General features: G+C 33.1%; 13 protein-coding genes across 19 annotated transcripts; 6 read left to right on the forward strand and 7 right to left on the reverse strand.

Moving 5' to 3' along the window:
* Positions 1–8,534: 8,534 nt before the first annotated feature.
* LOC131849354 (tubulin alpha-1 chain-like) lies at positions 8,535–10,099 on the forward strand. The gene has a single exon (XM_059199417.1). The coding sequence runs from the start codon at positions 8,636–8,638 to the stop codon at positions 9,986–9,988; it is 1,353 nt and encodes a 450-aa protein (XP_059055400.1). The 5' UTR covers positions 8,535–8,635; the 3' UTR covers positions 9,989–10,099.
* Positions 10,100–11,198: 1,099 nt separating this feature from the next.
* Positions 11,199–29,028, reverse strand: LOC131849173 (uncharacterized). The gene is made up of 6 exons (XM_059199179.1): positions 28,839–29,028; positions 14,378–21,161; positions 13,607–13,965; positions 12,561–12,881; positions 12,078–12,404; positions 11,199–11,997 (listed from the first exon to the last, which is right to left on the reverse strand). The coding sequence occupies exons 2-6, from the start codon at positions 21,028–21,030 to the stop codon at positions 11,273–11,275; spliced, it is 8,385 nt and encodes a 2,794-aa protein (XP_059055162.1). The 5' UTR covers positions 21,031–21,161; positions 28,839–29,028; the 3' UTR covers positions 11,199–11,272.
* LOC131849175 (uncharacterized) lies at positions 22,393–23,792 on the forward strand. Its single transcript, XM_059199180.1, has one exon. The coding sequence runs from the start codon at positions 22,576–22,578 to the stop codon at positions 23,521–23,523; it is 948 nt and encodes a 315-aa protein (XP_059055163.1). The 5' UTR covers positions 22,393–22,575; the 3' UTR covers positions 23,524–23,792.
* A 1,403-nt stretch (positions 29,029–30,431) lies between the features above and the next one.
* LOC131849151 (uncharacterized) lies at positions 30,432–31,573 on the reverse strand. Its single transcript, XM_059199148.1, has 2 exons — positions 31,139–31,573; positions 30,432–30,986 (listed from the first exon to the last, which is right to left on the reverse strand). The coding sequence occupies exons 1-2, from the start codon at positions 31,351–31,353 to the stop codon at positions 30,782–30,784; spliced, it is 420 nt and encodes a 139-aa protein (XP_059055131.1). The 5' UTR covers positions 31,354–31,573; the 3' UTR covers positions 30,432–30,781.
* Positions 31,574–32,273: 700 nt separating this feature from the next.
* LOC131849141 (uncharacterized) lies at positions 32,274–39,654 on the forward strand. Its single transcript, XM_059199134.1, has 4 exons — positions 32,274–36,583; positions 36,684–37,006; positions 37,803–38,157; positions 38,834–39,654. Exons 1-3 carry the CDS (start codon positions 32,487–32,489, stop codon positions 38,120–38,122), a joined length of 4,740 nt encoding a protein of 1,579 aa, XP_059055117.1. The 5' UTR covers positions 32,274–32,486; the 3' UTR covers positions 38,123–38,157; positions 38,834–39,654.
* A 2,427-nt stretch (positions 39,655–42,081) lies between these two features.
* On the reverse strand, positions 42,082–52,537 carry LOC131849150 (protein RCC2 homolog). The gene is made up of 12 exons (XM_059199146.1): positions 52,448–52,537; positions 51,297–51,481; positions 50,356–50,502; positions 49,746–49,821; positions 48,170–48,301; positions 47,183–47,282; positions 46,621–46,724; positions 45,851–46,017; positions 44,432–44,612; positions 44,094–44,171; positions 43,219–43,319; positions 42,082–42,825 (listed from the first exon to the last, which is right to left on the reverse strand). The coding sequence occupies exons 2-12, from the start codon at positions 51,471–51,473 to the stop codon at positions 42,655–42,657; spliced, it is 1,434 nt and encodes a 477-aa protein (XP_059055129.1). The 5' UTR covers positions 51,474–51,481; positions 52,448–52,537; the 3' UTR covers positions 42,082–42,654.
* A 5,099-nt stretch (positions 52,538–57,636) lies between these two features.
* LOC131849142 (protein Jumonji) lies at positions 57,637–88,319 on the reverse strand. The gene is made up of 14 exons (XM_059199136.1): positions 88,247–88,319; positions 88,091–88,124; positions 75,826–76,001; positions 75,127–75,504; positions 74,418–74,495; positions 72,811–72,852; positions 70,414–72,665; positions 69,630–69,866; positions 69,205–69,397; positions 66,553–66,779; positions 66,080–66,286; positions 65,558–65,724; positions 58,434–58,725; positions 57,637–58,179 (listed from the first exon to the last, which is right to left on the reverse strand). The coding sequence occupies exons 2-14, from the start codon at positions 88,096–88,098 to the stop codon at positions 57,712–57,714; spliced, it is 4,725 nt and encodes a 1,574-aa protein (XP_059055119.1). The 5' UTR covers positions 88,099–88,124; positions 88,247–88,319; the 3' UTR covers positions 57,637–57,711.
* A 1,587-nt stretch (positions 88,320–89,906) lies between these two features.
* LOC131849362 (F-actin-monooxygenase Mical) lies at positions 89,907–142,202 on the forward strand. 5 transcript variants are annotated; one of them, XM_059199429.1, is made up of 27 exons: positions 89,907–89,969; positions 103,665–103,850; positions 112,925–113,101; positions 113,936–114,103; positions 114,357–114,441; positions 114,677–114,864; positions 116,191–116,361; positions 116,708–116,905; positions 118,074–118,278; positions 119,451–119,627; positions 119,921–120,094; positions 120,942–121,078; positions 122,172–122,241; positions 123,391–124,673; positions 125,171–125,440; positions 125,826–125,954; positions 126,659–126,727; positions 126,969–127,123; positions 127,440–127,688; positions 128,095–128,255; positions 129,109–129,215; positions 130,916–133,093; positions 134,548–134,577; positions 137,016–137,139; positions 137,660–137,839; positions 138,708–138,792; positions 139,233–142,202. In XM_059199429.1, exons 2-27 carry the CDS (start codon positions 103,674–103,676, stop codon positions 139,261–139,263), a joined length of 6,978 nt encoding a protein of 2,325 aa, XP_059055412.1. In that variant the 5' UTR covers positions 89,907–89,969; positions 103,665–103,673; the 3' UTR covers positions 139,264–142,202. The 5 variants fall into 5 exon arrangements, with proteins under 5 accessions (XP_059055412.1, XP_059055415.1, XP_059055416.1 ...); XM_059199432.1 differs by having other exon boundaries at positions 123,391–123,458; XM_059199433.1 differs by having other exon boundaries at positions 122,181–122,241; positions 123,391–123,458.
* A 5,360-nt stretch (positions 142,203–147,562) lies between these two features.
* On the reverse strand, positions 147,563–192,951 carry LOC131849228 (uncharacterized). Of its 2 annotated transcripts, none has more exons than XM_059199255.1 (11): positions 192,827–192,951; positions 174,439–174,627; positions 163,503–163,715; positions 157,935–158,367; positions 156,355–156,563; positions 156,054–156,230; positions 155,355–155,534; positions 154,021–154,203; positions 152,930–153,258; positions 151,921–152,111; positions 147,563–148,903 (listed from the first exon to the last, which is right to left on the reverse strand). In XM_059199255.1, the coding sequence occupies exons 1-11, from the start codon at positions 192,867–192,869 to the stop codon at positions 148,564–148,566; spliced, it is 2,487 nt and encodes an 828-aa protein (XP_059055238.1). In that variant the 5' UTR covers positions 192,870–192,951; the 3' UTR covers positions 147,563–148,563. The 2 variants fall into 2 exon arrangements, with proteins under 2 accessions (XP_059055238.1, XP_059055237.1); XM_059199254.1 differs by having other exon boundaries at positions 147,563–148,906.
* Positions 175,492–176,877, forward strand: LOC131849229 (uncharacterized). The gene is made up of 2 exons (XM_059199256.1): positions 175,492–175,781; positions 176,260–176,877. Exons 1-2 carry the CDS (start codon positions 175,557–175,559, stop codon positions 176,497–176,499), a joined length of 465 nt encoding a protein of 154 aa, XP_059055239.1. The 5' UTR covers positions 175,492–175,556; the 3' UTR covers positions 176,500–176,877.
* A 6,171-nt stretch (positions 192,952–199,122) lies between the features above and the next one.
* LOC131849299 (SET and MYND domain-containing protein 4-like) lies at positions 199,123–211,268 on the forward strand. The gene is made up of 15 exons (XM_059199338.1): positions 199,123–199,410; positions 199,607–199,865; positions 200,438–200,618; positions 202,113–202,254; positions 202,940–203,092; positions 204,050–204,184; positions 204,904–205,111; positions 205,986–206,184; positions 206,731–206,827; positions 207,188–207,374; positions 207,570–207,717; positions 208,515–208,652; positions 209,055–209,134; positions 209,470–209,546; positions 209,797–211,268. Exons 1-15 carry the CDS (start codon positions 199,265–199,267, stop codon positions 209,990–209,992), a joined length of 2,346 nt encoding a protein of 781 aa, XP_059055321.1. The 5' UTR covers positions 199,123–199,264; the 3' UTR covers positions 209,993–211,268.
* A 6,597-nt stretch (positions 211,269–217,865) lies between these two features.
* Positions 217,866–234,513, reverse strand: LOC131849108 (transcriptional repressor CTCF-like). The gene is made up of 14 exons (XM_059199099.1): positions 234,422–234,513; positions 232,636–232,722; positions 232,191–232,336; positions 231,537–231,692; positions 231,104–231,273; positions 230,621–230,790; positions 230,170–230,306; positions 229,448–229,598; positions 228,770–228,936; positions 228,307–228,443; positions 227,656–227,893; positions 221,788–221,986; positions 221,336–221,463; positions 217,866–221,006 (listed from the first exon to the last, which is right to left on the reverse strand). Exons 2-14 carry the CDS (start codon positions 232,718–232,720, stop codon positions 220,944–220,946), a joined length of 1,947 nt encoding a protein of 648 aa, XP_059055082.1. The 5' UTR covers positions 232,721–232,722; positions 234,422–234,513; the 3' UTR covers positions 217,866–220,943.
* A 10,541-nt stretch (positions 234,514–245,054) lies between these two features.
* On the reverse strand, positions 245,055–252,445 carry LOC131849215 (zinc finger and SCAN domain-containing protein 22-like). 2 transcript variants are annotated; one of them, XM_059199234.1, is made up of 3 exons: positions 252,142–252,445; positions 247,670–248,400; positions 245,055–247,551 (listed from the first exon to the last, which is right to left on the reverse strand). In XM_059199234.1, exon 2 carries the CDS (start codon positions 248,342–248,344, stop codon positions 247,700–247,702), a length of 645 nt encoding a protein of 214 aa, XP_059055217.1. In that variant the 5' UTR covers positions 248,345–248,400; positions 252,142–252,445; the 3' UTR covers positions 245,055–247,551; positions 247,670–247,699. The 2 variants fall into 2 exon arrangements, with proteins under 2 accessions (XP_059055217.1, XP_059055216.1); XM_059199233.1 differs by having other exon boundaries at positions 245,055–248,400.
* Between the last annotated feature and the right edge of the window lie 4,351 nt (positions 252,446–256,796).

Below are 256,796 nucleotides of genomic sequence, written 5' to 3' on the forward strand. Positions count from 1 at the left end.
GTATTTTAATAATATACTGCACACACCTTAATAAGCTATATATTGGCTATGAGTAACCTAATTGGGCACTAATGGAAGATGACAGAATGAGCATGAAGTCAAGTCAGTTAGCACAAGGTTGCGTTGAAGTCGACGCAACATCATAATTGTTGTTTGCTACTCCTCTACATATATTTTATTGAAGTAAGAGCATGTACTATGGTTAAATTGCTGTTCAATGGGCTCTAAACCTATTGAGTATTTGCTCCCGGCAGACAATACCAGGATAAATTTATATACCTATTATATATCTCTAAGACCCTTATCATCTTCGCTCCAACATTTCATCGTCAGTTTGTAGCAGGTTTTATATTTTATGAATAAGGTATTAAGTAACGTAATGATAATTGACATTAGTAAATTGTCTAAGTGACATTAAACTTCAGAACCTCTCGACTGAGGACCTTTCCAAATTAATTAATTATACTTATTTCAATCAAACTTGAAATATATCTGATTATCTTATATATTTTTTTATCTGGATATAATAATAATAGTAATAAAGCATTTTCGTGTTTTTTTGTTATAAATAAGTTAGTACAATCTTCCTCCGTGGTACAACTCAAGCGTTTCGTTATTCTTAAGAACTATGTTGCTATGACTACGACCTCTCCAGCATCATTGTTATGTTTCAACCTTCATGCCATTTTAGCTGCAGAATTGGGTGAGACATCGGCGTCATGCAGAGGACTGTGTACGTTGTCTCCCTCTGGTATTATTTAAATATCCATGACAGAATTGTTCTAGAGTTTAACGAGAATTAAAATTGAAATAATGTTTTTAATATTGAAACAAAATTCTATCTTTTTCTTTTATAAATATTTGATGTAAAAGCCTCTATACATATGCTGTAAAGGCAGGACACAGGCAAAAAAATTGTTAAAAAAACATCTATTGGTAAGTTATAACCATCACCTGTAGACATGAACAGCACTATAAACATATTGCCTAAGATACCGCTCATGGCTTACCATTTTGAAGGACTATGGTGTCAAACATCTCATTCTATAATTTCACTGCCTTTTCTCACCCTATAACTGAATTAGACGTAGACGACTATGTATTTATAGTCCGTCTCAGTTGAGATAACCTGTTGATCGACATTCACATACGTTAGCGTAGTAAAATACCAGACTATTAAGCTTGTGAATTGCATAGAAAGTGAAAGGTATTTTGAAATTAGTTTCATAGACTATAACATTGATGTGATATCATAAGCATAGTGTACGAGTAGCCTTACAGATTTAACATATCAATAGCGGCCTATCATAATATAGATTAACTAACCATTATTACTCCTTGTATGGACGTTTATAATTGCGGAGTATAATTTAGTAGGATTTCGCATTAATTAATCACTATTAACGCAGGTTGTTATTGAGCTTTGATTGATGTTACAATGCCCTCAATAATGCTAGTACTGTTAATAGCCCAATATACACCACATATATGGAATTCTATTACAATTACCTATTAAATGCTTACCAGTGGTCTCATTGTATGATTAGAATATATATAATAATCTTTGGAGCTCACCGAAGCTTAACACGTTTAATCTGTAGGCAATCATGATATATATATATATCATGATATGAATATGATCTTATTTCATTTGTTGATTTATTTAATAATCATAAAACTTAATATAATTAGGTATAATCTAATATAACAATATAAAGTAATATATTTGTTGTTGCGATTTTACGGAAAGCAATCATATTCTTTGAAAAATTTTTGAAACATTACGTAACAATTTATTCTAGAAAAAATTCTTTATAAATAAATAAAAAGTAACAAAAATCATTAAAAGGTCCCATGCCGCCCCTTCCCCCCCATGGGAACATAGGTTTATATTTAATGATTTGTTTACTTTGTTTCATTAAACAAAGTACATGACTTTGTTTAGTGAAACAAGCTTGTTGGACTAGCACTAGATACTATGAATAGTACATAGTAAGACCTGAACTAGGTTAAACATGTATCTCTACAGTGTTAGTTTCTTCAAGTGTCTTTATATTTACTTCCGATGCTAGCTGCCAACACTGCTTTACTACCGATGGTAGCTGGTTTGATTAGTCGCACAGTACAAATGTTTATATTATATAAGTATAATTGTTTGTATCAGTCTGAATGTTTTCTATGTATCATCATCATGATCAGCCCACTGCAGTCTATTGCTGGGCATAGGCCCAAGGTATTATGTAAGTATGTAAGCATTTCCTTCTCATACAATCTTTCTCCATGTCTTTCGTTAAGATTCGTTCAGCTGTATTCAGACGTAAAAAGGCAAACATAACAGTCAGACACATGGACGGATGAGTTATAATCGTTCAATATCAAATAGTGCTTTATTTCACATACAGAATTTTTATTTTTGTACTAAGGATTACTTAAAAAGTACTCTGAATGAAACAAAAATACACTAAAACGTTAATCTTCAATAAGTATTACTGAAAAAGGGAATTATAGTGGTAAAAATATCGGAAAAGTTCAAAGGCAAAATACAGAGAGGATATAAAATTTATAGAGGTAAATTTACATGCAACATGTTTTATGATTTATAAACGTACCTCGGTATCTATTATTATTTGCTCAATGTGATTGAACTTTTATCTTTCTACTAGAGCATTTTTAGTTAACATGATAATCTTGAAATGTTCATTACTGGTTTATTAAAAATCTTTAATAAAAAATTATAACATTGAAGAATATTTATATTAAAAACATAATGCCACAGACCAGTTTCTGTCGAATATTGTAGTAATTTCTAATTATAAATAAGTAGGTATATCTGTAGAATTATATATTTATCACCGATAACGTATAATTACGTTAGTAGACTGTTGCAGTTAAAATATATATTCGTACAGCGACTTAATACCCTGTTTTTTGCATAATTTATATTACTTATGTAATACTGCGGAACATAAGGCGGCACCAATAAGGTAATAAGATCATACAGCATCGCTTGCGTACAACGCTGCAGTCTCTCGTACTTGTTTATAACCAATAAATCAATAAATATAACCTTTTGCTTCTATGAACCCGATCAAAAATAGATTAGAGTAAAGAGAGTTCGTAGTATTTTAGAGTACACGACAACCAATATAGATTGAATAAATCTCGACGAATTCTACGACGTCCCCAAAGGTCATGGCCTTCAGCTTCAGGTGAGTGAAAGTATTTTGTGGTATTATTGTTTGTTTGGATATGTTTTATTTTTATTTATTTATTATATCTTGATCTGTGTATACTCTACTATGTGTACAGACAGAAGTAGTGCTTAACCTAAAGCTGACAACAGACAACTACCTACAAATCGCCACGTGTGGCAAGCTTGTTTGAGTTGTGAGCATGTGTTGAAAGTGTGAACAACATTTGCACTTGGCCGTCCAGTGTCAGTTTTGAGCGCACACAGGGTTTAAAGTTCACATATGTGAAGTTCTGCGTTGAGTGTGTACTGTGAGCGTACGTTGTTGGGCCAATGTTATTCGGCCCAACATGTTTTTGAATGTCTGCTATTTCTAATACACGCTGACTACCAAAAACATTTATCATACAGTATAATAATATACATCTATATTATTTTATTTATTACTGGCTATGCCTGCGGTTTCATCTGCGTGAAATTTATAGCCCATATGTTATTCTCATTTTTAAGCTAAGCTATATTACTATAAAGATTCATAAAAATCCGTTTAGTAATTTTAGCGTGAAAGAATAATATCATCCATTCCTAATCATAAACTTTCACGTCAATAATATTAATAGGATATCTAACTGGTAACACCCAGACCACTTGCCTACCGTATAAGTAGGTATATCTGTTTCGTCGATTTTCAACATTCTTTTTATACTACTGAACCAACGTAATGCCTTGTTCGTTTTACATTTCATCTCGCACTGTATTACGTATGAAATGTGCCAGCTTTAATCCGCCGATTCTCTGCTTTGTTCGCATTTCAACCGCATTGCATTTTTATTCTACTTCCATTTCATGTTCTATTAAAAAAATGCTAGCCACATGCAGACAGACGGGGTGGCTACCCCGTTTGTATTGCCATTGTGGTGAATATGACAGATTTAATAAAGGATTTCGTATGATTCTGATAGGCTTGACTTCGACATGCACACATGTAAGCCAGAATTAATTACTGTAGACACTGTCCCACCACCTTCTTCGCCAGGGTGCTGGGGCGTAAAATGTTCACAGTCTCTATGTTATGAAAGGAATTAAATGTTAGTAAAAGGGAATATTAAATTTTGTGCGTCTATTTGTTTACATTAATTTTTTTTTTCATTAGTACATTTAAAATTACATAATCTTTATTATTAATTCCTTAATTCGTGCTCTAAATTTGTTATATATAATAAATATACATCTATAATATATTGCAATTTTATCTAAGCTCTTCACGGTACTCATATACTTTATTTTTTTAATATGGACTTTACAGGCAACGGCACATTATAAAAGAGCTACAATATATTCACATTACAAAAACTCAACACAACTAATAAATGTTATCTTTGCTAAGACAACATTTATTATTTGTGAACTAATAGTTGAATATTAAACAGACAGCTACGTTATCGAGTAACATACAGTATATTCCACACGGAGCACACTGCGGTATATAGTTAGTATGTTCCATGACTGTCAAGTTTTATTTCTTACCAATTTGTTCTAGGTAATAAATTAGGAATACTTTCGAAATTATAATATTATAATTATCGTAAGTAAACTTATCGGTACTTACATTATTTTTAAGAATGCACATACTGCCTGTTATCATAGACCTCAGAATTAAATTCTGAGGTATATGATCTTCAATTTCATAGTATTTCCTTTTATTTGCGAAATTTATTCCAAAAATAACATTTCAAATAGTTATTTCTTACTGCAAAACAGAAATGTAGTCATGTTTATTCATCGCAAAAAGCAATCGAGTAGTATAATGATTACATAGGTAGATAGTAATTTGGTGAGTATTAACATTTCCACAAAACTCATTTGCACTGTATATATCGTTAGCACTGCCGTGATTGCTTGCATAATATACAGCGCACTTTCGCAACGAACCTTTGATCGAACCGAAATTGATAGACACCAATTAATTTATCGGTATTTATTATGCATTCATCACTGCTTAACATAACAGCATAAAATCCCAACTCACTTATTATAAATGAAAATCCTTACTAAAATTACAAATGTGAAAATAACTTTGTCTGTCTCGATTTCACGCCAAATCTACTGAACGGATCTAAATGGAATTTGGTACACAGATAGTCTAGAATCTTAGAAAGAATGGATATAAGCTACTTTTGAATGTGAAAAAAAGGTTATAAGGGATTGAATGGGAAGATGAATGGTTGTTTGAAAGTATCTTCGTTATTAAAGCTAGAAGATTGCAACTTGGTTCTTAATTACTTTGTTTTTTAAGTTTGTAAAAAAATTACCTTTAATCTGGTAAAACAAAATAGGGGATGAAAGTTTGTGTGGAAATCGGGAACAGCCAGTATTTTTATATAGTTTCACACCTATGCTTATGATGTGAAATATTTGGTATATGAAATGTCGTACAAACTCGTCAACTAGGCCTAACCTAGGCCTACTCTTTATGCCGTTCTATCAGGTTCAACGGACGAAGTTACGAGCAGAAGCAAGCGCCAGCGATATACGACGCCGCGACTTCTATGGAAAATGATTGGATACGAATACAGTAATGTGAATTATCTCATAGTGTAAAATGATTTCGAATTTACCACAATAGTTTTCGAGGGTATATTTTCACTAATAGGGTTTTTTATGGATGATAATGGAATGGTGGTTTTTGCTGGCGGAACACCAGTGGAGGATAATAAATTGAGCATGAGGTCAGGTCAGTTAGTCCATGGTAACAAATTCACCAAAAATTTATCACGATGGTTTCCAGGCGGAACCCCGTGGACGTCAACTTGACATGGTACATTGCTAGAAATTAGATCATCAATCCACATTAAAAACAATCCCGTTTCCCCCTCAGCAACAGGATTACGACTCCATATCATTAACAGAGCTCTTTATTTAATAATATGTTGAACATTTAAATGAAAGAAAACGAAGCAAGGGGTTGCGTTTTTTCTATTTTGCAGTATGGAAAGGCCTTTGCAAACGAGCAAAAGTACATTTTTGTTCGTTAAATATACTTTTACTGTGATGTACAAAGCGCACAAATGCATTACACGCTACAAAGCACACATGTTCGTATCCAAGTAACACGTAGTTATGTTTTTATTTTCGCTCCTGCACCTAACTAAAACGAGTAAAAGAAAATCTTATAACGTCGTAGTAACTTTGTTGCATCTGATTTATAAAAACTATACATATTATACATAATAAGTTAGTATATAAGAAATAATTCCTTATGTCATAAGGAGTTATTTTTTATATACCTACTAAGTTACATCTAGTATATTTACTAGCAAAGTATCGCATGAGCGTACATACATATCTATAATACATTTATTATACGTATAATAATTATATTAGGTTGTTCTCCCTCTAGAATCACCCCATTTATTTCTGAAATCCGTTGCGTAGTTTAGAAGATCTAAGCGTATAGACAGCAGTAGTGATTTTGTAAAAATTGTGCAACTTAACTGTTGTGTGTATAAATTATAGTATATCCTTGACACGATTGTTTCTACAGAATGTCTCTTTTATTATGTGAAAATACCGTGGATCTGGGCCACAGTTAATCTCAGCGTGGGAAAACTTGCCAGATTAAGATTTTGATTCACGTTTGGTATAGTTGATGTCGTATTTCAGTGATACGGGAAAATGTAAGATAAATGAACTGACAAAGGTTTTATTTTATTTTAATTGCAACTTTCTTGTATTATTTCTGTGATTATTAGATGTGTGATAATAGTAAAAATAATTCAAAAGTAAATCACAGATGCAATCATGTTTTATCAAACATCCGCAGTGAATGCTGCATGTATACAGTCCGCAATGATGTCACATATTTCAAATTTATTCATATTGCGTAAATTCAGAAATCTATAAAGTTCTTGTCGTTGGCCAAATAAAGTAACATGTAAATCTATTGAAATAATAGGCTCAACTACTTATTGTAACCTTCCACAAGAAAAGCATAAGGGTTTTATAAATACCAATAGTTTTATCACAACATTCGCTATTATTTCTTATTGTTAAAAATCACAGGACCTGAAAAGAATTACTTGCAACGTAAATAATAATGTTTGGTAATAATTTCTAAAATTCTCTGCATTCTTTTATAAGTCAATAAGTCATATAGTCATTCCTTTACAAGTCATAACTACCTAGATGAAATACGAATTAGTGCCAAGCTTAAGTGATCTTTAGAGGCTTTTTTATATATCTCACTTTTGATCATTCCATATTGGATGCACATGATAACTAGTAAGTATGTAATGTGCCGCCAACAGGAATAAATATAGTTACTGAGTAACTATGTATATTTACTATTTTTTTGTACTTCTTTGTAAAGGTACTCCAACCGACGCGAATATTGACGCAAATATTGTAATACAGACGGGGCATCCGTGAAGGATGAAGTATGTCCAGTATAGCCATTATCAATTTTATAAATTGCCGTGATAGTTTCCAGGCGAGACCACGATGATGTCGATCTAACATGACATTGCCAGCGACGGAGTCACTAGTAAAATGAGTACCACCAATTTATGTTATATTACTATTTTTATCGTAATATGTTGTACAGTATATCTAGCTAAATCACTCCTACTCTTCGGGATTAATAACATAATATAAAAATAGTTGATAAGTAGTGATTCCTTAGTGACAATATGTTAAGTCTATGATTCCTTGGTTGTATTTTTTGTACTAGCACTGCCATCTTGTAATCAGTTTCCACCACTGAAAAGCATGACGTCAAAGATGGCACTGTAGTCGAGTAGGTACAAAAGGGCATAAATAAAATTATACAGAATTAGTAGACTCAAATGATAATAGATGGCAGTAATCAAATAAAATTTATATTGGGATATTCTAGGTTCACTCTCGAATTGCGAATGACTATTCCGTACGTCCACTCACTTCCAATATAAAATGGATATAACACGACCGTAATCTTCAGTTCTCCGCGATTTCAAATTTGAAAACAAACCCTAACGATGTCGCTCAGTATAATTTAGATTTTAATTGACAAAACACATTATATTATTTTCAGCACTGTAGGCAGAGATAGAGTATCAGTTATTATTATTATGTACCATACTAATAATACCATAATTAAAAAATAATTAATTGTATCTATAGACTTGAACTAAATGGTAAGGAAAAAATTATCAATACTAAGAAACTTCACTTGCATACATATATACCTATATTTTTAAATTGGATTGAACTTCATTAGAATAAACCTATTTGCTTTAATAACGAATCCTATTAACATTTGAGGCAAAATCGAAAATCAAATTACAAATTTCTGTAAGTATTCCTAATAGTCATTTGTTAATACTGACATTTGAAGTTCATCTAGGAGCAACGGTTGTTCTAGTGACAGATAATTTAATTGTTAAATAAATAATTTTACTATAGAAAATGCGTGAATGTATATCCATACATGGCGGGCAAGCTGGTGTCCAAATTGGTAACGCGTGTTGGGAACTGTACTGCTTGGAACATGGTATTCAACCTGATGGGCAGATGCCTTCAGACAAAACGGTTGGTGGAGGTGATGATTCCTTTAACACGTTTTTTAGCGAGACTGGCGCCGGTAAGCACGTCCCTAGGGCAGTATTCATAGACCTAGAACCGACAGTAGTTGATGAAGTCCGCACAGGCACATACCGCCAGCTATTCCACCCCGAGCAACTTATAACTGGTAAAGAAGATGCGGCCAATAATTACGCCAGAGGTCACTATACCATTGGTAAGGAAATCGTTGACCTAGTACTTGATAGAGTGCGCAAGCTAGCGGACCAGTGTACAGGGTTACAAGGCTTTCTTATATTTCATTCATTTGGTGGTGGCACAGGGTCGGGTTTCGCTTCTTTGCTCATGGAACGCCTCTCTGTAGATTACGGAAAAAAGTCGAAACTAGAATTTGCTATATATCCAGCGCCACAAATTTCTACAGCAGTCGTGGAACCTTACAATTCTATATTAACTACACACACAACATTAGAACATTCCGACGCGGCCTTCATGGTAGATAACGAAGCCATTTATGATATTTGTAGAAGAAATTTGGACATAGAAAGGCCTACGTACACGAATCTGAATAGATTGATTGGACAGATCGTATCTTCTATAACCGCTTCACTTAGATTCGATGGTGCCCTAAATGTGGACTTGACAGAGTTTCAAACAAACTTGGTTCCATACCCACGAATACATTTCCCGTTGGTAACATATGCCCCTGTCATTTCTGCTGAAAAAGCATATCATGAACAGTTATCCGTAGCGGAGATTACAAACGCCTGCTTCGAGCCAGCTAATCAAATGGTGAAATGTGATCCAAGGCACGGGAAATACATGGCTTGTTGTATGCTGTACCGAGGCGATGTTGTTCCAAAAGATGTGAATGCAGCCATTGGAACTATCAAAACTAAACGGACCATTCAATTTGTGGACTGGTGTCCGACAGGGTTTAAAGTTGGAATCAACTATCAGCCACCGACTGTTGTTCCAGGTGGTGACTTGGCTAAAGTACAACGCGCTGTATGTATGTTGTCGAATACAACAGCGATTGCAGAAGCATGGTCCCGCTTAAATCATAAGTTTGATCTCATGTATGCAAAGCGAGCATTCGTCCATTGGTACGTAGGTGAGGGTATGGAGGAGGGGGAGTTTTCTGAGGCTCGTGAGGACTTGGCTGCTCTCGAAAAGGACTATGAAGAGGTTGGTATGGACTCTGGGGAAGGGGAAGGTGAAGGTGGCGAGGAATATTAATTTTTATACACGCTATATTTTTAGAACTATTTCTGATGTAACGTAGAACTAAATTTTGTTTCAGTTTTGATCTAATGCAATAAATTATACAAGTATTTTTTTATTACTCTTTTCCTTCCTTAGCTATATTCTGCAAATGACACCATTAATTGCCTGTAAGATTAAAGTGCAAAGGCTGTGAACAAAATCTATTGCCGACATATGCGCTTTGCAAATGGCATGGTTTGCCACCGCGCCCCGCCACGTAGAGCTATAGGTTTGTGTTTATATACATGGTAAAACAAATCGTTTCCTAATTTTATTAATGGTGGAATTCAATTCTATGTATGTAATATATGTATTTACGAAAAGTATGGTTGTATCCCTAACTGTGTAATAATATAACACAAGCTTTGCTTATCGTGGGACTAGATAGACCTGCATTAATTGTCCAGGAGTATTATTATTTTTATAATTAAATAATTTTCTCTTCACAAAAATATGATTACAAACTGTATTTTATTCAAACTTCAATAAACATAGTGGGTCATTATTATCTTACATTAGTACGATTTTTAGTAAATAAGTACATTTTAAAGAAATATTTGTTCCTAATATATTCAATGCGGAGATGAAAGACCGTATTAATGAAGAGAATTGCATTGACAATATCCTTATTACTTAAGCACTAAACTATACTAAGCGTAGAGTATGCAGTTGTAATTGAAGACTAATGTTTGAAATTATAATATTTATAAAATTTGCGTAATTCTTTTAGGCATACATGTAGGATCCACATCAATCCGTATTAAGTACAACTTGTAATAATATAAAGATTATAATAGTGCAATTTGATTATATCTACATATTACAATTGCCTAACATGGACTGAGCCATATATATTTATTAATTAATAAATTACAAGGATGTATGATTTATTAGTTGTCCTAAATAAATAAATAAAAATTACCTTCTTGAGATATCTTATATCGAGTAATTCTTTTGCTATACTTTTCTGGTCATTATAAAGCCACTGCCACATTAACAGTGATAATTTCAGTCAAAGGATAAAAAGTGCTGCTATATGACTTCATATGAATTTCATATAATCATGTATTTTACATTATCTATGCATGTATAATATTTGCAATATTTTATGTCCCTAAATAATACCTCAATTTATAATTACATTGCATGAAATAAAAGGCAAAGTATATATAATTTTATAACTTTTAATAATATTTACAGGACTTGATTGTTACATAGGATAAACTATTACAGACGTTTACTTGTGTCCCAATGTACTTACGTCGAACGTGATGAAGAAATCAGTGGGCCCGTAAGGTGCTGAACCATATCGAAACAACAAACACCGCTGAGACCTTTAGACGCGGAACCCTTACCAGTTATTTGCAGCTTGAACCCTTTATGTTTTCCTGTTTTGGTAATTTCGGGTTCAGAAAGACATTCACAGTCAATATCAAGTTTAGCTGTAGAAGTACTCATAGGTTTGTTTATACATGAACAATCGTCTTCTTCTTCTGCTTGTTCCATAAGATCTTCTGTAGGATGTTCAGCATAATACTGCAGTGCTTCCTCAAAAGTCATTTGTGGTTCAAGAGGTGGTCTTGGTACTACATCAAATTTAAAACCAGAAGTTGTTTGTGTTATATCAGATTGCATTTTAATAATCTTCTTTATATCAATCCATTCGGATTTGTTGTAGTCTTCTAAGTCTTCTGAGAATTTCTTTTCTTGCTGAGGACATTCGCAAATAGTGTTTTTATTCTGTTTTCGTTTCAAATTTTCGTCTTGAGGGCATTTACATCCTTTTTTAACCCTCATAGGGGGTTTCGTTGCAGCACCATCTGCAAATTCTACAAGTTGCGGCGGTTTGTGGATTTCACATGGACATAGAGGTTTAAGTTTTACTTTTTTTTCCACATCGCTGCATTGACATGTAACATTCCTTCCATCAGCTATTTTGGGATAACCACATTTGGTACATATATTTTTGTCTGTCGTTGGTTCTGCAAAAAATAATAAATTGTTTATAGTTCTAGACTTACTTAATTGTTTAAATCAAATAATAATTAAATGTATTTTATACTTATGGTGTTGGTAGTAATGAAATGTGGATTTGGACATGGATTTGAGTCACCGCAGCTAACTGTCTTCATTTCTTTTATGTTTCCAATCAATTCATTGTTTTTCTCAAGAGAGCAGTTACACGTTTGTCCATATACATGAGAAGGATGGATTGTTTTTAAAATTGATCGATGAAAACTATTTTGTGCACAACAAGGAGATACGCTGCACAATTTAACAGGAGAGTGATTTCTTTGATTTGAAGAATTGTTTATACAAAATGGCCGAGGATAGCACGTTTTAATTTTTATATGTGTATCCTCTTCTGCAAAAGCTTCACGAGTCAAGCCTGAAAAATATATATATTATGTTAGACATGTTTGAAAATAGAAACATACTCACACTTATCCTACTCGTACACTCATATCATCTTTTATACTACCCGTCTGTTTTCCATTTAGTCTTCACCTCTCTTTACATCGATCTACATTAATATTGTGTCTACCTTGTGTTATATCTTCGCTTGCAATAATGGGTAAGATTAGTTTTGAGTCAACACCACAAGCAAATCTAACATTAGAGTTCCGAGAATTTTGTGGATCCCTTGGCGAACAGCAACAGGATCTATCAGATGTTGTATCAGTGCTAAGCAGCGCTGTTTGACCTATTTTTTCTTTTTTATTTTCTGTAGGTGCATATTTTTTAAGGTGGCGCATAATTTCAATGTCATCTACTTTAGGCGGTATTTTTTTTAATAGATTTTGCTTCCTTTTTGCTGAAATCTTCAAACCTTGTGCAACCATGGTAAGATTTCTCGTTTCGTATTCTAAATATTTATATTATAATATTTAATAATGTTATTAAATACGAAATAAGTCTAATGAGAATATATACATATATATATATATATATATGTACAACAATAGACAAATATTATTTCTTACATTGATAGATTAAATATTTTTTCATATTAATTCATCATAATATGCCTTATTTTGACGAAAAAGAAACTTTATATAAATGTTTTATTATTTTATCAACGGATTTAAACAAATATTTTGTTAAATAAATATATCTAACACAAACAATATTTTTTAATAAAGTACTGAGAAGTAACATTCTGAAGAAAGTTTGCAACGCCTGTAAAATGAACTAGGATACCATTCCATTTAATGATATAATTGCTTGAGACTTGATAATGATGTATACTCTTAGTACCTATATTTTTTTGTAGTATGGTTAGTTAAAACTAGGCTAAACATTAATATTGAATTTTGGTTGGGCAAAAAGTGACATTTACTTCTAAGCCGGATTAATGTCACTTTGACTTTTTTTCGCCCTCGTTTCAAGAAGGATCAGTACAAAATAAAAATATTAAAATACATATCTATAGTAACAGGAGTGAAAAGACTGGGTGTATACTTTCTCTAAGTTTATAAATCTCTGTAATTTTTAAAATGCGTAATGACTTAGCCTGTTACCCGGTTCCGGCTTGACGTCGACTTCTGAGACTTCTGAGGTATATTTAGTATAGAAATTTAATTCACTTACGGTTATTCCTTGAAAAATCGCTCCATGATGCAGATTTTTTGGTTACTTCAGTGCACATTGTCCATCTATCACTATCTAAAGTATAATCAGAAACGCAATCAGATGACGATATAACAAAAAAGATTGACACTGATGAGTTATGGAACAGTGATTTTTTGGGATGAGACTCTTTGACAACATCCATCATACTTTGCTTATTATACAGATTATTTGCAAGTACTGAAACTGCATCAGATTTGCTTCTATTATGTTCTTTTCTGAATAATTGTATCGTTAAATGTTCCTCGTTATTTACTTCAGTAATTGTCTCATCGTAGTTTGCATTATATTTAAAACAATTATTATTAATGGAGCATTCACTGAAAAAAAAATGTATGAAATCAATTTAACTTAACACCCAATCTTCGTTTCCCAAATTAAATCTGTAGAGACAATGCGACTCGGCGATTGGAAGGTTTTCAAATATTAACGGTAGTTAATATTCCATTCTTTATTTTGTATATATTAATTATAAATATATTTTTATGAGTCATCGCTATAAAAAATACTTTCATTAATTATAATTTAGTAAAAAATACTATGCGTTGCCTTTCCGAAAGACTAAGATGCTATGCCTCTGTAATCAGTAAGTAATTTCACTACTTTATATGTTCTCACCCTTTAACCGTACAAAGTTGACCTAGAGGTATAATGATATAAATATGGTCATACATATATGCCATTTCAGTATATATATAATTTGTCAACTACAGTATGATGACTTAATTGTACCTTGTGCTATTACTGTCTCTGCCAACACAGACCATCTTATTTGAATAATATTTGTATTCTTCAAATTGCTTTGCTAAGAAACACAGGCTGTCCTCTGAAGAAAAATTGCTGTCAGCAAAGGATATTACACTTATATTTGTTATATCTCTACTTGTATACGAGTTAATAGATAAACGTAGTGATGTTTCAGATTTAATTATTACTATAGATTGTAAACTTATTGAAGATATGACAGATTTACTGGAGCATGAGGTAACAATATTATTCTCGGCAGATAAATAAGGAGGATCGCTACAGTAATGGACATTATTAGTATTACTTAATTGTCTGAGTTCACTAGTAGAATCACAAACATATCCATAAGACTGTTGACGTTCTTCAACGTCATTACAAAGATTTTTGTTATTTTCTATAGAATTGTTTGTGGAATATATGGGATATTTGAACACACATTCAATATGATCATAAGAACTATTAGTGTGACTGTCGCTTTTAAATAAATTATCTACATTACTGATTGAATCGCAATTTTTATCAAATTGATAACCGTATTTACTTCTAAAAATGGATTTTAAACTGTATCTATTTTTCGAGACACTAAAATTGCATTCTATTTTATTTGACATATAAGAAGGTACTCCAGAGACTCGTCCGACTGTAACTTTGATCCCTTCATTATCAGTAAATACCCCATTTTTAATACCCGGTACACATTCGTTAGGACATGGACACAAAGAAGATATATCTGGAGATGTAACCCTTATTTTGACATAACTGTGTTTAAATCTTATTTTCTTCTTATCGCAGCCACAACCACGATCGCATGTTGTAGTCTTAATCACATCTTCAAATTCTTCTTCCATTCCACCTGATAATTTTGTAACACCTTTTGCACTTTTTGTTATTGTAGCTACTCCATTTTTTTTAGATTTCACCCTTAATTTTCGTTTTTTTCCCGAAATTGTTTCCATTTTTATGTTTTTTACCATTTCTTGTGCGGAACCAGTCATACCCTCTGTTACTAATAAACCGGGTTCGGCTAAACCTCTAATTTTTTTTTCTTTTTTTTCGGCTGTTTTTCCTGTCAAAGGTGTAAGTATACCTTTTTCCTTAGCTTTTTGGATTATTTCTTTCTCAGAAACTATTTTAAGTTGAGACGGAGTTCTGAAGTCTGTTTTAACTTTCTGTATAATAGCATTCTCTGATGCAGTTTTTCCTTCAGTTATTGGGGAACCAGCTGCCGCTAAATATTTGATTATTTTTTCTTTTGGACTCTTTCCTTCTAATGATTTTAGTAATCCCGCTGCTTTTACTTTTCGTATTTTTTCTGATGGTATTGCTTTTGTCAAAGGTCGTGTTGTAGTTGGCTTTAATAGAGACGTGATCTTTTTGCGTAAACTCTCCGTTTCTTTTTGTGATTCTGGAGTGAAAAGGGCACATATACATTCATCGCTTGGACCTTTTCCTTCTTTCATAACTTTAACCGTTGCCTTGTCCAATTTTTCAGCATTAACGGAAGATAAAGCTGGTGGGCCTCGGATACGCCCATATGGTAGCTTTGACTCAGTTTCAGCCCGTACTTGACTAATCAATGCCTTTTCAGACGTAGTTCTTCCTTCGGGTAAAGAAACGCCAGCGTGTACTAAATTTTTCAATATTATTTTCTTTTGAGGTTCTGATTTACCTTCAAGTGGCGTAATTAAACCAGCTGCTTGTGCTTTATACATTTTTTCTTTTATTAACTGTGATTTTGATTCTGGTGGTAATCCCATGTCATTTCGAACTTTTCTAATAAGTTCTTTTTCTGAGGCTGTTTTGCCATCTGGAAGGGGGGCATTAGCTTTTACTAAATCTTTTAAAATACGTTTCTTTTGTTCTAATGTTTTACCTTCTAATCCTGCTGCTTTTGCTTTACGAATCTTCTGAGATGTAGCAGATGGATATCGGACTGTAACTTTTACTTTCTCTATTAACGCTTTTTCAGATGGTGTACGCCCTTCTGGTAATGGTATTCCTAAATCTACCTGTCCTGTAAGAATTTTTTCTTTTTGTAATGCTGATTTTCCTTCAAGAGGCATTATTAATCCAGTAGCCATGGCTCTCTTGTATTTTTCTTTTGCAGATAGAGTATCAGGCATAGGTGGAAGTGCAAGATCACGGCGAACCTTATCGATTAACTTTTGTTCTGATGAACTTTTTCCTTCAGGAAAATGAATACCTTGCACTGCCAGTCCTTTAAGTATTTTTTCTTTTTGTTCAGGCGTCTTTCTCTCCAATGGTGTAATTAAACCTGCATCTTTAGCTTTACGGAGTTTTTTTGATGGAATAATAATAGAAGGTACCGTTTTAGTTGTTTGTATAATACTAGAAATTAAAGCTTTTTCCGAAGAAGTACGACCTTCTGGTAATATTAAACCCATTTCTGCTTGTTGTTTAAGGATTTTCTCATTTTGTGATGATGTTTTACCTTTTAGTGAAGTAATTAGTCCAGCGTCTACGGCGTTCTTATGTATAACTTTTTCTGATGCAGTTTTAGGTCCTGGAAGTAAACCAACGTCAATTCGCACTTTTGAAATCAATTTTTTTTCCGATCGCGTTTTGCCTTCAGGTAGTGGAATACCTTGTTTTGCTAAGCTTCGTAAAATTTCTTCTCTTTGCTCGACAGTTTTTCCTTTGAGTGGTGTCATAATACCTGAAGGTGCTCTAATATTCCCAACTAAAGCTCTTTCTGACGCAGTACGACCTTCTGGTAACAGTAAACCCATTTTTGCCTGTTGTCTAAGAATTCTCTCTTTCTGTGCTGACGTTTTACCTTCAAGTGGTGTAATTAGCCCAGCTTCCATAGCTTTACTGTAAGTAACTTTTTGTGATGGTGTTTTTGGTGCTGGAGGCAAACCAATGTCATTTCGTACTTTAGTAATTAATTTCTTCTCCGACCTCGTTTTTCCTTCAGGTAGCGGTATACCTTGTGTTGCTAACCCTCTTAATATTTTTTCCTTCTGCTCTAAAGTTTTTCCTTCAATTGGTGTAATTAGGCCTGCAGCCCTAGCTTTACGTAGTTTTTCAGAGGGTACTAGGGGTAGTGATTTCGTTTTTGATAAAGTTTTTATTTTAGCTATTAATGCTTTTTCTGATCGAGTTTGGCCTTCGGGTAAAGATAAACCTATTTCTGCTTGTTTATTAAGAATTTTCTCTTTCTCTGCAGTTGTTTTGCCTTTAAGCGGCGTTATAACACCAACTGCCATGGCTTTATTATACTTTTCTAGTTCAGTTGTCGTTTTGGGCTGTGGGGGTAAACCAAGGTCATTTCGAACTTTAGCAATTAGTTTTTTTTCTGATGAAGTTTTTCCATCAGGCAGTGGTAAACCCCGAGTAGCTAAACCTTTAAGTATGTATTCCTTTTGTTGTAACGTTTTACCTTCTAATGGTGTTATCAATCCTGCAGCTTTCGCACTACGCAATTTTTCTGATGGTACAACAACACGTTTTGCCGCCTTAGGTGTTGTTATAACTTTAGACATCAAATCCTTATCTGATGAAGTCCTTTCCTCTGGTAAAGCTATACCCTTTTCAGCTTGCTTTTTCAGATTTTTTTCTTTTTGTACAGCTGCTTTTCTCTCTGCATGTGTTAAAAGTCCCGCTGCCTTGGCATCTTTAAGTTTTACTGTAGTAATTCTGCCAGATTCCTTAAGAATTTTTGATAATTTTGTAAGTTTCTGTGACTCAGGTGTCAAAAGAGAACATATACATTCATCGCTTGGACCTTTTCTCTCTTTCATGATTAAAGCAGTTTTCTCGTCTAATTTTTTATATTGCTCAGCAGTTAATTCTCGTAATTGTTTTTGTTGTTCCTCTGTTACTGTTGCAGTAATTATGCTTTGGATCAAAGCTTTTTCTGATGGTGTCCTGCCATTAGGAAGGGATATGCCCAAATCTGCTTGACCCTTCAATATTTTCCGTTTTTGTGACATTGATTTTCCTTCTAGTGGAGCTACGAGACCAGCAGCTATAGCTTGTTTATATTTTTCTTTCTCAGGTCTACTTTTAGGTTCGGGTGGCAAACCAATATCTGCACGCACTTTTTCAATCAGTTTCTTTTCCGATAATGTCTTACCTTTTGGCAAAGGTGCACCGTGCATTGCTAAACCCTTTATTATTTCTTTCTTTCGTTCAGCAGGCTTTCCTTCGAGGGGTGTTATAAACCCTGCAGCCTTCGCCTTACGGAGTTTTTCAGAAGGTACAATGACTGACGGTTGCTGTTTTGTTGTTGTTTTTATTTTGGAAATTAATGCTTTTTCTGATGAACTCCGACCTTCTGGTAACGGTATGCCCATTTCTACCTGTTTCCGTAATATACTTTCTTTTTGTGATTCTAATTTACCTTCTAATGGAGTAATTACACCAGCAGCTATAGCTTTATTGTAATTGATTTTTTCGGTAAGAGTTTTTGGTTCTGAAGGTAAACCAAGATTATTTCTCACTTTAGCAATAATTTTTTTTTCCGATGCCGTCTTTCCTTTTGGTAATGGTATACCGTGAATAGCTAATCCTCTTAATATTTTTTCTTTTTGTTCTGCTGTTTTACCATCTATAGGTGTAATAAAACCAGCATCTTTTGCTTTACGGAACTTTTCTGACGGTATTGCGATTACTGAACTTGTCTTTACAGTAGCTTTAACTTTGTCAATTAAACTTTTTTCTGAAAGAGTTCTACCTTCTGGTAAAGACAAGCCCATTTTAGCTTGTTGCTTAAGAATTTTCTCTTTTTGCGCTGCAAATTTACGTGGAGTAATTAATCCTGTATCATATTTTGTTTTTTCTAATAAAACTTTCGGTTCTAGCGGTAAATCAAGTTCTTTTTGAACTTTGGATATAATTTTTTTCTCCGATACCGTTTTTCCTTCAGGCAATGGTACACCTTTAATGACTAAATTTTTTAATATTTTTTCTTTCTGTTCTGGCGATTTTCCTTCTAGATGAGTAACAAGGTCTGTGGTCTTATGCCTATGTAATTTTTCGGGATACATAGTAGCTGAAGGTTGTACTTTTGTAGTTGCTTTAACTTTAGAAATTAACGCCTTTTCAGATGCAGTTCGACCTTCTGGCAAAGGCAAACTCATTTCAGCCTGTCGTCTTAGAATTTTTTCTTTTTCTATGAGAGTTTTTTGTTCTAGTGGGGTTATTATTCCTGCAGCAATGGCTGTATTGTATTTTTCTCTTTCTGAGGCAGTTTTTGGTTCGGGCGGTAATCCAATATCAGCACGGACTTTAGCTATTAACTTTTTTTCAGATGCAGTTTTTCCTTCTAATAGTGGTATACCATTGATTGCTAAACCTCTAAGTATTTTTTCCTTTTCTTCAGATGTTTTTCCCTCTAAAGGTGTTATAAAACCAGCAGCTTTGGCTTTTCGTAGTTTCTCAGATGGCACCATGCCCGAAGGTAATGGTTTTGTAGTATCTTTAAATTTAGTAATAAGCGCTTTTTCTGAGAGAGTTCTACCCTCTGGCAAAGACAAGCCCATTTCAGCGTGTTGCTTAAGAATTTTCTCTTTTTGGGATAGTGTTTTACCTTTAAGAGGAGTTAAGTAACCTGCAGTCTTTTGTTTTCGCAGTTTCTCTGAGGGTTCTTTGACTGTTGTTTGTACTTTTTTTATTAATGACTTTTCTGACTCTGTTCTACCTTCAGGCAAAGGTATTCCTAGTTCAGCTTGTTTTCTAAGAAGTTTTTCTTTTTGCGTTGTACTCTTACCCTCGAGTGGAGCAATTAGGCCTGCAGCTTCTGCTTGTTTATATTTTTCTCTTTCAACCAATGTCTTAGGTTTCGGTGGTAAACCAAGTTTCGTTTCAATATTTTTAATTAATTCCTTCTCAGATGCCGTTTTTGGTACAGGAAGTGGAGCACCAGTCATGACTAAATCTGTCAATATTTTCTCTTTTTCAGATGATGTTTTACCAACTGTTGCAGCAGCAGCTTTTTTAGTTCTTTTTGTATTTTCTTTTTTCTTTTCGTTAGCACTAGCAGTTTCTACTCCGATGTGTGTTAACTCTTCTCCAGATTTTCGAAGTTCACCGAAACGACGTTCTTCTCTTGGAAGATGGCCACAAAGAATGCAATTACAATTATCACAATTTTTTTTCTTATAGCAATCATAAAGACTTTTCATAACTTCAAACATAGCATCAGAATTACACGAGCAACAACAACTTTCTTCTTTGGTATTCAATTGACATCTATATACTTCCCAATCGGTTTGTTTAAAGGAGTTTATAAAGGGAGTTTTGTATATTTGTTGTTGTGAATTCACATTTACATTCTGTGTACCACAAAATTGTCTGTTTATTATATGTGTACCCTGAAACTTAAAGTTCTGTTCTTGCATGCCGAATATTTTGCTTGGCTGATTTGGTATATTGTAATTAATATTACAAGTAGTATGCTTTATGTGACCATTTTGTTTCTCTCCAATTATATGTATTTTATAAATTTCATTGTACGTAAGGTTTTGTTTATCTATAAAAATTTGTCGTGCCCGATGATCACGAAAATGTTCATGTATTTCTTGATTTCTTTGAAGCATATATTTGTTTTCATAAAATGTTTCCAATCTTTGTTGTTCTGATTGTTCAGACCAATCGCTGATCTGATCTGTCATAATGACGTATTACGTAGTACGATAATTATAACGTCATTGAAATTTTATAGTAACTGTAATTATCTAAGCATCTTGTAGATAAATGCTAAATCTCTCATTACTTTTGTTGATAATACATATAGAATGTTATCCTGTAACAAATATAGAATTTATTAAAAAAAAGTAAAATGGTATCAAATACCTACTTCTTTTACGCAATCGGACAACACACGTCAAAAACGTTTTTTTTTTTAGCTGTAAACGTGATTTAATAGTAGATTTTCAATGAATACATATGTGTATTGGTGAATTTTCGTCAGGCCATAAAGAACAGCCTATTTTATTGATCTATGTCTTTCTTGACTTTTTAAACCATTTTATTAAAATTGAAACAAATTTCATTCAATATTATAGGAAAACGTAGCTATACCATACACACGCGTTGTCACCACTTAACATCATCATTAATATTCAAGGCATTTTATTTTATTAGATGTTGGCTTCCGTTTGATCCTGTATGGCTTAACCAAAGTTGGAATCACTAGAGGTAACCCCACACTGAATGAATCTGTCAAGACAAAGTAAGACTTGACTTTCAGTCGCTCCTTAAGTTCTTCCGCGGATTCTGTGTGCCCTCTGATCTCACGCCCATTAATTTGACAAACACTCTCAGAATAGTTCGCTAAAGCCCGATTGACCAAACACTTGTATATATAGATACACAGCCGACAATTTATACTAAAATGATGAATGATGATTATCATTGTCATTAATTACATTATTACCAGTATACTTAACAAAGATTGTATTATTTTTACGACTTTACTAAATTGCTTGCAATACTTTTACTAAATTGTCGACTATCGAATGTAGTAACGATTAACATATATTGTACTAAAATTAACTGATAGAATAGTAAATAGGAACACTATAATAATTTATTTTTAATGTACAATTGGCACATACATATGGAGAAACACAAACATATAAGGAGGTATCTACTCCTCTATTTAGATTATGAACTATGATCTGTGTTGTTAGAAATCAATCTGTAAATATATGGGAGAAGTACCTAAATCTAAACACATAAATCCAACTCAATCTAGAAATGGTTGTTTACTAAATTAACCCAACCGAAAATCGAATCAGTAACTGTGTTTACGCAAAGCAATGTAATCTACTAATGGCCCACAATCCAGAAACAGATTCTGATGACCAATTTCCGCTCAGTCGAAAACTTCTACAATAATTAAACACATTTATGAACCCCAGAACGATGGCTGAGTGTGTACTGATGAATAGCATTATAGAAAAAATGTAAGATAATCTGTCATTTCATCCTGGTTCAAATTATTATCAAATAATATCTTTCGACCGCTTGCCGTGGCGGACGGTCGTGTTCACTGCGAAAAGTATTTTAACTTAATTTATTTTTACCTGTTCATAGTAAACTCAACCATCTTCCTAAGCAAATTAAGTTTATTTTCATTTAAAAACATTCCGATCATTACCTGTGAATTGCACTTGGTTACTACCAAAGATTAAAAAATCAATACAGACGAGACAATGTTTCGTTCACCGAACAAATTGCACAATTCGGAATCAGACCTAACAAATGTGAAGGAGACAAGTGGAACTGGAACATCCTATGTAATTACCCGTAAGCGAAAACATGATCAAGATCTGGAAGAATTATTCCGCTTATTTACAAAGGACATGCAGGATACAATAAAGAACTGGAAAACAGATTTCAATAAAGAATTAACGAAAAATACTAAGGAACTGAAACTGGAAATAAATAATGTTCGTAAAGAATATCAAGAAATGAAATCCAGTATTAAGGATCTTAATGTTAAACAGACTGAGATAGCCCAAGAGGTCAAAATTCTACAGAATTCCTTTCAGTATCATAGTGATCAATACGATGACTTTAACTTGAAGATAACTCAGGTTACTAATGACATCAAAAAACTTGAAATCATGGAAAAGACAGTGGAAGAAGTAAATCGGCAAAATATTAAATTGCAAAGAGATCTAAATGCAAATGAACAAAGAGAAAGACAATCAAACGTGGAAGTTATTGGTATTCCAGAAACTATCAATGAAGATCTACGTAGTTACATGTCGAAAATAGCTACCAAAGCGGGGCTACAGATATCCTTGGATGACATTCTTGAAGTTCATAGAATCACACCCAAAGTCCGAATTCAAGGACGTCCTAGAATGATTATTCTAAAATTGAAATCAAGACTTCTAAAGGATAATTTCATTTCTAAGGTTCGCAAGTATCATCCCACAACTAAAGATATCGGATTACCAGGTGATGCGAAGTCAATCTTTGTTTATGAAAATTTAACAACCTATAACAAAGGCTTGTTGAAGAAAATCAAAGATATCGCAAAATCTAAGCAGTACCAATTTATATGGGTAAAAAATGGCAAAATATATGTCAGAAAAAGCGATACATTTCCAGCTATACATATAAACTCCGAAGAAGATTTTACAAAACTTTAAAGTGTGCTTCATGGACGTCTCATAAGTATGTAGCATCATTCGATATTTATAAAATTAACTCTCTGTGTGCTGAACGTATTTTTCTACTCTCATACTTCTTTCGTGCCCTGTCTGTTCTTATAATCTATGAGTACACTAATACAAAAGTGGTTATTACTAATACTGTAAGTGCATCGTTATTATTCGTGCGCGGAATAAGTGTGCAACCGGAATCTCCGGTGAGAATACTACGAAATAATATGCTTTCCGGTGACACTTGTAATTGCGTAAAATCATACAGTTGTTTGTTTGTCATTTATATTTTGATTATAAAGTGTAATTTAACTATTTTTCGATCATTGTCTATAGACTGGTTTTCATACAACGTAATATGTTATATCATTAGGATACTTTCATTGTATGTTCGTTCCTCAATACCAATTCTACTTAAAATTACTTACATTTATTTGTTTCAGATTACATATGTTCAAATAATTGCATACATTTTCTATGTGCACACTCATTTAGTACGTGCGGTGTATGGCTCGCTTGCGTATCAGTGGAACCGTTTTGCTAAGTCTACCTTCAAATTAATTTTTATTTATCTATTGCACTATACTTGTGTAATGAATTATTTAGATACAATATTATCGGTTCTCACCGTTTTAAAAATTATTTACATGTACCGCATTAATACCATACTGACTGAATTCCATGTTTTTAGAGAAGAAACAGTTTTGTACCTCGTTTTTCTTATTATGTATTTTTTATTCGTGAATATAATATCTGACTTACAAGATAATTATATCGGTAAAATGACATTAGTTGTAAGATTGTCGAGATACAATTTAACACTTTTGTACGAAAATACACAGCTAATGATATTTTATACGAATCGACATTTATATTATTATTTAAAGGTGCTTATATATTGTCTTATTATTAATAATGTCGAAATATTTATATACGGTGTGTTATATTATATTACAGAATTTCATATTTTTTCGTCATGGCTACTCAAAATCTAAACATATATTATCAGAATGTTCGCGGCATTAGGAGTAAATGTTTACAACTTCGTCACGGTATTTTAAATAATGATTATGATCTAATTATTCTGACTGAGACATGGCTGATTGAGGGTGTTTTGGATCGAGAATTTTGCGACGATCGGTACGACGTGTTTCGTAGAGATAGGGACTTGGTAGCCAGTAATAAGACAACAGGCGGCGGGGTGATGATTTTAGCGCGATGTGAGCTGGAGGCAACGCGTAGCGCACACGAGCCTCCCGCACCCATCGAAATGCTTACGATCACGGTTCCCGCGCGTGCGATAGCTGCTGCCGATGATTTGCATATTAGTGTTGTATATGCACCTCCGGATGCTTCCACATTACCGTCAATGATTAATTGTGCCTTAGATTCTTTTAAAACTTCGTACTATCTTAATACTAACCACAATTATATTTTAATGGGTGACTTCAACCTATCTTGTATACATTGGGACAAGGAGGGACCATTGCATATTAAACAAAGCACAACGGAAGTACAGAATATTGGTTTGAGATTGGTTAATGAATTATTACTTTTAGGAGTAAGTCAACATAATACTATAAAAAACTACGCCGGTAATACGTTAGATTTAGTTTTCTCTAATATGCCTGTATCTATTATCAGATGCTCACTACCACTTGTTAAGGAGGACCGTGCTCATCCATGTCTAGATTTAGAAATAAGTGACCTTCATATTCAACCAATAAAAAATTCGGCAACACCTAGACATAATTATAAGGCAGGCAATTATATTTTATTAAATGAACATTTTAAAGAAATTGACTGGTATTCTATATTAAATACAACAAATATAAATGAATCAACCGATATTATGTATAAAATTATATATGACGCTATCGATGAGCATGTCCCACTGCATAAAAATGGGAATAACCGGAAGTATCCTCCGTGGTACAACAGAGCATTGATTAAAATTATTAGAGAAAAAGCAAAGGCTCATTCGCGTTGGAAAAGATTTGGAAACCTATTAGATTACGACGAGTACTCATTTTTAAGGAAGAGACAGAAACGAGTACAAGATTGTTGTTTCAAAAATTATATTTCGTCTATTGAGACAAATATGAAAGATAACAAAAAGGTTTTTTGGTCATATATCAACTCTGCTCGGGGTGCATCCAGCATTCCTAAAGTAATGACATACGATAACAAAAAAATTACGGATGGTAAAGAGATTTGCGAAGCCTTTAATAATTTCTTTTGTAGTGTTTTTGGTAAACCTCTTGACAGATCAAACTCCAACTTTGTCGATACAGTTAATAACAATATAATATCGACCTGTAATATACCTTTGTCGGATGTAAGAAAATCGCTAGACAAATTAAATGTATTTAAGGGCGCCGGAAGTGATGGAATTCCACCATTGTTCTGGTCCAGGTGCGCTGAAGGTCTCGCCCTTCCTATTACAATTATTTTCAATCGCTCCTTAAAAGAAAGTATATTTCCAGATATCTGGAAACGCGCCCATATATTGCCACTACACAAGGGTGGATCACGAACTAAAGTGGAGTTTTATAGGGGAATATCTATACTCAATACTATGGCAAAATTATTTGAAAAATTTGTTTATAATGCGATATATCCCATTATTCATCAAGGTATAAATGATCGGCAACATGCTTTCCTTAGAGGCCGTTCTACTGTTACTAATTTGGTTTGTTTTTCAAGTTATGTTTTGGAAAACATGGATCACGGGGGACAGGTTGATGTAATCTACACTGATATTGAAAAAGCTTTCGATCGCGTTGACCATAGCATACTTCTTTGTAAATTGAAATCACTTGGTATTCATGGTGACTTACTTCGTTGGATTGATTCATACCTCAGAAATCGGTCTCAAGCTGTTATTGTGGGTGGTTATCGTTCTAACTTTGTTGATGTACCAACCGGTGTACCGCAGGGATCTCATCTTGGCCCACTGTTCTACAACGCTTATTTATTCGATATAGATAATTGTTTTAATTTCGTCAATTATTTAATGTACGCAGATGATAAGAAAATATTTTTTAGAATACGTGACATCAATGACTGTTTAAAACTTCAAAGTGACCTGAATTCTCTTAATAATTACTATAAGAAAAATAACATCACAATAAATGTCAAGAAATGCGAATGTATCAGTTTTAGTAGGAAAATTAATCCTATAATACACAATTACAGTATTAATTCATTGTCAATAGAACGGAAAGATAAGGTACGTGATCTTGGTGTACATTTCGATTATAAAATGATCCTCGATCAACATATTGATATAATAACATCGAAGGCTTTTAAATCCTTGGGATTCGTACTGCGGGTAACTACGCCTTTTCACGATATAGCTACGCTAAAAAACCTGTACTATACATATGTTCGCAGTATTTTGGATTATGCGTGCCCGGTATGGTCACCACAATACGAAATTTATATAGAACGTCTTGAACGTATACAGAAAAAATTTGTTGATCATCTTGCCTACCGTTTTAGACGTCCTGTTAACTCCTATCTTGAGTGTTGTCGGGAGTTTCGTATTCCTACTCTTGAAGAAAGACGTGCTGTAGCAGAAATGTGCCTATTATATGATATAGTACGCGGTAACTTAGATTGCCCTGAATTGGTAGCGCGAGTTGCATACTGTACACCTCCCAAGCGAACACGTCATACACCGCTTATGCATGTACCATCAAGGTCCACCAATTATGCTAGTAATGCCCCTATAGTGCGTATTCTACGCAATTACAATAAAAATTTTGAAAATGTAGATCTTTTTTTCGGTTCAAAATGCAATTTTAAATCGCAAGTTTACGAGCACATCTTAAACTGATCTCTTATATCAGTAATAATTACCTATTATATCATAAATAGATAACATAAATGGCTGAGGAATAGACATCATAGTAATTGGATTTATAGTATGATAATTCTGACTGTAGTGCAATATTGTTTTTGTGTTATTTTTGTTGGGTATTGAAATATATTGTTTAAGATTGTATAAAATATACTTATTTTACGTTTAAATGTAACATGTAAAATTATAATCATATATAGTTATGTATGTAATGGTAGCAGGGATACATAATAATTACTATCGGTCCTGAACAGTCTGACGTATGCTGCGAATTATGAACTCCCATATTACGCGGCCTAGGTCATTTCTGAAGCATCGGAATGTATTCCTGTTATCTTTTGTGTGAAGTCCGTCACTTTGTTAAATTTTTTTACTGATATTGTGAAACCTATTATTAGCTATACTATTGTTTTGTACTTTCTGTTTTTATATATTGTGTATGCTGTTGGTTTCAAATAAATAAATAAATAAATAAATAAATAAATAGCTAAACCTATAATGTATTCATTGTCAACTAATAGCATGAACATGTAAAAAAACAAGATTTCCCGAGGATATTATTTATTCAAAGTAAAACACTAAAATATAAATGCGCTGATATAAATAAGTAAAATCTAGGCTGGCTATATCACTGAGGAATGTCCGTTACCTAAGGATATTCAGATCAATGTGGCGTTGAATAAAAATAGAACTTATACAACAATAATATACAGGTTTGTATGTTTGTTTGTTAAAAGAAATATTCGGTTCTTATATCTGAATTTAAAAAATTCTTTCACTGTTAGAAAGGTATATTATCCCTAAAGTATAGGCTATATAACATATATATAACATCACTCTACGGCCAAAAAATATTCAGTTTGAGTACTTCCACTGCATGCGCTGCTTAAACGGTTAAAAGTACGCAAAATGCTTGGGCGTGTTGCTGGTACTATAATGTGATAGTCCATTCGAGTTCTTGTGTAGGAAATTTACATTAATAGGAGACTGATTCAGTTTAATATTCAGTAGATGGTATGCACTTGCTTTTATAATTTTACGTCAAATGGCACGATATCGTTTGTCAAGTACAATTTTATTGTCACGGTCATAAATTACAAAAGAAAAATGTATACGATTCTATGAAAACAATTTTCAGTTTTCAATTTTGCGAACAGAAAATAGAGTGCTTTTAAGAATCGTTTGCATGTCGTGACTTGCGAACGATTTTCAAAAGGTTACAGGTTCTGATCATTGTGTTCGTGGCATAATTACCTATATTATTATATAAAAATTTCGGCTTCTGTTTTATGTCTTTTGCTGTAATTTGTTTTAAAAATGAGTAATATATATTAATCCTAATTTATAATAATTTTCAGCTGTGTATTTTCAATAGCTGGAATAATAACATGTACAACAACAACATAGAGCAGTTAATACCACAAAAAAATTCACTCACTTCATTCCGACAAATTGTGTAATATTGTTCCGTGTAACCTCATAGAAAACAACAAACGAGTCTTGATTGGATACATATTTTCAGTCGTTTTGTCACATGATTTTATTTACATTTGTGTACAGTTTATAAATATGATAATATTTCAATTGCTTTCATTGTGGATCATTGTTCTTTTTAATATTGAAATTGTAGTGATTGTTCATTGTGTTGTGATAAATTTATAAGTTTTGTCTTTTGACAGAGACATTTATATTTCATATGTCTGAATTATTCTTTATTCGCGATGATGTGTTTAGGTTTTATTACAGTTAAGATAAGAGTTGCTAATTTTTATAAATAACACGATAGAACGCGCTTTGCAGAAAAGTGGTGCGTAATTTGTTGCTACGTAGTACTTATTAAAAAACTCTTTTAAGTAAAAATATATATGTTCCTTATTCACTTCCTAATGTAACAAGACCTACTGATGTAATGACAGTCGATTCTTCGGATATCCCTAAGAAATAAGCATGTTCTTCAGTAGAATTACCATTCCAACTGTCTATTGAGCTGGGAAGAACGTAATGAGTTTAAAATTAAGTAATGTTATTCTGTGATTTATTGTCAATGCTTCACAATTCATTTGTGTTCCTTATTAATAAAAGGAATATGAAGGGATCGATTCATCATCATCATTTCAGGCTGTATCTATCTACTCTTGGATATATACCTTTCCCAAAGACTTCCAACATGTGCGTTCCGCATCCACATCCGTCCACTCCCGGCCACCTTCGTGATGTCGTCGGTCCATCTTGCGCCTAATACTCCGTCAACCCATACGCGACCTTCACTCCCTAATTTTTCTTCCCCATCTATCATCGCTGACTCGGCTGTAATGCACGGCCTACAGCCATTCAGCTGACATTAAGAACTAACGAAAACGAAGAAATTCGGCGGATAATCGAATTGGACGACACCTATTCGATTATCCACCGAATTTCTTCGTTTCGAATCATGTACCTTAGAGAAACTCTGAGCACAGCTCTCTCCATCGCCCGCTGTGCGACTTTTTATTTATTAACTAGGCCTGCAGTTAGCGTCCATTAGTTAGTCCATTCTGCACTGTAAGTACTCACAGTAAGAATGCATTTGTTAAAGACTTTTGTTTTCAAACATTGAGGGATTTGAAGTACCCGGATGGGATTAATGATTAAAGCGATAACATATCGTATAGTACATATTTTTATCCAACTGGAACAAAAATGAAACTTTGTCTACATATTATGTCTCTCTCGATATATTTTAAATACTGACATGAAAATTAAGAAGTTTAGGAAGCTTCAATGAAAGCGTCTTTTTAATTATACAAATATTTTATGTAATACATTTTTACATTTAATTATAGAAGCATAAATATTAATTCTCATTTTCTAACTTCGACCGACCCGACCTCCATAAAAAGGTACCTGGCCTATTTTACTCATATAAAGAGTGGAATTCATAAAATGCTAAGTATAAACTCAAGCTCTGTTTTTATTCGCAACTAAAAGCCTTAATACTAATTTTCATATTACTTTTGACTTGTATTTTTTCCCTCCAGGGGGAACCGTGTGGAGGTTGACCTGACATATATTCTAGCAATAATATCATCAGTCCATATTGCTAACAATCCCCTTTCCCCCCACATTAACGATATTAGTTTTTTATTTTAACAGTTGACGGCTCAGCTGGATTATGTGACAAACGTTGTCTGTCTGTTATTGTTACAGTAAATTAAATTGTAAATTCAGTTTCAGAGTATTTTAAGTCTCTATATATTAGTAGATATAACTATGTAATGTACGAGTTCCTTTTCATATTAGTTCTTATAACTATATAACTGAAGCTAGTAGTTAACAGAATAGCGAGAGGATAGCAAGGTCAGCTATAAAAAATTAGACGAAAGTTGATATTGTATTAAATTACTAGTTTATATAAATAAAAATGGAGTTATACTTTTGTATCCACTGCAACGAATTCACAACGACATAACCTGCGTGAATTGTGGTCCTGGCGAGGATAGTTAGAAAAACCACAACGTTGGCTACAACGAAGCATAGTAACACTAGAATATCGCATATCGTGTGCCTAAAGTAATTATCGCTGACGTATCTTCGAAAAGGACAATATCTGAAATCAGATAATACATATTTTTATGACAACTACGAAAATAAGAACTCATGAGTACCAGATAGTTTAGGATCTTTCCATCACTTCTGTGGTCAGTTTTAATTTTTAATATAAACTTTAATACAAAAACTTATTCTTCTATAAAAGATTACCTCAAATTATATCGTGCACATTTCTCATACAAATTCTCCAAGTATCTAGCCAAAATACAATGTTTGGCTGGCACCACATGTTGATGCATATAGCCTGCACTGTCTTTGGCTAAGAAAACAACTGCCCCAGTTCCATTTCGCCTTTTTGGACAACCACTTCCCACGTATCCACATTTGCATTTCTCATATCTGAATCCGAAACACTTGCATGGCATTATGGCACTAGTATTTACATTTTAGTTCTAAGTAAAAACTAATTTTGAAATATTTTTGATGTACCTAACCTATTTTGGTATTATGACAGAGCAAGTACTGTTTAAAATAAAATAACCAGTATATAGATATTTTTAAATTAATATTACATTTTGTTCCTCATTATATTAATACATTTTCATTATATTAATCAATTTAACAAGGAAATGTCTTACATTATACTTCCTTAATTTACTTATTTTTATTTATAAATTAAAAAAGTATGGATATCTGAACTTTTAATTAACATAACAAATATTTAAAAACTTATTTCGTAGATAATGCTATAATATTAACTATCGTGAATCGTTTTGTGTCATTGTAATATATAAAAAACCAAAAGATTTGTTTATGACATTGTTGTATATAAAAATTGTAAACAATGTCAAATAAGTGATTAAAATATGTGGTAATATTCAAGAAATAACTTAGAAAATTATGATATGTGTGTATTTAAATAAAAATCGTTACGCGTTGTTTCAATGAACGGTAAATGTTAATATATATTTCTACATACTATCAAAATTTGTTAATAATTAACCATAATCGTATAACCTTACAATAAGTTAACATGATTTAAGGAAAAGTAATACTTTATTGGATGGACTTGTGATTTTGTCTATTCTCGGTATTTTCAATAATAACTTTCTTTTTTAGATTGGTGTACGACTATACGGAGTGACTATCGCAGGTAAAATGGCAATTTGTGGAAAATGCAGTACTAATATTACCCGTAACATATATTTGATAATTCAAAACTTTAATTTTAAACATAAATGAAATTAAAATTGATAGGAAATTTGAAAACTTTTAGACCTGTTCATATTACGTCAGCAAACTTATATTTCTAATTATTTATATTTTACAGTTAAAAAACTTACATTGTTGTCTTCTAAACCGACTACAAGAACATAACCCAAAAATTATGTGAAACATATGTGTTACAGTGATGTAATATACCGCACATTAGAATATGACAGATGATAGAAGTATGAAGTGTAATATACGTGACCAAGGAAAACTAAATGTGTTTTACGAAAATAAAAGTATTTTTAAAAGAGAATTACGTGATTTAGCCTATTATTAGAAATATAATATGCAAAAAATAGATCACGATTCAAACCTTAATCCGTGTAACGGAGTGGAGAATATAAACATAATAGTATTTAAAAAAAAGCATAATCGACATAAAAGACGCATAAAGTATAAAATATATAATCGTTCAACGAATGACTCAATGTTAGATTCTGATATTATAATTAAATATATAGGTGTTAACTATTATAAAAGTATACCAGATCTCGAGATGTTTAAAATTAATAAAACCATTATCAAGGGCTACGATATAGCGAAAAACAAATTATTCCACCCTTATTGTAAGAAATATGTAGTGAATGCAGTATCAGAGTATCGGTTACCCGAAGATGTAAATCCTTTTAATAACTCAGTTAATCGCGTTAGATGTAAATTATATAGATGTCAACTTAGTACACAGGAAGAAAGTTGTTGTTGTTCGTGCAATTCTGATGCAATGTTCGAAGTAATGAAAAGTCTATATGACTGCTATAAGAAAAAAAATTGTGATCACTGCAATTGCATTCTCTGCGGCCATCTTCCCAGGGAAGAAAGGCGCATGGCTTCTATGCATTTGACGGTTGGTATGGAAACTACTGATCTCAAAGAAAAGAAAAAACAAACTATCAGGAAAACCAAAGAAGCCGCTGAAGCAATGGTAGGAAAAACAACAGCTGACAAAGAAAAAATGTTTAAAGAGTTAGCTATATCAGGAGCTCCACTTCCTGAGGCGAAAACTGTATCTGAAAAGCAACTTATGAAAAAAATTAGAATAGATCTTGGTTTACCACCGGAACCGATAACTCCTGCAGAAAAAGAAAAATATAAACGCGCGGTAGTTGCTAATTTGATAACTCCATTGAAGGGAAAGTCTCTAGCACAAAAAGAGGATATCTTAAGACGACAAATAAAAATGGGATTAACATTACCCGAAAGTCGTACCCCATCAGAAAAGGCATTAGTAATGAAAGCTAAAGCTACTACTGAACCTGTGCATTTAGAAAAAACTCAGAAAGCTAAGACAGCAGATTTCGATACGCCTTTAGAAGGAAACTTACCTTTGCCAGAAGATCGTACATCATCAGAAAAGGCTGTAATAGTCAATGTCAAAGGTACTAAAAATGCATCGAGTTCACTTGCTGTACCTTCTGATAAAATCCGAAAAGCTAAGGCTGCGGGTTTATTAACACCCTTGGAAGGTAAACCGCCGGAACGGAAAGAAAAAATTCTTAGAAGCTTAGCAATGCATGATTTTCCATTGCCTGAAGGTAAAACACCATCTGAAAAAAAGTTAGTCCTAAAAGTACGTAAAGACCTTGGTTTGCCTGAAGAACCTAAAACTACATTCGATAAAGAAAAATATAAAAAAGCTGAGGCGGCTGGATTAATAACACCACTAGAAGGAAAATCACACATACAAAAGGAGAAACTTCTTAGAGCACAAACTAAGATTGGGTTACCATTGCCCGAAGGTCGAACTCCATCAGAAAAAGAGTTAATAGCAAAGATTAAGGTCACTGCTAAAACACCTACAGTATTTGCTGTACCATCAGAAAAGATAAAAAAAGCGAAGGCTGCAGGTTTATTATCACCTTTAGAGGGAAAAAGTCGGGAACAAAAAGAAAACATATTGCGAGGTTTAGCAATGCACGGTACACCGTTACCCAAAGGAAAAACACCCTCAGAAATTAAGATATTAGATAAAATTCGGAAAGAGCTTGGTTTGCCTCCCGAACCGAAGACCGTTTCAGATGAAGCAAAATACAAGAAAGCGATTAAAGACGGAATAATTACTTCGTTAGAAGGAAAGACTGAAGCACAAAAGGAGAATATTTTAAAAAGACAAGCAGAAACGGGCAACTCTTTACCAGAAGGACGTACTTCATCAGAAAAAGCATTAATGACTAAAATTAAAGATACCAGAAAAGTCCGGCCTGCGATAGCTGTACCTTCTGAGAAGCTTCGAAAAGCAAAGGCTGCTGGATTAATAACCACATTAGAAGGTAAAACAGTTGAACAAAAAGAAAAGATTTTAAAAAGTTTAGTAAAAGCTAATATTCCACTTCCAAAAATAAAAACTCCATTAGAGAAAGAATTAATAAAAAAAATTCGACAAGAATTGAGTTTACCAGCAGAAGCAAGGATACCATCCATGAAAGAAAAAATTCAAAAAGCCCAAGCAGCTGGACTTATTACACCATCAGATGGTAAAAGACGTGCTGAAAAAGAAAAAATGTTAAAAAGAATACTAGATGCAGGATTACATTTACCAGAAGGTAAGACATCGTCAGAAAAATCTTTGATACGCCACATTAGAGATGACCGTGTCGTCACGCACTCGATTACTAAAGTAACTTCAGCAAAATTACCAGCAGCGAAAGCTGCTGGATTCCTGACACCCATAGAAGGAAAAAATGTACCACAAAAAGAAAATATTTTAAAAGGTTTGGCAAAATCAGGAATTCCTTTGCCCGAAGGTAAAACACTTTCACAAAAGAAATTGATTAAAAAAATTCGTAAGGAAATGGGACTACTACCAGAACCAAAATCATCATCGATTAGGGGGAAAATGCAGAAAGCAGAAGCGGCAGGTATTATTACGCCACTAGAAGGCAAAACTCCTGCTCCTATTCTTAGAAAATTGGCGAAAGCGGGTGTACCTCTACCTGAAGGAAGAAGTACTTCGGAAAAAGCACTCATTGCTAAAATACAAAAGGAAAAAATAGATGGGAAACCATCAACCCAAAAGATTTTCTCAGGAAAGTTACGTCAACCTAAGGTAACTGGTTTATTGACGTCATTGGACGCCACGCCAGAACAAAAGAAAAAAGTTAAAGGCTTAAATGAAGCGGGTTTACCATTACCGGAAAGTAAAACACTTTCAGAGAAGTTTGGTATTCCGTTTGAAGGAAAAACTATATCTGAAAAAGAAATTGTTCGAAAAGCTAAAGGTGAAGGCTTATTAACCCCACTTTCAGGTAAATCACTAGAACAAAAAGAAAAAATTCTTAGAGGACTAGCTAAAGCTGGACTACCCTTACCAGTAGGCAAAACAGCCTCAGAAAAAGATTTAATTAACAAAGTTCTAACCAAACTTGCCCCAGAAATAACTCTTTCTGAAAAAGGAAGTAAAATCAAAACTAGATCAAAAAAAGTTGGGGTAACTTCAGTAACAAAACAAATCAAAACAATTACTGGTACAGGAGAAGAATTTCAAGATATTGTTAAAACAACCAAATGTGATCGTTCTTGTGGTTGTGATAAAAAGAAAATTAGATTTAAACATAGTTATGTCAAGATCCGAGTAACTTCACCAGATTTATCTTCTTTATGTCCTTGTCCTGATAAATGTATCTCGAGTATCAAGCATGGAGTAATCAATGATAACGAAGGAATTAAAGTCACAGTAGGTCGAGTCGTCGGCGTTCCTTCTTATCCATTAGTTAAAAATCAGTTTAGATATGAAACAAGCACTACAAAAAGCAAATATAGTTTGAAATCTATATTTTTAAGCTTAAAAACTAATTTTGGTAATAGCGGCGACTCCTCGAACATCGAAAATTCATTTGAAAATATTTATCGTTCTCATGAGCTAAGAGATAATAGTGAGTTCACAACGAAGGCAGAAGAAAATTTCCCCGAAACTGATTATAATAATGATGATCTAAGATACGTGTTATATTCCTATTTCTATAATTATATAGTGCCCTACATTAAAAAAAAAAGGAATATGGAAGTCCACAATCATAACAGTGGTTGTGATATGTCTACATCTTCCTCATGTGTAAACTATCTAGATAGTGTTTTACATTCACAAACATCTATGTATGGAACTAACACTTCAACGGAGTCATCCTGTTGGAGCTTCCAATCTGCAATAATAGTTAACACTGAATCATCACTATCATTTACTACTGGATATTTACATAGTGAATCTGTCTTAAAATCTGATGTAAAAACCATAAGCGTGATATCATTTATAGATAGCAATTTTTCTTTTAATGGTAGTCATTACCTATTATCAGAACATTCAGAAGACGAGTCGTACAGCTATGATAGCATGGATGAGTCAGAACATTATATAAATGACATCGAATACATTGGCGAAAATACTGGAAGGTTATAATAAAATTTAATGGAATTATGTATATTCACTCTTAAATAATATCTATAAATATTCTGTATAAGATGATGAAATGTTTTTTTTATTATCTTTCAGTGAATATAGTAATTTCTTATTAAAATATACCAAGAACAGTATTAACATGAATAAACATGAAAGTTTTAACAATGATATTTTAATATTCCAATTGTCCAATGAGAAATTACATAAAAAAGGAATTCCTACAGTTAATTTGTGTGATTTAAATAATGATCAAGATATTGTGAATTTAGCAGAAGACGTACTTTTACAAAAATTGTGTTCACATGCATCGTCTATTGTCATTGTTATATCTAATGATGATTCTGATAGCTTACTAAGCAAGGCCACTTCCTTCAATTGTAATCAAATTCAAAATTGGGAGAAACCAAAACATTACAGTAAGTAACATTTAATTGCATAAATTCTGTATATTACAGAAGATGTCCCGCCCTAACATTTTGATATTTGCCTATCGGTTTATTCCTGCGTAATTATTAGTAGTACTAACCAAAATTATCTTGCCTCATCTAATCTGCAAGAATACATTGTTTCTTAAGTATACAAGAGAACATTGTTAGTAATAGGGATTATTAATTACAACGTACCTTATAGAGTCGACCTCTACGTGGAAATTATCCTCTTTAATTCCTGGTGAATTCATCACAGTAAAAAATCTTGTTAAGTACCTAAAAACCGACCTACTGCACCTAAATCTGAGAATATGATTCAGAATGTTCAATTAACGAAATAAACATGTACAATAATTCAGTTTCATTCAACTCCTCGTTCGGTCTAGCTAATATGAAAATGAAGCATTTTATACAGCTTAAACCTACTTCGGTGTATTACTTTAGTGATCAAAATAAAAATCCATTGCTTTTAAGACCTATGCTTTTCAATTTAATTAGTCCATATTTTTCTCTGATAACTACAAGTGCAGCTAGACTCTTGCGGGTAAAATAAGAGGGATGATTGTTATTATATTTAAGCTGTTGGTTTTTCAAATTGCTCAATATAGGTATATATATACCTACGTATTTATATTTCCACTTTTAACTAAATCACTATATTACAATAATAGATATGTTACAGGTATTATATATTGGTATACTGATTTTTATGGCGGTATTACTTAATGTAATACTGTATTCGTACAATATTGTAAGTTACTTTGTAATGGAATAAATATTTCAGACTCAAAGTCAAATGAATTGCCCACAAAGGAATTGAATATAACAGAGAGTGAATATGTTATTGCGCGAAATAATCCAGAAAAAGATAATCAGGAAATCATGCAACGCTACCATAATAATAGATATATTCGAAAAGATAAGGCAGAGTACAAACAACAGCTTAACGAACAAAAATATCGAACAGTTGAAGTCAATTTGACAAAACAAGCACGACTCCAACGAATAGTTAATGTAGACACGACCGAGGATAGACCATGTTGTTGTCTGCCTAAAGAACCAAGCGCTTGCAAAATTGCTCATGATGTTGGACGAAGCTCGTAAGGCTTCAAAATTAATTACACCTCCAATTATACAAGGTATGTTCTTCAATGTAGTTTTTAGGTAAAAATTCAGACTTATGGATTTACCAATTTGCAAACTTTCGTCCTCTGGAATTACAACGTGTAGGAATGGCGCCAAAAAGTAGATTGCCATTAAAATTATATTAAAAAACAAGCTAATTTATTTACGGTTTTAGGCTTAAATCTGTTTTTATTATTATAATAATAAGCAATCTACATAAATAGCTTAATCGATTCACATACGACTAGTATTCCATTAAACGAACTTCCACGAAATATACAGCTGGCACCAAACAAATAGGATACTTCTTTCTACACAACGTATATACGACCAAACGTGTGACTGTATTGTTTTTTTTTCAATAGGAATAATCAGAAATAAAAAAAAACAATAACAGTCGGTTGTGTTACTTTAACTAAATTTATAGAACGTAAATTACCTACTGTTACATCCACACATACCTAAAGAAACACAAATAATCGCGATAAAGTAATTGTTTGGGTGTATGCTTCATCCATCCTAAATATTACGCATTTGATGCATAATTTCATGTCGATTCGTCTTGAGGCGTGAAAACAAATGTCTATTCAATCAATCTATAATAGTAGTTAGTTACTTTAATATATGTATGTATTATATTCGTATTTTATGATTTAGTGTAAAATATATTAATTATAGAAAATAATACAGATAATCTAGCAACAAATTTTGGGCATTCCAAAACAGTAAATGGTAGAACAAGTGAATGTAATACTGTGGAGAGAAAAGTGAAGCTGACTCCTGTATGGCCATGCGAAAAATACGAGCCGCATGCGTCTTTAGAAGACACTGGTACTAGCAAAACTGAAAAATCCAGTAAATATACAAAAGATAACTATTTCCGAAATTTGCAAAAATGAGGATATAAAAAAGTAAACCGCGATTGTCCTCGACATCAAACTCAGACTCAGAACGTACCACAACAGTTGCCTTTTAAAGAGTTCGCGTACCCATCCCTTGTAGACATAGTTGATATAAAAAAAAGAATAATAATGACGTCGCACTTAACACAGACAACGTCCAGCTTCAAATTTAATTTTAAACGGTGACAACCTGACCCTCCGATGAATTTAGAAGCTCACCAACGTCATTCCGAGCATCCTATAGAAGCCAATGTTAAGAAGCAAGGTATAATTGATATTGATTGTGCTTGTAAATGTCCCTGTGAGATGCACTCTTCAGGCGCGACTGCCCATGTAGTAAATTCAACAGCACCAAGAAATATAACCAACTTACAAGTGCCCGTCAAAGGATTAAAGTTGTATATAAGCGGAAAGGGATCGGGATTTAAACAACATAATGGAGTGCATTGCTTCGATGTGGTCCAGCTAAACACTACCTCGCCCACTTCATTCAGATTGTGCATAATTACAAACAATCCTATTATTCTGTAGTACCGTTTTCTGTAATCTATTAATAATGTATTTTATTATTCAAAATCAAGTTCTGTAACAGAATTTTTTGCTGTTATTAAATGCTAAATCTAATCTAATCTACACGTCTGCTCTACTAAGTGCAACATAGTGTATAATTAACACTACGCGCTCCGTAACATGGTATGAGTGACACTGCCGCCCACACCGCCCTGTTTAATAAAAGAAATATAAATATTTTCGATCTTCATGTCAATGTCATTGAATAACAATAATTTGTTTTCTTTCTAAATTACTATTTGTAAACATCGCAGTAACTGTTTACTAGCAAGTTATTGAAGTCGCTGCTGGAAGACCCAAAAAAAAAACAATTTTTATAATTAACTAAATTTAATTCTAAAATTAATTGTTGCAATTATATAGGTGTCTTCGGATCGATGTGTGATCCATAAGTGAAATTATATAAAATCAAAAATCAGGGAAATGAGTATTATTGCTGTGTGAATTAAAATGCTGATTCGACGCAGGTAGTTTTCTCAGTAGCGCACCTTCTTGCGTCATGCTTGGTGGTCCGATCCGATCGCCGGTGAGGATGTGTCGTAATATTTGTTAGGTATCTACTATAACAAGCACTCACCGTGTGAAGTAACTGATTGGACAGTTGTTTCAATTATTTCCTAGCCTATAAATACTGAAGTTTCAATTAGGGGGACAAAAGTTAATTTTCTTCATATCTATTTCGGCCAATATCAGAAAATCGATATTCCAATTAAGAATTCTACAATAATACTAAGTTTTGTTTTTTTTTAGTAATAAAGTTGTTTAAATATCCAAATCAATCTAATCTCATAACTTAAATTTAAGTTTATGTAATGTAACTAAACAGAATTTGCCTGATACAAAGTAAAGATCTATAAACTTGCATAATACTTGGGATATTTTAAACGGTAATATAAATATAATCACGCTTACAATTCTAAAAAGAACTTAAAACTGCAACTATATTGATTAGAGGTCATTGCAAAAAAAAACAACTAAGTAAGTGAAAAGAATAGGTTTATTTATTAAACCACAAAGAAAACAAAATCGTTGGTAAGTTGGCTTCATAAAGATGTTAATCAATATCAGAAAAAGTGCAATTTTGTAATGGTCCGAAGTAGTCAATAATATATAACTATTCACTATAGTATAAGCATTACATTTTAATTTTAGCGTTAAACAAATATAAAAAAAAACCTTGAAATCGCTAACTTTGAAGGTTGTTAGTTAACTTTAGTTTTAGTTTTAGTTTTAGTTGACTTTAAACATTACTAAACGTTATGAATATTAGTTAGTAAAATATTATTGACTAGCCAATCACCAAATACATATGTATATGAAGCCAATTGTACATAATATTATGACAAAATATTTATACCTGATTAAGATTTCAAAACAACATCTCTTTTATTGAGATTTTACCCTCTGAGAATATAACACTAGAGACGTATGTACATTTATACGGCAACTGGTATTGAGGAGACAACAGGAGCTCAAAGGGATATCACGTATATTGTCTGTGTAACATATTTAATTAGGCGCCAGCACACAAACCCGAAGTGGAATCCGTGTGATACCGCGATCCGTGTCATTCGGTTTCATAACAAATCAGGGACAGGATATATATTACAAGTTAGCAAAATATTCTCATTTGTTTTTCTATTAACAGTATTGAAAATAGTCGCTGTGGTACACAAGGAATATCTACAGAATGCATGAATTTTGATATGGTATAGCAACTCTAGATCGGGTCTGTGAATATGGCGGTTTTATAATAAAAAATCAGTCTCATCTAAAATATCGGTACAGGAATGTAATCGATCTACAGAAAATTAACCTTATCTAAACTTACATAAAATCTTTAACGTTAAGTACATAATATTCCTTATACTTAACATAAAAATCTTAAGGTGGGTCACAACATTCAAATGTAACAATCGAATAATCATACAGTCTATTTTGTTTTTTTTTGTTACATTTTGTCGTTGAGAAATCGACCTTACAATTCCAAAACAATTAAAAGGTACAAGTAGAATCTATGTAAAAATGTTACTCTAAATTCGTATACTAAACATCAAACGGAGGTGGGCCACAGAGCGCGTGGTCGCTTAACCGCTGCCTACGCCCTCTATACATCGACTTTTAAATATAACACACAATTATATATTTATTTTAAAATATTTAAATACTTATAATATCATGTGGGCGCAAGTTGTTCGGCAAGTCAGGACATTCTTGTATTCGTGGCTACAAACCATAATAGTACCACGCAACTATAGGAAATCCTAGCCATGACAAACACTCATCATAATGAGAGTGTATGCAAATGCTTAAGCATATTCAGGGCCAGGGTGCAAATCAGACCTGACCACTAAGGCATTAGATGTATTTAAATTAAATATATGTATATCGGTAGAGGTGTGCAAAATAGTTTACAAAATGTATTTAAATAGAAAATATAAATACTTTTTGCATATATATATATATATATATATACAATTTGAGTACTTTTCAAGTAATAATTGATACGAATACTTTGAATATTACATTATTTATATTATTATTATAACAAGAAGTGAAATGTGTACAACGGGTATCTCAGTCAAAAAAGGCATCTCTGCACCGCAACCTTTATATGCTTAATACTAGTCCCGAGTGATTTGCTAAGTTGTTACATTAGAAATAATGTTTATATATATATATATATATGATAACAAACCTTCAAATATACAAGAATTGTATATTTAAAAGACATAATAAAGTTCATTTATCTAATAGAAAAATTTTATTAGTGTCTTAGCAAAAAAGAGTGATTATAAAAAATATAAACGATGTAAATAAGAGAAAAGTCATGCAATGCAAAGGCGTATGTTCTCAAATAAACAGACATTAACAATGTATAAAAAATTTCTTCACATGCTGTAGAAGAAACAGTCTTAAAATGAGCGTTCAGCAGTCGACTTGAGAACAAATAGTCGAGCTGACTGTATTGGTTACAAATTATTTATTGGTTGACTGATCCCAGTCTAACCAAATTTAAGTTAAAGAGATTGAGTCAACTTAAGGCGAAAATGTTGGCATATTAGCGAGCTTCTCTTTTACCTCATCGCTAGAATCGTCGGCCAGCAATAGTGTGTGAGAGAAACCCATGGTAACCTGGGTTATTTTCATGCCGTCCATTCGTGATACTTCTTTGGGTCGCGCAGTAGACTTAGCGATCTCACCTGTACCCTACATACAAAATAACAAATAAATTATTAAATTAAAAGGAAGAACCCAAGGAACTACTTTCGTTAATTTACATAAGATATACATGATTAGCCAGAAAGGGTAAAATAAGCCGCAATGATAAGAAAGTACTATGGTAACATACAACTTTCCCCGAAACCGTATATACTTTCACATGCATTTGATGAAAACTTGTTAATTTGAATTTACAAACAGTTTAGTTCTATTTATTGGTATAGATAATAAACATAGAAAAAACCCTATAAGAATACAAATATAATATACAACCATGAATGGAAACATTCATATTGGGATGGAATCCAATCGTTTGATTTTAAAACTAGATCGTCTACTGAACCTCTAAAACAAAGAGGTCGAAAATAGATGTATACTAACCAATTCCCCATATGTCGGCGAAACGCCCCAAGCTATTAGAGAGTCGTCCGCTTCTAGTACAACGGACGTGTTGCTTGTGCCAACACTGCGAATATTCCAACCTGAAAAAGTTATACCAATCCCTTTCAATTCTCTTAAACAAATAACACAAACTAGACATCATGGAAAACTACAAGGTGCAACCGAAGTATTACTCTGTTTCTGAAATAAAATATAGCCTAAGTTTTTCTTGTAATACAATAAATAAATTTGCATCAAGATCCGTTCAGCCGTTCGCGTAAAAAGGACCTCAGATACGTGACGTCCTCGGTAGTCTAGCGGTTTAGCACACCGCCTTACTTCCGCGACCATGTCGCGTCACGGTCACAACAATTTGTATTCGTGAGTATAATTGTTTGTATCGGTCTGGATATTATCTATGTATAATATGCATGTATTTACTAAAAAAAAATATCTATGTACTTGTATCAGTTATCTAGTACACATAACACAAGCTTTAGCTAGCTTAACTTGGGTCATTCACACTTACAATTCACACAGCGCCGACATGACGCGCGTCCTGAGATTATTATTATTTTTAAATAAGCAATACTAGTATGTATGGATGTAATTGAAACACCTTTATATAATAGTAGAATGAATCAGACAAATAAGAAAAGTGGACAAACCCGTTTTTTCGTGTTTAGTACTAAACACGAAAAAATAATTAGAATAGTACTACAGGCATGGATTTCAGTATCTTGCTTTGCTCATTTATCTAACATATACATATTACGTATTCAGCAGTTTATTGAAATGCATTGACAAATACAGAATGATTAAATTACTTTGATGCACATTTGACTTTCAGGCATTATAAAATAAATGGAACATACCAGAAAGGTCCTGCACTGGTTTGGGGTACATATTCGCCTCCCCGGTCCTCTTTGTCTGGCCAAACATGAACAAAGCACCTGTGTTCAAATACAAGAAGAACATATCAATTACTCAATAAATTAATACATCTTGCCTCCAGTAGCAATCGGAAGGAAGAATTATTTTTTAACTATTTTGATTTCATTGCATTAAAAACATCACAAAGTTACTGACGAACAAAATGAAATGAATTATCTTTAGTGAAATGTAACATAGTTTTAACATTAGTATGTTATAAATGTCTCCAGAGACAACCTTGGCAGGTAGTTCATTGCAATATGTAGATTTATTCACTCACCATTCTCATTGACAGCAAGACTGTAAGTTGCACCACAATGCACAGAGCGGACGCCACGCGACTGCGTTTCAAAATATTTGATGAGTCGTGGAACACTTTCGTCTCTTGGCTCAGCGTGCCCCAACCGACCGAATCCGCCAAAGCCCCAACTGTAGGCTCGCTTTTTAGAGTCTATCGCCACCTATAAATATATATTGGACGCTTTTATACATGTTCCTTAAAACGCTGTAAGGAACAACACGATTTTACTGTTGTAGTACAAGAATAATAAAGGACGAAAAGCCTATATTAATAAATCGGTCAGTTGAAGTCATCTTAAAGATTTCATTAATAGGACTTTATTTTTGACTTGTTGTTTTGAATTATAAGAGAAACGTATCAGCAATTCTGAAATCACTTGGGAGCTGGAAAACTAATTCATAATAACATTTAACTGATTTGTATCATTGTTTACATGGGAAGCCTAGTTAGATTTCGCAAATTTTCTATATTTTTATTTATGGTATTTTTCTAATTTATATTTAAGTGTATTCTCTGAAAATTTCAAGTTAATCCGACTAATAGTTTCGGAGAAATGAGGGCATATATAGAATAAGGTTCATCGAAAGTTATGTAAGTTTAAAAACAAGAAAAATGGAAACGGAAAACAGAGACTGGAGCTCGAGTGCGAGGGAAGAAATCCCGTAGATAACACCAATTAACAATATTGGAAGCAAATAATGACGCACGGGGTTTATCTTATGGTCCTATAAATAGATGAATCGTTTAGAAAGACAAAATAAATGAGTAAATATCCATTGGGACTTTGAACGCGTTTATCTCGAAACGGCGATTTCAGAGTCAGTGACGAACCGACTAGACCGATTGTCTTAAAATATTACAATATTTTTACAGGCTTTACTTAGGTAATTAATGTAGGTATAACAATACTAAATTATATTGAAAAAAATACAATGATTGTTTTGAGAAATCGCCATTTTGCCATAAATCAATATTTTGACTAATTCTTGGTTCAATGTCTGTATTCATCCAACCCGAAATTAAGTCATACGGGTTTTCAGAAATGAATTGCAGAAGATTATAGTACCCAAAATTATTCAAATAGATTATTATAATAAAATGCCAGTTCATGAATAAAATTAGAAATAGCACGTTGTTTTACACTTAAAACTAAGCACAACCCCTTAAGTAATGGCAAACAATCATGACGATCCAGCCAGCGGCATGTGGTTACCGTTACCTACATAAATAGCACAATTGACATTACATTATCATGTGACGCCACTCATGCGTTGCCATTTCGAAAGACTAAGATGTGATGCGTCCAAATTGGTAATTTCACTGCTTTAATTACACCATTCAACCGAAACGTAGCCTACGAAGCTGTATGGCGAGTAAAATGAAATAATTGTTACTAACCGTATGGTTATTACCACAGGAGAAGTCGACAATATCGACATCCTTGACCGGGCTCACGTGGCCGTCTTTCGACTTTTCGAAGAATAGTGCAATATGTTTCGGTACTGTTTCGAAGTGAAACGACAGTTTCGTAGACGTAACGAAATATTTGCCATCAGTATTATGACCTTAAAAACATAAAAATTGCATTAATTTTCATTTAAACCTTTTTATACGCATTATGCGTTCTTTTACAGAACATTCACAGTCCATTTCATTACTTGATTTGTATTATTTTGCATAATTCCGCCACCATTACCATGTTGGGGCCACAAATATTTAATGTATCAACTTTCTCTTTTTTGAAAGTCAATTGAAAATAACTATAATTATTTTCGCAAAACAAAAACCCCTCCGATTGATCCCTCGTCCAATTCATAGGGGGATCGAAATTACGACGGCCTGAACCGAGGTTCGTATACCTAGCGGTGCCCTCAAACTAAAGTCGTATCCATCAGGTGGGAGTTGGCCTTCAGCCGCTCCAAGTCCTTCCGCGGGTTTGGAGTGCCATCTGCACTCGCCCCCGTCGTGAAGCTGTAAAGCTGCAGCCAACAGCATTAGAATAGTCCGAAAAAATGACATTTTCAAATTTATACAGTTAGTAGCTGATGTAATAAGAAGTAACTTAGGCAACTTTATTATAGAAAAATAAAGTTTAATTCCACTCGGCCGAAGTAGCGAGTACAACTAGTGTAAAATTTATGTATAGTCAGAATAGTTTTATGCAATACCTAGTTGCCCATACTCAGGCAACCCAAAAGAGTGAAGAGCGCCGTTACAATCCAAAATCATGGAGAATTCCGCCCCACAGCCAACTTTCACTACTGGAGCACCACTGAAAAATAATATTTGTTATATAGCACCACATTTATTCCTCATGGGCGTAAGCGAAACAATAAAATAACGAACATTAAGATTTCTAATCTAATTCGCCACATCGCAATCGAGTTTAAGAACATTTTTATATGGTTACATTTTTATATTATGGTCAAACATGTTAAGAAAATCTGTATGGAAAACAGTACTTTTTATAAAAAGAATTGCAAATAAATAGACGGTAAACTGAGAGTTGGTATTCATCTACTAGTGGTAATCATAGTATATACATGAAAAATACCAGACATCTCGTATTAAGTGATAATATCTTATACTATTTAATTTACAAAAATTATATGTTATAATTATTGTGTTTGGAGCGAGCTTCAATCGATCTAAGACCTCCAAAGCCCCATTGTGATAGGAACAAGAAATACGAAATAACAACAAGATACCGTTATGTTATATTATAATCACCTGTATTTTATGCGCGTGGGTTTCAATATCTGCGGAGTATTATTACCGACGCCACATTGTCCACTCTTGTTATCGCCGCAAGCGTACACAGTACCAGTATCTGTTACATAAATACGTATACGTACAGACATATGCAAAATATAACTGAGTTGTTTATGCATGCATGCATATATAAGCACCCACTAATTACAAACCTGGAGTGATACAAATTCAGTTTTATATTTAGTATTATTATGGTATATAACCATATATTATGAGACTGCCTTAACATCTGTAGCAGTCAAGCTTTGTCCCAATCTAAACTTAATGTTAATCTATACATATAAATAAAATTGGAGTGTCTGGTTTTAATATTGAAATAACCGTTTTTTACTACATGCATATGAATATAAATACAGTACATACACCAAAATATTTTTTTTTATAATTTTTGTATGTCTGTCTGTTGGTCTGTTTGTTCCGGCTAATCTCTGAAATGGCTGGACCGATTTTGACGGGATTTTTTTTGGCAGGTAGCTGATGTAATAAGGAGTAACTTAGGCTAATTTTATTTTAGAAATATTCCTTTATTATAGAAAAATAAAATTATTTCCATGTGGACAGAGTCGCGGGAACAGCTAGTAATATTATAAATGCGAAATTTTGTAAGTATGAATGTATGTTACTCTTTCAAGCAAAAACTATGGAACGGATTTTGATGATACTTTCCAGTAATATAGCTTATGCATTAGAATAACCGCGGGAGTAACCGCGGTCACAGCTAGTAGCGATATATACATATTATAGTAGTTATCCCAAACTCAATAACTCACGCCGGAACTTGGGAAGTACCTAACATAATTCATTCATAATTCATAATTTAAGGCTCAAGCTTATGAAACGACAAACGCTGATTTGACTATATTTAATTTGTCCTTTCAAATCAGGAATTCACTAAAATTGGGACAATATCCGTCTGGTCACCTGGTTGGTATTCTATTAACCTACCTGTGACAAAGAGTGAGTGGTTTCGTCCGACTGCGGCGTGTATGATGTTCATTCCCTGTAGAGTAGGTACTACCTCAGGTACATCCCGGGTTGTAGTGTCACCGAAACCTAGCTGGCCGCATGTGTTACGACCTGGTAGCGAAACATGCTCATTACCATTTTATGGAACCAGAATAAAAGAGTAGTATTGTACATAAGAAAGTAGAGCAGACCAGAATTAATAACTTTTGAAACCTACGAACATATTTTATTTTTCTATAACACAGGGGACAAACGAGCATGCGGCTCACCTGATGGTAAGTGATTACCGCTACCCATGAGCACCCGCAACGCCAGGGGAATTGCAAGTACATTGTAGGCCTTTTAAAAAGGATTAAGCTCTTTTCTTAAAGGTTTCAATATCGTATCGGTTTGGAAATACCAATACTGGAAGGTGATTCCACAATGTGGATGTGCGTGACAAAAAGTATCTAAAAACCGCACTGTGCAGGACCGCCATTCATCCAGATGATCAGGATGGTATTTTAGGCTCTGGTGGGTGGTACGGTAGTGAATCTCAGCAGCTGGTATTATTCCGAACAATTCCTCAGAACACTCCCCGTGATATATGCGGTAGAAAATGCATAGAGATAATATATAGATTAAATAAATTAACAGATGTCATATTATATTCGTTAATAGAGTGCATTCTAACTCAGTTTTATGTGTCATTATTCATAATTTAATAAATAAATAAATAAACATCGATACATTAGTGGACTATCGTATACTAGATATACAAGCTTTAATATATAAATAAGAGACAAAACTTTCGAAACACATAATACATGTACAGATTAATTGAAATATACCCATATTTATTTATTCAGCTCCCAAACTAATATTTTTTTAATTAATTATGTATTTAATTGTTATATGCTAAATTAAGGATATTTCTTAATTTGGAATTAATTATTGAAACGCCGATTGTAAAACTTTAATAATGTAATAAATAAATGGTTAACTTAGTTGAATCACACAAACTTACCACCTAAATATTCTTTATATATATTTCGTAATTTACTTCTTACTACTACTACTTATCATGTGCCTCATGGTTGGCACATGATAAGATGAGATCATGTACATGTACTACTCAGGCGTTGCCAGTAGTATTCAGTAATTTCACTGCCTACACGCACAACAAGAGCACAGAGCAAGCTGCTTGGCGGCTGAAATAGATTGGACTGAGGTACCTATGTAGAAGATTTTATATAGTCATCAGCATCTGCTTCTTCCTTATCCCCTTTATTTAGGGTCGGCGTAATATCTTTTTCTCTTCCATTCATCCCTGTTAACAGTCATCTCATTATTTACATCCTTTCTAACCATATCATCTTTCACGCAGTCCATTCATCTCTTTTTCGGCCTTCCTCTGCCATTATAAACATCCACATTCATATACACTTTAATTAAAATAATAGATTTTATACAGTCTACTGTTTATATTTGTGTGGTAAGTCTTTACACTCTTTTATATATATATATTTATATATATTTCTTTACTGTTTATATAATAAGAATCTCTTAAACTCACCAAAGGTGTAAGCTTCACCTTCCTCTGACACGAGTATGGAGTGTCCAGCACTACAGCAACTCACTATTAAGCGGTACTAGAACAAAATAAAATCGATGTACAGATTGTCCCAGTAGTTGACGTTGAGCCAGAACCAAGTAACAGGTTGTCAGAATATTTATCAGAAATTTTAAATAGTTTATATTACGTATTTTAAAAATTACAGACATTTATAAAAAAACATTAAATTCTATATCCAGTGATGATCTTCTGATAGCTGTTACTACTATATGGACATATATTTATATATTTTTTCTTTTGTTATCCCATATAGTTCGTTAAAAGTTGGGAATGAAATTTGCTTTTTAAGAAATACTAAGTGTTGCATTTTGGAAAAATACACCAACTTATAAAGTTACTTGCAAACTCGCCTAGTATTTTTTACAGTCTCATCAGTTAAAACTGTGCTAAGTATTAATTTTTAATTGTGGGTGGGGGGTGCTGGAGCAGTTGACTTCAAATTTTAAGCCAGTGTTTAAAGAAGATGTATTCAGGACCACCAAACAAAACATATTAAAACTAACTGTAATAAAATAAGGAACATATTTTTATCTATTTAGCAACAACTTACCCTGCGATTAGTAAACTTGTGGAAGGTGTATAGATTGGGATGGGTGCGTTTCGAAGGATTACTGTCTCTCTTAGCAACCAGATCCCAAGAGACAAGGCCTGCTATCAATAGCACACCTGGTGTCTTTATGAAAGTCTTCAATAGTTCCTGTAGATAAATTGGTTGGTAATAAGATACATTTTCTCTGTTATCTGGCTGGCCTGCATTATTTCATTATCTTTCACAAAAAAAATACATTACAAATAGTCACAGTCAAGTAGCCCTTGTCAATTTTATCATCAATTTACCTTTGTTCATTTTACACAATCCAACTTTCACTCACTCAATTTCACTCATTCTTCTCACCCTTCTCACATTATTCATTCTCTTCAATATAAGTATTGAAACTTATTTGTCTTTATTTTTAGAATAAATGAAATGCTGCCAGCAGCACCTGTATATATATGGGGTAATAGTGAATTATGATAAGAGAGGCTCTATGTCATGTCATATAGGTCATTGTAGTGAATTTATCAACATTGTTCCCAGCAGGAACCTATGGAGCTTGATTCCATAGGGTACATTGCTAGCAACAGAGCTAAAGGGGGCTTCATTACGGTAATGAAGTACAGAAGTGAAGTCGGTGACTTCACTGTCCGTCCACTGTATCCTAAACTTGGGGATATACTGAATCTATAGCTAAAATGGCATCAAAAAGAGGCGTAAAAACCTTAGCCACAAATATTAAGTGGCTTGCCTATTGGTCTTCAATATATAGGCTGCATTATGGCGAATGTGCTCATGAAGTCCATAACCTCATTCATCTAAACCAAACACATTCAAATTATGTAATGAAAAATGTAATGTCTTCCCTCCAGTTTTAGAGCTTTCATTATGTTATGCCAGCCTAATATCAGTAACTAGTTAGCAACTTATATGTTATATAGATCCCATACAGATACCTCTGGTAATTTAATTTTAGACTCCTCTGGCATTGGGGATGGACTCCTGGGTGGATTCTCTGAAGTTGCCGAGTCGATGCTGTCCTCATCTTCAGAAGCTGATTTGTTCACCTTCTTTATTTTGGATGCTCGTTTACTGAGAATAGCAGGACGTTTTCGACCATTGTTTGATGACATGTTTCACCCTGAAAGTAAAAGAATTCTTCAAGGACTACAAATCTGCAGTAATTCCATTTCAAAATAAAGAGACAATTCAATTCTTATCAATGTATATAGGTAAAAGGAAAGAATAACAACACCATTACATGCTTTATATTTTAAGTTTTCAAAAGTTCTTATGGTTTCTAAGAAAAACCATTGTATGTGTATTCTCCATCTCGTGTTATGAATGAAAAATTTCTTGAATCTTATATCTATCTAATTGTTATAAAGAAAAATAAGTACATGCAATCTTCATTTGTATTATTAAGACTAAGTAATATCTTTATAGGTAAAATATATAATACATATAAAACTATCTCATTCCAAAAGTAATTTATTCAATAAACAGGTAGGTAATTATTAAACAAGTATGAAGGAAACTACCCAGATTATTATAAAAGCTAGCTAGAAAGGATAGTGAAGTCAACTCTAAGTAAATAGGCTGTATCACACCACTTTACCGGCGTAATAACAGTAGGCGACTATTAAGCTATGATGAGACCCATGTCATATACAAAGAAGTCAATGGATGGTTCTAATACGGTACGAAATAATTAGGATTATTAATAAAATATTTATCATTAGAGTTATTTGCGTCCATTGCCTTGATTAAGAAACGCCCGTATATAATAATACACAACGGGATACAAAACCGTTATTCAAGAATGATGATTGTAAACAATAACTTATAAAATCTTTTCAATTGAAACTACAGAATAATTTATAACATATTCATAAACTATTTGATAACATAATAAATCGCCTACACACTTATATTGATACCTTTTCTTCAATAAATCATTAATAAGTAGGTACCATAATTCAAAGTAAGTACTGAGACGACACGTGTAAATAGAAACAATGTATAGAAGAAATAGCAAATAAACAAACATATTAAAAGTAATAGGTCATGTCGTATGTATTATGTGAATGGTGTTTTAATAACTTACCGAATAAACAATAAAGGAAAGTCGAAAAATAATATTCAAAAAAGCCGAAAGCTTGCTTTCTACGAACGAATGAAATGATTGACTGCTGACTGAATGTAAAGGTTTGTGTTGCCCAATACGGCACTGAGAATAGACGGGAAATAGTACGGGTAAATATAAACTGAATAATAGGGATGAGACAATATTAGTATACCTACTTACTTATAGATAGATAAATAGATGTAGGAAATTGAACTTTTAAGGAAATGAGATGTCTCTAAAAGAGGTACGATCATATAAGGACCAGGAAAAGAAATTATAATTTAAATCACCTACGTCTGCACCGTTGTAATTAATAATTATATATTCGCGACCAGGGATACAAGTCCTTCAATCGAATTAAATTTTAATATTATTTGTATAAAAATGTGTTATTTTTATACAAATAACATTAAAATTCAACCAAACTTACAAATAAATCATTATAAAAACTTACACATGAAATAATTCAGTAATAATCCATTAATATTATTTTTTCACAGTAGGTATGTACAATGTATTGAATATATAATAACATATATTGAATGAAATATGCAAAGTTAGATAGTAGGTAAATCTTGAATGCGGAAGGGAATGATTTGTGTTTGTTTGCTGCTAACAAAGCTAGCAACATCACCAATGTTGCCTGCTTTTGCCATTTTTTAAATCAAATTTGTCTCAGAGATTTATGTATGAAGTAATTGGAAGTGATACAAATTTTTTTCCACTCATATCTCTTTAATAATTTTCGAGTGAAAGATATAATTTCTGATAAATTCTTATAATGTTCTTAAGTCATGGAGTGGGAATAAATTATACACGTATCTAGAGACATAAGGGCATGTAGTGTTGCGTTCATTACACCACGACACGCCACTTACTCGAATGTCTGGTATCGGCATATTTATTATTATAATTTGAAGTCAATTGACTTACAATTAACAATAATCATAATTGCATAGGGGGAAGGGGATTATTAGCAATGCGGATTAATAACATTGCTAGCAATTAACCATGTCAGTTGATCTCCGCGCGGTTCCCCCTGATTTTGTTGACGTCAGCTCAGGTAACCCAGGATAGGTCTGATCCGACAACATACTCATCATTTTCCACTGGTGTCCCGCCAACGTATAGCCCAGGCGGTTACACCATTCCATTATCAACATATATTATGAGTTATAATTCCGTTAACATTACTCAAATCAGTGTACTCATCCGTATTTATTGAGTTATTGTAATGCTAATGAGTTGGATAAGATTGCATATGCTAATGTCAATTCAAATTCAGTCTCCACTTTAAAGTGTCATTTTGGTTATTTTGTTTCTTTGTAGGATAAACGCACAGACCAGTATCATGAGTTACAATTTAATCAGTTATTCAATCAATATATAGAAATTTAATATATAGTATGGAGGTACATCATTTCTACAACTTTTTCTACATATGGATGTAAAAATGATTATTTTATGTTTATTTTTAAATATCTACACGGTAAATTAAGTTTAATTATATGTAAATTTTATTTGCTCTTTTTGTTGTTTATATTGTATTTATTACATTGCACTGAATAAAATATTTTTCTTTCTTTCTTTTTAAACAAGGAGAAAAATCACCAACCCAATGTTATTCCGGCCTTGAAATCACACAGTAAAAACTGTTTCATATAAAAGGGTTAGAAATTGTTGATATAAGAGAGTAATAGGCGTATAAATTTCCATTTTATAATTTTATTGAATACTCACTAACACAAATAAGTTACATTTAGTACATCCTTTCAAAATCAGTTAATTAGCCTGTTGTGCTTTACTTTATACTTATCTTCTGTGTTATTATTATGGAAACTTAAGTAATTAAGGTACAACGACTCAGTATGACAACGCAAATTGTCGCAACTGTTAGTGTTAGTAGAGGAGCTAAAAGTAATCTGCACACAACCATAAAGTAAACAAAATAACACTAATGAGGATACATTCTTTTCAATTAAGTAAAAAATACTGAAAAAAGCTATAAACCAAAATATAAAAAAGCTATCAAATTTTTCATCCTAAATAATTTAACTAATATAACCAAAACAATAATAAACTTCAAAAAAAGTTTAACCTCTAAAATGCTAAGTACATTTTATTTTAGGACACTGTGGTCAATATGCAAATTTTAGTGATAGAGCAACTAAAATTAATCTGCACACAACCAGAAAGTAAACAAATTAACACTAATGATTTCAGTCAAGAAAAAAATATTGACTTCATATATGTAGGTAACGTACCCAAAATCCTTACATCTAAAATTATTATTACTGAAAAAATCAATAAATCAAAATATAAGAAGTCATCTATCAAATTCTTCATATTCAATAATTTAAGTAATACATCAAAAACCTCTTAATTGCTAAGTACTCTATAATTACGGACACTTATCAACCTAACCCATGTAGGGTTACATACATAGTCTGGACCAAAAGTTCGCAAACTGACCCTATAAATTGAGTCAGCTTAGCGTCACAAGGGCGTGAGGTCGGACAACCTCCTCTTATGTTCCAGCCATTGGGAGGTCCCCCATCCTCGTGATACGTATACGGGAAACGGTAGCCGAGCAATGATTTGGTTTTGGTAGACCATGGGCGGGATGGTAGTAATACCTTCGGTTACTGCTACCATTTTGGCCGATGGTCCGGCGAAGGGAGGCAGGTTGGGACAATGGGCCCAGGTGGGGCCCATCCCGGCCGTTAAGCGTCGCGTTGCAGAATCGCTCCTGCTATAACTACTCTAGTCTGCCGTCCACACAACAGGAGCCGAGATGGGGCGGAGGCGTATCCTGTATTCCGGTGCGTCTTCCCCCCGGTAGGCGGAAGCGTGGGAACTGGGAAGTGTTCCCCCCACACGTTGAGGAAGGCCAGCTTGCGGACAACCTCCGCAGGGGTCGTGGTTGATATCCAGCTCGATCCCGCGACCCAGCACTACGGCGGCGAGGAGGAATACGTGGGGTTTTTGGCGAGTAGGAGTCTCACAGTACCTATCCGTCCTACCTCTGAGACAGGCGGGTCTCTATGAGGTATTTTCCCCACGTAAAGAAAAGGTTAGCGCCACATGGTATCTAAAGATTTTATTAAAGAGGTAAAGAAACATTGTGTCAACTAAGAAATTTTCAGATTCCCAGTGTTTATACTTTGTTCATAATTTCTTTTTTGCCAAATCAAGTCTTGCTACCTCGTCAAGCAAATATCAAGTTCTGTTTCGAGCTTGGAAAAACTGCTACAGAAAATTTTGAAATGATAAAAATGGATATGGGAAGAAGCTTTGGGCTGTACGGCCGTGGTTTTCACTCTTCAAAGATGGTCGTGAAGAAATTGAGGACGATTTCCTGTGTTCTTCGACTCCCAAGGGGATAATTCACAAGGAATTTGCTCTTAGATTATTACATAGGAGACAGAGTTTATCGGATAAGGCCAGAATATCGGCAACAAGGATAGTGGAGCCTGCTCAAAGGCTAAGATTGTAAAGGAGTATTTAACAAAAAACGGCAATTGTCGCAATTGAACATTCGCCCTATTCACCAGATTTGTCTCCAAAGGACTTCTAGCTATTTCCTAAAATAAAAATGTCTATGAAGGGCAGGTATTTCGACTCCATAATAGTGATTCAACGTTAACGTTACCGACGTCCTGAACCGGCATAGGAAAGAGAAACTCTCTAACCGCTTCCAATCTTTTCATAGAAAATTCAAACATTGTATCAATGAGGATCATATTTTGAATAAATTGAGATATATATTTTTTATTTGATTAACCGTTTTTATGCGACCAGTCCGCGAACTTTTGGCCAGACTGTATATATATGCATAAATGCTGATATATACCCTGATCTATGATTTGTTATTATTCTTTAGAATAAAAATTATTTATAAAGTGTATCACTTATCTAATAATATAGGCTTGTCTTTTTAAATGGGAGATTGATAGTAGTTATACTATGTGAGCTGTAGCAAAGTGTGGGTGACAGTTGCCTGTATTTGTAAACTAGAACATTTTAGCTGGATTAAATTTAACTTACTACAGTTATTAATTATTTAATATATTACGAATGTGGTATAACTGAAATACTAAGTCATAATTTGTAAATCGCGACAAATTTCTGGAGTGAAACGAAACATTACTGAAACTGTCACCCGCACCATGCTACAGTGCACATGGTATAAGTGTTTAAAAAGAAGTAGACTATAAACTTAAGGCAGCTAGCCTTTACACGTACGCTCTTAAACGCTCGAACCGGCTTTCATATGTAAAAGAGAGTGCATGTAAATAGCTAGCTTTACACGTACGGGCCCCTTTCACGCGTGAATAGCCTATTCAAGCGGAAAGGAGTGTCCATATAAATATAAATAAACAGAACGATTGTACGCTGGAGCGCCACTTTTTGAGATTCACGAACACAAGTAAAATTAAGTGGCATTCTTTGCTTTATAAAGATGTTTATACATAGTAGATTACAGTTAAAACAGTCTAAATATATAGTTTGTTTATTAATCTCGGAGACTAAATAGACAGGTGGATATGACAAATTTGTTTAAATGGAAACTTTTATTTTAACACATTAATTTTAAAGCTTTTGACGACGTTTCCACAGACGTACATATTGTGTTTCCATTACTGTCGTTGTATTATACAATATAAAAATACCTTTTTGTCGTTAAGTATAAATAGTAATTTTTACAGTATTAATCTACAAAGAATTTTTGTTTTATTTCAACAGCCAAATATTATATATGCGTGTGTTTTATGATATGTGACACTATAAGGTAATTTGTTTTATAAAAAAAAAACAGTGTCTTTAATTTAGTGAAAAATAAAAAATCTATATTGATAAAAAATTAATACCTATCTTTATAAATCATGTGTTAATGGGTTTTAAATAATATAATAATAATAAATATTGAAGTTAATTTCCGATAGCGCCACAACCTTATTTAAAAAATTGGAAAAACCTGGCAACATCGGTAATGTCAAATTTGTCTTCGGGATTAAACAACAGACTATAATAATAACACAACAATTTAGAAGAGTCTTATGTGCTATTTATGCTTTAATTTCGGTGGGGTCATGTTCAAATTTTTAAACATTAAAAATATATTAGATATTTTTAATGTTTAAAAATTTGAACATCGTCTATTCAATACATGACATTTAAAATACAACAATTATGTAAGGTGAGCACAAAACGTGTTACAATTATGAAAACATGTATCTTATCTACTTGACAGATGGGAGGCGAAGACGCGCATCGAGTGCGCACACAGCATCGCGCAGATCATCATCCGTGTAATGACAATGGAGGGTGGCATCTGCTGCTCCTTCAGGATCGCGACGTAGTAGCAGCACCGCGTGTTGTAGACAGGCAGCGGCACGGCGTCCCGCCATACCAGTCACCTTCGACAGGTATAGTGTAGCACGGCAAACCTCACACTCGTCCTGTTCCCTCACATTCCACGCACCGGCCGGCCGTCGCCGCCAGGTGCGTGTACCGTCAGCCGTCGACGCAGCAGCTGAGAGTCCGAGCCGAGCCAGTTGCCGTCGATAGGCGAGCTCATCGGCAATTATGCGACCGAGAGCGCCAGATACGGGTCTTAGAACTCGTGGTGGGATACGCTCGTCCGTAGCGATCGCGAGTAGAAGTTGTTCTATAGAAAACATCGTCGGTTCGCAACTATCGCGCAATTCCTGGTGAACAAACATATGACATTATTTAGACGCACATTGATATAAATGTAGTGTACTCTATTTTAAGATTGATTATTCTATTTATGTTAATATCCCATAAATTAAGATAATTTGTTGAGAAGTAATAGTATAACTTTTTATCGAAATGTTTATAAATAATATTATAATCCAATTAACCTAAAATATTCTTATTACAGCTATATCATTGTTTTTACCATTTCATAAGAATATATGTAAATAAAAATAGAATATACCAGGAACACCCTGTCGACGCCGGAGAGCCAAGTGTCAGTTGCAAAGTACACACTTTCGGACTGGGTGTAACCAGTCGATATTGAAGACGAGTACGCCTTAGGAAACACGATAACATATTCACCCGGCGCCTGTTCCAATCGCGAGAGCGTTACTTTGTGCTCTCGCAGGAGTTTTGGCGGGATCATAGTGATGTCAGATGGGAGCCAAATAGATTTATTTTGGCAAGATGTGGGGCACAATGTCTCCACTGCTCGACGGAAATTATCACTCTGCTCGTCTGGTATGCCATACCTGGAACGAATACATAAGCTGATGAGTGCAATAGCTACTATTTGAATATCTAGAACAATACGGAAGTTAGTTTTGTTTATAATAATCTTTCTCTTATAAACTAGAAAGTTTGTGTGTATGAACAGTATAAATGGATGTTAGTTCCTCTTTCACTCAAATACTACTATTAGATCTTGATGAAACTTATCATTTTGTATGTTACGCCTTGACGCATATACCGTAGAACCAATAAATAATTAACTACAAATAATAGGAGCAGAGCTCCTGGTTGATATAAATCTACTAATTTCTAGCCAACTTGCAATATGTTACTACCCTAAATCCTACTCCTATTTTTATCCACCAAATCTGGGGGTAGCATCAACAAAATGAGTCGTTCGTTGTACGTCGCGTCGAGCACACGCAAATCAACATATTCTCCGCGAATCAACGTTAACGGAACCATCAGCCGCGATCTTCGCGCAATCATCTGATTAGTACATCATCCAGTGAAATTCATCGTAGTGTTGTGCGTTTTTAAAGTGAAACGGCTACGCGTAAAATAAGACCTGCACGCGGGGACGACACGAACCAGGTTGGTCCTTAGTTTCCCTTTTTTACCCAACATTCTTCATGGTCCTTCGTCCAGATCACCATCATTCATCTCAAAACCCATAAATAAATCATATTTCATAATCATCTGATTATCATATTCATCTCATAATTTCATCAAGTATTGCAAGTCATTTTTCATTGTCATATCAACCGCCGTACATATCAGCCATTTTGCTCATATTTCACCTTGTCATTCATTCCATCAAATCAGTATCATTCATTGGCTGTCAATAAAGCTTTAAGCAAAAATCATAACTCATTGTTGGCAACACAGAACAGTAAGTTGTCAATCATAACCCGTCAGTATTAATTCATTCAATCAAATTGTTAGTTTAACTTTTGTTTACATTTTAATTTTCGTATATCATTTAGGAAAATATTACATTATTTTGGTTAAATAACATCAAAATACAATGGCAAATATCAAAGCGTATGCCACAAACTGCGATCTGAGTTACAAAAACATGCGAAATGTGTATGAACTTGCAGGTAAACTTAGCCAAAATCCAAACTTAACTTCACAAGAGCAAGTTGGTTTCATGGTTCGATTTAAGGATATTGAACGGTTTAGGCAACAATTCGAGGAGGCTTTTGCTATTCTTATGTCTAGTACTGAGTCTGTAAGTGACAAATCTCGTGAGGAGTTGGAAAACAGATATTCAACTTTTATGGATATGTTTTATTCTGTTCAAGTTTTGCATAGTTCAATACAAACAAAGAGTGACAATGCCAGTGGTTTTCAACACTCATCATCTAAATCTGAACCTGCCTTTCAGCTTCCCAAGATATCTCTAAATAGGTACTCAGGTGTGAGCATAGAGTGGCCAAACTTCATCTCAATTTTCAACAGTCTAATTCATAATAATGATAGTTTAAGTTCTGTTCAAAAGTTACACTATTTATTGAGTGTTTTGGATAAGGAACCACTCTCTTTGGTAAAGCATTTAGTAATATCTAGTGAGAACTATCAAGTTGCTTACAATTTATTAACAGAACGCTATGAAAACAAGAGAGTTATCGCTGATAAACATGTAGAAGCAATTCTTAATTTGCCAAATTTAACACAATTAAATTTAAAAACTTTAACAAAATTCTTATTCACCATTAAAGAGAGCACTCAAGCTCTTGATGCCTTAAACATGAATACTAAATCATGGAGTTTTCTTTTACTTCATATAATTCTTAGAAAATTGTCACTGGATTTGAGAAGCAAATTTGAATCTCAAGTTGAAATTAAAACTATACCTACATTTGAGAATTTAATTAAATTTTTGGAAAATCAATTACATGTTTTAGAAAATGTTAGTGCTTCTATACATAGGGCTTCTACTAGTAGTACATTAACTGTCATTGAATCAAACAATAAAAATAAACTTAGTACAATTATTTGTCCTTGCTGTCAGGATAAACATAGTCTATATTACTGTTCTAAATTTGATACAATGACTCCGGAACAAAGAAAATCCTTTGTTTTTCAACATAAACTCTGCTTTAATTGTTTAAGAACTCATCATATTTCAAAATGCATTTCACAAAGTGTATGCAGAGTATGTCGTGGCCGACACCATACAAAGCTACACATCTCATCCAATCAAGTGAAACCTTACCCAAAAGATAATGAAGTTGCTGTGTCGACAGTGGGTTCCATAGCTCAACTTCAATCTATCCATGGTGTCGAATGTAAATCCACTATGATTTTGGGTACTGCTATTGTCAGTGTACGAGATGTCAATGGATATTACCATTCAGCTCGTGCTCTCATCGACAATGGTTCTCAGGTTTCAATTGTAACCGAAAATCTTGCACAACAACTTAGACTGCCACGTTCACCGTCTAGCAGTGTTCTTGGTTTAGGTGCTTCATCAGCTCAGCATAGTCGGGGAATGATACACTGCAACATAAAATCTTTTATGGATCCTACCAAGACCATATCAACTAATTGTATCATCCTAAAACGCATAACAGGTAATCTCCCATCAGTTATGGTAAATAAATGCATTTTAGATAAATGCAAAAACTTAGTCTTGGCTGATAACAACTTTTCAATGCCGGGAAAAATAGATGTTCTTTTAGGTGTTGACTGTTTTAATAAAATTATTGATGGTGAACAACGTAGCCTGGGTGAAGACATGCCCACTGCGCATTCATCCATCTTAGGTTGGATCATCATGGGCAAGGCTCCCACAGCATCGCAGCAGACTTGTGGTGTGGTCTCCATGGCCTGTACCACAGATATTAATTTTAACCTTTCAAGGTTCTGGGAATCTGAGGAACCTCCCAGTCAACCTATACAAGATCCTGAAAACATTATTTGTGAAAAACACTTCACTAACACTCATACAAGGGATAGCACTGGTCGTTTCATCGTGCGGTTACCTTTCAAAGTGGATCATAAACCTTTGGGTGAAACACACACCAACGCCTTAAAGCGATTTCATAATTTGGAGCGTCGCATGCTTAAGGATGAGAAGTTGCATGAACTTTATGTTGCCTTCATGAGGGATTACATTGAAGCTGGCCATATGCGTCAAGTGTCAGGTCCAGTATCAAGTGACCGATATTATATTCCCCATCATGGTGTGTTACGTGAACACAGTAGTACCACAAAACTTCGTGCTGTATATGATGCATCAGCCTCTAGCTCTACAGGTGTTTCACTTAATCAGGTACTTATGTCCGGTCCCAAACTTCAAAAAAATATTGAAGATATTATTTTGCGATTTCGACTCCACAAAATTGTCTTCACATGCGACATAAAACAAATGTATCGACAGGTGCGCATGCATGATGACGACTGCAGATACCAAACTATCTTCTGGCGCGCTTCTCCTGCTGAATCCTTGAAGCAGTACGAGTTAACTACCGTAACATACGGCGTCACGAGCTCTGCTTATCAAGCTATTCGCGTCATTCACGAGTTAGCTCATTTAAATACTAGCCAATATGCTGATACATTCGTAGATGATATAGTTAGTGGGTCTCATTGTCTTGATTCTGCTCAGCAATTGCAGCAAAATCTGGTTGCCATTCTCTCTCAAGGCGGTTTCGATTTGCGCAAGTGGTCAAGCAACTCAAAGGAGTTCTTGGAATCTTTCACCTCCGATCATTGCGAGCCACCATACCGTTTCGAGGAGCAGGGTGACCTCTTCAAAATTCTGGGCATCGAATGGAACGCAAAAACGGATAGCTTCATCTATCATGTCTCAAACATGAGTAATGTCATGACCATGCGTGGCGTTTTGTCTAACATCGCGAGACTTTACGATCCATGTGGATTTTTAGCTCCTGTCACTTTCTACGCCAAGCACCTTATGCAACAGCTGTGGTCAACACAAAAGAGTTGGGACGATCCACTTCCCCCTGCTATACAAAAATCTTGGTCGGAATTAATAGCAGATTTTCCTCATCTTAATAAAGTATCTATATCACGTTACGTTATCACTGATCAACCGTTTGTATGTCAATTGCACGGTTTCAGTGATGCGTCCGAGCGCGGGTATGCCGCTTGCATCTATCTGCGTATTCAAAATACTCATGGTAATTATGTTAAATTATTACTTGCAAAATCACGGGTAGCACCACTCAAACAAAAACTAACTATTCCCAAATTGGAATTAAACGGTGCACTTTTACTCATTCGCTTAACCAAACACGTGTTTGACATTTTAAATGTCAAAATGTCAATCACTACTGTCATTGCTTGGTGTGATTCGAACATAGTCCTATCGTGGCTTAAAACTTCACCTCACAAACTTCAAACTTATGAAGGGAACCGTGTATCCCAAATCCAAAATTTATTTTCCAATGTCACGTGGAAACACGTACCGTCCATGATGAATCCAGCTGATTCAGCCAGTCGAGGCCTTACTCCTACTGAATTAGTTGATCATCCCCTATGGTGGTGTCCATCATGGCTTGAAATGGACGATTCAACATGGCCTAATGAAGCATCAGAACTTAGCGAAGCCGACTTGCCTGGTGTACGGTCCTCCTATCCTGCAGCATATGTCACGCATACTATTACGGAGCCTCCTTTTCTCACCAAGTACAGCTCGTTTACCAAGTTACGATGTATAGTAGCTTGGTGCAAACGTTTCTGTCACAATCTACGCAAGCCTTCACAACGAAGAACTGGACCAATTAGTGTGGCCGAGTTGATTGATAGCACTCACACTATCATTCGATTGGTTCAGTCTTCGGAATTCTCTGGAACAATTAAAAGGCTACAGGAAAACAAATCTATTAAAGGTGGTCTCATGAGACTTAATTTATTTCTCGACAACATCGGTCTCGTAAGAGTAGGTGGAAGGCTTACCAATTCTAATTTGCCGTACCACACAAGGCATCCATTGCTACTTCCTAAGGCACACCACGTGACACGATTGATAATTGACTATTATCATCATGTCTTTTTACATCCTAGTCTAAATTCCCTTCTAAATTTATTACAAAAATACTTTTGGATTATATCAGCGCGTCGAATTGTCCGCCAACAAATTTTTCGTTGTCAACGTTGTTATAGATCACGACCTAGATCTATTGAACCTTTTATGGGAGATCTACCCTCCCACCGAGTAACATCCTGTCGACCTTTTCAAAAGGTTGGGATCGATTTTGCGGGCCCGTTTTTCTTAAAAACTTCTCGTATCCGAAACGCCAAGTCCGTAAAATCGTATCTCTGTATTTTTGTATGTTTTACTACCAAATGTACTCATCTGGAAATTGTTTCAGAGTTGTCTACTGAAGCGTTTCTTGCATGCTTCGATCGGTTTGTTTCTCGTAGGGGACTTCCTAGCGACGTATTTAGCGATTGCGGTACCAATTTTGTTGGTGCTCGGAATTATCTAAAAGATGTTACGCAACATATTATAAATTCTCATGAGGAAATCCATAAATATTTAGCTCATCAACAAATAGTTTGGCATTTGAATCCTCCCGCCAGTCCACACATGGGTGGTTTATGGGAGAGTGCTGTTCGCTCTGCCAAATTAATCATTACTCGTGTAATTGGCGATCGCTCACTGGTTTACGAAGAATTAGCTACCATCTTCACTAAAGTAGAGGCTGCTCTAAATTCACGTCCTTTAGTACCTATGACAAATGATCCAAATGACCTAGACGTTTTAACTCCTGGCCATTTTATCATCGGTAAACCTCTTCAGGCATTACCTGAAGAAGAAATAATAGAATCAAATCTTCTCAAGCGTTGGCAGTTAGTACGGCAAATAACTCAGCATTTTTGGAAGCGTTGGCAATCCGAATATCTTCATACATTACAACAGCGACCCAAATGGCTTGCTAAACTACCTAACGTTCAAGTAGGCGATTTGGTTTTGCTGAAAGATCCCGGTTTGCCACCATTTCGTTGGAAAATTGCTAGGGTAACTAAAATTTGTCCAGGTTCTGACGGTACTGTTAGGGTGGTAGAGTTGAAAACTTCTACTGGTACGTTACTTCGACCAGTAGTCAAGATTTGTCCATTATTACCTTGTGCCTAAAGCCGATCATTATTCTTATGCTATCGAACCTTAGCTTATAGTATTATTAGTTTAGTTACATCTCATTATTATTATTATTTTTTTTTTATAGTTAACATTGTTGGAAACCTTTGCAGTTTCATATCTTACTTTTTTTTTATTCTCTAAAGAGCTTAGAGGCTCTTTGGGGGCGGTATGGTTGATATAAATCTACTAATTTCTAGCCAACTTGCAATATGTTACTACCCTAAATCCTACTCCTATTTTTATCCACCAAATCTGGGGGTAGCATCAACAAAATGAGTCGTTCGTTGTACGTCGCGTCGAGCACACGCAAATCAACATATTCTCCGCGAATCAACGTTAACGGAACCATCAGCCGCGATCTTCGCGCAATCATCTGATTAGTACATCATCCAGTGAAATTCATCGTAGTGTTGTGCGTTTTTAAAGTGAAACGGCTACGCGTAAAATAAGACCTGCACGCGGGGACGACACGAACCAGGTTGGTCCTTAGTTTCCCTTTTTTACCCAACAGCTCCAATGGGAAATATTTAATAAACGGGCAAAGCGTGTGGCAGAGGAATTTGCGCAGGTCAGCTAGTACTATTTAAAAGAATCAATAGCAATTCAATTGCCTTTTACGTCATGAATTTAAATTGATAAAAATGCGGGTACTGAACTCGCGTCAATTGTAAGTAACATGGAATGCTGATGTCCCTTTTCCATATAAATATAATAATGTACGAAGCAGTACGCACCATATCTTGGGAGGACCTCGGTGCATGTATTCTATCCATGGTAGCCCATGAGGATCCCGGTGCCAGCAGCTGGTGGAGAACATCATACTGAAATGGAGTGTTGGCACCGTCACTCCTAACACTGGACCCAGTGATCGCAATACGTTTCCTTCATTTTGGCTTATAACCTGTTATATAAAAGTTTATATTGAGAGTAATTTATATTTATCTGTTTAAGGTAAAGATTAGAGTTAAACGGATAGTGGTTTGGCCCGATACCGATTTTACGGATACAGGACATCCAACCTTTATCGCGTTTCATCAAGAAACAGAAAGAATATTTTGAATTTTTCTTCTTAAATTGATTGTAGCAGCCAGTTCATATAAAGATTAAAAAAAACATTTGTACATTATGTAAATTACGGGCTTTAATTAGTAATATTACTGTCTTTCAGTTTGTTATTACGACTATTGAATAAAATTAAACTAATGTACATATTGTACTGATACTTAGCATTAGATACCGGGTCGCTAATGACGTACTTTTAAATTCCACGGATGTGTTCCATAGGGGTCGCTGCTGTCGGTGGGGAAGCCATACCCCTCGTCACCAGTATCTAGAGACGCGCTGTACACGCAAACATGTTCGTTGCGCGTTACAACGAACCGCCAGTATTTATTTTCCACGTCGGCCGGTTGTGGTGGCTCTTGCGATCGTCCGTAATAGGCCTCCTGAGCCGCTGCTGCCGCCTACGATGGTCGTTATGATTAAAATTTATTCATATAACATACTTAGGTATATGGTAACATATATTGATTGTTCTCAAAAAGATACAACTAAAGTTATTAGAAACGTGAAGCATTCTTTAGGATATAATAGGTAGTACACTATCTACTACAAAACAACTACTTAATTTACTAGTAAGTTGGGAGTAATTTTGAATGAGGATTGTGTAGTTGCATTGCCATCAAATCGCACAAGTTGAACGAACTGTTTTCAACGCTACCTAACTAACCTTAGCAAAAGTAGCGAGGGTCATACTCCTTCCGGGAACCATGCAATCTTCGGCTTCTGCAAGCGTAGACGACATGCTGCTCTCATCTTCAGTTTCTTCCCCTGAAGAATCGCTCTCGCCAAGCAGACGCTTCTGTCGGTGTAATGGATTCGTAGCCCGTTCGAGCATTTTTGCATTTCTTTTTTCCCAACTTTTTTCGACAGATTCCATGATTTCCTGACGCTCTTCTGCAATTGGAGCACATTTGAGATATGCCACATTATAATCATACACCGACAATACACTGAAGTTGTCCAGTTTGTGAATCAGCCACAGAGAAATAGTGTAAAAAACTGATTTAAAACTAGTGTTATAAAGAAGAAACTGATCGTATTTAGTTCGAACCATACGTGATTAAAACGTTTAAACGTGTTCAAAGCTACAGTTTGCATTTCACCACTACATATTTATAAAATCTGAATTTAAAAAATTGATTTATTTTATTTTTTTATTACTTTAAACGTAGGAGCCCGATTTCCTACGGTTAACTCTTTAAACGTATTTAAAGCAGTTGTCAGTTGTCAAACAGTCATCAATCAAATTTTTAACAATTTAACATCAGGAATAAACAGAAAATTGTCAGTAGTGTAAAAAACCTCAATAAAATAATGTTTTACCTTGTTTATAGGTAAAGATTGTTGTTATATATTTTGTAGTCGACGGTACTTGTTAAATTAAAAACTAAAAAAGTTATCCTAATTATCACATGATTGAATTACAAATATTTCTTAAAATTGTTTTAGAATCAAATATTATTTTATGAGCGTGTAATACTATGAATGAATGAAAATCTAAACTTCATTTTGGTAAACGCGATTTATATATTGCTGGTGAATTCCAAAAGTAAAACGAGATCAACGTCTATGCTGATCTCCGTTTCTTTGAACATATTTTTATCACGTTTTTTATACTGCGATTGGTGAAATCCAGCCTAAAAATGCTTCAATATAAACTAATAACTAAAATAAACTTAATACTTAACGAGCTTTCAATACGTCATTGAGTAACTATCTTGCAACGTTGAGTTGGACGACCTTATCAAACACATTCACGCTCTATATCTCTTACTATACAGGGTTACTGGGACCTCGACGTATTCTCATCGAGTTATTCTGAATTTTGTGATTTTAAAAACGTCGAGTTTGCAGTAACCCTGTTTACTACCACTTACTGTAAGCATTTCGAGGTCTATGTTTTAAAGATCGGCCAATTGTTAGATTTGAACCTGTTTATACATGTATATGCAATATTCTATATAGGATTATAGCTAGATTTTAATTCCCAAAACTCAAATACATATACTACTTCATTGCATGTAAGTTAAACCAATTTATGTGCAAAGAGCAAGTTGATTATACCGAAAGACTTTTTTGCAGTTTGTAGATCAGTACTAAGTCAAACTAAAATTACAATGAATATTCCGAGAATATAGGTATTTCTGTAGTAAATAAATATTATACTCTAAAAACAAAACAATATTTAACATAATTTTAAGAACAGTAAACACCTAATAGGCTTGTCAAATAAAAAAAAATCGCCTCTAAGTGCTTATTACGGCTATATATGTTCGTTCAATAAAGTGATTCGGTATAAGAATCACTCGTATATTCTTATACCGAATCACACATGTACAATGTCAATAATTAATTAATAACAATTCTTTGTCTAAAGGATAAATAACCAGTTCTGAATGTGATAGTTCATAATATTAATATATAGTAATAATTGTTGCATAAAAAATTACAATATTTATAGGTTAACTTTCAGTTCTATTAGTAAAAAAAATAATATCGAGTATTTTGCCTATATCATAATTAATATGGTACTAATAATACACTAACTGTCTTATTAGGTCGGATTTCACCAATCGTATTATAAACACGTTCGTTACAAAAAGATAAACCTGGTTTAACACTAGTAATAAACCATTGACCAAAGTATTCCTTATTACAAAAAGAAGTTTATGTCTAAACCGTGATTCGATATTGTCTAAAATTAGACCTGCGATGCCTGATAAAACACGTTAATTGTTTTTTTTTTCACTCCTTCAACTTTGAAATAGTCACCATTCGAATCGAATATAGAATATATCCAATAAGAATATATCGCCGTTCCTTTTCTCCGTGTAGGACTCCTACTTGTAATTTAAAACTGATTTTCAGCCTTATAGTACGTTAATAAATATTATATATTAATTAAATAGTTATAATAAAAACATAGACAAATACAAATAAAATTATTGTTAGTTTATACATTTTTCTTAGAAGTAATATTATTTTTTATCATTTCAGTTTTCTGGTAAAACGGAACGCAATTGTACGCTAACAGACATGAGTGACAGATTTCTGCAAGAAATACATAAAGAACGATTTAACTGTAGTACTAAGTAGTCCTCTAGATCTGGATTCGTAATAATGTTAGGCTTATTCCAATTCCAAGGCTTTAGGAATGGTTTAAACCGCGACCATATTAAACCACGTTTCGTCCGAGGTTTAACAGATTTTTTGTAATAAGACCGTAAAAGTTTGCACTGTTCAATAAGTGTTAAGCATTATTTACAGTACAAATTAATAATTATAGTTATTAGAGTATGTATTGTCGTCTTGTACTTACTGTTAGACAGAGTATCATAAGGGAGCAAATATCTTAAGTAAAGTATGTCCAATTTTTCGGGGTTGCACGTTCTACCATTGCGAAGATCGTCGGCAACTCGACCCCAACGCTTTTTCTCCATTACCGTCTTCAAACCGCCGTGTTTTTGAACGACGTGATACAGTTTTGGTAGACTGACTTCCAGATTGGCCACCTGTGTTATATTTTTTGTTAGAATTAGTATATTTCATCGTTTGCAATCTAAGGCATTTCAAAGTTTAGTGTACACCCTTTCCGAAAAGGAAAAAAATTATAAATTGAATTTAATTAAAATTACAAACAAATGTAAATACATATATTAAAAGTAATGTAAAATATTTAAGCGTTTTAATTATTTTTTACAGATGATATATCAATAGCAAATTAAATACAATTGATCTACTCACCAAAGGACCCTTATTAAACAAAACACTTTGTGATATCAGGTATGTTTTAATGGCACATATCTCTTTGGTAATAGGTCCCCAGCGTTTGTACAGACGAGCCAGATACTGGTTACTGACATTGAATCTAATCTCATTTTTCACAGAGCACGGCGGCTGGAAATTCTTCGGTGCCACGACTTTACAAATACCAAATTTCGAAGCAGTCGGCATAATCTTCGTAATATATGCTAGAGGGTCCTATCGCAAATAAAGTTTGATTGGTTAAAGGTTGCGACTCTGACAATTAGATAAGTAAAAAGTAACTGTAGATACTGTTTACAGCAACATCCGAGGTAGAAGGATGCTGTTTATTTATATTCCAAGTCGTATAGATAAAAATAATAAACGATACAAAGTTTTTAGGCCCACCCAACATTTATTTAATATGTACTATAATTTATCTTTTACATAATAAAACATGTTCATATCGACCAATCAAATGTAATGAAACATAAATATAACAAGAAATAATTAGAATATTTTTTTACTGAATCGGAAGAAACAGAAATTGCTGACACATAATTAACATTAATCAAAAGATAAAAAAAATAGGTTTATAATTTATATACAAAAAATATTACGATCAGTCTCCTATCATGTTACGATGAGACGAGATTGCTGTTGGTTTTCAACCACTCCAGAAATCTTTCCATGGGTTTGAACCCAACTACTTTTCCTCTCATTTTGTTGCTTTTGAGCTATTATAGCTCCATATAGCATTTGAGTACCTATATTAAATTCTTACCTTAAATTCTTCTTCGTTAGGATAATAAACAGGCGCGTCCATTAGCTCTCCCAATTTCTCATTATTTTGAATGTTAGATTTTTTCTTCTTAGACGTCTGTGCGTTTGACTTTTTGGGGAGCGCTTTGTCTTCAAATGTCTTTTCATTTTTAGTTAATTTAGCTTTAGTAGCCCGAGTTGCCATTTTACTAGTGGATGGCTGACTATTTGAATTCTTTTTACGAATATATCTCTTTTTTTTATTTTTAGTAAGAGATGTAGATGGTACAGAATCAGGTGATCCTTCTTCATCCTCCTTTCCACCTTCACAAGCACTAGTTTCATCTGGAGATGTTTCAGGAAATGGAACAGGTGTTCGACCAGTTTTGCGTTGTAACTTCATATTGAGTGTGGCCAACAGCTGACTTAAAAGAGTTTTGTGTTCAACCAACCTATCTTTGTCCTTACGTGAAATTAAAGCCTTGGATATTAGTAAAGCCCGCATTATATTTCTCGTTTCTTCCAGTGGGCTTTCTGTTGACACAAATTTAATAATATCATTGCTAATGCCAGGGAACAAATCCAAGAAGAAAAATTTCTCTTTGATTTTGGATGACTCATTGGTAGGTAACTCTTCGGTAGGTGATTCATTGCTAGGTGACGCATTGCTAGGCGACGCATTGCTAGGCGACTTATTGCTAGGTGACGCATTGCTAGGCGACTCATTGCTAGGTGACTCATTGTTAGGTGACTCATTGTTAGGTGACTCATTGCAAGGTGACTCATTGTTAGGTGACTCATTGCTAGGTGACTCATTGCAGGGTAATTCATTGCAGGGTAACTCATTGCTAGGTGACTCATTGTTAGGTGACTCATTGCAAGGTGACTCATTGCAAGGTGATTCATTGTTAGGTGACTCATTGCAAGGTGACTCATTGCTAGTTGACTCATTGCTAGGTGACTCATTGCAAGGTGACTCATTGCAAGGTAACTCATTGCAAGGTAACTCATTGCTAGGTAACTCACTGCTAGGTGACTCATTGCTAGGTGACTCATTGCAAGGTAACTCATTGCTAGGTGACTCAATCTTAGGTGACTCATTGCAAAGTAACTCATTGCTAGGTGACTCAATCTTAGATGACTCATTGCAAGGTAACTCATTGCTAGGTGACTCATTGTTAGGTGACTCATTGCTGGGTAACTCATTGCTAGGTAACTCATTGCTAGGTGATTCATTGCTAGGTGACTCACTCCTAGGTGATTCATAGCTAGGTGACTCATTTCTAGGTGACTCATAACTAGGTGAGTCATTTCTAGGTGACTCATGGCTAGGTGACTCATTTCTAGGTGCCTCTTGCTGTTCGGAAGCTAGGCAGCTCTGTAGGAAGTCGTCGGGATACGGCTTTTGTTGGGTATCGTCATCCTCGTTGACAAGGTCAATCGGTTCAAACTCGTAACTTGGTGTAAAATTGTTGACGTCCGTAGATGGCGGTTGTTGTGACGATTGTTGCATTTTATCCACACGATTGCAGTATACGCATGAGTTGCAACGTGTTCCCAAGTTGATAATAGGTCTGTTCATAATATCCTTCACTGTGAAGTACCGCATCGAAGGACATTCGGAATCACAGTAAACCAGTGGCGACATATATGAAGAGTCGTCAATTTCATTTTTCGTCTCGTCTATAGAAAAATCGCTAATTGGGTCAGGTACAGCGGGGATTTTAAAGATATCATCGTCCACGTTCTGCATGGAATTATTAATCCATTGCTGTATCTCACTCGCGCCATAATATCCACTTTGTGAACTGCGGCAAGGTGATACAGGTGTGCAAATATTTGCTTCTACTAAGACGGAACCATTTTCAGTAGAAGTCGTAGGTATTTCAATAGTTTTAATTGACTGAATAGACTGCTCAATAATAGAGCCTAATTTTGATGAGCTATCTTTAATAATATATTCTTCATGGAGAGATGGATGTTCCATGGATAATGAATCTGCAGTAGGATCTGCAGTAACATCTGCAGTAACATCTGCAGTAACATCTACAGGAATATGGGAATTCAAACGGGCGAACTCTTCCCAATCTGTGCAATTCGCCGTTAGCCCTGTTATATTAATATTTTCGGGTTTGATATTTAAGGGCGAGTTAGCCGGCGATTTCGAAGTTAGCGATAGCGAGTTGAATTCTGGTTTCTTCTTCCCAGGTCGCTTAATGATTTTTTTGCAAGATAATACAGGAGAAGCTTCATTATTATTTCCACTAGACTTCACTGAAATCAAAGGTTAAAATATAGTAATATTTTAGGCAGATTTCTACATTGTAATCAGACTTTGATTAGTTTCAAGCAAATTAATATTCTGTTTGTGACTAAACAATGTACATATTACGTTTGTAAATATGGTTAGTTGACTTACTTTTTGATAATTTGGCAGCGTTTCTTGTTATTGGTTTATGTCCTAAAAACAATAATATAGAATGTAAAAACTCTGATGCGAATTTCGTATCATTATAATTCTAGTCATTCAACGTCCACCACTCAATAGCGATGTTCAGTTGTTCCCGCTATTAGAATTTATTTATTACATATTTAAAAATTTGCAACGATGGTTACATGAATACTACTCAATATCCTTGAGTAGTAAACATACAAGCATGTTTAGTTAGTTTTAACACAAATCCATTCACATAGTATATACAGGGTGTAAAAATAGCGATTCGCAATGTACTCTTAGTACTTTGCGAAATATTAATACGTTAAATAAAGTAGGCATTCTGATCGAGTATTAATCATCTAACAGTACATACATAACACGGGGAGCGAATCGCTGGGAACCAATACTTGCTTTATGAATATGGTACGGCTGTTGCCGGTCTTTTCGTAGCGCTCTATGCACAGTTCAGTGAGACGTAGGAACTCTACGGTTTCGTCTTAACAACTTCATCTAGGCACATAAGCATTTGTCTATATTCGCGAGCAGTAATTAATCTATTACGTGCTGGCTGATGTTCCATTATTAATAATAAATTCTCAAATACGAACACACAAAAAAAAACAAAACAAAAACAGTAAATACCTATTATATTATATTATATCACTTCAAAACAAAATCAAAAAAGTTTGATAGTGCGGCAAAGTATGTATTATAGTGTGGCAAGGTACTAACTAAAAAGAGATACCGTATACATGTTACAAATTGGTTTTAATTTAAATATAGTTTGTGCTAATAATATTTACAATTTTCCGTGTTAATACATATCATATATTTGGAGAATCTTTAAAAATGTAAGTGGTAATGTAAATGGTATTTAAAGTTGTCTGTAAATAAAATAAATTTGAGAAGCTCTGTATTACATGGTCATAGAAGCCACGGATGGGTATAGCATAGGGCCTAGTTAGTTCGATTTTGTACTTCCATGCTATCGGATGAATTTGGCCGCACTATATAAAACTTTTATGATTTTGTATTGAAGTGAGATTAGATATTTACTGTTTTTGTTTTGTTTTGTTGTGTATTCTTATTTGTGAATTTTTCATTATTATTAATAATGTGTAATAATGATGTTAAATGTCATCCAGCACTCAATGGATTATTTACTGCTCTTGAATATGGACAAACCGTGGAGTTTGTACTGGACTGTGCATAAAGTGGCAGCGACCGTACTATATTCATAAAGTGCAATACTTTATTCCCGGCGCTTCGCTGTGCTATGTTATGTACTGTTAGATGATTAGTACCCGAACAGAATACCTACTGTAATTCATGTATTAATAATGTTTGTAATGTACATGTACCTATGTTCAGACGTCACTGCACTGGATACTCCGCGTCGTAAAATTACAGTGCGCGCAATACATTGCGTCAAAACTAAGAATCGTTAATTATATGGCTGTGGTGCATTTCCGGAGGGAAAATAATCTGCCATCTGATCCAGACCATTCATCTGAATCAGCTGTTGACGTTGTGGCCAACCTGTCCCTTACACCCTGTATATAGAAAATAAAGTATATAACAGTTGTTACCTGTATATTGCTTTTTTCTCCTGTGTAAAGTCTTAGCGGCAGGCGCTTTTCGAGTTTGCTTTCTTGAAGGTTCTGCTGCTGTAACATATCATATTTGAAACGTTATGTAACGTTAACTTTGTATCACATAAACAATGTATGTGATGGTCATAATTGTTTAGATTTCTATACTAGCGAAATAAAGGTAAAGGTTCTTACGCCCAAGTGAGTTAGGCGTAGGAATAAATATTCAAATTTTGAAATATTTTTACAAATACTAAGTACTCTCAAATAAGTTTTATCAAGTTCAAATTGTTTTATTGTGTCATGTTGATACATATATGTTACAAAATAAGATTTTAACTAGAACCATGCAAGGGTGTTACAACATTTCAAGGATCGTAGGAAGCATGTGACCTAAACCTAAAAACCTGAGATAATTTATTATTCTATGTTTTCATATCATACGAATAAATAAAAACAGGTAGGGTTTTTAAATGACCCTTTAACATTGACTGGCAAAACATACTTCATTAAATTCCTGTTAATGCGTTTTAAATAAACCCCACGCATTATTCCTGAGAATATATAAATTTCGATAATTCGTTCAATTAACTCATATTAATTTCCAATAGACAACACTATTTAAAAAGTCAAATATGACTCCGAAATGAAAAAATAGACTATAGTCGATATATATTCTAAACAGACAAAATTATTATTATCTTACCTCCTGACTTGCGTCTTTTGCCTCCTGCACCTTGCTTATTTTTAGAAGATGTTGCTAAAAATTTAAGAGGTGTATTATCTTCATCTTGATCTTTTGAGTCTGTATGTCGCCTTCTCTTCCTTCGAGGCACCTTTATCTTCTCTTTTGCCTGTACTCTTTTTGCTTTTGATTTACGTACAGTCGTATTGCCATTTACAGGCCATTTTTCTGCTTTAGATTTAATTTGTTTTGGTTTATTGAGACGTTTAATACGCCTAGGTATTAGTAGTCCCTCTATTGGTGATGATCTTCTCTGCAGCAGTTCTGTTATGGTATGTTCATTGGTTTTTAACCTCTCCAAACGAACCACTGGTTGCAACCTTTGATGGGTATGTATATCTGTATATAATTGATAGATTAAACGTTAGACAATTATGCTACACATTTGTACAATAAAAGCAAAATATATTTAAGTTTGTAATATCAATATTATATTTGTAGTACACATCTGTGTATGTCAAAATATAAATTTTACAAAAATATTTGCATATATTTTATAAAAAGTGACAATGTCACCTTTTTGTGTTATTATAATATATTGATTATAACACAGGACAACAAAATTTACCTTCTTTTTTGTTGCATGAGGTTTTCTACTGATGTAATTTAATTTGGGTGCGCTGATTTCGAATCTATCCTCAGTATTATTACAATACTCACTTGCAAATGACACCAGATCCAGTAACGAATTTGCCGAAATACTATTGTAAGTGGTAGATGATCTTTGGTCATCTTTACCACCTACCATATCCGCACGACGTTCTACAATGTGATTTGTTTGGTGTAGGGGTGGCATATATGCGCCCTGTGCAAATTTCCGTTGAGCTTGCACTTTCCTAACAAAAATAAAATATTCTGTTACATCAATATGAAAAAAAAAACATGGAAGAAAACTGAAACTGGTAAATTGTTATCATTTTACTATAATTTTTCACTTTAATTGATTTTATTTCAACTTATACTGGACGAATACTAAAATTCTATGAAAACGTCGATAGCCACCAATTGACATTGATCCCTGGCAAAATAGCTCATCTTGTACTGGACTAAAGTAATATTGTATGAAAACGTCGATCATTACCAATTTACGTAGACCCCTTTACATCAGTGTCGATAACTAGCAAACTTCAAATATCGCATTGAGCGGTAAACACTAGTTGCTATAATTTAGATTCTGTCTAAAATATACTCGTACTTATAACTAGGAGTATAGTCGAATTTCATATTTATTATGTTATTAACTGAGATTTGGTATTAATTATTGTTTCAATATTTAGCGCACATCGATAGTGTAAGATCATTATTTTTATAAATAATTATTAAATAATAGGCATTTCGGTATAGGGCGCCGCGGCGCCGTGTGGGAGCGGTGCGATAAAATGTTGACGAGAACCTGTCCGAGCGAATGGGAGCCGCCCTCATGTCTCAATGTTTTGTTTCTCGATATCTAACCTATAAGGTTGCGATTTATGCTACGAAATTCATAGTTTTCTTAAATTATACTTATATATTTGTGATTATATTATTATTACATTATTTTAGTAAATACGTATGGTATAGACAATAGTTTAAACCAAAAATTAATAACAATTTTAGTATAGTTATAAGTAGGAATGTATAGTTAACTCGAGAATGAGAACTCATTGGTAACAAATTGTTTTCTTGAGAATTCAATAGATAACAGTCAATTTGTTACATAATTGTCTTTACGAACTATAACGTGTCAATACCAAGTTTCAGATATTAAATAATGTATATGTTGACAGAGAACAATTCCGTATTTGCTTAACATATGCTATTACTATCCACAAATCACAAGGCCTTAGTTTTGGCAGTCCTCTTCTCAACATAGGCTCCTCTATATTTAATAAAGGGCAGGCTTACGTTGGAATCTCCAGAGTTAAAACCTTAGATGGAGTACGTCTTAACAATTTAGATCCAAGTCACGAGAGCTCTATTGTAGAGTACAACCATCTGTGGATGTTATACCGCCCCGATTTGCCCAAAAATTCCTGATACTGAATTGGCATTGCACTTGAACATTTAAAAGTTACAAGAAAATATAGAAAATAACACAAAAAAAAGACAATTATACCCCGTAAATATATGAAAATACAGGAATTTATCAAAAATAATTGGTATTAATTTAGTTATAAATAAGTACCTCGTATAATTTATGTACAAAAAGTAATGATATCCCATCAAAAACATAAATGTGAAATGATAGCCGAGTTTAATATTATGATATATGCCTTGATTGTTGACAAGTTCAATGGTCTGTCCTGAAATGTATTTATAACAATATAAAATATCATTTCTTCTTATAACTTAGTATAATATACTGTAGCCTAAGGTCTAACTTGGCTAGTTTTCATATACGAAATATACTGTAGCCTTCGCAAGTTCTAAACATGTTACTTGTCGGTTCCTATTTTATTATTAGTAGTAACTAGCAATCGAAAGTAATAATTGGTATATGAGAACTGGCCAAGTTAGACCTTAGGCTACGGTATATTATCCTAAGTTATAAGAAGAAATGATATTTTATATTGTTATAAATACATTTCAGGACAGACCATTGAACTTGGCACCCATTTAGATCTCATCTCTTTTGTCGTAGAAGTCAACAATCAAGGCATATATCATAATATTAAACTCGGCTATCATTTCACATTTATGTTTTTGATGGGATTGACCAATTACAAACACAACCTAAAATGTACACATGTAATAATAAAATAAATATACAAATAAAAGAAATGTAGGTAGTTTTATGTGTCGCAAAGGTAAATAGGCAACCAACTCAGCATAAAGTTACAGATAAACCAGTTGTACGGATATTCCGTTGGCTCCTAAACATATAAGTGCATGTATGCATACGTGGTTCAAGTTCATTATGAAGTTCTTTAACACAAGTTAATGTATACAAATGGGATATTATTATCTACATTTCTGCTCAGACTATTATCAAAGTAAATATTCTAGAAATATAATGCTTGTTTTCTGTGTTAATTAGAAAAGGCCACTTATTAACAAAGTGATTTTTTCTAATTCAATACAGATTTTGATGCCATTTGTTGAAGTCAATATGTTTTGCACCTGTATATACAGCATAGATTTTATTACTTAGAAAAGATATATTATTTTCTTGTAATATTTTGACAAGCTCTTTGTAGTGAAACACTGCAAATAGCCTATTAAACTATTTATAGGATGTATCTTATTTGTAAAATAATTAGCCTATGTAATCTAATATATGAAATTATCGGGTCACAGGTTTCGTGTTTAAACTCCTCCGAATCCGCTTGACCGATTTTGATAAAAGTTTATATGTATAGTCGTATTTTTAATTAGACAAAGCTAACTGACAGTAGCTAATGTCACTTTGTAAAATAATGTTGCCATATTTAAAGTAATAGTGATGCGTTCAGTTCTCGGTCAGATGAATGAATAATGAGTGTGAATAGTTAATCATTTTAAACTACAAAATAATATTATTTCTATTTTACAATAAAATTGTATAAAAGTGTTTTGATATAAGTTACTAGTGGTATGTAACTACAATCAGTTTTTTGACGGCTTAATACAAAGCGCGCGGCTCTTGTAGCCGCGCGCTTTGTATTAAGCCGTGCCAACATCGATCAATGTCGCGCGCGTCTGCCGCCATTTTGTTCGTAATTCGTCTTCTAACCTCTGGTCTGAGAGCACGAATGTTTTTTTTGCGCTCTGTTTTGTTAAGTTTTTCCTTACGTTGTGTTTGTAGTAATTGTTGTGTTTATTTGTTGCTATATTGTTTTCAACAAACAATATGGATCCTCAACCAAGCACGTCAAGCCATAGCTTGTCTCCAAGAGAGAAGAAACCACGGATTGCTTTAAGCGTTACCGAAAACCTTATGATACAAAACGTGTACAAACATGTATTTGAGGAGAAAGCTGCTTCACTATTACCTATTGAGGCTCCCGAAAAAAAAAGAATGTATTTCAAAAACAGCAGGCATTTTGGGAATTGGTGTGACCTCAGTCTACAATGTATTAAAAGAATACAAAGAAAATGAATTGAAAATGAAATGAAATTTAAGTCTCCGGAGAAATGTGGACCGAAACACAGTTTCAAAGATAAATTATTGACAATTTTTCAGACAGATTTATAATTAATGTCACCGAAAGCGATTGTGATGATTTTTTTATCTGATGATGAATAAAGACTAATTTTGTAATAAGCGATGTTTTTTATTTTCATTACCTAACTATACTATGTTATATATTATACATCTATAGTTTCAACTACATGATGTATTGAAAATAGGACAGTATTAAAAGTTTCCTCGCGATATTTTTCTTTTTGTTTAAAATACCCGATATTCAGTATAGGTAGATACTATAGGAACATAATCATCGAAAACTCGTTGGTATGTATAAAGAACGGCTAAAATTCGAACCCGGTACCCGATATCGGCAGTTCGGCACACTAACTATTCACTAGACTAGACAATCGAAGCAATTCCATTCATTCATAGTCCGAGATCCCGCTGCAGAATCAGTGTACTCATCGAGTGTTTGCTGAAAACCAAATTTTTACACATATTTATCATTAGGAGAATTTATATCTACCAGGTTGCCTATCAAAATTTGGCCGCTAGTATTTTTAATTAAATTATTAATAATTCATAATCCGTAAGAAATTTCATTGACTTGTTTTTTTCAGTAAAATGTCGTTCACTTTACGGCAACATCTATAAAGACTGTGAAAAATCATGGTTGCCGTTGCGCACCTGGCCGCACCTCTTCGCAGCCAGGTGTACACAGGTATGATTTTATTACATTTATACACCCACAACGTACATTCATAATTTATATATCAAATTAAAGCTAATTTTTTTCTGTTTATTATCATATACGGTTGCCTAATTAAATCTGGCCGCAAATAAGGGTTGCTGGCTATTAAATATAGTAAATATTAAAAGTAGAGTGAAAGAGAGCTAGCGCGTAACACCACTAGTCAAACGAGGATAGCGATTGCCAGCTGTCGGACAGTTTAAAACCATTGCGCATGCGTCAAATGCTACTGTTCTCAACCTCCGATTCAAACAATAGTAGGTACGCCTCAAAATAATAAATACTCCAAAAGAAACGTCTTTCTTTTCAAAATAAAAAATTAAATTTTTTCTTACGACGAAACAATAACATTAGAGGACACTTTTTAAATGAAGCATTATCAAAGTCTAGTACATTGCATTTTTTGTCGCACAGAAAACACGGCTTCATCTTTATAAATTTTATTTCGCACTGATGAGATTGATAATTTTTCGATGCACAAATGAAACAGCAATATATTATGTTGTGTATTACGTACTCCAAAACAGCGTGGTTTTTAACTTAGAATAAAAGTCGCAACTGATCCATTGAGAACACTAGCATCTGACGCATGCGCAATGGCTTTAAACTGTCCGACAGCTGGCAATCGCTATCCTCGTTTGACTAGTGGTGTTACGCGCTAGCTCTCTTTCACTCTACTTTTAATATTTACTATATTTAATAGCCAGCAACCCTTATTCGCGGCCAGATTTAATTAGGCAACCGTATATGATAATAAACAGAAAAAAATTAGCTTTAATTTGATATATATGTAAATTATGAATGTACGTTGTGGGTGTATAAATGTAATAAAATCATACCTGTGTACACCTGGCTGCGAAGAGGTGCGGCCAGGTGCGCAACGGCAACCATGATTTTTCACAGTCTTTATAGATGTTGCCGTAAAGTGAACGACATTTTACTGAAAAAACAAGTCAATGAAATTTCCTACGGATTATGAATTATTAATAATTTAATTAAAAATACTAGCGGCCACATTTTGATAGGCAACCTGGTAGATATAAATTCTCCTAATCCTTACTAATATTATAAATGCGAAAGTAACTCTGTCTGTCTGTCTGTCTGTCTCGCTTTCACGCCAAAACTACTGAACTGATTTAAATGAAATTTGGTACCCATATAGTCTAGACGCCGAGGAAGGACATAGGCTACTTTTTAATGCGAAAAAAGGGTTGTAAGGGGTTGAAAATGGTAATGCAAGGTTATCTTTATGCGGTTGAATACACACTTATTATAATAATGGCTTAACTAAAAAATTAGATATTTTGGAAAGTCTACTTTATAATTGTGTTATTAAGTCTATTTTCAAAAATTTTTAATTTCTGAATTACACCAGTATTGTACTAGATATGCGACTTATTAACGCTCATATGTCATAAATAAACATATATGTCATTTGTATAAGCAGCGCACATGCGATGTTGCGCGCGCAACTGATTATTGTCAATCCGTTGTCTCCTTATGAATTTAAATGAATAAACGTTTGCTCTGCAATTTTATTTTATAAATACATAAATATAATCCTGGTATAGCCTATAACTGATGACCCTGCTCTTGGACAAGATCGTAAGAACATATTATTAATATTTTTGAAGAATAAAACAACATATAATATTAAAAATGTTGTCAATACATATGAACAACATTTCCCTGGTAGAAACAACATCTACCGTTCCATCCGAGCTATTCAGGTTCGGAATACGCGTTTCTCCATTCTGGCCAGTAGAGTCAGAGATATGGTTCGAGCAAGTAGAGGGATAGTTTGCAATTTAGAATATCACATCTATTAATTTGATTTAACAAATTTATTATGTTATTGGCCAACTGGACCACCAATTTTCAAAAGAATTTAAAGAAATGTTTAAACTGTTTATTAAATATAAATAAATATGACATTTAAATTTGTAAATATCACATTGTCACCATTCAAGGGGTAAAATAAAATAGCAGATAAAAGTTTTTATGGAAATTCGTCATATTTGAAGCTAGAACGATGAAGCTTTTTTCTTACGCTTTTTTGGGTCAGTTTATTTAATAAATACCTTACTAATATTATGAAAGTGAAAGTGACTCTGTCTGTCTGTATTAAAAGCCAAAACTTCTGAACTGATTTAAATGAAATTTAAAGTCTAGATCTTGAGATAGGACATAGGTTACTTTTTAATGCTAAAAAGGGTTATAAGAGACTGAAAGAGGAATATTTTAAAAGTTTAAGCTTCAATCTTATTTTTTTGCGTATTGATTAAATATAATTAACGAAAATGGGTTGTAAGGGTCAAAAGGGGAGTTAAAATGTTGTATGCATGTATTGTTATTTTAAAGCTAGAAACTTGAAACCCATTTTTTAGGCTGTTGAGAAAATATCAGTACCTACCGCCACAGGACTCGGCCATAAATGGTTACAGTATAGCGACATCTTATCATTGGTACATGATGACACTAATATAAGTAGCATTAAAAAAAACAAGAAAAAGGGTCATAAGGGGTTGAAAGGGGAGATGTAATGTATGTATGGTATGTATGGAAGTATCTTCATTTTAAAGATAGTAGTTTGAAACTTAGTTTTTGGCTGTTGATTGAATTGTATGGAATTATCTATGGAAATTTCATTTTTGAAGCTAGAACGATGAAACGTTTTTTATTGGGTTAGATTATTAATATATATTTTTTATTATTTGCTCAAGGTCACTATTTTACGCGGACGAAGTCGCGGGTACAGCTAGTGATAAATATGTGTAAAAATTTGGTTTTCAGCAAACACTCGATGAGTACACTGATTCTGCAGCGGGATCTCGTACTATCAGGAGTTTTTTCAATTATTTACTTTGTCACAACACTATTTTTATTTCAATAAATACTGACAACACAGTAAACGTCAGTTGACTTCGTCTAATTAAAAATACGACTATATATTGAGTAGGTCTGAGAATAGGTTTATAACAATCCCTAAAGAACATTTCTAGAACCACAGTAATAAATAATGACACAATTGCTCAAAATTTTCTAGAATTAAGACTATTTTGTTAAACTATGAATTTAAAAGTTATCGACTTTGAAAAGCCCTCCTTTAAAAAAATGTACTAATGTGGCTTGGCGAGTGACATTAAAAATTCGCACATTTAATCAGGATTCTAAAATTGGACAATACTTGTAATATATTTAAAAAAAACGAGTAAAAAAATAAAAACCTCAAGTAACTCGATTTTTGCTAACCCATTTTACTCAGTTTGAATATTTTTTATTCGCACAAGCTTTTGGTAGGTTCTTAATTTTACGGCAAAATGATGAGAGAGATAGATAGTGGACATGTTTGCCATGAGTGAGCGAGATAGACAGTGACGCCACTTTTAACAAAATCGATAAAAGTAAGTAAAAATAATAAAATAATGAACAATCTTAACCTAGTTTAGTTTAGGAATTATATATATTGGAATAAAAGTCAGATAGGAAAATAACATTCTTATTATAATATTTGTTGAAATTGTTTACCATCTTCCTCAATACACGTCCTAGATCTATTTTAATTATCACTTCCCGTCCATTTATGTATTGATGGAATTTCTTAAAACCAAAAACAATAGCAGCAAGTCTTATTAATCTGAGCATAGTTTCCACCATACATACCATTGTACAGTTCCTGTCCAGAACAGCACCAGTCCATACTGAGAAGCATCGCAAGACATAATTAAATTCTTGGTGCTATCATAGTGACCTCAGCATCTTCCAATTCTATTTGGAGCCTTTCTCTAATATAAAGCTTCAGAAATGGTTGCCTTATGAGATAAATATCTATCATAAAAAATAAATTAGTACTAGAAATGCCTGTAATTCCTTAATATTTTTTGATGCAGGTGGCTTCTCAATGCATCTTTATATAGATGTATATGTATTTACTACATACTACATTTTCTTTATTCACTCTTAGACCAGCTTGTTTGAACCTCTGTAACATCATCTCTAGTCTTGCATTGTGTATGTTAATGTCTTTACCAAAAATAAAGATATTGTCTAACAGAAGCTATTCCTGATATTCCTGACAATAATGAAGTTATCATCCATTGAAAAATACCAGGACAAGCTTTGACACCAAGGCTAACTTTACTTTGTACAATGCTTTAAATGTACATACTGTAAGCAAGCTCTGTTATTATCGACAGCCACTTGTGTATGCTTGCTCTAAAACAATTTTTAAGAATATTACTCCACCTGAAGCTACACAAAAGCTTCATTGAGTGTAGGTAAACGGCATGTATCTGTATTAGTAGCTGCTTTCACTGTGAATCTCCACACAAAAGTACCTGACCAGCTTTTAATACTGAGACTATTGGGGTAGTTCATTCAGAATGTGCAGTAGGTTTTAGTAACTTCTCTTAAACCAATCTGTATCTTTAAATACATCATACTCTTTCTCTAGTTGCAAATAGAATGAGTCTACTTTTAAGGAACTTTGGTACAGAACCCTCTTTTTGTGTAATATCACTACTGGTCTAGTGTATATGCCTAAACCAGGCTTCAAAATTTGTTTCTATCTATATATAATAAGAATTGTGTTGTCTGTCCCTTATCATAGTCCATTTATTTAATTACATTGTATTCTGAATTATACTTCTTACCTTGGCTGGACTTCAATAAACAGGCTGCCACCCTATGATCAATTTTCCCACAATGATGGCATTTACTTCAGTTGAACCGAGTTGCGGTTCTCCACAATGAAAACATTCTCATTATTCTTATTTGTGCTCTGAGAAGACATTCTCTGATTCACCTGTGTTTATTAATATCCATTGGCACTATTGCATCGAGTACTGGTGTATTTGTACTACATGATTTAATAATATTTACATCAAAATATGCTATATCAAATTCGTTATATTGTATGACCATTATTGTTATTTATGTAATTAGTTAGACAATAATCACTTTATTGCATTTTTCCACTATTTTCTCTCGTCGCCAATATTATATACTCACTAAAACACATATTTCTTGATGCACAATTCACTCTGGCTAGAATGACATGTATAGACTACTTTTTCGCGAAGTACCCACTTTAGTAGGTAACAAAATGAAAATAACATGAAGTAATAAATTCAAAGTAAAAGAAAACCATTAACTGCACTGCACCGTACTGCAGTAACACTGTGGCTGGATAATAAGCTCATGGCTACTTTTTAAATAATGATGAATGTGAGGGATGATAAAGAGTAATAATAAGGGACAGATCCCTTTCTGAGGAATTTAGAGTGTTAGGAGGCCAAAAAACTATAGTAAAAACTTTAATGTTGTAAAACTTTCTAATCTACAAGATGTGAGAGACAAAATTTTAACATCCATTCGATTTTTTTTCATACACATTTAAATAACAGTTTTTTTCTCTGAATGTTTCTAGTTTTGAAGTAGAACAGATGAGAACTTTATATTTGTTTTTTTAGATATAAAATGTGAAATCTTAAAGAGAGTATAAAGTTAAAGTTGCACAGTATATATTTTTAATTACAGTCAACCTTTAGGTTAAAAACATGTGAACACAAACAGGAATGAAATAATTATTTTTATCAAAATTATTCAAGATATCTACTATTTTATTAATAGAATAGTAGTAGATAGCACTGTTTAGTTGTTTCAGTTATAGTTACTGTTTTATTTTTGTTAACAGTAGTAAGACACAGCTAATGAGCATAAAATTATTTGCAACATACCATTTGTTATGATGTAGAGAAAAATGTTTAACATTTTGAATAATCTTATTTCTCACAAAGGGACCGACAATTTTTTATTGTTAAATGCATATATTATTTTTGAAATATGTTTAAATAAATTTATTTCAATTAAAGTGCCCCCACAGGTGGTCCCCTGGCCCCAACTAGTAAGTTTACTTTTGTTGCAGAGTGCAGAATGGGCATGTGGTCTTTAACATGTTAATTAAATTTGATCTTAAATATTACAATCAAAATAACTATTGCATTACTAAAATCTAGTAATGATGCTTACAGTGTCACCTACAGTTTCATAATGTGCAATGTCTTTTATAAATGACGTGTTTGTAAAATGCCCATCCTTTATGTATAGTATACACAGTGAAAACCCAGATTATCCAGTGTAGTCTTTATTTCTACTTGTTAGGGAAAAGTGGAAGCATCTAAGGGTTATATGTCAGTCATACCTTTCGATGCTGTGAGGATTTCAATGTACTCAGTTACAAGGTTATTTGTTAGCATGTGCTTCACTAAATGCTTAATTTCACTACTCCTTTTTAACCATATATTAGGATCGTCGCGGGTCTGGTCTTAAGGCGTGGTCTTTGCAAGAGTAATGATAGGAAAATTGGAAGGTAAAAGAAATGCATCTAAACTTTTGAAAATAACGCCCATCCTAAACATCTTTGTTTTTACGTGATATTAAACTTTGAAACAACTCAACCTGACTCTGGTATTGTTCTGGAAAAGGGTTGCGGAAGACAGAGTTCAGTGGAGAGAGCTAGAGGACGCCTATGCCAAAAGGCACTCCGAGTTGTGGGACATTGTGTAATCATCAAATGTACCCCAATTTCCGAAAAAAGGGCTACATTATAAACTTTGGAAGGGCTTACCCCTTCATATAAAAACCGCCAGGAGTAGATTTTCTTTCAAATGTAAATCATGGGAACATTATTTGAACTTGTAACCTTTTCTTTGTGTCCTGTTTCCTCCTTGTTTTTTTATTCATTTATTAGTGGCAGTACATGATCTTTCATTGTTTGATTATTAGAAATATATTTATGTATGTGCATATACATATGTAGCTATATATTCATATATATTTGTATGTGTATTATTCAATATATTTATATTTGCACCACCAACAATTATTCTTAGTAAAATCCATGGTTCACTGGTAGATAATGCCGCATGCTGTTAAGTCCGCCATATGTACTTTAAAATTGTGTGCATTAAAGTTTAAATAAATAAATATTTGATCTATAGGGAGATGAACTAATTTAATCAGGGATCTTTTGAAGATACCTATGGAAATTATCATATCAACTACTCTAATTATTTTATCCTATTCAGGATACACAAAAAATGACTGTGATGCCATTGTAAGGGGTAAAAAATGTTAATATGAACCTAAACTTTTACCAATTCATCTATATTTACACATACCACATAAGTGAAATATGTGAGGAAATAATATCTAATTATAATGATGGATATTATATATGAATATAATAAAAAAAAAATTCTAACAACAAACTAATTTAAATTAAATTTTAACTCAATATTTTCAAAAGAATCTACATTAAATAAAAGAATACAGACATCACTAATTTATGCACTATGGGTACAATAACACTGTATCAAGATATACTCTAATATAAACTCGAAATAAATCTGAAGGTATGCTAAAAAAATGCCAAATAAAAATAAAATCAAGTAATACAATAAATAATATTCATAAAGCTCTAAACAAATAATATAATGTACATAAGAGGTTAATGTTCAGTAACATTTTGTTATAATTAACAAAAGATACATACTATTTTATATGAATATCTATTAGAGTTAATGAGTGATAGTATTAAGAAAGGTACAGCTTCAAGATACAGTTAATATTGTTTTGTGAAAGGCAAACCTATATTGGCTTGTATTTAATGTGAACTTAGCTTCCATTTTGTCATATACATTATTGTAAATACAAATTTGTAACGCTGTCGGTTTAGAAAATTACAAACAAAGGACTATAACTGTAGCCAGTGACAAAACATAGTATCCAATGAAAATACATATTTATGGGTTGAGCAAGTATTTTAAAATAAAATGGAACTCAATAAATATAATACATAAACGATTTTGAAGTCAGATTTAGTCATATAATGTAGCATTTATAATCCTTTAACGGCCGCCATATTCTTATGTCCCAAGAATAAAAGCTGATATTACCAACGCTATTCCTTAATCGGAGGTTCATATAAACCTATCAATAAATACTCTAATAAATTGTGTATGTAATATTCACCGCGAAAAATAAGTTTTAGTAATTGTGTAATTAACAAAACGCTTAGAACATACCTCCCCATTTTCGCTAAGGACCATCAGACAGCTTCTGCAAAAACAAACACAACGCTATTAAATTAAAAATTCATGAAGTCTAAAGAATAGTATATATATACGAAACAACAATGTTTAAAAACAGTAATTTAATAAAGAAATACTTGGAATATGTACTTGTAACAAAACTATAAAAACTGGTCAGAATCCCGCAGAAGAGTAATCAGATGTACTTACTGTAATCTTTAAGAGTAAGAGTAGGTAGTATTGATTGATAGACTGTTGGAAACTTTTTTTTAATAAAGTAGTTTTACGGCCCTGGAAATTCAGTATAGCTAAATAATTTCATTATACACTTATAGTGCTGCAAGCTTACCAACATGGATGTGAAAAATCAGAAACTTATGTGTAGGTTAGCTTTTAATTACTACCACTAGAGTGTCCTTATAATTTTTTCATACTACTATGGTGGCAAACTATCATGCGGATCATCTGATTGCAAATAGTTATCATACCCTACGGGGGATGTTACATGCTTACGTGCTTAAGAAACCTTAATACACCAATATTAAAAAACTCTATCCTGTAGTTTCGTAAGAAAACCTCGGCAGGTAGTTCATTCCACAATCTAAGTGTACGCGGAAGGACCTCCTCTGAAACCTTATTGTCCGAAATCTAGCGTGTGGGGATGAATTCCTTGTCGATGGTGAGCAGTGCGATGGTAAAAGATAGTCGTAGGTATCATGTCAACCGATAAAACGTGTCCTTATGAAATTAAGCATGAAGCCATATATAAGTTGGTAAATTTCAGTGTTTTTTAGGATGGATGGCATGGAGGTAGGGTATTTCTTCTTTATTGTATAAACTTATTAAACCAACATCATATTCTATTTATCATTATATGATATTTTATACAAATGAGATGCAAACTTCCCATGTGAATCCTATTTAGTTGTAATATAATTTTAGATGTATATTTTAATTTAGAACACTATGGTTTTTAAAAAAAAAATTATATCAGTATAACATTTTTCTTATATACATAAATTATCCCTTCAGCTTATTTTAAGGTAGATCTTACTCTTCTATCTTGTATATATTTCAAAGTGTTAAAAATTGCATACGCTTCCACTGTGTAAATAGATGTATTTTGAGCTATGTAGTATATAAGTCAATGAGTCATAATATGCCGCGTATATTAGTAGAGTTCAGATTTTGATCCATCAGAAAATATATAAAAAATCAGACGTATCTGTTGTGTATATTATAAATTCATTATTACTTATTACAGCTTTTGTAGTTCACATAAGTAATACACAGTAAGAAATTAATGTAATAAATCAGTAAATTACTGCATTATTATTATGCTATGATTTCCAAATAATATTTTCCCATCAAATAATTAAGTCTTACATGAATTGGAAAAGTACCAGATTCTATTTATAAAATATTGACAAGATTTAAACACATTAATCTATGTATATTTCTAAGATCCTTATTTTGTATTACCTCTATTTTACGTAATTGAGTGTATATAGTTTATACAATTTCCAAAACAATCCAAGATGATAATGACTACTAACAATGGACTTATATAACATTTATAATGTGAATAAATGTCTTTATCATTATTATTTAGTAATTTGGGATCTATACCCCTACCGATAACAGCTAAGTATCTAAAATTTATATTTAATAACATTCTGTATAATCTATATACCTAATTTGTAATTAATCTATGTAGTTTACAATACCACTGTTCCTTGTTTGGCTGTCATTCCATCAGTTTGATTGTCACTCTGTTGGTAAAAGTAAGCCCAAAGCAAACTTGTCTGTGGTTTTGGTTTAAGCAATGGTCGCAAAAGCAGTATAGTGTTTTTAATTTTTTTGGGAAATAAAGGTCAGTAAATTAATGTACTTAATTTATTTGTTTACATCGTGTAAATAATAATCTATTTTTATTCACCACTGTGTTTATGTAGTCATGAGATATTTTAGTGATGTCGATCCTGATTTCTGTAGCACTTACCTTAATTACTGAGCCGATAGGACCCAAATTATACTCGATATAATTACTATAAAAACTGTGTACTTTTAAAACTTTAAATTAATATTAGATTTAAAATGATTTGCCCTTATACTTTGTACTGATTACAATAGTCGTTCGTGAATGTTTTTCTAATTTTATACCGCGTACATTCACCTATTAGTGTAACACTTTCTGTATTTCGAATGTGTTGGCTGCTGGATACGAATTTAGCCAGGTATTGCAAACAAACTTAACGCAGTAGTTTAATTCTAAATATAAGTATATTTATTTTCCAATAAAGTATTTTCAAATTAGACTCCTAAATATAATTTAAATTATAGAGCTTCAAAGAAATAATTGACTGTAGTCTATAATAGAACAGTATAAAAATATTTTTTATTTCGTGTTATACATTGTATAACATTATTATTATTGTTGTAACATAACCTATTTCTACAACTAAGCAACTTGCTTTTTTGGCAGTGTGGCTGCTTTTTATGTCTATAAAATTCATAGGTATATGTCCATGCAATCTAAGTATAATAGTATCAGAGTAATACAATAACTAACAAAGCATTTTGACCTCACCACTGTTGGAGACAAACACTGCTCTTTCTTTCTTATAAATATATGCACTAGTTTCTCAGTATGGAATGTAGCTCTCACATATAAAATAATTTATTACACAACTCTATTCCACCTGCATATTATATATTATATTATATATATTTATTTTAATTATCTATCTTCTTAGTTTTAAGAACATTTATAATCACTAAACAAATTACTTGCATATGTAGTAGTAAGTAAGTAACTGGATTTATTTCCAAATTTGCGATAAAGATGACTTTAAGGGACACTTATCAGTTGTATCGCCATTATGGTGGTAGAATTTTGTTAAATGCTGTTTTAAATTAATTAAAATAAATATTAGTTTCATTAATCTCTGCACTACAGTATATTGTGACCATCAAGTTCACACCAGTTCCATGACCCAAATTAGAATATAATTTAACACATGTAATGGTCTTACCATTAGAAAAACAAAGACAGAATCACATTAAGAGCCATATTTTAAGTTTGTATTTTTTTAAATTATTGACATAATGTATAGTAAAATGATTTACTTACCTGAACCTAGAAAGTAAACATGTGTGTTTGAAACAAATAATAAATTAGAGAGATTTTTATGAGTTTCTACAATTGCAACAGTTTTAGCTTGTATTATAAGTAGTGCATGTGGGTTCAAATAGACATTTAACATAATTTATAATAAAACTTAATTAATTTGTTTGACGAAAGTAATTCACATTGACAATTGCTTATTGTATATAAGTGAACTCACACTTATTGTAGACTATCACATCTATAGCTTGTATGAGTGCTCTAGTATTTGTTGGAAAAATCACCAGGTATCTTGTACCAAAAAATATGTTGTACTATTCATTCTCTAGCACTGTTACTATACTTTTACTTACTCTGTTCATTTGACTATTGATCAAAATATGATTAATATTTTAAGAAATAACAAAGAAGAGTTAGTTTTTGTTAGAAAAAACTATGCTCACAGAAATGCTACACTTTAAAGTAAATAAACTGCTTTACAGTTAACACTTTGGTTTCATGGTGGATAAATCAACTTCTGTCGCTTGTCTACTAAAACTCTAATGAATTATATATTTGTTGATGGGTTTATTTTGTGACCTTTCAAAAGTATTTGATTGAGTTCATCAAGAAACACATGAACTGAAATATTATGGTCTTAGAAGTAAAGCTCTAAACATGATAAAATTATATTACAGAATAGAATGAAAATTGTTAAAATAAATACTATAATGTGGTATCCCTCAGGTATCTATTCTAGATCTTTTTTTAATTTTAGATTTTACATAAATAACCTGCCTTATATGGTAGAAAAGATATCAAACATAATTCTGTTTGTTGATGATACTTCATTAGTCTTAATAGTAATAAAGTCCCAATTGTATTATGATATTGTATCCGAGCGTAATAACTACAATATGACCTTATTGACGATATGCTTATTAATGATACAAAAGTACCAAATATTACAAGATTGATGTTAGATATGCAAATTAGCGTCATTGGCGTATATCGATCAATTTTTAATTCTTCACGTAATTGTTGATAGTAGTATGTTGGAAAATTATGTTAACACGAAAGATTCGAATATAATAATAATATAATAAAATCTCACAGCGCCATCTACATAAAGCGGGTGTGGCTACTAGACAAATGATAGAAATACTTATATAAATTTTTTGTATATACATAATACACAATATACATAGAAAACACGTAGAAAAAATGTCGACCAATGCATACAATCATACTCATGTATACAAATGTTTATACCGTGCTGTTGAAATGAACCCGCGACCATTGCAAGAAAGCGGCCAGCTAAACATCTAGACCACCGACGCAATTGCATAAATCTTAAAGTAGGCATTTTTTAAAATAATAATTTATGTTGCAAAGATAATATTGACAACTTTGTCGTGACCAATTAACCTCAGCTGTTAACTTATATAGGATACAAGACTTATCAATCTCCTTTCCTTATTAAATATTATGTAACACACGATGAAATATTTTTATTTATTATATTATTAATAATTAATTGAAGAAGCTTAATTCCTACGTTATCGTTATCTACGGTCAAACGGGTGTTTTGGAAATTAGGACTTAAATTTAACATTTGTTTAAATAAATATTATAGCATATAGATAATAATTTGTTCAGAATAAGCGTCATCATAAATTTATCTGGAAGTAGCCTCATTATAATATTTATTAATTAGGTAGGCGAATTATCTTTGGCAGGAGTGGTTCGGATAATTGGATGGCAGTGTGAATACATTATACGAGTAGATAAATCACATTTTTATTGAAAAAAATGTTTACTAAACTAAAAGAGTATATAACATAAAGTAAAATAGTAAAACTATAGATTGTCATTATTTTTTGTACCGATCAAAGGTGTAGACAAATCAGATAATAGGTATCTTTCGATAAGACGGATTTTAAAACGTATATTGCGTGATGCTTTATTTCTTACGTTAATCGGCAATTTTTCTGTATTTTTATATCAATTTTAATGTAATGTATACAATGGTACTAAAACGATTAAAATAACAGTTTTAGTTATAGTTTGCACTATACAATATGTATCTGAAAAAAAAAATTACCTCATTCAATATGCTGTAAAAAGTATTCAGCGCCTGCTTAAAGAAAGAGTTATATAAATTTCTATCAAGCGGGTGATATATACAATTATCAAAGAAACCATTGCTGATCACCTGAACGTAACAGTATGCGTAACAATATAGTCTATTAGTTATAGACTTTACTTGAGTTTTTTTTACCATTTACATATTTTTATTATAAAATATGATTTTAGTTATTGAATTGGAACAGTTTGCGCCTCATATGTTCCTAATATAAGCGTGACATGAGAACAATCAGCATATAGGAGTGTGGGTAGCCTACTGGCGCGCGGTCGGGTGATTCAGTTCGCCCACGCGTGCATCATCACAATCTTGGAGGCTGTTTTATGTTTGCCAGCGATGTCTAGATTTTTCTTTAATTTGACTCACAACTGATCTTAATTTTATTGTATTAATATAATAGTCATAAATAGTCATGTCGAAGCTGGAATAGTGATAATGGCAAAACGGTTATCGGTAATACAACTAAAAAGAAAAATAGCAGTACATTTGCACAAAAGGCCATTTAGATGTAACGCAAAAAGCATTTTATTTATGTTACCCGAAATAAGGTTCGATTAAATTTAAAGCGTTACTTTAAACGCAGAATTAAACGAGCTTTGTAGCAAAGAAATCAAAATACCAATAATGTTTATTTTATAATATATGCAGCAAGAATGTATCTGCCCAACTTCACTTTTGCGTTCGGATTACTGTTTATAGAAAACGAGTAACCGGGCAACTTATTTGTTAAACTAATTATAATAAAGTAAACATTAAATTTGATGTGATTGATGTATTGTGAAAACTGTACCGAAGTAAAGTAGCGATTATTTATATATTTTTAATCGAATAAGACAAAGAAATATTATTCAAGACCATCAAGATACAAACTGCTATTGATTCTTATATATATTTTATATAAATATAAGTAGCCTTTTGTCTTTATTAGCTTAGCCTTTATACGATTGTGTATATATATATCTGCATACATTAATGATGTGAATGCCCTTCCTTATATCGTGTTGTATCGCCGACACGTCATACTATACATATTTTAGTATCATATAAGTACAGGCAGTTTCGTATAGTTAGTTAATATTATGCCGGGTTTAATGCTATGCTTTATGCAGTTACTGTATAAAGAACAGATTTATAAAAAATCTATATGTGGATTACAGCAATAGGCCATAAGCAAGTCATCAGAATCTGTCACTGTGAATCATCTTTATATAGTATAAAATGAAGTCGCTTCCGCTATCTGTTCGCTTAGATATTTTAACTATTTAAGGGTATATTCTGTTAAACGTGCTAAAGATTAACAAAATAAACTTTGAAACTGTATAAGATTAAAATTATTAACGATTTGTATTATAAATAACAATCGGACGTAGACGTTGTTACGTACTTGAGTCGGATCAAGAAAGTCGGGTTATGTATTGCTTGTTATAATCATCTGTGCCTACACTTAGATAATTAACCGTGTGTGCCTCTGCAAGAGTCATAATATGTAAGATGCAAGTACTTGATACATTGTAGAGATGTTGCCGACAATACCACAGTGGTTACAGTACTATGTTATACAATGTAGTTATCTTTCTTGTAATTATGTGATTGTTTATAAAGACGTTTACTTCTTACTTATCAATTTCTGCTGACCTCATAATATAGGAAATATTATGAGTGACATGAGTATTAATCTAAATAGGCTAGTTACATTGTTAAGGGAATTTAATACGCTCAAGTTTATATGAAATTATTTGAGTGTGACTAAAAACGTAACGTAACGTAAGTAAAACAAATAATTAATGTTTTTAGAAATAAATGGAATAACAAATTGGTGCCAGCGACTTTGTACGCGTCTATATTTTAAATCTATTATATCAGCTATTGATTATAATCGATGTTGATCATTTAATTAGTACATTTGCTGGTCATTATGCACAACGGTCCGAACTTGAGGTAGTAACGTCTGAATATAATTTTCTTCACTCTATAAAATTCTAAATTTATGTTTGCCTTTCACTGTTATCGCGAGCTACGTTTATAGTTTGGAAAGTATTCCGCGCTTTGTGTCGATATTTTTTGAGTAAAACGTACTTAAACTAGGGTTTTGCTATATTACGTTGGCTAGTCTACCCACCTTCCAGTGTATCGCACGTTACTAACATTTCATGAGTATGTTTCTTTTTAATGGTCTGGGTATTTTCTATGTATTTTTAATAAAAATGTATATAAGTTTTTGTGTCAGCAGCGCCAACTAATCCCACTAGATGGGCGCTGTGCAAATTTTCCTGGTTTATATATTTATTATTTATATTTACTACGGGAATTGCTTATTTTGTGATAACTATAGTACTAATATTGTTACTAACGTTCTAAATGATGGTTAACTGTTTCGATTGAAAGATGATGAACATTCAGAGAAATTGCAAGGAGACGGTACCAGGGTAGGTCTTCATTATACTATCATGATGAGATGTATTGTATACATTCAATAAATTACGGAAAAGATGCGTTTATGTACGAGACGAGTTATGACAGTTGATAAAGCAAGCTTCTGAAGCATAGAGGCCAATGGCACTCATTGCCTGACCTTTAATATGGTTGTAAAGACAGATGCATGATGGACCTTTATCTGTATTCTCTTGTATGCATGTATCTCTAGATTTTATTATAGAATTCAGAAATTTTGTTTTCTGACATATTTCAATTAAATTGTAGTACCTACACAGTACAGTACATTGTGTTCGGCTATAATTAGCCAATATTTCAAAACTTATCTGTTTATCTTTTTATTATATTAATCCAAATCACCACCATAAAAGAGAGTATAGAATATTATATTTATGAAAAAAAAATGACAGCAGAGCATTTATGGAAAGAGAGTGTAAAATTCAGGAGCTATGTTGCTCATGAAATAGGAAAAATTCCTTTTTAATCATCGTTTTAATTTATAACAACAAAATACATGAAAATCATAGTTCTATAGAAATCATAGTTATCTAAGTTTGGAACAAAGTAGGGACCAGTTTACAGTCTCATAACAATGTGCAAGCGAAATATTATACAAACTGATTAATTATGCGGTGTTTTTAATTAAGTGGAAGGTGAAATCGTCTGGTTTGTCGGTGAACGTACAAGTATACTCACTTTTCCGTTTCAGTGATGTCCTTATATAAGCCTCGTAAAAATGATCTATTGCGAAACGTCTATGAAAGGAGTATATATATATGCCACGTTTAGAACTAAAATAAAAATACCTATTTTTATTAAAAATACCTATTTATTTATGGAATGGTACACCCGCCAGCGCTAATGGGTTATGTTGGAGTAGAGAGTATAATAGAGGATGATAGTATGCATGCTCATCCTAAGTCTAATCAGTTAACCATCCTGGCGAATTCACCAGGAATTGACCGCGTTGTTATGTAAGGGGGACAGCATGGACATCGATTTAACATAATGGCACCTCTACTTTGCTTTACTAACAATCCCCTCCCCTTATTACTTTAACATTAAAAGTCTTCATGTGATTAAGTTTTTTTTTCGTCTTTGTGAATAACTCATTGCCATATCGGATTTTGTAAAAAGTACCCAGAATAACATACGATAATACAACAGAGCACCAACAGTGGACAACTCAAAATAAAATTAATCTAAACAAGTCGCCTGGCCACCGTGATCACGGTCTCATTATATTTCTCATAATAATATATACTTCATAGATTCTTTATTTTAATTAATTCGTGTATCTATTACAGTTTATATATACGTCATATTTATTTAATTTTCCGACCCTATAATACTCATAGCAACCTCCTTGAACTAGACGAAACCTGGGGTTGCAACCAAAAGGTTTGAATGTGATGACATCACTATGTAGTTTCCTCTAATCTGCAGAGGAACCACAACGACTAGTTTACGCGTCACTTGGGACACTTCCAAGCCCAATGTTGAGTCACTTCCTTAATTATATCAATTTAGACGGACTGTGCCATGTGTGTTATAAACAAATGAAAGCCATATTCCCAAATGGGCCTATTGTCAGTCATATTATGGCCTAACCATTATCCACGCAAACATTGTGCCGGGAACTTTAGTACTGATTAATCAATAGAATAAATCATTTATATAAAAAAAACTTAACTAATTAACTAGACAATGGTAAGGTTGTTTGATTAATAAATAACAGTAAATATAGAGGCTTACCAGTTCCTCAAGAATGCCAATGCATGACAGACGATGATGACGATAGTTATTACTTTTTACCAGGTGGATCAATAGTTTAATTGCCATTCCAGCTAATTTAAATTCGGTTTGAATGCCTCTAGTTATACTATTTCGATATGAAATATAAGTATTATAGAAAGTTTTTTGATTTAGATTTTTTTTATTAACCACTTAAAGTAAAATGAGTTACAATGTAATAGTCAAAGTTTGTGAGACTCATTATTTGCAATGGTTTATTAAATTATAAATCACTTTACTACTAGTCTCTCGTGTTAATTTATCACTTCACTATATATATATATATATATTTGAACTTATCGTTATGATGAAATACAATCGAGTTATTATTGCCGTAGATGATTTACCACTGAACCTTATTATACTTGGAGAAAATTTAAAGTTTACAAAATATTTATACCATCATGACTGTTACTCCAAATTATGTATCCATTGTGAATCGCCAACGTGGTAAATACATGACTGTTTCGGCTGCAGGGTAGGAGATAACGTCACACATATAAATCCTTCGGAATGTTAACCCGTAACCTACGGGCGTTATATCTATGGTGCTGATTATGTATATAGGCGACGGTTATCACTTAACTTCAGGTGCACCGCTATCTGGTTGCCATTCCAGTAAAAAAATTACATTCAGTTAATAATTTATCGTAACCTCAGTGTGAGTAAAAAGGATCATAATATTTACACACTATATGTAGTCCTAAAAATAGACCATTTAACACTTGTTTCTCTCTGCTTACTTCCTAAGGTACCCTCCACGAAGATATATGGCATACGCCTTATTAATGCATATGGACATATATGGTAGTCGTATACACTTCAACGCTAATTTGATAATGTTATCTAATCTGTAGTGTTACCTAGAATTTTGATATCGTAATCAATAGTCTTTCTTACTCATTGTTTTAATGATGTATCTCACGTAAGCACGCGTATTAGTATACATATTTTCGAATTTCCTACTATTTATATTCTCCGGGCGGTCTAAAATGGTTGCTTTGATGATAGCTCGTAAATAGAATCGCAACAGAACATTTTGAACAATATGTGCTGTTACATTTGGATGGCTCCAGCAACAAATTCAATTCATTGTATTATTTGCTGGTAAAAGTGATGTATGTCCAAAATTTTTCTGTAAAACAATGGAGATAGTGAGACCTACGGCTTTTGTAAATACTATTTTATGGTATATTTTTGTAATGTATACCATAAAATAAAATAATAAGTATAGTCGTGTACAATGCATAGTCAATGGAAATATTTTTCATTAATCCTCTACTGCGATTTTCCCAAAGAGCGCTCATATTAAAACCGTATAAAGATTTCATTGTTGAAAGGACATGTCCTTAATATGACAAGTATCCATGGACTATAATAATCATAATCATGAAAATTTCATGAATTTTCATAAAATATTGTATATTATAATACATTAATTGCGAATTGACTCTGAATTGGCCACAATGTTTTTCTATGAGTTAGGTATTAGGTTAATAAATATGTACTCCTTTTTTTAAAATTTGTCTCTATCAATTAATTTTGTCTACTTTGTAGTCACAACCATGACGAACACTGTTTAGACTATTTTACGGACACTACAACTTGCGGCCAGTATTATTATTTTATAAATATTAGTCATAATATAATTAATGTATTATCTGTACATCTATATTTTTACTACACTGTCGGACTATTAGGACTTCAATTAAACCACATGTGTAAGTAAATGAACTGAATAACCATGTACCTACTTATCGCTTTTAATGTCGGTCACAAAGAACCCCGGACAGTACTGCTAGCGCGGCGGTGGTCGCGAAGCCGAATGTATTCTGGGCCAAGCTGTGATTAGGATACATAACAAAAGTGCAGTACAATTTTAGATACAACACTGCGAACAGCGACTGTACAATATGGCAATTAACATTTAATTTTAATATTAACAGACGTCTTGAAACACAAAGTTAATGGTAATCGGTCAAAGATAAATTATTTATCTCACATGTGATTCATATGTTTATAAGGTGAAGTGTGTTTTAGTGACGTTTGATATATTTATTTTACATATAGTTTACACACGTAAGTATTTTTGTTAGTTTGTATTGATTGTTAATCATAACACAATTTTGACAATGACAATTAAATATAAAAATAATCTTAAATTCTCAGAAGTGTAACTAAAAATTTGCATTTATTGTTTTTGAATTTGCAGTATCGGTTTTTAATATATTTAAGAACTTTATTGTAAAATTCTGTATATTTTTGTACTAAGATTAAATAAGTATTTAATACACTATTTATGCATTAAAACCTGCATGCACTCTTCAACGTTTATTTTGGGGTAGCATCTCACATACCTATTGCATGTAACATAACTTTAAAATAGGAAGAAGAGTCAACTGTCCTTTAAGGAAGAACAGAATTTGTTCGTATAAATCGATTCAGTTTATTCCTATGTTTAAGTGTGTATGTTTTTGTGTGTTGAGGTGTGTCTTGTTTGTTTGATAGATTTTAATGAAAAGTAGACATTCATAAAAAAAAACTTTATTGTGAGTAAGGACATATATTTTGAACAATTAAATTTTACAATTTCGAATATGTTGTATCATCTAAATCTGTTCAATAGCAGCATGTTGAATTTCTCCTTCTTTTGTAGTCGGCTAAAAATATCTATTTTTGTTTATCAGATTATATAGCTAATTTATAATAATTATTTAGATTAAGGGGCTGTCAAAAATCACAATATCTTATTGATTTTTGTCACGTCCACCTGTTCTTCAATACAGCTGTAGATATTAATATAGTTTTTGTCAAAACAAAACATTATTCTCAACCGATTCTATTAATAGTTATGCAATTGGTGTACTTGTGGAGTACCACAACAATATCGTGTAATAAAATTGTACAGTAAATTACTATTTACATAACACATCCACGATATTGTCGCGACATTATCCTTGACGGAGAGTTCCTATTTATTTATTACCTATATCTCGGTAATAATGGAATGGTGTACCCATCTCTGCTAACGGTATACACTGGTGTGCGTTTGTTTTTGTTGGCCCATCTTGACGAATTCATCTGGAATTAAGTAGTTGTCATTATTTACGGCCTCGGTGGTCTAGCGGTATAACACACCGCCTTACTGTCGTTGTTCGCGGGTTCGATTCCTCGCACGGCACAAACATTTGTATTCGTGACTATGATTGTTTGTGTCGGTCTGGGTGTTTTCTATGTGTAATATGTATGTATTTACCCAAATAATCTATTTGTATCCGTTATTTAATACACATAACACAGACTTTAGCTAGCGTAACTAGATGTCGCTATGTGAAATGTCCTGAGATTATTATTATTAACAATCCCCTCCTACCCATAGTACCTTCATAATAACGATGATATTATGTTGTTACGTGTAAACCATATTATTAGATGCTCAAAAAGCATGAACACGTTTTAACAACTGCACAACTAAACTGACATCTTAACAATACTTTACGATGCATTATATTGTTGTTATACTGCGATTAAATTTAACTACATAATTCACTGACCTTGCGTGTGTGGTTGCCCTTGACTCAGGTTTTCGTACAATACCGATTGTATAAATTTGTTCAAAATTTTTGTATACAACTCACGTTAGCAATGGACTAAATTAGTTCTAAAACTATATCAAAAATGTCGCATGACGCATAAGATGTAGATGAAATAATATTCGCCCTTTTGAAAATCTACTAAGTTAAAAAAACATGTATAAAAAGACTCGTCTTGCTTTCAGTTTATTATTCTACACATATGTATATATTTACAGCTATTTCTGACAAAATATTCCCGGTTCACGTAGAAGGCACTGACCTCGCTCGAAGTGTTTAAGTAGGTATATTTATAATAAACTTATGGTATAAAAGAAGATACAATTATTTTTATCCTCTGTTTTATATTTACTGCAAAGGTCGTCTATATTAAAAAATGTCATGTTAATACAACTTGTTTTATTTTACGGCGCAGACTATACAGTTGGCTTCATTAAGATATTGAGTGGTACAGAGTTTAATAACGTGAACGGTTCCAATAATTTTGTTATTCTGATAGTGTACAGAAAACTGTATTTCTGTTTACACATAATAGATACTAATGTTTGTATTAACTCAGATTAAAATCCTTTATAGGACGTGAGATAATATTGACCTTTTGTGGAACGGTTTATATTAACTCAATTGATACTTATAAAATTACGCTCTGCTTGAGTGACCGGACTTATATATATTCTCTATTTTGACGACTAAAAAATAAAATTTGTCAATTATAGATTATTACCTTCCGTGCTACATAAATTATTTCTTAGCAGTGTCTGCGGTTGATGACCGGATGTTCGAGTATAAATTTCATTTAAGAGGTCACTTTGAGGCCTAATCCCAAATGAACAGAACTAACGTTAATTAATGGTGCAGTTGTTTTGTTTTTTAAATTTGTTACAAAATTAAGTGTCGGTTATATTTCTACTTTAGATTAAAACTTCTTCAAGACTAATTTTAACAAAATATGTGTTGATATGTACGTATAACGGTAAATACTATTAGATATTTCTTATTCTTTAAAGAAAAAAACAGTAAATGATTTAAATGAAATTGGTACAGATCATGGACTAATACGGTAAATGGAAAATCAAACAGATTAACATGGTACGGCAATTCCTTTGAGTTTGTATAAACCATTATGTTTTGCCTCTTTAGGGATGCAAAATTTAAAATAGAATTGCAAAGCAGCCCACCATGAGTGTAGATTCAACATGAGCTTATTTTTTTCTTCCCGAACAAACGTCCTGTGAAAATAGATGCGGCAGAACAGTACTTTACACACAGCGAGGTCATACTCTCGGCTTAACAAACTCGCACGTGCTGGCGCGGTTTTGTATACAATTTCTTTGTTTCTCTTACTTTGTTTACAAATGCAGTATTTTACAAAAATATCTTTCGCTCTCATAATTTTAACTGAAACAAGTATGTATTTGTGAAACTGTGAGGCTGTAAACGTTTCTTCATTACTTAGTAACAAAGTCGCTTTCGCTGTCTGTCCCTATGTACGCTTAAATCTTTAAAACTACGCAACGGATTTTGAAGCGGTTTTTTTAATAGATAGAGTGATTCAAGAGGAAGTTTTATATATATAATAGATCAGTTTAAAAAAGAAGCTTAATATGCGTTAATTTTCATTGCGTATAATTTTATTGCATGACATCTTAGTTTTCTCCTGATTTTGATTATAACTTTTAACTGGTAGGTTAAGCGCAACTATTCGAACAGTTATATTCAGGCCGTAGAAAAGAAAGTCAGTTATACATTAGAATGCCAAGAAAAATAGTTCTTTAAATAGAAGATTCCAACGTAATAACAAATGTTTATCATGGATATGCATTTAACAAAGATAGGAAATGTAGCGCTGATATAAAGAACGGATGCTGGAAATAGAATGAATGAAACCTTGTGACGTCATGTTGCACGCAAATAGTGTGTGTGTACGGTTTTGTTCTCGTACATAGCTAATGGATCTATTTATGATTAAAAACAGTTAGTTTCCAATTATTTGGGCAAGGATTACAGAGTATGAATATGTATTTATAGATAGATTCTATATCATGTATTATTATTAGCACCCATTATTATCATTCGCATTCTGCTTATTTTATGTGTATTAAGGAGTTCAAAAATCAAACGACTTTTGAACGTCATAATACACATAAAAAAAGCTTTCTGGTTTGGGCGATTTAAAAAAATTAAACAGCAAATATTTTATCATACAGATATTATTATCTTATATTACTATAATTTATTTAAATTATAAGTTTGAACATTATTAAGGTTCCATAACTTTGTTGTCCATCCATAGGCTTTGTTAATCTATGTAGTCGTATGCTATAACAGTTCGAAATGTAATACTCCTCCGTCCGTTAATTTTTCGTAAAAAGGAGTACAAGTGTTTTTACGAAAAAATTGCTTCACGAATTAATATGTGGGTATATATATGTATATCATAACTGTAATATATTATATATCTACCATAATACCATAAAAAAAATTCTTTCTTTTTAGCGCCTCAACATGAACAGGGGTGGGCGTGTTGAGGTAACACCGCCGGAGTGCGCGCTGGCCGCCGAAATGTTCGACCACTTTTGTTCGGCGGGTACCATGAAACAAATCCTGGCGCTGCACAGGGAGATCTGCAACACCCTCACACTCAAACCCACCCGACTTCCTGATTTCTATCCCAAACTGAAGGTACGTGTTGAGATAACTGTTGCATTAAACTCAATAATTACAATTTTGACTAATACAGTCTGGTTTGTTGATACATATAAAAATAAGCGAAAATATTTACACATAGTAACTAACATATGTAATATTTTTAAATGTAAAACTGAATTGTTTTAACATGCCTGGGTGACAGTTAGAAATTCTATTAATGCAATCCACTTATAATTCGAAATAATACTATATTACGATTTAACTTATTTTAAATCATAATATAGTATTATATTTAGCTCGAAATGGGGTCCTGAAATTTTAATTAATCTACTGCTCTCTACTACTACTAAATTATTAACTTATATGGCAAAACAACGTCTGCCGGAGCTATTAAAATATATATAAATAAGCATAATATGTGCATTTGGAAGGTTTTGAAATATGCTATTTGTATCTAATAATATCAAATGGTGAAACATTTTTCATTTATGTACTTCGATTCTTAAAATTACATTCCATATAAGTACGAATTAGAAAAGTAATAATATTTTAGCAACGGTATGGATAAACGTTGTACCGAGTGCTCAACGACTTGCACAAGGTCGTCTGGGCTTACCCCAATATTATCGACTATTCGAGGAATGTAAAGGGCGAACATTATACTCGTGGTAAAGAAATCTGATGTCTATGTTCTCACTATTAAATTCTAAAATTCATAGAGACTATATTGATATTGAGATTACCTTTAGAACCACACCATTCGTAGACAGTATTTGTCTGCTATTTCGACTCAGGTCGAATGTATATAGGACAATGACGACAAACATTGCAGAAAACTCCACTGTTAGGTATACGAGGGAGTCATAAGGCATGTGGTTTTTGTGGTCATCGAATAAATAAGACTGGAGTTCCGATTTTAAATTACCAAATTGATTTCCAAATTAATCATATAGGTATCTTAATTGTTTTCGCAATGTTACTTCGTATTAAAAAATGTTGTCATATGAAAAAAATATCCGCATTTTTATTATACTTTACGTTATTGTTATAGAGTTTGAATCATTTGTATTTTAGAATACTATTTCTTATATTTTGGATCAGAAAATGTGAAGTTTTCACAATAGCTATCGCAATCGTTCAGATCAATCGGTTCAGATCTAATCTTAAAGCGTTGACTATTTGTAACTGTGTCACTGTTATTATAACAGTGCCAACTGTATACAATTTTTTTTCTTTAAATATTTATGAATCTAAAGAGGAAAAACATATTTAAAGGAAAAAAAATTAGGAATGGTTATTATATTAGATATGCAGTAAATAAGTACCTATTACTTTTAAAAGCAAATGTGCCTGCGATGCTTTGAACGTCGCTATATGGGATATTTATAGTTAATTATATGTAATTATGCTTGAGTATAAGAGGACATAGTACGACTGACATATGCCGGTGTTAGGCTGTATTCACCTGATGACTAAATGGTTTCACTAATTGTTGATTGATGTAGGTTGACAACGCTTTTCGTTATAATTAACTTGGGTCGCCCGGTCGGTGGGCCAATGTGCTAGAAGTGCTGTGCGAGGTATGCGGTCGAGTGGAGACCGACTGTGACCTATTTCAGTTAGAATCACTAAGCTGACTATGTGACAACTATATGACTAATAATTTTCAATTTATTTTATAAAGAAGATTTATTAATCAACTCCATATAAATAATCAACTCCATATAAATGTAACGCGTTATCTTTTTTATTAGAGTAATTTTCTCTATTTTTGCCACCGCTAGCTAAATTTTAAAAGTATTATTTTACATTAAATTTTAACTGATTTTTCATAATACTATTTTATAAGGGAGAACTATATTTCTAGATTGTAGTATGAACTTTAATATAGTGCTTTTAGATTAGCAACATTTGTACTTGTAATACGTGCCTATATCACGTTAGCAAGATGTCAAGTATCTGGCGTAAATTATATTATTGAATCTAGATTTTTGCACAGAACTAGATTCAATAAAATTTATATTAGTATATTAAGTATAGACCCTGTGCACGTAGTATGTATTATAAGTTACAAAATATATAGTGGAGTATCACGTCTATCAAATTACATTAGGTATTCATACAGCAGGAATGAATATTCCTCCACAATCTGCAATTGGCGTAATGCCATTGAAGTTATGCGGACGTGGTGCTGGAAGAGTGGCGGGAATGCTGTACCCAATAGTTTTTGTCGAGAGTTATATATTAACACTACCCGAAATAGAACATAAGATGTTTAGAACTATATTTAGGGAATGGAAAACATTTTAATATATGTAGTTACCTGTGGAATATTTCTATATTCAGTAGAACAGAATTGCAGGATGAATGCTTTGATACTTGTGACTGCTTTGATATAAAAATTGAAAATGAGTATTCAACATAACTAATTTCTTACAATTATTTTGTGTTGAACAGCTATGGCACTCTATTCTAGTCAGAAGTATTTTAAGAAACAATACATTAACTTTTAGTTGGCTCTTGTTTTATTAATATATTTATGTTAATGCAAATAAACCAAAATCAAACTATAGAAACATCAGTATCAATCAATATAAATAAACATCAGTTTACATTAGAACCTATTGCTTTATTGTCGGTTTATAAGAAATCAATTTTATTAAATTCTCAGCCTTCAAACTTTTACCGTTTAAACCACTAAACTTGTTTTAACATACCTAATTTGTAAGAACCCTGTTACCAAAGTTTAGACCCTTTAAGCATAATGAAAACTCGTTTCATGAACGGTTCTTAACGTTTTTGTATTGTTCTACATTTTTATAACCATTTTATACATTTATTTATACACATAATAGTTGATCTTATATCGTCAACCTCTATTGTAAAAGAATAATGGGGTGACAACTATTAACATAATAATATCTTTTTCAGTGCCTATTCAAGATATCTTTATTATATTTAAACATGTCTCTCAATTACGTATTTAAATCTGTCTTCTTTTTCAATTTGATGAATCCGTAATATATAATATATCAAAAATATATTGTATTTAATATGTATATATATTAATTTACTTTGATCAAACACAAATTCTGTAATATAATACAAAACAAGTTAAATGGGGAGGACGCGTAAGAAAGGTTTCTTCTGTTTTTCTTTCGTTGTTTTGGCTTCTGTTCATGCTTGTATTTCTCTTTGTGGTTTATTTGTCCGGTTCCGTAGGATTTGAGATATGTCTGAGGCTGTAAATGCTTGGTATTTGGAATGTTTGTTTACTGAGCCTATACGTGTCTCTCGCAGAGACAATTGGATAAAAAGTCAGTTGAACCTCAAGAGTCACTGTGAAACGGACTGATTCTTGTGCTCGTCTTCTGCCTGGAGCAGAAAGGATTCTAGATATTTCTAGGTAATTGTTCTCTTATACTGACGATGGGCGCCTGGGTGTTAAAATAAACCAGCCTCTTCGTTGTAATTGTGATGCTACTGTTGATGATTTAGGGCACTATGATCTCTCTTGCATGTGAAATGCTGGTCGAATATCTCATTATGCCATAATTATATTATAAGTACATTGCTTGGTGGCGACACAAATACCGGTAATATTGGAGCCAAGAGGCATTGTCGGCGAAGATGGGAAACAGCATGATGTTATGATCCTGGTCTCACCGAAACTAGGAATATTTGGTGTGGTATTACATGTGAGTGGATACATTGGCGGTATGCCATGTGTGTGGACATTGGCGCTAAGTGTATCTGGATCACACTCTCGTCCTGGCACGGTATGGCTTGTAATGCCGACGGCAATTTTAAAGAGAATCTGTATGCGTCGTATTGGTTTGTGCCTTTTGTCGTGGAGACGTTAGGCCCATGGAAAGTTCAGAAGCTAAAAACCCCGTATCCGAAAAATTAAAGTCCGTGAACTTTGTCCGAAAGGTAAGGTAAGGTATGGATATTCAAAAAGGGAAGGAAGGGCTGCTAGTATCTTCGGTGCATTTATTTTTTCTGTGCATGAAATGTAATACGCCCCACCATATGCAAGTATTCTACATGTACATTCCATTACGTCGTTTAGAAAAATAAGCGGGGAAATAGATAGATGAAAACAGTTTTATACTATTTATTGTTATGAGCTTAATGTGAACATTGCGCGGTAAATGAAATGAATGAGTGGTAATTGAATTTTAATTTTTTGCTGGTATAATTATGACGTTAGGTATATTTACACTTCTATCAAGTCATTTTCAGACTTATTTCAATTTGTTCGAGTTTACAATGGTGTGTTTAATGTTTGCACGACACGCCTCTTACAAGGTAGTCACAGAAAATTGTTACTTTTCCCGACTTATTATTATATTATTATTTGTACATACTGCAAAAGACAGTAACAATCAAGTACATACCTGATGGTGAGTGGCAACGCAACATATGAATGCCTACATCATCTCTATCGTAGTTTCCTTTGACATGAACATTTGGTACTTCTGCAAAGTCAAATACTTTGCTGTACAGTTTCGCAAGGCGTGTTCCGATTGGATGAATAAGATATAACAGTATAAATACAGGAATTTCGGAATCCTTACACCTCATGTAACTCTACAACTTGAAGGGTGCAATGGTATATGCTGGGATATTTCTTTAACAGAAACATTGTCGTTGTAGATCTATTAGTCTTAGTATTGTAATGTCACAAAGCTATTAATTTCTATGGCGACATTTACCACTTTCTATTAGGCGGACTAGTTGACCATTCCATTCATGAATGCAGGGATTGCTCTTCGTGACGTACTATCACATATCTTGTTTTCACAATTGTTTTATGACTTTTAGCTTCATGTTTCATGCTCCTGCGATTTTATTGCTTAGCGTTTTTAATATTCTCTTAATTCTTGTATTCAATTCTTCAGAGTTAAATTTGTCAAGTAATTACTTGCCAAGCGACTGTATTCATTATATAGTTGTTATAAAATTTGTGAGTATATTTTATAATTGAAAAATAAAAAACAAGTGCTAGTGATAGCACTTGTTCTTTATTTCAATTATAAAATTTATTATTAATGATTATTCCCAAGCTATTTTATTTTGACGATTTTGGTGGTTTGTCGAACCGCCTTACTTCCAAAGGCCGCGGGTTCGATTTCTCGCATGGTACAAACATTTGTATATCTAATTATGATTTTTTGTGTTGTTCTGGATTCTCTTCTTCTATATTATATGTGTATTTACAAAATAAAAACCCAGTGATTTTTGGTCTTTACTTTTAAAGACTGTAAATTCACTTAAACCTAGAAATAGTTCGTCGTATTAGCACTTTGTTAAATATAATAATATTTTAAAAAAGGTCAAACTTTAACACTCACAAAATTAATATGATACTCCAACACGAATTAAGAAGTAACCCCATAGAATAAGAATATTGCAAAATAATACGCGACTACGAACTAATTATTATTGAGGACCAAAGAAGTGCTTGAAATATTTTTAAGATACACGTTATCTTATCTGCGAATATCTCATATTCTCTAAGTATGCGGCGAAATGATTGAGTGTTGTGTTTCATCAATGAACCTGTATGTAATTCATAACATGAGATCAGATTTACGGCATTGTTGTTGCGAAAAAATTTATCAGTCGATTTAAGTTAATTGAGTATGTATAGTCGTATATTGAATTACATTTCATTAGACGGTCTGGTAATATTTTTTAATGTACCTTAACTGTTGTGCGCAACTACGTCTGCGCTAACCTTAAACTTTATATGTGATTTTTTGAGGGAAGATTTTGTTCCTATAAAATTTAATTAAGATCCGTTCAGCAGTTTATTTGCGAAAAGATAACAAACAGACATATAGAAACACAAAACACATTCTGACTAATAATATTAGTATAGATACACTAAATATATCGAAAAATAAAATTAGAAATATTCGTAACAGAATATTTTTTAATTTGTTACGTATGGAATACTGCATTCTCCTACGCTAATAGGTAAAATAATTGTTGTGAGCAAGTGTTTTGTATTTATTTTTATAAATAGTCACAGTTCAGTTCCTTTCTGTTTTCCTAATCTTATTTACTTGTTAATAACAGAATTAATTGTTTCTGTGTGCTAATTATAGTAATTAAAATCCGTAATAAATTTCGGAATTACTTTGTAAATGAATTGATAAGAGTAATTGTCGAGTTCGGGGCTAGGTTATCTCGTCATATATCATCAGAATGAAGTTCAGGGTATCATGTTATAAAAATGATATCCAAAAATACTTTTTTGTGATTATTCTTTATTTTGTATACTATAAACAATATGCTTTTACTTTTGATTAGCTGATGCCGACTTGCCTATTTCACTGCTTCGCCACATACCACTGAATGGTGTTATAGTACAATTACTTGGCCTGACAGACGTCCTGTCTTGATGAATGAACACATTGTTATAATCGCAAAAATAAAATAGATCTAAAGCTTTATGAAATATCTCAATTTTCTGTGAAATTTTTTGTGCTGTAAAACTGCTATAATCTGTTAGATAACTATAAAAAAAGATGAATGAAATACATTGAGGAGTGGTCAAAAGAAATATACATATATGTATATATTATAACAAATTATTATTCAAATGCGAGCTTTACTTAATTGCACAATGCTGCCACTTCGTCTGTAGACTGATAAGCGAAACCTTAAATGATAATGCAAGCGTTTATTTTCATTGTCAGCCTGCAACTTTATATTCATTACTTTTTGGTTCGCATACCAATTGATATAAAATAAACACAAAATTTTAAGAATATTAGTGAAAGTACAGTAAACGAACAAGACAAAGAGTAAATAGTTATAGTTTTTCACGTATATGTTTCATGTCACAGACAACAACAAATTAGTAATGTTTTTATTATATATATATAGATCTATAGATATGAGATTTTATAACTACATATATCGCATTCCGCGGACCGCAATTGGCTACACGCGAATTCCTTGGAATACTATCGGACACCCCTGCATTCTATGGAATGCAGGCCACTCTACAGATTTCATTTATTCCGTGAAATGCATCATGAAAAAGTAATACACTATTGCGAATTGATATAGATGCTGATTGCTTCCTGATTGGTCTATAGGTTAGACATGCTATTCGATATCCGAACTTGCCATTATCTATATGTCGATATAGATATGAAATAGTGTAATCTTTGAAAAAAGTATTTCAATATTGGTAAAAAGAAATAAGTACTTATCATATTAATTCTCAATTGGCGAAAGTACAAAATATAATGTACACCATACACTGTCGTTTTTAGCCAAAAAACTATTTTTTATACTACGATGGTGACAATCAAGCATACGGCCCATCTAATGGTAAATGGTTACCGTAGCCTATGGACGCCTGAAACACCAGATTACTAAAATGCTACATTTTTGCTTTCAACTATCGTGCAATCAGAAATAATACGAAATAGAATGCAGTTACAATTGATTATAATGTAAACGAATAGTTTTTTCCCTTTGACTGATGTATACTTTGTACAAAGTCGTCAGAATGGGCCCTCGCATTCTCGCGATCTCACCAGTCGCCAATGCCTTCCTAAAGTGAAATTACAAGGTATAAAGTACATAACACATTATAGTCCTTGAGAATGGCGACGCATGATGAAGTAATGTCCATGGTTTTGTATATAGGCGACAATTGGCAGTTACCATCGGCTTTCCTGACAATTTTTATGCCAATCCAGGTAAATAAATATCAACTGTATGCAATCGTAATAGAGTAGTAAAGAGAATCATTAAGGTCAGTTGATAATTGGTTTAACAAACGCATGGAAAATAGCAGACCTGTAATGACATGTAAGTGCTATTATGCAGCACTTGACCATTCCGAGCAGTACTTTGTAATTATTATCGCTTCTTATCTCTAAAAAATGACTTTTAATGTATATACAATAAGCGAGTTATGAATACGTTATCCGACTCCGCCTCTGCACAATTTTAATTAATGCAAAATGATAAGAAAGTTTGTGTATACAATCTTTGTTACAAAGAATGTCTTAGTTACCTAAAGTATTAATACTAAGGCGGCATCAAAATACCTTTTTGCAGAGTATTTCCTAGTATTTCTGCCGCAATATCGATTTCAGAAGGTTCACATAACATAGTGAAATAACTGGATATTAATAGAAGTAGAAGTAATAATTTTATTACTTATATATATATATATTAGTATTTACCGTACTTAATATAGATAGAAAATACCCAGACCATAACTGACGAAAATACTCATGAATAAAAATATTTGTATCATATGAGGAATCGAACTGAGTGCTATACCGCTAATCCAGCAGGGCTATAAATACCTAGGATTCGTAATACTACTAAAAACCATTAAAATAAAAAGAGCACGCACTTATCATCCCTTATACTATAGTCCCAAACGCCAGACCGTGCTGGCAGTGTCTTTTTATGAACTATTTTTTTTTACAATCATTGGAATATTCAACAAGCCTACAGCCCATATGACGGAAAGTCGCAGACTTCGCCTATGTAGGTAGATAGAAGTATGTCTTTTGCAGCAAATATTGTTGGACATCATATATAATAGGACGTTAGGATACACTGGTTATAAAAAAACCTTGAGAGTCTGTACTCTTCAGTGATTGATGACATGGAACACATGATATAATAATAATAAATCCATTTATTGCCAATATCAGTATAGTTACATAGTTACACATTATTATCATCATTATTTATATTTATCATGGTCGTCAGTATTCATCATGCTGTTCATAACTAAGCAACATTTATTATATTCCTTATATTTACATCATCTCTCGACGATTTAATTATTTTGACACAGTGAGTAATTATGATGACGCTGGATGTAAATGTATAAATGGTAGCACATGCTTCATGATCACGTGTGGTTATGCAGCACAAATGTCCCGCTCTATCCAGGAAATACCTAGCTAAACACACCGCTAATCCAAACAGGTGTGGTAATTCGAGGTTCCGGACGCTTTCTGTCCCTATTTTAATTCGTTCCCCTCATGGTTAACGATAATCATTCTATTCTAATATCCATACTAAGAATTAAAAAATGGCCCGTTTCTTTGCAGGCGAAACTGGCTAGCTCGTGGAAAGCGCAGGCCCTGTTCAAGAAGTTCGATGCTCGTGCTAACCACAAAGTATACGGCAAGGGCCGGGCGTGCACCTCCAACAAAGTACTCATCATCGGGGCGGGACCCTGTGGTCTTCGAGCAGCTATAGAATGCCAGTTGCTTGGTGCCAAAGTGGTGAGTAGTGTGAACTCTATATTTTTTCTCCTACCATAGAATGGTGAAAAAAGATTACTACAACAAACTTGACTAAAAAGTCTTAAGTGAGTAAATAGATTTTTAATTCGAATTTCAATGTGTAAAAAATATCTTGTATATTCTAGCATTTAGAGATTCGATGATTCAGAAATAGTTAGATTGCAGCTTTCGAATTGATTCAGTGAATTTCAGTTGTTTTTTAGTATATGAATATATTAAAATTATATGTACATATTTTTAAAAATATATTTTAAATTGTATTTTTTGTTATTCTGTCTTTAAATTTCTTTTTCAATGTTAATTTAGTTCCTATTTTCTGTCTACAATTTAGTAGACCAAGTTTTAGTTAAATACTTTTAGCTTCGCTGGTATCCTCTAAGTACTTATTTGTAGCTTTGTTGAGAATTTGGGTTAGTGTAGAATCATTGGTACTGGTTACGCTTTATTATATTTTTTCAATCACACTATCATTGCTAAAATGTCATTATATATGAATGATATTTGGATATGATTAGGCTGCATTATATGTATTTGTTTAATATGGGAAATCGTTTTTTTGGGAATAAATAGGAAATTTATCGACAAGGGAAAGTAGTAACAAATGAGAAAAAAGGACAATATCAGATTTATATAAAATATTTTTCTAGATAAAATAATATAATATTACACAGAGGTAAAGTTGAGTGAGATTGAAATCGCAAAGAAAAAACCAAACGCGTTTCCCACATTCTACTACTAGAGCCCATCTATTATGTAATACTGCACTTACCCATGCACAATATTTCTATAATAATAATTCCATGTTTTTTGCAGGTTGTGGTCGAGAAACGTGACCGCATGTCTCGTAATAACGTACTGCATCTATGGCCTTTCGTCATTCAGGACCTGCGCGCACTTGGAGCCAAGAAGTTCTTTGGAAAGTTTTGCGCTGGATCAATAGACCACATTAGCATTAGGCAATTACAGTGTATACTACTCAAGGTTTGTAATTGTTAGTGTAATTAATATTAGTTAGAAATTTTGTCTCAATAAAGTATATTTTGATAGATGGGCCTTCTTAGCTAGTCTAGAGGAATTATTAATATTTATTATTAGTATTATAAGGCTTACTCCTATTACCCTCAGTATCATTTCATACCTTTAATAATTAATACTTTCTATGATGAGTACTATATGTTAGCTTTTTATGCGGTACGTGTGAAAAACATAGTGATACAGATACTGAATGTTGCAGGTAGCGCTATTGTTGGGAGTAGAGTTTCACGAAGGTGTAAGTTTCGAAGAATTATTGGAGCCGACAGAATCAGAAAATTCTGAAAGTAAGTAAAATTCTTAATATAAAAACAAAATAATGAAGCAAAACGCCGATAATCATGTTGTGGAAGTAGCAATGACCCCTACTGGGATACATTATAGCCATACCACAAAATTTTGGGAGTCAATGAGTAATGGCAACTTAAGATCATATTTTGTGGCGTAATATATGAGATGTAGTGGTCAGCATAGGAAAATTAATAAAAAAGTTGCTATTGTAATATAAAATATTGTTCCCAGCATTGGGTTGGCGTGCGCGAGTATCGCCTACTGAACACCCAGTGTCACAATACGAGTTCGACGCGTTGCTGGGCGCTGACGGGAAACGGAACACCTTGCAAGGCTTCAAGCGTAAGGAGTTTCGTGGCAAACTAGCTATGGCCATCACTGCTAATTTCATCAATCGGCACACGGAGCAGGAGGCCTCGGTTAGTATACAGCTAATTTTAGCTTTATATTACAGCTTTATCGGACGATAGGGAACAAGTGCATATAGCACTCCAAACTCACGGAAGGACTTATGGAGCGGTTGAAGGCCAACTCCCGCCAGACGGATACGACATTAGTCTTAGGGCACCGCTAGGGGTTCGAACTTCGGCTCAGGCCCAGGCCGTCGTCATATCGATCCCCGTTGGAAGGGGGATCGATCGAAGGGTGGAGGATCTACATAAATGAGAAAAACTATTATGGAGAGGGTGGTTTTTGCTATTGCAATATGATCTGAAATAACGATTGTTAGTAGATTATACTTTGTTTAGCATAGTCTACATTATGTAATGTATCTTATATAATATAGTAAACCTTAAAATGTCGTATAGTTTAGTCTTATTAGAGGGCGGAGCTTAGAAAACTAGCGTGATATACACAGTAGTTTTTGTTTTACTTTATTAATATCCAATGTGTATGTGTGTGTGAGAGAGAGGGAGGATGGTCTATGATTATTATACATTATTTTTGAAATTACAATGTTTACGATACAAGTCAAGTTAATAAAAAAAAGGTATAAATTTTGTTTTTGAAATGTTAAGAGTAAGATAATTTGTTTAAAGCCAATTCATAACAGTTTTTAAGGCATTTTCTGAATGTACTTTAGTTTCCATCGAATTCTGTCCACTAACAAGGAGAACTGTATCGTCAGCATAGGTAATAGTTTGCAATTCTGAATATTCATATTACAAAGATCATTAATATAAATTAAAAATAAGGTAGGCCCAAGGACACTACCCTGTGGAACACCATAGCTGATATATTCGTCACTGCTCTCGAAACCATCAATTCTTACAAATTGAGTACGGTTTTCAAGGTGGCTTCGGAACATATATTAAGAGACACGCCTCTAACACCAATAGATTCCAGTTTGTTAAACAAAATATATATAGTGTATATATTTTGCTTAACTTAAAATATATATAGCTAAAGATAGTGTGAGCTATGATAATTTATATCGTGATATATATAATTAACTATATGCCACTAGCTGTGTCCGCGACTTCGTTCGCGTGATTAACGAAACGGTAGCCCTCAAATATGAATATTTTCCCCATATTTGCAACATTTTTCACTTATGCTTCGATTCTATTGGTCGTAGCGTAAATAGGTTAAACCCTTCCTCAACAAATGAACTATCCAACACAAAAAGGAAATTTTCAATTTCTGAGATTAGTACTTACAAACAAACAAATGAACTTTTCATCTTTATAATATTAGTATAGATTTTTATGTAAGTTTTGATATATCATTTTTGAACTCAACAGGTGCCGGAGATAAGCGGCGTAGCATTTATATTTAATCAGAAGTTTTTCAAAGAGTTATATGAGATGACTGGCATCGACTTAGAGAATATAGTGTATTATAAAGACGACACACATTATTTTGTAATGACCGCCAAGAAGCACAGTCTCCTGGATAAGGGCGTACTGCTGAATGTTAGTAATTATTTACATTCTATTTGAAATATCGTAACCTTGCATGCTCGTGAACTACTAGTTAAGGACAGCACACTCTGATCACTATGACTGGTTTATATTGTTACGTAACCAAGTATTTAATATTTTACTATTATGAATTCACTAAAATCTTAGAATTTGAATTTTGAACACAATAATGTTTATTTAAATCAGAACAGGAGGTTTCTTACTTATTCTTCTTGGCTGAATCAGCACTATGAATAAGTAAGTTACTGAATACATAAAAATAAAGTTTAGTTTACTTGAATAAAAATTATACTATTTCTATTCAGGATACCAAAAGTTAATATTTTATTATGACCAGGATTACACGGAAGTATCACGACTGTTGAGCGTCGAGAACGTAGACCGGGCGGCGTTGATGCGTTATGCACAAGAGGCGGCCAGGTTCTCGACCGACGGTCGTCTGCCGCTAAGGGACTTCGCCCTCAACCACTACGGGGAGCCCGACGTGGCGCTGTTTGACTTCACGTCCATGTATGCTGCTGAAAACGCTAGCATTGTAAGTCAATTGTTAAAAAATAACAAAAATCTAGTAGTGACTGAACCAACGGAAGGCTTGTAATAAAATTATTATATAAATTTAATATTAATATTAACCCATAACAATATACACACCACTGTCTAATCCCAAGCTAAGCAGAGCTTGTGTGATAGGTACTAGACAACTAATATAAATACTTGATACATTTTTGTTAGTAAATACTTACATAATGTACATTGAAAACACTAACCCACTAACCCGCCGTAGCTGTCTTATATTATCTAGATAATAGAAATAAATAATTTCATTTTAATTTATGTAAAATTATTGATGATAAATACTATTTGGGGTAAATTTAAAAAAGTAACAAAAGTAAAACGGTATCCGGTAGTATTCCCAGATCGTTATATCGATCGTATTATAATCGTGACATATATATACATATCTATATGTGAAACATGAAACAATGGAGCAGGTGCACAGGATATGTGATACAAAGTCATTTGAATAGAATGAGTATGTCTCATCAGTTTTTCTTGACATTTGATCAAATCGTGTTTACCTCATACTTATTTGGAGTCTTATTTATTGCGTAGGATAGTTCTGGCTAAAGAAAGAGATCACAGATTTAAATTCCATCAAATATTGGCAGGGAATCTGTATATGGAGTGGAAAGGGATTTGGTTCGGCCCAGTATTCTATAACATCTACCTATCAAACTTACCACCATGCGAGAACCTAACTATAGCTACGTAAGATGATGACACTGCAGGTTTAGCAATACATGCCCCAACCAAACATCACAAGCTTTACAAAATGGTCTTAATGATATCGACCAGTGGCTTTAAAAATGGAGGATGGTTTCCAGTGCATTCACATACCTTCATGTGATAGTTTGTTATAAGGAAATTGCCCTAAAGTAATACTGGATAGTAAAATTCTCTCCAAAGAGATATAGTGACGTATCTTGGAATGAACCTGGATTGCCTTACTGCAAGATGAGAAAACATAGGAAATAAAAAAATAGTCACAAATTCTTTTCTCTTCCGTCACAATTTTTTAGTAAATATTACTGAATGTTTTGGTATTTATCCTTTTTAAAGTGTAGTCATTTTTATTTTTTTAGTGCCATATTGAGACTATTGACTTATTATTATTATAAAGAGATTGTACCTCTTTTATGCAGGTGTACGAGAGACACGGGCGCCGTTTACTCTGCCAGTTGGTTGGAGACAGTCTCCTCGAACCGTTCTGGCCAACCGGCTCAGGCTGCGCGCGTGGTTTTCTATCGGCTTTAGACGCGGCGTGGACAGTCAGGTCTTGGGGACAAGGGCCTCCACCGCATCCACTAGATGTGATTGCTGAAAGAGAATCTATTTATAGATTATTGGGTTAGTATAGTTTTGTGTCCCGTGGAAAGAAATTGATGACTGAAGTCAAGGAGAGAGGAGGAATAATGTGTAAACCTAATGAAGATTTCATATACTAAAAGATAGACTATAAAAACTATAAATTGGTACCTCAATGTACTCCATTTAGACAGAAAAATTACAGCATAAAATACATATTATCAAGGGCCATGTGGAAACGAGATCTTTGTAGTTCTGTTCATGTATATAGATGACAGCTACTATTGTAATAGGATTGACAAACAAGCTGATAGTAGCACATTAAAAATGTTCTTTCTAACTTACGGAGTTACACACAAATGACGTATCTAAGTAAAGCTGAATTTGGTTTGTCAAAAAATATTGAACTTAATTTCAAATGTGATTTTTATCAGTAGTTGGGTATTATGTGTATTATGTGGCTGGCAGCTTGGCTGCCACTAACCTTTTTATAAATTTAGTATTGTTTTAGTATTTGTTTTTTATATGTCACTTTTGACCTTTTTTTTCTAAGAGCCCTCTTAAGAATAATACACATTTATTACAATTACTAAGTATTTTAATTATAGTTGTTGTAGAGGAAACTCTCTAGTCACAATTACATTGAATCGTGATTGTAAAATATGTACCATTTGGATTGTGACCAACGAAAAAGAATATATTGTGTATAATAATATATAACTATAAAGAAAATAAAATGTAAATATGTAATTACTTCCAATCAACGATAACTCCGCATTGCGTATCGCAAATGTTACGAAATCAGTTTGCTACCAAGTTTAATCTGTTAGTAATTATTACAGATTTCATCTAATACCAATCTCTATTTAGGATATTACAGTTAACTGAAATATCTAATACACAATTCATAAATACTTGAGTTGAATTAAGTTTACGTAATAAATTATACAAGCTATAAATCTATATTTATAGCAAATCTACATTCGCCTGTGCTAACGGTATACACTGGCCGGGCACTAGTGGAGGATGATAAGACGTGTATGAGGTTAGGTTTGTTACCCTATCGTGGCAAATTCTTCAGAAATTAAATATGATGGTTTCCAGGGGAAATCGCTTGGAGGTCAAATTGCCAACAAAAGGGTTATTAATTGATACTACTAACAATCCCCTTCCCTCCATTATTGATGTATTATATTTAATGTTAAAATTTCTAGCTCAAACGACACCTGAGAATCTGCACCGTGACTTCGGCGCTTACACCCTTGACCCGGGCACAAGATACCCCAACCTTAACAGGACGGCTGTGACCCCTCATCGTGTTACGTCATTCTACGATTCAGATGACCCCCTGCCGCTAGACGCCGTTGCCACAGTCAGAAAAAGACGGAGAGGTTAGTACTTTTGTTTATCCATTAATTGTAGTTCATCCATTTATTATATATCTAAATAGCACTTTGCAATTCTTGTGACCAAGGTACTACTAGGTAGTTAATGTTTGTAATTTTTTAATAAATAAAGTCTAGAAATGAAATTTCTTTTCCACTTTGCATTGTATAATTTTTCTAATTCATTTAGAAATCTATAAATCTAATATTAGTAGGTGTTCTTTTTAGCGTGGAAGGAGGTTGTAGTCGACTTTTGAGTGATCGCGGATCGTCTACTTACACCTAATTCATTTTGATAGAATCAGAGGTATCGGAGGAAGTGCTCGTGTCATGGGTGGGATGGTCTGAAGGTGGACTCCGTGCAGCGGCCAGTCCTCCTGCATTGGCAGCATTGCTTCGTCGGTATCGACCTGATCTTCTGCCAGCTACCACGGCGCCACGGTCCGTCTACCACGTACTACAGCACGAGTTCGGTAAGTTGAACATTTTAGTTTACCAATACCACAATATATTCTATACTATCACAAAACATCCTCTATAGGATTCCCTGAATTACTAAGTAGCTTAGAATTCTGTATTATTTCTTACTTAAGTGATTCAGTTTATATCTATGAAGTAACTAACAAGTGTAAAAACAATAAGTAGATCTACTTAATTACTTATTTAAATGGAGCAGTGTGTTGTACCTTGTTGCTGATTGTTTTCACAAGTATTATTAATTATCTCTTTTGTCCAAAGGTTGTCTAGGAGGAATTACATGCTTTGTAGTATGTAGTACAATAAGAGTACATAGCAAGTACTATTTTTGTACTATTTCTATAATATTCATTCTTTTAGATTTCCTTATCTACATTTTTTATATATTTGTAATAGCAAACAAGATTGCCAAATCAATCCAATCGTAACTGTTAACTGTCGCCCATATATATGATCAACATAACAGACATTAACGCATCATGCGACTCCCATGGTACCAATCATGCGTTGCCGTTAAGGAGTTTATGTCATGCCCATGTAACCTGTGATTTCACTACCTTACCTTTAGTGCGAAACACAAAGCAATCTGATTGGTTACTGGAATATGTACCCGCGTAAATAACTCTGAACAACGGCTACCTTTAGCCAAAATCAAAATATTTGTAAAAGATAATTGACATAATCTCATAAATATCATACAGCATGAGTCTGACGATAAAAGCTTCCTCTCTATGGTTTACACATGCCATTGCCAACAATTATACTTATAATGATTTATTTGTATCATATTATCATACTGTAAATTGTTATAAAATTATAAGTAAATCATTGAATTAATTCCAGGCATAACTCCATTGTGTTCGAGTGGTTCTGTAAGGGACGTACCAGACGCTAAAATCCGTTCATACCTCTGGAGAGTCTACAACGCGTTTAAAGGAGAAGTACCCCATGTACATCATCATACAGACGTGTTTGATCAGGTATTTGGCGCTTCTGTCCATCATCAGTTGACGAAAAAACTATGTTCTATAGGTTTATAAATATTTATTCTATAGGTACACATTATCTATACGAGATGTTTATTATGATAATATTATTTAAGAGCTCCTGTTATTTTGACGCTCTTATAAGAGTACAAGCAAGCAGACTTCTACAGATTGCACCTGAAGCAGTTCCTATAAGCGATCTATATCGTGTCTTATTAGGAAGCGTATCAAAGTAAAGGACAATATTGTACTCAAGTTTGCCATAGTCGAAAACTTGATGGAATTTCATGACACAAAATAAATTGTGTTCAGGGTTCCCTTACATATACTAAAATTTCAATATAGAGTACGGTTATTATAGTTTTCGTGTTTTTGTAGACTTACAAATAAATGTAAATCTACATTTTCTTCGAAAAGATGACCTAGAAAAAGAGAAAGAAAATGGATAGACAGATTTGTTCGCAATAATTGTTTACATTGAATGCAAACTCTAGTTGACCCATGACCAGGATGTTTGTATCAGCACCGAAATATCGGAGTTGTTGAATAATATTGTCATTGTAAATGTCCGTCTATGCAATGCATACAATTTATTATGCATTGTTTAAACCTCATCAATGAATGGAAATTTAGATTTTTGACTTAAAACATTAAACAGTATATGAAATTAAAATAAAGAATAGGGGTTGGTGATAGAAGTGTGAAAATTTTAGGTTGTATGTATTTTTATATGTTTACTGGAATAGCAATAAGGTGACGTCTCACCTGATGATCTGCATTCACCATCGCGTTTATTTATGACCATACTATCCTACATACGCTGCTATTTCGGAGTACTAAAATATAATATATTTCTTTACTATTATACTTATTTTAAGTGTCCTTTTGATGGTTTTATTAATGCATATTTCATATTGTGTAACCAAAAATATCCATGTGTCACTACTCATAATTTAAGAGTGTTTAAAACTAATTCGTGGCTTCACTGGAGTGAAAAAGATGTGGTTGTCTGCCGATATTGTCCAGACAGCTCGATTTTTTTTATTAATCTGTTGTAGATGGCGAATTTTTATTCATTGTTTTCCAGATTAAGCAGAATCAGCAGAAAGAAAAACATATACGAAATACTGCAGATCATTCCCTTTCAGTTTATTCTAGTGAGTCTTATTCTAATAATGCCTCATTATTTTTTATATAACAAGTGATAATAATAAAAAAAGTAGTCCTAAGCTAAGCAGAGTGCTGTGTACTGAAGAACCGATATAAATACTTAAATACATTTTTTGTAAATGGATACATAATAATATATATAAAAACCCTCACACGAATACAAACAGTCATACTCATGAATATAAATTTTGTACCGTACGAGGAATCAAACTCGTGACCTACTGATGAGTAGGTAGGTAGTATTCAACATCGTTAGACCTCCGAGGTCGTTAACGTAATGTAAGTTTCATTTTTCAATATTTTTGTTTAAAAATTGTTTTTTAAGTGGCATATTAAATATGCAATCTTAGCGAGTCTTTACATCAAAATTAGTTGTTTAAGATTTAAACAGAAATACAACAAATAATTTGCAATTACACATAGTTAACTATAATATTGAATACAGATAATGGCTTCAATTATCTAAATTCATATTGTTATATATTGTATTCGAATAATTATCTTTTGAACTACAAATTTTACCATTTATTCTCTATTTTCCGGGTCATTGGGCTCCCTAAAATATGGTCGAGCGCAGTGATGGCTGGCTCATCCGTCATACTCGTGAACGGGTGCTGCTTGTAGGGACTGGTCTGCTCTAATCACTATGACTGATTTCCTCTTATTAAATGTTTAACCAGTTGGTTATGTATTCAATATTTTTTCTTTTTGAGTATTTAATTGAATTAGTTATAATAGAATTATAATTGGTGGTTTGTATTCACACACTTAAACTTAAAAATGTAAAGTAATAATAAAATTATTTAAAAGAGCAACACGCAAGTTTCTTGCTCGTTCTTCTTGTGATGAGACAGCTTTCCGAACGAGCGGTAGATTAAAAAAAATGTAATGACTATTCAAAAGTGCTTCAATGTAAGTTTATTTGAATAAATGATTTTCTATTCTATTCTATTTCCTATTTACACAGTACTAGCGATAAAAGGCATTGCTGTTTAGAGTAATATTTAAACAATATGGTTGAATATTTTCAAAGTTGCCACGTACAAACCGTCATATAGGTAATTCATTTAATTGTTTTTATAGGTATTACAATTATGTATCAAATGATAATAGACCACATAAATATTTTTATACAGATGCAGCCGAGACAGAGAAATCACACTCGAGCTACAGAAAGAAGCGTCGTTCCGTCCGCACACCCCAAGTAAGTAACGATCCAGCAGAGTACATACGCAAAAAGATTGGAAAATTAGATCTAAATGATATTACACAGTTAGCGCGGCTAATTGAGGGCCATGATGCAATCGACGGGGAAAGCCGTGATGACAAGCAGAAAGATCTCCAAGAACAGATATTGGCACTACTAGATCCTGAAGAGTCGCCGGACCCAAAAATACTGAGGGACTCTTTAGCTCAACTCTTACAGGGTAGCACGAGGACTAGAGTTATACCGAAAGAAAACGATTCCAAGTTGTCTCACTATTTTCTAGAAAGAAAGACAGAGAAACCTATAAAACCACCACGAAGATTGAAAGGATTAGATGCATCGTCGATTAAAGTTCCAGACTTCTCTGATATATTTCAAAACGATTCGGTGGATACGGATGTTACTTTGGTGAATGACAAGATATTTAAAAAGAAAGAATTTGTAAAATCGTCTAGTGCGAGCCCTAAAAAGAAAGAGTTTGTGCGATATGCTTCGATAGATAGCGTTCTCCCGCTGAAAGGTAGGCGATTATCCGATGTGATTGACGGTCATAAGCGAAGACACTCGCAAAGCCCTGAACATTCTGAACATTTAATACATGAACGTTCGAATTCCATCGAATCTCCTGAAATGGTTAATCTCCACAATACAAGACGTATTGCTCAAATATTCGAAGGCCAAAAAAGAAGGCATACCTTGAGTCCTGAGTCTCGAACAGCAAGATCTGGATCGGTTGGCAACCCTGAGATGGCATTGAGAATGCAACGTATGGCTGAAATAATAGAAGGCAAAAGACGTGACACTCCGAGTCCGGACCGGACTAAACGATCTGAATCTATCGGCAACCCTGAAATGGCGCTGCGGAAGCAACGAGTAGTTGATTTGATTCAAGGTCAAAAGCCTCGAAAGTTGGAACCACCGCAACGTAGAAACTCTGGAGACATGGCGTTTAGGATGCAAAGAATGTCAGATATGATGCAGAAGAAAAACGCCGAAGCAAAACGACCGAAAGTTGGCGGTAGAAGAAAGGCAGCTCGGGAGATCATGCGTCAGCGATTCGAGAAGAGCCTTCAGATGTTAGCTTCCGAGCCGAGGCCAGACTTTGTGCCTTCAGCTGACCTCGAGAATGACTATGGGCTACAACAGTACCGTGCGAGCGCGCCGCACTTTGGCGAGCGCGTTCGCAAACTCGAGAAGCAGTTGCAACACTACGTGAGATGCGATTGACGTAGTGTGTTGCATGCACTAACGTTTGCTCTCTTCGGGCCAGCCCTCGGGTTGATGACCTTGGGCCGATAGTACAATATCGATGTGTGATTGTAATGCACGGTTTAATGTTAACAGATTCGTCGTCTCTGTGGACTATCATCTATTTAATAAAGATTTCGTGTGTGCATGAATTAAAACTTAATATCTATCCGAATTAACTGACACATTATTATTTTTTGTTTTATTTGTAATTCACTCTGTTTGATTAACATTTACTTTCTTAATAAACAAAAAGATCAAGACCAACTTTTATTTTACAATAATGTGTGACATAACACGTGTGATTTGAGCAAAGCTGTATATTGTCCTGGTTGGAAGCACCAAGTCGTGGAAATGTAAATAGTGTACAAATGCTTCTTAAGTTTAAAAAGTCACGCGCTTGAACTCCACGTGATTTAATTTTTTTTTATGTGTAACTAATCTTATTTTTTGGTGTTTAGGAGGAGGGTAGGATTGTGGGGGGCGGAGGACGAACTGGTGGCAGTGGAGGCGCACGTGTAGCGAAGCTGGCTGCGGAGTTATCAGGCACTACTGCACCCACGGCAGCAGCACCACGGTCGTCTAAGCCAAAGGACTTGATGAGATCTGTAGGGAAAATTGAGCGGGACGACTGGAATGTGAAGGAGATAGAGAGAAAGATCATGGAGAACAGGCTTGGCAGGCCCGAACCCAAGACCGCTGAAAAAGTACCCAAGTGGGACAGGGAACAGGTTTGTAACAATCACCGTGTCTAAAGTTATCTTCACTTATCCAAAGTAAAATTAAGCAAAAAAAAATATCTCAAAAAAAAATTACAATAAAATAGTTTCTCTTATATATATTGTGATGTTATTATCTTTTAAAACACTTCTCTGAGAATTTCGAGTTCCAATTTAGTAACTTAAAATATAACAATTAAATTCTGCACAAATCAGATTTCTAATAATTATTAGTGTTTAGTTTAATAGTGGGCTAACATATGGTTAAAATTTAGTACACTCTTAGAACAAAAAAAATATACCAAAATCTTTTATAAATAATGTAAAAAAGGAGTTAACACTTTATTGATCTTAACAGAATAATCATGGGTATTTTTATTTGGTTTTTATATTATAGTTCCTGGGTCGTCAAAGGCGCCTGAAAGAGGGTGAGAACGAAGAAAAATGGGGCGAAATAGACGAAACCCTGAACAAGCTCGGCCAAAAGTTACGTGACTCGGGTCGGCCGGATCATGGTACCAAAAAGGTCTGACACTTATCTAATTAACATGAAGAAACTATTATAAATAATGCTTGCAACATGCTGATTTGTTTATAAATATGTGTATATTGTAATCAAATCGAGAATTGATCATATTACAAATTAGGTGACCATGGTAACATTTCATGATGTGGTCCACTATGAAATTTTTAATAGCGCCAACTATTGTGGAATGTATTTATTAATAGTTATAAAAATTTATAAGCATTACAATACATAGTAGCGAAGTAACAATGAAAATTGTTGTTTTTATTATATATTCAATATTAATTATTTATTTAAATAAGTAAAAAATATCGTAAAACAGTGCAAAGATATATAGGCTTCCTAAGAAGGAACATTAAAATGAAATGGGGTATCCAAAACTAAAAGAATTTTAAAATACAGAAATCTTAACTTTTTACTTATGTTAGTAATAAATAAAAGATATATGTCTTATTTCCAAAATATGTGATCCTAAATCAAGTGTAATCGGATGAGAAACAATAAAGTGAACGAATACGTTATTTATTTACAATAACGACGAAATCGTTTTTAATTTTCAAAATAACATGAAAAAATACATACCTACATTATAGTCATTACGTCGTACTAGTTTTATTGAAATTTCTAAATTTTACTATTAAATTATTACTGTGACAAGGTACAAAGCTAGACATAATGATGCAGTGTCTTTGAATCTCTTGCAGGTGGCTAACCTTGCAACCAAGTTTGTTAAAAAGGACGAACCGGATACGAAAGCTCAACCCAAGGAAGAGGCACGTATACAACTAATTTAGGACATTCATATCTCCTTATTGTTTTAACATATTCAAATAAAAGCATTATTTTTTATTATTATAATGATATTATTGAAAAGCTACGGATATTTTATTGCTGTTACAATTTAAAAGCTTGTTTTTCTGTTTATGTTCGTAAATTAAAATTACTTACTTTTAATCATTTACTTTATAGTGTTCAATAATAATTCGATAAATCTGAAGGGTTATGTTCTTGTAGTGTAAGAAAAGTTGGCGAGGACCCGCATTTGCCGGTATGCAATGTGCTGCATGCGGTACCAGAGTGTTTGCAGCTGAGGGTGTTACCGCAGATGGCCTGCATTTGCATAGAGCCTGCTTCAGGTGTGCTGTCTGTAAAACGGTACTGCGACCAGGGTAAGTGCATGTCAGGACTGAAATTCAAAGTTAATATGGAGAGCTAGCTTTTATTTCGTCTATAACAATATAATATTTCAAAAATATTTCACTACGTTCTATAATCGATTGCATAAACTAGTTATTTGCAATGAGTTTGGATTTCTATAATAATATTTTTACGTCTCTTTATTTAAATAAGCAGGAAATGTTCTAATGAAACACTTTAAATGAGATCTAAGAGTATATGTAATTAAACTATTAATAGTATATGTAATTAAATGTACCACATAATATACCACGTAATTATATTAACTAGCTTTATTTTCACTTACAGGAATTACACGATGGAACGATACGGTAGTCGTCTGGTATGCTTGAGACATTCTGGTGTCAGCGTTCCCGACGCTGTGGCTGCAGCAGCAGCCCTAACAGCGCCTTCCCAAACTCGAAGCGAAATACCCACTCCGACACCAGAACGTATCAGCCTCGAGCTATCCGACAGCGGAGCCCGGGAGATCGATGAGGATGAATGGACGGATAGAAATTTCCTAGCATCGGAGACATCATGCGCTGGGGGAATCAGGTAAGAAAAGATATGGTTGCAAGCCTTTTATAAGTCTTGTGTACTTATATACCATGAAAAGCCGGCAATCTACTGGCATGTCGAGTTATTAACTATAATCGAACAAGCAATTTAAGATAGTATTAATATTATAATTCTAAAGAATTCGTGATAAATTCCTGATGAATTTACCATCGATGGGCTGACTGACCTGACGACATGCTCATTCTATTATCCTCCACTGGTGCCCTGTCAAAGTACTGTCACTTTGTTGAGTATGTTTCGCCTCCTAAAATAATGATTTAGCATTATAGCCAATATCGTGCTTTTATTCTGTCTGTCGACATCTTTGCGAAACAGACGGTGACATATCTTTCGCGGATGATTGTATTCTACATGAACTTACTATATAAGTATTCATTCGCAGTGATGAAGAGGAGTCGAGTTCGGATGAGTACACGGACGCAGCCGATAGCGACAACGAGGCACGACTCTCACCTGAACCGGCCGCGCTTGCCGATCATCGTCCTCACCAGCACATGTACTTCTCCGACGACTCGTTCGGTTACGATGATTATTCCGACGATGGTGAGTATCACGTAGATTAGTCAAGCCAGAATTCATTATATTTTATTTATGTATGTGACATCCGTAATACCATTCATGTGTTGATATTCTTGAAGGTTAAGATGATATGCTGATTACCCCGTAATTTTACAATCGAAATATAGTTTACAAAGTAAACTGTTTGGCGGCTGAAATGATGAAATTCATTCAAAAGACTTTTTACAGTTTCTCTCTTGTACATTTATAGTATGAAAGCTTTTTGTAGAAGTGCTGTATCTTACAAATTTTTGATATTGTTTGTTTATATTCATTTAAATACATACATTTTTTTAAGATTGTTTAAATAAATGTAGATATTCTAGTACTTTAAATGTGTAAATTATAATATATTTTTATATTAGTTACTTAAAAATAAAATATTATTAATTATTTATATTGTTATCCGGCTCGTAACACGATTACGATATTATGCCCATTTGAATTAAACAGGAAATCGATCGGAAGGGATTGTGGCGTGGTGTTAGATATCCTATAGTCTTAACTTACTCGATAAATGGTATGGTAAATTAAGGTATTTATTTACCTTTATAGACAATCGATTTTGCTCACGCTCGAGGTGGAAACTACGGCTAGGGTGTTATTTAGCATAAAATTATTGGTGTTAAGACTCGTTTAACAATATAAATAATGAATAGTATTTTATTTATAATGAATTAAGCCTATAAACAATAAACCTATTGATATTATAATTTAATTTTTAGAAGTAATAGAATATGAAATATTATAAATATAATACATACCTATATATATTAAACCCGAATATTAAGAAATTAAACATAAGTAAAATACTATTCTCACAAAACACATACCATAGGCGCGGAATCGTCCGGTAACGAGTCATGTTCGCGTATGCGCGAAGCTCGGGAAGCTCGTCGGCGAGAGGTTCCGGCCGACGCGCGTCCGCCGACCGACAGCAGTGAGGTATCGGGCTGCGTCGTCGCGTAGCCGTGCGGCTGTCGCGCGATTACCGGCCGACAGTCGCGCGACGCAGTAGGGAGGTGCGCCGCGTGCCGCCAAAGTCGTCGCCCCCCGCATACTACCTATTCCAATCATTCATATATCAGTCTAACCTCAGAAATAGCTTCAAATATTTCAATCATTTATATTTCAGGCTAGCTTCATAAGTAACTTCAAACTTAAAACGGATTTGAAGACTTTTATCGCACGACTAATACAATTCGAGATTAACTAATAATTTTGATTGAGCACATAACGGTTTCAATGTTGATTGTCTTCTTGATGTGAATTTATTTAGAACGTTTGTTTAAAAGAGCCACCTGCAAGTTGCTTCTTCTGATGAGCCTTCGTTCGTGAATGGTAGAATAAAAAAAAATGTGGCTGTTAAAAAGTGCTTGCATTAAGTATATTCGAATAAGGATTATTTCTATTTCTATTACAAACTTTGAAAATACTACTCTAAAGCATTAACTTCAAAGTCTAATTTTAAAAATTTGATAGTTTTCAAATATTCCTATAGTGTACTAGATGTGCGATATATTCCAATACATATTAGCGTAAATATGTGTCTATAAAAACTATAAGCTCAGTGTGAGTAAAACACTAAACTTCAATCCTAGAAACGTACTATATATCACGTCTATGTAGATATTAGTGTATTTGAAGCTATGTCTGGGATAGCCTTCACACAACTAATTTAATTAAATTATAAATATAATATTAAAGTTTTTTAAAAAAAAAATAATATATACTTTATAAAATATTACCACATTACATTATACATCTCGAATAGTTCATTATGATTCCTAAGACACAATTAGTGTATAAATCATACAATATTACAAGTAATTCAAATTAACAGTATAAATATACACAATAGGAATAAAGCATATTTTTTCTTGAAACATTTTACTGTTACGTAAATTAAAATTGAAATTTTAAATACTTTTCTTATTAAAAAATGTGATATTAATGCATAACGCATGCGTCATGTATATCACGCTAGCTTAACAGGGGCGGCGGCGAAAGGCGTGGTAAGAGTGTAGTTTGCCCACACTAACTATCCGTCTATATAAATTTACTGTTTCTGTAAAGTCTCATTTAACAGTGAGATAATTTTTAAACAAAACAATATGTACATTAGTGCTAAAATTTTTAACATTTTATTTTAGTAAATTTTTGTGAAATTACAATTTCAATTGAAATGAGACAGTAAATTTATTTTAAAATTTATGGCGCTTACTATGTATTTAAGTAAAGTTATTATTTTTGTGTTAGTGTCCATATGTGCTACCGCTTTTAACAGTATTATGTTTTATATGTGCACCAGTCCTGTATATATTTATATATTATTATACATATATGTAATTTTATGTAAATAACCGTGTTGTTGTGTGGGTTTTATTGATACTATATTTATATGTATATATCACATGTATAAGATATATAAAAGGTAAATAGTCTGCAATCTAGCGTACAGACGGTAAGTTAGTGTGGAATACGACTAGCGCACCCTAGGGGCCTTACATTTCTAGCACTTGTATAGCGCTCAGTATCACTTTGGTCGAGAGCAAAATTTTTACATTATTCAAGGGCTTCAAATATATTAGTAGAATTGACTCGATTCGTTTTTTAGAACATTAGTATATCACAATTTTAAACAGGTGGAGTCGGAGGATGAGAGTGAGTCAAGCGAGGAGGAGGTTTCATCTGCGACCGAGGTGTCCACAGATAGCGAGTTTGCTCGCGAGGAATGTGCCCCAGCGCCTTCTCCGCCTGCTATACTGGTCACCGAAGCACCCCCGCCCGCGCCGCCGCCCCCACATGACTACCCTCTTAGTAGAACCCGATCGGCTGGAGGAATCGCCACCAAAAGGGCCTTAGAGCTGAAGCGTCGATACCTTCTCGGTGAACCCTCGCCACCTGCTGTTCGCAAGTCGGACTCCACTTCCCAGCTAGACACCAAATTGGAAGCTTTCCGCTCCAATATCACCGAGTTTCAGAAGATGCTACATCCCGCGCCAACTCCAACGATACAACCGCAGAAACCGATTGTCACTTTTCAATTTTCAATTTCAACGGAAGAAAAGAAAACTCAACCGATGCCTGATATTATCAAAAATCTGTGTGGCGATGCGCCTGTTGATTTACTTACTAAAGGAGACTCTCCGCTCTGCACAAAAGATTGGCGAGAAGAACCAATCCCAGAAGAGAAAAAAGAGCCAGAACCGGAATTGGAGTCCGACTCACTGTCAGAGGACGATTCGTCCCACACAGAAACAGTACCAAATCAGTCTGTACCTAGAGTTGAGGTTCATGACGAAGGCGGGGAGCTCATACAGCTAGACAGTCTCATGTTAATAAATAGTGGTACAGAAGATACAGACGATAAGGCTTCCGGCACTGTAACCGCACCAACTGTAATTGCAGTGGAATCGGAATCATCAGAATCGTGTCGTGACGCGACCACCCTAGCTCTTACTGAAACGGAGCTTTCCGATTGGGCAGCCGAGAGTGTTGTGCTCGACGACTGTGCACTTGATGACAAAGAGGAAAAAAAGAGAAGCAAAAATCCGCGTACACTCAGTGGTCCGAAAACGGTACATGATGCGAAAAACATATCAACAATAACGTCGCACGTGTGTGGTCGTACTAGCCCTGAACCCATTGTCTACTCGAACGCTTTCGAAAACTTTGAATTTGCTGATGAAGGTGAACAGGACCCATCAATAGAAACGCCCGCGACCCCCCGTAACGAGGGTTATATGGAGTTTGTTGATGATGAATATGACACGTATTCTCCTAGCAACGATCGATCAATGAATTTTATTGAGAGTAGCTTCTCCGAAACGGTATTTAAGCCCATTAGTCAAGAAGTCAGCCATATTCAAGACATTATTATCACAACAACCACCGAATCAGTTGATGATGTGGATCTCAAAACAGATAGTGCATTAGTGCCAGAAGATTTTAAATCACCGCAACTGTTGAAATCGATAGAGCAAGAATCTAGCGAAAAATCTAGCAGTGAGAATGCAACGAAAAGTCCTGAAATAAATAACGCCGATATTAAACAAACCGAAAACGCTATTCCTGTCGATACTAAAATGGACTCATTGAGTTTATCCGACATGTCGCCACCTCTCGAAAAAGACACGGATGTTGAATCTAAGTCCATGGAAACGAAGAGCGAGATGTCACTAGACGACACATCTCCCCCACTTGTACCTGAAACGCCAAAAACGATTAGTAATATATATTCTAATTCGAGCACGCCTGTAACGTTTTCTTCAGCTGGTCCAACGTCAATGAGGCTATATTCACCGGCCATATGTAGGTCAGCTAGTGAGACATTCACAGGATCTAATTCCAACAGTATAGAATCGCCGCCCCGTCATACAGAGTGGTCAATGTCTCTGAATCTAAGTTCAGGATCAGTGTCGCCAGTAAGTCCGACGCCTGCGCCCGAGACTATGCATAAGGTGCAGGAGATCAAAAGGGAACGAGACGAGCAGACGGAGGTAGTTCGAAGGCTCGTGCTGGAGAGGCTGGGCAGTGGCCCCCGCGTTGGTAGGAAGTCGTCGCGTCGCATTCGAGTTTCCCCTGTTTCGAATATGCCTCCACCTGTACCACCTCCCCCCACTCTCCCGAGTGCGCCCCCTCTGCCTCCACCGCCTCCACTCCAACAATATCCGCCTCCTCCACCACGGCCGGCACCACCGCTCATGCCGCTACCAGTTACACCCTCATTCTCCGACCCCGAGCTGGCGAGAGAGAGAAGAAGAAAGAGTATTATGAAGAGCATATCGAACTATCTGAACAGACTCGGACCTCGACACAAGGTAAATTTTAAAATTCATTTTTTAAAGATAAACATTCAGGCGATGGCTTGCTTAATACAATCGGAAACTATCGCATCTTGTGCGTATGTATAAGTCTGATATCATTGAGTACGTCGCCATTGAGTCTACTATATATAGCGCATTAACTATTAGCATTAATGCAGCACGTTCTTACTAAACTATAAATGTTATTAATTTTCATCCAGTGAACATATACTTACACTGTTACAAAATTTATGATGAAATAATATAAATACAATGACGATGCTTCTTATTGAACTTACTTTGAGAAAATATATTAAAGGTTTGAGATTACAACATATGTATCATCAGTAAAGTAAAAAAAAAATGCATATAGTAATAAAATATATCTGATATTAAGATATTATTTTATTATAATACTTTATAAATTTTAATGATTGATTTTCAAAAAGTACTTTTGTAAAGTTGAGTTGTTCAAAACAATTCCGCTTTCTTCCATCGAATGTACATTAGAGAGTCATAATATTAACATACAAAGTACATAACATTATAAATTAAATTTTGTCTTTTTTATATTCATGGTTTTAAACTACTAATGAAAGTGAATTGATAAACTTAAAAATAAGTCTGGACATAATCGCATATACCGATTTGTGGAGAGATGATATTTCAATAAAAAGCATCTCAAAATTTATAGATATCCAAAATTTTACCGTCTAACTTTTGTTTCAAATTTACTACTACTATTACTAATTGTATATTAATGTACATATGAATTGATTACTGTTATTTTGTAACAGCAGTTAACATAACTGTTATGTTGGGAAGGTAACTAAAATGATTGTATGGTTCTATTGGGGGGTCCAATTTAAAATATAAACCTGGCATTATTCAAAAGTTATGCACCTTTGCACATCACAGGGCAACAGTATTAGATTACTGATTATAATACAGCTGCAGAAATAAACATATTTAATACGACATTGTATATTGTTATTTTATCCACGTGATTAAAACATATTATATAGCAAAGAAAGGACAAAATAAAAATAACACTGAAATATCAATATAACATCGTTTACTTAGAAATTTTAGTTATACAATATCTATAAGAGATTATTATTATAACGTGGAATAAAAATATACGGCAGTTTTAGTATTTATATACTAAACTTTCCACATGAATTCGACTCATAAGTAATGTGTTAATTAAAAATATGGCAGATTTATATTTAAATTTTATTTGTAATCGTTTAGTAATTTTTGCGTGAAAGGTTAACATGCATCTATACTCATAAGTATGAGGATAGATGCATGTCACCCTTTCACGTAAAAGTTTACGTTTCTATTACTATTCATACATGATTGAAGATTATTTTCATATTCAAATGGAGGGTCCTGTTGCTCTGTGATGTTGTTAAGAGGTACAGTATTTACGGACCCAGTAGACTAACAGTAGTTGATATTTTCAGTGGGTATCGGATCCGGAGCTGAGGCGGCACGTAAGCAAAGCATATCATACAGTGTCATGAGTCGCATGCAGCTCGTATCTCGCACCATCAACGCCCGCTGACTGTACGTTGGCACGGTCGAGTCACGCTTGACGATTTCGCATTGGCGTTGGATCTGGCTATAGATAAAATGAAATATCTAAAATAATCATCGATAAAAATAATGTTTTATTATTCATTCATTACACGATATCGTGGGCGAATAAGCCATTGTTATTAGATTAGCTGCCCCGGCTAGAAAAAAAGCCGACTGGACGAAAATGACTAAATCGTGTTATGCAAAGCCAAAAAATATGTGAAAATATTAATATCTAAATAATTTTATAACATAATTTTATATACTTTTTAAAAAAATATTTATAGGAACCTTGTGCTGACTATTATAAACGCAAAAAAAGAAGATGCATCCATTCCAATGCGCTTCATAAATCTAATATACAACAAAGATATAGAAGAAATGATCCAACGCCAAATTTGCTAGTGCAATCTCGCTATCTATCCAACGGTTCTCCGGTACGCTTCCTACTCGTGCTCTGTTTACGTTCGCCTGTGATTTCTATGGTTGTGTCGAATTGACTGTTCAGCATTTCGTTGTAGTAGTACTTTGTTATTTTTATATACATATATAAAGAGATTTTATTACTACTTCGTTTACAAAAATAACATAGGTATATTTAACTTATTTTCGCTTGTTTAATATTTTTTGCAACCAAACAGATTCTTTCAACTTAATTCTATAACTTCTGAACACTGATACAACTAATATCCGGAAAAGAACTTGCAGTGCCATATAGATAACTTTTTTGAAGCAAGTTTATACATAGGTTTCTTATTGTTATTTTTTTTTAAAGTACTCTGTTAATCTGTGTGCTAATAACAGAGATATATTCTGCCACTGACCTCGCCGGAAATAGTGAAAGCAGCAGGTAGCGAGACGTCATTAAAACTATTTAATTGAAAAGAAACGGCTTCAAATTGTTTTAAATAAATTTGGCCCTTATAATCGATATACAAGTATCATATTAAATGAATTATCCGTGGGTATGCATGGCAATTGCTTATTGTATGTGTTGTATGTAATGTAGAACTATATGTGCTGTGAGGAGTGTTAATTTTGGAATGTAGTTGCTTGATTTATGCCTGATTTTGTACATTTATGAATATTTATTCAAAGTATTTCTTTGTAATGGGCTTTGATGTTGTCAGGTAGTGCTGAAGGCAGGTTGTACTATCTTATGCGCTATCATACTATGATGGCTAAATATTATAAATTAAAAAAAAAACTATTCCAAACGACACAAAAATATGTAATCAAATTATTCATTGGTATTTGTTAGCTTAACTTGTTGTAAATGGTATTCATTTATATATCTTTACAATAGTAACTACATTGATTTTGTGTTAATTCTAGTAGGATTGTGGATTTCTTGACTATTTTGTGAAAACTAAAATGCTGCGAACGTACCTGTAAGTATAATTAACGAATATATATGACTTCCTGGTGCTATATTCGTTGCATGTGAAAAACATAATTCTCAACCAAAACCAGCTCCTTTTTGTCCGCTATATTTTCTTTTTCGATATTATAGAAGTAGTGGGCAGTGGTCTACTTGACAGGTATCTTTATTCTATTAGGTAGAAACCGAATGACCAAGTTCTTACACTCACATGCATGTATGCCACTTCCTGACAATAAGTATAGCATTGATATAATTAAATTTCGACTCCATAGTTAGACATACATATTTTTACCACTTATTTTACAAACCAGTAGCGACACAATACACACTAATAATGGAAATGTTGTTAAAAATAAGGCTAATTAAAGATTTTCATACGATTACGACTTTTAGTATTCTAACACTAGGTATATGTCTGTAGTTAAAATATTATAACATATTTAAAAATTTTATAATTACCGACTGCTATTTATATTTTACCCAGTATGATATCGTGAAACGGGTAAATAATAATATTAACATATTATTGTTCTTAAGCTCAAATGTTACTTGAAATATTGTTAATTTACTAGACACTGCGCATACTGTCTGCCAACTAAGGTGTATATTTGTCACAACTATTTTTTGAAATGAAATAGTCCTGAAATCAAGAGTTCAACAACATCGTAGCAAGACTTAAATGTTACCTTTTTTAAGTTGAACACAAATATTCTAAATAATAGTGATTAAATCCAATATATGGACGACAAAATATGGTTATAAAATGATAATGTGTCAGTCAGTGAAATTTGAAATAATAATTCAATAACTGACTGACTCGTATATTCAAGTTTAACGTTAAAATTGGGTTTTAGGTTATTATGTTTTGTATTATGTGTTTAGGTACTAAATATGATTCTAATGTATTATGCAATTTGGTAATGTAGGAATACATATATATGATCTATAATGGTCTATATCATGTCACAGGAGTCGAATCCACAACAGGCGAGAATGAGCAGTTCTCATAAGTCGACAAGTGCTCTGCAGGAAGCGCCGCCGGTGCCACCACCTCCCGCAGGCTACTGCTCACGATACCCCACGAGGCACTCTGGTGGGTTAACTATCTTTCATTGCTCTATTTGTAATTAATGATCACATGCCTACTTTAAAATAAAAAATCAAGTGACCCTCGTTCAAATTTTGACACAGGTATACATTTGTGATTCTTTTTATATACACTCGCGTTGCAATACTTCTATAATTTATTTTATAAAATATTATTAAGTTCATTGTATATAATGTTAACGTAATGTTAAATTAACTATCATTAGTATGATCATACCGATAGTTATATGTATGAGGTCAATAGTTAGATAATTTGTTACATTTCCAATTACAAATACGTTAGAAGTAGTTTATTTAACACTGTTATTTTACCTATTTCGTGTACCATACATGTAGGATTTTATATAGTTTTTATCATACATGACCATGAACCTCAGCAATCTAATTACCTCAACATCATAATGACTAATAAATATCATATCAAGATCTAAATAACAGAGACTGTGTAATCCCTTTGTAATCTAATAATATCATCACACATCATGTAACGTGGCTTCACTAACAAGGTCCAAGTGCCAGCGGCACAGGCGCAGGCGATGTGGACGAACGAGATGCGATGCAGCTTTGGTTCGAGGCTCGGTGGGCGCGGCTTGTCGCTCAGCGGCGTGCAAGGGAAGAGCCACGTGAGGAACAGAGCGCACGGCGGTTGGCTCGGCTCGAGCGGCGACTAACACGACCCCTGTCTGGTAGGTACAAGTTATGGGTGACAATGGAATGGTGCACCCTCCCGCGCTAACGGCTTACGCTGGCGGGGCACCAGTGGAGAATGATAATATGAGTATTAGGCCAGATCAGTCAGCCCTTCGTGGTAAATTCACCATGCATTTATTACGATGGTTTCCAGGGGATCCACGTGGTGGTCAACTTGACATAGCACATTGCTAGATATGTGGTTGCTTTGTTAGCTTTACTGGACATCTAAAGGCTGCGGAGAACGTTTCATGAGTTCTGACTCATTTGATATCTGGTTAGTATTTCGAGAAGTTACTTAACGATAGTGCGATACTTGAGCGGCGACTATTGTCCAGTAATTAATATGGTATTTGGAAATCTGTACTGTCTGTTAACGATTGTACAATTGACACAGTAAAAGTATTATGTAAACGTAATATGTAGTAGTACTAACAGCTCATGTACCGCAACTTCTATCTTTTAGTTTTCTTTGGCAAGAATGGATGAGTATTGTTTTCTTACCTAGAAACACATAATATATAATATTTGGATATTTGCACGAAACTACAGCAATCATTAACTATTCTATTAAACATTCATTTGTACTCCATTTAGAAATTCATTATATGTTTTTCATCTTGTGTAATAATTTCTAAAACCTCATTGAATGTTAATAGTTAATCAATTTTAAATTTTCATGGTATAATAAAAGTAGTTTCTATTTTTAGAATAAATTCATGGTGGATATGAGAAAATTAATATGGAGTGTGGTAATTTTAAACAGTCTAGAAGAGATCGTACATGGATGGAACCGGAAAACACAGTCCAAGTTACATACATTATATTATAGGATGTTTAATAAATAGCTATATTTTTTGACAGCGGAGCAGCAAGCGGCGACGGTTGCGGAGATAGTGCAGGTGTCAGCGCAACGGGACGCGCACCAAGCTCTCATGGCGGCTGATAGGTACTTATTATAATAAAATCAAATCAAATAAATTTATTTTGTGAAAAACATAGGTATGTCATGTCTTAAACGAATTATCTCCTTTGGAAACTATACAGTCTATCCTGAGAAGATAAAAACAATCGCTCTTAAGAATATACTTCACTTGTCCCTGACGGGTCTAGGTCTGAAAAAGGACAAGCACAATAGATCTGCGCAGGTCGCAGTTCTCCAGGTATTAGCACCTAACAAAAGCCCAAAATTCTCAATAAAAAATGGGATAGAAGTACCCACATAAAAGACGTCACGTATGGGCGTCACATAATATACTATAATATCCGTGGTGCAGTCTATGTATATCATTACCATTAAGTAGCACGTCAGTTAGGTTGTCATTATAAAATAGAATAACATTTATTACAGTTACAATAAAACATTTATATGTACAAATTTAATTACAGACGACGAGCGGCAGGCGGAGTTGGGGACTAGCCGTATATGATTTGGCTTTATAACCTGCCTCTGCTTTTCGCGGTGTGTGAGGTCACACAATTGCTGTATCACTTTGGTTGTACATTGAATCTTAAGACGCCTAGAAGAAGGTTATTATTACAGAAATTGATCTTATGTTAAAATAGAAGGTCTCAGAACAGACGTGCTGAAAACAAGAAATAAGATACGTAAGGTCATATGTAAGATAGATCTTACGACCAATCGGTCTACAATATTTTTAGTTTATGTACCATACTGTTTGAGTATGATAATAGTATTAAACTCAAAAAGTAAGTTCAATGTAATAGTAGTTAATATTCAATTATTTTATGTCTATAACTATTTAAAATATTTTTAAGGAATTTTATTTTATTATTTAAATTATATTTAAAACAAACATTAATATTAATGGGCGTTTTAGATCCAATTTTAAACTGTAATTAAATTATTATTGTCTCAGAAAAGCAATATGTTTAGACATGTATGCTCCGGGTTTAGATCAACAATACCATTAGAAAACGTCTCATCAGAACAGCTTAAAACATTCTCGATTTTATTCTCACTTAAACATTTCGCACTTTACTTTTGTGAAAATAATATTAGCTATGATTTATGAATACAACTAATAACTAGTAGTATTGTTGGTCGAATCTTTGGTCATATAATGTAGATTATCAAAAGGCATTCGAGACTTTTTTGTATCAATGAATCAAAATGCTTTAAATATTATGGATACATTTTAAAAAGCTATTTATTTTGCTTAAAATATAAATAATTGCTATTTCGTTGCCTTCGCAACCAGCTTGTTGTGTAATTTTATTTCATGTGTAAATTGGATGGATGTATGTAAATATCCATATTCGAATGTATTAAAATTTATCTTTTATAATGATAACGTATTAAAATTTGAGCATTAAATAAATTTTGAGGAGTCATTTAGATGATTGCTTCAAAAAAGACTCAAACGCCATTGTAAAAAATTGCATTGTTATAGTTAGCGGCCCAACTATAGTCTTTACGTTTGTGTACTCATGTAGTAAAACTTGTACTACAGCATTGTGACGTACTCACTAATAAATGCCCGAGACTGATGGACTTCTATGCGTTTCGTACATTGTTTATCGTAGGCGAACATTTATATTATTATCGTGCTACTAAAGTATAAAGAAAATATAAATAAAAATAAACTATACTGAACCGTCTTCTAAACAGCTTAAGCATGACTTAAGTATGCCTAATATCGAAACTCCGTTTTATAAGGTAGGTTAATCATTTGCGATCAAAAGGCCAACGTGCGGATTGTTTCTCGTTTAATATCTTGCGATTAAGAGTACCTTGCGGCACTAAAATAAACCAACTTATTTGTATATAAATAAATAGTACATTGCAGTGTTATGCGATCGATAGCTTTATATAGAACAAAGTTGTGGCATACATGGCGATTTATTGTAAAAAATGCAAATAATTTACATTATACGGTAGCATTTTTATAGATTAATCACTAACACTCTCCATAAGATTCTAAATAGAGGCAAGTGGGTACGAAATAGGAAATATAAATAAAGACAATAATTTAAATAGGTATATTTAATGATATATATTGGGTTTATATCGGTTTATTTATAAGCGAAGTTAGTAGTATAATAGAGTTATGATTAATTTAAAATATATCCATCCATTAATAGTGAATAATCCATAATTTATTGCCTCTATTTAAAATCACTTCATTCATGTACTCAAAGCTTTACCTTATATTTAGTTAATATTTTAATTATTGACGATGAACGCTTAGTGCGAAATATTTAACTGAAATCTGTAAATTATAGTGGAAAAATCTTTTAATAATATAGTTTTTATTTTCATACCGTTAAGAAAGACTTTAGCTAATCATCGTGACATTAATTCATCTAATTAAAAACAGACGAGAAATCATAATATGATTTTTTAATTGGCAGGGTTTATCGTGTCACAGTTTATGGGATTAAAATTAAATGATGACTAATCTAAATATACTAAATTTGTATAAAATTGATTTAAATAAGTTATCGCTACCAGGTCTGCTCATGGGAACGTTAAAATATTTTATAAATTATAAGACTCATGGTTTATTTTATCTTTAGAGAACACTCCCAATTTGTCACAAAATGCGATACCCGCAAAGGGATGTAAACGGTGTGCTAGATATGCCAAATGATAAACTAGCGAGCAAAGGGAATCGGTCACCCACATATTGTTATTACGAATATATCTATCGCAAGTTCCTTGTAATATGCAAGTCACGCATATTCACAATAGATTTTAATTGGTATTAAATTTCTAATAAAGTATTCAAGTGTTGGCCACAATGTTTCTTGCAGGTTAGAAATGAACGCACAATTTATTTTTATGTATAGACAATATTTTATTGCAATTAAACGAATTTGAGATAGATACATTTTAATCGACTATGTGTGCGATTCGATTTTTTGCTTGCTTATGTATTTTTATAGTATAGTCTATGTATATTGCTGTAAATGTAGCTATGAAATGTTTGGTTTCGGTCTATTGCTGTCTCGCTCGTACATACCAGAAAAAGATTCCTTATCTTGGTACTAACAGAATTATTCATATTTCTGATCGATATGAGCTAAGATTAAAATGTCGGAAATCAGTCATTATATATATTGTAATAATACCAATTTTATAAATTATTGCTCACAGCTCACTGTACAATTATTATTTTACTTATTTGACGAACAATTTTAATATCTTTTAACAAATTAGCCATTAAAAAGTAACTTATAAATAGTTCGTAGAAAGTTTTGTTTCTATTAATTTGATTGTTTTAGACAAAAATTACTTAGTTTCAGCAAATATTAGGAGTGTAACGTGCTGTATTTACGTTATACTCCTGATATTTGCTAAATGAAAGATAGACCAATAAAGTGCAAAGTTTCAGAACACTTGCTATAATACTATACTGACATGCATGTAGTATATTCCACTTATAATGGCTATTAGATGTAATAGCAAATATATGTGTAATATAATATGGTATGGCCAGTTGTATTCTTAAAAGAGAGCGTTAAGCAAACATTGTGCGTAATAATACTCATAATATACATACAGCTAAATGAAATACATTCAACGAGTGTCGCGCGACACCTCTTGTTTATATTATTTAACTTTTATTTTAAGCAAATGACACGCTACTATTATTTACCAAATGTACGAGAAAAGAAAACACTGTGGTCACCAGTGTTTATACCGTTATTTTTACATTAAAAATAATTAAATATGGAGATGGCCTTTGTCTGTGGCATTCTGCGCTAAATAGTGACAGTTTTATATTATCTAATCTACACTTTAAATGAAATAATGAATTTGTGTTTTATTTATATGAACACAAAGCTATTAATTAAAATTGTTTCTTATTACCGTATTTTTTTATCCTTCGGCTATGAAAATAATACGTGTTCAATGAAAATTTTAAATAATTTAATGTTTTTATGGTGATTTTACAATAGACCGTATCATAGATAATATATATGTATGATACTTTTTATCCCATTTCTTTAGCTCTCCCCGTACTACACAGGCACTAAATTGAATAAAAAAGTAGTTTATTTTACGATAGATTTTAAAGACTTATTAATTTTTTTATTAGCTATACACATATATTCTCAGCTGTAGCAGCTATTTTAGATTGTATAAGCAATACAATGTATATTATCCTTTATTATAAGAAATTGTATGTATATTATAATAATTATATTTTTATATGCGGCTTGATGGACGTAGGTAGGCAAAAACAATGGAGAGACCGGCGTGTCGACTTTATATGAAGTGTATAATATAATACAGCATTATGTATTTTATGATGAATGTCAGTTTCTGGTTTTTATTCAGTTTGTCAATTATACATGTGTCAAAACTTTTTTTCTTACTTAGAATTACAATCGTCTATATATAGAAGTAGGTAGATATATTTTTAAATAAATAATGAAAAGTGCTTTCAAGTTTATGTAATGAAGTCGACACACCACAAATTATTATGTAGAAACGAATGGGACTGCTTTTGCTTGTCTAAAACTTTAAAAGAAAATATACATTTTATGTGTAAATGTTAGTTATTGTAGTATTTTATTATCTATGTAAAATATATAAAAATATTTCACAACACAATTCAACTTTAAATACATGTCAACGCTCTGTAAAGTATTCTGTAATTTAAGTAATACTCGCCAATCAATTATGTATAAATTACGAAATTATAATAAAACAAACTAAGTGTTCCTTACAAACTAAGTGATGGAAAGCAATAATATCATTATGTACCTTATTACCTCAGTGACATGTCACAAGTATCCAACAATACCCAATAATGTTGTTAAGTTTGTACGGTGTGGTGATAATTAATTACTAGAATATTAAAAAAAACGATCACGCCGCATTTGCCCACGGTCGACAAGTAATTCTATCTCACTCTAACGTGTGACAGTGGCCGCGTGGTAGCAGTGTGTCAACAACATCGAACTTGGACAAAATTCCGTTCTTCCGAAAGATAGTGATCTTCATATAAAAAATCCCGTATAACATCAGTCACAGTTCCTCCCTATTATCTTAAATAAACTGCTATTGAAATTTTAATTAAAACATCAACTTTTACTATTATTTGAGTATCAAATGTTCAATTTCTATTGATCCCTGTCGGCCGTACCTCTCGAACTCACTTGTAGGAATATTCGTTTAATATTAACTTTACACAATTTACAAATTCTATGGTTATCTCCTCAATTCCCACCTCGTTTGGAATTTTATAAGCATTTAGCATGAGCGTTACATCGTAATTCCCCAACTTCTGCATGTTTTACAAGTTTATATAATGTTTATTTTATTTTATACTCCCACACATATACAAAACCTCTCGTGACATCCAGAGAGTAAATATGAAATTATATTCTTAATGTGTGGCCACTTGTGAGAACCTCTTACTAGTGTTTTATTTAACTTTTTGACATATGGTCTATTTTACGTTTATAACATTTACATTTTAAAATAGTAATTATTTTTACTTCTACCTACATAATTTGATAAAATACGGGATATTTAATACCGCATAGGTAATATTACACGCGGGTACAAAATGTATATAAAATCATAATTGTTGTTTTATTATATTGTTTTTAATACCGAATGGATGTCGCCAATTTATTGATTGCGAACATTTTTACCACCTGTTTTTTATATTTCTTGAAGTTATTACATGTATAAAATATTAATATTGAGATTAATCAATGCAAGTTTCAAATCAAATAATTTGTATCTCCTTTTGTACTCGTAGGTAATTTGAAAATTATAATAAAAATAATATATTACTAGGCTGTTTTATTTGCTATCCCGCCTTAGCCAAACGGATTGTAGCGTGCCGTAGGACGCTAAACTGAGGCAATTTATTTACTGTATTAGTTAAGAAATTGTTAAAGACTGAATAATTCAAATTTCTAAATAAATTGAAAAATTCGACAATCTTCTAAAATGTCAAGTTAATATTAATAACTGAGGTAGTAAACATTTGATTTTTATATTAAAGTATAAGAATTATATATATTTTTTAAATATTTTATTCTATGTGAAAACCCCATATAGCCAGATATTATAAGTATATACTTATCAAACGCCTATAATAAAACGGAACCGTTCGCTAGTACCTTATTGAAATTGAGCATTGACTTCCTTCTATGACACTACTATTGAATTTAATGTAACCCTCTTGAGTAGTATATTCTTTGATGTAACCTAACTCATAAATGTAGATAAATCAGTGAGTTAATTTGGCGGTTGTATTTTAAAATAAATACACAATAATTATCACAAAAAATTTATTATAATAATGCAATACAATTTTGACACACAATTCGTTCTCTCATACAAACGTTATATTTATGTTTCTACTCATTTTTAGGGATAATTCAATATCCGCCTGAGAGCCTAATATATTTCCAGTTGTCAGACATTTATAACGACCGCTGAAGTATCGGATTATAACAAAAATTCAGACGCAACAAGTAGCTGTCACAATATCAGCTTTCGCCCGTGACCCCCCCGCGTATGTAGAAATGCACAGATATACCTAAATGAGATTATTACGGCAACGGCTACCACGACTTAATTTCAGTTGTTTTGTTATGAACTACTTGTACTGAGGGGAAGAGGATTGTCAGTAATGGGTGCTGGCCCCATTGCTAGAAATGTGCCTTGTTAGTGCCATGTCCACGTGATTTCCCCTGGAAACCGTCGTGGTTAGATCTTGGATCACGATGGGCTATCTGATCAGACCACATATGCATCTTTTCATCTCTCACTGGTGTCCTGCTAGTTATATCTACCGTCATAAGACCTGTTCTGTCGGGATGGACGTTGGGCCTTGAAGGGGATGGATCAAAGTCATCATCTATAAATTTAAAACTGCCGTAATAAATTAGTTTCATTTTAATTTAGAATAAAAAATAAAATTATTTCTAAATTATTTTATTTTTATTTTAATCGGAAGGGCCACGGGGTAATATACAACACTGATAAGGAACCATTACGTAACATAAAATTATCCGTCCATTCATCATCGTTGGTGGAAGCCTTTAATCTGTCGTTTTCATTCCGGGTAAATAAAACTGAAAACAATTTTTGTTACCCATAAGTACCTTATACTATGTGCGCTGTACTGTATCATGGTGCGGGTGACAGTATCGTTTTACTCTTGAAAGTTGCCGTAATTTACAAATTATGACTTAGTATTTCAGCTGTACCACATTCGCAATATATTAAATCATTAATAACTGTAGTAACTTAAATTTAGCAACTGTTAAATATAGCAATTGTTAAATGAAGCAACTGTCACCCGCACCATGCTACAGCGCACATATGTAGTATAAATTCGAGCGCTACCAAATTACGTACATTGATGTCACAAATCGTGGTAGATACATAGTTTAACACGTCATGTGTGACAAATAGTATACGACAAAAAAACCTTTCACTTTTGCACGATCCACATATCGTCTATGAACAAACGAAGACATCCAGCTACTTTAAAATTATCACTATATTTAACATATTATAAAGAAATGTTTTTCACTGAATTGGTAAATTTTGCTAAATTCAGGATATTATTAATTTTTGTTCAAATGAAAATATCATCGGTATGACTTGACATCTATATATAGAAGTGAGAGCATACATCTAGGAAAACCAGACAAATTCCAAACCGTTAATAATTTTCAATAATGTTTATTATTTATTCATAATTCATAATAATTGCACATGCATATACAATAAATATTATCAATCAGTTTTCTTCATTTGGGACCCAAATATATCCTAAATAAGAAGTTACATATTACATAAGTCTCAACATTATATTATGTCACTGGTTTTCTTACTACACATTATACCGAATGGCCTGTATGAAGTACATCCAATTACATTCTCTAGGTGAAAATTTAGTTTAGTTTATTGATTCTGGAACAAAATATGAGAGAATTTGGAGTTATTAAATACTAATAAACTATATAAACAAACAAATTAAATGTTTCCACCGACGACACGGAACTAAAGTACAATAATAAATTAATAATAGCCGTAAATTTCTTGCCTTTTATGTCTGCCTGTCTAATGGCACATCATATATTTTTACATATTTTTTGTCAAGTTAGGTACCTAGCCGATGTTTACAATTGTACTGCGTTATTCTCGCTTCGTGGGCTATAGAATTATATAATTACTTTGTACCATATTATAGATATTAGCATATACTTTGAATCTAATGTTTTAGTAAGTAATACAACTCTATGGGAGACAAGGATCGAATGGTTCCCAATAATTTGGTGTTTTAGTAACTATTTATAAATTATATGATGAAATCACAAATAAAAATCTTAAAATTTTCCACAATTCTATGGGAAGAAGTTAGTAGTAAGTTATCTATTAGTGGCACAGAGACATATCATCTATGTAGGTAGATTAAACAATATTTGTATAAAATGTTACTCTTAATGGGCTAAAATAAAATAAAGGTTGTAAGTTTGTATGGAAATTCGTCATTTTTGAAGGTAGAATTATGAAACTCTTTCTATGGAGTTTTTGGGTAAATTATTAATTATTTTTTCATTATTTGGTCAAGGTCACTATTTCACACGGATGATGTCGGGGCACAGCTAGTAAGTTATATATATGTATGTGTGCGCATGTGTACGTACGTATACATATTTTATAATGTAAAAAAATATACTATCTGAATAAAGTCTTGTATTATTATTATTATTAAATCGATATTATCTTTTTATAAAATTTCCATTCGATCCTTAACTAACGAGATACGTTGCTTACGTATCTTTTTCTAGACTGTTCCTACTATGTGCTATTTTTACATATCTAGTTTTCGTTGCAATACTTGATTTAATAGTTATTTTTTATATAAAAGAAATCTATGAGAATTATTTTAGACAGGAAAATTAAAGCGTGAACAATGATTAACTTCAATCTAATCTTACAGCCCTACTTAGGTAATAATTTATATACAATACTCTTAATTTCTTATAAACTAATTAATATAACAAAGAATAGGATATATCTAAACATAAGTATATAATAAAAAAAGATAGATAGGTAGGTGTAATAATTATTTAAGAAAAGATCAAGGTAATCATAGTTTAAGCGAAAGTATTTTAATAATTTTTAAGTACCTAAAGTTGAAATACTGAAGCTTATAATGTAAAAATATATTATTCTTTTTAATTTCCTACATTGAAATACAAGTAATACAAGTAATTGCCAATGATCATAATATACTTATACTGAGACCACACATTTTAACACACGAATTAGACAAAACCTACGTAAAAATATAGACAGCTTTCACTTTCCACTCTCAGATAAAGTAATATTAGTGTTTTGAATTGCAACCTATTACCTATACAGAGCTATGGCCATTTTATATGCTTATGTATGTTGTTATAACTGGTTGATGGATATATTTTTTATTGTAATGAGATAATTTCAACTAAAATATGTGGTATCAATAAGTATAATATACAATCAACAACATCTATTGACAACCTGCACAGATATTTGGTTCAGTTGATAAATTCTAGCCTCAATATTCTCACATAATTACTAAAATAATAAACAAATTTAATTAATTATAATAATTATCATATCATAATAGACTACACATTAAAATTTCACAAGTATCTAATAAATGTTTGAGTTTAATGTCCATATTGAACCCTGTGAATTACTTAGATGAAGTTGCTTAACGAGTCTTTAATACCTAGGTTTATGATTATGGTGGGGACGATGGGGCGCTTGCCAGTCCGGGTGCCGAGGTTCACGGTGGTGATGGTGATGATGATGACGCCGCTTGTCCCGTGCGTGGTTGGCAGGGTACACGTCTGACACCACCAGTTCGGACCCATCTTTGGGCGCCTCTCTGTCTCTTCTATGGCCGTGTTTGGCGCCGGCGGCCTCGTGGAGTTCCTCCCACGCCTGTCTGTAGTACTTGTTCAGGCCGCTCCTAGACTCAGACGAGGAAGAGTCCAGGGACGCAACTGTGTTGCAGTCTGGCGACACGTGGTGACGGTATCTCTTCCCGTCGTGGTGCTTCCTGCTGACGGTTTATATAAATTATTATGTCTGTATTTTATTGCATGTTTTATCTTTTTATATTCTGTTATATTATATATAATCATAAATTGATGAATAAAACAGAAATATAAGTTAACAGCAAATACAGTAACTACACTTTATTAGTTGTGTGTGTTTTACTGTAAAATTATAATAATGTTTTCTCTTTACATTTTTAAAGAATTTAATTATATTGTTAGCACAGTTCACATTTGTAGACGTAGAATTATAATTCCTTGTTTATTAGTTCCCGTAAATGTTTTTTAAAAGAATATTACAAGAAAAAATTAATAGTATCAGAAAAAGTCAATTTTACAAAACTGTCTTACAAATAACTACTCATTGACTGTTGTTCGAGTGAGTTAATTTGAAAAGATCAGATTTTTAATTAGTGAACTACAAGTGTGACATGAGCTGACGATAGTAACCATTTCTTAAAATGAAATTTATGCATCGTAGATACTATATTAATACCTAAGTTCAATATCGTACATATTGTGCTATAATGTCATGCTTTGTCTAGTACGCAATTGGTGTACTATAGGTTTTATTATGTACAGCGAGTGCTAAACTAAGTGAAGTACGTATAAGCTGATATTTGTGGAGGCCAAAATATTGTGTGAAAATTGTGATTTGTGATATAGGTACAGGGTGCTACTAAATTAATTGGATTTCCTTCTACAGTGCACAGTATTAGATAAATACATATAATGATGGAATTTCTTGTCTTCATTGTCATTAATTATTTTATATAAAAAAAGCGGCATAATAAATGTTTATACCTATACTGATGATATATAAACAATCGTTGCCGCTTCGATGGTATGGTGTAGTAGATACTATATAAGATGGATAATCTATTTTACTACCTAAATAAATAACAAAATCGGTCTACATGCGATCTCCTGTTACTTAATGAGGCTTTACACGAACACGGACTTGTTGTCACAAAATTGAATATATTTATGTTGTGTGAAAAAATTGTCTATGAAATAATTTGATACTCTCTAAACAGTTAATTCCATAATTATCTTAATATAACATAACTAATACTATGCTACATAGTAGGGAATAATTTAGTAGTACCTTATATAATCTGATTACAACTGAATAGAGTTTACAAAACTTTTAATTATTGTTTATGGCGTGGCGGTGTGCTTAGCCTTGTCAGGTGCGTGTGCGCTGTGACATGGTGGCTGCTTTGATTTTGTCTATGATATGATATGAAGCTTATAATTTATGAATGATACTCTAATTATGTTAGTAACCTTTGATATAGTATTGGTACCTTAATCACCGAATGTATCTTATAACTACAAATTACTCAATCTTAACAGTCGATAATTTAATTATTAGCACCTTATTTGGTTAGGCACTCATAAATAATATCTAAATATCTCTAAAGATAATTAATGCAAATTAGTCAAGATATTGATATCATCATCATTGCATTAGTAATATAATCAAACAAAATCTGTTGGCAAAAGATGCTGCTTCGTGTTAGTAGTTATAGCAGTCATTATTGTCATCAGAAATTGACTAATATCAAAAGTTCTTAATATTGTTATATGATGTTCTAATGTTAAAAGTTAATGCTGGTCACTTTACAATTTTATTCCAGGTTGATATTTAAAAAAAGAATAACAATGAAAATTATACTAGAGATACAAAAAGGTCCAGCTCTAATTTTAACAGAAGCTGAATATGATTTCTTTATAATTTTTATAACTAAAACTATTCTTATATAATTTCTTTACATTTCGAGATATATAAAAGGTATATTCGTGTACATAGAAAAATAACAAAAAGAAGATTACGAGTTGGAAATTGGAGCGCCTATCAGCCACCACGCCACCGTGTACCTTAAAATATAAACGCACGCTATAAGGGGTTGGAGAAATGTCCCGCGCGATGTGTATGCCGATGGGCGCGGACAAACTCTCTCCTCCCGACTTGCTGGTCAGGGAATGGGAGGGCCAGCAAGGTGTACCAGCGGGAAGGGAGCTCGCGCACCGCCGCACGCGGCCGCTTTTGGCCCCCACTGACGTTGTCCAGGTTAATTCCATTAGAATTCATTCTCGTGTGCATCCTCATACCGTTCTTACTAATTAATGATATTCATTCTGTTGCTAATTCATGTTTAAAGTCATTTTCTTGTGTTGGTAATCAATTAGTAATTGAGTATGTTTGAATGAGTTTTATATAGTGTTAGATGTAAATGGTACCTATATCAGACCTATAGCCGGGTATTATCCTCATGAAATTGAACCACTTTAACCAAGAAACGAAGTGGGAAGATGGAAATATATTTTCGATGTTTATTTCTAATGACTATAAATTCATATGAATGCACAGCTGATGCGAAGGTTTTGTGAATTATTTAAAATATTCAATTTGATTCTATGGAAAAGTAGTTCAGTTTCTTATATACTAAAATAGGCTTTATACTCTTTACTATTACGAGACTAGGCCTGTATATTAGGCGCATCCATTTCAGAAATTGACTCTAACCTTAACCTTTACCAAATATAACATGGCAGTAAAGTTATTTTCAAGAAATATACTTTTTAAGAAGATAATGTAATTTATTCATCTTTTATCTAATAAATGTTCACAATCGCAGTAAGTCACTTCGATGCTAATAATAATGCAAGATGCAATTGTTTATCTATCACATATAAGTACTTACGAAAGGTTGGTAATAGATATCGCTTAAATAAGTTGTCAGTTAGTACAGAGTTAATGAATTTCTGAGAAAGGGTGATAGTGTAGGAGCATTTATATTTTAAGGTACAGAATATACCAAATAAAGACTAAGAACTAATGAATACAACAGTTACGTAAAGAATATAATTCTTTAAAGACGACCACGGCATTTTTTCATGAAGCATATAAATAGCCGTAATAGCGTAGCAATCGCCCCAGCGCTGACTGACCAACTGTTTACTACTTTATTTCAGAACTGTTTGAAATTTATAAAATGTAGGTTAAACTCACCTCCTAACGAGTATGACTATTGTGGTAATTATTGCCACAAGGAACACAATAGTACCGAACGCGCCCAGCGCGACTACAGCGCCTAGATTGAGGCGCGCACCCATCGTTTCGTGCCGCTCCCCATCGACTGGTTGGGGAACGTTGACGCGAGGAGTCTGTTCCGCTCGTATGTTATTGCCGCTACCCAAAATCTGAAAATTTACCAATGGTATAATACTAGGTCTCGAGAAAAGAATGTAACATTTAGATGAATATTGCCATACATTAAAATACATTAAGCACATAACGTAGACTGCACGGATATGAAAACATATAACGTAGGTATATAGACCCGGAAAACATTACCCTCCTTTCTCGTCAGTTGGGCAAATATACATTAAGAAAGGTACTTCTACAATTCTGGGCTGGAAAATATTAAACATATGACATACCTAACAATAAATGACAACAATAACATTTTAAATATGGGCCGTTAAGTGCACGTGTCATATTGTCAACCATAAGTAGTGAGGTTAATCGATTCACAAATAGACTTTCACTCACGCATTTCTCTACATGCGATCTTCTGTTACCTAATAAGGCTTTACACGAACACGGGCTTGCTCTTACAGAATTGAATATAATTTTGAGTTCTTTTTGTTAGTGTGTTTGTGTCTATTGTAATCTTTAAAGATAAAAGTAAAATTGACAGACTCTCTGATTACGAAACATTAAAAATTACATCATCAACTGCTATACCCAGTTGATGATGTAATTTTTATATTTTAATAACAGCATATTTGAATTATATATTATACATACTAGTAATTATTTATAACCAAAAATAGAATATAGGTTATAGACTTTGAAATTAACCAGCCGATGTGCCCCAAGAGGGTTTAATTTGAAAACCAAAAACATGGAGTGGTATATCTACCACTTAAACAACACGTTGTTTTTTGACGTTTGTTTTTTTTTGACGACGAGTATGCGCTAGTAATATTGAAATTAATATTATATCACGTCTTACTTGATTTTCCCTTGGGTGGCTGGCCACTATAATATGTGGTACGTGGCTGGTAGGCGACTCTTGTGTGTCTCCAACCGTCACCTTCCTTTCCGGCGGCTTCTCATACACTTTCGTAGTTGGCCGTTCTGTTGTCTTCGGTCTCGGTCTTCGTGAAATATCAGAGGGAGAGAAGGGAGTCGGCGATGACACTGGTCGAGGAGAGGGTCGCGGTCTGGTGGGCAGTAGTGGTGGAAGCGTGGATGGCACCGGGCTAGGTGGTAATGTAGTAGTAGTCGCCGGGGGGCTGACGGTCGTTGTCGTGCTAGACGATGTTGTGGTTGTCTCGTTAACTGTCGAACGTGACAAATATATGAGGTATTAGTAATCATTGCACTTATATATTTGTACCAAAGTCGACATACAAACTCCTCTACGTCATCTATTTCAGTAGGTTAACTTTATTTGTAAAATTTGTTTCGATTGAACGCCGACGTCCCTGTAATTACACTGCCTTATCTCTCGATAAGGCAGTTTAAAGGGACGTCGGCGATGATTACCACTTGCCATCAGGAGTGTCGTCTTCTCTTTTACAATTCCAGTTAGATTAAAAAAAATACATGAATCTCTAACGAAACAGGTAATTGGTTTAATAAAGCATGCATATATTAGCACTTGCTAGATAGAGACAGAACTAGTTTTTATGATTAGATTGCTTCCGTATCTTGTAATTTTACTGCCATATCTCAAGTTTCAAAACGGAATACAGTTTATAATGCAAGCTAACTATTGTCTCTGTTAGAAATGTGAACTAATGATATAATTTATTTATTATCAGGTTTTCTTGCCTATTTTGTTAGTATTACCGTTTTCTTACAGTTTTTAATGATCCCTTTGCTAGCAATGTGTCATGTCCGATTTAATTCCACACAATTTTCCCTAGAAACTATCTAAATAAATTCCTGGTTAATATTGACCTCATATCTTATCATCTTCCGCTGGTACCCCACCAGTGTTAATCATTAGCGCAGGCAAATCATTAACCAGTCACTACATTGTGACGTATGGTATACTATTATTATCTAAAAAAAATCAACTCTGATAAAAATACTCACTTCGGCAGTATGGTGGCGGTTTGTCCCAAACACCAGATGCAAGGCAAGTTAATCTTCGTGCCCCATACAGTTTGTATCCACGAATACAGGCATATTCCGCGACAGAGCCGAAAACAGAGATGTTGTTCGCTGCCTTCGTCACGAGACCATTTAAGATTTGAGGCGGTTCTTCACATTGTACCACTACGACATAATATTTTGATATGAATAATATGAAAACACACCCATGTTTCTTGAATAATAATTTTGTTAAGAATGCAGGACGTTAATACAGTTTCGACAAAATCTTTAGACATTTGTAGAAAAGCATGACATTTAGTTATTAGATCAGATTACGCAACGACCAAACGACAATGTCGTTTTGACCCACATAATATGCCGAGCCCGCTAGAGAGCTCCGGCTGCCTGTATGTGAAAAATCTCGCGTTGTTCCCATGTGCACTTATGAGATATGCTATCTAATTACACTAATTACCGTGTTTTAGACAGATAACATCTGGTGCCGTTTCCAGCTCTGATTGTTTCGCGCGGATCGTTGAAAGTTCAGCCGGTGTTTTCTATAGGTACAGGTCACGTGTCTGATGGTACTTTTAACCTTTCTAGCACCATCTTAGGATCACTTCAGCTGTTGCCAGATGATATTCACTACGTACTATTTATAGTCGTGAAGATTTAGTTCACCTCTGTATTTTTATTGCAAACGCATATACTAATGAAATCAACCTGAGCCGAGGTTCGAAACCCTGGATGTATCCTGAGAATGAAGTCGTATACGTCAGGCAGGAGTGGGCCTTTAGCCGCTTCATAAGTCCTTCCGCGGGTTTGTGGTGCTATCTACACTCGCCTATCGTCCAATGAAGCAGTAAAGCTGGAGCATTAGAGTAGACCGAAAAATCTAATGCCCTAAATCTCAACTAGTTGCCCCACCCGGTTTCGCTCGGTGCTAAATCTTCGTGAATTTAAATTTTCTTCGTTAAAAGAATACGTTTGTGAGTTTTAAATACGTTAACACAGTATGATAATAGCCTATGTATTTCTGAAGGTATGAAGCGTTTCAAATGATGATAAAGAATTCTCAAATAAATACAGTGATTATGGTGTTTATTTTACTAACAAAATCTGCTGCATTCAGCATATATAGGATAAGATGAGCATTTATTGTCTATAACCATGTTACAACATATGTTATGTACCCATTTAACCAAATCCATGTCGGATACTTTTAAAGACAAGCATTAATTCTAGGGCTCCAGATCGAGGTTTATGTTTTATTACTCGGTTACAATTTATAAATAATATATCAGGTTATTATTAAAATACGGTAAAATACTTACCGTCGCATCTCGGCGGTGGACCATTCCACCTCTCGTCGATATCGCAGACCAGCCGCGAACGTCCGACCATCTCATAGCCGGGCTTGCATGAGTATTGCACATGAGATAAATACGATATCGAACTATTTACAAGTTCGTACACTCCGTGCGGTATATCCGCTGGGTAGCCGCATTCGATTCCTGAAAATAGAATGTCATTGCTATGTTATTAATCACCATCGTTACTATCACTATCAACTGCTATTACGATTTTAAGTATTTTTGAAATTAAATTACAATTAATACATTAGTAAAAATTATTAATATTATTTTAGCGATCACTTATTTTATTTATATTATGTTTAGTGTGCAGTTTATGACTTACATGCTTAACTACATATATAAGATTTACATTTTCTTATGGGAAAGTTGGTGTTGAGTTCTGTTGGGAATTAATGAGTATGAAGAAATACATTTAATGAGGTACATGTTGCGGACTTGGTGGTTTAGCGGTTTAGTATCGCTTGTCATCCAATAGCCACGGATTCGATGTATGTATGTATTAACAAAAAATGTATTAAGTATTTCAATCAGTTGTTTAGTAATCATAGTACAAGCTGTGCTTAGTTTGGCACTAGATGACTCTGTGTAAATTTTCCTCGAAAATTATTATTAATAATACTGCTACTGATGTATTGTCGGATTGACAAAAGTACTTACGTTTGCACACAGGAGGGAACTCATCATAAAATCCTGTATCTAGACAGGTTCTTGTTGTGGGGCCAACCAAAAGGTGTCCTTCATCGCATGCGTACTCAACAGAAGCACCCACGTTGAAGCTCTTAGCAGACATCGTCGAGTTAGGAGGCTGTTCGGGCCTACCGCATGCTTTAGGCTCTGTTGGTCAACATGAATACCTTTTAGAGTCACAAATACACTGAATTAACTAAAAACAATCGCTTGCAAAACATTCGCTGGTCCAAAAAATATGTCGCAGTGCATACAAGTATAATAAACTTACGGTGCTGGCAGATAAAGTTCAGTCTTGCCCGGCAGTCAGTGTCAGCCCACAGCCACCCCTTGCTGCCGTCGAACCTGGCGCAGTCCTCCCTACCGCCTGGTGCGTTCCAGAAGGATAATGTGACGTCATTGCCGTTCACCCACTTCCAGTTTGAAAGGTCCTGGGGGTCACGGTTCGCCCCCATCCAATACTGGCTACTGCTGTCGCTTCTGTCAAAGACATTCGTCAGTCAATACTGATGAAGCGCATTATTCTACAAAGCAATATTTGATCATCTTTGACCGTGATGAAATTCGATTTGAGATACTACTCATTTGTTATGATAATTTTGCTTTAAATTCCTCTATTGAACTGGACATGCAGATTAATAAGTAATATTTTTGCCTATATAAAACTCAACAACTTTAGGACTGTGGTACAATATTTTTAAATATTGTTACTATATTTTGTAAGATACATGTTACTACGCAACTTATAAGTAATATCTAAAAGCACTTCTTTCGTTTATGATATATATGATAATGAATCTTGATTAATTCATATGCGGCTATTATATATTACCTATATTTATTTCGAACTTTTCCTAAATATCTATTAACAATATGATATCTTGTATTATATAACAACAATCACTAAATCATAGAAACATTGCTTTTGTCAAAACTTTATCTTCAGTCAAAAAATTATACTTTCTCAAATCAATTATATCAATCTACGATATTTAATAGACGTTATAACTTTTATATTAATTTTATTTATCTTCGACTGCCCATGACGTATTGCAACAGTTTAATATCAACCAACATAGTGATATTTAATATTTTAGGAGAATTAATTTTTAAACTGCTGGAATAAATTTTTATATAGTTGAAGCAGGAAGAAGATTATAAAGAAGAAATACACAAAACCAGTGTATATTCGCATGCAATGTCTATTTAACACAGTATACAAAGTGGTACACGAAATATCAACAAATGTATGAGTATAAACAAATTAGTATTAAAGTATTAATGATATAAGCTTTATAATTACTACATATCATTTAATATATTCGCAATAACAAAAACATAGGCAAAATTATAATTTTATTTAAGTTCGCATAGCCATATTTATGATAGGCTTAAATCAGTAAACATTACACAAGCATATATAGTAAGTAAATATAATTATATATAATATATAATTATATTTACTTCCTTCTTACTTAAAGCTTCCAGCGCATTACACAATTTTCAGTATCAGGGATCAGCATTTCAATTGATCGATCACCATTAGATTAGTGTAACAATCAGCAGCTGGTGATTGTTGCTATTATAAAATGTCCTCAACACAATATCGTCAATCGCCAATGTTGAAAATATATAGTGCGCATGGAAGTTAAAGAAAATAATTATAGAAATGTTATCATTTCCAAAAATGTTAACAGCGTACCCTTCACTACATTATTAATAAAAATATATTGCAATAAAGATATACAGATACCCGCAAATATCTAGATTCAATTTTCATTTCATCCAAATCAGTCCAACAAAAGTTAAAGACACGTACAAATTAATTATATATATTAAAATTCCACTCACCGATGGCGTCGCCATAGCTCCCAACTTATGAATCCTTGAAGCGCTGGATTGCTCTCATCAATCAATGTGCCATTTCGTGAATTGCAGAAGCCGAGAGCGTCCCTGAAGTTCGCTGGTTGTCTGTCGTAAAATATATAACATTTTCCATTATACGTCGCCGTGCTGCCAGGCGGTTGATCTCTGATCTGGGGGCACCTCTCGATCGGTAACGCTTGATCCGTGTAAACAAAAGCTTCGCATATTGATAGCTGTGAAGGTGTGGAGGCTTCTAGGTGCACGCTGACGAATGCGCCCGGCATAGGAGGATTACATGGTAGGAAGAGAGGTTGGCCTTCCTCGAGGAATCCGGTGAACCGATTACAGATGGGATTGGTGCCCAGGTCCGGACGATTATTGCCCACTCTAACTGTGATCACAGCGGGTTTGTTTGCTCCTATAAATAACAAATATAATTAAATAAATAAACATAAGAACATCACACCAGTTATCTTGTGGCCAATCATTTTTAGAGAACAAAAATAACCAACATAGTTTTTTGTACAATGTCATTCATGTGGGCACCTGTGTCTCATCCTATCACTCCGCCAAGATTACTTGAGATGTGTTTCGGTTGAATGGTGAGGTAAGGCAGTGAAATTACAGGGTATAGAGACTTCGTAGTCCTCCAGTATGACTATGCACCGGCAGTACATATTGACAAGATATCAGTGGATATGTTTATTTTACCGTTAACCATTAGCTTGTTTAGCATATTAATTACCTATTTTAAAAATATACAATATTAATAAGTGTAAAATGTTTTTAATTGTATGTTATTATTAGATGCAGTAGGTTACAATACATAGAATATTGTGTCAACATCTAGATGTAAAAATACCAATCTAACTACCATTTTTGACAAAAATTGGTTCGGTAGAGTCTTTATTTCGAGAGATAATGCCCATGAGTGTTTTCAGCATACTATTTTTATATTTTATTGGAGACAATTATCACATTCAGATGAATGAAGTATAAATGCATAAAGAATTTATGTACCAAGGGATGAAGTTACTAAAGATTCAACGTAATTTTATAAATGGTTTAATTAACGCATCATGCAAAAATTTTTAATGATTAGGAAGTGTACAACCGGCAGCGCTTATATTTATATTTAACTCGTTTTACACATAGCACGCCGCTTCTGAAGACATCAACATTCTAACTATAATCAGAGTATACTTAGTACTGCCACAAAATTAATTTGTCCTATCATCATCACAAATTAACGCTGCTATATTCAATAAAGAGACAATAGTTTTGTTTTTTATTTTTAAGCGTAAAATATCTATGTCGAATTGAATAGCAGTGTAGGAGTACATACGTTGTAATGGACAATGACTTACATAATCTTACATAACATAAATATATGTGGTGCATGTCTGTACATAATAGACCGAATAGGTACTTAATATATAAACTGTTATTACAGTAAGCAGCACGTTTCACTTGAACAGGTGTAACGACAAAACTATTTGCTTTTTTTATGTAATTGACAACAAGTAGATTTCCCATCTGATGATAAGTAGCTAGGTACCATCTACTTACGTGTCTCATATCTATATATTATATTATACATTGATCTTATCCTAGTGGCTTATGAAAAGTCAATGTTTAATATAATATGGCGCTGGGGTTTTATATTCTTAAACAGCATAGGTATTATTTTACTTTTGCCATAAGAACTATTACTAATTACAATTTTTTTAGATAGTTCTCTACGCTTAAGTCGCCGTCCCACTATTTAATAAATTATAAGAATAACTAATTATTATGGTTTAAAATGATTACATTAAGATAGAAAGTCACAGCGCTTCACTGGACCGTTTAGAGTTGACGGTCTACCAGTTGGGAAGTGGCAATTGTCGCCCTGAACCTCACTATGAATATTATAGGAGCACTGTAATGCATATGGTAACTCAGAGTACCTAATATTACTTATTGAATCTATATGTATTACTATACTGGATTTGGTAAGAGCCAAGTGAGCGAAACACCACATCATATCAGTAAGAACAGTGAATCTGGAGTAAAATCCTGAAGTTTTTCCAGCATTGTATTAATAGCTCCATATGAACGTCATAGACTTTATCGTATTACCTAGTATACCATATACCTACATTGGTACTTTTTCCAAAGAATACTAGTAAGTATGGAAACGCTGTGTGACGATTTGATTGGTTAATTAAGATAAAGCTATACCTACAACAAAGTTGTGAGTCTAAACAGCGGGGCGTCATCTTTGTGACAATCTGTAATATTGTCACCATGAGTATCTACATTATAGCAGTCACTTTCTTTTCATAATGCCAACGTTCTCATTCTCAATAGTCCACGGTCTGTTTGACTTGTGTGCATTAGGCTGCTATTATTTTGGAATTACTCGTTTTATATTTAAACAGCGGTTTTTATTTTCTTAAGTAATCGTGTGAACGTGTCATTACAAATATTTTTGGGCAAGCGGAAATGTTTGCAACCAGATATTTTCGGCGACTTTGGCGCACGCAACTATACTTAGATATTTTGAGAATTGTTTTCTTACTGATTAAATAAGTACTTACTAGGAAAATAAATTGCATTATTAATAAAAACAAAGCTCTTACAAACAACAATAACAATAAATGGATCTAATTTAATTATTACAGTGTATTTTCAGTTTTCTCAAATTAAAGATAATATTTTTAAGAAATATCAAAATAGTTAGAGTGTGTTAATCAGGTAATTATTTTATGTGTAACTGGAAAGACAAAGATGCTGACTAATCATAAAAGAATAGTGTCACGTATCACGTCACCATGTGATACCCCTTGTGTTCTCATTCACGATTACTAAACGTTATGCCTCCGTATACTGTAATATAACCCTTTAACAGAACACCTCTTACGATGCAACTTGCTTGGCTGCAGAAACAATTGAGCTAGAGGTCACTTTGTACATCGTCTACCTCTGATTACTTTATGAATAATGTGCTATGTAAAGTTTTGAGAGTGAGTTCCTTACATTACTTAAGGAAATTGTGTATGTAACTCCTGAAAAATTCTCTAACTTGTGTATTCCATTAACACTATATTTACACATTTTTCATGTAGATCAAAACATAATTCTTATAATTATGTGTGTTAATTTGACACATAATTAAAAACTCAACAACTGAGCACATAATGTAATCCAATTTACCTCGCACCCATCAACTCGTTACAGTGCACTGGGCGATAATATTGATCTTGATGAGCCGGTCCAACGATCTAATTACCCACTGGAGCATGTACTACCTATATTGGTCCAAATATTTGTAACATATTATATACTAACGAAGAAGCCTATGTCCAGCAGTGGACCGCAGAGAGCTGATAATGATGAGGATTATATACTAATACGTCGTTAGATTCAAATATATCATTGACAGTAGAGTCTAATACGTAAATGACTATCACGATGATCCATTCATCGCGGGTTCGATTCTCACACGATGCTAATTAATGTTTGTATAATTGTTTGAATTAGCCTGAGTAATTATTATGCATATTTTGGATAATTTCAAATAGTTAAATTCATTTTCAGTGCCAACACAAGCATTTATTATTCCTAGTACAAGCTTTATTTCATATTGTAGTATTGGATTGGCACTACATTTTTCATTAATTATCATATATCAAAGGATAATAAGCAAAATCCAGTAAGATAGCTTCTTAGTACCAGATTTCTAAATTTCTATTTTGCCTGGAGAGTTTCATTGGAGGTCAAAGGTTGTCCCGCTTGACCTGCATGTAGATGCCTTAAGCTTATTAACTACTGCATGTAGGTTGTAATCTCTACCGCACCACAGTCTCATTTACAAAACACTAGTTTGTGCACGTGACTTAGCCCGCGTGACCTTGATTGACGAGGATAAGAAATTTCCCGCTGATTGGTTAAAGTGTGAAAGCATAACATGCAAACTCACTTCGCATATGTAATATTAGTTGAGGTACTAATATTACATAGTAAGGGACCGGACTTGTTATGAGAAAAAAAATTTCACCAGTTGAAATTATATAAGGTAAGTATATACTCGTATATTATATTAATAATTACATAAAAATCACAAAATTATAAACACTGGGACTCGGATATACTGGTGATATACTAAATAGACGTTAGTACTGCTGGTATTGCCTCGCTATATAACCGACCGGTATTCGAATATACTGGTCAAACAATGCCCCAGATTTTAGGCCTCTGATTAAATTTTGAAAGAAATTATAACTATTCTAATGACAGTCACAGCAATCTAAACTAGCGAAAGAACTTATGACTATAGTCTGAGAGCATTCCTTGGAGTTTGATCCTCGTCTCAGACCAGTTTATATTATTTTCAGATATAATATGATAAAACATTTTGAATTCTATAAATTTTTATACTATATGTAGAGTAGGTAGAGTATTCATCAGCATCTACACATAGTATATAAATTTATAGAATTCAAAATGTTTTATCATATTATATCTGAAAATAATATAAACTGGTCTGAGACGAGAATCAAACTCCAAGGAATGCTGAACCGTGATACATATATGGCTGCTCTATGTATCACGGTTTCGTCTATTTTGGATGTAATTTCTGTATGTATGAGATGATGTTTCGATCTGAATGGTACATTTAGCGGTATTTTAGTACAAAAATACATAAATAGTCCTTCCTTTCTTCCGCAGTGAGTAATACACCAGTGAAACCGTAGAAATCATCGTTTATTTTCTAAAATGTGTCACCACTGTGCCAATAGGGTAGAGGTGGATGCAAATTTTAATAAATGAATATTTTGCATCTCCATACAAATATTCGCATTTTTTTATGTATAATAAGTACATGTCTAAAAATGTTTGTTGTCTCTATTTTACATACATACAATGAGTTATGATAAAAAATGCATGTACGTATATTAGACAAAAGAAAGGTGGACTTTCAAAGTTGAAATTACTATTCAATGTCATCTTTATGCTGAGCAAATAAATTGTAAAATAACTAAACTTTATTCTTGTTTTATCATCATTTTACAAGCTACGAAGGCATGGCTCCTTGGTTCTAGGGAATGTTAACGCATGATGGGTGTCACGGGTATCATATAACGATGCGATGTTCGCGGTGCTGTTCATGTATCTAGCCTACAGTAATCATTTACTTATTTAGGGTGAGTTGTTTTACTTGCCATTCCAGTTAAATAAATAGAAAAGAAAATTTTTATTCAAATAAACTTTAATTGAAGCAGTTTTAAATAGTCATCACTTTTTTTAAATACCGCTCATTCGGAAAGCCATATCATCCCAAGAAGAACGAGAGAGAAACTTGCGTGTTGCTTTTTTAAATAATATAGTTGTAATTTTTCATTTTTAAGTTGGAATTAATGCATACAAACTTACAACTAGCACTATTTTTTAGAGTCAGCTCACGTTTTCTTACTTTGATATTATATAAACTATTTTTTAGATTGATTGATAATGATAGGATGTATTAAATAAATTTTGGCAGTGTTCAAAAATAGTATTAATACTTACCACAACAAGGTTTCCCGAAGTCAAGCCTCACAAGTTGCACCATGTAGGGTTCGAGCAGGTTGACGTACCACCACGGAACTCTTTCCGGCTTGGTGAGAGTGCACGTGTCTGCGTTGAACGAGGAAGCCGTGCTGCCGTCCAGCGCCCTCTGAGGAACCCCACCCTCGTCCGTGGACACTTGCATTGGAGCTTTTCCCGCTGCCACGTTTAATACTGAAATGAAAGGTCTATATTTAGAAGATTCTGTAGTTACCTGATTGCACAGGGTAGCTCTCTAATATTATATTATTTCAAAAAAACAAATTACCTACATAGATTCGAAAACTACTTGATTTTGTTTTAACTTATACTTAGTGCGTATTAGATTTTATATCCGACATATGTATCCATTTTAAAAGAAATGGTTGGCTAAATTAAAAATTATTTTATGCCGAATATCATAACTTAATAGGTATTACACCACCAAACACATATTGTCAGCTCTTATTCGGTTTTTCGGTGTTTCGGTTTCTGCAACAAAATATAATTATATTACTCTAAATCCAGAGTGAACGTACATATACAATAACTAAAGTCTATAGATATATTATAATAACTATGAGTTAGGTTAAGAAATTCTAATTCAAGTTTCTTTAAATTTAACTCAATTTTAAATTGCAACAGCCAGACGCCTGTCTCTATGCGACAGTTGTGAATCTTTATGAAAATAATGGAACAAAGATTAAAATAACGTGTAAATGTGTGTGTTCTATGTGTGTACACATCAGAAGTAATGCAATAAACAAGTCATCGAGTTTTTATCTGGTTTGAAAACGGGATTTCTATGACATAGCGATAACATTTTCTAGTTCAATCAGATCAAAAATTGATTTCTATACGTGACTCCACTTGTTATCATTACATATATTTTCCCCGTAAATTACAATACTTTCAAAAAGCGATGTCTATTTGTGGTCTAGCTGTTTAACACTACACTTTGTATTCAGATAGTTGCAGGTTCTTTAATTATTTTGTATCTGCTTATATTGTTTGGCTGTTGAAATGTTTCAGTGGTCCAATTCATATAGACAAATAAAAAAAACAATTATTCATATAAGCTACACTATTTATTCATATTGGGCCGTTTATGCTGTAATTTTTTTTAACAACAGCTACACTTGGGACGAACTAGCAAACTCAATATACACATTTTGGGTGCATTTTTTATATTATTATTAGTTTTTATTCAGATACAATCATTTAAAAAGAATAACATAGCGGTCAAGTAGTGAAATGTCTAACATACTTAAAATATTGAAAATCCCTTGTCTGAACAACTATCACCAGGGCAGGTTAATGCCCTGTTGCCACTGAGCTGTTTAGTTTGGGATTAGGGTTTACTCAAACTTATTTATTTATTTAATGAATAACATCGCCGCTATTTCAGGCAGCGTGCATTATGAATTTGCAACCAATTTCATCCAATTCGAGCCATCATTCCAAGTGACGACTTCACACGTCGATAATTCGAGTAACCGTTATGATCTTGTCTGACAGATAACTACGGTGATTGATGTAAGTTCTGTAGTATTGACCTCAAATTATTTTCTTTATTTTTAATGTAGTCTAAAGACTGACCTGAATTATACGAATGTAATGTTATAGTTACATAATTAATACACAGAACAGCGAGCAGAGCTAAAGAAGCAGCATGCTGCAAGTAAAACGCCACACAATCTTCAAACATTAATAGAAACATTAGCCTCGAATTATGACTTTATCTGTGGAAAGTCTGCCTCAAGATTTGCTCTTTCAGTCGCTTCATAACTTCTTCCGCACGTTTGAAATGTCCTCACCAGTGTCCAATGAACCTATAAAGGCTAGTTGCGGCCAACAGAATTAGAATAAATGTATTACATAAAAATGAAATACAAGTTCGACATACAGAGATTTGTTAACTTATAATATGACTATGGTAGATACTTCGACTTAACATAATTACATTCATCTGATATATCAAATTATTTTCAGCGTTGTGCACATTAAGGCCGTTTTCTGACCAACTATAGTATTTCATAAGTGTACGACGGTAACTCATAAAAACTGCATTCATAAAACCTGTACATCCAGTGTAATGTAAAAAGTAATGAATCGTGTCACAAAAACTATAAAATTTGTGTTAATTATAGCTCTATTACCTCTATAAGGCGCAGACTGTAATATATATGATATACACGAATGACACAACACCAGAATAATGAGTAATGCATTTTCTAGAGAAAGCTTACACCTTTACAACAGATCGATAATGGTCTTAGCAGATGGTATGGCATTGTTAGTAATCTATTAAGCCAAATACAAGCTAAATATGCTGTAACGCTGACTTCCACTCGCGGTCATCTTAGAAACTGTAGAATGTAACAGCAGATTCGTATGTACCGACCCCATTAGGAAATCAGCACTGGAAACCATATTTCCAGGACTAGCAGCTGAGATGTGGTCTTCAGACTCTGTATTCCAATTGTTGTTTGTTTTTTTATTTCAATATTGTTGTATGTGTTGTATAAATTCTATACTATTTAATTCATTTCGATGATTTTATTCTTATCTTTTACTAGTACTCTGCCAGGGTCATAATAACTAGTTAAAATCACTCATCATCAAAAAAAACCCTTTTTATATTAATTCCTTAACGGCTTACAATATTTAAATCGTAAACAGGGACAAACGTTATTTGTCATAACGCATTAAAAAGCATAAATGTACAACTTTATGCTAAAATTAGTAAAAATGTTTAACTCTCATTAAGGCAGTGAATAAATTAATTTCACGACTCGTATACCGTATTTTGTATAGGTAAATAAAAAGTTATGCGACGTGAGTGATGTACAATGTATGTCAGTTTGTCAGTGGTATGGCGGCAAAAACTCCCGAATACTAGCGAAATGGAAAGTGACGGCGGTGGACTGGAACGACCAAGGAAACGGCTACTCGAACTTTATGAGAGATGCATCAATTTGCGACGCGGAAATCTCAGTGTACATAAATATCTGTACAATGCGGTTACGATTACGCGAGTTTTGATACACAACAATAATAATCTAGAAATTATCATAAGTCTCTATAATAATACAGTTACAATACTAATAATAATATAGTTAAGTAGGTATACCTTTTATTGGTATGGAAGATAATCGCCATATATACAAAGAAAATACCCGAAGTGATACAAACAATCATGCTCATGAATACAAATGTTTGTGTCGTGCGAGGAATCGTCCCCGCGACCATCGGAACTAAGGCGGTGTGCTACACCGCTAGACCACCGAGGCCGTCAGAATATGTAGTTTGAATAAAGGAAGGCCAAAGGGCACTCTTGAAGTTTTAGTAAGTACAACGCACGGCAGGTGTAGCGAAATACTCGCGCGCACGTTGTGTCCAGCGAAAGCGAGAGTGGTTCAAACAAAACGTGCGTCCATTGTACTTTTGAGACGGCACGTTGTGGCCTACATTGGAGCCATTTTTATGTACTTTTTACGGTTTCTAGGAAATATTTATCGTTGTTTTTAGATTTGTCGTTTGCAAAATGCTACGATCTGCTTATTTGATAAGTAGGTAAGAAACATTGAAAAAGAAAGACATATTTTTCATTTCTTTTTACATGTATCTATGTATATTTGATTCTAAACCGTGTAACTATCTAATGACATTATGAAAGCCGTCTGAAATAAGCTCACTGTACATGACGTGAATATGAAATAAATAACAACAGCGAAATAAAAATAAAGACAATTGAAGTAGTATCGGAGTTTCAGAAAAAATATACACGAGTATAGCATAACAGTAAACTTTCTATTAATATTGAAATGATTAAAATATGTACGTACAAAAACTACAATATAGTGCACATTTTATATAAACAGTAACACGTGCCGTTTGTAATACCAAATAGATAAATCTGGAACGGCTTCTACTACGAGAGCCATTGAGGCGGACCGCTTCGCACCAAACTAACAACGTGCGTAAGCGCAGGGCTGGCGATCACCGTATACCGTATATGTATGTACCGATAAAATAGATTAAAAATTGGAAAAATGGAGTGTCGATTATTAATAGTAATGAATAATTTGAATGTTATTAAATTATTATTTTCGTGTTTAACAGTCGTATAATTAATAAGAAGTCGTATAATTATTAAGAACCTTATTATACTGTATAATAAGGTTCTTAATCAATAATATTATTTGTTATTAATTATACGACTGTTAAACACGAAAATAATAATTTTATGATACAAATATCTGAGTAAATTATCCAATTTCAAATACATACTACTCACTTACCCTGGGATCGCTTTATCACATACTTAGTAACTGTGGGATTACAGGCTGAGAATTCTCTTCGGAACAAAATAAAGTATTATAGGTACTTTAAAAATTTGTCCGCAATTACCGAAGATACTGATGACATATAAAACAGATCTTCGGTTTTTTTGGGGTCAGTTATAAACCTACTTTATAAAATAAAGTAGGTTTATAACATCCGTTTCTCTTCAAGCGAACACGATTCCTTCTATGAAATATTTTTTTTAAACGAGGTTGAAGAATTTATTTATTATTATTATTTATTTAAAGGAGATATATTGTGTCTGTGTGTTGTCCAAGTCATTCATCAGTCAAATGTTTAATTTGTTAGGCATAAATGAAGAGAATATAGTAGGTGCAATATTTAAAGTTAATAATTAATTTATTATTAACTTTAAATTGCAATTGCAATAAATCCATAAAAACGCAACTTTTATTATTTTTTAATGATATAATGTATTATACAAAGGAGGACACCGGTAGTCTCTGTTTTTTAATCACTTTATAATTGGTAGTAGTCTCATCAGACTAGTTACATTTAAATACATATACATACATATAAATATATATAATTATATAAATAAGAGCTAAATCTTAATTTTAATTTAGAATATTATTAAATTAATATAATAGGAATTGCGTATACAAAGGAAGCGTAAAAACTCGGAAGATTTAAAATTACAGTCACACATTGATATATGTATTTTATTAATATACACACATATTAATCTAGTTTTAGTATAAGCCCTCGTCAGCCCTGTAAGTAACGGTGTATCAAAGTATGCCACTTGCAGTAACGGTGACCGTCGAGTCCCATAATGGCAACGTAATCGATATCTATTTACTAGCATTTTAGACAGCGTCAAGTTATGCCACAGAACTTTCTCTATTATTGATAAGATAATAACCTAACAGTAATAATTAATATTAGATATATATATATATAATTATATCTGTGCAATATATAATTTTTTTATGTTGATTTATTGTTAAGTAACTTTATATACATTTTTTTTAAATCTGGGTTATAAAAACAGTTTGTTATTATTATGACGATGATAAAAAATAGGGTAAGTTCAGAACTTTTAAAATAAAGTGTATTATTAGAAAAACTTAACGCTGAAGTTTTGACAGTATAGTTGTGTACATTTACTCGATATATTTGGATGGATTGAGACGTTGCTAGCCCTGTACCTAACGGCGCGTCCACTTTGCGTGCTTCGTATACAACGTATCACGTAACGGTGACCACGGCCTGCCGACCACCACAGAACTACGCAGACCGTTCGCCGTCACTATCGCCATCATCACTGTCCGTATTGACAACACATAAAGTGCCCATAAATAATATAAATTAATTAAATGGAACATTATATCGATTAAATAATAATAAAAGTTACAGTCCGCGTGTTTATGGATTTATTGTAATTAATTATTAACTTTAAATGTTGCACCTATTATAATGTATGTATAACGAATTAAAGGACGCATGACTGATGAACAAATAGATATAGATTATATCTATTATAGATAGATTTGAAACTCTATTTTATTTAAATAATAATTTTCCTAGTTAAAATTCTGAATTATATTATTTTTATCAATGTCACAGTTATATTTTCTAAATAAATGTTATTCTGATTTTAAAACACAAAGTAAATAAAAGAAAACTAAATATGTGCGACTAGCCTAAAAGATCAGTATAATGTATTAAAATAATAATATGAGACATCTTTGTTTCGTTGTCACAATAAGACACTTGTTTCTGACATGGTTTCACTGTCACCAAATATAAAATTGATTGTACACTATAATAAATGTAAGTTCCAATGTTAGGGTTACCAATCACTCCTAACTATACCTGAAAATATTCGAGATGTAAAGTTTTAAATTGAGGAAGTCGCATCACACCAACCTACTGATCCAACGAAGAAAAACGGAAATATCATTGCACTTTAGAATTAACACAAATAGCAGATTCCTCTTAATAATATACATAAATTAAAGTACTATTACGATGCTCATAAAGTCGTGATATTTAAAAATTACACCGACTCCACAGACAGATTAAACTAGTTTACTTTAAGAAAATATTCATTGAAATATAACAAACAAATTAAAAATATTTTAAAAGATAAATGAAATATTAATATTTATTTTTTACACAAAGTAGGTAACCCTGTCTAATAGAAGCTCAAGTTGGTCGTGCTACAAACAATAAAGTTATATGGGACGTGTTTGTCATCGTTCTATAAATGGATGCTATTTATTATTCGCCACATGCACCTTCGATCGGATTGTCACAATGGCACACTGACCCATCGGGTCTCTGACCTAGTAAGTATAGACACATAAAATGCGGCTGAACTTACTTATTAGAAAATCGTTGTCATTTATGGATTAATGCTATCGATTTAACTATGATGTTTAATCCACAAATGGCGATGACTTGTGTCTAGCATAGGTGATCACCGTTGTGTTCTTATTGTAATTTTATACATGACTCGTCAGTCACGCAAACAACTCGATGATCCAATTCCTACAAAGATGTAAACTATGCTAGATTGGCTAAACAATTTCTATACCTGTAATTGATGATAAAAAAAAACCATAGTACTGTTTGTAGTACTATGTACACTATGGTTTTGTTTATTTTTTGTATTTCTTTAATATATTCAATATATATTATTGAAACTGCTATTATAGGATGTCATAACTAGTTAATACTTTCTTGCTAATGAACCGATCTAAATGAAATTTGGTCTACAGTTAGTCAAGACCCTGAGAAAGAACATAGGCTACTTTATAATGCGAAAAAGGGTTGAAATGGGACATGGAGGGTTGTATGGAAGTATCGTCATTATTAAAGAAACATATTTGAACTTACTTTAAACATATTTTTAAGCCTGTTGATTAAATATAAATAAAGAAAAAAAGAGTCGTAAGGTGTTGAATGGGGAGATGAAAGGTACAACCTTTACAGAATTATCGTTATCGATAGAAGAATAAAAATTATTTTTTAGGCTGTTGATTAAATAAATATAGATAAATTAATATTATATTCCAAGTCAATTAAAAAATTCCAAGATTAGATTATTAAATATTTTTTCTTTATTTGGTCAAGGTCAATATTCCACGCGGACGAGGCCGCAGGCACATCTACTACTATATAATATCTAATTTATGGCCTTCTTTGCCACGTACCACACTAATTTTATATTAACTAGGTACACTAGCGGCCCGCTCAGCCTTCGTACGGCTACAATTATTTCTACATTTCAGTTTTTTTATGAACTCAATGATGCTAATATAGCTTATATGGGTGAATAAATCTTTAAATCGCTTGTTTTTCTGGAATGCATACTGTGGTTTTAGTATTATTTGTAATATATATTACACGCAAGGATATAGAATAATTTCTACATCCGCGTCGATCGTGTGATGGTCGTGCAGCGCCGCCACCGGACGAAGCCCCAGTTACGAGCGCACAATGACACCTGCATGGCGTTATCGGCGCGCGCACGCTGCTGGCCACCTGTCGCCGGCGTTGTTATGAACACAATTATTAAATGACGACTCTCCACCGACATCTCTTACCGTTATTGCAAACCAGTGTTATTCAATCTTTTTGATTTAGCGATCCCTTTATAGTTTAAAATATTATGCCGACCCCTTGTGTGAAAAAAAAATTAAAGCATACATGGGTAAGTCAGGTAAGATTTTGTTTTTATTTTGGTACAGGGATCTATTATTCACTTAAATTATTAGTGCAATTCGCCACTACATACTTGTGTGAACTGACTTTTTGTTCAATGGTAGAAATTAAAACTAAAAAGAGAAATAGACTACAATTATAAAATGATTAGTTTATTAATGTTTTGAAACGTTAATAAACGTTACTAAACATTTTCAGTCAGCAAAATTTCAATCATTTACTGATTCATAATTTTTTTAAAAATAAACAAGCACATTCACTAAAATTGTGTTTTTATTGTATATTATATACATTGAACCCCGACTAATGCTTCACGACCCCCCGAGTAATGCTTCGAGACCCCCCTAGGGGTCACGACCCACAGATTGAAAAACACTGTTTACAACAGCCATAATTGTAACATGTAGAGATTTACATATCAAATTTACACGGTCACCGGACTACCGGACCCCGCCTCGGCTTCGCACACGTATATAATTTTAATGGTAAAATATTTTTTCAAGTTCAATAGTTTAAAAGTATATTCATTGCAAATAAATAGACAATGAAAGCTTTCTTCGTTATAATATTAGTATAGATTTTTGTCGTATATACTTCCGATTTTTATCTCTCGCAGGAACTAGTAGTTTCGTTGTTCAAACGTAACAACGAGTCGCGCAACCTCAGTCGTGTTGACTGTAATTAGTATGTCCATATATTTGCACCGACTCTCTGGATTACCAGAGAGTCGGTGCAAATTAGGGTACTCCTATAACAATTTAGAAATTAATCTGTAAGATGGTAGAAACATCCCTTGTAATGTTAGACTCAAATATACCGAGCTAATGTGATCAGATCAATTGCATTCACCAAACAATGCAACAACGACAGTTAACAATGCTACTGTCTATCTAATCAGTCATAACAGTCGCAAGAAATCTATGTGAGGGTTCTATAAGTCCTTTTAAAAGTACCAATATCTTATCCAGAGTAATTAGGGAGGATAGATGGGTTACCCGGAGCCCCATGTTTGTTTGTGTGATAAGAGAAAGCCTATATCTGGCCCTGATAATCTGACCGATCGGGTGTCAAATTGTGTCATACGTATACGCTCTCAATATCAATCAGACAACAATACAGATATATTGACATAGAATGTTTCCGTTGCTTTATTATCGCCATTATGCTGAGACCGTTACGTAAACTTAAATAATAATAACTTAGCTTTCTCTTTTAAATATTAATTGGGTGAACTGTTTTTATTTATAATTTATTTTTATTTATACTCGTCGTCAGCCACAATTATCTGGGTGAAATATCTCACAATCAGTGTAAGAGATTTGAGTTAGTTTTTAGTTCTTGGGATCGAATTTTTTATTTACATTATTAGTATATTATATATTATTTTCTCCTATAATAACTTCAATAACTATTCATATTTGTTTAAGAGTGCACTTAAAGTTTTACTGCGAATTATTTACATGATTTAATAGTTAGCGTGCGATATTATAATCTTCGAATATTAATTAACTGATAGTAATATTTATGATCTCCACCCAATTGGTCAATTGGGGATCGTAAAATATTTTTTCTTATGCCTGAATATTGAATGGTGCCAGGTACGTCTATCTATTCTAGCGTCCTGGCGGAACATCTGTCGAAAATAATATGATAAGCATCGAGATAGGTAGGTTAAGCCCATAGTGGTGAAATTGGGCACAATGTCCTTCAGTAAGTACTAAAATACTGGACATGTTACATTACTAACAATGAGGCCACTAGTCCCGTTCACAAACGATCCCTCCCCTCCAACCCTGATTGACAAGAAATACTTAGTTACCAAAATAAATTCATTACTTACGGACGTAGATATAATCCACAGGTAATTATGATTAGGTAACGTATTGTCTACTATTAGATGAAGATAATCTCGCGCAAATGTGGCAACTGTCACAGTCAAGGGCGCGACAATGGCAAGCCGCACTTTCCGGAGGCGGAGAGAGCGATGGGAGTGCAGTACGGCGGGCACAATACCTTCCGCTTTTTCGTCTCCATTCACGGCCCGTGTGAAGTGATTTCTCAACGAAGAAAGTAAAAGTGGGTCATGCAGACAGTGGTGAGCTGTGTACGCGATGCTGTGATGGTGAGATATTGCGACATACATTGTTCTGCCTAAATGCAGTTTGGGAGTATGCCGTCATTGACTTACTGGAGCAGTATTTTGCATAGTAATACTTCGGTAATAGTATTACTGGTTGTAATAACAATGACATAATAATGTATTTTTAGACAAATAATGTATTTTGAGATATTTTTGGTAACGCTATTCTGATGGACGTTTGGATATTTTTTTATAGGAAAGATATAATTTATTGGTCCTGTGTAAAGGGTCTGTGTAAGGGTCTCAGGGTAACAGATAAATTTCCACTTGGTAAAGTGAATCATTGCTTATTTTATATCTATCCATTAAAATTTTAAATAAAAATCCTTGTTGTGCTCAACAAGAATTTGCATAGAATTTTTGTGTTGTATACAATACAACATTTTTATTTAATTGTATATTGTTGGTCAATGGAGCATATCTACAGGAGTATTTTTAGTTAGAGCAAATATATAAATATGTAACTTTAGCTGCAACTGCATAGAGTTACAACTACTAGAGTCTGTGATGTTCTATGTCTAATCTGTGTTTTGCAAAGACATTTTTTTCAAATTTATTGATGTAGTATAATTTATATGGAGATTATAACAATAAATTACATGTAAAACAAAAGATTAATTTACTATTATCTTCACTAATTGTAGAAAGTTTAGAAAATAACAACAATATATTTTTTTGCAATAACTTTATAATTAAGTTACGATCTTTAAGATTAAGATTATAATAAATATTTTTTACCACAAAATGGTATGCCGTCCGGTGTCCATCGTCCATTCGCGCTGCATACTCTCCTGGCTGGTCCCAGGAGCTCGAAGCCTTGCTCGCAAGTGTACGTGGCCACCGTGCCTTCAGACATCTTCTCATCAGAGAACGTGACATGGGAGTGAGCTGGCGCCCCCGGGAAACGACACAACGCTTCTGCATACCCTGAAGACAAAAAGATATTTTATGTCAAGTCAAAGGGAGAATTTGCATAAATAAAGTTCATTATTTCTGCTGTTAAGTAGATGCTTTTAATTTTAGGTTCTTTGTTGTATAATTAAGTTATGTATATATAGTATGACAATGTAAATAAATATAGCTACAACATTGGCTTGAAAAAAAAATGATAATAATATTATTATTTTTGAGTAGATGCCTATTGTGATCTGGTTTGATATGGCATTGAAATTATTGTGTCGGGTACGTGTAACTTCTCCATCGTTGGCTTATAAGTTTGCTTACTAGATCTTTCAAAAGTTTGGGTGAATAAAGAACTGCAAGAGAGTTATGTAAAGAGATTTACTATTACGTTGGGACTCGTTTCATTCCCCAATACCTCATTGCCCAACTCTAAAGGCTGGTCTCAAGAATCAATTGAATCCAATGTTTGGTACGAATCAAACAATAGTATCTAATAGTATCTTAGTAGATTCTTCAACTAAGGTATTATTTTTATTGTCGAAGATTATTGCATATACAGTGTATTACCTAATGCATATATTACACTAAGATATTTGGAATTAACATAAATTTTCTTCTAGAACTATGAAATACAAATCAATTGATGTCTATATAATTTATATTACTTATCGAACACTAAATCCTTTTCCATTTAAGAACAATAACAGTATCTAACTATCTAACAGTATCTCTTTAGAGCTATACACAGTGATTATTTACTTAAGTGTTTATAACAATAACCGTCAATATGTCAGTCTGTCAGGTGAATGTCATGTACATGATCATTTCAAAGATTTTATTGTACGTCCTCTTGACAAAGCACTTATTATACTTTCTTTGTCAGGCGTGTTGTCATTAAATCTATTAAAACGTCATGACGTTAATCGGACTTTAGATTAATAGTTATTATTATTATGGTCGATTCAACGAGTCATAATGATAAGAAGACGCCAATTCTTGCCTTACGGTTGATTACTCTGGTTCTGCTGGTGGCTGCTCTGACGATACACTTTCGTTCTGTGCGCGTGTTCCGATGGGAACAGTCTGTATCCGGCGGTATATTAGTTACATATTGCATTACTTTGCTTGGTCTGGCTTTGTGTGCGGGCACGGAGGATAGCGGCGGTCAGGCTTTTCAGGTCGGTAATAAGTAGTTTATTCTTTGCTCTCAATTAATGTCAAGAAAGAAGTTAAATGGATGACTCTCAAATCTATCCAGAAATTTTTAAACGAAGGTAGACAATGGATTCTTCTTAGGAATATAATCCTCAGAAATTTCCTGTATCGTTATTTATCAATAATCAATTATAATTGTCTTAAATAGTAATTAATACGTAGGTGTATGTATACACATAAATGAGCAATACGCACGTCCTAATATGGTATTTTACCTGTGTTATATTACCACCCAGAGATAAATACCCTTGTACCAAAAATAAATATCTTTGGAATCTCAGAAACTGATTATCCGATTTGGATGTGGTTTTCGTTTATGTATTATGGCAAGATTCAATTAAAATGTTTCTTTTATAGCAATTGGCTTACAACCAAAATTTATATGGCTACGAAGTTGCGGAATCAGAATGTCTTTAATAAATGTAATGTAAAATTTTATAGGCATTCCTATGCGGAGCTGGAGCAGCTATCTTTGCTGTAAACGCTGCCGCTATTTGGCGTCGTTGGCGCCGTGCTGGCGAGTTGACGCGTGTTGTTGCTGAGCTGCTGTTTGCTATGGGAATCCCTCTAAAGCGACATGTACAGGCCAAGGTCTTTTTGAGCAGCGCAGTAGCAGCTTGTTTATTGCTAGATCTAGCTGTAGCACCGTTATTGTCTCCAGAACCTATTAGAGTGCAATAGTTGCTTGTTTTTAACGTTTTCCGAAAAAGAATTTCAACTCACATTTATGTCCTTATTCTTCGGAATATTAAAAGGAAAAATATAAAAACTAAATTATAATTTTAAAAGTTGCGACAGTACCTAGTCATCGCGTAACAATTTTCTTAGCACGTCATCTGGTACTGTTGCACCGTGAAAGATTCCAAATTCATAACGATCTGTGGCCGGACCATCGCAGAGAAAGCGAGTGATTTAATTCGCTTCAAACTGTACCGGGAAATCGATGTTAACAGTAACTGCTGGGTCACTTTAAATGGAATAGATCATAGTTAATAAAATTTTTGATTTTAATTTGTTTTATGTATAAGAAGGTCCTAAATTTCGTTTTCTTACGACGATTCTATAAAATAATCTCCAAAAATAAGTATTTAAACAAATTTTTGCTGTGTCTAAATTTTAATAATTAATGTTAATTTTATTTTCAAAATGCTACTATGTCACTTTGTCTTTGCCTATTTTTTATCTTCTAATACCAAGAAACTCTTAGATGAAACTTTCAAAGTGCATCGCGCGTAAACTTGTCACCGACAACACACTCCGTCTTACTCAAAATATATTATTAAGAGGTACAAATGCTTATTTTCTGCGCAATAAAGCCGAGAATATGACAAAATTACAGTCTGTGTCGGTAAATATTAATTTTGTAAATAATATTCCCGCGAAACGAGAGGATTGCGGTTTGTGCATCACTTGCATCTTGATCGCACGACTTTGACCTTTATATATTTAGCCGTAAGAATGAAAAGAGATAGCTATGCATTATGTTTTGATGGTTGAGGTCACCACGCTTTCGTGAATAAGGTAATAGTTCTATCTCTTCAAACGCTACTGCAACTACACGACTGCAGTGATTAGATTATTTTCTGCGTCGAGGCATTATTGTGGAGCTTTAGAACAACGTATAGTTTAAATGCCGGTTGTTTCCGTAGTTTGTTATTATACTAACGAGATCTGTATGATTTTAAAGATACGCCCGAACTGGTAAACTAATTAATGTATAATAGATCCAGAAATCCCCAGTTTAAACTAATATCTATTGTAAAGAGGAAAGACTTAAAATTTTAATTTTAATAATCTAATCGATGTTAAGAATATTTTTCCATATAGAAAGCTATTGTATTGAAGACAAGCATTGGTGGTACGTTATATTTTTAAACAGTTGTTCTCTATAATAATTGCAACCGTGTGAAGACGGGGCGGATCACTAGTTATTAATAAACTGCAAAGGGAAAATGTATTGCACCATTGAGCGTTATACTATCTATCTGCTATTTGCGGGTAGTATTGAAATATAGTATAATGTTTCAAGTAAACATGTATTATTATTATGAACAACTCTAAAGACTACTGTATTTAATATTTTTATAAATGTATCTTAAAGCCGTTCTAAATAAAAAATGCTCATCATATCGAGCCAGTTCGTATGTATTTTAGAAACGCATATTCACAGTTAAGTAAAGGCATCTAATAATAATAATAACCTAGGCCAATTCACACAGCGCCGTCTAATCCCATGTTAGGCCGAGCTTGTGTTATGGGTACTAAACAACGCATACAAATACTTATATACATTTCTTTTTTGTAAATTCTTACAGAATATACATAGTAAATACACATTCATGGTAATTAATAGAAAGAGAGATGCTTATTAACTATCTCTCTATGAGCACAGATAACATAATATTACATACTATGAGTAAGAGTGACGTATGAGATGTGTGAGTGATCTATGTGATTCCCGAGCAGGTTGACACCGGCAAGACAGCCTCAGTGGTATAGCGGTTTAATATACTTTTTCATACCTCTCACGGAACAAATATTTTTTAACGAACAAATAAGTCGGGTATATAAAAAATATCATATATTATATGTAGGGTTCATATAGCCAGTATCAACTTCACGCTACGTAAATTAATTTGCTTAAAATAATGATTATAATATAATCTTCAGCTAATTTAATTTAATAATACGATTCCATTATAAATGTATTATTCTTCTAAGTAAATATTCAGATTTTCATAACTAAATTATTTAATTTCGTCATATCTATCTGACCGTGTATTGCATAGAACAATTGACATTTCACTAGAGAGAACATGCAAGATCATCACTAAAATCTAGAACATAGCGGCCGCGTAACTTGTTACACGGAGGCATCGTATAACGTTGTTTTCCTACATGCGGTTTCTAGTCTTCAGTAACGGGAACTGATGTATAGGTATATATATATATAATATATCGGGTGACTTTTATTAAAGTTCATAGAAACGGTATGTACGCTATATGAAGTAGAACTAGTATATGCGGTCAAAGTAGAATCGACATGAACACTAAGCGATTTTCTATGAAAATACCGTAAACGTAAATTGTACAACCACGCCTTAATATTGACGGAATGTTATCATTAACGTTGAATGTTACACCTCTTGTAACATATACATCAGTAGAAAATGCACTCAACTTTATACAGTTGTTTTTACGTGACCTACAAATAGACTAGAATTCTAAAAAGTGTTATTATATGTTTTGGTGCCGTAATAGAGACCTCGCATATTATTCGTTTTTTTTATTACAGTGATTAACAAACAACAGTCGAATATGAGTTCAATGGACGATAACATTATGTGCACGAACTTCCTCGTGTGATAACATTGATAATACTAACGTTACATTTTAATAGAGAAACTTTTCATTCAAAGCTTCAACATTCTACTTATTTAGTGTGTTAGATAATATAATGCGTGTATCTAGGAAGGTGCTGGGGAGAATAGCTGCCATTACTCTCCCTTGAAAATGCATATACGTTTACAATTTATAAAGCATTAACTTTCGAAAAAAAAAAACACATCTCAATCTTAATAATATCTGGTCCTGTCAACAAAATCTGTCTTATGTATTGTGGTCAAATTTGAGCAACACAATTCTTATTATGTATTTAGAAATGATTATAGGTATGTCAGTCTTTCTTATTACAAAGCAATAATAATGATGGAAGTAGAATCAAATAGAAGCACCGCGTCAGGCAGGCCTACTGCCGACCCACTGGTCGACTTCCATGCGATACCCATGTGAACCCCAGCCCGAAGGCAGAAAGTGCAACTACAGTTAAATATAATTGACTAGCAAAAATAGTGACAGACAAAGATTCATAATTGACCTCTAGTTTATTGTAATGAAAGGTACCGTACCGTAATATAAACAGTCATCTTTAGACACATAAGCTTTATAATAAGATAAATTAAACTGTTGTGGAGTATCATATCTTTGTATTCCAACCATTCATTTATAAATTTAAGACCTATGGCTCTTGGAGTTCTCCGCAAACTTTCCGCAATCTTCCATCATAGTCTTATGTTTAACGTGAGGAAAAATTATTCCTTCTGATTAATTTAGATATTATTTACCAAATTATAAATAAATAAAATTTAAATTCATTGTCATTTTAATTTCGAGGAACTTATTATCTACATTTATTACTTACGCTTAACCAACAACTTATTTTTTTTATGAATATAGTATTCTATAGCTGATTTATTTTTTCTAATTGATTAGACATTCACAAAATGTTATTGAGATTTTAAAAATTATAGCCCAATCTAAGTGTACTCTGCCTAGTTATTCCATTTATTTCGGGTTCATAAATTAGAATGAAGTTATAAATTAGAGTATTTATCTTCAGTACATGAATTAAGTTATCTTGTTCAAGGGATTCCCGTTAGTCAAGTATTTTTTAAGTATTAGTATTCCTAAAATTTTGTTGTGTGTTTATAGTATATTAGTTTACATTTAAATACTGATCAGTAAGAAATTATATTATCTGCCACGTTTAGTTTTCCGCATGGCCCTAATGACGTTAATGTTGACACATTATGAATATGACTCAAAATTATCCATATTTCTCTCATAACGAACCGTGCGAATATCATCGTTATAATCTATGTGATAAGGCCGCCGTGAGAGCATAGTTTTTGCGTCATCGAGAAAGCAAGCGCTTTCATCTCGGTGCGTCAGTTGCGTTACGTCAAGTAAGATTCAATGAGTGCACTTGGCAAGCTCCACTGATCATTCATGACTATTTATTGTCAAATCTTATTATTATTAATTATTAATATTATAAACTATGGATGGATGTTTGTTACTCTTTCACGCAAAAACTACTGAACGAATTTTGATGAAACTTTACAGTAATATAGCTTATACATCTGAATAACATATACATTATTATCTATGCATATAAATCCAATTAGAGTGTTTGTAATATTGAAATAACCGTTCTATACTCTATGCATATGAATATAAATACGGAACACACGCCAAAATAATACTTTTTACAATTTTTGTGTCTGTCTATCTGTTTCTTCCGACTAATCTCTGAAATGGCTGGGCCGATTTTGCTGGGACTTTTTTTGGCAGATAGCTGATGTAATAGGAAGTAACTTAGGCTACTTTTATTTTAGGATAATAAACTTAAATTCCACGTGGACTAAGTCGCGGGAACAGCTTGTAGGCTATAATACCCTTGTAACTTTTTTTATTTGTAAAATTATTGTTAATTAAATCGTGACACAATGCAAAATGTTAATGCAAAATCACATCTAAATTGGTTAAACCGTTTATTAGGTTTTACGATGTTGATTAAATCCCTCAATAATAATTATTCACATACGACTTCCATGTAGAGATAGAAATCAGTTATATTTTTAAAACAAGCATACAAATCAAAATATTCTTTCCTTTTATCTATCTATACATATTATTAAAAAGTCCCTAGGCGCGTATGTCTGCATGTTCGCGATAATTTCAAAAACTACAGAACGGATTTCCCTAGAATGATTTCTGATAAAAATGTTGTTATATAAATTTAAATACCCGTTCGAAGCCGGGGCAAATCGCTAGTAAGTAATATTAGTTAGTTATAGATACAGGAAAGATGCTTAGCTAAGTTGTTACTGGATACATACCTATGATAACGTTATTACATGACAGAATCGCTTGATTACCTAGCAAGTATCTAGTTACAACGAACTATGTATAATACAATACTTTGTTTAATTAATTTACGTAATTTACATATAATCTACTGAAATTATTGGTGTCAATAGAATTTGATACATAGATAGACTGTTATATGTTGTTATTATTCCATATTTATAAAATTCCGGCCTAGGTGGTCTAGTGGTTTACTTCTGATGGTCGCGGGTTCGATTCCTCGCACGACACAAATATTTGTATTCATGAGTATAATTGTTTGTATCGGTGTGGGTGTTTACTATAGTATATGTATATAGTGTTAGTATTTTTATCAGCTAATACCCATAACACAAGCTTTAGCTAGCTTAATTTAAGTCTACATGGCGCTGTGTGATTTGTCCAAAAATATTATATTACAGGTACCTACTAAGTAAAAGACATTAAATGTTGAGCAAAAGCCTCTATACCCGCGACACGATTTCACACTTTATCGGTTGGCTGATATATGGTGTTAAAACCGTGCGTTATCTCGACGACACATAAACCTGTAGACCTGATTAACTTAATTAGCCATCTCCAATGCTAGTATTTTTTTATATAGCACAGGGGACAAACGAGAGAGTGAGTCTAAAACTCCTAATGATAGGTGATGATACCTGATGTTAGGTGAATATCGCAGCTCAAGAGCACCCGTAACACCAGGGTAATTGCAAGTCTTTTCTTGAAGGTTTCAATATCGTATCGATTCGGAAATAACACTGCTTCCCAGCAGTATTATTGATATTATTGATAGAGGTGATTATAGTGAATTTACATGGTGATACAAATTCAGCAGCTGGTAGGTACTAATCGGAACAATTTGTTAGAACACTGACCTTGTATATGCGGTAGAAAATATATCAGTAATTAGTACCACTACAGTAATTTGTTATAACTAAGTATGTCCCTGGGTTCCAAATTGACTTGTGTGAGCGATCAGTGATCTAGCCCAGCAAGAAGAGATTTGTCATTGGGATTTTTTACTTGACTTCATTCTCATCTTTCAATGTTTTTTTTACACTCCATTACATAATCCGTAGATAATAAAAGAAAGCACTAGCCGCTTTCTAGAAAGAAAAGAGTTATAATTGAATAAAATTGCACATTATTCTTTATAATTCTGATATTAATAATATAATAGAGCAGTTTAAAATGACAACCGATAGAATTCCGCAACGTTAGTTGCGAGTCGACATTCTTTCACCGTTATCCAATGCGCAGTTAGATGACGCATAATCAGGTCGGTTACCAGTTTAGTGGGCGATGTAACACACGCGACAGGTCCGGTCTGTGTCATCTTGTAACAAGTGGTAGGCACGAGCTGTTCGGGTTCCGCATTGTCAACTGTGAATACGGACCACGTGATTCACGTGCTGTAATGTCTCGTTTAGCTCTTCTAATTCCCACCTTAAGTTTCGATTATTTAGATCAATAAAATTATGAAGGTATTTTTCTGCATGGCATGTTTTCGTTGATTTTAAATGTATATTTGTTACAATCTTTATCTCATATGCGTAGACAATTTAGTTTTCAACTCTATAATTTGTTTTAGTGAAAAATGACAATATTTAGAAACACCGAACTGTCACCAAATGTTGTATATAACATAATAAAATACATGATACTCAGAAAAATGTCCTTAAATATCTAAATACGATAAAAATCCTTAATTGGGTTCTAAACTAATAAGTAACTAATAGACTATTATGAATCTTACTCATATTATAAACGCGTAAGATTGTGAGTATGGATGGATAGATGAATGTTACAGTTTCAGGCAAAAAGTACTGAACGGATTTTGATGATTCTTTACAGTAACATACTTTATACATAAGATTAATACATAGTCTATAAATTTCAAGCGGGTGAAACCGCGTGCACAGCTGGTATTAATATAATTATACACGTCAAGGGCTATGCGGACCTGTTTATACCGTTTACGGAGTAACCTCAAAAACCTTGACCTCCGTTAAGTCGGCTAAATGAAACCTGTTGCACGTCTCAGTCCGAGTTGATAGAATAAGATCCGTTGTTTTATTTCCTTTTTGGTATCATTATATGGACTTTATTATTTTAATGAAAAATTTAAGTATGAGTACTGATATTTTTGGGCTGCAAATTCGCGAAATATTTGTTAAACTGAAAAATTCTGATGTTTCTTTTAGCTATTAGTAAGGTGATTTGAACACTAACTATTGCCATTGAAGTTTCATAGAAAAAATAAGGAATCCAAAATAATCCTTTCATATAATATATATACAATATTATACAAACTGCAATAATTTAATGTTCCAATGATCAATATAATTCTAAGCGTTACATTGAATGTTAGAAAGTTAAATGTTGCATTGATTGTTGTCGGCAAACCGACCATCGTGAACAGGACGCGAGTCGACCTTGCTAGGAATGCGGTTCGAGGAAATCGCTGTAAGCCAGTTATCCATACAGGTACCACAGGGAAAGCCTATTAAAGAATTGGTATGTAATTTACATTAACACGGCAACCATTATAGCGGTTATATTTTATAATAATTTACCGTCAACACTAGAAAACGCGTGTTTATTCCAGCGATATGAAAAAGATAATTAAAACTAGTCTTTATATGAAATACCTACTTCGTTATAATCAATATGTAATGTTTATAGTCACGCGGAATATTAAATGAGATAAAGCCAAAAAACTACTGTTATTGATTTAAGAAAAATGTAGAAAGTAAAATGTGTGTGTGTTCACACAAAATACTAATTATATAAGAAAGTGTATATTTTGTTGAAATCAAAGCAGACCAATCCCTACGGAGATTCCGTGAATAGAATGAAGAGATTCTTAATGCGAGTTTGGCACAATTTTGTTTATGCGTTACGTTAGGTAATTATCGTCAATCACGCGACTCAAACTGAACTTTTTTTTAACGCGACTCAACCTACGTCGGCGGTACCCAGCAAAGGTTTGTATTATAAAAATTAAGAATTACTTCAGTTAATATTTGGACCGCTTCGCCACTTTCACCGTCAGTTAGTCGATGCCATCTGGACAGTACTTTTACTTCTCACGGTTGCGGGTAGGCGGTGATTGCAAGCGGTTCGTTCACCGCCATCTGAGCAGTTACGGGAGTCATGCATTGTTTGGGCGATTTTTCAACTGATTACTGTCGCGAGTAGAAGGTTCTAAATTGACATTCTATGTTTAGGACTAGCTGCGTATTGCGACTTTGTCTGCTTTTTTAATATAAGAGATAAATTACTCCTGATGTAATCTATGTTCACGTAAATCTTTTGTAAAATAGTCTGGCTGTTGTTACCTTATTACAACTAAATAGATAGATGTTTCTTTTAACCGAATAGAAGGACCAATACTTTCGCATTTGTAATATTAGAATGCATATGGATTTCTGAATGTATACCTGTTTGGTCTTGGTCTATTATTTTGTTGTATGTTGGTCCCTACAAATAGGTATCAGGATCGTAGTGAGTAATTGTGAAATTAAATATGTATAAATAAATATTATTTTCATATTAGTATACTGTAGTAATATGAAAATAATATTGCTATTTAAAAATAAGTATTCAGAATATTACTGTAAGTTTATTTAGTTTACCACAAGTTTAGTTTAAATAGTACCATAAGTTTCAACTGAATATATATATTGAAAATGGCTAACAGTAAAGAGGGTATGTGAACTCGTCCTCTATATAAGGGATCAATTAACCTATGTTTCGGATTGTTAGCTCCGATATGTCTATTTAATTATCACAATTAGTATACATACTTACCCAAATTGTATCTTTAACCGACTTTTAAAAAGTTCTTAGTTTTACCACAGATAACATAATGTTAAATAGTTTTACTGATATTTATTAGATGTAAATTTTACTACCATTGTTTTTAACATCTTATATATGTATCTACTATATGAAAAAACATATTTGATACATTTATGTAATTTGTTTCCCGTAATACGGTTGCAATATAAATTTCCAAGTAATTGCTACCATCGCCAACTTTACATCAGCAAGAAGTATAGGTGTCATATTAATTTACTTTAAACAATAGAAAATATGATTTGCTTTGATAATATAATCATGTCAAGTAAAATGACAATGCCGTTAGCGGAAAACCGACACTCCGTCCCGGAATGCAGGCTTATTTGTAAAATCGATTCGCTACGTGGCAAAATGTTGGTTAGTGATGGACGCGAAGGTGTCCCACTTATTTTGTTTTTTTATTGTCACTTTTATGTTCATAAGTTCACGCTTTATAGTTCTGAGTTGGATAGAGTGAATATTCACACGTACCAAAACGTTTATGGAAACGGTATAGTTTTCCTAACGACAGCAGGTCGAAATACTAACTACGACTATTTTTTCGCAAAATAACCCACTTTGTTCATTTCATCATTCAACCAATCAAAAATTATGTATGACTGTATGGATTTTCAAAGAGAATGTAATAATGTATGTCCAAGACTAAAATACAAAGGGTTTTAAAAAATGCGTAATTCATCTTTGGCATTATAAAAAGAACTGTCCTTTCAGCTAAAGGGGTCTTCATAAAATCAAAATTAAATGAGTATCAATTACACAACTACCATTAAGAAGGCTATAATTTATCTAAAAACATACAAAGTTGCAGAAATCAGTTAGTATTGTAAATACCATAGTGTATCTCTCCATACCATCTATCTATCCATTTATTACCTTTTCACAACTAGTCTGCTGAATGAATCTTAATGGAATTTAGCATGAAGATACGAGTAGTGTATATCATGAGGAAGAATATAGGATATCTTTTATCTTCAACACTGTAGACAAAGTTGCGAGAAACTGGTAATCTATACATATAAATAAAATTGGAGTGTCTGTTTGTAATATTGAAATAACAATTTTTTACTACATTCATATGAATATAAATACGGTACAAACCCCAAAAGAACATTTTTTACCATTTTTGTCTGTCTGTTTGTTTCGGCTAATCTCTAAAATGGCTGGACCGATTTTGACGGGAGTTTTTTTGACAGGTAGTAAGGATTAACATAGGTTATTTTTATTTTAGAAAAATGAAGTTAAATTCCACGCGGACGAAGTTGCGGGTACAGCTACTTGTAAATAAATCGACAATGAAAGATACCTTGATGATATAAATAATACACAATGTCATTGTGTCATTAATTGCCATACCTGTTTATAAAATGGTCTTCTGGTAATGTCTTATCTTTTATTATCTGTATTTCAGCGTTACATACGCTGAAAATCAGCGTTGTGATATAACTTAGTTATCCTACAACGCTACTATATACATAAATGCTGAATGGTCACTTTCAGCTTTACCAGTACATTTTAACTTTTAAATTATATAATAAACATTATTGTAAATTTAGCATTATAGCATACTGATGTAATGCTGAATAAATATCTCTATTATTATTATATAAAAAAATATTGGCAACCGTATGCACGTATTCGAATGTTGTATTCGTATGCATACGCTATAGATGTAGGTAGATATACTGGTTATTGTGAGATACATCTGCACAAATAACAGTAAAACATTTTTTACGGTATTTTAAAATTTGAGTTTGTATCATTTTACATACAATTAACATTTTTTTATAGACGATACATTGCTGTCCGTAACCTAAATTGCACTCCGGTCGAACTTGGGCAATTTCCCTTAGAAAAATGAACGGCCGTCTGTGTTATGATGAAACTGTGATTGTTTTAAAGATAATTTTAATTGGTGTTAATTGGTGTTCGGTCCAAATTTATGTATATCGTACAAGGTTTGTACGTAACTGTATTTTGTCAATAAGATCATATCTGTATGGGGTCATTTTGTGAAGGTCCTCAGGAAGGACCTTGTCTAACGACGAGTCGCTGACTATATCTATTTAGGTACTGATCGCTGAACTAAGGTCTACAAAAATTTTACATAATACATAAATTCACATAGCGCCATATAGCCTCAAGCTAAGCAGAACTTGTGTTATGGGTACTAAAACATTTTGTTACCGAATACATACAAAATATACATAGAAAACATCCAGACCAATAAACACAATTCACACTCGTGAATACAAATGTTTGCATTGTACGAGGAATCAAACCCGTCACCATCGGAAGTAAGGCGTTGTTACCGCTAGCCTACCGAGGCCGCCATATCTGAGCACGGCACTTAACGGAGGTTACAAGATATTTTACATCACGTTATAATCTTTAATGGAGAACAAAGTAACAGTGTGGGTGGTTGATGTGAGGCGGTGGGACAAACTGGGCAGACATCGTCCTCCCAGGAAAAGCAGTGTCATCTACTGAGTAGAACAAGATTTCCATTACATCCAGGTATTACATTAAATAATATGTTTCTGCAGCAACATATCATTTAACAATGTAGTCCTTTAGGAGGAGTTAGGTGAGAAACTTGTTTTAGACAAAATATTAAATGTAGAAAACTTTGTATAATTTGATATAAAATTGTAATATGGTTTAAAACATTATTTTAACGACTACTACCTCTGAATTTTGGTTTATTATACATTTACTTTGTGTCTTGATATAATTATAAAACACCAATTATTACGACATCCAATAATTATTCAATTGATAATGTATGGAAATGATTTAAATACATTTAAAAACATGCAACAAATATGCATAACCTACGCAACATTAAATACGAATCGCTGACGTAATATTTATTACCAAAACAAAATAACGACGCATAGAGAAAGTGCGGAAAAGAAATCAGTCAAATTATATTCAATTTTATAACATAAATAACTTTTAAAAAGTGGTTGAAACACAAATAGCCCGTTATTATTCTATATGTACACGTCACTAAATCTGAAATAATAAAAAGAAGCACTAGAATACACAAGTAATATCTTTAACCCGCGATTTCATTTGCCAATTATTATACAGAAGATAGCCTTTGCCCATCCTGGTAATACAATCTATCAAATGTCATTGAAATCCGTTCAGGCATTGAGTTGTGAAGAGGTAAGAAACAATCAGACGGGAAACATACGCTTTCCATTTATAGTATTACTTAATATACATAATAGTCCTTATTATTTTTGTTATTGTATAACTTTTGTTAAGTTTGATAATCTTTTATACAATTTTCTCAGTTATTAGTGTGAGTATATATTGAACTTGGTTTTATAGCATATTCCTTTAATTTTTGTAGAATATGTATATAACAGACCGGTGTGCTGTATGATGAAAACATGTAAATTTGATTACTATAGTATAATATTACAAAAAACGGTAAGTATCGAAAACATGGCCATCATGAAAAAGCTATTCTAAAAATATAAATTTAAACATAATAAGAATATCAAAAGAGTTCGCAGCGGTCGCAGACTCGAAGATGTACCGATTGGAGGATACAAAGGCGATCTCTTATAGAGTCAACAGGTGGCATCGAATCGATGTCAAGCTGGTGATGACTCAGTATCTTTATAACAATCGTCGCACGAGGCTTCGCCAAAATCTACTGTCATTTAGTGAAAGTACTCAGCTAGGTTACATTCCGCCGTACACGGGTCAAATACTAATATACTATGAAAGTTGGTAAGTTGATATTTTTATTTTGTAGATATCATGCAGAAATTCATAATAGTTTTTCATGCCGATTCACTGAGCAAAGGTCTTCGCAGTATAATGTATAAAGTACGGCTATGCGCCAGCAACCCGCCGAACAGAAATCTCTTTTCAGTTCTGCACAGAACCGAATTCTCTGTTCTATGCACCAATCGAATTAATTTTTTATATCTTCACTCACTCAAAGGAGGAAGAACACCAATATCCCTCTTTAATGCGATTACCTTTACAAGGTCGCCAAATAAATGGTAAATATTATTCCACACTGATTCTCGGTTATCTTATTTATCTGGCCGGCACGTTGCACTTCGGTAATTTTTCTGACTTTTTCATTTGAATATTAAATGATCAGCCAATATTTGGTATAGGCATATTATTGCCACTAAACTAAGATCTAAAGCTTTAGTTATTATCAGGTCGGATTAATCTTTGTTAAAATTAAGTACTGGTTCATTATAACAGTCTCTATCAACATTTCATAAATACTATGCAGTTATATTTTTATGGCGGCCTCAGTGGTCCAGCAGTTTAACACACAGCCTTAGTACCGAACGTCGCGGATTCAATTCCTCGCATAGCACGAAACATTTGTATTCATGAGTATGATGCTTTGTATCGGTCTGGGTGTTTTCTATGTACAATATGTATGTATTTACGAAAAAAAATTATGTACTTGTATCAACTATCTAGTACCCATAACACAAGCTTTAGCTAGCTCAACTTGGGTCTAGATGGCGCTGTGTGAATTGTCCTTAGATGATTATTATTATTATAGCTTTAATACAGACACCAGTAATATTATAATATACATCTCCACGAACGTAAACATTCCTGTAGGCATTATCGTTTTTTTCCACATACCGCCGACAGCGAAAGGAAAACAATCGTCTAATCCATTATGGTGTAAAAAATAAGGGTCTCAAAATCGAAGCTTTTAGACGGTGACCGGTTTTTTTTAACGTTCTTTTGAATTTATACGCGTTGTATTACTATAGTTACGGTATCTCGGCTTATAACAAAGTAATGCAAGGTCTTTCTATTTGACTGACGTTGCAGTTACTGTGTTATTTGGAAGGTATGAAAGGAGTAAGGTAAGAATGTATGAAGTTTCTTGTTATAATGTATTATGTTAGTAAGAATAAATGGGTAACATACACATGTTTACTTTAAATTGTCGGTAATTCTTAATTCAAAACGGTCGTTACAGAATGTGTAGTAAACTAGAATAAATAGAAATTCTCGTCCGGTTAATCTGGTTATTTATATATAAACAATTAAAATATAAAGAGTTCTTGTATTAAGATAAATCGAAAATTCCATTTTTAATAAAAATTTACCTGCATCAAAGTATGATTAAATCCATAAGAACTCAAAAAAAAAACACAGGCTATATTTTATATTAAAATTACAGTCCATCAAAAACAGACTTAACAGAGGCTGTATCTACCCGCATTGTTTTATTTTATATTCCGGATGTAGGGTGCACTTCCGGCAAATACGAGGGGAGGCATTGAAGCGATGCTATCGGTGTGTTATCATAGTTAATATTTAATTAGTCGTGTATACTTTACATATCAGAAAAACAAAAGGTATATCAAAATACCGCGCGTATTACAAACGAAGGTTTCCATAATCTTGATTTACAAAGCTTAATAAAATGCTATATAATATTTACAACGTGATAACAACATACATAGTTTCATTAAAGAATAATATAAATATATATTATATAAATAAATATATCCATTTACGGGTGTAAATGGATATTTAATATCTACATAATATATATACACAATATAAAAATGTTAGTTTATAATAATAATAATAATAATGTATTTAGTTTTAGTTACTTTTTTAATGTAATCTCCGATACTACAGATCTGAGTTTGAAAATTATTTTTTGATGATTTGTACCTATATACTTAGTATATTGTACACTACTACGAATAAAAACCGAGCTGTAATGAAAAATATTGCAAAAATCTGGAAAAGCAAGGCAGACGCAGGCATAATTGCACGGGTTAACTAATTTCTATTTTACAAACTCATGAAGTAACATTATAATCTAGCTGTAAGGGTCATTATTCTATCTACCAATTCACTCCAAATGGATGGGCTTGAAGCAACTTCATGCATATAATCGATTGTCCAAAATTTTAAAGCATACGGGAAAACACTTGAAAAGTTATACAACTAGTTTCAAAATTGTTCTCCGTTATATTTTTTGTTCATGTCACCGTTACCTTTACTACAATATCTGTGATAAGATTTATTTTAACTTTAAACTTTATATAAGTTTAATAAACTAAGGTCTAAAAAATAAGTCTAAATCTTGGATAATTATTACAGATATTGTAATAACGATAACGGTGACGGCATGAACAGATATTTTTTATAATCAGGTATCCTAACGTCCTATTATATTATATAATATATGATGTCCAACAAAATTTATCGCAAAAGACATATTCCTATCTAGACAACGTCTGCGTCTTTCCGTCAGATGGGCCGTCAGCTTGTTGAATATTCCGATCGTTGAAAAAAAGATTACAAAATAACACTGCCAGAATGGTTAGTAGCCGTTTGGGACTCTGGTATAGGGGAAGGTAAGTGCGTGCTCTTTTTATTTTTCAACTTCCTGCTATACCTTTATGAGATCATTATCCGTATAATTTCCTCAAAAGTACTTTTAGATACAACTACTTGTAAGACTGTTTTGGACTTAAATCAGTATTCAAATGTGGAAAATTAAAAAAAAGGTAAAAAAGGAACCCATATAATGAATCCTTACAGGATTAAAAATTAGTTTAACATATCGAATAAGAATATTGTTTCTTTTTTTATAATTTTGATGTGTAACTATGTATTTATATTTATGCAAATTGCAAGTATCTAATCAACGTTTAGCGCGTTAGAAAGGGTAAATTTCTGGATCGTTAACGTTTGTGAATGAGTTCGTAGTTAATGTGATAAAATTATCATTGAAAGCATTATTAATATGAATGAGTTTATTTAAGTACACAGTACCTAAAGCATTTCTCCATCGTAAACTATTGTAGGTAGATAACCATATAATATAGGTGTAACTAAATTTCATTTGTAGGTATATCCATAATTATTTTGAATGTGAAAGTAACTATGTCGGCGTGCACAATATCTCGTGTCTAAACCGATTTTGATAGAATTAGGTGTGGAGTCTACGCGTACCTTGAACAATATAGTATGTAAGTTATATAAAACAAGTAGGTAATATTATTTATATCACGTGTGCAATAACGCCGGGTGAAGCTGATCTTATACATATATTAAAATCAAGTCTATCATCTACATATTATTTAAGTAATTTAGTTGAAATTATGTAGAAAAAATTCTCATATCCAACAGTATGCAGTCAATTACATAAATTCTTCATATTAAATACGACGTCTCTAAAACAGTGGAAGGCACGCGAGAGTAGGAAAGTTTTCATATGTACGCTGACCCAGATAGCGCGGGCATTTAAGGGGCTTGTTATTTGATTCCAAAAATATTGTTTAATTCCTAAATATTTACAACTATTATATATACCTATAAAAAATATATACAAATTTTAATACAAAAATAATACGAAATAAATTAATATGTATATTATAAAAGACTTTAAGTAATTAATAATATTAATTAACAATTAACTAACCTTGTACGAGTAGCAGGGCAATACACAAGTATAACACATCCATGTTAATGTTCACAAAACGTTTTGTTACGACACTCGCGACGTTTTATTGAAATTCGAAATCATGGCGTGTACAAAACATAACACGGTCGCCGGCGGACTGAACAGTGAACACTTGAGCAGGACAAGCGCACGCTCTGCTCAGCAGGTGCGCACGCGCATCTCCCCCGCTTTCCCCCTCACTCGGCCCCTACAGCCGTAGCCGAGCTTTCGCACAGTATTTCCAACTTAGCAACTTTACAGCTAGGTTTGAGTATTGTTTAATATCCATCATATACAACATTGTGGTTAAATTTAAGTAATTGAAACTCGCAACTTTCAGGCTAGACATATGTATAATAGAATGGAAAATTGGTAGAAGTAAAAATATACAAACAAAATCGTTCTGTTTTATTATTTATTAGTTCAACTATAGTTATCGTTTAGGTGTAGAAATAGATTAATATAAAAACTTTTCACACAATCTTTAACTCCAGCTTTATTAAAGCAATAGTTGGCAACACCACTTTTGCGTGCCGAATAACAAATTTCTCGAACTCCAGGCTACATTCTACGTGCCTTGAATGTAGCTTAGTTATTAGGTTAATGGGTGGATATTGTATTATTATTATATGGAAATAGAAATTTAAAACGTGGCTAATCGTGAAATTATATTTTTATTTTATTACATAATTCTGTCCGTATTTTCCCGTACATTAGACATCAACGCGTTAGATACATAGAACTATTTTATTGCGCGTGTTTTATCACGTCACAAATCTGCTATTTAAATTAAAAATACAATCAGTAGTAAAGTTATCGTATAAAAGTGTAATAAAGTAGAATGATGACTATATTTGATATGACGATATTTCTTCGATTTTTTCACTCGTCTAATCTTAACAATTATGGGAGGGATTATTAGTAACTGCTTTGTTACCAATATTAGGTTGTACTCCACATGAAAACAATCGTGGTTAATTTACCGGTGAATTTACCACAATCTGGTGACTGACCTGACTTCATCCTCATAATATACTACACTGGTACTCAAACTAGCGTTAGCGCAGGCAGCATCATCAATTTGTCATCCATAAAAATATTTAAGTAATTTTTTGAAACAATATTAAACTGTATTACCAGATAAGCCACATCTATGGTAGAGACTTTAGATGTGTAAACATTAAGGTGCATTAGATGGTGCATCTTGGATGCATTCCAACAGGATTCCGGCATTGCTTTGAAGTGCTTCATACATTACGTACGCTTGAGAAATTCAAAATGTCTAAATACATGGACAGCCTGGGAATGCTTGCGGTCGGATTATAAGTAATTACTATGCAGTATATGACAGAAATGAAATAAATTGTGGCTGTATTATGGACCTAAAAATTAGGTATTCCATTAGATAAGCTTATGTGACTTGCGGAATAGTACCTATCAAGTATTGTTCACAACGATTACAATATTCCTTTTTAGGCTTAGACCCATGGATAAACCAGTAGCAAACTAGCATCTACATGTTTCATCTGATGTTGAATAATTACGATAGTCTGGATTAATTTGAACCATACATCTGGGTTATGCTGGAGTAGAAATCTCGGCGGAAATCTCATCCTATAAGTAGACTTACAAAAATTGGATACAGTTCCTTATGTAAATTTTGGATCCACTGTGTAAATTTTGGATCTATAGCGGAAGATGCTATGGTAATAGGTGTATAGTCGTGCACATCATATCATCATCTTATGTCACTACACTAAAAAATGCCTCTCATAATAAAATTTACGTGGTTTAGCCCATCGCCTTCCTTTCAACTCACACGATACAACGATTTGTTTACAAAAATTGTATTAGTCTAGGTATTTTTTTTAACAGATGATAAAGTAATAATGCCTCCGCTTACGCTAACGTTACGTCAGGTTACTTAGCCCATAATAGTAAATGCACCGGGAATTTATCAAGGTGGCAAGGTCTATGGAATGGCGTGGAAATAATCGTGTGCAGATTAATCTGAGCGGGTACCTTACTAGCAATAGCAAAATATTTCTTTCAGTTGTCTAGTGCCATAACACTACTTTGCTTAGGACTAGACGGAAATGTGTCTATTGTCAAGAAAATTTGATAATTTTCATTTTAATAAATATTCAGAACACCCTTGACTATCTAAATACTTACTAAACTGTATAGCATATTGTATTAATTATATAAGTATTAAATATTACGTCAATAGTGTATTGTATGTTGACAATAGTTTGCAATTATTAATGCTCGAAAGGACTTTCTAAAAAACCTTATTGCCTCCATAATTACGTACTAGCCATGTATGTCTCTTTATCGAAATAGCGATGTACAATACAAATAAATAGTTGTTACAAAAATGTTTCCACTTTGATTTGTTTATGTATAATAGGTATATTTTATAACTTTTATTATTAACCAACTTTAATAATTTAGTATTAAAACATCAACAATTAACAGTCGAAGCAATTGGAACCTATTCTAAACAAATGACTATTATATTCTAGGTATATCATTTATTTAATTAATAGGTTCAATTTACTTTTACTTTTCCGAGTTTTCATTGGAGAAAGTTGGTCACGGGATTTGGGCTCGGCAAACCCTTTCAGGACATCACGTATATGTAAATATAAACCACACCATATATATCCACCTAATGTATCATTATATACTGCCACATACCAGCACGCATTTCGTGAAAGGATCATCCTGCTACCCATACCTTTTAAAACTTAGGACGTAAGCAGTGGCGCCATAACAGCAACCTTTGGCCACATATAATAAAGCTTACTATTGTTTAATTTTAACTATGTAATTGTCAATAGATACGAAGGAATGTTAAAAGCACTTTCCTATATCCTTATACTCCGATGAGGAACAGACTGATTACTTTTTGGGTTAATGGTTCTGATAGGTCACTTGCGCCTTTTGATGAGACTTGTTTTCATGAGACCACTAATGGATGGGCTTGGCTTCTAATGTAATTGATGGTGCAGTGTTTAAATATAGAATATATCTTATATAGTATAGACTACAATATATAATACACCTTGAGAGTAAAATAATGTAATGACGAGTGTACTCATCTGGATATCGTGCCTGTATATGTATATAATAAACCCAGATAACAAAATGATAGAGAGTAATATCAAAGTAGATAAATTTAGACAATTAATGATGTACCAACCTCTTTGGCCAGTAGTCTCCCTTTATGAAGATGAGCAGCATGTTTGTGGGGACCCGAACCATAAACGTCACCGAAAATATGAGGTTCAGTTGGTACTCTTGATCCGGATTTAGTCGACAATGTACTACTCCTTGGTGGCGTGTTGTAGGCAGAATAGATACATTACCGTAATAGGTGTTGCGAGACTCAACAAAAAGTTCAGCCCAGTAGGTGCAGTGCTGCAATAGTCCCGATTAGTCCTCTTTGTCTGCTTCTTCTTCTCTACTATAACAAAGTCATCATCGTAACGGTTACCGGTATCAGTATACACAGGAGTTATGTTCGGTGGCGTTTCTGGTACATACCTCTGAACTTGGGCAGATCGTTTACTAGCGACGATGGTTGAATAAGGTGTTATGCCTCTTATCACATGATTTCATTACCGTATCTCAACCGAGATACAGCTCACAGGGCGATTTTCTTGGCCGTTGAAACATGTGTCTATAACGGGTTTCTACGCAGACGAAACTTTATTTTACTAAATGTACCTCGTTTCATTAGACCTCTACATAAAAGCTGAAAGCATAAGAGACTTACCTACGATAATGAATATGATGAACATATGAACTAATATGTAGGTTTTTGTTCGTACTGATCTGAGGGAGTTACTTAAGACTTACCTTCGGTTCTAGTACCTACAAGTCTGCAAGGAACCTGAATTTATTATAAAACTTTGATATATTATAAAAATAGGATTCACAGTAATTTATTTCAAATATTCACAGGATTTCCTAATTATGATCATTATTCCCATATCAATCTCTTTTACGAGACTAGTTGACTAATCAGCCCAACCTGAATGATCGTGCAATATTTTTTATTGACGGACTATTTTACACATAGTTCAGTTCTGTCTATTTAATGTTACCTATTGAGTCTATTAGTAAATGAAACCGACTGACTAATTTGCCTCCTAATGATTGACTCCATCAACTGTTTACAAGATCACGTCGCATGTGGGCGCTTTAAATTAACTAATTTTACATGATTCTCAGTTTTTCTAAGTGTCTGCGAGTGTGTTGGTCAAACAAACAAGGTAAGCATTAAGTGTTTGATGAAAATGTTAATTGACGTTATGTTTGAATATGTTTCACAAACACGTTTGAAAGTATAGGTAGGTACGCCTTTGTTTGTAAAATATGTGCACTTTGCGGATTTGTTTGATGAAAACGGGGTTTAATAGATGAACATGTTTGTACATAACGGATATTTTTTTAAGTTAGATTATAACTTATTATAATATTTATGGATAAGTACTTAATGCTCTCATAAATTATTCTGTGGCCTAAAATTTTATAAAACATTACACTACTTTCCTATAAAAATTTACATGCAACAAGAAATAAATGAATATTGAATAAGCCGTTAATTCATCATGCTTACCTATTGCGGCAACATCATCAATAAGTCCTAATCACTATTTTTATACCAGAATACCGTTCTCTGATGCTGCGAATATACCATTCCATTAAAGATATACTTGTGATTTCTAATCCATGACTTGCTATTGTCGATTGACGGTCCGTATCTAACCATGAATCTATATCCATGGTTATCCTATGATAATAGACAGTGGTAGCAAAGTCTGTTGGGATCCGGATTTGAGACTCCGCTTTTGAGCTTAGGGCACGCCCGTCTTTCAGATAGCGTAAGCATCCCAGCTGTCTCTGCTTACGCAGTTCATCTCGAGGGACCACCCAGCCTACTCTGAGTTTCGACGCTGCGGTGTATCACGGCCGCTGGGGCGCGAACCCAGCAAGCCCCAAGATGGGGTATGTTCGCCAAACGTTGGATGCGTTTAGCGAACGTCCCCCAACACCTGTTCAAGCTGGCAACCTCCGGCATCGGCAACAGCAGCGACGATCTCCTTAACGGCTTCAAAGTTATGTAGACACATCAACCGCATTTCCGCATAGTGGGCTTGAAGGCCCATACCACATCTTCCGGGACCAACCCCCCTGTGAAGCTAGGGCTGCCGCTTTTTCCACGATATTAGCGCCAGGAATTTTATATTAGACACATACTCTATCGTTGACTGGGAGAAAATGTCTCAAGATGTTAAGTTTCTAATTTTACTTCTAAATACGTTCTTATTAAAACCAAATCGAAACCCAATTAAGATATGGAAAAAAGGCCCACACTGACAATGCGAGACATACAAGATTGAAGTAATATGGATAAATAACCCTATTGCTAGCAATGTACCATCATACATACTACCATGTCATGTTAACCTCCACGCGGTTCCTCCTGGAAACTATCATAATACAATCCTGGTGAATTTCCCACGATGGGCTAACTGACCTGACCTCATACTCATCTTATCATTCTCCACTGGTGCCCTGCCAGGGTATACCGTTAGCACAGTCGAGTGCACCTTTTCATTGAAAAATATACCATATAAGGCTACTTATTCTCACTATGGCTCTTACTATGGTAAAAATGTAACTAACAAGGATAATAAAAATATTATTCTTAAGTATCTAACTAAAATATCCCTTTCAGACCTGAATTTTTTTATTCATCCGATGGATTTGGCAAATTCCATGTGTCTAATAAGGAGACAAAAAAGAATTTTGGCCTTAAACTTTTCAAAACAAATTAGTAGTACTAAACTCTGTAGTTTATAAGTGAACAAATGAATACAATCGTTTTCAATCGGAAATTATAAAATCGTTTTAAATTATATTATTATCTTTAGTCTACAACTGTGCACGCCAGTTTTGAAAGGGGTATGCATATTGAAATCAAGTGATGTATAGACGAAGCGTAGAATGTCGGTTCTGCTAAGAACAACATAGTTATTTTGTTTAGAAGTTTCGGGAATGAAAATTTAAATAATCTGCTTATAACCCCTTGCCTTCTTCATTACGATCGCACGTATTCGGCTTGAAACGGAACGCGCATGGACGGAACGTCAAATCGATATTAGGAGATTAAATTATGATGACTACACATTCCTTTGTAATCTATTGTCAAAACAAAACAATTTAAAACAGTAACATTATACCATTATCATTTAACCCGAAGGATGTGTAGCACTCGAATATATTAATTTAATTTAATTTATTTATTTAAGTATACATTTTAAAAATTATAGGACTTAAGAATAAATTAGTGTTCATTGCATGTTGTATATTAAATCAGTGCCTGAGTCTTAATTCCTATAGAAAATGAATAACATAAGGTTGCCAGAAGATTGTGCGAAACAGTGGGAGATTCTTCTGCTACTGCTTTCCGCAGAAGAGAAGAAAATTGACAGAACCAGTGATAATGAAGTTGACACAATGAACTACTTCTATAAAAATGAAGGTTTAAGGTTAGGCCATTTTTATACATAAACTATGTCTTAACTTAATCGGTTCTCACAGGTTAAACATCTAGAACTGAATGTTTATGAACTTTAAATGAAAACTTCATTCTAATTTGATCTTGATGAATTAATTATATTTATTGAATATATCAAATAAAGAGAAATAATAACTGATGTATTTAATTGATGTATTGTTTTCTAGAAAAATTCTACTACAATGGCTACATCAAATGCAGCTATCATATGCAAGGAAAATGTCTGATTGCGACACAGCTTTGAAATGTGATGAAGTTTCATTACTTTGGAGGCAAAGGGGGAATGACAAGTTCCGTGCTGACTGCTATGAGGACAGTTACAAGTGTTACTCTAAAGGTGTGCTTTATGCAGATCAGAATAAATCTATGTATCCTCTGGCACTAGCAAATAGATCAGCCTCATTACTTAAGATGAAGAAATTTAAGGTGTGTTCATTAAAGAATTTTTCGTATCTTTCATGTTGTCTGCACATATACAGCAATTTTTTTTTTATTTCATTAACAATTTATGATCTCTATTATTGAATAAAAGTTATTTAATCTCATTAATAATAATAATAATCTCAGGGCAAAGCACACAGCACCATCTAGACCCAAGTCAGGCTAAAAGCCAAAGCTTGTGGGGTACTAGGTAACTGATACAAATACATAGTTTTTTTCTTAAGTACATACATATTATACATAGTAAACACCTGGACCAATCAAACCAATCATACTCATGAATACAAATGTTTGTGCTGCGCAAGGAATCAAACCAAAGTGGTAACAATCGAAAGTAAAGTGGTGTGTTAAACATAGACTAGACTATAATACTCTAACTATATATAGTTGAGGCTGTATAGTTTTATGAAGATATCTTATATCATGTTTTTCCGATTTTGTTCTATCTAAACCCACTGTGATATGTGTATGGTCAAATAATCAACCAAAACAGATTTAATTAGCAATTACTTAAAAATAAAATTATTTAATATATTATCTTAATTTTCCTTTTATAGGAGTGTCTGGAAGACATAGAGCAAGCTTTAGACTGTGGTTACCCTAAAGAATTGCGTCACAAATTATTGGTGCGGAAGGCTGATTGTCACCTTGAATTAAATCAGAACAAAGAAGCACGGGACGCCATAACCGCCGCCAGAAATCATGCAGCGACTCTAAAGTTACCAGCTGTGCATATTGGTAAAGTCTACATAATAAATCACAAGCACATGCTATAAAGTCCAAACTTGTGGTGGCATGGTGGGCCATTTCAATATGCTCTAATATGTATGAGCTCTAATATGTTTGAGTGCAACAATGGCTGGTTCATGCGTCATACTCATGGACGGGTGGTGCTTGTGGGGTCTGGTCTGTTTAGGTTATGAACACTGATTAGACTTTTTACTTTTGCAATAGCATATGCTGGTGGTCTCTCTATTATCCCAAATGCGTACAAATTTTATTTAAAAAGAATAAGAGTTGTGTTTCTCAGTTCTTCTCATCTCAAAATCATTCTAAACTGACGGTGGATTTGACATATCATGAGAGTCTGTATTCACCTACATGAATAAAGATATTTTGAATTAAATAGGGCATAAGCATTTCATAAACAAATGAAGAGGCGATTGGTATGACAAAAGCTGACAGCCCATCTGATGGTGTGTAGTAGCAGTCATATATTTATATGAACAACAATATGGATATCACATTATCATGTGACTCACAATATCACTCATGCATTGCCATTCCAAAGGACTAAGTTGTCAGGCCTCTTATCCAGTAATTTAACAGCCTAATCTATACCCTATACTCATTGGTAAATTATGTGAGTAGTTAGTACTGTTAAGGTGATTACTATATCTCCATGTGGTAATGGATTGTGAATGTCTCCACTTAATCTAATCCCCTAGATATGGTGAAAGCCGTCTAAGGTACTACTAATAAATCAAAGAATGCCTCAAGAACAAAAAATCCTTTAAATATGATAGTAATCTGTAAAATCGACTGGTATAGTAGTAAGTATAGTAATCTGTAATACCAATATTTTCTTAAGCATTGTATTAGTGACTTGTATTATTTTGTTACCCCATTTTGGGAAACAAACCAATTGTAATTTTTTTATTGTGAGTGGTAACCATCACAAACATGACATGGTTACTACGGGTTGGTGTCGCCGTTCTGGAGGACTAAATTGTCATGCAATTATATCCTCTATTCGTATACTTGAATATTGTTGCGAATGAAAGATGTGATACAGTCACACTTTACAAAGCAATTTGCTTGGCGGCCTAGAGATGACACAGTACCGCAGTCAATATCGCTAATATTTTCTATTAAAGTTTCCCTAAAATTGTTAGTAAAGATTCATATAGTTAGTATTTTTTATAGTATATTGAATAGATTACGGCTCACCTGATGATACCTGATACGTAATTACTGTCGCCCATGAGATCCCGCAACACCAGGGGAATTTCAAGTGCATTGTCGGCTATTCTATGCTTTATTATAGTTGGCTGTCTCGATATCCAGGGGATTAGATTGTATGGCGTTATTCACAGTTCTGTAGTGTTATCTATTAGGTCTTATATAATTACAGTTTTCTGGGAAGTGTAAAGAATATAATATTATTTATTTAAAGTATACGTGTACTTTGTGTTTATGTAGAGACTTACACTTTCTTTTTATATAATATAGCGGAGTTTGAGCGCCACGTCAAGAAGTTAGAAGAAAAGTTGGAGATTAACCGCGAGATTCAGTCCGAGAATGATGTACTACCGGAGTGTTACCATGGCTTGAACCCTGACTTCAATGCTGCATCTAACGCGATACAATTACGGTAAATACACATATTGTAATAACTTGTTATGTAAATCTGTACCTAATATTCCATAATTATAAAATGTCGCTCATACATCTTGAGACATATAATGGCATGGCACTTATACAACAAATATCATAGCCAAATTTACATTCTATAACTTACAGAAAACTTACAAAGGTGACCTGAAGAGAAGCTTTTTTAAACTCTGCATCTAGTAAATATGTGATTAATAATATAGACACTTAAAAATACATATATAGAATGAATGAAACTCTACTGTTCCTAGCACAGAAAATACAGTTACATACACAATTAATGTATAAACAGATAAAAACAGTAATAAACAAGATAGAGGTAACAACAGATGATCTTGTGGTTAAAAACCAACATTAAAATCAAAAGAAGTAATTATACTTGTGTCTGATTAACATGTAACAATGATAATAATATAGATGCATTAATAGAATAGAATAGAAGATACGTTATTCAAATTAACTTAATTTAAGCACTCTGAATAGTCATCACATTTTTAATCTCATTTGGAAAGAATGAACAAGAAACGTGTGTGTTGCTCTTTCAAATAATAAACGTTGTAACTTTACATATTTAAGTCAAAATATGAAGAACTAATTTTAAATAATATAGTTAGATTAATGTTCCCACAGTATTACTAATGGAATAACTTTTTACAATCCGGCAGTCGGAACGACACGGTCGGACGACACGTGGTGGCATGCGAGGCGACACGCCGCGGTGACGTGCTCTTCAGCGAGGAACCATATGCATGGGTAGCCCTACAGACCGATCCGCCTACCTGCGAGACTTGCTGCAAAATGGATATCAATATAGTGCCGTGAGTGTAAAGCATCCCTGTTATTTATCCCTATAATCTTTATATGATTTTAAAAAATCCACACTTTTAACAAAGACTCAAAAAGAGAGGTGTTATAAAGTTTGATGTCTCAGTCTGTGCATCGTAGCTATTATACAACCTATTATTATGCAGTTTATTAAATGCTAAAGTGATCGTCACATTGTAAAACATCGGCTGCATGCTTAAAATTACGCTTAATACAAAAATTAAAATATTAAAACTACAAAGAAATCTAGTAAGCCGTAAGCGTAGTACCTTGCTAAATAACTTGGAAAGCTATGTTTTGCATTCTTCATATTTGACTTCACTATTACATCGATTCTATTTCAATGTTTGTCATAATAATATGGCTGATATAAATTACTTTGTTGATATATAGGTATTATTTACATTATTACAGTCCAACTTACGAATCCAGATCTAGAATACTACTGATTTGGTATAAACGAGCACTATGATATATTTATTACAGTGCGTAACCAAAAAAACGATCAGATTAGCGGTCTAGTTTTGAATTCAATACCACTAGTAATCACTTAGACGCCCAATAGTCAGTATAATAAGTAGTGCTGTTCTAGTTCTAGAACAAATTGTACAGTAAACACTTATGATTTCTAAATGACTGGAAGAATGTGCATAATAACATCCAGTCTAATATTGATCTGGATTTCTTACAGCAGGACTACCTTATGTGATTCATTGCCATATCATTGCATATGACCTGTTAGTGTTTCTAATTGTGATCTATTTTTAATTGGTTTAAAATTAATAATAAATGATAGACCGAGTTGACAGAAAGAAAAGAAGTTTTTATTTAATTACAATCATTTTATAGCATTTATACAAAAAGAGGTTTCATGTGCTAACATAACCAAATAAACGATCTGGTTTGAATAAACGATTTATTTTGCAACCAGTATTTCTATAACTCGGCAGTTGTAACGCCTGTTCGCGCAGCGTGTACTGCGGAATGGAATGCCGGACTCAAGCTATGTCATTCCACCGGTGGGAGTGCATTGGCGCCCAGGCAGACCTCTTCAATACCATCGGCATAGCGCATTTAGCTTTAAGGTATTTTATACAACAATTAACCGCACCTATCTATACTCTTAAATTTAACATTAGCAATATATGTATGTATAATATCCCAGGATAAATTCACACAGCGCCATCTAGTCCCAAGTTAAGCAGATGTTATGGGTACTACAATTTATTTTTGTCATTTGATTATCGTGAATACAACGTAGACGAAGAAGTGAAGTGAAGTAAACGCAACTTTACTTTTTAACTTTAGATATAGTGCAGTCCACAATATTCTGACAAATTTAACAATACCGATTTTGCCAGGTTTTTACAGTAATTATTGAGTTCTGGCACTATCGGAAATTAATATTAATTACCCATTTTTATAGATTACTCAGAAGTAATGTGTTGGTGTTTATTTAAAACGCAGTATCAATAAATTAATAAAATATAGGAAATAATAAATAGGGTTGTTGTATCAAAATGGATTTTTTATTTTTCACATACATAATAAGTATATTTTTTTTTAGAACAAATGACCTTCTTAAGATGTCTAAAAAAATATTTAGCTAGTATTTTTCTAGCTAAATATTTTTTTTAGACATCTTAGTAGTTGGTTTGTAGCTTAATATTGTAAAAAAGTGTAGTTTTAAATATTCTGTGAATTTCGTTAAATAATTCTTATTCATTTACATCAAATGAATAAGAATTATTTAACGAAATTCACAGAATATTTAAAACTACACTTTTTTGTTTGTTTTAAATAGGGTGTTGCTAATAACGGCCCACAATGGATTCCCGCTTTCGCCAAGAACTGATCCCGCTCCATCCAGTGCTGGAGACCTATTCCGTAGCTACTCGTCTGTTGATAATGTACAAGTATACAAGAATGATGCACACCCATTCTACAGAATGTTCAATTTGGTCACCAACTTCGATAAAATGAACAACACTGATTATATACAGTATGCACTGGTGAGTCTTCAGAAAATGACTAGCTGTAAACCAAAGTTGTGTCAGTTTGAAATACAATAAAAGCAACTATATATTAAATACTAAAAAATACTCTCAAATAATATTAAATACTATATACCACGCTTTTAGGTGCGTGGGATGTAGATAACTTTTTACAACGTATGGTAACCTATGAAATTTCGATTGCATTGATACCTCAGTCTCATCTATTACAGCTTCCAAGTAGCTTGTTTTGTAAGTTGAATTTCGATTTAGATTAGGATAAGAGACATAACATTTTAGTTCACTGGAATAAACATGATCTTCGGAATGCTATTTATGTGTACCTACATATAGACGACGAATACTACTTATCAGCAGACGGTCCAAAAGCTCGTTTGGCATTGTAATTACATAATAATATATAAAACTTATATTTTTTACCCAATACAGTTTATTATTTAGCTTACGATATATGTATAGTTTTTAATGTTAGGTGATAAAAATTAGGAATAGGTTTCTATAAAAGGTATGATATATAAATAACATAATACATGGAATATCATGTTCGTTTTTATAATCATACATGTATGATGTCTGTTCAGCCGTCCACTGCTGAGTATGACTGAAATGACGATGATTGCAATAGATACAACTCAAAGTATTATCATTATCAGCCCACTGCTGGACATACGCCTCTTCTATGGCACACCACTGGGTACGATCTTCAGCTTTCTCTTACAGTTATTACCGGCAACCCTATGTACGTCTTCTCTCCACATAGATGCGGGTCGTGCTACACTACGTTTACCAATTCGCGGCCGCCATTTTAGAACACATTTACTGAAAGTAGAGTTGTATTTATTTTTATCAGTAAAAAAAATAATATTTGCAGACTGCAACAATGTTAACGCTGTATTTAGAGAAGTACACGAAATTCTTCGATTACCTACCGTCAAGAGTGCCACATGCTCTGTCTGATGGGCAACTGCGTCTGCTGTCAGCTGCTATTATACTACGAAGTCTTGGGCAGCTCGTCTGCAATGGCCACGCTGCACTCAGTCTTGCGACTGTCGAAGAAGGCGATGCTACCGGTAAGAATGCTACCATCTACTATTATACAAATTAAACGACCCTTATGAATGTAAAATAGACGTTCTCTATACTAGTAAATATTTTTGGTAAATCAATTGCATATTAGCCCTATTTTTCACAATCCTCAAAAAAGGAGGATGTTCTTGTGATTGATTGTATGTAAATACATGTACCTGTTTGTTAATTTGAAATGTATATTAAAATATTGATCTTATAAACTATTTAGTTTAATATCATATATTAATATACATCCGTATCACTCCTTATAATTTACTATTGTTATTTAACAATAGTGAATTATAAGGAGTGATACGGATTGTGCAGTGCTTCGTAGACAATATTTATATTGCCATACTGGTCTTATTTAATTGTAAGTATTACCTTTAAGTATTTACGTAACTGTGTCCCATAGCGTACTGACTTGACATGCCCATATTGCCCTTCTATATTATATTTGAAACCAGCGTGACAGAGAAATGTGTGTATCGGATTATAGTGTAGATATTATAGTTTTTGCACTTTATTGTTATTATTATCATATATAGGTCGTACAGTGAGTGAGAGAGAAGTCCGTCGCGCGACCGCTATATACCCGTCCGCCGCCATGATGAATCATTCGTGCGATCCCAACATTATCAATACGTAAGTATACTATCCACTTCTATAAATACGTTTAATGGGTTTTAGGGTGAATCAAAGCGATTCATTAATTTCTAATAAATTTGTCTTTAATATGTAATTTCTTCCTTCTCTTCTTCAGTGTTTTAGAAACTCTCATGATCCAAATATTTACTCTAATGACACTTCATAGCAGATAATTTTGAAACGTTTCTGATGATTGTGTGTTGGAAAGAAAAGATCTAGATTTATTGAAATCAATTTCAATATTCATTGCTTCTTAAATTACTTCAAAGATTCTCTTTTATTGAATTGCTTCTTATACCACTTTACAGATCTTTTTTATAGAATTGGAATATAATAATATAATGGCAAACATTGTAGGTTTTACAACTGCCGTCTAATAATCCGTTGCTCCCGCGAACTGCCAGCCGGCAGCGAAGTGTTCAACTGCTACGGTCCACACAAGGCGCGTGAACCGACTTCGCACCGCCGGGCGCAGCTACGAGCTCAGTACATGTTTAACTGCACATGTACAGCTTGTTGTGACACACAGCGCAGGGACTTCGTTGTAAGTTTCTTTTACATGTTTATATTATTGACGGCCTCGATGGTGCAGCGGTTGAACGCACCGTGAAGAGTGGGCAACGGGTTCGGTGCTATTCGCACACCCCTCAAACCGCGCCCCGCAGCATTCCTACCGGACTCCGGTCGCGCGAGCTGACAATGTCCAAACAATTAAATAAATGTTACTATTAATTTTCAGCTACTATTTACCGCCTACGCGTGTCAATCTTGCAAGGGTCCAGTAGTATTTAACGGGCGGCGAGCTCACTGTCAACAATGCAACGCTGATTTCCAACTGGACCGGGCACTGGCAACTATAGAGCAAGCCGACGAGTTACTTTCACAAGGTAATCTCTTTTATATATAGACATTTTTATTTAAATTTGAAGGCAAAAAAAACAAATTCAATTTCAGGAAATCATAAATAATTTATTGAAATAGTACATTTTAGCCGCTTATGAACGTCAAGTATTTTTTTTTCTACAGTCTAGTTCAGGATACAGATTCAATTGAGAACATTCCACTGAATATCGTTTTTTAAAGCCAGTTTATTTATTTATTTACAAAATTATTTTTTCTTTTAAAGCATTCCTCGACAAATGTATTGGAAGGCTTTAATCTATATAACATTACGCTACGACCAATAGAAGTTAATCGTCAGTGAAAAATATTGCAAAACGGGGACGGGTTATTCATATTTGAGGGCTTCCGTTGCGTGGTCTGCGTAAGGGGTTCAAGTTACCCAAAAAACGCAAACAAAGTCGCAGTCACGGCTAGTATATATATACAAATTACATTCGTTGTATCGATGATTTTTAAACTGTCAATATTTTTCAAAAATTCTTCTACATTGCAAATACAAGAAAAAAAATTTGACCTAACAGATTTTATAAGATCATAAAACGGAAACTTATAGATATTGACGTAGCATATGGTATCACTTTAGATAAAGTTTGCATACGTAGTAGTAAAAACTACTTTTATCTTTATGTATGAAATGCTTGTATAATACTAAAATATTATAATTACAGGTACAGAGACGTAATAATCAAAATGTCGATTATCATTAATAAAATATTGTTGATTATGATTAATAAAATGTTGAATATGAATAATTAACGTTGTCGATAATGTTGCCTTCCAGCCGAACGATGTTTATCCATAGAGCAGCGCTGTGAGAGAACACAAGTGGCATTCCGAATGAAGCAGCAGGTGTGGCATAAACATCACGTGTCATTGCGTGCCACTGCCGACAAACTGGCGAGGCTGTACGCAGATGTTGGTGCGTTATGAAAAGATTTTTTAACATTCTACCATCTGTGTCCATTCGTGAATTTATCACACTTTAAGGGGAAGGATCGTCTATGTCTGACATTGCTTTATAAGCTTATTAGGCTTAGAAGTCACAAAAATAATGTAAAAAATCATAAAATCTAGGTCGTTTTCCACCTTTCTGGTCGTTTTATATTCGTAATATCATTCAATTATAACAAATAATATAAGTTCCCATGTGACAAGGAGGTAAACATAACTGAAATTGACTGGAAGTAAATATATGGATGGTAAATAAAGGTACCTTCCCTGACGTTTCAACTAAGTACTCGTATAAGCAGCATATATCAGTTGCCTGAAGTTCACGGCATAAATGCCTTAGTCCAGGACTTAATAATGTTTAATGTTTCAGGTGAATTCAATAAAAGCGTGGAGTTGATAAAACATAACATTCAGAGTTTGGAGTACCAGTTTGGTTCATTCAGTGTTGAGGTGAGTATTATGTAAATGAGTTAATAATCCATCACTATAATAACAAAATGGTCGCCGAAATAAACTCTGTGTATATCGCACGTAAATATTCTATGTTTGTCTAGTCGTTTGCTTATTTGCAGATACAATACAATGTATAGATATAAAGCGGGGATAATAGTACGATAATAGTAGTTCACGCATTGTAATACCTATATTATTAATAATAGTTTCTAAATATTGTAAAATATATCTGAAATTTTACATACTAATTCTTTAGAACATTTTCTTGTTCACTACTTCGGATATTTAGCTATCTTTAGTTCAGAGTTGTAGTTAACATTGTCTGTTTGCAGGTGGCCCACGAATTGAGAAAACTCTCTGAAGTGATGCTGGAACGTATCATCCGATCACCGCAGAATCCAGATTACAGGTGACAAATTATATTTTTTATGGATGATAATGGATGCCTGCACGGGGGGGAGGGGAATTGCGTTGGCGGTACTTTCCTAGCAGTGGGGTAAACAGTCCGCATTACTAACTACCCCTTCCCCCTAATAATATATACATAAAATACATAGACAACACCCAGATATTTGAATACAAATGTTTGATTCTTTTTTGATTGACGCTTTGGTGCCTGATTGCTCTATAGTTAAGTATCCGTTTTTTAACTTATTCAGGGATTGGTGTTTAGAAGCTCACAAAATAATGAAAAAAGCTGTGCAACTAATGGAATTGAACTATGGTTCTTGGGAGCCCCTTGTTAAGAGACTGAAGGAGCAAGAGAACCTGACAGCAGCCCTGTTAGCTGACATCAGAGCACCAGATGCCGCGCAAGGCGTACACCACGACTTGCACTATAATCTCAAAATATAGTAGCTGCGATTAGCAGTAACACGGTTTTATGCACTCTGCAAGAAATCACTGCGTTTTTAGTTCTATGATATTCACAACATACAAAGACGTTAATTCGATTTAAATCTCGAATACAGAATTGCAGCAATAAAATAATTTATATGCAATAAAATAATAAAAAGAAGTGTTCCTATTTCAAAAAAATATATTACAAAAATGTGCCGCCTATGACCGACATTTTTAAAACTATTAAAAAGTATATACACTTGCTGAAAATTACAATAAGCAATATATTTTATTCCAGACCCAAGAATTGTAATTTGTAGTGGGTTCTGGCATAAAATATATACGAAATGTACCGGAACCGCGGTGGATATCAGAAATTCTCGGACAATACGTGTCCGAGGAGTTCCAATACCCGCCAAGGCCTTATGTCACTGCCAATGTTTACTTCATATATAGATTTTAATAATGTAAATAAAAGATACCGTTATACATCATAAATTATTAATATTAATCACTGCAGTACATAAAGTCGTTACAAATAACTGTTATGTCAATTTTCTAAATCATTTATTACAGTACAGTTGTGTGCAATATCATATATATGTAATGATGGTTATTATATAATTTTAATTAGTTATTATATTTATATAATACCTAAGATACCTAAGGTATTAGAGTGCTCACAACGATAACTTAAATAACAAATAATTAATTACGTAATAAAGACAACTCTGTTGATTTTCCTCAAAAATAATCTATTCGAATTACTAATGCTGCAGAGTTTGCTTATTATTTGCCATAGCTATATCGACATAAATTCTAAACGAAGTATTTTAAACAACCATATTATTTATGCCACTGCCATATAAAATTTACAGAATAAGCTATAGTAATAGTAATAATAATAATTACGTTTGTCGTTTAAGATTTTTCGAACCATTGTCATATGAAAACAATATAACACCAATGTAAAATTCACAATGATTTAGCAAATTATTGTTCAGAATTTGTGTATTTCGTATATCCCTATAATACTTATTAGATACTTCTATAAGAGTATTCACTGATAACGTAAGGCCTTTAATTAAGAATAATTATTGTGAATTAACATAAGTAGGATTTTTAAACCACATGATGTATTTACTATACGAAAAAATATTAAATCATTAATTTTAATATTTCTCTAAAGTCATCGACTATTAGGTTAGCTAGGTTAATTGTAATATAATTTTACATATTTACTTGAAACCATTTACATTTTTATTTATTATACATTTATTAATGATTTTAGTTAATTATACAAGGATATAATAGATGAATTAATTTACTACTTCATTAATTAATAGTATATTTATAATTATTGCAAATCGTTTTACAATTTTAACGTTTTAAATGTTAGCACCAAATGTTAGCTATAATGGAATGTTATTGTATTTTAAATATTTCTATACTTTCACATTATTGTGCCTATTATTATTACGATGTTGATAAGGGTTATATTACGTTACGTTACATTATGAAATATATTGAACTATATCTAGCAAAATGTTTATATAAGATGCTAACTACTTTTATTATGGATATAAAGTGTTTAACATTTACTCCTCAATGATACCTTATAGGACATACGCAGGAATAAAAGAATGAAATTATGTTCCTTCCATTTGTACTCTGAAGATCTAGACGAGCTGAACTCAATCTCAATCATGCATGTTGTATTGTTCGAATCGTTATGGATAGTTTCTTCTGCAATTTTAAAACAAGCTCGTATTTAAATTACAACTAATTAAAGTAAATATGTAATAATTTTAGCATAAAACATTATTTGCCTATGAATTTCCAACTAATAGTGAGATTAAATTATTATAATGTTTAGAGTATAAATATATTCTCTGTAGTATTTTAGTATTATATGTACGCGTATAAATAAAATGGATAACAGTAAGATGGAGCACCTTACTGTTATTTTGTTTTATACGATACGCATAATAAATAATATTATATTATTGTATATCGAACACAATAGGCGACTAAAATTTAAGTGTCTTAACTCTTTTTCCGGAACTAATTAAAGACCTAATATGTGCTGTCGATCCTGTAATATAGGTTTTGCAACGAATACTATGTCGTACAAATATTTGTATCATTTGTTATTGCTACAAAATTGGTGAAGTAAATGTATTAAATGGGCTCAATTTAATCGTCAGTTTTTTCAATTCAGTAGATATAATAAAACTATTTCAGCCGTAAAAGCTTTAATTTGTTATTCTCTGTTAATATAATTTATAATATACAAAAATCAATATTCATGTAGAACATTTTAGCCGCTATTCAAAATTTAAATCCCTTGGATAGGTGCTGTATGATAATATAAATGAATATATTGGTATAGTGCCTATTATTAAAGCGATCATCTGGCGATTTGCAAACTAAATAAAATAATACAACATAACCTAACTATGTTATGTAAATGAACGACTGAATGACCCAATCATTAATTTTTATTACTTTAAGCAATAAAGATTATTTTGTTTTATAATGTTAATAATACGTATTAAACAGTATGTTACATTATATTTTCATACGTAACAGCAAGAGTGGTGATCCATTGGGTAAGGTTAGAAATCTCTGTAGAATATCTGATCTTATGGTGGCAACATATCACTTCACTAATATTTTTTTTTAAATCAGTTTGTATACTAGTTTATATTGATGGTCGCTGCATATTTACAGTTTTAATTCAATATATTATCTGTGACTATCTAATGACATTCACGTGCGTTTTGTGTTCAAATCTATCGAGCCCCGGTATAAACACCTAACATTTTTGTTTATTTGTAATTGGAGTAAAACTAATTCAAGTTGTAAAATAAAAATGTCTTCTCTAAGTCAAAGTGTAGACCATAATAAATTGTAGAAGACCACAATGACATATATATCGGTTCATACATTTTAATTTCCGTTATTAATAACAGTTAATAACAGTCATTGATTAAAACTTTTATTCTATTATTAATATATCAGCACTACCACCATACAATGATAATGAACAACGTATCTAATATATTTAGTCGTAGTTATATACAATCTGTACTATTAGGTTAATTGAATTTAACCATTATTATGTACCTACCCAATAGAGTAATTTGTAGATACTTCATTCAATTCTTCAGTCTCCAATGCAATACTAAGAAACTAAAAGACTAGCCTAGACATAAGAAAAATAATAATTTACAGTGCCTGCTAATCAATATCAAAACCAAAATTTGTTTAACATGTAGACTTCACTATTTAAACTTCGTTAGATATAGTGTAACCGTTACTAATCATACTTGTGCAATTTTTTCTCGTCGGCTAAACTTTAGAAATTATTTATAATCGGTTTACATTGGTTATTGAACGTTTTCATAAACAAATAATGCTGTATGTATGTGACAAGACCATTTAGTCTTAATTCACATCATAGTTATCTTAGAATTGTAGGTTTATGTGATGCACACATAAAACGATAAGAAACAACATATTCTTTTGAATAAGAATAATGAAAAAAATTAAAAGAATACAAATTGAAGAAAAATGTACGCCGAGTAAATTTTCTCGTTTTCAAAGACCATAAATAGTTAAATTTATAGCTCAATTGGGTCATACTTTGTTAGTTATAATCATAGTATTCAATTTAGCTTTATTATATATAAACTGGAATTGATTATATAGATGTGGTAAATTTTAATTATCTAATACTAGTGAAACGTTTTAGTGTTTTATAAAATTATAGATTTTATAAGTAAATCAGCTGTTTTATTAGTACAACCTTTCCATTTAAACATAATAAAAATTTGACGAGCCGTACAAAAACTGCCTGTTTATTGGTGTGTTAAAGTTCCATTTAAAAAAGATTGATGAAATTACGAATGTTGAATGTGGGTCAACATCTAGATTTATGTCTTAGAATAATAGCCTCTTTTTTTAACTTATAGAAAATCTTGAAAAGACATTCATGCCGCCTAAGGGATGGCGAGGTGGTGTGTGGGATTTTTAACCACTAAACTCCACACGATGTATCTGCAGCGCCTATACCGTAGCAGCTGAGGACTTCACATGTGGAATAAATAGCCCCTAAAGGGGTAAATTAATATTTTGAATACTCCATCAGCTGTCACTAATTAATTTACAAATTATAATGGACGGCGTTTATAAATGTACATAAAATTAAGAGTAAATCACCATTCAACAGAAATAATAATACGATAAGACTAAAATTACACCGGGTACCGAAGCAGTCTTTCGCAAGGGAGCATAACAATATGACGATAAGTATATGGCATTAAGCTCGCCAAATTGTACAAATTTTAAAAGTGTAATAAAGAATAAAATAAAATAAATAAGTCCGTGTTCGTATCATAGATATTGTAGACGACGCTTTCCACTTACCATCAGGTGGGTCTCTAGCATGTAGCATGGTAATGTTAACTACATTTTGTGCGTAAATGTTAAAAATATTTTTAGTACAGTAAATGTTTTCTTTTAACTGATATAATTGCTTGACCATACAATAAAAGAAACAATTGTTTGATATTTCAATTCTTTTAATTCATTAATATTAAGATTACGATCTATTCTTCCCTTACCTCTTCATATCTAATCATATTCTATATTATACACTAAAAAACTAAACAACAATTTTAATAAAATTTTGTTTTTACATAATTATACCACTACAGTAAGAATGTTAATCTTGGCCTACGCAGACGAGGAATTTTTTGTGGGCAGTTTATACATATCTCGTGTACACGGATACGCAGGGGCGGATCTACCTAAGGGCTTTTTGGGCTGCAGCCCAGGGCCCCGAGGATATCAAGGGGACCCCCCTTCCCACTGAAACGATATTTAGAATTTAAAAATTATTTAGAATGTTAAAAACCATCATAAGGTTGGCAACCCTAAGATGAATTGACCCATGCAAGTGGGAGTCTATCGAAAGGAACGGGGAATTCTGGTCGCTTGTTTTGGTGGTGTATTTTTTTAGTTGAGTGATATAATTAGGTACGGTAGGTAGGTCCCTAAGATTTAGCCCAGGGCCCCACAAATTCACGATCCGCCCCTGCGGATACGTATGGATTGCACGCTATAGCATACAATCCTGTTATTTCTGTTGTATTATGATGGACATACACTATAGGTACGCTAAGGATTGTCCTTCGTCTGCGCATGTCTTGTGAAAAAAAGCACTACTTTCGTACATAAGTTATCTCAGCGAACTGATTTCTCTCTACTTTTTGTGTATAATTACATTTATTTACATTAATTCTCGTCGTCTCGTCACCGTACTGTGAAAAAACAAAACAAAACAATGACCTATGTGCATAATCAACCAAATTTTTTTATACGCACAGAACATTGACGTTAATTAAATTGCTCCATACAAAATATTTCACTGGACGGTTATTTAACATTTGTATAATCTTCACACAAAGATTTTCAGAGTACGGTGCCGGGAAGTAGGTTTTCGTTTTGACAATGAAAATTATATATATTGCTGCATATTTGGGAAACCTTGAAATAAATTATGTTACAAAGAAACAACACAATTTTTTTTTGTGTTGTAAATATATTCGTTTGTTTTTATTGAATTGTGTGTGTTTGAATGGAACTCGACATTTAATTTTGTTATCAATTAGCAATATATTTGCTATATATTTTTTAATATCTTATAAATTGATAATAATTACACAAGTATGGATGAAAAATAAATTGAGGTACAAAATATAAACATTTGGACGAACGAAAAACTATGTTGGGACGCAAAAATGTAAATATGAATGAACATCTAGAAAAAAATACTTAAATCAGAACCGTTAACTATAAATGAGAGTAGAGCTTACATTGTTCCATTATTGAAAGGATATTACATTGACGTATTATAAAGAAACTATATATAACGTGTAAGAAGTGTCCGAGTGGTGGTATTTATTTATATACAACTAGCTGTGTCCAGAGGTCTTTTCAAGCGAAATTTATTTCGGTTCTGTACATATTACACATATAATATAATGTATTGATAAAGCCGTTTTTCCACAACTAATGAAAATTAGCAAATTAATTCCACTATTTAAATAAAAAAATAAATAGCTCACTAGGGACTATGGACTTATAGATATAAGTCCATAGTCCCTAGTGAGCTATTATTACCTAACTTAATCAAATACCTAACTTAATCTGGCAAAACATCTATTTTGCCAGATTAAGTTAGGTATTTGAAAAGATTATGTTTAAGCAAATGCTACAACGTTTCAGGGTTAACGGACCGCTTCACAGTCAGAAATACTGTTACACCGCCGGCAAATGACGCAGGTGTAGTGCTTATAACACAACACATATATTTGAATCATCTAATCGGAGTTTCTTGTGACCTATCAAAGGCATTTGATCATACGACACTTTTGTTCAAACTCGAACATTATGGTATGAGAGATAATAACCTACAATTAAATGAAAAAATATTTAGAGAATAGGATCCAAACTGTAGATATTGAGAATTGTAAAGTCTGAAGGAGCCAATATTAAGACACGCGTTGCTGAAGGTTCAATTTAAGACCCATTTCTATTTTTTAATTTTTATGAATGGGGAAGGTCCCCATTAGGGTAGAGATAATTGCAGATATAGTGCTGCAAGTGGGTGGTCCTTTCTTAAGTATTTAAAATTGGACTTGATTACCACGTTCAAGCCGGGGCCGATGTCATTAGTTTTGTTATGAGGCAGCACTCGACCTAATGACGCGCGTCGCGCGCTTGTTCAGAGCTGCAAACGCATTGTATGTTTGCTCAGTAGTACAATGAATGAAACTCTTACGTACGTGCGTGATACGTGGCTTTTCCTTCTGGAATTAATTCTATGCATATATTATCTATCAATCATTACTTATCTTATGATTAAATTTAAATTTTGCATTAAACAATATTTGTGTAAGAAAGCCAACAATATCTTAACTACTACTAAACTTTTAAGTACGACACCAGTTGTAAGCGATGTTTACTTATATACATTATATTATATTGTAACAATTTCATCAATCTACCGCAAATTGTGTTTACTATATGTACTTTTGAATTAAAGGCAGTAAATTATATTTAAAATAAAAATAAATAATTACTTAAATATTTATGTTTAAAGTAATTTTGTAGAGTTAAATCTTCGGGCACTTCTTGCGGGCGAACAGAAATATAGATGTCTATAGCACGTCAATGAAGTAAGACGACATTTATACACAGACAGATACAATAACAATTTTGTGTGCTAATCACCTCGCCCCTCGTATACAAAACGGTTCATAGCACTTACAGTATACCGATAATCAAACAATTATATACTGACGCGGTCCTTACTTATACATATAATAATTAGTACAAATCACGGCGGTTGAAACATTGCCGAAATATCGAAAACTCAATAGAATGAAACGTGGTAGATACCGTGATTTTTACTAATTGAACAATTGTTTTGCTTACATAATTGTTTTGTTTAAATAATTCTAAATGAGGCGCGATGGTCCTTTAGTTGTGAATATATGTGAGCAAATAAATATATTTATTGATTATCAACACACTTGCTCGTAAAGTGGTAAAAAAAATCTAATTATACATGTTTTCAATCAGCTCATATAGATTAAAGTGAAGTTATATTCCATAACCGCACGAGCTTTTTTACAAATTTCGCACTGCCCGTCGCGCTCCGCCAGCCAATAGACATCGCGATTAAAAATTTTTTAAAACAATTTATGGTTGAGTTTTACACACAGAAACAATTTTATATATATATATGAACGTGTAAATTGGTGACTATTATGTATTATATTATAACGTGTTTTTTGTAACTATATATATAACATTTCGATATTTCATGAGGCTTCTGTGTGTTGTGTTAAACTCAAGTGTGTTCAAAATCGTCGTACGATATACGTGCGTATTTAACACACTCGGCTATATTGCGCCCTTGTTTTCGGCTGGGGCTGAAATTCCGCCGTGTGTGTTATAACCGTCATAACGCACCTATATTAGTACTATACTATTATATATACTTATTAATTTACTCCATGCATTATAAGCAAAAAAAATCATAAGACGAATAAATGGATGATATATGATTTAAATTATTTAGTATTACAACACCAATGACTTTAAAATTATAGGCAATCAGAGATCATAGCATTAATATTATTCCTCACAAATACTTAATTAATTAAACTTAATTTGGTGGACCAGACATATAATGTATTAGGTAGAACAAAATAGACATTTACAAACTATAAGTGCCGCAATAATTACATTAATAGGCATGACGACAGTAGAAATAAGTTTATGATATCGGTTTGAAATAAGTGTACATTTTAATACACAGACAAAATGTTAATATTGATAAACAATAGTAGAATCTCTTTTTCTCTGTCATTCTCTTCCAAATAATACAGTTCTCTATCATATACAGAACATTATTGACTAAAGAAAGTATTCTCTGCAGCGGAGGCAAATCGCCATCAACCCGTTCAAAGTATTGCTTTTTAAATATATTAATATTAAATAAATAAATATTATCATTATATTAATGGCGAATAATTAAATGAACCTTATTATATTATGCTAATAATATTATTAGAAATCGACTCCAAAATATAATTAATGTAAAAATAACATATATTGAATAGTTATTAAAACATAGTCATCATGCCTATTACTTCCTAACCTTGGTTACCCTGTGCTATGAAATACCAGACTTCGACCATTGAGCCACGGGCATAAGTACAAATGAGGTATATTTTAAATAACGGTATATTCACTATTTATAGATAATAGAGTTATTGTATAAATAAATGTAGGTATTGGGTATAACTATTCATTTATAAGCTGTGATACATTTATCTTCATTAAATTTAAATTACGACACTTCCCCCTAATAGTAAAATTACACGGTTCACTCTCACAGACAAACCTATTAGAAACTAATTTGAAATTAATGTAAATTCTTAAAAAATATCATCTTTATATTAATTACAGTTTTATTTAGCGTTTACTAGTAGGGGGTTATGTATATTCTATAAAAAGTACCCCGTGAAGCATTTGTTACCAAATTTTATAGTTGTTTATTATTTGTTGCTACTACCAACAAAATAATAAACCAAATTGTGTTACAGTGTGGCAATAAAGTATGCGTTCTTTATAATTATATTTACACCAAACACTTATACTCCGACTGAATAATGTTAATAAGTATATATATATTTTAAATGTAAAAAGATTGATTATTTTTAAAAAATGTATAGTGTGAGCAATGGATTTTTATAAGTACATTTTTATGAGGAAGCCTGCCGAAAGTAAACTTTCGGGTAACAGTAGAAACTGCTTGTACAGATTTTAACATTATGTTCCCCATCCCACAAAAAGACTGGATAATGAACACAATATTGAAATCATATGACTATGACAAATTTTCTAAGTAACTACATAGCGAAGTTTTGTTTACATATAAAATTGTTTATAACTAAGTCTGATATAAAGATTTTGCTTATAGTGACATGCCGCTTATTGTGACCCAGTTTTTATAAATTGCGTCCAGTATAATGACCCACATGATTCCTAATACCTGCGCCAGCTATCGGGAAAGTCACGTGATACCCGACGACGTTCGGCGCGTGCATGTCTACTTTAGTTTTGAGTTTGTGGCCGCAGAATTATTATCTCGATTTGTTCATAGCAATATCAATAATTTGACGATGGTGTTGTCTTCTTTACACAATAGTATTACAAACTATTATTACAATATAAGGAAAGAAAACCAAACAAGTATTTTAAGTCAAGATTTCTTAAGTAAATAATGAAAAAATATACATACCTATGTACGTGTTACGTAGTTTTGATTTATATCTATTTTATTTCTCTCTATTAAAATAAATACATACTAACAAAAACAGACTTTCTTTTTTACAAAATGCCTTGTATGAAGTGTTATTTATCTACGATGTCATTATAAAGGATTCTACTGTATATACATTTAATATGGTGAAACCATTTTAACAGCGAGGGTTTTCTATATATTTTTATAATAAATATTGTTTATTGGTCAATATCCGTAGCTCACTTAATATTTTAAATGATTACCACTTCTTTATATTTTGTAACATGATTTAATACACAATACCTACCAAGTTCGCATCTTATTGTACATTTAATAAAACAATATAATACATTAATAATTCTGTACAACCCACGCGCAAAACATGCATCCATTTCTAATATCTATTCACATCATTGTAGTATTTATAAAACTACGATTTGAGAGATCAATGTCCAATTTAATTGCGATTGACCTGGAACTCTTGAACTTGGGAGAACAATACTAAAAATATAAAAACATTCCTTGCTAATAGTTTTTTATAATAAATATTATTATGCTTTTACCATGAAATATCTCATAATCACATTATCTAGTTCTTCTTTAACAAGGACAGTTTTTATTCACTACGCCAATAAAACGTAAAAAAAAATATTATTATTGCTAAAGCAAAAGCTTGAACAGAACATAATTGTATAAAGATTGCACAAATTCCGTAGGTAATTCGAGGATAGTTTTTATATTCCAACTAATTATAACATAGCGCGATCATTCACTTTGTCGTGTGATCGGTCATCCTCGACGCGCATAGTTCTTACCCGTTTGTGTTCTTTGTGATGTGATGTGATGATATTACAAATTATTATAAATAATTAAATCCTACTATGTAGTATCCGCGTTTAGCCTCTCATATGGGCTGATGTGCATGTAGAATAAATAAATAAATTGAATGTACCCTCCTAACTTGGTAGTGTCTTTACTGAATGTTGGATTGCTGCAATGTGGCCTTAGAATATAACCAGCAGCATTATGCCCATGAGGACATTGTCTCCCAGGTTTGTGCCCATAACCAACTGGAACAGTTCACACAAAGCGAAGCACCATTTTGTCGTTGTACGCTTCATCTTCTTCGGTTTCTTCTTCCTCCTGTGAAATTATCAATTATTGAAACTGCTTTTTCGATTTCGTTACTGTTTACATAAATCATGTAAAACTTCAATTAAAATTATTTGTTTATTCCGGTTGGTTTGCAAACAAAAATGTTACATTACTGTTATTTTGAATACGCACTGGTACGACTTGTGACTTACTCGGCTGTGGTCTATACTATTTTCTGTATACCATGTACTAGATGCATGCATATGTATGGCAAAACTAAAAGTCCATTACTCATTGATTTTTATACTTTATATCAATAATACACCAAACCGTTTGGTTTAGGCAATACAAATATTAATAGTATTCTGAGTACTAACATCAAAGCCAAAGCATGTGTCCACGTCCGTTTCAATCTTGATGTTACTACTGGCCTCCAGTTCTCGCCTGGTCCTCTCTTGCTTTATAAAATTCGGGTGTTCATCATCTTCATCGTCGCCTTCTGGTTCTGGATATATATACAAATAATATGTTACACAATTACACTTATTCACGTCATTGACTCTCTACTACGAAATGACAAATCTCTTAAGATTTTTCTTTAATTTATTATATTAATTTTAAACAATTCTTTCATTTCTAATTTGAAATTTTTTTTTAGAATTTTTCGGCTTATTTGTTTTGGACGCAACTATTAATATTTAATATACTATTATTTCCAGAAATTTTAGTTTTTTAACATTTGAATTTATAATCAAACTTCCAGATAATACTAGAGATACTACACAAAATTTGTTGCATTACTTTTATATTTTATTCATTTTAAACTCACCATGTTCTTCGTCGGTAAAGTCTGGCGCGTCGACCGTGACCTGCTGTTCTGTGCCGTCCTCTAATTGGATCACCTCGAGAACCACATACTGTTGGCCGTCACCATGCGTAACTGTTACTACCTCGCCGCGTTGAAGCTCATTCAGACCCAATTTCACCATTTCCGACTGCTCGGTATCTGATTCCACTTCCATTAGTTCCTGTACGAAGCAATGAACAATTACACATTTGGACCCACAAAAAATCCTACATTAATATTGATTAAATTAATACGACTAATTAAATCAATATTAATAGATATAGAATAGAGGGAAGTAAAATAAGAATAATATGTCTAGAAATATAGACGGCCTCGGTGGCTATGCCATTTGGTACACCGCCTTAACTCCGATAGTCACGGGTTTTGATTCCTTGCGTGGTTTCTATTTTATAACATAATTGTTTGTATTGATCTGAGTGTTTTCTATGTATATTTTGCTAGTATTTACAGAAATATATTCTATTAGTAGTTTAGTATCCATAACAGAAGCCTGCTTCTTAGCTTGGAATTATAAAGTGCTACTATACTGATATACTACATTTGTAGTACACAGTGTTTTGAAGAGCTTGCACGAATGAACGAGGCCGCAATGTCCCTCTTACAATATAGTAGTTGGATATTGAAATTGGAACATTGTAAAATTCATAATAAATCTGTAAAACACTGAGCAAAACTGTGGTTTGTATTAAAAGTTTGTTCGGTGAACGGTAAATAAGTGTGACTTATTTTAGTTACTAAGAATGTAGTATTTTATTATTACATTAAATTTAAGTCGGATGCGTCTCCCGTAATTCGCTGTATGTATTTCCCAAAGTTATTATTAAATTCTTTAAAAAAATACGAGAAACACTTATATCGGACTTTTAAGGTTTAATTATACATACAGGGGTAGATGGAAAGGATATAAGGGTACTAAGTCGCAAGAATACGAAAGTACCCATAATTAACAAATAAATTTTGTTCTATAACTTGCCCTAAAATCTAAATTATTTTCGAGAAAACTGGGCTGAAAGTTGTCATATAATATTACGATAATAACAATAGACACAGCTTTAACATCAGCTATTCTATTTCAATTTAGGAACTAAGAACTATTTGATCAGATCATAAAAATGGTTGTCTTTATAATATTTTTTTACGGTCTGACATTGCCCGTTACTCAAATAGTGTTGCCAATTAACTAAATTTCTTACAATTTGGTAACTAACTACCTTATCCTATCGCAAATATCACACACACAGGTGCTTTTATTTTAAATAGTTTAATAAGCTCTTGGTTAACGTATACTAGATACCTATATATAGGTAGTGCTTTATTGAGATAATCATTGTGGTAATGGTGATCTTCCATAATAATAACCAACGTTTATTTTATTCACTACTTTCTCTACAATGTAAAATATGAAGTAAGAAAAGATTCAATTCGCAATGAAGCCATTAGGTCGACCTCCACGCGTTACTACATCATAAACTACTAACATAATATAAAAAAATATTAGTAGTCCATGATACGTTTTAAAAAGTTTTTATAAAATTGTTATAAAACTTGTTTAATTCAGTCTAGTATTAAATGTCAAGGTTCCTGGCAAAATGTGTATCCTTATGATAATTGCTCATACATCCGACTGTGCGATTTTGTTATTTACTCATACTAGCTATATTATAAGGAGTACAGGATTAGCTTGTTTAATAATTAGGTACAGAATACCTGTTTCTAATTAAACGATTACAAATGTTTTGTTAGTCAAGTAACAATATATTTTACTAATTTAAACATAAATTATACGAATCTTATTATAACGCAATCTTTTCTCGCATGTATTATTCTTGTCATTTTAGGAAATAAAAGGCTTTTTTTATTTATTTATAATCCTCTCTCGCAGCCAAAAGGTGCATATAGCAAATAGAAAAAGTATTGGTATGAAACTCGCACAAAAACGTTGGCAAATTCGTCATTTGTAAGGTATAGTTACAAGCTGCTAGTACTTACTGCTATACCGCGCAGCTTCTCACGTTAAATACAGTCTACTTTACTCTCTGGATTTATTTCATTTAATGTAGATTATTGATATTTGAAATTTTGTTTATTAGTTATCTTTGTTTTATTTATTTGTCTTCTTTTGCCGTATTTAATAAATTTATCGAATTTAAATAAACAAAAAAAATTAAAGAGTTTCGCTTTACAGACAGTATTAGTATATACAATATAATGCGTGTTACTTTATATATAAGAGTAAATTCGCAAATTACTATTCCACTAAAGTTACAATATTATAAAATTGCAAAAAGAAATATTTTCTGATTATACTCCATGCATGTCTACGCGTCGCAAAAATGAGGGTGTAGTGTAGCAGTAACCACACACAGCTTACACCAGCTTTGTTCCATTATTTAATTTATCAGTTGACAATAGTGATCACTATCGCGAATGCATGATTTTATTATAATATATATACATACTGTAACAATTAACGCAGTTTTTCAAATTAATGAGTATTGTATGTTTCACGATATCTTCGAGGCAAACGGACTTTTTCCAGGAATCCTGCTTTAAAGGTAGATTTTCTGTCATAGAACAAAACCAATACCAATATTTCAGTCATATTTACTTCATAGGCAGAAGTTTTTTTATTTCAGTGTATCGATAATTAATTGAAGACGAGTCTAACAATAACAAAGATAACGATAGGTCTTGCTTTGTCACGTGAGTAGCACTTAAAATATGCACCAAATCAAATTAGGCCAATTCCGGATAGATAGTTCTAGCTTTATGTTCTCGCAGAACTGGTAATACTAATAAGATTTATTTTTAATATTCAATAGCTTATCAGTGTAAACAGCAGTGACGCAGGCGGAATTATTATAAATTATAAAATGTTGTTCACAACTTTTTTTATTCCTATTTTTACTTATAAATTAACGCAAAGCAGGGCCAAAACACAATTCCTTTGGAATATGTTACATTTTATTAACAGAAGTAAATAATAACAATATGTAAAAAAAAGGTTTTTTTATGCAACTGCAATGACGTCTATGTCTCGCAATAATGGTAAGTGCTAAACTGCTAACCATCGCCTATATTCGCTATGGTCGTAAGAGGTCGCAGCGGATTAGGTAGCAGTAGAACAGTCGCTGCATCAGAAATATATACACATATTAGGACAGTATATTACAAATTTACTTTGTGATTTCACTTTCTTCCATTATGTATTTTTGTATTTTGAAAGGATATTAATAATAAATTATAAAATTAAAGTAAGTAAGTGTTATCAACATTAAAGATTTTAACTTCTTATATTATTATAAATGCGAAAGTTTGTGAATATGGATGTTTGTTACTTTTTCAAGCAAAAACTACTGAACGGATTTTGATGAAACTTTACTATGTAGATAGGCTATAATTTTCATGAGTTTGAGTTATATATTTTTTTAATTGGTTCATTATTCATTCAATACCCTATAAATTCACTGCCGTATCTTAACTACAGTGTACAGATGTACAATTATTACATTAAAAATATATTAACGAGATATATATGATTCATAACTAATGTTCCTGTTGATAATTAATGTTTTAAGACGCACAGCAATTTATATAACAACGGTTCCCGCGACTTCCTCCGCGTGGAATTTAACTTTATGATTCTAACAGAAAAGTAAGCTAAGTTACTCCTTATTACATCAGCTACCTGTCAAAAAAGTCCCGTTAAAATCGGTCCAGCCATTTCAGAGATTAGCCGAAACAGACAGACAAAAATTGTAAAAAAATGTTATTTTGTTGTATGTACCGTATTTATATATATTCATATGCAGGTAGTAAAAAACGGTTATTTCAATATTACAAACAGACACTCCAATTTTATTTATATGTATAGATTAAAATCCTGGAGAATACACACAGCAACCCAAGCTAAGAAGAACTTATGTGAGTTATGGGTACTAGATAACTGATATAAATATTAAAATACGTTTTTTGTAAATACATAAGTAATATACATAGAATACGCCCAGACCAATACAAACAATCATACCGATGATTTCAAATATTCGCATCATCGGAGGAATTTAACTTGTGACCGTCACGAACGCACAGACCAATACAAACAATCAGATCGATGATTACAAATATTCGCATCATCGGAGGAATTTAACTTGTGACCGTCACGAACGCACAGACCAATACAAACAATCAGATCGATGATTACAAATATTCGCATCATCGGAGGAATTTAACTTGTGACCGTCACGAACGCACAGACCAATACAAACAATCAGATCGATGATTACAAATATTCGCATCATCGGAGGAATTTAACTTGTGACCGTCACGAACGCACAGACCAATACAAGCAATCAGATCGATGATTACAAATATTCGCATCATCGGAGGAATTTAACTTGTGACCGTCACGAACGCACAGACCAATACAAACAATCAGATCGATGATTACAAATATTCGTATCATCTGAGGAATTTAACTTGTGACCGTCACGAACGCACAGACCAATACAAACAATCAGATCGATGATTACAAATATTCGCGATATGTGAGCAATTTTACTTGTAACCGTCAAGAACGCCCAGACCAATACAAACAATCAGATCGATGATTACAAATATTCGCATTATCTGAGCAATTTATCTTTTGACCATCGCGAACGCCCAGACTAATACAAACAATCAGATCGATGATTACAAATATTCGCATCATCTAAGGAATTTATCTTTTGACCGTCGCGAACGCCCAGACTAATACAAACAATCAGATCGATGATTACAAATAATCGCATTATCTGAGCAATTTATCTTTTGACCATCGCGAACGCCCAGACTAATACAAACAATCAGATCGATGATTACAAATATTCGCATCATCTAAGGAATTTATCTTTTGACCGTCGCGAACGCCCAGACTAATACAAACAATCATACCGATGATTACAAATATTCGCATCATCTGAGGAATTTATCGTTTGACCGTCGCGAACGCCCAGACTAATACAAACAATCATACCGATGATTACAAATATTCGCATCATCTGAGGAATTTATCTTTTGACCGTCGCGAACGCCCAGACCAATACAAACAATCATACTGATGATTACAAATGTTCGCATCGTGCGAGGAATTTAACTTGCGACCGTCGCGTACGCCCAGACCAATAAAAACAATCACACCGATGATTGTAAATATTCGCATCGTGCGAGGAATTCAACTTGGACCATCGCGAGTAAACGCAGTGCACTAAAGCGACCACTGACGCCGGCTATAATTATAAATAATGCAATATAAAGTTAACACCTTTGAACTGAATTACTATAATATTATGTTGCGATAATAGTATGGCACATTAAATGTAAGTAATGTCAATAAAGAAGCCGTTAATATTATGTAATACAATACAAGTTTTACGCCTTAGAGTAATAGAATAAGTAATTTGTTCAGTAAAGTAAGTTGTTGATACTAATTCTACGCTAGCTAGAATATATTTAGTCTATTTACATGTAGAATATTTTGCATCGTTGTTCCTGTGTGCTGCTAACGATAGATAAGAAAATATAACATATTCGCATGTTTCAATAATTGTTAAAAATTAACGCATAACAAAATAGAACCCATACCAATGAATTTATATTCGAAACAAAGATTCATAGCTATTTCTACAAATCGATATTTTTAGTTTTAATATATAAAATTAAATAAATATTCTTTAAAGTTCAATTAGTTCCCTTAGAGATAATAATAGACTTGACAGATGTCAACAGTTATTTTCGTAAATACAAATTACACATAGATATCATCCAGATCAATAATCAAGTATTATTTACCTTAGGACTTTCATTGTCGATATATTTGACCTTCTTCTGTCGACCAAGCTTCAATGCTAGCGCCCTTTCCTGGTGTCCAGATTCAGGATCGTGCACAGCGAGATGCCGGATCAGGTTGCCCTTGTGCGCGAAAGTCCGGTTGCACTCATGGCATGTGTGGGTCTTCTCTTTCGGTGGCTTCGGTACATAATCTGGATTATGGTATAGATTTTGATGTCGTCGGAGCAGTTGCTTTTGTCTGAAATAGTTTTATACAATAATTTTTAAATTACTGCCGCATATCGTAAGTAACAGATAGCGCAAAACATCCCAGTGTTCCAAGTCATCCTCTCCTACTTGCGGTACATCCTGCTAAACAAAAACCAAACTGACGATCGAGAAATGGTGTTATAGCCATTCTATCCACACACAATTCCACAGACTGATGACGGGCAGCCCTGTCATTATTGCAAATAAATATGTTATGTATACTAAATAGAAATTCAGTAATAGGAAGTAACAGTAGTTCTGTATTACAAGGCCTTGCAGTCTAATTATAATTAGATTGAAATACTAGTATTAAATAAATGAATATCTAACTTAAATAGTTGTCGTTAAATGAATAAAAATGCATTCTATAGTGTCATGGCATTATTAATTGTGATAACTAACCTAAAAGCCTGATCGCACTGGTCGCAGACAAACGGTTTCTCGTCGATATGTTTAAGCATGTGAGACTTAAGATGCCGCAGCGTGGTGGATGCGTAGGGGCATACTTCGCACTTGTAACATTTCTCGCCTTCGTGGGTCTGTCAAAATATTATTATTTATTGATGCGGATTCATATACAATACTGTAAAGAGTGCATAAAAATTCTGAAGGAAGGAACTAGTTATGGATCTCTGTTCTGAAAGACAGCTAGTTACGGATTGTAATCATTCAATATTATTATACACATTGATGACGTGTTCCATGACCTCTGATCGCAATTCCAAGTCCATTCTTGTAAAAACTATTATAATTCGGGACCCAGTTGTTTTAATCATCAGTCACATATATTTTGTCTATCAAATCTAATACGATTCTAACTTAGTGTGAAACTATATATGATTAAGTGAGGGTCACACTATGTTACCTTTTTGTGGATTTTGCAGGAGTATCTGTCAGGGAAAGACTTCCCGCAACGTGTGCACTTGAGAGGCTTGTCGGACGTGTGCAGCTTCTGTACGTGGATGCGAAGGTCCGTTTTACGGCCACACTTGGCCGGACACAATTCGCACGCATACACCGGTTTCTCGGACACTGGCGAAGTACAATGTTAGTCCGAAAGGGTATGCTAACAGACTAGGACAGTAGCATATGTAGTATGTATACTAATAGTAACGACGAGACGAGACGCGTCAATACACACCACCTACACTCACATAATCAGATATGAATATTCACTACGAATTTTTAGTGAGTAATAAATTTAATGTTACTTCACATTTAAGTAAAAAAAAAAAACAATCGATTCAATTCAAAAACAGTAGTTAGATGCAATAAGATTATTAACAACGTATGATATGATACATACAATAAGATTGTTCCACAAAATACATACTGTAATTATTTTGGAAAAAAAATCAAAGGTGAATTCTAAATTGTCCCTATAACACCTTTACAAAAAAAACCTATACTACAAAATTGAAGATTTTATTAATGATAATATTGTTTAGTAGAAATCCTTCTTCCTCCGTATAATTAGAACTGTGTGAATACCACTACCTTCCCACTTGTTCAACATCTTTTACATTACAATATGGTCACATACCATTGTGAATCAGCTTATGTGCCTTGAGCGAGTTGGATTGAGTAAAGCACATGTTGCAGTGGTCACATTTGTATGGTTTCTCCCCAGTATGGGTACGCAGATGACGTTTCAGTTTGAACGTGTCGGGAGATGCATAGGTGCAATGAGGACACTGAAATAAATTTCATAAATTTGCACTATATGAAAACTTTCTAAACAATGTGATATTATGTGACAAGGGTCTGAGTGACGGTTTCGGGCCCAAACACGGAATTTATATGTAAACAAAAAAAAAATTAAATATTCACTAACGCAATCTATATTTCTTAATACTTTAGAACTTTCGGTATGAGTTATTTCTCAAGCAACATTTAATTTCTAGAACGACATTGTAATGCAAGTAAAGACACGTAAATTTTACGAGAATTCTGTATAGTAAAAATTTGAGTAGATTTAATTCAATGGCAAGTGCTCGCACGCTTTTCTAACTTTCTTTAGTTGTACTTTAAATATTTGACTTAATGTTGATTTTATTAAAACATATTTGATAAATATAAGAAAATAATAATATGACTGTTTTCTTTTGATTATTGTTTAATATAAAATGTGTGACGTCACTTCAGGGAAGGGGTTTTTAAAAATGTGACAACCTGGGTCAATCACAGGGGGAGGGATGAGAGTCCTGAAATTCGTGTGACGCAATTTATATGTAACATACAAATCTAAAATATCTCGTACTATACCTGGTAAGGTCGTTCTCCAGTGTGGCAGCGTACATGCCTGCGAAGTTTAGACAACTCGACGGATGCGTAGTCACACTCTGTGCATTTGTGCGGCTTCTCGTGCGTATGTTTGTATCGGACGTGTCGCACCAGCTCGCCTACACAATCAAGCTGCATGTTATTGCAGATCGACACGATCAGGTAAGGCAGGAAGGGTTGTGACAACTTTTATCAAAGAATAAAAGTAACATCCAAATAGCATATTCGTTTGTTAAACCTTGTTAATTGGCATAAATATACCCAAAAATTGACTACGATGATATGATTTGCAGATAAATACTCTTAATAAATAAATAAGGACATTTTTGCTTGTAGATGACAAAATCTTATAAAAATTGTAGATCAGTTTATATAGAAAATAAGGAAATTATATTTTTTATGACTGAAAACAAACAGAATATTAGATATTTACCTGAAGTAGTAAATGGGCTATTGCAGTACTTGCAGACGTGTGGTTTGACGCCATTGTGCATATTCACATGGTTCTGTAACGAGGATATTGTCTTGAATCCGCGCTCGCACACGCCGCACTTATGTGGACGCTCTTCCGAATGAGACTTCATGTGGCGCAATAATAGGTACCTGGTAACAAACCATAATCATATGAGACTATAATAGTTGTAAAAACCGCAACTTTATCTTTGATGTAAGAAAATTAACGAACTTATTGGCAAAGTTGGTAGGTCCATTTACTTGTGATATAATTTTACAAAAACAGTATTAAAGCTAATTATAAAATTACTATAATATTACAGAGTCCTTCACTGAATACCTAAAAATTGAAAAAAGGGTCAGTGATTATATAAAGCCAGATCAAAGTCAGTTGTTAGATTAGATGCAACCATAGGTAATGGCGTGTCTCCATCCATCTCATGTGCAGGATGATAATATTTACCGTCTATGGCTGGTGTATGAACAGAAGCTGCAAGTGAAGTGTGGCCGCAAATACTTGCGTTTCGTGGGTGGGGGCTTCAATTTGCCATCATCATCTTCATCACTACCATCATCTGCAGGATCCTCTTCTTCCTCAAAGTTGTATACATCTTCATTCGCTTTCTCCTCTTCCTAATATTGTGAAATATAGACATTTTATTAATAGCAATATAAAACTGGTAGTGAAGTAATTATGGTAGTCAAGAAATAGGGTATCAATACTAATAATAATAAATAAATTATGAATGAGTCAATGAAATATTTTTATTGTATGTTCACTACACAATACATTTATTAAAATAAAAAAAAACTTATTTTTTTATTAATAGATATAAATTAACTATCCCAATTCTGTAATCATTTGAAATTATTTAAGTAGTATTTGAAATTGTTACCTGATCCATCTTGATATCAATATTGACGACAGGCTTATTTTCTTCTTGTACCACCAAGACATAGCTGACTTCGCCAGTACTGGATTCTGATGGGAGAAGTGTCACTGCCTGGTAGCTATCAACATCGACTAACATCTGCTCCTGTTTAGGCATACCCTGCTTGAAAAAATATTTAAGTTAGGGCTAGCGATACAACTATTAAAATACTAAACCCTTAATTTGCCAAGATTTATTGTTCTTATTTTCAGCTTATTACTTCAGTTGTATTAGAATGGCTTCAAAACTTGTACTTTGTTAAATTATCTATAACAAATATTAATTGTATTACCAAATACAATATTTAAAAAATAAAATATATTTAAAAAATAACCATTATATACAACTAAAATTGTAATAGAACAGAATCTGGGGCTGTAAGGTAATTCATTTATTTTCACTTCATACAACTTTATGAATGATAAAATCTTAAGAACAAACTTGAAAATATTTGTTTTACAATATTTGAGAGATTGACATACTGCACTGACCCCAAATAATGGGATAAAGGCAAGGCAATGATGATTAGTATACTTTTATATATTTCAAAATTGTTCAGAAACTTTATTGTAAACATTGCTGACTACAAATTAATAACTATATATACAAATTACCAACCTCTGGCTCCTCAGTAACTATAGTGGACAAGGAGACCAGGTTCTGATTGTCCCCAGCCGGTTGGTAATAATATCTGCCCTCTTCATCCACAAAATAGGTAACTCCTGCATCCTGTTCATCTTCTGCATCCACATTAGCAAGTGGGTCTGTAAATTGGTGTAGATTCATGCATAAGTTATACAAATAAAAAAAACAATACAAATATATAAAGATTACATATATTTAAGTTACTAACATGTTGTATATAACATTTGTTCTACCTCTATTATTTATTTATTTTACCCCTTATTCAGTTTTAATTAAAACTTAGTTAATTTTAATGGTCATAGGCTGTGGTATATGACTATCAAATGGTCTAAATGCTTTTTTAATAACATAATGATGGCAAACATATATTCAGCCTGTCAATAAGTCCATAGGAACACAATAAATTACAATTATTTACCTGTCAGGACAGGTGGTGGCTGTGCAGTTTCATGCACAAATGGCTCCAAAACGACTTTGCCTTTTGCTTTTCTCTCCGGCGGCATGGCTGTAACAAATATTGGGATATAAATATCTATTACAGAGCATAAACAATATATACAGTCATGCTCACATATTACACTGTATTTATTGTATAAAACAACACATTTTAAAAGCACTTTGAGTCTTTGTGATGGGAATAGAAAAGCATGTTATTTATAGCAGGTATTATAGGTCAAATGTACATTTAATATTGAAAATGTTTGACTAATAATAAACCAATGTCTGGTAGATAATCAGTGGCAGAACTTATATTAAAACAAAACTCTTGATAACTTATTAATTATCTATATTCTGGCTATCTACAATACCTTTAAAATTATTATTAATCACATATATACTAACTAGTGTTACAAGGAGATTTTTGAGGTTTTATTTTCTAATATATCTCTAGAATAGTGGGTAGTAAGTACTGCTCTTTGGAATAGTGGATATGCCATTTTGTATGGTTAGATATAGTGTTGTTCTCTTTATGTTGTTTAAGATCTTAGATTCTTAATTAATTATATACCTATTCTATTTATGTTACATGTAAAATTTAATTTACCCTAAAGACAAGTATTACCAAATTAAACTTCTAGTCACAAATTTATAAATTATTTGAAAATTGCATAATGTATATAGGGAAACTAATATAATGATAATAGAAATAGGAATATATATCGAATTATAAGTCCTTAATAGTACAATTATGTTAAATAAATTTAGATCAACATAAAAAATGTTGGTGACACAATGGGTAAAAAAATTAACCATTTTAGAGTTGTTTTGGTTTCTATGCTGAAGTACAAACTTTTTGCCACTGAGAGTTATCTGTGTAGCACCATTTACTTACCAATCTGAAGAGAACCTACACCGTTTTAGCAGATCACAAAAAAATCAGGTTTCTACACTATTCACTGCACATTCATTGTCAGTTAGACGATTTTATAGATGTAGCACTTCTATAAATTATGATACATTGGTCCAGCAAAAACAGAACTTTAAATCAGAATATAGCTATGCATAACCCTTTAAGGTGTATTGTATGTATTGTAAAAAATCATTCCATTCTATTATTTTTCTTTATATACAGTATTAAAATTAGTACTACAAGTTTATAGGTTAATTTAGGTTATTTTTTAAATAGATATATAGGTATCTAACATAAACAATATGTTGCGTGAAATGCATACTACGTCAAGTTAATATCATGTGAATGACAAATGATAATATTGAGACTCAAATGTATGGTAATAGTATCTTTTTTAAAATGAAAATTATTTCAGAGACCTCTCAACACGAAGTAGTGAACCTCTTCAAACACGAAACGTTTCTACTTCGGGCTTCCAACACAATATGTCGTAATTGTGAGTTGCACTACTATTATCAACGTAGCTGGGCGGCCATCTTAGCAACATGTAACATTTGATTTAACACGCAAACTGATAACTTATTACAATTTCAATTTCACAACAAAACACAAATTATCTCCATACAATAATTATAGACAAATAGCGCCACAAACTGAGAACTAAGAGGTGATCACAGACGGCGCTGTTGTCAACAGCGAATAAAAATTTTCGAGTACTAGAGAATGGAATATACGTTTTCAATACGACTCTTTGTTCTAACACGTGTATAATAATGTCCAACCAACAAAATTTATGCTTAAATTATATTACATATAATGATTAAAAATCACAGAATAAACAGTAAATAAGTACCTGAATACCTTTAAGCTTCTAAATTTTACCAGTGGGGGCGTTTTAATCAATTCATTAGCGATAGTGACGCCGAGATGGCGGAACACGAGAACTACGAAACTACGAATGGAAAAAAATGTCGCCAGATATAAAATATTTGTTGTACTATCATCAAACAAGATGGCGCTCAAAACGAACGAATGAACGGAATGAAAAGTAATGCGAAGAACGAAATAAAATTTAGGAGTAACTTATTATTTTAAGAAAGTATTATTTTTTACAACCTTAGTATGTAGGAAATTTTGACGAAGGAAAGGAAGATTAAGCCAATCTTATATGTGACTTAGAAACACGATTAAGTAACCTTATGTAAAACTATTTATATTTCATTTATTATTAGGTTTTAAAATAATTAATTAGGTATATAAGTAGGTTAGGTGTATAAGTAGTATTAATCAGGTCAATATGGTGTTAAATAGAGAGTATTAGTTATAATAGAGATTTGAATCACGTAGCTAATTTTTGTTTTTAAATATTACATTCCTTTTATTATGGCTCTGAGTCTTCAGAGATTATATCATGTTATATAGGTAGAGGAGGGTGGGGGAATTACGGACGTAGGGTAAATACGGACTAACATATATCTGTTCAATCCCCCTTCGATCGATCCCCTGTCCAATTCAAACGGGGATCGATATTACGACGGCCTGAGCCGAGGTTCGAACCCCTAGTGGTGCCCTCAGACTAAAGTCGTATCCGTCAGGCAGGAGTTGGCTTTCAGCCGCTCCATAAGTCTTTCTGCGGGTTTGGAGTGCCATCATCACTCGCCCCCTAACGTCCGGTGAAGCTGTAAAGGCCAGCTGCGACCAACAGCATTAGAGTAGTCCGAAAAAAAAATCTGTTCAATCCTAACCTTCCGCGTCCTGTTGCTACGATCACGCGTTACATTTTCCCATCTTTAATGATCACCAACCTATCTATTTACTAAAATGACTGATAATTATGACGATGTAAATAGTGATTTGCGGCATCTCTTGCACTGGTATACGACTACCTAACGACCTCATGTTATACGCTAAAAACTAAAATGTGTTAATATTTTTCTCTCTAAAAGTTTTAATACTAATTCCAACATATAATTAAATGACGAATCTCTCGAATTTATAAAATCTACTGTCTTTCTACAATTCACATTAGATAATAAAACACAATGGGTTACACAAATTCAAAGTCTTGCAGGCAAAACTGCAAACTGCAAAGCAAACAGCAGTTTTTGCCGTGCGTAAGGTTAGACAGTAGGTACACCTCTTTAGAGTGTTATGTTTTTTTTTGTTTATGAGTGCACCCGCCTGCGCTAACGGTTTACGCTGGCAGGGCACCAGTGGAGGATGATAAGATGAGCATGAGGGCAGTCCATCGTGATAAATTCACCTGGAATTTATCACGATGGTTTCCAGGAGGAACCACGGGGAGGTCAACCTGGCATTGCTAGCAATGGGGTCGAGAGTCCACATTACTAACAATCCCTTTCCCCCCAGAGTATTATGTACTTCGAGTTACACTGACACTGATAGATTAGTCTATTTTAGATATTTTCATAGTTTATTGTCTTATGGAATATTATTATGGGGAAAAGCGGCAGAGATTAAAAATATACCTATTCTTATTACGAAAACGTGTTATTCGAGCGACCTATTGTATGGAGTGGTGACTCAATAAGAGACAAATTAAAAAAAGGCAAATATTCACAACGTTGCTTCTCAATTTATATGCTCAAATATTGTATAGGTTCTCAAAAATCTTCACATATTTAAAAAAAATTCATAATATTAATACTAGATTTAAAGACATACTTGCCGTCCTCATGTATCGTTTAGAAAAGTCAATAGGTCTTTTATGGGAATAGGTATAAAAATGTACAATAATATATCAAAGAATAAACCTTAAATAAATTCAAAACATCTGTTAAATCATATTTACTGAGTATGGCCTATTTTACTCACTAAACGATTACTTAAATGACGAGCGTGCATGGCAATAGTTGTTCACGCACGGGATTTTCATTTAATGTTAGACAAAAATATCTATATAAATATACGTTGTATGTAAACTAGCTGTTAAACAAATAGTAGGTAATTCAATTGAGTTTCTTGCCAGTTCTTCTCTATTAGATTTATATATTGAACTGGACGGTAGGGAAAAATGGTAGGTAATATAAAAAAAATTGACAATCATAAATAAAGCAGCTAAAAGGTTCTACACGAATGAAATGATCTTTGAATTTACTTAAAAATAAATTAAACGTGATCTCTATAGAATATTTGAGTTTGTCCTGAAATCACTTAAGTGCGAGAAAATCTAAAAATGGAACTGATAACCAGGTAATAAACCTCCGTCTCGGTCCTATTGGTATATAGTTAGTGCAAAATATGCAAAAATTAATTGCTCTCTGAAATGAAATTCGGTACCGTGCCTTTATAAAGAGTATAGCCATTTAAAAACTGACAGATAACACCAAAGAGTTCCGCACCAACTCACTACTGTGACTTAACATTATTTAAACCATTATTACTGACTCGTCCCATAGATGCTTTTGGCTAGAAATTGATAACGAAGCAGTTGGTTTTTAGGCTGAATATATCCTTATAACTTCCTTATACTTGTTGTAACAAATTATTGATTGCCTACTCATTGATTGACGATTACAGTTAAAAATAGATAATACTATTACTAGTCAATCTACCTGTGGCTTAAAGTCATAACTATGCCAATCTTAGACGCCTTTTGTGGAAAATTGTTTCATTATCGCCGCTGTCTTGTTCACTTTCTTATAGTGAAAAGTTGTTGAAGATCACAAAGCAACGAACATCTGGACTGTGAAGGTATAAATAATTTATCTTGCAAGTGGTTCACTAAAAAGATTGAGTTTAAATTGATTTTTTATCTAATAATGGCATATTTTTCTTTTTTTTTTATTTATGTGGTTATATATTGGATTTCCTTTCAATACAGCGGTTGCGCTATCGGTGTACGCTCGCTAGTAGATATTAGGAGTGAAACTCAAATTAATATTTTTGTACATTTTTTACTGGGTCGACGGCATGCAGCGCAATTATACTTAGTATAAAAGTAGTACCAACCACCGCATCAGTCACTCAAAGTTGGTTTATGTCTGATTAAATTTTTAACTAACGATATATTGTATATGTGCTATAAACGTATTTGTTGTGGTTTCGTTACTTGTAATTTCTTTTAGGCTAGAGGAGTCTTTTATATTTAACATTCGGCATGCGGTTTCATGATCATTTCTGGTTGTGGCAAACCTGTCGCAATCTTTAACAAGGTGGAACATAGTTTGTGGAGTAGTGTTGTCGCACGGGCAAGTGACACTATTAATTATTTTGAAACGGTGAAGGTATTGTTTGTGATATCCATGCCCGTTTAAAAATTGCGTGATTTGGAAGTTAATAGGAAAAACTTTTATTACGTTCAAGAAACTATTGTGATCTGGGCACCATTTCTTGGTGTATAGGCTATTGTTGGGGTTTTCATAAAGAGCAACAGAGTCAGAAGTACAAATCATCCGGAAGTGCTGTTTTACGTAGCTTAATGGAAACTTGCAAAATACAGGAGCCGTGCGGGCGGTAGCGCAGACCCTGCAGCTTGATCAGCCTTCTCGTTGCCTTCAATCCCGTTATGAGCTCGAAGCCAAATGAATGAAATGCTTGTTTCAGCTGATCTTGCTAATACTTAGACTGTTGTGTATATCGTTTGCAAAAGAGTAACGAGGATTGGGATTCGAAAGTTCCATGATCTATCAGTAAGAATGGTAGCGTTATTATATCCACGTTTAATGATAATATTGCAGGCTTCTCGAATGGCCAACATTCCGCATTTTTTAGTATGTATCCATTCACCCGTTGGACTACACACCACCACTGCTGCACCAACGCCTCTTTCCGATTTACTGCCATCTGTATAAAATTCATATGTATCAGGACATAAGACTTTAGAGAGCTCTTCCGATGTGTTGGACTCTTTAAAAATAATTCCTTTTCTCAGGGATGGGTGCAGAAAGCTCGAAGGGGAAGCTGGGAAATCAAGTGAAATGTCATTCGGCAAAAAGTCGGTTATATGCGTAATTCGATTCATCTCTGTGCTGGCTATCTCTTTGACTTTACTACAGATGGGAGTCAACTGAGCTAGAGTTATGGCTGTGGCTGTACTAATTGTTCTAAACCATGGCATATTAGGTGCATCATGTATATTTTATTAATATCGTACATACGTCCTATTTAAAAACAACAGTATCGTTCATTCTTTAGCAGTTAGGTGATAACTGGAGTGCCAAATTAGTGGTATTTGGCTATTTGGGAAATTAGAAAAACATATCCAATTCCACCGAAATTGTAGCACTGAAATTGGGGAAACAAATAAAATAATTTAAAACCCCTTAATTTATATTTATTATGCACTAATTAATAAAATTCATCGACGTTTTCTATAGTTTAATCTAAATACACTTAATAAAATAATCCGTAAAAGGTATGTTATATATTTTTACGGAAATTACAGGTATAAGTACTACCATAATTGTTTTCGGTTTTGTCTGAATCTCCTGGACTCCTAAACATAACTGTTGATTGAAGTCAGATCAGGACAGTACCTTTACGAGCCTTTAATATAATTATTTACGAAAATATATGGACTACCTACACCGAAATTATAATTTTCAGAGCACAATTTTGGACGTCCAGCTTATACATCATATCCTAGGTTTGTCATAAGACTGTATTAATGCAACATAACATTATTTATTTATTCATATGATGTAATATTAATTAGTAAAATTCATTTTTTATTTGTTTTGAAAGGTTTATTGTTTGTTTGTTTGTTTTTAACACACCGAAATTAGAACTAAGACCTCATTGATTTTTTTTACCACTACTTAATATAATTTTATATACATTATAATTATGTCCCCCTGTAGCAACTTATATCTGAAATAAAACAAATACTATAGTTAAATTAAATTACGTTTCTCTAGTATTTTCACATTTTCTCACCTATATTTTGGCGATGGCTCCATCGCACAAGCATAGATGGAAAAATCACATTACTGTTTCGTCTACTCGCCGAGGAATATTTATGCAAAATCACTAAGTAAGAAAAATAGGGAAGTAGGTACTAACAGACATATCAGTAAGGACAGTTTAATAAATTAAGTTAATTATTGTGAAAGTGTGCAAACTACTTTTTTCAGATTATTGCATGTATTTTATGTTGTTTTAATTTTCATAGGGGCGCATTGTATGGTAGATATGTACGCCGCACTAGAAGATCACTTGTCGCGCCATTGAAATCATCATAACAAATTCATTGGGAATTAATTACGACGGTTTCCGGTGGGGATCGTGTAGACGTCGACTTAGCCGAACTTAAAGTATACGTTAGTCAAACTATATTATTAACTACTAGCTGTTCCCGCGACTTCGTCCGCGTGGAATATAACATTATTTTTCTAAAATAAAAGTAGCCTAAGTAACTGGTTATTACATCAGCTACCTGCCAAAAAAAGTCCCGCCAAAATCGGTCCAGCCATTTCAGAGATAAGCCGGAACAAACAGACAGACAAAAATTATAAAAAATGTTATTTTGGTATATGTACCGTATATACATTCATATGCATATACCTAGTAAAAAACGGTTATTTCAATATTACAAACAGACTCTCCAATTTTATTTATATGTATAGAGATGTATAGAGATAAGCTACTTAAACTAATTATTATAAAAGTCTAGACTTAGATACTTTCATAATACCTTATATTTTCAGTCCAGCGATGTTTTTAAATTGGTCTGGAAAACCATACCTATATCCAAGTAAGTTATTATTACAAACACCACTTAACAATCTTTAATAGTTATAGAAAAGCTAATTGTTGTTTACCGTATATGTAGCTTTACATTAAGAAAATGTTTAATTGCCTTTGGATTTACTGTTTGTGGTCTAGTCAAAAGAGTTCTTTAATTTCCTGTTCCTGTTTGCATTTTTGACAACCTTTTCATTGATGATTGATATTTTCAGTTTCAAGAGATTTATAAGTCATACAAACAGTTTATTGATGTGGGTCAAGCAATAATATTGACGACTATTTGATCTTTATAGTATAGTATATATAGTTTAGTAAGTAGGTATGTCAAGAACTTATTGGCCATGTATTAAAAACAATTTATATTTCAGCGAATTTAAATTTAATATTGTGCCTAACAAAAGAAATAAGTAAAAACACAACCTACAAGAATCTTGTTCTTTTGTTGTTGTAGTAACTTATGTTGTAAGTTACTCGTGTTATTATGTAAATATAGTAAAAATAATATTTTGGACATAGTTATGATAAAGGTTCCGAGGTTTTAGGTTTGACTAAAAGACAGGAGGGCATTAGGTAATAAAAAAAATTAAACTGTCTGTACAAGACTAGGCAAGCGAACAAAGGGAAAAATATTTATTATCAACTGAAAAGCACGCTTTTGCCAGTATTACGATGTAGATTTAGACCCATTTAAAAACAGTATATATAATTAATAAATTATTAATTTGACTTAAGTACTTACCTATTTTCTAGTTAGATGGAGGTTGTTTTTACTGTAATTAACGATATGTTCAATCAAGTACAAACAGGCTTATAGAATCCTTACTTAATATTTTCTTTACATACATATTTCCTTACTTACCTATATTACATTATAAATGCGATAGTAACTCGTCTATCTGCCGCGCTTTCACGCCAAAACTACTGAACCTAATTAAATTAAAGGTACAGAAACAGTCTAGACCTTGTGAAAGAACATAGCGTACTTTTTAATGCGAAAAAATGGTTGTAAGGGGCTGAAAGGGGAAATAAAAGGTTGTAAGTATCATCAATAAAAAGCTAGACGATTAAACCTTATTTTTAATGAGGCTTAATAGTCTAGCTGGCGTAAGGCTGTTGATTGTATATAAATAAATAAAAGTTTGTAACAATTTAACCCTTAAGGGGATAAAGTAAAACAGCAGTTGAAAGTTTGTATTAAAATCTAAAGCAAACTAAGAAACTTAAGTGGTTCGGACAGTGCACTTTCAAAAGAGCTTGTTCCCGCGTACCTACACTTAGTTTGTGGAATAAACTATCTGCCGACGTTTTCTCACGAGACTACAGCGTGAAATTTTTCAAGAAGGGTATATTAAGGTTTCTTAAGGATCTACAAGCGCACGTAACACACGTGGTGTTTCAGGCGTCCATAGCACGGCATTATCTATTGTAACCATTTATCATCAGATGGGCCGTATTGTTTGCCACCATAGTAGTTGTCGCCGATACTATCCTTTTTACTCACACTTATTACTTTTTTCTTACCTTTCTATAATTAACATCTTGTTCGAACAAACAAATGCTATAAAGAGTGAACGTAATTTTAATTCCAATTATATAAAAAAGTCGTCGTTTTTCAAGCTCGAACGATGGAATTTTTTTCTTTGGTTTTTTTGGGTTATGTGATTAAATATTTTTTCTGTATTGGAGTTATTATTTTATTTAGTTCATTCGTCAAAAGTAGATTACTTTCGAATTTAGTTAAATGCTTTTACTTCAAGGATTCTAATAAGCTCTTTGCAGTGAAGCATAGCAAAAAGCTAATGCAAGTATTTGTAATAAGTAATAATAATATCCCTGCACAATCACCCAGCGCCATCTAGTTCCAAACTAAGCAGAGCTTGTGTTATGGGTTCTAGACAACTAATACTAAACTAAACACATAGATTTTATTTTGTAAATACATACATAATATACATAGAGGACACCCACACCGATACAAACAATTATACTTATGAATACAAATGTTGGTACCGTGCGAAGAATCGAAGCGGCTATCATCGTAAGTAAAGTGGTGCGCTAAACCACTAGACCACCGAGGTACGTCACGTATAATACGTACCTATGGGTCTTATTTGTAAAATAATTAGCCTAAACAATTAAAAATGCTATAACTTGCTAACTACTAGTTGTTTTATAAAAGTAATTGTTAACTAAACAAATTTAATTATTCAATTACTATCATTTGGTTAAAGCTTGCTTATATATTATATATTAATCTTGACTAGAAAGTTATACAAGCTGTTTTTACTTATACTGTGTCTATAAACGACAGTTACAATTCAAATTTTTACTTGCAGTTTCGTTCGCTGACCGAATGTGTCAGGACCTGTTGATTAACTATAAAAAGTAGATTGTCCTTCTGTATGTCAAATACCTTATACATGTAAGCCAAAGCACTTTCACACATTATATTTTTTATTGGTGGTTTCAATGGCCTAGGCGAGGGTTTAGGGTTTATTAATACTGAACATGCAAAATATATACCAGCTCGTGATGGTCAGAGGTATTATAAGTTGATGACGTCGTAGTAATTAGAACATTTGACATAGGTATATTTATATATATATATATATATTTATATATTTTATTTTTGTTTTGTACCTATTTTTATTCTGTGTTTACCACGGGATTCTAGGAGACAGGAGGATAGGCAAGCTTACTGCCATCTCGTTAACTATAGTCTGTTTTTTTTTATCTCCGAGACATATTTGACAAATCCTATGTTGCCAGCTTTCCCCGATTCTAACATACTGCTGTGGCACTATCGAAAATTAAGATGAATTTTTATTACTTAATCAGAAATTATATATGGGTTTATATTTAAAGCACATTAACACAAAACTAATAAATTATTGGTATAAAGAAATATAGGGTTGTTGTATCAAAATAAAAAATTAAGTTGTCATTTAGATAAAAGACAATAAGACAAAAAGTGACTGCCTCTTATAAACAATAAATGTCCTCGTATGGTATCATATTTCATAAAATATACGCATACAGCTGTTTGAAGGAAATAAAATAGTTGGTTTTTAGTTTAATAACGTAAAAGTTATATATTTTTATGTTGTTTAATTCAAACACAGTAATCTAAAATGTTACACAAATTAAAAATCAATATATGTTGTGGATTTTACGATCTATATTCGTGTGACTAGGTAAAGAAGCTCTAAAAATAAAACAAACCAATGACATTCTCAATATGTTTATTCAAATTAAAGAGACAATGCAAAGCAATTATTGTCGAAACACAGCAGACGTAGAAATAACAAAAACATTATGTATCACAGTACAAAAAAACTAATTTATCCACTTTAAGGGACATAAAACATTTTGTAAATCGAATACAATCGCAAATTGCGAGATAAAGGTAAAAATACAACTAACAATGACCATAATTGTACACTTGTATAGTATTTTTTATACATGTATACAATTTAAGCATACCTAAATAAAATTATTAAGTATTTATATATATAAAATTGGAGGAGTATAGATAACAAAATATGGATTAACTTGGAACACCATCGTTAACGTGAAAAATAGATTAGAATAGAACAACGCATTGGCAATGTAATAAGAGTACTTGCAATATGTAGATATTAATCTGATTTCTAATAGAATTATTTATTAGCACCATCTGTCTAATAAACTTGCCTATTCCGAAATTGAAGACTTTGAAAATCTATCTTTTCTGATATACTGCAACAAATTGCTTAATAAGAAATATTTAATTTACATTTTTATAATATTGGAAGATAATTTTCTTTAAAATAAAGTACTATAACTAGAACTTCATAAAGAAGATCTAATTGCATAATCGTGTCCTCAATTTTAATATACAAATTATACTTTAATATACAGATTCAAGATGGCACCAATACAATATAAATATAATTAACACAATATGAGAGTTACTTAATAGATTTATATTATTTTGTTTAATTCTACTACCATAATCATGTGTGGGACCATAAATATTTAGTGTGGAAACGCTAAATACCACTACTGAAGGGTTATGATTTTCTCTATTGGTGATCAAATTCCGAGCGTTATTGAGTTTTGACCCATATTGCGTCGTGTTTCGCCTCTAAACAAGGCATCATCAACCATTTAGTTGAATTGGATGTAGCTTAGTGTTGAGTGTTCGACCACGAAACAGGTGTTAAAATATAGATGTAGACTCAATGGCTGTCGGAATTTAATTACCAATAGAGAAGCTAGGATCACTTACGCCCAGTAAAAGTGGTCAGGTTTTCACACTGAATATTTGTTGTATCAAACATGCTAATGATAGCGGAATTAAATAAAATAATATAAATATATTGCGTATTGAAATGGAATTCCGTAAAATAACACCTAATTTTACAAAATGAATACACATATAAGAGATTTTAGTCTTCGTATCGTATTCTACTACAATTATAATCACATATATTAATATAAACAGTATACTACTACTGTAATGCTAACGTATTGAATACGTAATACGTAATTCATTCGTTACACCTTAAATAAGAAATAGTTACACATAGAAAGTAAGTACGATATGATTATAAACTAGTCCTTATGAGTTAAGAACATTCAATGTTACCTATAAATGTAAGATGTAGACAATCCAATAAGTCAATGAGTATATAATTAGAATTATTAATAAATTACTTATGTGACAATAAGTTTTACCCTCATAAGGTAGAAGATTCCAAAATGGCTACATCTCATAACGTGCCGATCGCAGATTTTCCTTTAATTTATTGATTTCTCAGTAGTAATATGTAATAATAATTTAAAACCTTAAGGTTATTTACTTATATCTTATACTACCATAACAATCTACTTCAAAACACCATATTTATTTTTTATTAAAGAATAGGAATGTTACTACAGATCATACATGCTCCCCTAGCTAGAATAATAAGATTTAGCAAGGGAATTTCTTAATAATACAAAGAGGAAATGGTTAAAGCGGTACTCTACCTGACATAATATAATAATGACTATGGATCATTCAGATATAATTATAGTATTTAATACATGCCTCTTAAAAAAACTTTTGTTCAGGTTAGTATCGGCTCAGTAACTATCAATGTAGACATAATTGATAAGACATACTGTAATTCTATTAAAAAAATACTGTACGTAATACCTAAATGTTTCTATGTAACATGCTATATAGTAATGTCACTCAAACAAATTAAAAAAAAAATAGGTAATTGAATTTCGGTTGTAATTTACCTATATTTCCTCCCAGCAATATAAATAAATTAACTAACAATACTATTAGTTACGTATTAATGTCGGTTTACCGATCATGGCGGCATCTTATCTAAGCCCTTGTATCAGGGATTCTTAAATGTTTAGGTATACACAGTAGATCTTATTTATTTAGAAAACTTACTTAGCTATCTTTCAAATTTACAAATTTTAGAGACAAGTTTACACATCATATTTGTTTAATCGACATGTCAAAAGAAGATATAATTATATAGAGCAGTTGAAACTATATTTGGATATAATAAATCAGATTATATACAAAATATAACGTGAGCAAACTCCAGAGAAAGATTGACATATGTATATCAACTCAAAATTAATTAAATACCACCAATATATACACATGATGAATAACATTTTAATACATATTATTACACTAGAATTAATACACTTAAATTTCACGAGAATTCAACAAAAATATGTATTCTTGTTAAATACTTGTAAAACTTTGCTACTTTTTAATTTAATTTGAATGTGAAATTTAAATTTCATGTAAGACCTTGTGGAAGTGTGCTCATTTAAGTATAAGACCAAGTATCATGACGTCACTTCTATACGCCACTCATATTATTACTTAAAATATCTCATAACAAGCGCAAATTTAGTAGTATAGTTACTACCCTAAGGTAGCTTAACACTACTTGGCAGAATAATAAAAAAGTTAATAAAGGTAAGTAATTTTGTATTATTATCATAACTTTTTTTCCTTGCTCTATTGTTACTGTCACCATTCCTATACAGAATTGATCTTTCAATACTATATCATTCCATATCTCTCTAATATTTCACAACCTGTTCCAAACACAGTATAAAATATATGTGAGTACAATTACATACGATGTATTACGTTTACATTAATACAATATTCAAATCAATACAGGTACTAAGTACGAAAGGATATATTAGTGTTGATTATTATTACAAACTATAAGAGTGCCAATCTTTTACAAATTTTCTTCCTTATCAGCTAAGACTAAAGTCTAATTTTACTTTAATAAATACTTAGAGTATTTTGGCACAATTATACGTAGGTACTTATGAAATAGAAATACACTATTGTTAGATTTCAGACTTTACCAAAGGTAAGTAACAACTAAGTATATAAAGTAAAAATTCTTTTGAAGACTTTTACCAACTTAATATATAATCAGAAGATGAATCATTGAATGATTAAACATAATAGTTAAATAAAAAGAGAATCCTTTAAGAAGGTAAATTGCTTCCCCTAATAAGTAAGCCAATATCAATTACATCATTAAGTTAGTAATTAATTGTTAACAAATATACTAATGAATACTAAGTACATACATAATTTAAAGTCTAATCAGAATCAATACACAGTTCCGCTTTTATTTAAACAATAACTAACTGTTTACTTAATCTTTTCTCAAGACTCCAAATAGGTCTTCAGCTTATTCTAATCAAAAACAAACTTTTCTGAAATATGCTTATAAATGAAAACAAGGTAATTAACAAAAACTACAAACTAATTCTATGTGGAGGTTTGGGAAGTCTTCTTAAAGTATGAAATGCTAGTAAGCCGACTTGCCCAATGGGTGGGTGTGCTTAGGTACAGATATTATAAGCAGCATGTCAAATTACAAATAACGTAAAAAAATGGCACATAACAGTTGTGCACTATAACAAGTTAAAAAGACAACTCTATATTAGGTACTAGATAAGCATAATTATAAGTATAACACACCACCATCTATAATGAAGAAAACAAAAAAAATACAACAACGTTTAGGAAGTTGACACATCGCATTGCGCTTAGCAGAAAAACAGTTCGCTGCGCCAATAGGAAATTTCAAATATCTGATTCAGGTGAAATGCAAATGTGCAATGTGATATGTCCACCCTCACCTAAGAAACCAATCACTACCTGAGCTGAGAGGCTCGCAGTTGCGTGAGTACATGAGCGTGCCAATCTCCCGCGTGCGAACACTCCATCCGCGGTAGATTCTAAGATTACAATATTTAAAGTTAATAATAAACACTGATAATTTTACATAACTTTGGAATGAAAAATCAGTCTCCACTTTTGAAATGGATAAGTTAGTGAAAAATAAATTAAACGAACCTTAGTTTAACGAATAGTCAAAGAACGCACTTAACAACTTGAAAAAACTTTTGGCTCTTCTGCTTGATGGCACGTGATCGTAGTTGGCTGCGGCCGCCGTGTGTGAGTCCTCATGTGGCGAGTGATCATGTCTCGCCGACACGCAGCATAAGGACATGACGGGCAACGGTAAGGCTTCTCGCCTGTATGGGTCCGTTGATGTGTTGCCAGATGGTCAGAGCGCGAGAACACTTGACCGCAAGCCGAGCAAGCGTAGGGCTTCACGCCGCTATGTAGGCGAGCGTGCCGCGTCAGCATGTCCGACCGAGCAAATCGCCTACCGCAAATTTCACATTCATATGCTCTAGCAGCTTCTGGAGTTCTGTTTCGATGCCGTGATGCGACGTGTTTGGCGAGCCGGTCGTGAACTGTGAAAGTCTGGCCGCAAGCATTGCAGGAATATGTCGGCTCTCTCTTTGGTAATGGTGGTGGAGGTTCTGACTTGATGGAGAGGTCCAGAGGAACGTCCTCTGGCGCTTTAGCCGGCACGTGCCACGACTGGTCCAGCATTAGCCAGCGGGGAGGCGGATAGTGGTTGTTATTGCGCATTTGAACAGCAAGTTTGTCTAGCAGGCTAGTGAGGCGTCGCCGCTTGTGGAGGTGCCGTGGGCTACGAGGGACCGACACCTCCGCCATGCTATCGACACACCCGCTGCTCTCGCCCTCCTCCTTGGCGCCCAGCGCACTCCAGCCTGGAAACACAATTAATTTCCGTAAATATAAAGCTTTTAAAATATCTCTTAATAGCTCAAATTACGAGAGTAAAATATTACAAAATAATATTAAATAGTACAATGAATTCAATATAAGTACATGTACATAAAGAGAAGTACAGTATTGCTTTAAAAAGCATTTTGATATATATTTTAAAGTTTGATCGACCCATTATCGTAGATGACCGCCCATCTGCAAGTTTTGGGGCAGGTGATATTTTTTTTGCGTATTAATTCTCTAGCGAAATGGCAAGACATGAGCAAATATAGATAATATATTGCACCTTTGGCGCATCTGTCCCTTAGGCATGGTGGGCGAATCTTATCCCTCAGCTCTCATTGGCAAGACGATTGAAATTTTGAACCAATCGTGTTGCTTTGCTGCGATACAAAGGGATCCCCTAAGGTTTTGAGACTAAGGATTATTCGAAGTACTCGTTTCGATGTTTTTTTTTCATGGTACTGTATACACAGTAGGTAAGGAAGAGGCGTAGCTAAAGCAAAGGGTTCGTGAAACCGGTCTCGTAAGAAAAGGCTACTGGAATTGTCTGAATGTTAGGGAGGCATCACTATTTACTCTTGACTATAAAAGTTTTTATTACCTTTTTTATATTATATTATACAGACCATTGAATAGGGCCTTTCACAGGGTCCTATTCACTATTTTGTGAACAAATAAGAAGTAGATTTTGAAGTATTAACGAATTAAATATGTAAATGTAGTATCGACATTAATTTCATTTTCCTAAAATTTATATTATATTATTACTTAACTAACAAGTTACGTAATATAAAATTAAAATATACACTGTTAGATCGATTTTTTTTAAATATGTAATAAAAACTAGTTAATGAAGTTTTAATAAGGTTTTATTCAGTCATTAGAAAACACATGCATGTTCCTAATGGGGTTATTGATGATTGCGTGATGTCAATGGTCAATCATTATTTACAATTTATTAACTGAACTGAAATTCATGGCGAACGGCTGAAAAAATTATATCACGCAAAACCTATTATCTACCAGCAGAATTTCAAGAAATTATGAATGCAATAACTGCATACAATTGATGAAGTCATAAAGAATGGAACCTTCCCTGTACGTTTAAGCCGTGGTTGAAAGGAAACTGCTTTATATATTACTAGTTGACCCGCGCAACTTTGTCTCCACCACACTTACTTGACATTTATCATTATATTGCGCCCAATTTACACATTTCTTTTTAAACCATAGCTTATGTGTTGTTATGTTGAATAAGCTATAATTCTGTAAAGTTTCATTAAAATCCATTCAGTAGATTTTGTGTGAAAGAGTAACAAACATTCATCCATACTCACAAACTTTCGCTATAATATTAATAATAGGATAGTAAAATTATTCAATCCTGACATATGTGATACCTAAGAAGCATCTGATACCTGACCTTCTCGGAAAACAGAAATATATGGTTTTATACGTACAAGAATTCAAAATACAACAGTTGTTCAGAAGACTAAAAGGATACATATTTGGTACCAATTAATATTAGGTTATTTGACATGAATTGAAAACTCATATTTATCAATTGACGTCGTTGAAATTCAGTGAAAAACGTGGAAAAGTTTACGACGTTTAATGTTAGCCTTGTGTACCAGGATCGTGATGAATTCATGATGAAGCTTATTATACATAGGTACATAATTACACTACTCGGCACATCACGACTAATTTGTTTGTAAATATCAAGTATATTCAAAATGAATGCTCAACTAAAGATGAGTGCTTGTATTATAAAAGGGTATAAAATAACACTACTGGACAATCTATGGCTAAATTAATCAAATCCGAAATAAATGCTGTAGGTACAGTTTAATTAGAGAACGAATAAATTTATTTAACGTTTTATGCCGAGAAAGTAAGCCGATATAAAATCAATATACTCTGAGATAGATGACTAACGTTAATTAATGACAATTTCAGTATGGTTTATAAATTATATACAGATTCACTTATTATCAAGTATTTGTTAATATTATATTGCGATATAAAAGCTACAAAATCACGTTGCTTTGAAATCAACGGCTACATTTAAAATTTGATCAAAAGTACAGAAAATAAATAATTTATGTTGTACGTATTCATTTATTGAATAATTTATCGATGGATATATTAAGCTAGACGGAATTAATTAGTTTTAATTGAATTAAACTAATATAGAAGAAAAGCTCTGAATACCTAAGCCAAATTATAAATACTTTAATTATATACTTATGTATATAAAAGGTTAAACTGCTAAATTGCAATGTTGGGTAGCCTCTGTTTGGTTTAAGGGAGGCAATTCTAAAAAATATAAAAGAACAGTCGCATTTGATATATTCAATTAGCAGATAAACATACTTCGTTAATAATATGATTCCAAATTTCCTCTATTAAACATAAGCTTGTTTCAGGAAATATGTAAAGTACGTACTTCAGAAGGATCAATTTTGTTAGGTATTGTGATAATAAGATTCTTAAGTAGAATTAATATTTCGACATAAATACTTACATACGGCACAAATTGATATATATTGAAAGTAGATAGGTAATATCGAAAATCATACTTTAATTTGCTATATAACGAAAAGGTATTGTTCATTTTTATTAGGTACTTTTATTAGTTGTATAATTTCTATACTTTGGCCATTTTTATCAATTTTTTCTTACATTCAAGTACTTCTTAGCTCATGTCACAAATATATATTTTTTTAAAAAGCGGTATGAAAGATTTGGTTTTATTTCTAAAATATAATACTATGGTATCTATGATGTCATTCTTTAAAAATCCAATACATCACATCTAATATTATTCAAACGGAATTAGTGATTTAGTTTTTAAACTAACTAACCTACCTAAATCTGCTTAGAAATTTTTCACTCTATACTGCCGCGAGATATGATTTTACTTAAAATGTTAGAATTAGTTAGGTATAAAGTTTTACAAATATGTAACATAAGAGCTATAGTAATTTTATAAATGATATATCTATTGATCGAAATATGATCTAAAGGTAGATAATTAAAGAGAATCTCAATTTTGCTATCTACTAAAATTATATTACTTAATATTATAATAAATATGTTTATAACTTTGGATGTTTCGATATTTTAAAATTTTTTTAGCCCGTTTAACATATATGCTAAGATATATTATTAGATTATTACGCTACAACCAATAATAAAAAAATGTAGCAAAAACGGGGAAAATATAGGAGCAGATGAAGTTGCGTGAGTTAGCTTGTATACCCTAAAAAGAATATCCACGCGTTTGACAATTTAGGAGTAAATTACTTGTGATTGAAAACTAGTATAATGTAGGTAGGAAAGGCACACGGGTTTAATTACAGTTTTGAAATACAAGTAATAAACATTTCAGTACTATAATAGGTATCAAAATAAAAAATTCAAATTATTTTTAAGAATACGAATTGTATATTTAATGTAAAGTTTTGAAAATTTAAAGAGGTCCCATAATATAGGCCTAATTTTAAGAATTATAACAGAATGATCATTTTTAAATAAGTAGAGAAGTATATTATATATACATATGTATTCACACACTTTATTATTAAATATGTAAAAAATCAAGTTGTTTTATTTAGTTCAATCAATCAAGAGCGATTTCATTTTTAACATGCACATATTTAGCAGTATTTATAATCTATGTAGTTATAGGCACCCGTTAATAAGGAAATACATACATGTTCCCAAACGTCCCGAATGCACTTTCTTGATGCTAGAATACGATGCATCTATTCAATATTGTCCTTCACAATCACTTTATATGTTTCGCGAATTTGCTTCTGCTATTCGTGTGATGCACACAGTTTTAGCAAGAGAACCGAGGTGCGTACAGTGAGTGGTACGTAAGGTCGGCGGGTCGGGTCTGCGACCGCCGACCGGTCCCACCGCCCCCGCACCTAGCACGGAAACATTGGACGTTCACACGCAATCCATCTGTGTTATTCTGTATCGTACGTGCAACAGAACTGACGTCCATTACGTTCCACACGTCGCGGCAAACTGACTGATAGCGTGCCCGCGCCGCCTCCACCCGCACCTGCGCTGCGCTTGCGCACCGTTTGTGTTCCCGCGAAAACATTGCAATGCATCCGCGGCGCATGGCGGCGCCCACGCACCAGCACATAGGACAGTCGCTCCACTGCAGGGTGCATTCCTTATTTTACCACATTACCGTTCGATTAAAAGTTTGTTACGAATTTATAGAAGACGAGGAAAGGAGATGAAAAACAATTAACAGAGCACTTAGAACATTTCAGAAATGCTGCTATACGAACTACCCATACACGTAAACTAAAGTTTAATGTAAAATATTTACTTCAAGTTAGGTAGCGGAAATGAATCCGTACCACTACGAATAAGTTGCACGAGTATACCTACTGACAGTTCTTTAATGGATGATTATGGAATGGTGCATCCGCCTGCGCTTACGGTTTACGCTGGCCGGGGCACCAGTGGAACATAATAAAATGAACGATGAGGTCAGTTCAGTTATTACATATTAGTATGATAAATTTACCAGCAATTTATCATAATGGTATCCAGGGAAATCACATGGAGGTCAAACTGACATGGTACATTGTGAGCAATGGGGTCATCAGCCCACATTATTAAAAATCCCCTAGCACAGTGGTGCAACCTATGTTCTTTGCGAACCCCATTTTTTTTAAATTTGAGTAGACAGAAGAGGTTTTTTTACCATCAACGTAGTTAAAATGAAACTATTTCTTTTATTAGAGGTTTTTACTCAACACACAATTTTATGAAACTATAGTTTTATTATATTTTTTTAACGTATTTTAAATTTGGCGACCCGAAAATGTTTTCTCGAGAGCCCTGTGGGGGTCGCGACCCACGGATTGCGCACCACTGCCATGCCAGTTATTTTTTATGGATAATAATGGAATGGAGCACCCGCCTGCGCTAACGGTTTACTCTGGCGGGGCACCAATGGAGGATGATAAAATGATCATGAGGTCAGGTCAGTTAGCCTATCGTAACAAATTTACTAGGAATTGATCACAATGGTTTCCAGGAGGAACCGCGTGGAGGTCAACCTGACATGGTATATTGCTAGCAATGGAGTCATCAGTTCACATTACTAACAATCACCTTCCTCCCTAACCATGATAGTTTCCAGGGAGAACCATGGAACTACTCTGTAACCACCACTTACGAACTCGAAAGTGGAGGGGGAAAGGCATTGTTAGTAATGGGGTTTAGTGTCCCTATTGCTAACAATGTACCATTGTAGATAGACCTCCACGCGGTTCCCCTGGAAACCATCGTAGTGAATTCCTGGTTATTTAATCACGATGGGCAAATCTGACCTCATGTTTATCTTATCATCCTCCACTGGTATTCTGCCAACGTAAACCGTTAGCGCAGGCGGGTGCAGCATTCCATTATCATCCATTAAAAAAAACTCGAAAGTGGAATCTGCGGTGAATTTGTACATACATTGATATTTTATAAAACTCACTAGCGACCACTTGCAACGCTATACGATTGAGAGCGGGATGGAGGTAAAACAGGCGGCACTAATGATTTTTTTGACGTTTGATGCATCTAAAGGGCAATATTCGTAATCTGTGAGCGTTTTATCGATTCATTTCACTCATCGCTTTACATGAGGCACTCGAATGCACTTGTCTATACTAATATAAATGGGTATCTAAAGTTATAGATCATTTGTAATAGAGCTGGTTTAACCAGTATTAGTTAAATCAGCCTTCATGAGAAGGAATAAACTTACTATCGTGCAAATGCATGCGCCTGTATTCTTAGCCATTCGTAGCCATGGGTCAATCTAGCAGGTATCTAGCGATAAATATTCTTATTCCGAATTATAAAGTTTATTCTTATATGCCCATAGCCAATAAATTACTAGCATGTGTTTTCATACTGTCGGTTTTTATGGTAAAAATAAATAACACTGCGTTTTGTTAATCATTTTATTTATTACTAACTGTCCCGGAAATGTTGTTTTTGAATAACAACAAATAAAAAAAAGTTAGTTCATAAATAAAAAAAATGTTATGGGTGGACATCTCTTATCACTTAGGGATATGAAAAATAGATAGTAGTCGATTCTCAGACCAACTGAATATGCATATAAAATTTCACAAAAGTCCATCAAGCCGTTTCAGAGGAGTATGGTATATTATATCGTGACACGAGAATTTTATATACAAGAAAATTTTCTTCGCAAGTAAGTTTACAAGATTGAAAACATTCTAACGTCAGGGATAACTAATACCTAATAATTTAAAGCTTTCTTCTAAAGTGTTTCACTAGGTAGGAAATTGATAGCTTCGTTTCATTTATTTCTTGTTTTCTTGTTGGCAACCTCATGCTACGTTCTATATTACAATAATGGGACAGTTAGTGTACATATATACATTGGCTGTACCGGAAAACGTTTTAACATATAAATTTAAATACTAATACAGCTATTAAAAAATATTGGTTGATGGTAGAAGGGTGAAAATTTAGACTAAAAAGGCATACACATTTTTAATGCTACATTATAAAAACATTGTTGAATAATAAACAAAAATGTTGGAAGTGGACAACCCTTATCACTATTTTTCATACCCGTAGTAAAATAGATAGTAGCCCGTTCTCAGATCTACTGAATGTGCATATAAAATTTCATAAAAATCGTTCATGACGTTTCGGAGGAGTATGGTAACTAACATTGTGACACGAGAATTTTGTATACATATATAAGATATTTCTCGCAAGTAACTTTACAATATTCGAGCTTCTGGGATAATTTAAAGTTATCCCTGAAGCTCGAATAGTAGTAATATTAATTTAAAGCTTTCTCCTAAACTTTTTAAGTGGGTAGGTAATTGGTAGCTTTTTTATTTATTTCTTGTTCTCTTGTTGACAACCTTCATGTATCTAATGATCTGTATTACAATAATGAACTTATACCTATATATATACTAGCTATCCCGGAAATCGTTATATTGCCATATAAATGTAAGTACTAATATCGCTAATATAAAATAGGGATTTTTAATCACTCTCGAATCACTCTATCTATTAAAAAAACCATTTCAAAATCCGTTGCGTAGTTTTAAAGGTTTAAGCATACATGGGTACAGACAGCGATAACGACTTTATTTTATACTAAGTAATGATGATAATGATATTTTGATATTTTAATAATCTGTGAGTAATGGAATACCGGATTTAAGTTTGTGCGAACAAAGTCACGGGTAACAACTAGTACAACTAGTACACTGATGCACTTATATTCGTACGTAGTAGTCTAATTAGATGTTGTGTCAACTATGCCGTCATACAGTCCCAACTTTGAACTTTCATGTAAATGATATTACTATATACGTCACAGTTTTAGAGATGAATCCTTTTGACACGCCGGAAAATAGTCAACATTTTATTCACCAATTACACAGGCTCACATTTTGCACTTTATTATATTACTAGCAGTGTCCGCGGTTTCCCCAGCATGATATTTATAGCCTAAGTGAAATTCTGAAGTATGAGCTATATTACAGTATAGAATTCATGATAATGATTACCTGTTCTTTATCTTTGGTTCTGACCTGTTTAAATGTTTAAGTGTGTAACTATATTGTTTTATATAACCAATTTAAATATAACTTAAATATTAAAGATAAATTCATGAGGTATCTGTTATTGGCTTTACTAACTAAGTAATACTATATATTGTCTGTAAATTGTATAAGCTGTTGATTACCTAAAATAAATAAATAAATAAATGATAGTTTGTATTGCTCTGGGTGTTTTCTATGTATAACACATAGATTACAAATATTTGTACCGCGCGAGGAATCAAAGTCGCGACTCTCGGAAGTATAGTGGTAAGCTAAACCGCTAAACTATCAAGACCACCACAAGATGTAGTGGCACATAATATTTTGATGTATTAACAAAAAAATGTATATAAATATTTTTTTTCAGTTGCTTTTACAGTTGGTTATTTAAATATATATTATAAATACATACATATTATAAATAGAAAACACACACACCAAACATACATGTGAATACAAATGTTTGTACCGTCCGAGGCATCAAACCCGCGATCAACGGAAGCAATGCGGTGTGGTAAACCGCGTGAATAGCGAGGCCGTCAAACTTTATTTAAATTTAAAATACTGTTGCAGTTGTCGATAACGTCGCGAATACGAGGATCAATACAAATATCACATTTAAAAAATGCACTATACGACAGTGGGTTCTTTCGGACTTCGCTTCCTCTAAAAATAGCTTAATAAGTTAATTTTAACACACAGACAGCGTCGGCGACTTTTTTGTATACTATGTAAAAATACGG

The sequence above is a fragment of the Achroia grisella genome, unplaced genomic scaffold (genome assembly GCF_030625045.1).
Source record: "Achroia grisella isolate CSIRO2021 unplaced genomic scaffold, CSIRO_AGI_Agris_v1 utg640, whole genome shotgun sequence".
Classification (NCBI taxonomy): domain Eukaryota; kingdom Metazoa; phylum Arthropoda; class Insecta; order Lepidoptera; family Pyralidae; genus Achroia; species Achroia grisella.

Coding starts and splice junctions, on each gene's coding strand:
- LOC131849175 (XM_059199180.1), top strand. CDS start 22,576: ATGTTTCGTTCACCGAACAAATTGCACAATTCGGAATCAGACCTAACA.
- LOC131849142 (XM_059199136.1), bottom strand. Junction 72,853..74,417: donor GAGAAAAAAGCAATATACAG/GTAACAACTGTT, acceptor TATTGTTTTTAG/GACATAAACCAATAACAAGA. Junction 58,726..65,557: donor CGAGGTCCTCCCAAGATATG/GTGCGTACTGCT, acceptor TATTCGTTCCAG/GTATGGCATACCAGACGAGC.
- LOC131849141 (XM_059199134.1), top strand. CDS start 32,487: ATGCAAAAAATAGATCACGATTCAAACCTTAATCCGTGTAACGGAGTG. Junction 36,584..36,683: donor ATTGGCGAAAATACTGGAAG/GTTATAATAAAA, acceptor ATTATCTTTCAG/TGAATATAGTAATTTCTTAT. Junction 37,007..37,802: donor GGAGAAACCAAAACATTACA/GTAAGTAACATT, acceptor TAAATATTTCAG/ACTCAAAGTCAAATGAATTG.
- LOC131849150 (XM_059199146.1), bottom strand. CDS start 51,473: ATGTCATCAAACAATGGTCGAAAACGTCCTGCTATTCTCAGTAAACGA. Junction 48,302..49,745: donor AGGTGAAGCTTACACCTTTG/GTGAGTTTAAGA, acceptor TTTCGCTACCAG/GTCGTAACACATGCGGCCAG. Junction 43,320..44,093: donor ACCAGTGCAGGACCTTTCTG/GTATGTTCCATT, acceptor TAACTTTTTCAG/GTTGGAATATTCGCAGTGTT.
- LOC131849151 (XM_059199148.1), bottom strand. CDS start 31,353: ATGCCATGCAAGTGTTTCGGATTCAGATATGAGAAATGCAAATGTGGA. Junction 30,987..31,138: donor TGTGCACGATATAATTTGAG/GTAATCTTTTAT, acceptor ATCTGATTTCAG/ATATTGTCCTTTTCGAAGAT.
- LOC131849354 (XM_059199417.1), top strand. CDS start 8,636: ATGCGTGAATGTATATCCATACATGGCGGGCAAGCTGGTGTCCAAATT.
- LOC131849215 (XM_059199234.1), bottom strand. CDS start 248,344: ATGGCGGAGGTGTCGGTCCCTCGTAGCCCACGGCACCTCCACAAGCGG.
- LOC131849228 (XM_059199254.1), bottom strand. CDS start 192,869: ATGGATGTGTTATACTTGTGTATTGCCCTGCTACTCGTACAAG. Junction 156,231..156,354: donor GAACTTTATCTGCCAGCACC/GTAAGTTTATTA, acceptor GTTGACCAACAG/AGCCTAAAGCATGCGGTAGG. Junction 154,204..155,354: donor TCCACCGCCGAGATGCGACG/GTAAGTATTTTA, acceptor ATTATGTCGTAG/TGGTACAATGTGAAGAACCG.
- LOC131849362 (XM_059199429.1), top strand. CDS start 103,674: ATGAACAGGGGTGGGCGTGTTGAGGTAACACCGCCGGAGTGCGCGCTG. Junction 114,442..114,676: donor AGAATCAGAAAATTCTGAAA/GTAAGTAAAATT, acceptor TATTGTTCCCAG/CATTGGGTTGGCGTGCGCGA. Junction 116,906..118,073: donor CTGCTGAAAACGCTAGCATT/GTAAGTCAATTG, acceptor TCTTTTATGCAG/GTGTACGAGAGACACGGGCG.
- LOC131849299 (XM_059199338.1), top strand. CDS start 199,265: ATGAATAACATAAGGTTGCCAGAAGATTGTGCGAAACAGTGGGAGATT. Junction 204,185..204,903: donor ATAGCGCATTTAGCTTTAAG/GTATTTTATACA, acceptor TGTTTTAAATAG/GGTGTTGCTAATAACGGCCC. Junction 206,828..207,187: donor GATCCCAACATTATCAATAC/GTAAGTATACTA, acceptor CAAACATTGTAG/GTTTTACAACTGCCGTCTAA.
- LOC131849229 (XM_059199256.1), top strand. CDS start 175,557: ATGGTCGATTCAACGAGTCATAATGATAAGAAGACGCCAATTCTTGCC. Junction 175,782..176,259: donor GCGGCGGTCAGGCTTTTCAG/GTCGGTAATAAG, acceptor AAAATTTTATAG/GCATTCCTATGCGGAGCTGG.
- LOC131849173 (XM_059199179.1), bottom strand. CDS start 21,030: ATGACAGATCAGATCAGCGATTGGTCTGAACAATCAGAACAACAAAGA. Junction 12,882..13,606: donor CGATTTTTCAAGGAATAACC/GTAAGTGAATTA, acceptor ATAAATATTTAG/AATACGAAACGAGAAATCTT. Junction 12,405..12,560: donor AAGCGAAGATATAACACAAG/GTAGACACAATA, acceptor TATATTTTTCAG/GCTTGACTCGTGAAGCTTTT.
- LOC131849108 (XM_059199099.1), bottom strand. CDS start 232,720: ATGCCGCCGGAGAGAAAAGCAAAAGGCAAAGTCGTTTTGGAGCCATTT. Junction 227,894..228,306: donor CAGTGCGATCAGGCTTTTAG/GTTAGTTATCAC, acceptor AAACTATTTCAG/ACAAAAGCAACTGCTCCGAC. Junction 221,464..221,787: donor CTTTACCGACGAAGAACATG/GTGAGTTTAAAA, acceptor ATATATATCCAG/AACCAGAAGGCGACGATGAA.